Source organism: Ambystoma mexicanum, chromosome 9 (assembly GCF_040938575.1).
Source record: "Ambystoma mexicanum isolate Mex_15411 chromosome 9, UKY_AmexF1_1, whole genome shotgun sequence".
In the NCBI taxonomy this organism is placed as follows: domain Eukaryota; kingdom Metazoa; phylum Chordata; class Amphibia; order Caudata; family Ambystomatidae; genus Ambystoma; species Ambystoma mexicanum.
In genome coordinates this window covers 148042570-148330927 of record NC_090931.1, presented here as the reverse complement: position 1 = coordinate 148330927, position 288358 = coordinate 148042570, and the positions used below count along the sequence as shown (strand labels likewise).

General features: G+C 45.0%; 1 protein-coding gene across 1 annotated transcript; it reads left to right on the top strand.

The window, feature by feature from the left end:
* The first annotated feature begins 48981 nt into the window (after positions 1-48981).
* Positions 48982-276308, top strand: LOC138489603 (indolethylamine N-methyltransferase-like). Its single transcript, XM_069617308.1, has 3 exons — positions 48982-49162; positions 150152-150359; positions 275416-276308. The coding sequence occupies exons 1-3, from the start codon at positions 48988-48990 to the stop codon at positions 275852-275854; spliced, it is 822 nt and encodes a 273-aa protein (XP_069473409.1). The 5' UTR covers positions 48982-48987; the 3' UTR covers positions 275855-276308.
* The last annotated feature ends 12050 nt before the right edge of the window (positions 276309-288358 follow it).

The following is a 288358-nucleotide window of genomic DNA, read 5'->3' as shown; positions in this document are numbered from 1 at the left end:
TACCTAGTGAACCTTGCAGTTAAAATACAGGGCTGGGATAAACTTCCGATCTCATTGGCGGGTAGGATAGGAGTTCTGAAGATGGTGGTACTTCCACAGCTACTGTATAAGTTTGCCAACATCCCCCAGTGGCCGGGAACAGATTACTTCCAGATGTTGTCTCGCACCCTGAACTCATTCCTTTGGCATTCTGGTGCAGTCCGCCTAAAACTTGAGACGCTTTCTGCTCCGATGGAAACTGGTGGATTCGGTGCACCGGACTTCTTTAGGTATTGGTTGGCTGCACAACTCCAACACACTGCGCATTGGTTCGCTATCCCAGACTCCCCTCCTCATGTTAGGCTGGAGAGACTGTCAGTCAGCGACCGCGACATTCGATCTCTTGTGATCTCACCCATCCCAATGGTACCGGGCTCCATGGACCCTGCGACGTGCACATCGCTGGCCTTGTCCAAACTATGGCGGATACTAGGTGTTACTCACCCCTTTCATGGCAATCTCCCGATCTGGAACTTTTACCCTGAGGTCCCACGGGTTCCTCCTTCCGTGGTTCGTTGCTGGGCCGACGCCGGGTATGAACTACTCCGTGACCTCTTTGATCAAGGCATTTTTATTGAGTGGCCTGACCTCCCGGCTTCTCTCAGACAGAGACCTTCTATTTGGCTTCAATATTCTTCACTCCGTAGGGTACTCAAACACAAGTACACATGCTTCCCGGCGTTACCTCCTGACGAACCTGCAGTTGCTGAATTAACCTCTCCCGTCCCCCTGAGGGGCAAAATCTCGAGATTATACACTCTCCTCCAAACTAGGTCGCCCCCCACATTCTCTAAACTCCGGCACTATTGGGAGATCGACCTTGGACTCGAGATGACTGACGAACGCTGGGCCCACATGTGCTCACGCACCCGGGATGTCTCTTTCAACTCCCGGTTTAAATTAATCCAATTCAAGGTACTTCATAGATACCACTACACTCCGGCCAGACTGCATCGCATTTCAAACGACTCCCCCCCTGGGTGCCCCAGATGCGCATGCGAGAATGCAGACTATCTTCACATGCTGTGGTCTTGCCCCCGGCTTGCCCAATTCTGGACCTCGGTGTGCTCTACCATGTCCTCTATCCTTGATTCCCACATCCCCTTATCCCCAATGACATGTTTGTTCCACGACTTCCCCGACCTCCACCGTGACTCCAGAAAACTTGCTGGACTGTGCATGCTACTTGCTGTGCGCACAATTCTGCTTTGTTGGCTTCGGCCTTACACCCCCACCCACGCACAATGGCTTAGGGCAGTGACATGGGCCTCTGATACGGAGGAGGTCTGGGCGGCACAGCAGCCCACTCATTCCAGGCCTAGGGATATATGGCTGTAGTTTCGTTTATTTATGTCCTCCATTGAATCTGACTCGGATCCGGGGTCTTCTCCTACCTCTGCTTGACCCACCCCCCATACTGTTTTCAAGATTCCCCGTTGAATTATCTCCCTCATGTATGGGTGGTCCGACCTCCCATGGGCCCTCACGTGCGTATGCACCCAACTCCTTTCATTTTGGCCGTTTTTTTTTCTTCTGATGCTTTGCTTGTATAAATTATGCGTATTCATATTGTTTGATTACTGTTTACCCTGTATGGTTTATGTTGACTCACCTGTACTTGTGTCACCGAGCTGAATAAATAAAAGTTTAAAAAAAAAAAAAAAGTTCTTTGCAATTTTTCTTTTCAACAGGAAGTTTTTCTAATCACACATTTTCATAATTCATATTTTCACTGATCTTTCACAAGAAAATGGCAAATTTGGATACAGCCACTAATGACCTGTCATACTTCAATTTTATAAGTCTCCCTCTACAAAATGCAATTTTTCTACCTCTCTTGCAGCTAAAGCCAATTTAATTCTGTACTTCTGCCTCAACTAAATCCTTTTTGTAATGATCTAACTCTCCCACAATTAAAGCCTATTTTAATTGTCTGCGGTCCCCGATCAACTGAATCCTAGTTTACATTTCTAACTCTTCGTCAACTGCTCTAGGAACATGCTGCATATGCGTCTGCCTTCAAGACCTATCAAGAATTTAACATTGCATGCCCATTTGTATAGAATTTAGGTGAAACTCACTTGAACACTTTTATTGAACCCTGAATGACATTCGGGAAGGCTTGGCTCAACAGAATCAGTCAACATTTAGTTGATTTTGAATTTAAATAAATACATTTGTCCAGACCCAATCATAATATTTGTCAAACACTTAAACTTATTGTTGGGTGCAGGTACTGTGATACACTTAGATGGATTGTTGGGGGTAGGAATTGTCATACACTTAGATCGATTGTTTGGTGTAGTAAATGTGTTGCACTTAGATGGCTTGTTGGGGTAGGAAATGTGTTAGATTTAGATGTTTTTTTGGGGGTAGAAAATGTTTCGCACTTGGATTGTTGGGGCAGTAACTGTTATACACTTAGATTGATTGTTGGGCATAGGAACTGTGTCACACTTAGATGGATTGTTGGGGGTAGGAATTGTCATACACTTAGATCGATTGTTTGGTGTAGTAAATGTGTTGCACTTAGATGGCTTGTTGGGGTAGGAAATGTGTTAGATTTAGATGTTTTTTTGGGGGTAGAAAATGTTTCGCCCTTGGATTGTTGGGGCAGTAACTGTTATACACTTAGATTGATTGTTGGGCGTAGGAACTGTGTCACACTTAGATGGATTGTTGGGGGTGGGAAATGTGCTACACTTAGATGGATATTTGGCATTGGGAAAAGTGCCACACATGAATGGAATTTTGGGGGCTGGGAAATGGGTTACACCTAGATGGCTTCTGGGGGGAAGAAATAGGTTGCACTTAGCTGCATTCGGGGGTTAGGATATGTGTTACACTTAGATGTATTTGGGGGTAGGAAATGCGCTACACTTAGATGGAAATTTGGGGGCTGGGGAATGTGCTGCATTTGAAGGGAATTTTGGGGGTTGGGAAATATGTTACACCTAGTTGGATTTTGGAGGTAAGAAATGTGTGCACTTAGCTGTATTTTACGAGTAGGAAATGTGCTCAGATGGAAGCAATTGGGTCGACGAGGAGGAGGTTAAAAACATTAAATAGTTGCATTTGATTCATATGGAGTTTGGCAATGTATTATACTCTATTTCATATGATAGTGGCACTGTCGCTGCACCTAGACAATTAAGGGGGAACTTCTATTGCACTAGAAAGTCCTGGGGATGGCTATGTATCACTTTAAGATCCACAAAGAGGTGGTTTTTTTATTGCACTTAGTTTGTATGTGAGACTAAGTACTGCTCTTGGCACCTACTTCAAATCCAGGGGGTTATTAATGTTGAATGTATAGTTAACCTATTTATTCCTCTCGCACTCTGCAGCTTCGGAATTTAGCCAAAAAGGCTCGCCCTCACTCACACACACATCTGCTTTCAAATACAACTCAAATACTTTTGCACAACACACCTACCATAAGAATGCAGATATCTTTCACAACAAATTCTAACTGTCTGTCCTCCCACGCAACCTCCCGCTTAGCTCCAAGTATACCTCCTTCCTCCCATCCACTTGCCATTCAGACATGGGTGACTAGCACGCTCTTGGCCACCCGCTCATATCTTTAATGGCTGAAATGCACACACACATAACAGCACTTTCTAATTTCCAAAACCTTTGCACTTTTAACCCTCTGGGGGCATTCAGGCTCCAGCGTATTGGGACCATAATTAAGGCGATAGGCGATATGATGAAAATGAATGAATTCATGAATATGATACTTGATGTCTATAATCTGTAGGGATTTCCACTCAAAGTTTTTTGGTTTACTTCCCTTACTGTGCCAGTGGGCTGTTAAGGCTGGTCAATATTCGAATGAACTTAAATAACCCACTCAACAAATGTTTGCCACTAAATGTTTTCCACCATTTACCTGGGGTACGTGGCTAATGTACATTATGAGTGTACCATGTGAGATTCTATTTCACTTCATTTAGAATTAATTAGCCTTCTCCTTCAGTGGTTTTTAAATGTTTTTTGGCATTGCTCCGGTTAAAACAACATTGTCTTTTATGTACCTTGTCATCTGCTATGTTTACCTGTATAAATCCAGTGATATTGACATGATCTTTGACTACCTTCTTGTTTATTGACTCAGAAGCATGTGAGGTTTGTGCAAAGCGTCCTGAAGGTCTGCAGTTATGTTTTTTTTATTGTTTTAATCAAAAGAAATATGATTTTTACACCAGGATCATCAAAGTTTGTTCTGAGGTCTTTGTTGTTATATTGTCTTTGTATTGTATTGTCTCTTGTATTGGTTCTTTGGCAGACTCACAAAATATCTCAGATTTACTAAAGCCTGCAGTCCTTAAGTCGTTGCTGGAAGGTTTGTCAAAGTTGTCATTATATGTTGCAAGATTTTAAATGTTGCTGTTTGCCAGGAGGGTTTATCTCTGCTGATCATCCTGGACCACCATGTTTCTTCGTCCATCAATAAAGAGTTTATAAAGAAGTGCTTCACATATTGGGACCTGACCCACACAGTGCACAGGCTTAACAAGAGGAGATGGCAAATTGTCTCTTTTTCATTGGCAGTGCTACATAGCCTACAGTTGTTTGTCGTAGAGAGGCCTCTGCCCAAATTTCATTTGTGCCTAAGAGATTAAGCAGGGCTCTTAGTATGAAGTTTTGCGCAGTTCTGCTGGGGAATTTCTTGATGTATCCCTGTAGTTCATTCGATTTTTTCGTATTCGGTGGCAAATGAGTTGTAAGTTTGTTGGTCACAGCCACTGTTCGGGTCTCGATCCAATTCAGCTTCTTAAACTTTTTTTTACAATTTTACTGGATTATTGATCAGTTCGTCCTCTCCACTCTGGACTGCTTTTAGGAGTGCTGTGTTGTCATCTCTCAATTTTTCTAGCATTTTGCAGTTTGAACCCATCATTTCTCTGTTGCTCAAACAGTGTAACAAGGGACTGTTTGGCTTCAAGCATTTCCTGAATAGCATCAATGATTTACAGTTTAGGGTACTTTCCAGAGAAAGGAGGATAAATTCTCATCTGATTAGTACTGCTGATGTAGATTTTGGCAGTCCTAGCACTGTTCCCCAGTAGTATGCCTCTAGCCTCGTCCATAGTTCTCTGGGTATAGGCGGCATTGCCCCTGTTTCATATGTGATAGAGGGAACAACTTTCATTTTGTAAAAGTTTAATGCTGGGATGGTGGAGAAGCGGCCATATTTCCTATCAATAGCCTTTCCCTGTGTTGCCAGTTTCCTGATTTTTTCTAGGAGGGTGTTTTGCATTTAAGCTTCCTGTTTTGAACTGTCCAGTGTTACACCAAGATACTTGACATTTTTGACTTTGTCTAGATTGCTTTTCTGTAGGCACCATTTTAGTTTTTTGGACTTCTTGACTCTTTTTTCTAGCATCATAATTTTTGTTTTTTCTTTATTGATTTCAAGATTATTTTCCATTATATATTTGAGTAGGTTGTCTGATCAAATAGAAGTAGTTTGTCGGTATACCACAGCCTGCTGAGTTTTGATTGCGCTAATTTCGGTGGAATAGATGTAACAGACTCTGCTGTAAACTTGTAGTCACCTAAATAGGCCAAGAAAAGGGCAGGCGCCAAAGGACAGCCTTGCTTTACTCCCCTTAGCGTTGGGATGGCTGCTGATAAAATACCTTGTTGGCTTAAACAGACTCTCATTTTGGTATTTGTGTACAGTGCTTTTATGGGCTCGAAAGTTTCTTTAGGACAACCCCATTCATGAAGCTTATCCCACAGATGAGCTCTATCGACCCAGTCGAATGCCTATGTTAAGTCGATGAATGCGACAAACAATCTTGGGGCACCTTCCATCACCTTACTGTTTTGAGTGCTTAGTAGTAGGATGTGTGCTGTTGTTCCTGTGTTTTCTTTTTAAAGCCTGATTGAGAGTGGTCATTACATGGTGCATTCTTTGCCCATGTTTGGAATTTCCTCAGGAGCAAGGAGCCGAATACTTGGTAGTAGGCGGGATCATTGTTGTTTCCTTTCTTGAAAATAGGCACCACGCTGACAGAGGTCCATGATGCCGGGACAGATTTTGTCTCTGCGCATCTGATGAAAACGTTTTATGAATTTAGCCCATTCCTCTGGATGAGTCTTGAGGTCTAAATTTGTGATGCCGTCAGGCCTTGGCGCCCTGGAATTTTGCAACATTTTTCTTAAGTCAGCAATTTCAAGTTGGTCGTCAAATTTCACCCAGTCAAGGGGTGTTGTTTCTGGTCTCTCAGTATTTTGGCCAACTGGCTGTTGCAAGAGGTTCTTGAAGTGGTTAATCCCGGTAGATTCACCTATACTATTCAGAATCGTTTCTCGGCTTAGTGGCGTAGTGGTTTTCAAAAGTGACCAGAATTCTCTGGCATTGTTTACACAGATTGCTTTCAGCATCGATTCAGAGTGTTGTTGGTATAACTTCCATCGGTAGGATCTGACCGTTGAGTGGTAAATTCTAGTAGCAGCGCACATTTCTACTTTTGCCTGCTGCAGATCAAGGTTAGTTGCTATTCTAATAATTTTCCGAAACTCACGTCGTTTGGACACCAGAAGCCTGTCATAACTGTGTGTTTCCCAAGTCAAATGTAAGTATTTTCTGTTTCCGGTTTTCTTGTAAGGCATAAGCAAAGGCGCACAGTTAACACATTTGTGGTGACCATTGCCTTCTTCTCTATTGTATTTACTGGTCAGCTCTCTGATACATTTTTCCCTTGATTGTTAGATTCCAATCGATTGTTCATCCTTTCTGTGTTGCGAGAAGTAGTCTTCCAAGTCGTCAACAAGAGATTGTGGTCGCTAGCGTTTGTTTGAATAACTTCAAAAGACGTGATCAATTGTAATAGCGATCTGGAAACAAAGATATGATCAATTGTAGATTGGAGTTTGCCGCTTTTCGAAGTTGGAAAGTGACCTTGTTTTTCAAACACTGTATCTAGGCTGAGCAAGTTTCTTGAGTTCATCAAAATTAACCAAAGGGAGCCTCTATGTTCCGCTGTGAAAGTGTAGTTTTGGTTCTGTGTTGTTTGCAGGTAGCTTTTAAGTCACCACACACTAAGATATGGTAGACCTGATGGACCGCTAGGATCTCATAGATCGTGCTCTCAATTCTTTCAAGGTACTGCATAGCGTCTGTTGTTGCAGGATTCCAATAGAAGTTGAGAACAGCGACCTGAGTTGATTTTTGGAAGTTTACAGGGCTTGCTTTGTGGTTCCAGTTAAGCACCATTGCAAGCAGCGAGTAGTTTGACACCAGAATTTTGCTCACAGTAAGACCCTATCCGCTACGGCAAGCCCTGAAGAGACCAGAAGAAGGACAGCCCAGTGCTCCCTTTTTAGCAGGTGCTAAGATGATTTCATATCTGTCTAGGATGGGATGGGTTTTTTGGTGAGCCACGTTTCTTGAAAGCATATGATGTCATAAAATCCTAAATCCACGTCTCCTGGAGCGGTTAGATGGAGATAACCCCTAGTATTCCAAGAGCATAGCCTCAGGTCGGGAACACGAGTGGCTAACGTGGAACCCTCCTGCAAGGTTTGCTCATTTGGCTTGGATTGCTATTTGTTACGTTGAGATGTTAATGCTTTTGGTAACGAAGACCATAAGCCTTGTATAGCTGATCAGTTGGCTCGTGGTGTTGGAAGGTCCTTTCTTGCAAGAACATCTTGCGTGATGGTTCTTTACGTTTCTATATAGCCATTAGCCGTGTTGCTTGGTTGACGTTGGACAGCATCCTTTAGTTGCGAAGTTGGAACTTTTCATTGACATGTAATTGAAGCTGTCTGCTGAGTGTTTAAAAATGGTTTATTTCTTGCGTTGACGATGGTTTCTTCACCTGGCTATGGTCAAGGCAACCCGTAGTACAGTCTTTGTTGTGAATTAGTGGTGAAAATCGGTTGCTTCGCTTTTTTTCTTGCAGTATACTGTCAACTGGAGTGATGAACTTTACCTCTCTTCTGCTAGTTGAAGGCCCGTGCAGGGGTCTCTGTGATTTCAAACTTGTGTCCTTTGATTCGGTTAGGTCATAACCCAATCTTAAAAGCTCTTATCCCTCATGTCTTAAGAGTTGTTTAACCGTTGATGATGAAATGTGGAGGTAACTAATAGATTTGCTTTGGTATAAGTCAGTACTACACAGTTCTGTGATAGCAGGGCCGAGCAGCCAGGCTTAGCTCAAGAGGGATGTGAGCAGTACAAGGTGTTACACAAAGGACTTGCAATCACAGTGGTTCAAACAAACACTTACTCAAGGTTTCTTGGTAAAACTTTTTTACACATTTAGTTAGAAAACATTCCACTAGTAATAAGCATCTCAATATCACACAACAATACACTACAGTACCAAACCAATACGTTTCTGAACAAGTTAGGCTCCCCTGAAGTGGGAGCAAAATGACACTTCATACCTTTCAAAAGGGGTAGAAAGACTAAGGTTATAAGAATCAAACACAATTACTTTCATAGGCAGGGCAAATAGTTTCAGTTCACTACAAGAGGCAGTTCAATTCAATATGCCCGGGCCAAAGTCAATGGATCAGTGTCTCGGATAGGATAGCACAGATCTGGTAGTAAACGGTTAAGTCTTTGCCAATGTTCTTAGAAGTATCTTGCAAGAAAAAGAGTTATGGGTCGGTTTAGGAGAGAACAAGACTCCAAAGTTGGGAAAGTTTCACAAACTTTCACCACGGCAAATGGGATTTCTCTACCGCGTTTGCACAGTACCTTTTGAATGAAGAAAAGCTGTAGCTGAGGCAGTTGGCAGTTGTTCCTGGCAGTTCATGCATATCTCGCTGTTCCTGAGCCTCAGTCTGCTCTGCACGGGGATGGATCCACAAACTTCGCAAAATGTCGGTTTAAGGTGTGAGTGCCTTAAAATCCACAATCTGGTATCCTTCTCACTGGCTATCCAGTTTTCAACAGCACTCTGAAGCAAATTCAACCAGTATGGAGATGGTTTCCAGGTGGCTTGTGAGTTGGTTGTTCCCACCAGCTCAAGGGAAGAATTCGTCCTCGAAGGGCTTCTCTGTCGAGGGAGTTTCAGGCCATTCAGACCTGCAGCAAGGCTTCACTGGGCAAACCAACGGTCCAGGAGTTGCAGCTCGTCTTCGGTTCTTTCGTTCCAGTGGTCGACTCTGCCTTCCCAGTCCCAGCGACCTGCTTTTTAACAGTTTTCTCCCATTCATTCCAGCCTAGCTTTCACTCACCCAGCAGGGTGGCTGTCCTTGCCGGACAGTCAGTCAGCCAATCATGCCAGAGTGCATTCAGGTCTCCTAGGAGACTAAGCACAGGGAATCTGTCAGGTTTCTTGATTGTCATGAAGAGTATGAATACCTCCGTCCACAAGTACCGCAGAGAGAGAATACAAGATTTCCTCCTATGCAATCATTGAGGCCACAGGTGGGTGATCCTCGAAGCCCGGAAATGCGGAATGTTGCTAACCCCAAGACTGCTGCAAAGGAAAGCGTTAATTAGCACCAGATGAGCACAGTACAGGTAGGAAGACTTGGATATATAACAAGCCTTACCTAGTCAGGGAGATGGTTTGGTTTTCTCACTGGGGCCTGGTGTATCGTTCCGTGGGAGGGGCACGTGAGCTGGTTCCCCAATGACAGAGGGGCGAGGAGTAATGGTCTGGGTGCAAGCCCCAGATGACCCGCCTGTAAAGAGTTCAGATGGACCAGAACCAGAGACTTGAAGATTGAAAGTAGCAAAAACAGAGAAAACACCAAATCCGAGAAAGGTAATCCAAAGCAGTCCGAGTAACAATCCGAGGTCAGATGATCCGTCGAAGTAGCAAAACCAAAGAGCAAAACCAGAGCAAGTCCGTGAAGAATTCCGAGTCGTAGATCCGTGAAACAGGTAAGCCTTGATCGCCGTTCAGAGTTCTAGTGAACAGCTGTGAAGCAAGGATTCGCGGGCAGTTCAATGTTTAAATAGAGGACGCCTCCGTGTCACGTGAGCCACAAGGGAAATAGGTAAACGCATCACGTGACCCACGAGGGAGACACGTGACTGCGAGTTCTGTGTCCCTCATAGCGGAAGCGGCTGTCTGCGAATGCTGTCTCGCAGGCGCCATGGGAGACGCCAACGAAGGAACGGGGAGTTCCATGAGCGCATGCTGCGTTTGTGTGCTTGAATGCAGATGCAGCAGCGCCTGGGGTGAACCTGCTCACGTGACACCTTCCCGCCAGATATGGTAGAACGGGATGCTGCAGGTAGTGTGAATGTAGTGTGACCTCTGGATGCCTTAGATGCCTGTGGGAATGTAGTGTGACCTCTGGATGCCTTACATGCCTGTGTGTAGTGCAAGATGGAAGGTGAGGTGAGCGTGACAGAATCTAAGGCACCTCCCTCACATCCTGTCCACCCCAAACACTCAGGCGCCAGAGAGGGGCTTCAGTAGAGAAGCCTGCCAAAGTCAAATGAACAAAGGGACCAAACCTGGTTTGGCGCGCAGAGACAAACACTAGAAGGACCTTTCCAAAAAGAAGTGGCAAAAAAGTCTATCGGAAACCTGTTTTTTCAGAAAAACATGGCTCTGTTGGATTTCAGCTACCGCAGCATTTAAACGGGTTGCGGTCAGGGAAATCATGGTAATACCACTGCCATCAGTCATTCTGAGAGGAAAGGGTAGCTTTTGAGGACTACATGAGTATTCTAGGCATAGGGAACACTAGGTATTCCCTCCAGCACTCTACTGTAAGGCAGTGTGTGCTGGTTCTAGCAATTTAAAAAGACTAGCAAAGTCAATTTAACTTTACATTCACTGGGAGACAGTAGTCAGTCCCAGAGAATGTATTTAAACCTTGGGGGGTCTAAAAGACATCCCTGTGCCACTCCTCTGAGGGTGCTGTGTGACACACAAGAAAAAGATGATGCCCATGGAGTTGTCTAAAACTCCTTATCCAAAGAACACAAAAGTAAAACACACATCAAAATACATGAAAGAGTGGGGAAAAAAGGTTCACACTCTTCCCAGGTAAAAAATTAAAGTCCTAGAAATCCAGCAAAGTTGCTGGGGGTCTCAAAAGTTAAGGGAAATTAGCATATTTATGAGAATTCTCCCCAATAGAGACTCTTAAGTCACAATAAAGTGTTTTAAAATGGTCTACCCAGACTGCTTCTGGGATATTACCAAATGCTGATATTCCAATCACCAGTAGTTCCTCCATTGATTATCATCCAGAATTGCACACTGTCCTTTTCAATGGCAGACTGTAAGAGGCCTTCCCGGTTATTTTTTGCAAATACCTTTTTATTCCTGGCAATTAATATTTTGTACTCCTTCCTTAGTGCTGTAATATCTTTTGTAGTTGCGTATCCAATCGCTTTTAACACTCTCACAGATCCTTTTTTTACCTGACCACTCCCCATCATATCAACCGAGGCGGCGGATAGTTTGACGGGCAACTACCTTTCTTGGTTTTGTAGTATGACGAGTCATACATCCAGTCATCTCCTCATAAATAGTGAGAATTAAGTTGTTCTGCGAAGGATCAATATGTTCAAATTCCTCTATTCACTCTATACAACTTGGATTCACTTAATTATCTCAAATAATATACAACACATATTTAAGCAAGGTATATTAAAAAGGGTCATAAATAGTTTCTTTTATATTTTTGAGCATTTAAGTTACTTTTCTGGCGGAAATACTTCAGGTAGACTAGTGTCTTCAAAAAGCTTTACAATTAGCCTTTGCTGTCACAAAGGTAGCCATTCCCAGTACATCCACTCACTGGACTCTCCTTCCTCCAAACCCTTACATGTTTTTTCTCCCAAAATAGTATTTTTTATTAGCACAAAAAGATGGCACACTATGCCACAGCAACTGAATGATTTCTCCTCCCTCCAACAATGTCTGTGAATGTTTCTGCATAAAACATGTTGTATTGTTTCAAGTAGTAATTACTTTCATTCATCACAAAATGATTGGCACACTCAGTAAAACCAATGAATGTAATCTACTGCTTCCAAATAACTCTTAAACAGTTTTATTAGCAACTAGTATGTTCCCTAATCACAGATCTTTGCAGCTGTCGTGCACACGGATTGGCGTATAACTGGTTTCTCACGTTTTGGGCCGGGTCACACCTGGCTTCTCTATCATCACTGGCGCCTCTACTATAGGAGGCCTAATTTGGGAATGCTGGCAGTAGAGCAGCAGAGACCTGGATGCCTTGGTGTAAATTTGGGGAACACACAACCCAACATGTGTGTTCCGCTGCGTTAGGGTGGCCCAACCCCCAGCCCCCGTGCCTGTGCGATCCGGAGGAGCATACTTGGCCTCCATGGGAATTCAACTACAAGCATCCGCCAACGCTCTGCACCTACTGGGCTATAAAATCCCTTTCTTTCATGGGCTGGAAGCATTTTAATGCTTCTGTATTTTGGCTGCTGGACCCACGTTTGTGGAAGACCTTTTTTGCTCCAGGGTTTCTCTGCAATTGCCCACACCTTTTTTTGTTCTCTTCTCTGGTGCTCCTGACTGGAATTCCTTTTATGCCCTGGCCAGCCTCTTCCTCGCTCTTTTCCTATCTGGTCATGTTGGTTCTGTTTCTGGCCTTAACCTCACCTGCCAGGCCTATTTACTTTCCACCTGTTTTACCTTCAGTGAGATGTGTTCTTCTGTGCACCTGTCTCTGACCTGTTCTTCCCATCGCACAGCTGGAATACAGCTTTAACATTCTCAGGCTCCCCCTGCCAGTTCTGCACACTGTCCCTGCCAAGCGAATCAGTGGAACATGTGTTGTAGTGCAGAGAGTTGACCCAGTAGAGTCCTGAGTTCCCATCCCTCTTTAAAATGGTTGGCTGACCTTCAGTACACACCAGCCACCAAGCATTAACCACGGCCTGACCGAACCATCACAAAGAACAAGCCTAAGGAGCACAGACATTCTGTAGAAGCATAACAGCCTCCTTGAAAACAGGTAGTATTGTGTTTTATTTGTTATTAAAGCTTGACACACCCACTTCAAACAGTGCATGTAATCCCCTGCCATCAAACATATCTACACATTTATCTTCACATTTTTCTGCCATCAAAATGTTTCACAAGCAGTAGTTTCTGTTATCTATTGTAAATGTTGTCACACAAAGCACAACCACTAAATACAATCTGCTGTGTACAAAGAATTCTAAGAATATTTCTTGTCAGCTAACATTCTGTCTTGCCATAAAACAGGGGCACCCTCCTTTACAGCCACTGAACATACTCTACTGACTCAAAGTTCTTAAAACTTTATTCACATTTACTATTGTGTCTTGTCACTAAACATTACAATTAGATTATTCTCTGACCTTTTGTAAAATGGTGATAGACATAGTTACAGCAACTGTATTTACTCTTCTGCCTCCAAACAATCAAAAATATTATAAAACATGTTTGTTGTAAATATTATTTTATATTGCCAATTACTGTTTTTTTATTTTGTCCATCACAAAAAGTAGGCACATTCACTTTCAAGCACTAACTGTACTATACTCTCTCCAATCAACTTTAACAATGTAGCCTTACAACTAGCATTTGTTCTCATCACAAATGATAGCTCAATTATCTGCTGTTAGTTAATGTCAATTCCTGTCTCCATCCACAGAATTCTACAAGTGTTTCTACACCACAAGTTCTTTCTTACCATGAATAAATGCAACCAATTTATTCTCATCCAAAATACAAAGTCACCACACTTACCTGCAGCTGCTGAATGTACTCTTGCCCAACAAACAATTCTATGAATTATTATGTGCAACTTGTATGTTATCTCATCCCAACCACTTAAAATGTGCATGTTTTCTCATCCATTTTGAAAAAGTTGGAACATACATTTTCCAAGCCTTGAATGCACCCTGCAGCTTAAAATTAACTCCAAGAATGCAGCGTCACAATTAGTATTTAAAATCTTCACAAACAGACAGCTGAATCAGCTACACCAAGTGAATGTAGAAATCTGCAAGAAAACACTTCTAATACCATGTCCTGGAAACTGGCGCTTTGTCTCTTCACAAATTGGCACAACAATGGTTTTCTTTCATACCATCAAGTAAGCACACCCAGTTACAGTCATTGCAATGACTCTCCTCCCTCCAAACAAATCTAAGCATTTTTCTTACCAACTATTTTGATTTCTTGTCACAAAAAGGTGGAAAGCTCAGTTACAGCTAATTAATGTGCACTCCTGACTCCAAACAATTTTAGGATTATTTTTTTTCTCTCTATTTAGAATTTTGCCAATTCACAAATCTCCAATACTAGTAATTTCTCTTATCCATAACAAAATGTTGGCATACCCAGTATAGATACTGTCTGAAAAGATATGAACAATTCTTCTTTGAAACTAGCATTTTGTTTAATCACAAAAATATCACACAGGTATAGCCACTAAATATGTGAGTCTATCGCCCAAAAATTCTAAGATGTTTTCTTCATAATTAGTAATTTATTTAGGTAACACAAATATTTGCAAATAATAGTTTCTCTCATCCATCAAAAACGTTGGCACATACTGTATAACCATTGAAACTACTCTCCCATAACCAATTCTAAGAATATTTCTTATGAGCTGGGTTTTTGTATTATCACAAAAAGATGTTACACTCAGTTATACCCACTGAATGTACTCTCCCACATCCAAACAAGCCTACACATTTGTATTCACAACAAAAATGTTGCCTCATCAAAGATTTTCGAAAGTATGATCTTCACTTGTCAGTCACAAAACATTGCCACCCTCATTTGAAATCACTCTATGCACTTGCCTTTCTTAAAATGTTCTTTGCATTTTTTTTTTCAACAGGACGTTTGTCTCATCACACATTTTCATAATTCGTATTTTCCCTGATCTTTCACAAGAAAATGGCAAATTTGGTTACAGCCACTAATGACCTGTCATACTTCAATTTTATTACTCTCCCTCTACAAAATGCAATTTTTTTTGCCTCTCTTTCTGTTAAAGCCAATTTAATACTGTACTTCTGCCTCAACTAAATCCTTTTTGTAATGATCTAACTCTCCCTCAATTAAAGCCTATTTGAATTGTCTGCGGTCCCCAATCAACGGAATCCTAGTTTACATTTCTAACTCTTCATCAACTGCTCTAGGATCGGGCTGCATATGCCTCTGCCTTCAAGACTTATCAAGAATGTAACATTGCATGCCTATTTGTGTAGAATTTAGGTCAAACTCACCTGAACACTTTTATTGAACCCTGAATGACATTCAGGAAGGCTTGGCTCAACAGAATCAGTCCACATTTAGTTGATTTTGAATTTAAATGAATACATTTGTCCAAGCCCAATCATAATATTTGTCAAACACTTAGACTTATTGTTGGGTGTAGGATTGTTGGGGCAGTAACTTATACACTTATATTGATTGTTGGGGGTAGGAACTGTGTCACACTTAGATGGATTGTGGGGGTGGGAAATGTGGTACACTTAGATGGAAATTTGGGGGTGGGAAATGTGCCACACATGAATGGAATTTTGGGGGCTGGGAAATGTGTTACACCTAGATGGCTTATGGGGGGAAGAAATAGGTTGCACTTAGCTGCATTCGGGGGTTAGGATATGTGTTACACTTAGATGTATTTTGGGGGTAGGAAATGCGCTACACTTAGATGGAACTTTGGGGGGTGGGGAATGTGCTGCATTTGAAGGGAATTTTGGGGTTTGGGAAATATGTTACACCTAGATGGATTTTGGAGGTAAGAAATGGGTTGCACTTAGCTGTATTTTACGAGTAGAAAATGTGCTTAGATGAAAGTAATTGGGTCGACGAGGAGGAGGTTAAAAACATTAAATAGTTGCATCTGATTCATATGGAGTTTGGCAATGTATTACACTCTATTGCATATGATAGTGGCACTGTCGCTGCACCTAGACATTTAAGGGGGAATTTCTATTGCACTAGAAAGACCTGGGGATGGCTATGTATCACTCTAAGATCCACAAAGAGGTGGGTTCTTTATTGCACTTAGATTGTATGTGAGACTAAGTACTGCTCTTGGCACCAACTTCAAATCCAGGGGGTTATTAATGTTGAATGCATAGCTAACCCATTTATTCCTCTCGCATTCTGCAGCTTCGGAATTTAGCCACAGGCTCGCCCTCAGTCACACACACATCTGCTTTCACATACAACTCAAACACTTTTGCACAACACACCTTCCATAAGAATGCAGATATCTTTCACAACAAATTCAAACTGTCTGTCCTCCCACACAACCACCCGCTTAGCTCCAAGTAAACCTTGTTATTCCCATCACTTGCCACTCAGATATGGGTGACTAGCAGGCTGTTGGCCACCATCTCATATCTTTAATGGCTGAAATGCACACACACATAACAGCACTTTCGTATTTCCAAAACCTTTGCACTTTGAACCCTCTGGGGGCATTCAGCATCCAGCGTATTGAGACCATAATTAAGGCGATAGGCGATATGATGAAAATGAGTGAATTCATGAATATGGCACTTGATGTCTTAAATCTGTAGGGATGTCCACTCAAGAAATGTTTGCCACTAAATGTTTTCCACCATTTACCTGGGGTATGTGACTAATGTACATTATGAGTGTACCAGGTGAGCTTCTATTTCACTTCATTTCGAATTAATTAGCCTTCTCCTTCAGTGATTTTTAAATATTTTTTGGCATTGCTTTGGTTAAAACAACATTGTCTTTTATGTACCTTGACATCTGCTATGTTTACTTATATATATCCAGTGATATTCACATGATCTTTGACTACCTTCTTGTTTATTGATTCAGAAGCATGTGAGGTTTGTGCAAAGCGCCCTGAAGGTCTGCAGTTATTTTCTTTTTTTAAAATAGTTTTAATCAAAAGAAATATGATTTTCACAACAGGATCATCAAAGTTTGTTTTGAGGTCTTTGTTGTTATATTGTCTTTGTATTGTATAGTCTCTTGTATCGGTTCTTTTGTAGACTCACAAAATATCTCAGATTTACTAAAGCCTGCAATCCTTAATTCGTTTCTGGAAGTTTTGTCAAAGTTGACATTATATGTTGCAAGATTTTAAATGTTGCTGCTTGCCATGTGGGTTTACCTCCGCTGATCATCCTATACCAGCATGTTTCTTCATCCATCAATAAAGAGTTTACAAAGATGTGCTTCACATATTGGGACCTGCCCCACACAGTGCGCGCGCTCAACAAGAGGAGATGGCAAATTGGCTCTTTTTCATTAGCAGTGTTACATAGTCTACAGTTGTTTGTCGTAGAGAGGCCTCTGATTGCCCGAATTTCATTTGTGTCTAAGAGATTAAGCAGGGCTCTTAGTATGAAGTTTTGCGCAGTTCTGCTGGGGAATTTCTTGATGTATCCCTGTAGTTCATTCAATTGTTTCGTATTCGGTGGCAAATGAGTCGTAAGTGTGTTGGTCACGGCCACTGTTAGGGTCTCGATCCAATCCAGCTCCTTAAGCTTTTTTAACACTTTTACTGGATTATTGATCAGTCCGTCCTCTCCACTCTGGACTGCTTTTAGGAGTGCTGTGTTGTCATCTCTCAATTTTTCTATCATTTTGCAGTTTGAACCCATCATTTCTCTGTTGATCAAACAGTATAACAAGGCACTGTTTGGCATCAAGCATTTCCTGAATAGCATCAATGATTTACAGTTTAGGGTGCTTTCCAGAGAAAGTAGGCTAAGTTCTCGTCTGATCAGTACTGTTGATGTATATTTTGGCAGTCCTAGCACTGTTCCCCAGTAATATACCTCTAGCCTCGTCCATAGGGCTCTGGGTATAGGCGGCATTGCCTCAGCTCCATGTGTGATAGAGGGAACAACTTTCATTTTGTAAAAGTTTAATGCTGGGATGGTGGAGAAGCGGCCATATTTCCTATCAATAGCCTTTCCCTGTGTTGCCAGTTTCCTGATTATTTTCTAGGAGGGTGTTTTTCATTTAAGCTTCCTGTTTTGAACTGTCCAGTGTTACACCAAGGTATTTGAAATTGTTGACTTTGTCTAGTTTGCTTTTCTGTAGTTTTTCGGACTTCTTGACTTTTTTTCTAGCATCATAATTTTTGTTTTTTCTTTACTGATTTCAAGATTATTTTCCATTGTATATTTGAGTAGGTTGTCTGATCAAATAGAACTAGTTTGTCGGTATACCACAGCCTGCTGAGTTTTGATTGCGCTAATTTCAGTGGAAAAGATCTAGCAGACTCTGCTGCAAAGTTGTAGTCACCTAAATAGGCCAAGAAAAAGGGCAGGTGCCAAAGGACAGCCTTGCTTTACTCCCCTTAGCGTTGGAATGGCTGCTGATAAAATACCTAACAGCCTCTCATTTTGGTATTTGTGTACAGCACTTTTATGGGCTTCAAAACTTCTTTAGGAAAGCCCTATTCATGAAGCTTATACCAGAGATGAGCTCTATTGACCCGATGAATGCCACAAACAATCTTGGGCACCTTCCATCACCTTACTTTTTAGAGTGCTTAGTAGTAGGATGTTTGCTTTTGTTCCTGTGTTTTCTTTTTAAAGCCTGATTGAGAGTGTTCATTACATGGTGCATTCTTTGCCCAAGTTTGGAATTTCCTCAGGAGCAAGGAGCCGAATACTTTCCAAATGGGTCCAACAGCGCAATCAGATGGTAGTTAGCGGGATCACTGTTGTTTCCGTTCGTGAAAATAGGCATCACGATGGCCGGTGCCCATGATGTCGGGACAGATTTTGTCTCTGCGCATCTGATGAAAATGTTTCTTAAGAATTTAGCCCATTCCTCTGGATGAGTCTTGAGGTCTAAATTTGTGGTGCCATCAGGCCCTGGCGCCCTAGAATTTTGCAACTTTTTTCTTAAGTCAGCAAATTCAACTTGGTCGTCAAATTTCACCCAGTCAAGGGGTGTCGTTTCTGGTCTCTCAGTATTTGGACCAACTGGCTGTTGGAAGAGGTTCTTGAAGTGGTTGATCCTGGTAGATTCACCTATACTATTGGACTCGTATCTCTGCTTAGTGGCGTATGGTTTTCAAAAGTGATCAGAATTCTCTGGCGCTGTTTACACAGATTGCTTTAAGCATCGATTCAGAGTCTTGTTGGTATAACTTCCATCGGTAGGATCTGACACATGAGTCGTAAATTCTAGTAGCGGCGCACATTTCTACTTTAGCCTGCTGCGGATCAAGGTTAATTGCTCTTCTATTAATTTTCTGAAACTCACGTTGTTTGGACACCAGCAGCTTGTCATAACTGTGTGTTTCCTGAATAAAAGGTAAGTATTTCCTGTTTCCGGTTTTCTTGTAAGGCATAAGCAAAGGCCCGTAGTCAACACATTTGTGGTGACCATTGCCTTCTTCTCTATTGTATTTACTGGTCAGCTCTCTGATACATTTTTCTGTCAGTTTCAGCATGTTCCCTTGATTGTTAGATTCCAATTGATTGTTCATCCTTTCTGTGTTGCGAGAAGTAGTCTTCCAAGTCTTCAACAAGAGATTGTGGTCGCTAGCGTTTGTTTGAATAACTTCAAAAGATGTGATCAATTGTAATAGCGGTCTGGAAACAAAGATATGATCAATTGTAAATTGGAGTTTGCCGCTTTTTGAAGTTGGAAGGTGACCTTGTTTTTCAAACACTGTATCTAGGCTGAGCAAGTTTCTTGAGTTCATCAAAATTAACCAATGGGAGCCTCTATGTTCTGCTGTGGAAAGTGTAGTTTTTGTTCTGTGTTGTTTGCAGGTAGCTTTTAAGTCACCACACACTAAGATATGGTAGACCTGATGGACCGCTAGGATCTCATAGATCGCGCTCTCAATTATTTCAAGGTACTGCATAGCATCTGTTGTTGCAGGATTCCAATAGGTGTTGAGAACAGCGACCTGAGTTGATTGTTGGAAGTTTGCAGGGCTTGCTTTGTGGTTCCAGCTAAGCACCACTGCCAGCAGCGAGTAGTTTGACACCAGAATTTTGCTCACAGTAAGACCCTGTCCACTACGGCAAGCTCTGAAGAGACCAGAAGAAGGGCAGCCCAGTGCTCCCTTTTTTGCAGGTGCTAAAAAGATTTAGTATCTGTCTATGATGGGTTTTTTGGTGAGCCACGTTTCTTGAAAGCATATGATGTCATAAGATCCTAAGTCCCCTTCTCCTGGAGCGGTTAGGAGCGGTTAGATGGAGATAACTCCTTGTATTCCAAGAGCATAGCCTCAGGTCGGGAACACGAGTGGCTAACGTGTTTGCCTCATGTTTTAAGAGGTCTTTAACCGACGATGATGAAATGTGGAGGTAACTTATAGCTTTGCTTTGGTATAAGTCTGTACTACATAGTTTTGTGATAGCAGAGCTGAGCAGCCAGGCTTAGCTCAAGAGGGATGTGAGCAGTACAAGGTGTTACACAAAGGAATTGCAATCAAAGTGGTTCAAATATACACTTACTCAAGGTTTGTTGGTAAAACTTTTTTACACATTTAGTTAGAAAACATTCCACTAGTAATAAGCAGCTCAATATCACACAACAATGCACTACAGTACCAAACCAAACCAATACGTTTCTGAACAGGTTCAATAAAAAGGGATCAATCCTGTTGATCAGTGTCAAAAGGGATCAATCCCGTTGATTCAGATCTCATTAGCTTAGAATCCTTCTATCTTCGAGGGACATTTTGAATGTGGATGTTAAACAATGCATTTTCGTGACTATTTGACACTGGCATTTCCTAGCTACGGACAATAACCGTGCATGACTGACTGGTCTTCTATCAATTACTGATATTTATTATCAACACTAGAATAGCCTTGAGAATGACTTATAGTCGAAATACGTGTCGGCTGACCTTTTATGTGCATTATCAATAAATGATCACTGAGTGCAAGAATGGGACCTCATGAATAATCATGTTCAATCATACTTTACTCATAGGAAGAGCGCGATTTGCAGGTCCTTTCAATTCACAGAGTTTCTACATTACTACATTATTAGGCATTAGTGGATACCTGGCCAAGACATTTGCAACGCAGCTCAATCCTAATTTGTCACTCATAGTGTGCAGAGCGCAAGTATCAGCCTTTTTTACACTATACTTTTGTATGTTATACTTGACCACCGGGCCTCCTGCCTGACCATCCTCAGTTTGACTTGCTAGAATACAGTGTGGATCCCAGTTTGCCTAAATACCATCAAATACCACCACTTGTAGCACTATCTCTAACAACCCGGTCCAATGTGCTGTAGTGTTACGTCTGCACAACCCACCTAACCAATACTTTCTCACAGAATATATTTTCCAGGCATTTATTCAGCCCTGATGAAAACTGTTCTTCACCTAATCTGTGCTTCCTGCCACCTAAGTAACACTAACAGGTCTGCCTCCCCAGATGCCCCACTTTACAACAACATGACTCACACCCACTCTCCTACCTATCTAAGCCCTGCAGTCCCTCGGCCAGAAACCACAGACTTCGTGCCAGGCTTCACAAACTATATGAGCCGCATGCCAGAGATATCCTGTATTCTAAACTTACCAACTGGACCCCACAGGCAGATACTCTCACCCCCCAACCAGCGACCAGACCCATGCTCAACCCTGATAATACCACTAATAAACTCAACCGCCACAACATAGTCACTCTTCCAGCTCCCATCTCTATCACTGCCCCCCCATTAGAGGCATTTTAATAAATGCACGCTCATTAGTAGCCCATGCTACAGACATAGCAGACCTCATACTAGAAGAAGAAATAGACTTTTTGGCCATCACTGAGTCTTGGCTCCACGCAGCCGCAGGTCTAACCCTTATGTTAGCCATCCCAGATGACTACACCATCCTCGGAGTAGATAGAACAGAATCAAGAGGCGGACGCCTCGCCATAATTGCCAAATCTCACCTCAACATGGGACTTGCCGATACAGACAGCACTACCTCCTGTGAATCATTAACAGCTAAATTACCCCTTGCCAACTCCCAAACTCTCATCATTCACTTACTCTACAGAGCTCCTGGTCCTCTATGCTCCTTCGAGGAGGATCTTACAACGATCCTCACCAACAACCTTAACAACACATCCCGGAGCCTTCTCCTAGGTGACTTTAACTTAGGCCTCAAAGACCCCAAAGATTCCCAGGCCACCCTTAACGACAACACCTAGCTGAGTTAGGTTTCACCCAAAGAGTGACCCTCCCCACCCATAACAAAGGGAGAACCCTTGACTGGGATGCAAACTAGCAGACTACAATTGTTTGGCCTCCGTCACGGCGGTTGTGCCAAAACCATGGACAGACCACCTCCTCCTCTCATTCACCCTCGAGGCCTCAATCCTTCAAACTAACAACCCTCTAACGCCAGCCATCCCCACGAGAAACAAGAAAAACATCACGGCTGAAAAACTCATCCCTCTTATCCTCCCTACTCTCAACTTTCATTCTGCCCCCTCCAACCCTCACTCCCTCGTTGACGGCTACAACAAAATCATGAGATCAGCATTAGACTCCATTGCACCACTTAAACTTAGAAAACGTAAGCCTAAAAAACACCTTAATGCATGGTTTTCCCCATATCTGAAATCTCTCAGACTCGAGAAACGTAAAAAAGAACAGGCTTGGAGACAATCCCCCTCAGATAACAACAAGGCAAGCCTCAATAAAATAGCAGCACTCTACAAAAAAGAAATACTTACCGCCAAACAAGAGTCATACAACCTGAGAATATCACAAGCTAGCACTAGTATAAAAGAATTGTTCACCATACTGAAAGAGATGGAAACACATATCCCAATCCCGACACTTGCGTGAAAGACAAACAATGGTGCACCAGTGTCCAAAATGCCCTCTCCAATAAAGTCGCAGGCCTACAAATCAAAATTAACAACAAAAAAGAAGCCCTTGCCCGCGCAGCTCTCACCTCCAACTCCACCACTTCTAACACCACCAAACCTCCCCCTCCCCACAGTTCTATAACTAAACCGCCCTCTCGCTTCAGCTTTTCTAAAGTGGAAAAAATTATACTCAGCCTCAAACCTTCCAATTACCAGAGTGACCCCTGTCCTTCACAAATTATCAAAGACGCTGCCAGGGGCCTCTCTCCCTTCATCACAAAGCTTATCAATGCCTCCTTCTCCTCAGGAACTGTACCCTTCAATACCCACCAACTACAGACCCATCACCACCATTCCCTTCCTACTTAAAATCTTAGATAAGGCAGCATATCTGCAAATACAACAATGCCTAGAAACTAACCACCTTCTGGGTATCCGCCAGTCGGGCTTCAGACCCAAACACGGGACAGAGACCGCACTCATTGACCTCAAAGCGCAAATTGACACCTTTAGAGACAATGGGAAAACTGCACTACTACTTCTACTCGACCTCTCTGCAGCATTTGACTTAGTAGATCACAAAACTCTATACAATCACGTAGACTTGGCAGCCCACTACTCGCAAGAGGCCATCGTCTGGATCGAGACTTTCCTCAACAACAGGTCCATGCGTGTATTCTCCACCACAGATTCCGCCAATCCCATCCCCATCACATGTGGGGTTCCCCAGGGGTCGTGTGTCTCCCCCACTCCGTACAACGTGTTCACGAAGCCCCTGTTTGATGATCTAGATGGCCTGGTTATCACCTACACTAACTATGCTGATGATACCCAGATCCTCATCCCGTTGACGGGAGATTACGACAAGGATTTGACAGGGTGTACCTCATCATCCAGGCATGGATGGCTTCCCATGGTCTGTGCCTGAATGATGACAAGACTGAGCTTATCGTCCTTGGCACCACCCCCAACTTAAATAGACTAAACCACAGCTATGCAAGCTTCAATATAGACGGCCACCCCATCCATGTAGCCAAAGAAGTGAAAAAATTAGGGTTTTATCTAGACGCCACCTTACCATTCAGCAAACAAGTGAGCTCCAAGGCCCCTGCTACAGCTTACACTTGCAAACTTATAAGAGCAGCTAAACCTTTCCTCTCAACCAAAAGCGGTACCACCCTAGCCGGAGCCCTAATCCTATCTAAACTGGATTACTGCAACGCCCTACATGTAGGGGCTAACAAATGTGTTACCAACAAAATCCAAATCTTGCAGAACAATGCTCTCAGAGCAACCCTAAGCATCTACAAAAAAGAGCACATCTCCAACTTGAAAAGAGCGCACAACTGGCTCACCACCACTGACAAAATCATGCTCAAGGTAGCCTCATTAACGCATAAATGCCTCAACAATGCAGCTCCTCGCTACCCAGTAGACAGAATCAAATGACACATCCCCAACCGACCTACCAGGCCCACCAACCTTCTGTCTATTCCCAGATTCAAACGCACCAAAACTGGTGGTAATAGATTCCAAGTCAAAGCAGCCCAACATTGGAACTCTATGCCACCCACCCTAAGGACACCGCAAAATTTCCCCCACTTCAGGCGCAACTACATACAGTGGATAAAGGAAAATGACCACTAACCCTTTCCAGGCCCATCCCTTGTATATTCTGTAAATTGTTGATTCTGTATTTATGCTTTTTCCTAACGTTTTTGCCATGCTCTACCACCTGTAACAATCTATGCCCACACCTGTAAATTACTGTATAGCACTGTAACCAAGCTGAGAATTACCTTGTCTTGCTCCTGTGCCCTGTTACCCTTTGGTCTGGCGTGCATTACAAATGAATAAACAAACAAATAAACAAACAAACACAAAGCACAACCACCAAATAGTATCTGCTGTGCCCAAAGAATTCTAAGAATATTTCTTGCCAGCTAACATTCTGTCTTGAGATGAAACAAAGGGACCCTCCTTTACAGCCACTAAGCATACTCTACTGACTCAGAGAAATTCTTAAAACTTTATTCACATTTACTATTGTGTCTTGTCACTAAACATTACAGTTAGATTTTTCTCTGATCTTTCATAAAATGTTGATAGACATAGTTACTGCAACTGTATTTACTCTCCTGCCTCCAAACAATCAAAAATATTATAAGACATGTGTGTTGTATATATCATTTTGTCTTATAACAAATATTGCCAATTACAGTTTTTTCTGTTGTCCATCACAAAAAGGAGGCACATTCACTTTCAAGCACTAACTGTACTATACTCTCTCCAATCAACTTTAACAATGTAGCCTTACAACTAGTATTTGTTCTCATCACAAATGATAGCTCATTTATCTGCTGTCAGAGAATGTTAATTCCTGTCTCCATACACATAATTCTACAAGTGTTTCTACACCACAAGTTCTTTCTTACCATGAATAAATGCAACCAATTTGTTCTCATCCAAAAGACAAAGTCGCCACACTTACCTACAGCTGCTGAATGTACTCTTGCCCAACAAACAATTCTATGAATTATTATGTGCAACTTGTATGTTATCTCATCGCAACCATTTAAAATGTGCATGGTTTCTCATCCATTTACAAAACGTTGGAACATACATTTTCCAAGCCTTGAACGCACTCTCCAGCTTAGAATTAACTCTAAGAATGTAGTGCAACAATTCGTATTTAAAATCTTCACAAACAGACAGCACAATCAGTTACACCCACTAAATGTAGAACTCTGCAAGAAAACACTTCTAAGACCATGTTCTGGCAACTGGTGCTTTCTCTCTTCACAAATTGTCACAACAATGTTTTTCTTTCATTCCATCAAGTAAGCACGCCCAGTTACAGTCACTGCATGCACTCTCCTCCCTCCAAACAAATCTAAGCATTTTTCTTACCAACTACTTTGATTTCTTGTCACATAAAGGTGGAAAACTCAGTTACAGCTAATTAATGTGCACTCCTGACTCCAAACAATTTTAGGATCATTTTCTCTCTATTTAGAATTTTGCCTATTCACAAATCTCCAAAACTAGTGTTTTCTCTTATCCATAACAAAATGTTGTTACTTTTAGCGGCATGGCTACCCCCATACTGGTAACCGGGTTCCAGAAATAGCGAGTTACCGGCCCATGCTGACTTTGGCGGTCCGGTAATTCCCATTCCTGGGACGTGGACCCGGATGCAGTACATCCCCATTGTCATTTGAGACCCCATAGGGCTCAATGGGAATGGGGAGGATGCTAACAACGGGCCTGTTAATGACGGGCCCGTTGTTAGCATCCTGGTCTGCTAACGGGTCCCGCTAAGGACGCCTGGTTTTACCAGACGTCCTTACTGGGACCCGCAAGCAGATCTTGTAATGAGACAGTAGAGGGATAACGGCGCCGGCAGCTCTACCGGCACCATTAACCCTCTACCGCCTTCGTTGTAATGAGGCCAACTGTCTGAAAATACTATTAACAATGCTTCTTTGAAACTAGCATTTTGTTTAATCACAGAAATATCATACAGGTATAGCCACTAAATATATGAGCCTATCACCCAAGAATTCTAAGATGTATAACCATTGGAACTACTCTCCCATAACCAATTCTAAGAATATTTCTTATGAGTTGGGTTTTTGTATTATCAGTCACAAAACATTGCCACACTCATTTGAAATCACTCTATGCACTTGCCTTTATTCAAACTATTCTTAAAAAGTTCTTTGCAATTTTTCTTTTCAACAGGAAGTTTTTCTAATCACACATTTTCATAATTTGTATTTTCACTGATCTTTGACAAGAAAATAGCAAATTTGGTTACAGCCACTAATGACCTGTCATACTTCAATTTTCTAACTCTCCCTCTACAAAATGCAACTTTTTCTACCTCTCTGTCAGCTAAAGCCAATTTAAGACTGTACTTCTTCCTCAACTAAATCCTTTTTGCAACTGATACACTTAGATGGATTGTTGGGGGTAGGAACTGTCATACACTTAGATGGTTTGTTGGGCGCAGTAACTGTGATACACTTACATTGATTGTTGGGGGTAGGAACTGTGTCACACTTAGATGGATATTTGGGGGGTTAAATGTGCCACAAATTAATGGAATTTTGGGGGGCTAGGAAAAGTGTTACACTTAGATGGATATTTGGGGGTGGGAAATGTGCCACATATGAATGGATTTTGGGGGCTGGAAATGTGTTACACATAGATGGGTTATTGGGGGAAAGAAATAGGTTGCATTTAGCTGCATTTGGGGGTTAGGATATGTGTTACTCTTAGATGTATTTTGGAAGTAGGCAATACTCTACACTTAGATGGAATTTTGGGGGTTGGAAAATATGTTACACCTAGATGGATTTTGGAGGTAAGAAATGTGTTGCACTTAGCTGTATTCTACGTGTAGGAAATGTGCTTAGATGTATGCAATTGAGACGACGAGGAGGAGGGTAAAAACATTAAATAGTTGCATTTGATTCATATGGAGTTTGGCAATGTGTTATACTCTATTGTATATGATAGTGGCACTGTCGCTGCACCTAGACATTTAAAGGGGACATTTCTATTGCACTAGAAAGACCTGGGGATGGCTATGTATCACCCTAAAATCCACAAAGAGGTGGCTTTTTTATTGCACTTAGATCGTATATGAGACTAAGTACTGCTGTTGTCACCTAGTTCAAATCCAGAGGGTTATTAATGTTGAAAGTATAGCTAACTCATTTATTCCTCGCGCACTCTGAACCTTCGGAATTTAGCAAAAGGCTTGGCCTAACTCACACACACATCTGCTTTCACATACAACTCAAACACTTTTGCACAACACACCTTCCATAAGAATGCAGCTACCTTTCACAAAAACAAATTTAAACTGTCTGTCCCCCCCACACAACCACCCGCTTAGCTCCAACTATACCTCCTTCCTCCCATGCACTTGCCATTCAGACATGGGTGACTAGCAGGCTCTTGGCCACCCTCTCATATCTTTATTGTCTGAAATGCACACACACACATAACAGCACTTTCTAATTTCCAAAACCTTTGCACTTTGAACCCTCTGGGGCATTCAGCCTCCAGCGTATTGGGACCATAATTATGGTGATAGGCGATATGATGAAAATCAATGAATTCATGAATATGGCACTTGATGTCTTAAATCTGTAGGGATTTCCACTCAACGTTTTTTGGTTTACTTCCTTTACTGTGCCAGTGGGCTGGTAAGGCTGGATCGATGTTCGAATGAACTTAAATAAGCCACTCAACAAATGGTTGCCACTAAATGTTTTCCACCATTTACCAGGGGTATGCGGCTAATGTACATTATGAGTGTACCATGTGAGCTTCTATTTCACTCCATTTATAATTCAGTGATTTTTAAATGTTTTTTAGCATTGCTCTGGTTAAAACAACATTGGGCCTCATTCCGAGTACGGCGCTAACCAATGGCGCTATTAACGCCTTGGTTGACGCCGTACCCGGATCGGCAGCGCCTTGGTGGATGGCGGAATCACCGCCCCATTCCAAGGTTGGCGGGGCGGTAATTCCCCATTCACCAAGGCTCTTCCCCATTCCCAAATGAGCCCCCATAGGGCTCAATGGAAATGGGGAAGATGCAAATAACGGTGACCGTTCATTACGGTCACCGTTATTGGCTTGGAGGCCCCTTTGCGCCCTCGACTTTAACACCTGCTCAAAGCAGGCGTTAAGGGCAAGGGCGCAGAGGGAACTCGGAGTATGGCGGTAAGGGAATACCGCCACCGGTCTCGTTACCGGTGGCCGCTATCCCTTACCGCCATACTCGGAATGAGGCCCATTGTCTTTTATGTACCTTGTATTCTGCTATGTTTACCTATATAAACCCAGTGATAGTCACATGATCTTTGACTACCTTCTTGTGTATTGACTCAGAAGCATGTGAGGTTTGTGCAAAGCGCCCTGAAGGTCTGCAGGTATTTTCTTTTTTTAAAAATTGTTTTAATCAAAAGAAATATGATTTTTACAACAGGATCATCCAAGTGTGTTTTGAGGTCTTTGTTGTTATATTGTCTTTGTATTGTATAGTCTCTTGTATTGGTTCTTTGGCAGACTCACAAAATATCTCAGATTTACTAAAGCCTGCAATCCTTAAGTCGTTTCTGGAAGTTTTGTCAAAGTTGTCATTATATGTTGCAAGATTTTAAATGTTGCTGTTTGCCAGATGGGTTTACCTCCGCTGATCATCCTATACCAGCATGTTTCTTCATCCATCAATAAAGAGTTTACAAAGATGTGCTTCACATATTGGGACCTGCCCCACACAGTGCCCGGGCTTAACAAGAGGAGATGGCTAATTGGCTCTTTTTCATTAGCAGTGTTACATAGTCTACAGTTATTGGTCATAGAGAGACCTGTGATTGCCCGAATTTCATTTGTGCCTAAGAGATTAAGCAGGGCTCTTAGTATGAAGTTTTGCGCAGTTCTGCTGGAGAATTTCTTGATGTATCCCTGTAGTTCATTCGATTTTTTCGTATTCGGTGGCAAATGAGTCGTAAGTTTGTTGGTCGCGGCCACTGTTAGGGTCACGATCCAATCCAGCTCCTTAAGCTTTTTTAACACTTTTACTGGATTATTGATCAGTTCGTCCTCTCCACTCTGGACTGATTTTAGGAGTGCTGTGTTGTCATCTCTCACTTTTTTAAGCATTTTACAGTTTGAACCCATCATTTCTCTGTTGATCAAACAGTATAACAAGGCACTGTTTGGCATCAAGCATTTCCTGAATAGCATCAATGATTTACAGTTTAGGGTGCTTTCCAGAGAAAGGAGGCTAAGTTCTCGTCTGATCAGTACTGCCGATGTAGATTTTGGCAGTCCTAGCACTGTTCCCCAGTAGTATGCCTCTAGCCTCGTCCATAGGGCTCTGGGTATAGACAGCATTGCCTCAGCTTCATATGTGATAGAGGGAACAACTTTCATTTTGTAAAAGTTTAATGCTGGGATGGTGGAGAAGCGGCCATATTTCCTATCAATAGCCTTTCCCTGTGTTGCCAGTTTCCTGATTTTTTCTAGGAGGGTATTTTGCATTTAAGCTTCCTGTTTTGAACTGTCCAGTGTTACACCAAGGTAATTGACATTTTTGACTTTGTCTAGATTGCTTTTCTGTAGGCACCATTTCAGTTTTCAGACTTCTTGACTGTTTTTTTCTAGCACCATAATTTTTGTTTTTCTTTTATTGATTTCAAGATTATTTTCCATTGTATATTTGAGTAGGTTGTCAAGTGACGCTGCAGTCCGATAGGCTTCTGATCAAATATAATTAGTTAAACAGCCTGCTGATTTTTGATTGCGCTAATTTCGGTAGAAAAGATCTAACAGACTCTTCTGTAAACGTGTAGTCACCTAAATAGGCTAAGAAAAGGGCAGGCGCCAAAGGACAGCCCTGATTTACTCCCCTTAGTGTTGGAATGGCTGCTGATAAAATAACTTGTTGGCTTAAACAGACTCTCAGTTTGATATTTGTGTACAGTGCTTTTATGGGCTCGAAAATGTCTTCAGGACAATCCCATTCATGGAGTTTATCCCAGAGATGAGCTCCATCGACCCAGTTGAATGCCTGCGTTAAGTCGATGAATGCGACAAACAATCTTGGGGCACCTTCCATCACCTTACTGTTTAGAGTGCTTAGTAGTAGGATGTGTGCTGTTGTTCCTGTGTTTTCTTTTTAAAGCCTGATTGAGAGTGGTCATTACATGGTGCATTCTTTGCCCATGTTTGGAATTTCCTAAGGAGCAAGGAGCTGAATACTTCCCAATGGGGTCCAACAGTGCAATCGGATGGTAGTTAGCGGGATCGCTGTTGTTTCCTTTCTTGAAAATAGGCACCACAATGGCAGATTTCCATGATGCCGGGACAGATTTTGTCTCTGCGCATCTGATGAAAACATTTCTTATGAATTTAGCCCATTCCTTTGGATGAGTCTTGAGGTGTAAATTTGTGATGCCATCAGGCCCTGGAGCCCTAGAATTTCTCAACTTTTTTATTAAGTCTGCAATTTCAACTTGGTCCTCAAATTTCACCCAGTCATGGGGTGTCGTTTCTGGTCTCTCAGTATATGGGACAACAGGCTGTTGGAAGAGGTTCTTGAAGTGGTTGATCCAGGTAGATTCACCTATACTATTCAGGATCTTGTCCCCGCTTAGTGGCGTAGTGGTTTTTAAAAGTGACCAGAATTCTCTAGCGTTGTTTCCACAGATTGCTTTAAGCATCGATTCAGAGTCTTGTTGGTATAACTTTCATCGGTAGGATCTGACCCATGAGGGTAAATTCTAGTAGGGGCGCAAATTTCTACTTTAGCCTGCTGAGGATCAAGGTTAATTGCTCTTCTTTTAATTTTTCTGAAACTCACGTCTCTTGGACACCAGAAGCTTGTCATAACTGTGTGTTTCCTGAGTAAAAGATAAGTATTTCCTGTTTTCTTGTAAGCCATAAGCAAAGGCCCGTAGTCAACAAATATGTGGTGGCCATTGCATTCTTCTCTATTGTATTTACTGGTCAGCTCTCTGATACATTTTTCAGTCAGTTTCAGCCTGTTCCCTGGATTGTTGGCTTCCAACCGATTGTTCATCCTTTCTGTGTTTCGAGAAGTAGTCCTCCAAGTCGTCAACAAGAGATTGTGGTCCTCATTACGTGTATGGGGGTAGCCATGCCGCTTTTAGCGGCATGGCTACCCCCATACTGGTAACCGGGTTCCAGAAATAGCGAGTTACCGGCCCATGCTGACTTTGGCGGTCCGGTAATTCCCATTCCTGGGACCTGGACCCGGATGCAGTACATCCCCATTGCCATTTGAGACCCCATAGGGCTCAATGGGAATGGGGAGGATGCTAACAACGGGCCTGTTAATGACGGGCCCGTTGTTAGCATCCTGTTCTGCTAACGGGTCCCGCTAAGGACGCCTGGTTTTACCAGACGTCCTTAGCGGGACCCGCAAGCAGATCTTGTAATGAGACAGTAGAGGGATAACGGCGCCGGCAGCTCTATCGGCACCATTAACCCTCTACCGCCTTCGTTGTAATGAGGCCAACTGTCTGAAAATACTATTAACAATGCTTCTTTGAAACTAGCATTTTGTTTAATCACAGAAATATCATACAGGTATAGCCACTAAATATATGAGCCTATCACCCAAGAATTCTAAGATGTATAACCATTGGAACTACTCTCCCATAACCAATTCCAAGAATATTTCTTATGAGCTGGGTTTTTGTATTGTCACAAAAAGATGTCACACTCAGTCATACCCACTGAATGTACTCTCCCACATCCAAACAAGCCTACACATTTGTATTCACAACAAAAATGTTGCCTCATCATAGATTTTCGAAAGTATGATCTTCACTTGTCAGTCACAAAACATTGCCACACTCATTTGAAATCACTCTATGCACTTGCCTTCCTTCAAACAATTCTTAAAATGTTTCTTTGCAATTTTATTTCAAAAGGAAGTTTGTCTCATCACACATTTTCATAATTTGTATTTTCACTGATCTTTGACAAGAAAATAGCAAATTTGGTTACAGCCACTAATGACCTGTCATACTTCAATTTTCTAACTCTCCCTCTACAAAATGCAACTTTTTCTACCTCTCTGTCAGCTAAAGCCAATTTAATACTGTACTTCTTCCTCAACTAAATCCTTTTTGCAACTGATACACTTAGATGGATTGTTGGGGGTAGGAACTGTCATACACTTAGATGGTTTGTTGTGGGTAGGAAATGTGTTACACTTAGATGGTTTGTTGGGGGTAGGAAATGTGTCAAACTTAGATGGATTGTTGGGCGCAGTAACTGTGATACACTTACATTGATTGTTGGGGGTAGGAACTGTGTCACACTTAGATGGATATTTGGGGGGTTAAATGTGCCACAAATTAATGGAATTTTGGGGGCTAGGAAAAGTGTTACACATAGATGGGTTATTGGGGGAAAGAAATAGGTTGCATTTAGCTGCATTTGGGGGTTAGGATATGTGTTACTCTTAGATGTATTTTGGAAGTAGGCAATACTCTACACTTAGATGGAATTTTGGGGGTTGGAAAATATGTTACACCTAGATGGATTTTGGAGGTAAGAAATGTGTTGCACTTAGCTGTATTCTACGTGTAGGAAATGTGCTTAGATGTATGCAATTGAGTCGACGAGGAGGAGGGTAAAAACATTAAATAGTTGCATTTGATTCATATAGAGTTTGGCAATGTGTTATACTCTATTGTATATGATAGTGGCACTGTCACTGCACCTAGACATTTAAAGGGGACATTTCTATTGCACTAGAAAGACCTGGGGATGGCTATGTATCACCCTAAAATCCACAAAGAGGTGGCTTTTTTATTGCACTTAAATCGTATGTGAGACTAAGTACTGCTGTTGTCACCTAGTTCAAATCCAGAGGGTTATTAATGTTGAAAGTATAGCTAACCCATTTATTCCTCGCGCACTCTGAACCTTCGGAATTAAGCAAAAGGCTTGGCCTAACTCACACACACATCTGCTTTCACATACAACTCAAACACTTTTGCACAACACACCTTCCATAAGAATGCAGCTACCTTTCACAACAACAAATTTGAACTGTCTGTCCCCCCCACACAACCACCCGCTTAGCTCCAACTATACCTCCTTCCTCCCATGCACTTGCCATTCAGACATGGGTGACTAGCAGGCTCTTGGCCACCCTCTCATATCTTTATTGGCTGAAATGCACACACACATAACAGCACTTTCTAATTTCCAAAACTTTTGCACTTTGAATCCTCTGGGGGCATTCAGCCTCCAGCGTATTGGGACCATAATTATGGTGATAGGCGATATGATGAAAATGAATGAATTCATGAATATGGCACTTGATGTCTTAAATCTGTAGGGATTTCCACTCAACGTTTTTTGGTTTACTTCCTTTACTGTGCCAGTGGGCTGGTAAGGCTGGATCGATGTTCGAATGAACTTAAATAAGCCACTCAACAAATGGTTGCCACTAAATGTTTTCCACCATTTACCAGGGGTATGCGACTAATGTACATTATGAGTGTACCATGTGAGCTTCTATTTCACTCCATTTATAATTCAGTGATTTTTAAATGTTTTTTGGCATTGCTCTGGTTAAAACAACATTGTCTTTTATGTACCTTGTATTCTGCTATGTTTACCTATATAAACCCAGTGATAGTCACATGATCTTTGACTACCTTCTTGTGTATTGACTCAGAAGCATGTGAGGTTTGTGCAAAGCGCCCCGAAGGTCTGCAGGTATTTTCTTTGTTTAAAAATTGTTTTAATCAAAAGAAATATGATTTTTACAACAGGATCATCAAAGTGTGTTTTGAGGTCTTTGTTGTTATATTGTCTTTGTATTGTATAGTCTCTTGTATTGGTTCTTTGGCAGACTCACAAAATATCTCAGATTTACTAAAGCCTGCAATCCTTAAGTGGTTTCTGGAAGTTTTGTCAAAGTTGTCATTATATGTTGCAAGATTTTAAATGTTGCTGTTTGCCAGATGGGTTTACCTCCGCTGATCATCCTATACCAGCATGTTTCTTCATCCATCAATAAAGAGTTTACAAAGATGTGCTTCACATATTGGGACCTGCCCCACACAGTGCCCGGGCTTAACAAGAGGAGATGGCTAATTGGCTCTTTTTCATTAGCAGTGTTACATAGTCTACAGTTATTTGTCATAGAGAGACCTGTGATTGCCCGAATTTCATTTGTGCCTAAGAGGTTAAGACGGGCTCTTAGTATGAAGTTTCACGCAGGTCTGCTGGAGAATTTCTTGATGTATCCCTGTAGTTCATTCGATTTTTTCGTATTCGGTGGCAAATGAATCGTAAGTTTGTTAGGGTCTCGATCCAATCCAGCTCCTTAAGCTTTTTTAACACTTTTACTGGATTATTGATCAGTTCGTCCTCTCCACTCTGGACTGATTTTAGGAGTGCTGTGTTGTCATCTCTCACTTTTTTTAAGCATTTTACAGTTTGAACCCATCATTTCTCTGTTGATCAAACAGTATAACAAGGCACTGTTTGGCATCAAGCATTTCCTGAATAGCATCAATGATTTACAGTTTAGGGTGCTTTCCAGAGAAAGTAGGCTAAGTTCTCGTCTGATTAGTACTGTTGATGTATATTTTGGCAGTCCTAGCACTGTTCCCCAGTAGTATGCCTCTAGCCTCGTCCATAGGGCTCTGGGTATAGACAGCATTGCCTCAGCTCCATATGTGATAGAGGGAACAACTTTCATTTTGTAAAAGTTTAATGCTGGGATGGTGGAGAAGCGGCCATATTTCCTATCAATAGCCTTTCCCTGTGTTGCCAGTTTCCTGATTTTTTCTAGGAGGGTATTTTGCATTTAAGCTTCCTGTTTTGAACTGTCCAGTGTTACACCAAGGTAATTGACATTTTTGACTTTGTCTAGATTGCTTTTCTGTAGGCACCATTTCAGTTTTCAGACTTCTTGACTGTTTTTTTCTAGCACCATAATTTTTGTTTTTCTTTTATTGATTTCAAGATTATTTTCCATTGTATATTTGAGTAGGTTGTCAAGTTGACGCTGCAGTCCGATAGGCTTCTGATCAAATATAATTAGTTAAACAGCCTGCTGATTTTTGATTGCGCTAATTTCGGTAGAAAAGCTCTAACAGACTCTTCTGTAAACGTGTAGTCACCTAAATAGGCTAAGAAAAGGGCAGGCGCCAAAGGACAGCCCTGATTTACTCCCCTTAGTGTTGGAATGGCTGCTGATAAAATAACTTGTTGGCTTAAACAGACTCTCAGTTTGATATTTGTGTACAGTGCTTTTATGGGCTCGAAAATTTCTTCAGGACAATCCCATTCATGGAGTTTATCCCAGACATGAGCTCCATCGACCCAGTTGAATGCCTGTGCTAAGTCGATGAATGCGACAAACAATCTTGGGCACCTTCCATCACCTTACTTTTTATAGTGCTTAGTAGTAGGGTGTCTGCTATTGTTCCTGTGTTCTTTTTAAAGGCCGATTTAGAGTGGTCATTACATGGGGCATTCTTTGCCCATGTTTGGAATTTCCTAAGGAGCAAGGAGCTGAATACTTCCCAATGGGGTCCAACAGCGCAATCGGATGGTAGTTAGCGGGATCGCTGTTGTTTCCTTTCTTGAAAATAGGCACCACAATGGCAGATTTCCATGATGCCGGGACAGATTTTGTCTCTGCGCATCTGATGAAAACATTTCTTATGAATTTAGCCCATTCCTTTGGATGAGTCTTGAGGTCTAAATTTGTGATGCCATCAGGCCCTAGAGCCCTAGAATTTCTCAACTTTTTTATTAAGTCGGCAATTTCAACTGGGTCCTCAAATTTCACCCAGTCATGGGGTGTCGTTTCTGGTCTCTCAGTATTTGGGACAACAGGCTGTTGGAAGAGGTTCTTGAAGTGGTTGATCCAGGTAGATTTACCTATACTATTCAGGATCTTGTCCCCGCTTAGTGGCGTAGTGGTTTTTAAAAGTGACCAGAATTCTCTAGCGTTGTTTCCACAGATTGCTTTAAGCATCGATTCAAAGTCTTGTTGGTATAACTTTCATCGGTAGGATCTGTGCCAGGAGTGGTAAATTCTAGTAGCGGCGCAAATTTCTACTTTAGCCTGCTGAGGATCAAGGTTAATTGCTCTTCTTTTAATTTTTCCGAAACTCACGTCTCTTGGACACCAGAACCTTGTCATAACTGTGTGTTTCCTGAGTAAAAGATAAGTATTTCCTGTTTTCTTGTAATCCATAAGCAAAGGCCCGTAGTCAACAAATATGTGGTGACCATTGCATTCTTCTCTATTGTATTTACTGGTCAGCTCTCTGATACATTTTTCTGTCAGTTTCAGCCTGTTCCCTTGATTGTTAGCTTCCAACCGATTGTTCATCCTTTCTGTGTTGCGGAAAGTAGTCTTCCTAGTCGTCAACAAGAGATTGTGGTCAATAGCGTTTGTTTGATTAACTTCAAAAGACATGATCAATTGTAATAGCGGTCTGGAAACAAAGATATGATCAATTGTAAATTGGAGTTTGATGTTTTTCCAGGTTGGAAGGCAACCTTGTTTTTCAAACAATGTATCTAGGCTGATAAAGTTTCTTGAGTTCATCAAATTTAACCAAAGGGAGCCTCTATGTTCCGCTGTGGAAAATGTTGTTTTGGTTCGTTGTTGTTTGCAGGTAGCTTTTAAGTCACCACACACTAAGATATGGTAGACCTGATGGACCGCTAGGATCTCATCGAACGTGCTATCAATTATTTCAAGGTACTGCATAGCATCTGTTGTTGCAGGATTCCAATAGGTGTTGAGAACACCAACCGGAGTTGATTGTTGGAAGTTTGCAGAGCTTGCTTTGTGGTTCCAGTTAAGCACCAGTGCCAACAAACAGCGAGTAGTTTGACACCAGAATTTTGCCCACAGTTATACTCTGTCTGCTGGCGCAAGCCGTGAAGAGACCAGAAGAAGGGCAGCCCAGTGTTCCCTTTTTAGCAGGTGCTAAAATGATTTCATATCCGTCTACGGTGGTTTTTTTGGTGAGCCACGTTTCTTGAAAGCCTAGGATGTCATAAGATCCACGTCTCCTGGAGCGGTCAGATGGAGATAACCCCTAATATTCCAAGAGCATAGAATCAGGTCGGGAACATGAGTGTCTCACGTGGAACCCTCCTGCAAGGTATGCTCAATCGGCTTGGATTGCTATGTGTTACATTCAGATGTTAGTGCTAGTGTAAGACCATAAGCCTTGTAAAGCTGACCGGTTGGCTCGTGGTGGTGGAAGGTCCTTTCTTGCAAGAACATCTTGTCTAATGGTTCTTTTCGTTTCTATATAGCCATTAGCTGTGTTGCTTGGTTGACGTTGGACAGCCTCCTTTTGTTTCGAAGATGGACATTTTCGTTGACATGCAATTTAAGCTGTCTGCTGAGGGTTTAAAAAACGGTTTACTTCTTGCATTGACAATGGTTTCTTGCCGTGGCTATGGTCAAGGCAACCCGTAGTACACTCCTCGTCGTGGATTAGTGGTGAAAATCGGTTGCTTTACTTTTTGTCTTGCAGTATACTGTCAACCGGAGTGATGACCTTTACCTCGCTTCTGCTAGTCCAAGGCCCGTGCAGGGGTCTCTGTGAATTCAAACTTTTGTCCTTTGATTCGGTTAGGTCATAACCCAATCTTAAAAGTTCTTTTGCCTCATGTTTTAAGAGGTCTTTAACCGGTGATGATGAAATGTGGAGGTAATTTTAGCTTTGCCATGTCTATGGCTAGGATCCACTATTTTAAAGTTGTCGGTTTTGTACAGACAAAGTTTCAGGATGTAATGGAGCAGGGTCTGCACCGATCTTCTGTTTAAATGACTTCATCGTGGTTGCCAGGGATCTGCTCCAGTTTAAAAACCCATTTTGACTTGGGTTTATCAACCAGTATTCTCTGGTAAATTTCTGTTCTGGACCTATAACAAGTTTCCGACGACAGATTCTTATGATGATTGTTGTGGTAGGAAGTTCGAACCGCTTCTTGTCTTCGCAATGAGGTTATAAAGGTTGCTGCAGGCTCTGAACTTTTCTTTCAGCTACTAGATTGTTTTAGCCATGCACCTTGATTGGGGGCTTCGCTTTTTGCAGGGCATTTGATTTCATTTGTTTTTTTATGTCTTTGGAGGATCGCGGTAAATGCGGAGACCGCCAATTTTCTGCCCGGATTGTTTTTTTTCAGCATTCCTCCAGCATAAGAAAAGGCATTGAGGGAACATCTTCTTCCTCGTTTAAACTGGTGATTGAGTCAGTTGTCAATTTGGCAAAGTTTACTTTCCTCTGTAGTGGTGGAAAAGGTTGATTTGGTGCCGCCGAAGGAGCCGCGTCGTATAAGTGTTGACTTATGTTCATTAGAGTCTCGTTAGCCAAAAAATCGTCTGCTTATTTAGGTGAAGAAAGAGGTCTTTGATGTAAGGTCACATTGTTTTTGTTCATGCTGTTAAGCTCTTGATTCTCCGATAGTCGGAATAATGAAGCTGTAATTGTTGTAGCTGCACCTTCTTGATGAAAGTTTGTTGGTGTATCCTGAGAAATTGGGTTCAGCCTAGAATTGTCCTGCTTGTCTGGGATCTTGTCGCGCCTTGGCCTAGTATTGTCAAAGATCGAATAAGCTTGGTCGGGGCACCCTTAGGAGGAAGACTTTACTTGTTGCTCCTGTACCTTTTTATCGACAATGAGCAATACTTTCTTGGCGTTTGTAAAAGCTCCAGAGGTGGATATTACTTGTTTTTTGAGCTATTGTCATTTAATCTTGTTAGAGTTCCGAAGGAGTGTTTGTTTCTTGCTGTTAAGTCAATAATTGTAGAAGATGATGAAATTACATCTTGCCTTTGTTGGTATAAGTTGCTGCCTTCCTTCATGGCAAGAACCAGTGATGTTAAATCACTTAGGTTCAGGTTTGAGTTTTTAGCTCTTTCCTCTAATGCCATTACATATCCTTCCAGGTAAATTAACTTGGTGTGGATCATGGCCTGGATCGTTGTATGATCTTTCAATGTATCGTGTATAGATTCATAGAGTTTAGTAAATGGCGTCAATGCGATAGTAATGGCCGACATAATTGAGAAGATGTCCGTTTTTTTTGGCAGCAGCTGCTACATAGCATTGCTGAAGAGCACGCCCCATACTCTGTTAGACATTGGTAAGAAGGCATGAACACAGGCTGTGGCAACTGCGGTGAGTGGATATGAATAGTGGGGGTGACCATTGACAAGCAAGTCAATTTAAATGTAGTGATGGAAAACGCCAGCATACTGGATGAAGTTTCATATGGCATATGCAACACCTGTCATCGCTGGTGTTACCCATTTTTGCCACATTTTCTTTGGTCACATTTTTTTAACACTTTTCTGCCACAAATGTATAGACAAGTTTGTTTTGAAGGGGGTGGGGAAAGGAAGGATGGTGTGGGGGGTCTCCACTAATTTTTTGCTGTTAAAAAAAGTTGTAATAAAATCGCCAAAGAAATGTGGTGAAATGTCATTCAGCAAAAAACAGTCGGGAACCCTCATAGATCCTTCTGTGGTATTAAACATTGGACTTCATGTATATGTCCAATGTACAGTGCATACCAGCTAGTCTCTCTCTCTATATATTTATCTCCAGTAAGTGTTTGTCTATTGTGGGATAAAAGTGCTGCCCATTAACCACAATGTCATACATTGCACTATTGAATAACAGGTTCAATTTCAAAAAGGCATGACTTACACAGCAGACAGTGAGTACAGAGGTAGTCCTAGTGTATGGTTCCTTTACAGAGGAGTGTTGTTTGATTGGGTGAAGTACACCAGGAGGTGAAGGGGTAGGAGTGGGAACGTATGCCAGAGAAAGAAAAGGGAGTACATTACATCTGTAAGATTGTCAGCGTGAGGCCAGCATTTTCACATTTACAAATAGCATGCGGTTGACCTGAGGGCAGAATGCAGGTTGAGGTTGGCTGGGCAGTTAGTTTGGATAAGCGGATGGGAGGGTTTGGGGAGCACCTACCATCTCTATCATGCAGAGTTTGATCCTCATTCTGAAGAGTTCCACCGAGGGATGCGTTTAATGGCCAGGGGGGAGAGCATTCCAGGGTATCGGGCAAATAAAGAAAAGGAATGAAAGTGGAAGGAGGCTATGACAGGATGAGGAGCAGAGAGTTTGAGAGGGAGAGTACGTTGAGATGCAGGCATCAAGGTAATGGGGGGTGGCAAGGACATGGACAGATTTAAAGACGAGTAGCAGAAATTTAACAGTGATTTTGCATGGAGGGGCATCCAGTTGAACAGTTTAAAAGTTGAACTTTGGACACTCCAGAATAAAAGCCATGCGCCGACATTTAACTTATCGGAATGGACAAGCATGCAGGAAATGAGTTGAAGAAGAAAAGTAAACGCTACAGGCATATCTTTGCAAAAAAAGTCATAAAAGAGGCTTATCTGATTTTGGGTTCGCCTTACTAAGCTTTTCTTTTCAAGAAGATGATTCATCACATGATGGCTGTAAATAAGCAGCAAATCAAATATTCAGTAACAGGAACTGCACTCACGGATTAAGAAGGTTGGGAAGGTGCTCCGGATATGTATATGAAGCTGGCTAATGGTGCTGCCAATGTACAGCTTGTCACAGATGCAGATGATCGCGTACACCACATGGGCTGGCATGCAGTTGATAAAGTCATTAATATGGATTTCAGCTTCGTTCTTGTGCCTATAGCTGTTACAGTCAGTGTGGGCAAATGTGCACATACAAGTTCCACATTTGTGGAAGCCCCTTGTTTTTGTCAGCCAGTCAGAGCCAGTCTTAGCTTTACTGATGTCTAGAAAAGATGGGCATAAGTTATTCCTCAATGTCGGTGCTCTGGTATATGCAAATTGTGGATTGTTGTCAATGTAGGGTGATAAGTCTTTTTCCATATGCAGTAGATTCCAGTGTTTCAGCATAACTGTCTAATATATGCAAGTCTTTAGAATAATGTGTGATTATGTTAATGCGTCCCTTGCTGTTTTGGGCTTTTGATACACAGACCTTAGGTGCACAGACTATAATGTCTGATCTAATGATCATTTTGATTGTGTTATGTGCCTTGTTTATCATTTTCTCAGGGTACACCCTCCACAAAAACCTGTGGGTCAGGAGTTCACATTCTTTTCTATACTCTTCATTTTCGCTACAATTTCTCTGTGCCCCATAAGATTCCCCCTTGGGAATATTGGTGACTGTTGATCTTCTGTGGCAACTGTTAGCATGCAATGTGGAGTTTACTTCTGTGCTCTTACAGTACCTGGATGTTTCTATTTGGTTGTCTTTAATGTAGATGTGTAGGTCCAAAAAGTTGATCTCTTCTAAGTCACAGTGTCCAATGAAAGACAAACCAAATTTGTTTATATTACGAAATCTTGTCTAGTCACAAAAGCTATCTTGGGTCCCATTCCATACAATCACAACATCATAAATGTACCGTTTCCACAACACAATATTCTCAACAAATTTGTTGACATTTAAAGAATGTTTATCTTCATAGTGAGCCATAAACAAATTGGCCAGAGAGGGAGCACATTTTGTCCCCATTGCAATACCCTTTGTCTGAAGACAGTACGTGCTATGGAATAAAAAAAGCATTGTTGCCAAGTGTAAATCTCAAAAACTCCTCGATCATTGAAACATTTTAGATATATGAGGCTGAGTTTTCCTGAAAAGTATATTCAAATGCCTTGATAGCTAGTTTATGATCCATGGAAGTATAGAGTGCCTTACCATCTAGGATGGCTAGTAAATACCCTTTTTTCCATATACATTTTCAATAATAGATATAACATGTGTGCTAATCACTAATGTAAGATGGTGTACCAAAGACATGTTCTCTGATTGGTTTGTCAGTACATTTAGAGAGGCCTTCTGTAGCCAGACCTATTCCACTCAAAATGGGGCAAACTTCTAGTAACGTGTCAAAACTCTTATGGATTTTTGGTAAAAAAGAGATTGTGGGCATGGTTGGATTTTTTAATACTTAGATATGACTTTTCTTTATCAGAAAGGCAGCTTCGTTGGAGCCATTCCAGTACCACTGTGTTTAGTTCTTTAATGATACTTTGCGTTGGGTCCGTAAGTAATTCTTTGTAGCAGCCTGGTGATTCTAAGTGTGCGATGCCCATTTTGATATAATCCATGTGTTGAGGATTACTACATTACCTCCCTTGTCTGCTTCTTAATTACTATGTCTTTGTCATTGGCTAACGTTGTTAGGGCCAAGCGTTCTCTGGGACTGAAGTTGTGGATATTGTCATTGACTTGAGATGTTTTCACATCCAAGTGATGAGGGATATCCCTAATCACCACTTTTTCGAAAGTATCAATGACATTCTTTGTTGCCAGTTGCTGATTACATTTTGATTTTGCTTTTAGTTCTGTGATCCTTAAATTCCTGGAGTGCACTCCAAGTTCTTTACAGAATGCTTGTAGTTCTATGTGTTCATCCTTTTCCAGAGACATGAGAAGGTGGGTATTTTCAATGTCTGTTATTGTTAGGTCACTGATTGGTGACTGTAGTTCTCCCGATGTATATATGTTAACCTGTGTAGCAAAGAATTTCTTTCATTTTAATTTCCTAACAAACCTAAAGAAATCAATTTGAAAATTAGTAAAATTGGTCTTAGTGGTTGGTGAAAATGGTAAACCCTTGAGTACCAATACTTCTCTTTCTGTGATTATTCGATCAGAAAGATTTGTATCTATGTTATCTTTGGGTGTCTCCCCATCTGTTTCCTTGTTCCTGATTTTGTTAATCTTCCTGAAGGACCTTGATCCTCGTCTGAGCTTACCTCTTCCTCCACTCCTGCCCCTTGTGGGGTGTTCAGTGTAGATATTTTGTGACTAAAGGGGTTTGGAACCTTACTTGTTTTCCATTGTTCCTTTATGTTCCTCTTCTGTACCTCCTTATCTGATCTAAAAAAAAAAGTTTCTCATCTACACTGCTTTCCTGTTTCTCTGCTGTCGTCTCTGAGCCTCTGTCTGGGTTTGGAATCTCCATCTGATTCTGCCTCTGAGTAAAAGCAAAAATATCAACATCCTTAGATAAGTGTTTGTAGTAACAATGCATATTTTGAATGTATACGGCATCAGTTAATTTCTAAGACGTCACAAGTACAATTAGACAATGCATGGAGGGCAGCATGTGCAGTGTATACATCTTTATGTCAAACATTTCTAAGACAGTTTGAAAACATTTTACATTTTATGTTTGGTTGTTTTTCCTTTTGGTCCCTGAACCCTGTCCTTTGGTATGTATCAATGAACCGCATTCTTTTACATGCAATGATGTTAATTTTGGTTGACTTGTATGAAACAGAATCGAACATTAACCTTTCTATGCATTAATGATTGTAACCAATGCTTATGCAGCCTTGAGAAAGACTTACAGCCTCATTACGAGTTGGGCGGTATCCCAAGTGGGATACCTCCTAACTGTATTTGCGTTACCGCCCACCCATCCAGCGGTACTACCGCCAGATCACGGGTTTGGGCTGTAAAAATAATTCCCCATTTGCCACTGGGTCCATTGGACACAATGGGGAATTTTAGGCGCAATTAGCTAATAGCGTGTTGCTAATTGCATCCGAAAATGGGAATTTTTCCAGCATGTTTACCCCCAGCTCTGAGCTGGGGCTAAACACGCCAGACTCGTGTGTGGGCGGACCCTTAAATGCAGCAGCAGTAGCATTATCGCCACATTTAAGGGCTATCACCCAACTCGTGATGAGGCCCTCAGAGTTGAAACACGTGTTGGCTGTTTCAATGCAAGATATACCTTCACAGATTAAAACGCACACAAACCTCTTCAAGAATTCAGAATATATCATTAGAGGACTTTCTCTTTTTCGTGTAACTGCATTTATATATAAGGAGGCAATCGTTGCAGGCATTACAGTGACTTTGTTTTAACAAAGTCAAGCGCGAAGTTCCAGTGGGTTCTATATTCTTTACAAATGTTCTATGGCTCAAGCATTAGCCTCAGACCACTAGCCACGCAGCTGGCTGTTTCCTCACAATACAATTGTCCTAGCACAAATGGATACATTTTACCCTTAGCCATTTTATTTTAGTACAGTGTATTAAGTCCAGTATACTATTGATTAGTGTATAATGTACTTTAGAATATAGAATTACACTAGTTAAGTGTTAGTTTGGAGTTAGGAGATCAGAGATTTGAAGTTGACAGTCACCAGGCGAGAGCAGGAGTTTCTAGGCTTACTTCAAAATCCAGTGTTGTGTGTGCATACATGTTCTTCCACTTCCATCAACCTCATGCCCAGGCTGCGTGTACAACTTTCTGCATACGTAGTAGTGCACTTTTTGTTGTCCGCTAAATGCAATTTAGCCAATAAAAAAGGATGCAAATGTGCTTATACATGTTTATTATGTTCGATTAATGTAATTTAGCAGTTATTCAAATTCAAAATTGGGGTTTTCATTTCAGTTCTTCACCACAACTGTATTTCTGTGAAAACATTCGTGTGCATGCATGTGTGCAATCATTTTTTAAATAATTGGCGAAAATTGTATCCAATTAGCGATGCTTTTTTTGGGTTGGCCACAAAGACTTGCCTGGTCTGAAGGACATAAGACTATGAAGGACACATCTGTGCCATAAAAAGTAAAAGTGCACAGAGCAATGACCCCAAATTATGTGTGCTATTGAAAGGATTTTATAAAACATTTTCTGTTAAATCAGTTGAAAATTAAGGGTTTTAAGGACTGGGACAATGTGGTCCTGTTTTCTCAGACCAGATACCAGGTGCGATGCTCCGATCTGTCCCAACTGTAATTGTTTCACCGTATTTATTTCAGCCCCCTGTTGATGCAGTTGCAGTAATCTATCTGGCTTATCACTCCGGTGAATGGCAATGTGGTTCTTGATAGCCATTCAAATAATAGGATTTCTGATTTATCCCTGTTAAGGCTGGGTTTGCTGCCAGGCATCCAATCTGGGATTTCCCTTAGCTGTGCTGTAACATCCTTTGATGATTCTGTCACCTGGTCTCAGTGAAAGCAGGATGTGTTGAAATACATTGGCAAAGGCATTGTTCCAGTTGGCTCGGGGTTGCACGCGTACATTGAGCAGCCAGGGAGAGAGTGATTAGCAAGTGGCATCTCCAAAACAGGCAAAAGACAGGCTCAGGGACACATGAGCTGAATGGTCAGTGAGAAATAAGGAGAAACACGTCAGGGAAAGGCAAGAGATTCCTGTAAAAGTACTCACATCCAGACTATGGAGCACTCTCCCAAAATAACTACATGGCCTCAATGAACGCTGTCTTTATAGTCCTAGACTCAAAACCTTTCCCTTTGTTTGCAAAGCTCCTCCTATTTTCCCTGGATCTCGCATGAAGATAGCACATAGAATCCTTTGGTCAAGGGAACTTTATGTATACCAAAGACAGATAGAAAGATAGATATAGATAGATAGATAGATAGATAGATAGATAGATAGATAGATAGATAGATAGATAGAAAGATTGATGATGATGACTTCAGTGAAGCTGGAGGTTGTAATCATTGCAGTCATATACCGCTGATGTATCTAGGAGAGCCAGCAAGTGGTTGATGGCAGCAGCTTTGAGAAATGATTTTCAGATGTTCTTGATTGTCAATCAAGTCCCTCTTGGAGATTTAAAGCCGGCGTGTTGGCTCTGTAGCGGGTGTAGCTTCTCCAGGCCTGCAGTTTTGAACTGATCAACTTCTCCAGTAATTTAACCTTGAGGTGTTGCACAGGGATTGGGCAAATCTTTTCTACAATACTGATCCCATTGGGTTTCTTCAGTAGCTTTGTGATGGAGACTCACCTCAGAGCAATGGCTATTGAGCCCATTCCTAGAGAAGGATTGCAGAGGGCATGGGCATTGTGTTTCAGAGTGGAGATGCAGTTTCCATGCAGCTAGCAGGATAGGGATCTTTCAGTGCAGCAAATTCCTTAGTGGTTTTAATTATTTTAGATAAAAAACTGCTGTGATGTAGGGGAATGAAGAGAGGGTATTGGTGGGTTTTTAGCCTAGTTGTGGAAGAGATGCCACACTGAGACTTTTTCCCACTTTTGGGCTCACACAGTTGACTATTCTCTAATGTGTCCAAAAAATGTTAAACTAGGAGACTTAAGGTCAGAGTCTCAAAATGTAGTGCAAAGGAAAGGTGCGCAGAGGATGCACTTGATTCATTTGTGCTACTTTCAGAAATGGCACATTTTCCCTTATTCTCAAACGAGGTCTGAGTTTTACAGGATGGTCTGGACAGTTGCACACAGATGTGCTGCCCATCGCCCTGCAGACATTAGAGCTGGGAGCATATGACAGTCTCCCAGAAACCCTGTTATTGCTCTGAGAGCATTTCTCTGTGATGGGCCACGCACGAAAGAGCCCCTCTCAGTGAAATGCTAAAATAAATAGCATGTACATTTCTGTTTGGGGAATGAAATGCAATTGTGACAGCCGCTGCTTAAAACATGGCTGACAGGGTCAGAAAGGAAACTGTCATGATTTGCTCCTCTCCCTGTGCCTGCTCTCACAGGCGCAGAGGGATGACCATCATTTCAGGGCATTTTAAAGCACATCCCGTCCGTGAATGCGGGATGGGTTATAAAGGACCAGAATCAGCTCCTGAGATGTGCAAATGTGCAAAGGTTTGAGAAAGGTAATCTGAATGAGCACATCCTTTGAGAATGGGTTGCTCATTTTTTTGGCACATGTGATGAGATGTACTAGCGCATCTCATCACTTGCTCCAATTAACGTTTCTAAAATCTGTTTTTAACCCCTTGTTTCATAAAAACCATTTCTTGTTAATCTGTCTTCTTTGAATTCTTGATGTAGGTTTTTCAAGGGTCATTTCCAAATCTTCTTAAAAGGTGCCTTGCTGGTGGATGGGGTGTGGCTTGGAGATGCTCAAGATGACAACCTTTTGGTCTCTGTCTTCAGTCCATTGACCTATTATGACATTTCACTGTAAAAATATGTCTCTTCATATAAGTGATGTGTGATTTGGGAAGGTTTTGTGCATCCAGTGAGCTGCGGTTGATATATTTAATTTGTCAGCAGCTGCTACATGGCAATTCTGAAGATAGAGCCACTTCTCTTTGTGAGACATTGGTAAGAAGGCATGACCACAGACTCTGGCAACTGCAGTGAGCGGAGAAGAATAGTGGGGGTGACCATTGATAAGCAAGTCAGTTTGAATGTAGTGATAGCTAATGCCAGTATTCTGGATGAAGTTGCATATGGCATCTGTTACACATGTCAAAACTGGTGTTACCCACTTTTGCCAAATGACAGATTTTCCCAATTTATTTTGATCACATTTACTACCAATTATTTGTCACAAAATTATAGATGCTAAGTTTGGGTGAATATTGTTTGCGGAATGACATTTCACCAATTCTTGTGTGCTGATTTTACCACTTATAATTGGAATAAAACCAGGGAGTCCCCCCACAGCATCCATCCTTCCACCACACTAGGATGGTGGGGAGGAAGGATGGTGTGGGGTGTCTCCCCCATTTCATTTCTGTTAAGAAAAGTGCTAGAATCAGCAAAAGAAATTCTACATTGCTTGTCAGCTATTCTCTCTCTATACGTTTATCTGCAGTAAGTGTTTGTCTATTGTGGAATAAAAAAGTGCTGCCCATTAACAGCATCATACATTGCACTGCTGAAATACAGGTGTCATTTCAAGAAGACATGACTTACACAGCATGCACTGAGTACAGAGGTAGTCCCAGTGCATGGTTCCTATACATAAGAGCAGTACAAAAGAGCAGTGTTTGATTGGGTGATGTACACCGGGAGGTGACAGGGTAGGAGTGGGAACATATGCCAGAGTAAGAAAAAGAAGGATATTACATATGTAAGATTGACAGCGTGAGGCCAGCATTTTCACAATTCCAAATAGCGTATGGTTCACCTGACGGCAGAATGCAGGTGTGGTTGACTTGTAGTTAGTTTGGTTAAGCGGATGGGAAGGTTTTGTGGAGCAGCTTCCATCGCTATCAGGTGGAGTTTGATCCTCATTCTGAAGAGTTTCACTGAGGGATGGGTGTAATGGCCAGAGGGAAGAGCATTCCAGTGTGTCAGGCAAGTAAGGAAAGGGAATTTAAGTGGAAGGAGGCTATGAAGGGATGAGGAGTAGGGAGTTCCAGAGGGCGAGTACTTTGAGATGCAGCCAGCAAGGTAGGTGGGCGGGGGTCAGGGGGCAAGGATATGGACGACGTTTTAAAGACGAGTAGCAGACATTTAAAGTGAGTGTGATTATGCATTGAGGGGCATCTAGTTGAACAGTTAAACAGTTGAACTTCAGACACTCCAAGACAAAAAGCCATGCACGGGCGTTTGACTTGGGTTGAAGAAGAAAAGTCAAAGCTATAAGCATATCTTTGCAAAACAATTCGTAAAAGAGGCAGATCTGAATTATGGGTACTTCTCACTCACCTTTTCTTTCAGCCAGGTGATTCACCACATGGTGCACTGTAAATAAGCAGCAAATCAAATATTAAGGAGCAGGATCTGCAGTCCCGGATTAAGGAGGCTGGGCTGAAAAGTCATAGTATATATACACGCGCCTGTTCATCTGATTGAGCAGCAAGCAACTCGGGAGAAGGATGTCAGACAAACTAAACCAAGCGCGACTGCAAAAGGGCCAGTGGTGGATGGAGACCTATAAGAAATATTATGATGCAGATAAGGAGCTTTCAACTTATTTCTCAAATGAGTCAGGTTTTGATGAGGATTCGATTATGGCGCCATTAAAACATTGGATCAGAGTCCTTTGTTCAGGTATGCGTAATGTAACTTTTCTGTTTTAACTGTCCGGTTAGCTGGAATGTGTGGCTTTTCTCTGGTAAGCGCTGATCTGCATTATATGTGCCTGAGGGTCTTAATGGTTCTATGCTAAGGTGACAGGATGTAGCTTTCGGTGTCCTCAGGTGCATAATCTTGAGTGGGTGGTTGTACAGAACCACCACTGGTTGTTCATAGTTTTAATGTTTCAGGGATTACAGCATGGATGTACCCCAGCCATCTGCTGAATGTCATGCAACAGTGAGGGAGGTGTGTGTGCAGTGCATTGTCAACAATAACAGTGCCAAGAAAACACCAGCAGTATTACCAATGGGGTTCCGAAGAAATCTCCATAGCTGTCCATGACAACTGTCCCTGAACCGCTTTCTTGTTTGCCCATCTCCTCCTCCCTATCCACAACCACCCTCTAAGCCTCTTCCCCATTGGCTGTGCATTGTTACCTGTGTGCTGTAATCTTGTACCTGTGTCAGCCAAGGTGGAAGAGTTGTGATGATGCGGCTCCCGTGGTTATGCTGAGGCTGTGAATTCTCAGTTCCAGCACTGCTTGCTATGCCCATGGCCACCACCATCGGAGTCTGCATCTTTCTCGCCATCATCGGCAAGAGGCACTTTGCTTCTGATGGCTTTTTGTGTGGCATGCAGCTCATAGTCATGGCGAGGCAGACCTTCTCTAGTGGGCGCATACATGCAGCACCAGTCCTATGCAGAGACCCAAGTAATTTGTGAGCTGCCTAAATGCCTGCTCATAGGTGGTGCGGTTGTGTGCATTGTTGTAGCGCTGGAGTCAGCTATTCCTGGGTTTGTGCAGTGGTATCATCAGCCAAGGTTGAATGGGGTATTCAGTGTCAACTGGAGAGAGGAACAGATGGTTTGACTAGATGATCCTGTGTATTGCAGGGCTTGATGAATCGAACTTGCTTTTTGGTGCATATTTGAAGTAACACATATTTTTTGGGGTGAGACCTTGCAACAAGGTGCTGCGCATTCCTCACAGACCCCCATAGAAGACAGGGGACATTAATATGTCAATTCATGGGGCAAAGCATTCATGTGAAGGCTAAAGGTACCTGTTCAGTGTATTTAAGGATATGAAGAGGAATCCCATGTGGCATGACCAGACTCAAATACTGTGTGATTGCCTATGGGTCGTGATGCCCTAATGCATGCTTCTGACATGCCTGAATGAGACATATGGTCCTCTATGCTGTGTTCCGTTACATGTATGCTTATACTATTGATGGTAATTAGGTACTATAAGCCCCGGGAACAATATATGGAAGCTGGATTAGATGGCCAACTCACACATGAAACTGGGACAAGCAAGAGCACAGCCACATGTGGTGTAAGGAGTCATGGTTGGCGGAATGTTGCAGACAGGATGCACCCACACAACTGTGGTAGAAATATAGCCTTAAGGCCTGCAGCACAGTCAGTGTGGTGATTCTGAACGCGCACACTTCCTACGCTTTCAGAAATGTTGATTGTAATGTATCCTGCATCTTGAGTATGGCTGTTCCTGCTATGTAAAGCCACGGATGCCGCTGAAATCCCAAAACTTCTGTGGAGCCCCCTGGGCTGGTGTGAGAGACAGTCCCATGTATGCTCCCAAAGAATGCTCCTCACAAGCATCAACATACATGCCCATATGCCATCGGCCACACGGGAACTGCTGGTTTAGTTCAGCCTTAGTATTCTGGAACGTGTACTGCGTCATTGATAAATGGATGTACCTGGCCTTAGCATAACAGACTGCACCAGAAGAAGAATGTGAAATGTGTGCTTCATTGACGTGGAAGAAGTACACCCAGGAGAAGCACAATAGGGCAGGGCACAGGCTATATTTAGCAATTTGATAAGCTATTTCCTGTTTAGTGTTCACTCTACCCATATTACAATTTTACTAATAACCTTACTTTTTTAGGTGCCGGCATGCAGTGCACAGATTGTACTACTACGTGCTAGGAATGCCAAACTCTGGCCATCTTTTGTCCTATTTGTCAGGAGTCTTTGCAAGATATTGGGTATCACTTGTTCTGTGACAGAACCACAAATGTATGCTTACATGATTCAGCTGAAGGTGAGGCCATGGAAGATGTTGCGCAATGCAGTTATTCCAGGCCACAGAGGACGCCTCTCCTGGCCCTGAAGCTGAAAGAGCTACTGTGCCTGCATAGTGCTTGCAAACATTAGTGTTTCAGAATACTGTGAAAGGGCATCAATAGGCAGCACAAGGAGACACTGGCAGAGGAGTTTGACTGATCATTCAAGATTCATTCAGAAACGTTCAATGTGAATACTGCTGGAGTCCCGACAGAGTAATGCCCACCCTATAACCCCCTTGCACTACCTATGCTAGCCATGTGTGTCTGTGTGTACACACCCAGGAGCCTACGCTGACATTGCGGAAAACCCACATGGATGCATAGTATGTTGCTCTGAGTTAGGATCATGGAGTCACAGCTTGAGCCAGGAAGTCTGGCACAGTTGTGTGAAGGGTAGGTTTGCTTTATGTAACATTTCTCCATATTGATGGTGCGGCCGATGCACCCATTTATGGAGACCTTCTCTCTGCCTCTGGGTGGAACTAGGGCCATATGTGTGCAGCTGAGGGCCCAAAGCACAATAGGGAAGGCCACAATTGCATGGAAATGGTCATTGGTCCAATTTAGAAGAACAAGGTCAGTTAGTGCGGATGTGCGGATATGCATTGTTCGGGAGAATTCTCATAAATGTGCTCATTTCCCTTACCTTTTCAGACCCCCAGAAACTTTGCTGGATTTCTAGGACTTACATTTTTACCTGGAAAGATAGTGAGCCTTTTTTCCCACACTTTCATGTATTTTGATTTGTGTTTTACTTTGGTGTTCTTTGGATATGGAGTTTTAGACAACTCTATAGGCATCATCTTTTTATTGTGTGTCACACAGCACCCTCAGTGCAGTGGCACAGGGATGTCTTTTAGACTTCCCAATGTTTAAATACCTTCTCTGGAACTGACTACTGTCTCCCAGTGAATGTAAAGTTAAATTGACTTTGCTACTAAATTGCTAGACACATCACACACTACCTTACAGCAGAGTGCTGGGGGGAATACCTACTTTTCCCTATACCTAGAAAACTCATGTAGTCCTCAAAAGCTACCCTTTCCCCCTAGAATGTTTGGTGGCAGCGGTGTTACCATTTCCCCGACCGCAACCTGTTTAAACGCTCCGGTAGCTGAAATCCACCAGATCCATGTTTTTCAAGATTGCGTCTGAGCACCTTCTGTAAAAACAGGTTCCAATCGACTTTTTTCGCAATTTTTTTTGGAAAGGTCCTTCTAGTGTTTGTCTCTGCGTGCCAAACCAGGTTTGGTCCCTTTGTTCATTTGCTTTTGGTGGGCTTCTGTATTGAAGCCTGCCTTTGGCGCCTCAGTGTCTGGGGTGGACGGGATGTGAGGGAGGTGCCCGAGGAGACCTGAATGCACTCTGGCGTGATTGGCTGTCTGACTGTCCGGCAAGGACAGACACCCTGCTGCGTGAGTGACAGCCATGCTGGAATGAATGGGAGAAAACTGTTTAAAAGCAAGTCTCAGGGACTGGGAAGGCAGAGTCGACCACTGGAATGAAAGAACCGAAGACGAGCTGAAGGAAGACAACTGCTGCAACTCCTGGACCGTTGGTTTGCCTGGTGAAGCCCTGCTGCAGGTCCAAATAGCCTGAAACTCCGTCAACAGAGAAGCCCCTTCAAGGACGAATTCTTCCCTTGAGCTAGTGGGAACAACCAACTCGCAAGTAACCTGGAAACCATCTCCATACTGGTTGAATTTTCTTCAGAGTGCTGTTGAAAACCAGAAAGCCAGTGAGAAGGATACCAGTTTGTCGACTTTAAGGCACTCACACCTTAAACCAACGTTTGCCAAGCTTGTGGATCCGTCCCTGTGCCGTGCAAGAACCTCCCGACATCCACCCGATGTCCTCCCTCTTGTCCCCACGACTGAGGCTCAGGAACAGCGAGATCTGCAGGAACTGCCAGGAACAACTGCCTCAGCTACAGCTTTTCTTCATTCAAAAGGTACTGTGCAAATGCGGTAGAGAAATCCTCTTTGCCACAGTGAAAGTCTTTGAAACTTTCCCAACTTTGGAGTCTTGTTCACTCTTAATCGGACATACAACTCTTTTTCGTGCAAACTACTTCTAAGAACATTGGCGTAGACGTACCCGTTTACTACCAGAACTGTGCTATCCTATCCAAGACACTGATCCATTGACTTTGGCCCAGGCCTATTGAATTGAACTGCCTCTTGTAGTGAACAGAAACTATTTGCCCTGCCATGAAAGTAATTGTGTTTTGATTCTTATAGCCCTTGTCTTTTACCCCTTTTGAAAGTTACTGAAGTGCCATTTTGCTCCCACTTCAGGGGAGCCTAACTTGTTCAGAAACATATTGGTTTGGTACTGTAGTGTATTATAGTGTTATAATGACCTGCTTATATCTAGTGGAATGTTTTATAACTAAATGTGTAAATAAATTCATATTGTTTTACCAAGAAACCTTGAGTGAGTGTTTGCTTGAAACACTGTGATTGCAAGTCGTTTGTGTAACACCTTGTACTGCTCACATCCCTTTTGAGATAAGCCTGGCTGCTCAGCCCTGCTACCACAAAACTGTGTAGTACAGACTTATACCAAAGGTGAGATTGTGCTTACACGTGTAGTGTTAATTGTGTGTAATGTTCCCCAAGGGTACTGCATGTAATTCTTCCTAACACTGGTGGCAAGTCGTGAGGATAAAGTATAGTTGTTACATTGAGAGTGCTGCTCTTACTATTGTTCAAATAACCTTCACAAAGCTAAGCACCACTAGGAAAGTAATTGTTTTATCATGCCTGATATGGATAACTACAGACAGGAGGCCCTAGTCATTTTAACAGTTGATCAACTAAGGGAAATGTGTAAAACTAGGATTCTAACTGTTAAAGGCAAAAAGGATGAATTGATAGAAACACTGTTGGAATGTCAAAGTCTAAGACGTAGGTCTGCTATACCTACTTCTGTGTAAAATGTGGAAAATAATGTTGAGGATGATAATGTTTCAGAGTCGAACTCAGATGTTATTGATGAGTTCGAAGAGGCAGAGGAGTCTCAAGATGTAGGCCCTGCTGCACCTCTACCTGCTCTTAGGCCTCAATCTTTAGCCACAGGGACCCTACCAGGTCCAGTACTGAGTCCAGAGTTTGTCTCTCTTGAGAACGTGAGACTTGAGTTAGAATTCAAAAGGCTCCTAGCACAGACTGAAAGTAAACATCAAGAGCTTAAACTAAGGGAAATGGAATAACAACATGCTCTTTAAATGAAGAAATTGTCTCTTGAGAATGGTTCTCTCCCAGAGTCTTCTAGGTCTTCCAGTCCTAAGAGGCCTGACATGCCCAAAGATGTAGTAAGTATATATGAGGTTAAGCTTGATATTTTGGATTGATTGGCTGCTTTTGAGTATAACTATGGGATTCAGGAAATTACAGGGAATCAGATGATTCCTTGTCTATTGTCTAGGCTACCCCATGTTGCAACTGATGCTGTAATGGAGGTGGTAGAAATAGACAGGATGGTGTATGAAAATGTGAAACTAGCTTTGATAGCTAGGTTTGGGAAAACTCCTTCCCGGTATCTTAAGAGGTATAGAACCCTCAAAAAGCTGGTACCTCTTGGGATACTTGGGTGTGTGAATATTTGAAAAACTTACATGCTTGGGTTAAGGGTTAACACTTATGAAGGTACGAGAAATCTGTTCATGTTAGAATATATCTATGATGCCTGCTCTCCTGAGCTGAGACAGCACTTGGCTGACTCTATGTCACTATTGACCCCTGGTTTGAGATACCCACACACTTCTGGGTCGTCACTGAGCACAATATCCCCTTCGTCCTCCTCCTCACCTGTGTCTGTAGAGGTGGTCTTGACTCCTTTCTTCTTCTTCTTCTTCTTCTTCTTCTTCTTCTTCTTCTTCTTCTTCTTCTTCTTCTTCTTCCCCTTGTGTCTTCTCTCATAAACGTAGGGCCGCCCTCAGTTCGAAGCCACCCTGCTGCCCTTCAATCAATGGCAAGCAGGAGGGGCCCCTTCCCGATGGCGTCCAAATGAGGAAAAAGCCAGAAGGCAGAAAAAACCTCAAAGGTAGTTTTGTAGTAGCTGCAGTTGCAGAAGGAAAACCACGAGTTGTCCAGGTAACCAGGAATATACTTCGGATTAAATGAAGCCCAGTCGGTTGTAAGTTCACCTCCACAACAACTGCTAAGCATGAGTAGCGAGCAGAAGACAGGATCGATAAACCCTTTGGGAAGGGTGAACAGTATGCAGGTATTAACTCCGGAAGCATAACCAGTCCAAAGAAGGACTGGCAGACGGGAGGTAGTCTTGGACTGCAAGGTAAGAGAAAAGAAAGGAAAGAGCTCAGAGCAGGCAGCGAGTCAGAAGAAGGTCTCCGGCATAATGGAGGAGTGGAACAGAAGAATGAAGGCGGCACGCACAAAAGTGCGAACCGGGAAGTGAAGCACGGGAAGAGAAACTAGGAAGGCAGGAAAGGCACGGATAGAAAGCACTAGCGTTAGTTCTCACAAAACGAAAGCAGTGAGTTGCAACGCAACGCTAGGGCGGAAGGGGAGGAGGTAAATAGTGAATGAAGGAAACGTACAGAAAGACTAGACCCGCACCACCAAAGGAAGTAAAAGAAACGTACGAAACGTGGCGGGCATTCTAATGGTGAGACAATCGCCTAAGGGGCCAGAAGCGCCACGAGAATCGGCACGTGACACTCTAAGGAAAATGATCAAAAGAAGTTAGCAAAGGCTACTGACTTGTGGGTTGCCAACAGGGCTACTCACAAAGATTATGGGGCTACTCAGAAGAAGGATGAGGGAATGCAGCACAAGAAAGATAACAAAGAGAATTCCAATACCTCCACTCCAAAAGAGAGCCACAAACATAAGAAGGGTAAGCCAACTGGGAAACCGAATCAGCCTAGTGAATCCTCGGGTGCTAAACCAAAGGAAGGTCAGACCAAACCCCCATTCATCAAAACCTTTGGAAAGTGTTTTGCTTTCGGGTCAACTGACCATGGGAAAGGGGATCCAAGATGTAAGGGTAAACCTTCAGGGATCCATACTGTCTCCTTAGCCTTCTCCCCATAGGAAGTAGTACAAATGGCAAGTGGAAACTTTCACCTACTGGCCGAGGAACCCATGAAAGTCTCAGCCAGTGTTTCTTTAGTGTCCCTGGGTCTGTGGGAACAACAGAAAATACTAATGAGCATTACAAAGACAGGAGACCCCTGCCATCAGAGACACTGGGACCAGCAGTACTGTAGTGTATGAATCCTTTTTCAAGGTATCAAGGTAGAGGATGTTGCTAAGGCACCCAAATACCTCACTAAGCTTGCTGGAGGCCCTGTCCAAATGCTTCCACAGTTATCAGCTCTCATCCAGTGCAACAACATGACTGTCAAAATACCTGTTAGTGTGCAGAGTGAAGTACCTTGGAGAGTCCTGCTGAGGAATGACTTAAAGACTCTGGTGGATGCTGGGTCTTCAAGATGGTCCGGGTGTTGCCACACGCCAGGTGATGCTTGGCCCAGGGTAGCCAGGAGAATCCCCTGTCTACACTCCCAATGCCAGAAGCAGGGCACATCATTTATCCAATTTAGAAGCTCCTGTCCCTTTAAGGGGATAGATACAGGGCAGTCCTGTGGTGCAAGTAATGTCTTTACGCTCAGCTCCACTTGTGCGGGTGCAGAGATCAAATAAAACACTGCAGAAGGAAGTCATGGGCCCGATCTAACACAGAAAACATTAGCATTTGATCAGTCACCACACAAGGTCGCCACACAATACTAGGCCCGCTTAAGCACATCTCATGTCCATCACACAACTAAACTCCATTTGGATCTAGTCCCTAGATGCAACTGGCCTTGATTATCCCGTCACTGTAAATCGAACAACACATGCGTATCCTCTAATCATTTACTAATGATAATAACCTTGAAAATGTTTTGATGAAATTGTAGTCACAGTAATAGTCTGCGAAGAGATGTACCTATAGCCTTATTTTAACTCCACTCTTCCCTACCCTCAGTCCATGGTCTGATAACACCTGTGCAGGTTCACAAAAGGCTTCATTTTCACACAAGGTCTAGGAACTGGAAGACCACAACTCTAGTGAATGGCATAACATAACACAACACAACACAACATAACATAACATGCTTAAAATAAGTCTTGTTAAGCTAAGGATGTCCCCCCCAAGGGCAAGGACTACTCATTGAGAGGGACTAACCAATCTCAAGTCCCACCTGAAAAATGCAAATCAGTAGGCGCACAGCTCCTCACCCAATCCCCATACTTATTGAATCTGCATACACACCTGAAGCCTGCGTCAAGGGCGTGGGTGCTAGGTACCTACCGTGCTGTCCCTGTGGGCCTGAATCACTCCACCACCAGACTTCAAACCATGCCACAGCCCTGTCCTTCAAATACCACATACTCACCCAGACTCACCCCGCAGGGTGAAGCCCGTGGCAAGGACGTGGGTGTTAGGCCCCTGCAGGATATTCAGCACCAGGATGGAGGGCGGCATCTTATGGTGATGGCGGAAGCAACCCACAAGGCAAGGAGGACTTTGCAATCTGAGTGCCTGAGCAGGTGAGAGGTGAGACCGGGGGAAAGTCATGTCTGTCATCACAATCCTGCTGGGCCAGCGCAGACAATAATGCCAAAGAGAATCTGTTATTTTTTTCTTGTTACACTTTGCCTTGCCATAGCCCTCCCATCATGCATTGCCATGCTATGTCTATCTGGAAAATTCTGACTTTAAAGCAGAACATTTCAACAGAACTCCGTCGATTAGGTATTAAGACACGGTTCCATAGCCTTATAAGTTCTGTGGGTGCAAGCACATATTTTAATCAATGAAATAAACCATTCCTTGGCACCATAAAAGTCACCACCAATTGGGACACTCAGAGTGGTAAAAACAAAGACAAATTGGTCCTCATCAGGAGTTCAGCGGTATTCTGGCAGAAATTCCACATAATGGAATTAGCTTTATGCTGGGACCTGCGGCGCAATTAGCGGTGCACCACAACCTGGCATGAATGCGCACACCACTCCAATGGTAACGCTAATTCTGTCCAGTGGAATTAGTGCCAAAACAAGGCACTCCACCGAAACCCCGGCACAAATACTGTTACTCTGCACATCTATCGCCGCTAATAGCGCCAGTGCAATTAGCACCGGCGTAACTAGTGTCATCTCTGGAACGGGAAGCATGGTGGTGGCCCTCTTTAAAAACAGAATCCACCCTGACTTCCCCACTTCCTGCAGCCATCCGACCCCACAAAGCATTGGGATCTTGTCACAGGAGCAGACCCGAGGAAAGATGCCAGAGAAAAGCCTACATTTAGTGAGGGGGAGCTAATTGTCCTCACAGATGAGGTGGTTGCACACTGCGAGGAGCTATACACGAGAGTAGACTCTCGGGCCATCGTAAAACCGCCATCTGGCTGGCAATTATCCAGAAGGTCACTGCAGTTGGCATCGTCCCCCGAGACGCAAAAGACAGCAGCAAACAATGAAATGACCTAAGGGTCAAGGAACGTGGACTCCTTTCCCATCACCTGCAGGAGGCCCTGGCCACAGGAGATGGAACCACTGAGCCCCTTGTCCTCAAATCATGGGAGAAGTACAGCAGCATCCAGGCCATGGAGGTTATTGAGGGAGTCAGTGGAGCAGAGGCAGGGGGTGAGTCACCCCCCCCCATTCACATAGCAAATGACCATCTATAAATGTAAGCCTTAGCATAAAATGCAGTGATGGACAGGGACACATGCCAGCCGGCCCAGCAGCTGACCTTAGAAATCATGGTGATCTGATGGGGTGCCACATCAGACCACCTCCAGAGCAGTCTGGGTGTAGGGCACAAAGTGCAGTGCTACCCAAAGTGGTTGTGGAGTGCAAATGTGTGGTAGTGGCCAATGTCAGCAGGAGTGTGGCGTGGGAGTATCCACAACAATGCTCAGTTTTCACACCAACATGTTGTTGGCCCTCTTGGCCAGCCCCATGCTGGCGTGGCAGACAACCCCTGTGGCAGTGTATGACTCCCTGCACCTACATGGGTGCAGCAAGTCAAACACAAAACAAGACAGAGCATCGCTGCTGGGTGCACAGCAGCGTTCCATTGAGACATGGCTGCGTCATGGACAATTCCATTAAACCCACTCCCACAAGGGGTGCACCACCAGGGGTGGGGTTGTGGGGGCATGAGCACATACGACCGTCCCAGATGCTGAAAAAACATAGGCTGTTCCTGGATGCCAGCACATGACCATGTGTGCATGCCACAATATGCGTTGCCCTGCAGGCCCTCATGCATGCATGCATGGTTCACCCAGTCAGCTGCCCCTGCATGGACAGCCCGCCTTAACCGCTCACAGGCCAAAGGCCACATGGCCATGGGTCACACACACATAGCTGTGATAATTCCCACAATGGTGTGGGCACATGCAATGGACACTAAATGAACATGCCCATCTGGCTACATCAGTGGGGTCTTGTTAAACTGGATTTCTGAACTTTGACCTGGTGGGCAGAGGTTCAGAAGGCTAGCATAGTTTCTTGCAACAGGGTAGCCTTCTGGACAAGCCAGACCAATCACAGTAGCATTGGCAGCGGTCAAGACTAGGTCTCAGGAGGGGTGAGGTGGATCGAAAGACCACAATGAGCACACACAGTAAACAAAACCACAGATTACTCTCAGTCAGGTGTATATTAAAAACATAGATAGATTTATTAAATGACTTTTAAGTAAACCACAAAGTAATTATTCAGCAATAATAACAAAACCAACACATCACTAATCTAGCAAACAAATCAACCAATAGCCAACAGGAATATTACTCAGTACAGTTCCACAACCTGCAAAGAAAGGGGTTATACAGCGTGAATAGCTCTGTGGCAGTTGATAGGGAGAATTCTCCAGAATGGCCAATTTCCCTTTCCCACTGAGTCCCTCTGCAGCTTTGCTGGATTTCTAGGGTTTATTTTTCTCACCTGGTAAGAGTGTGAACCCTTTTTTCCCACTCTTACATGTGTTTTGCTGTGTGTGTTTAACATTTTCTTGTTTTCGTAGACTGTGGAGCCTCACCTACTCCATAGGCATCATCTTTTTATTGTGTTACGCAGCACCTTCAGTGCAGTGACACAGGGTTGTCTTTTAGACCTCCCAACTCAGACTCCATTTTCTGGGATTGACTACTGTCTCCCAGAACATGTAAAGTTGCCATTAACTTTATTAGTCTTTTAAAATCCACAGACCCAGTACACCCTATCTTACACAGAGTACTGGAAAGGGTTAATACTTATCCCTTTTTGTTTGTTTCTCTTGGAGCATTGTTTTGCTCCCTTTTCATCAAGACTTGACTGGTAGCAGTGGTAACTACCCTATTTTCCCTACCGGGGTTATCTTAAATAACCTTCGTATTGATTTAGGCTATCTTGGTAGCCGCAAACTTAAACCTGCTTGACCATATACGTTTTTATACGGTTTCGGCTGGGCTTATTCGCCATTTCTTTTTGTAAAAGTCTTTCTTGTGTTTTACTCTGTGCCCCAAACCAGGTTTGGTTCCTTTGTTCACCGTCCTTTCGCGGGACCTCCTTAGGTACCTGTATGTCTCGGGGGGCAGGATGTGAGGGAGGGGTTTAGGACTCCCTGCACAGGGTCTCCTTGGGGACCCATGTCACACTCTGATCTGATTGGTGGAGGTGACCGTCCCGGTGGGGCAGCCACCCTGCTGTGTGATTGACAGCCAGGCTGTGTGAATAGGGGAAAATTGCATAAAAAGCAAGTCTCTGGGATTGGAAAGGCAGAGTCGCCACTAGAACAAAAGAACCGACGAGGAGCTGACGGAAGAGGACCCCTACCATGACTGAACCGCCCATTGAAGCCCTGCTGCAGGTCTGAATCTTCAAACTCCAATGACAGAGAAGATCCTCCAGGAATCTTCTTCCCCTGAGCTGGTGGGACCAACCAGTTCACCCAAACTACGAGCCAGGACTCCCTCGAATTTGCTGTACAGAGCTACAGTGAACCGGATAGCCAGGAAGGTGGGACCCTGCTTGGGTTTTAAGGAGCACACTTTTTATTTGTTGCTTTGCTCTGCTGCTGGTTTCTGCCCTGGGCAGTGCAGGACCCTCCAGTCTTCCTAGTCTGACAGTCGTTTCAGGAACCGTGAGCCTGCAGGAACTGCCCGGAACGTCCGCCTGAGCCACAGCTTCTTCTCCATTTAAAGGTACTGTGCAAATCCGGTTGTTCGTTTCGTTCAGCCGCGGTGAAAGTATGTGAAATCTTTCTCCAATCCGAGGGCTTTTCCTTCTCTACTCTTTGATCTAACTTTTCTGCCAACCAATTTCGTCCGGAACTCTTGGCAAAGACTTAACCGCAAACTACCCTGAACTGCGTAATCTTGAGCAAAAGACTTTTGTCCTATTGACTTTGGCCCTAAGCCTTTTTGATTTGATTCCATCACTGTAGTTCCTCTTTCAAGATTGCCTTGCTGACTTACCTGTTGGGGCTGCTCAATTTCTGCCTAACTTTGTCTTTCCCTCCCTTTTTAAATTACTAGAGTGCCATTGTGCTCACACTTCATTTTGTGAGCTTAACGTGTCTGGAAACTATTGGGAGTGGTGTGATGTATTAAGAGTGTGATTTTTTAACTGCTTTACTTTAGTGAGATGTTATACAACTGATGTGTAAATAAATGTATATTCCTTTACTCAGAAACCTTGAGTCAGTGTTTGTTTGAATCATAGTAATTGTTGTCCTTTGTGTAATTATTGCTACTGTTCACTTGCTCTTTAGATAAGTCCGGCTGTTCAGCCATCGCTACCACATTTACTGTGTAGTACAGACTTGTACCAAAGGTGAATTTGTACTGTCATTTGTAGTCTTAATTGTGTGTGGTGTTCCCAAAGGGTACTGTATATAACTCTGCCTAACAGCTGTCCTTCACAATTCAAACCCTATCTTGAGAGGCAGTCCAGTCCCTAAAATGAGTGGAGCCTTGAGCTCAAAAATACTTTCAGTGCTGGGTGAGCCCGTGAATAATAAGATCCCCCTATTCAAGGAGGGTCTCCCCAAGAGGGCAGCACAGGATCCAAGAATTGGGAATAGCTTGGTAGAACAGGCTACCTCGATAAAGAAGAATGGCCCTCAGGGGACACTCACTGTAAAAATTGATGGATCCACCAGGGGCCATCGGTAAGGGTTGAAAGTGCTCACCAACCCACGGCGCACTCCGGACATAACTTCGGCAGTCGAGTCCACTTCAGTCGCAGGTTCAAATCCTTGCAGCTCTGTGGTTTTCCGGAGCTACGTTCCAGGACAGGTCCGATTTCTCCTCTCCTAGTGAAGATATCAGGCCAGTTCTACTGCAGCGAGTCTGAGGAGATAGGGGGGCACAGCAGCAAGGTACCCACCAAGTTCGTCACCACAGCTGGGCGACACGGTGACCGCATGTGCTCATGTTCAGGCGTATTCTCCTAATTACAGACCTAGGAAAGCTAGGTGTAGGAACCTCGGCAGGAGAGTGACTTATACCCAGAGCTTATAGTCTCCAACGGCTCAAGTAAAAAGACAGTGGCGGTTCCAGGACAAATATCCCGTACGAGCTGGTCAGTTCACTGGGCGGTCCAGGAACATGTCTGAAGAGACTCGCTTACAGGTTAAGTTGGAGGTACCGAGAATAGTTGGTCCCACTATTCCAATGGGTCGAAGCACCCCTGCAGTCTTTCTAGGTTCCATCAGAACAGGGGGTCCGACGGGACAACAGCAGGCTCAGGGTTCCAAACCTTCCAGCAGGTCACCAGAGGTTCCACGGATATGCTTTGTTGATTCAGTATACTTGGCTCCTTTACTAAGTTTGGTGTGAACTCAGAAGATCAACATGGAATGGGTGTAAGATACCTTCTCTTATCCAAAATCTCCTTTGCGCCAAAACGAAGAGAAACCAATGAGAGATCTGCTCATATACAGCCATTCCAGACGTGGATCAATCACAGACCACAGTGGTCCCAGTCATCCCAGCACAACAGATATCCTGGCACCTAGGATGTGTATTGGAAATAGACAGCTCCAGCCCTCATCCTGGAAGCACACACACAAGGCATGCAGAAGCCTGCAAAAGCTTCGGTTTGCGCAGGGGTCTGTATGACCAAATAAGGGATTTCCCAGGTCTACTTGACCTGGGGAAGGCAAAGGGACAAGATGGCCAAAGGACAGAACAAAGTACCTTGTGGCATGGCCATTTTGGATATTGGCCACTGTCCTGTGCCAAACGCGGTAAAAGCAGTATGGACCCTTAAAAATAGTTGAAAACATATGAAAAGTAACAGCTGCCACCAGCTATGTCCAAGGCACACTTGTGCATTCACAGAAAAATATTTTGAGGGTATCTAGGAACTTAAAAATGAAAAGAGTACCCCAGGGCACTGCACTGCAAGGTACTTTGTGCACAGATAAAATGTTAAAAAGTTGGCAGGTACAAAACCGGAGGGAAAATTACACATAAAATGGAAATCTTTCCTAACAAGTGTCACACTGATCAACAAAATGTGTGACTTGCATGCCAACCCATGTGAACGCATGATACCTGACAGCATGTCATGTGTACCCTACAGGCACTCGGGCAGCTCAGGAAGAGGCTGAGGAGAATGGGGTGGAAGGCCCATCAGCGACTGGTGCCTCCAGGGCTTTGATGTCCAATACTACCCCTTGAAGTACAGACACATGTGATGCTGATTTGCAAGTGTCAGGATACAACACCTGGCCCCAGCAAGTCCAAGTCTGCTGGTGTAAGTGCAGGTTCTGCACCAACCTAATGTGCCTCCAGGAGAAGCACCATATCAAGTGCACCCAAACAGCCAGCTCCAGTGGCTGTGACCAAGGACACACTTCCTGGCAGGAGTGCTGTTAGCACCCAGAAGGAAACCACCCAACTTCCACAGGGTGCATCAGGATCACACAGCCCTGACATCATACGTCACCATCAGCGGCCCCAGACACCCGAGTGTGACATGGACACCCCCTCATATGGCTCTCCGTGCTTCAGTCCTGCCTCACCGTGGAGCCCACAATCCATTCCCCACCGAAATCTGAGCCATTCCATCCTTCAGAGGCTGGACGACATGAAGAGGTGGCAACTTGAAATGGAGGCCACTGCTATCCCTCACTCCTTCCACATCCAGGCCATACATGACTGCATGCAGGGTGCCACTCGCAGGATCACACATTCCATAGAGCACAACCGGGCAAAGGCGGCTTCAACAGCTGCTGAATTAACAGTGTATGGCCAGGGTGTCAGGGAGCTGACAGAGGGCAACTCTGCCTTTGAGAAGTCCATGCAGCAGAGTATGGAACTGACTCTGCAACACATCTGGGAGCCAGGATCCATACACTCAACTTCCACCACCCTTACTGAGCGGTTGTTGCTAAGCACACCATGGCGCTGATCTGAGCACAATCTGGGTCCAAAGTCACTTGGGGTAGCCCTGAGAGAGAAAAGGCTGCATAAGTGACAGGGTCCTACTTTTTGACTACAGTGCACATGTTGGGGTGGTGTTGGGTGGTGGGGGGTGGAGGGATGGTTTGTTTGGGTGGTGTTGGGAGGTGGGTGCTAGGGGGTTGGGGATAGTGTGTTGGCGTGGTGTTGGGAGGTGGGGATTGTGGGATAGTGTGTTGGGTTGGTGTTGTGAGGTGGGTGTGGAGGATAGTGTAATGAGGTGTCATTTGTGTCTATTCATAAAATACCTTTGTGTGGGACACAGTGGTGCATAGTATGTGCCATGTAAGTGTATTAGAAAGAATTGTCCATCAGTTCCTAGCAAACCACTCTTCCAGACCTGATGTCATCTCTGCAAATGCTGCAGACGCATCTGCCACAGGCACTGTTTTCTCATCCTCTGGGGTTGCATGTCGACATCAGGGGGTAGAGGGACATTCTTCTGGAGGCAAATATTGTGCAGCATGGCACACATCAGCACAATTTTCCACAATTTTTCTGGGCTATACATTAGGGTACGCCTGTACAGTCCAGGCAGTGGAAACGGGCCTTCAGGAGGTCAAATGTACGCTCTATACAGACACAGTTCCTGCTGTGTGTGTGATTGTAGGCAACCTCCTGTAGAGTTTGTGGATCCCTTGCAGGTGTCATGAGCCAAGGCAGCTGCGGGTATCCAGAGTCACCGGCAAGGAGAAAGACAGAGCCATGAGTCACAGTTAGATGGAATTGTGAATGATAGCACATGCCACACTTAGATGGAATCGTGAACATTAGCCGGAGTCGCATCTAGATAGAAATGTGAATGTTAGCATGTGCCACACTTAGATGGAATTGTGAATGATAGCATATGCAACACTTAGATGTAATGGTGAACATTAGTCGGAGTCACATCTAGATAGAATTGTAAATGTTAACATGCGCCACTCTTGGATAGAATTGTAAATTGTTAGCATGTGCCTCACTTGGATGGAATCGTGAACACTATCCTGCGTCGCATCCAGATAGAAATATGAAGGGTTAGCATGTCCCACACTTAGATGGAATTGTGAATGTTAGCATGTGCCTCACTTAGAAGGAATCATGAACATAAGCCTGTGTCGCATCTAGATAGAAATGTGAAGGTTAGCATGTCCCACACTTAGATGAAATTGTGAATCATGGCATGTGCCACACTTAGATGGAATCGTGAGCATTGGCCTGAGTCTCATCCAGATAGGATTGTGAATGCTAGCAAGTGCCACACTTAGTTAGAATTAGGAAGGCTAGCAAATACCACACTTGGATAGAATGGGAACATTAGCCTCTGCCAGACCCAGATATAATGGTGAATGATAGCAAATACCACACTTAGACAGAATTGAGAATGTTAGCATGTCCCACACTTAGATGAGATTGTGAACACTAGCCTGCGTCACAACTAGATAGAACAGCAATTGTCAGCCAGTGCCACGTCTAGACTGAATGGGGAAATAGTATCAAGTCCAGATTTAGATAGAATTGGGAATACTAGCTTGATTCACATATAGGCAGGATTTTGAAGGTGGGCCACTGCCACATTTGGATACAGCTGTTGAATATTTATGGACTTCATATATATAAAGGATTGTGAATATTAGCCAGTACCGAATTTGGATGGAAATGCAGAGATATTCATGCACTACATCTAGAAAGAACGTGGAAATTGTGCACATCACGTCGAGACAGTGATGCCAATAACCAACCCATGATCTTCTGTCCTGATGAAGGTTGGATCAACACATGGGCTAGAGTTGTACAGCCTGAGATAACTGACCGAAATACGTGTCGACAATTTGTATACTATCTATGACACACACAGATAGACACACCTGTATTTAAGGAAGGGTAGTAAAACTTTGTGTTAGATGTTTCTGTTAGATCGGAATACTAATGAAATACCATGTATTGACTTAGATAGAGAGATCGTAGGGATGACTATGTGACTGCGTATGAGCTGTGGGATAAACAAATGTGAGATTATCTATATCAGTATGTAAATTATTGTGTATTTAAAATGTTGTGATGAAATAAAATCATGTTTGTGATTAACCTCTTACAAAGCAGGGATCGTTCAAAACAGTAATCCAACCCCCAGGCTATGAGAGGGGAAGGTCCCTCCTCAGTGGCCAGGGGTTGGATTACCTTCAGTTTCACGTCGGCGTGCGTAATGCACGCTGACATGCAACTGAAAGTATTTTCACCGCGGCAGCCATTTTCGGCTGCCGCAGTGCAATGAGAAGCTGAGTGTCCACCTTTCTCTGCCTTGATCTCCAGCTGTATTTCAAGCCGGAGATCGAGGGAGCAGTTGTTGGAAAGGGGAGGCTCTCCCCTTTCCAATGAGGACCCTTTTGTGAAAGCATTACTGGGCACAAATCGGGTGCATAGCGCTCGATCCGCGCTCAGCAATGCCACTGGAGCACCAGGGATCCATTTGTGATGCGGGGGGGAGGGTTGGCTGCTTACTAGGTAAGTGGCCCCGGAGGCCCCAAAGCATGGGGCCACAGCTATAGAGACCCCGGGGGTCAGATGGGTTATCATCTGCCCCAAGGAAGGGGATATGTAAAGAAATACAAAAATAATCACCAGCAAACAGGGATGTGGGGGGCCACTAGCCACCAGGTATTTTTACATGAAAGGGGGCTGGCCTTCCCCCTCTCACCCCAAGTGAAAAGGGGGGGCACCCCTTGTAGCCCTCCCTGGGGGCAGATTTCTGCCCCCAGGCAGGAGTACATGAGGTGGCCCCCCATCCAATTGGGGGGGCACCATGAAAGTGTGGGCAGGCCCCCCAAAGGATGGGTCCTGCAGGTTAGCACCCCCCTAGGGCAGATGGGACCCTATCGGCCCCTATCTGCCCCTAGGGAATGGGCCCAAAAAAAAAGGAAAATAAATTCATGCTTGGTTTTGGGGGAGTGCCCCACCACTAGATCACCATGGGATTTTTTAATGGAAAGCAGGTGTCCCTTCCCCCCACCTAAAATGGACTGGGGGCCATGTCATGCAGCCCTCGCTGAGGGCAGTTATCTGCTCCTAGGAAGGGGCATCTGACCCCAGGTGGGCCTGCATGAGATGACCCCCCTCTTATCCGCCCCCAGGGAGGGCTGAATGAGATGCCCCCTCCATTTGGTGTGGGGGGGGAGAGGGCCACCTCCTTTATATTAGAACATTCCCCAGCAGTTTAGGGTGCCCCTCAGCCCCCCCCTAAAGTTCAGTCTACCATTTTACATTTTTGTCTTTGTTTACCAAACTTCCCTTGGCAAATATAGGCACATTAGTCTGCCAATGTGCCCCCAGGGTGCCCAAACCTTACTGCCCCAAAACTGGGGCAGCCTGTCCTACAGTTTGTGCCCTTTGTAGGAGCCCCAGGGATGCCTGCATGGGGTGCCCCCCATCCATTTGGGCTCTATTGGGCATTTCACTCTAGCCACCCACCAAAAGACACCGCCAACACCACATGTCCTACATTCCTGCGTTACCACAGGAGTCCCGATGAAAAAGGTACCTCATATATGTGGGTGCACCTACCTGGACTCAAAAGGAAAAAGGCTAAACCACTTGTAACCCGCAAAGGGTTTGGGGAGACAACCTACAGATCTGGGCCTAGGGTGTCGAAGCCAGCAAGGAAAACAGGGAACCCCATGCATTTCCCAAAAGAGGACACGCTTGGGAATCTGCACAGGTCTGACTTGCGCAAATCGCCCCAGAATTTATTATCCAGAACCCCCGGCAAATTCCAAATTTGGGGGGAAAAACACAATTTTCGCACACTTCACTCTGGTCACCCACCAAAACACGTCGCCAACAACACATGGCCTACCGTCCCGCATTCCCACAGGTGTCTCGACAAAAGCGGTACCTCACATGTGTGGGTGCACCTTCCTGGGCGCAAAGGGTGAAAGACTAAAACACAGCTAACCCCAAGTCTTTTCGCACAGCGGAATTTCAGGAATGTTGCTCAAGTGCACACCATACAGATTTGAGCATGGGGTGTCCAAGCCACCAAGGAAAACTGGGCACCCCATGGATTTCTGAAAAGGGGACACCTGTGGAAATCCACAGATCTGACTTGCGCAAATTGACCCAGAATGTATTACCCAGAACCCCAGGCAAAGTCCAAATTTGGGGGGAAAAAACACAATTTCTCCACCTTTCACTCTGGTCGCCCACCAAAACACGCTGCCAACAACACATGCCCTACTTTCCCACGTTCCCACAGATGTCCTGACGAAAATGGTACCTCAAAGGCGTGGGTGCACCTACCTGGGCGCAAAGGGGAAAGCCGAAAACACGGCTAACCCCAAGACTTTTTGCACAGCAGAATTTCAGGAATTTTGCTCATGCGCACACCATTCAGATATGGCCTAGGGTGTGCAAGCCACAAAGGAAAACTGGGAACCCCATGCATTTCTGAAAAGAGGACACCCGTGGGACTCCACAGAGGTCTGACTTGCGCAAATCGGGCAACAATTTATTACCCAGAACTCCAGGCAAATTCCAAATTTGGGGAAAAAAAAAACAATTTCTGCACATTTCACTCTGGTCACCCACCCAAATACGACACCAACAACACATGGCCTACCGTCCCGCATTTCCACATATGTCCCGACAAAAATGGTACCTCACATGTTTTGTTGCACCTACCTGGGTGCAAAGGGGAAAACCTAAAACACGGCTAAAACAGCGTCCCAGAATGTATTACCCAGAACCACAGACAAATTGAAAATTGTGTTTTTCCCACCAAATATCAAACGTTGTCGGGGATTGTTGGTAATAAATTCTAACCTGATTTGCGCAAGTCAGACCTCTGTGGATTCCTACGCATGTCCTATTTTCAGAAATGCATCTGGTTCCCAGTTTTCCCTAGTGGCTTGGACACCTTAGGTCCACATCTTTATTGTGTTTTTGTGAGCAAAAATCCTGAAATTCTGCTGTGTGAAAAGACTTGGGACGAGCCGTGTTTTAGGATTTCCCATTTGAGCCCAGGTAGGTGCACCCACACATGTGAGGTACCGTTTTTGTCGGGACACCTGTGGGAAAGCAGGACGGTAGGCCATGACTTGTTGGCGGTGTGTTTTGGTGGGTGACCAGAGTGAAATGTGCGGAAATTGTGTTTTGTTTCCACAAATTTTCACTTTGCCAGGGGTTCTGGGTAATAAATTCTGGTCCAATTTGTGCAAATCAGACCTCTGTGGATTCCCACGGGTGTCCTCTTTTCACAAAAATACATGGGGTTCCCAGTTTTCCTTGGTGGTTTGCACATCCTAGGCCCAAATCTGTATGGTGTGTGCGTGAGCAAAAGTCCTGAAATTCTGGTGTACGAAAAGACTTGCGGTTATCTGTATTTTAGGCTTTCCCCTTTGCGCCCAGGTAGATTGCATGCACGCATGTGAGGTACCGTTTTTGTTGGGACACCTGTGGGAACGTGGGACGGTAGACCATGTGTTGTTGGCGGCGTATTTCAGTGGGTGACCAGAGTGAAATGTGCAGAAATTCTGTTTTTTTACCCAAATTTGGAATTTGCTGGGAATAAATTCTGGGCCGATTTGCGCAAGTCAGACCTCTGTGGATTCCCACTGGTGTCCTCTGTTCGGAAATGCATGGGGTTCCCAGTTTTCCTTGGCGGCTTGGACACCCTAGACCCATATATGTATGGTGTTCGCTTGAGCAAAATTGCTGAAATTCTGCTGTCCGAAAAGGCTTGGGGTTAGCCGTGTTTTAGGCTTTCCCCTTTGTGCCCAGGTAGGTGCACCCACATATGTGAGGTACCGTTTTCATCGGGACACCTGTGGGAATGCGGGACGTTAGGCCATGTGTTGTTGGCGGTGTGTTTCAGTGGGAGACTAGAGTGAAATGTGTGGAAATTGTGTATTTTCCCCGCAAATTTGGACATTGCCGGAGGTTCAGAGAATTAAATTGTGGGCCGATTTATGCAAGTCAGACCTCTGTGGACTCCCATGGATGTCCTCTTTCCAGAAATGGATGGGGTTCCCAGTTTTCCTTGATGGCTTGGACACCCTAGACCCATATATGTATGGTGTTCGCTTGAGCAAAATTGCTGAAATTCTGCTGTCCGAAAAGACTTGGGGTTAGCCGTGCTTTAGACTTTCCCCTTTGTGCCCAGGTAGGTGCACCCACATATGTGAGGTACCGTTTTCATCGGGACACCTATGGGAATGCGGGACATTAGGCCATGTGTTGTTGGCGGCATGTTTCAGTGGGGGACCAGAGTGAAATGTGCGGAAATTGTGTAATTGCCCCGCAAATTTGGACATTGACGGGGGTTCAGGGTAATACATTGTGGGCCGATTTGTGCAAGTCAGACCTCTGTGGATTCCCACAGGTGTCCTCTTTTCAGAAATGCATGGGCTTCCCAGTTTCCCTTGGTGACTTGCACACCCTAGGCCCAAATCTGTATGGTGTGTGCTTGAGCAAAATTACTGAAATTCTGCTATGCCAAAAGAGTTGGGGTTAGCCGTGTTTTAGGCTTTCTCATTTGCGCCCAGGTCCGTGCACCCACACATGGGAGGTACCGTTTTTGTCGGGACACCTCTGGGAACGCGGTACAGTATGCCATGTTTTGTTGGCGGCATATTTCGGTGGGTGACCAGAGTGAAATGAGCAGAAATTGTGTTTTTTTTACACAAATGTTTATTTTGCCGGGGGTTCTGGGTAATACAGTCTCTGCCGATTTGCGCAAGTCAGACCTCTGTGGATTTCCACGGGTGTCCTCTTTTCAGAAATGCATGGGGTTCCCAGTTTTCCTTGGTGGCTTGGACACCCTATGCCCATATCTGTATGGTGTGCGCTTGAGCAAAATTCCTGAAATTCTGCTGTCCGAAAAGACTTGGGGTTTGCCGTGTTTTAGGCTTTCCCCTTTGTGCCCAGGTATGTGCACCCACACATGAGGGGTACCGTTTTGGTCGGGACATCTGTGGGAATGCACGACGGTAGGCCATGTGTTGTGGGCAGATCGTTTCGCTGGGTGACCAGAGTGAAATGTACGGAAATTGTGTTTTTTCCCCCCAAGTGTGGACTTTGCCGTAGGTTCTGGGTAATACATTCTGGACCGATTTGCGCAAGTCAGACATCTGTAGATTCCCACAGGTGTCCTCTCTTCAGTAATGCACGGGGTTCAGAGTTTTCCTTGCTGGCTTGGACACCCTAAGCCCATATCTATATGGTGTGCGCTTGAGCAAAATTTCTGAAATTCTGCTGTCCAAAAAGACTTGGGATTAGCCCTGTTTTAGGCTTTTCCGTTTGCGCCCAGGTAGCTGTGTGTTTGGCAACATTATATGCAGTACCCTTTGGGAACACCACACACAAGTAAGACTACAAGTGACAGTACAATTTCACCTTTGGTACAAGCCTGTACTACACAGTTAAAGTGGTAGCAGTAGCAGAGCAGCCAGACTTATCTCAAGAGTAAGTGAGCAGTATCAAAAAGTTACACAAAGGACAGCAATTACTATGATTCAGGCAAACACTGGCTCAAGGTTTTCAAGTAAAAGAATATACATTTATTTCACTCTTCAGTTTTATAACATTACACTATTATAAGCAGTCTAGAATTCACTCCCTAATACACCACACTACCTCCCTTAAATTCCAGACAAGTTAAGTTCTCAAAATGAAGTGGGAGCAAAATGGCACTCCAGCAATTTAAAAGGGAGGGAAAGCCAAAAGTCAACAGATATGAACCCACACCAACAGGAAAGTACTCAGGGCAAGTGAACAAGAGAGATTTAATGATAAAATCAGATAGAAAAAGCTTAGGACCAAAGTCAATGGTTCAAAAGTCTTTTGCTCAAGATAATACAGTTCAGGGTAGTTTGCGGTAAAGTTCTTGCCACGGTTTCCAGACGAGGTTGTTTGATAGAAAAGTTAGTTCAAAAGAGAAGAGAAGGACAAGCCCTTGGATTGTAGAAAGATTTCAAACACTTTTACAGCGGCTGAACGTAACGCACAACCGGGTTTGCACAGTACCTGAAAACGGAGAGGGAGCTGTAGCTGAGGCAGACGGTCTTGGTAGTTCCTGCAGGCTCATGGTTCCTGAAGCGACTGTCCGACTGATCAGAAGTAGGAAGACTGGAGGGTCCAGCACTACCCAGGGAAGAAACCAGCAGCAGAGCAAAGCAACAAATAAAAGGTACGCTCCTTAAAACGAAAGCAGGGTCCGACCTTGTAGCTCTGTACAGCGAATTGGACCAGAGGAGGGGTCGTGGCTTGCAGGTTGGGTGAACTGGTTGGTCCCAGCAGCTCAAGGGAAGAAGTTTCCTGGAGGGTCTTCTCCGTCATTGGATTCTGGAGATTCGGACCTGCAGCAGAGCTTCACCAGGCAGTTCAGTCGTTGTAGGGGTCTTCTTCTTCCAGTTCCTCGTTGGTTCTTTCGTTCCAGTGGCGACTCTGCTCTTCCTGTCCCAGAGACCTGCTTTTTATGCAGATTTCCCCCCATTCATACATACTGGCTGTCAATCACACAGCAGGGTGGCTGGCCTGTCAAGGCCAGTCCCCTTAGCCAATCAGACAGGAGTGCGACTTGGGTACCAAGGGAACCCATGGCAGGGGTCCTAAAACCCCTCCCTCACATCCTGCCTACCCAGATTCTCAGGCACCTAAAGGAGGGCTTCTGTGTGGAACCCCCGAAAAGGCTATGAACAAAGGGACCAAACCTGGTTTGGCGCACAGAGTAAAACACGAGAAAGACTTTAACCAAAAGAAATGGCGAATAAACCCGACCGGAGCCAAAAAAAAATGTATTTGGTCAAGCAAGTTTATGTTTGAGGCTAATATAATAGCCTAAAATATTACCACGTTTATATAACATAATCGCGGTAGAAAAGCTAGGGTAGAGACCACTGCCATCCGCCAAGTCTTAATGCAAAGGGAGCAAAACAATGCCCCAAGAGGCACAGACAAAAAAGGGATAAGAATTAACCCTTTCCAATACTCCATCGAAGATGGGGTGTACTGGGTCTGTGGTTTAAAATGACTACGGTAAAGTTAATGGCAACTTTACCCTTTTCTGGGGGACTGTAGTCAGCCCCAGAAAATGGAGTCAGTGGGAAGTCTAAAAGACAACCCTGTGTCACCGCACTGAAGGTGCTGTGTAACACACATGAAAAATATGGTGCCCTAGAGTAGGTGAGGTTCCATTGCCCAAGATCACACAAAAAGTAGAAACTCACATAGCAAAACACATGTAAGAGTGGGAAAAAAGGCTCACATTCTTACCAGGTGAAAAGGATAAACCCTAGAAATCCAGCAAAGCAGCTGAGGGACTCAGTAGGTAAGGGAAATCAACCATTTATGAGACTTCTCCCTAACAATGCACCCACACATGTGAGGTACGGTTTTTGTCAGGACACCTGTGGGAATGGGGAAACGGTAGGCCATGCGTTGTTCACGGTGTGTTTTGGTGGTTGACCAGAGTGAAATGTGCAGAAATTATGTTTTTTCCTCAAATTTGGACTTTGCCGCGGGTTCTGGGTAATGCATTCTCTGCCGATTTGCGCAAGTCAGACCTCTGTAGATTCCCACTGATGTCCTCCTTTCAGAAATGCATAGGGTTCCCAATTTTTCTTGGTGGCTTGGACACCGAAGGCCCAAATCTGTATGTTGTGCGCTTGAGCAAAATTCCTGAAATTCTGCCTCCGAAAAGGCTTGGGGATAGCTGGGTTTTAGGCTTTCCCCTTTGCGCCCAAGTAGGTGCCCCCACACGTGTGAGGTACCGATTTTATCGGGACACCTGTAGGAATGCGGGACGGTAGGTCATGTGTTGTTGGCGGTGTGTTTCGGTGACTAAAGTGAAATGTACGGAAATTGTGGTTTTTCCCCTAAATTTGGAGTTTGCTGGGGGTTCTGGGTACTAAGGTGTGGGCCGATTTGCACAAGTCAGACCTCTGTGGATTCTCACGGGTCTCCTCTTTTCAGGAATGCATGGTTTTACCAGTTTTTACCAGTTTTCATTGGTGGCTTCGACACCCTAGGGCCATATCTGTATAGTGTGCGCTTGAGCAAAATTTCTGAAATTCTGCTCTTCGAAAAGACTTGGGGTAAGCCTTGTTTCAGGCTTTCACCTTTGTGCCCAGCTAGGTAGAGCCACACAAATGAGGTACTGTTTTTGTCAGGACACCTGTGGGAACACGGGACGGTAATCCATGTGTTGTTGGCGGCGTGTTTTGGTGGGTGAACAGGAGGAAATGTAGTCCCCCCCAATTTGGACTTTGCCAGGGATTCTGGGTAATACATTCTGGGCCGATTTGTGCAAGTCAGACATCTGTGGATTCCCATGGGTGTCTTCTCTTCAGAAATGCATGGGGTTCCCAGTTTTCAATGGTGGCCTGGACACCCTAGGCCCATATCTGCATGGTGTGCGCTTGAGCAACATTTCTGAAATTCTGCTCTTCGAAAAGACTTGCGGTTAGCTGTGTTTTAGGCTTTTCCCTTTGCACACAGGTAGGTGCACCCACACATGTGTGGTACTGTTTTTGTCGGACACCTGTAGGTTCATGGGTTTGGCGTCGTGTTTGGGTGGGTGACAAGAGTGAAATGTGCAGAAATTGTGTTTTTTCCCCAAATTTGGAATTTGCCTGGGGTTCTGGGTAATAAATTCTGGGCCGATTTGCGCAAGTCAGATATCTGTGGATTCCCACGGGTGTCCTCTCTTCAGAAATGCATGGGATTCCCAGTTTTCCTTTGTGGCTGGCACACCCTAGGCCCAAATCTGTATGGTGTGCGCTTGAGCAAAATTCCTGAAATTCTGCTGTGCGAAAAGACTTGGGTTTAGCCATGTTTTAGGCTGTCCCCTTTGCTCCCAGGTAGTGCAACAACACATGTGAGGTACCGTTTCTGTTGGGACACATGTGGGAATGTGGGACAGTAGGATATGTGTTGTTGGCTTCGTTTTTCGGTGGGTGACCAGAGTGAAATGTGCGGAAATTGTATTTTTCCCCCCAAATTTGGAATTTGCCAGGGGTTCTGGTTAATACATTCTGTGCCGATTTGCACAAGTCAGACCTCGGTTGATTCCCACTGGTGTCCTCTTTTCAGAAATGCATGGTTTTACCAGTTTTCATTGGTGGCTTGGACACCCCATATCTGTATACATTTCTGAAATTCTGCTCTTCGAAAAGACTTGGGGTTAGCCTTGTTATAGGCTTTCCCCTTTATGCCCAGGTAGGTGCACCCACATATATGAGGTAGCATTTTCGTCAGGACACCTTTGGGAATGGGGGACAGTAGGCCATGTGTTGTTGGTGGCGTGTTTTGGTGGGTGACCAGGATGAAATGTGCGGAAAACTTGATTTTTTCCCCCATATTTGACTTGCCGGGAATCTGGGTAATACATTCTCAGTCCCTTTGTGCAAGCTAGACATCTGTTGATTCCCACAGGTGTCCTCTCTTCAGAAATGCATGGGGTTTCTAGTTTTCATTGGTGGCCTGGACACCCTTTTCACATATCTGTATGGAGTGCGCTTGAGCAAAAATCCTAAAATTCTGCTGTATGACAAGACTTGGGGATAGCCGTGTTTTAGGCTTTCCCTTTTGCGCCTAGGTAGGTGCACCCTCACATGTAAGGTACTGTTTTCGTCGGGACACCTGTGGGAATGTGGGACAGTAGACCATGTTTTATTGGTGGTGTATTTCGGTGGGTGACGAGAAAAATTGTGTTTTTTTTACACAAATTTGGACTTTGCCGGGGGTTCTGGGTAATACATTGTGGGCACATTTACACAAACTAGACCTCTATGGATTCCCAGTCAAGTGGCACAGTGAGTAGAGCACTCCCTTTGACATCCGTGCAGAGCCTGCTAATGCAGGTTCGAATCCCGGCAGGGCCAAACACAGCCTTTCATCCTTCCGAGGTTGATAAATGAGTACCACACACTGCGGGTAATAATAAGCAGCGCTCAGATACCTGAGGGTTCGCAGGGCTATATAAATGCAAAATTATTATTATTAATAATAATAATAATAATATTATTCCAGGTGTCCTATTTTCAGAAATGCATGAGGTTCCCAGTTTTCCTTTGTGTATTACACACCCTAGGCACATATCTGTATGTTGTGCGCTGGAGCAAAATTCCTGAAATTCTGCTGTGCAAAAAGACTTGGATTTAGCCGTATTTGAGCCTTTCCCCTTCACAACCAGGTAGCCACACATGTGAGGTACCTTATTTGTCGGGACACCTGTGGGAACGTGGGACAGTAAGCCATGTGTTGTTGGCCGTGTGTTTCGGTGGGTGACAAGAGTGAAATGTGCAGAAATTGTATTTTTCCCCCCAAATGTGGACTTTGCCAGAGCTTCTGAGTAATCAATTCTGGGGCGATTTCCGCAAGTCAGACCTCTATGGATTCCCACGGGTGTCCTCTCTTCAGAAATGCATGGGGTTTCTAGTTTTCATTGGTGGCCTGTACCCTGCAGGTTCGAATCCCTCAGCCTTTCATCCTTCCGAGGTCGATAAATGAGCACCACACACTGTGGGTAATAATAAGCAGTGCTCAGATACCTGAGGGTTTGCAGGGCTATATAAATGCAAAATTATTATTATTATTATTATTATTATTATTATTATTATTATTATTATTATTATTATTCCAGGTGTCCTATTTTCAGAAATGCATGAGGTTCCCAGTTTTCCTTTGTGGCTTGCACACCCTAGGCACATATCTGTATGGTGTGCGCTGGAGCAAAATTCCTGAAACTCTGCTGTCCGAAAAGACTTGTGGTTCGTATTTTAGGCTTTCCCCTTTGAGTCCAGGTAGGTGCACCCACACATGTGAGGTACCAATTTCGTTGGGACACCTGTGGAATGCGGGACTGTAGTCCATGTGTTGTTGGCGATGTGTTTCAGTGGGTGACCAGAGTGAAATGTGCGGAAATTGTGTTTTTTTCCCCAAATTTGGACTTTGCCAGGGGTTCTGGGTAATAAATTGTGGGCTGTTTTACACAAGTCAGACCTCTGTGGATTCCCACAGGTGTCCTCTTTTCAGAAATGCATGGTGGTCCCAGTTTTCCTTGGTGGCTTGCAACTCTAGTCTGAAATCTGTATGGTATGCGCTTCAGCAAAGTTCATGAAATTCTCCTGTGCGAAAAGACTTGGGGTTAGCTGTGTTGTAGGCTTTCCTGTTTGCGCCCAGGTAGGTGCACCAACACATATGAGGTACCGTTTTCACCGAGACACCTTTGGAAACGTCGTACAGTAGGCCATGTGTTGTTGGCTGTGTGTTCCAGTGGGTGAGCAGAGTCAAATATGCGGAAATTGTATTTTTTCCTCCCAAATTTGGAATTTGCCTGGGGTTCTGGGTAATACATTCTGGGCCAATTTGCACAAGTCATTCATCTGTGGACTCCCACAGGTGCCATCTCTTCCAAAATGCATGTGGTTCCCAGTTTTCCTTGGTGGCCTGGACACCGATGACCATATCTGTATGGTGTGCGCTTGAGCAAATTTCCTGAAAATCTGCTGCCCGAAAAGACTGGGGGTTAGCCGTATTTTAGGCTTTCCCCTTTGCGCCCAGGTAGGTGCACCCACACATGTAAGGTACCAATTTTGTTGGGACACCTGTGGGAATGTGGTACGGTAGGCCATGTGTTGTTGGCGGTGTGTTTTCGTGGGTGACCAGAGTGAAATCTGCGGAAATTTTGTTTTTTCCCCATATTTGGAATTTATCGCGGATTCTGGGTAATAAATTGTGGGCCGATTTACACAAGCCAGACATCTGTGGATTCCCACTGGTGTCCTCTTTTCAGAAATGCATGGTATTCCCCATTTTCCTTGGTGGCTTGCACACCCTGGGCCCAAATCTGTATGGTTTTCGCTTCAGCAAAATTCCTGAAATTCTGCTGTGCGAAAAGACTTGGGGTTAGCTGTGTTTTAGGCTTTCCCCTTTGCGCCCAGGTAGTGCAACAACACATGTGAGGTACTGTTTTTGTTGGGACACCTGTGGGAACGCAGGACGATAGCCCATGTGTTGTTGGCGGTGTGTTTCAGTGGGTGGCCAGAGTGAAATGTGCAGACATTGAGTTATTTCCCCCCAAATTTGGATTTTGACGGGGTTCTGGGTAATAACTTTGGAGCCGATTTGCGCAAGTCAGACATCTGTGTGGATTCCCATGGGTGCCCTCTCTTCAGAAATGCATGGGGCTCCCAGTTTTCCTTGGTTGCTTGGACACTCTAAGATGGTCTGTGGAGAAGTAATTCTGCTAAACATATTATATATGTGTGCTCAGTACATCATATACTCATAGCAGCACTTTTGGCGGGCCATCCCTAGCGTAGGGTATAGCACTGCTTGTGGCGGACAGTAGAAAAGAAATTACTTATTCCCATTCTTACAAATACAAAATTTAAAAATCAGTCCCAGTGTTTTAGTAGCAACTGTAAAAAGTGGGTATTTTACATTAGACAATGCCCAGTTCTAGATTTTTCTAGAGCTATCTTTGCACAACGTTGTATACTACTTTATTGACCAACGTGGTGCCAGCTGCTAGAAAAATCTAACACCTTGTACTGATGTAACGCACATAAGGCTCCTTAACTCTAAGGTCCTTTTTACACACATATAAACTTCACAAACTTTAAAAGACCTAATGCATAACTCAGGTCTAATTAAATTAATTCAGTCTATGCCAGGTTGCTTATTACATAGTTCATAAAAGGGCATGAGACCAGCTCATGCTGTAACAGGGTCGACCGGTTTCATAACCATAGTTTTTTCAGGTCATCTTCATCAGGACGTAATTCACATCAGAAGGGTGTTGACTCCCTTGTGGGAAAACCTTTCTCCCATTGGTGTGTATTCTTACTCCTACAAAGAAGTAACAGACAAAAAAACGGGGTGTATCTCTAATTGTGCCCCTTGTTGTATTATACCTCTGTTTATTCCTCTACATACAGTGCTAGAAAGATATATATATGAGAATTATAAGCGAGTATCAAAAGATATAACAAGGCTATTTGACAGTATGAAAACCTTTTTGTTTTCGAACTAGCGCCTTTTGTAGCACTCGACAGGGGGAAGGGGGAGGGGCGTGCCCAGGAGTGCTCCTCATGTTCCGACCTATGCAAAATTCATGTGCAAATTGGTTAACCTTATAGCCCTCTTGTGCACGAGGGGTACAGAATTTGCCTTACCGCCATGCGTTAGTTCAGGCGCAGACTCTTGATACCAGTGCAGGTATACAGAATATAAAGCTCCTATTTGGATGTGGCCAATAGAGAAAGAAAAAGAAAAGTAACTAACATTTGCTGGCAATTTTCTATCACAACGGAATACTCAAAATGCTACAGATGCATATGCAGGAAAAGCTTACCAGCCTGTGCATTTCTTCACAGCACACTGCTCATCACAGGAAAAAGGAGGCTGGAGTCGCAGAGGAGTCGGCTGTCTTAACGGCTTCTCTTTCACGTATTACTTTCCTGAAGGAAAATAAACTGCAAGCGTATAAGTAACACTAACGGGAAGCAAAACTTGCAAGTGCCGTGCCCATATCCCGGCGGGGTATAGAGAAAAGGGATAGAAAGGGGGGATGTTCTCTTACCCTAGGCCCTCGCGTCTGTGAGACACTGTCTGATCAGCTGTCCTGGTCGCTTTGCAGCTACTGCTAGTGGATGGCTGAGTAAAGCCAGCATGATATACTGATTGCTCACGCGCGCCAGAGCTCTATGGTCAAGCCGCCATGTTGGTGCTGGGCATGTGAGTAGCCATCTTGGGTCAGGCTATTTGGGAACGAATAGTATGTATATAAAACTACGTGTCCCATTGTTAATGTTAATGTTAAAGGTCATTTGTACCGCGCACTATCACCACCGGAGTGGTCCCCTGGCGCTCTGGCGGCTCTGAAAGAGGGGGGGAGGGTGGGTTAGTGGGTGGAGGCTGGAAAAGTGCAAGATTGCAGTGATGTGCTGTTGGCAGCCTCAGCCCGGTGGTTCCGTCGGCTGGGCCTGGGGTGTATGCGGCCGGTAGTCGTCGTGTGCTGATGTGTGAGTCTATGTGTTTTTTTGTTTTGTTGTTGCAGTATAGTGAAGTTTGTGCGGTTTGCTGCGCTAGAGGTTTGTGGTTGTGTTTGGTTTGGAGTTTGAGAGGTGTATGCAGAGAAGGAAATTGTTAATGGTATTCGTTAGTCATCTCTATCCTGGACTGAACCGGTTGGGCTCGTGTAATCTTACCCGACGGGATGCTTGTACACCCTGAGCCTCAGGAGGTACGTGCCCGTTTTTCCATTCGAGGCTGTTAGAGGATATAGCTGTCCCCTCCGCCCGCTCCCTTAATAACCTTGCATGCTCCTCACCCCCTCCACATGACTAGCGCCGCTGCTAGTGTCCATACACCCGGTTGTGTGGTGATTGGTGGTATCTTGTTCGTTCCACAGCCTAGTGGAACCTAGTTGTGGCTGTACGGGCGGTGGGGGATGGTAAGGGTTGGCTGGAGTAGTTGTATCCATTTCTCTGGGTCTCGCGGGTGGACCCCTGTGTCCAGCGTTAGCCCTACTGGTGCCCAGGGTACTTCTGTGGGTTCTAGGGGTTTGTCAATGTCCTTTTTTGATGAGTCGTTTGTCTTATTGTTGTTTCGGTTTTAGTCTCCGGTGTTGAAGAGGCAGGTTTTTAGTAATTTTCTGAATTTAAGGTGGTCTTTGGTGTTCCTTATTACTTTTGTGATGTTGTTCCAGGTTTTCGCGGCTAAGTGGTAGAAAGCGGTGCCTCCGAGTTTCTTCTTGATGTAAGGTTTTTGTTCCAGTCGGATTTCGTTGGTTGACCTGAGCGGTCTCGTTGGCTTGTAGATTGTTATTTTTTTTTGTAGGAATTCTGCTCCTTGTCCGCTGATTGCCCTGTGCGTTATGCACAATGTTTTGAAGATGATACGCTGTTTTACTGGGAGCCAGTGTAGTGTTTTTAGGGCCGGGGTGATGTGGTCGCTTCTGGATAGTTTGAGGAGTAGTCTGGCTGCAGTGTTTTGGATCCGTTGTAGCTTCTTCAGTAGGTATTCCGGTATACCGAGGTAGAGGCTGTTTGCATAGTCGATATTTGACATGATGAGGCCGACGATGGTGAGTGTTTTGTGTGTGAAGGAGAGGAAAGGTAGTATTTTTCTTGCCGTGTGGAGGAGGAAGAAGCATTTCTTGACTGTTGCGTTTATTTGCGGTTCTAAGGTTAGGGTGTTGTCCATCAGGACTCCCAGATTTTTTACTACCTTAGATGGTGATTGTGTAGATCCCATTTCCGTTGGCCACGGGATGGCGGTTTCCTTCTCTTGGTCTTTGGATATGATCATGATTTCGGTTTTTCCTGGATTGATTTTCAGGTTGTTGGCATTCATCCAGTTGAAGACTTATTTTAGACAGTCGGTTAAGTTTGAATGATCGGCTTGGGTGTCTTCGATCTTGTAGATGATTTGAGTGTCGTCTGCATAGTTGTAGCATTTGATGTTGTGTTTCTTGAAGATTCTGATTACTGGGGTTTGGTAGATGTTGAAGTACAGTGAAGATTGTGAGGATCCTTGTGGTACTCCACAGTCGTTGACTCGTGGGGTGGATTTGAAGGGTTTGATCCAGACGGTTTCAGTTCTGTCTGCTAGGAATGATTTAGTCCAGCATAGCGCTGTGTCTATTATGCCTATGTCTTCTGAAACGGAAAGGCCACGTGCCGAAGCCTATTGTAATGAAAACATAATAAACATAGTGTACCCATGGTATGCAAGAAATGTTGAAAATAGGGGTGCACTTTGTCGGCACGGTGTGATCCATTTGCAAATAATGAAATCTCAGAGACAAAAAAACGTGCTTAGCGTTCCTGGCAAAAAATGCCCTGATGTTCTGATAAATGAAGGGGGTGAAATGACAGGCAAAGAATGTGTATGTCATGTAATACCCTATATACCTTTGATGGTGAGTGGTTCTATAGAAGCTCAAAAGAGAACTTTAAGGCATCTCATTACGGAACATTTTTACACAATGCCGCAAGGCACACACTTGGCTGGCAAATACACTCATAGTGCCTTGCAGAAGAAACCCATTGGCAAGACAGGGAAAGCAACTTCAAAACAGGAAACCCCTTACATTCAAACTGTAAATCTGTAGTCTCACACAATAGATGGTACCATAACATTTCAGTTCCCAAAGAGAATACACTCGGCCAAAAATGGAGTAGCGTGGGAGAACAGCTAACTCGTTCCATTGGATTTATTTGTTCAGACCACCTTTGTGTGTGTTTAGTCTAAAAATCCAATTTGTTCTCTCCTGAGGAGAATGTTATGGTAATTACGACCTCGTTTGGGGATTGGTATTTATTCAATTACAGTCCATTTGAAATCTTCAGGGCCATCTCCTTTTGATATAAAGTGGCTAACCATCGGGGCTGCAAGTTTTGTAGTCCTCAGGCAAGACCGATGTTGTATCATGCATTTTTTAATAGGTCTCATTGTCATGCCTACATATTTCAGGTTGCATGGGCAGACTATTAAGTATATAACTTCTGATGAATTACAATTTCTTTTGTATGCTCAGTTTGTGGGCACATGGAGCACGGACCACATGGGGAATGCCCTGTTGGAATGGTGCTTTGCCAAATAGTTGCAGGGCGTTTTTCTCTGTCTTCACGTAATGTTGTTACTAGTTTGTCTCTGATATTTGTTCTCCGGTTCAGGGCTAATTCCGGTTCTTCCAGGGTATGTTGTCCGGTGTTAAGAATTGGCCACAGGTTCTTTATTTCCTTTTTGAGTTTAGGTGTATAGCTCAATACTGTCATGATGTTGTCATGTTGAGGTGGTTTTGGATGTTGTTGGAGAGTCATGCTCCTTGGGATGTTACGGGCTCTCACATAAGTGGAATCAATTATCCTTTTTGGATAGCCTCTACTGGCCAGTTGTTTTTTTTAGGTTTTTTCCTTGTTCTTCAAAGTCAGTTGTTTGGGTACATGTTCTTCTGTATGGGAGAAATTGGCCGAAGGGCAAGTTGTCTTTCAATGCCTGAGGGTGATAGCTTGAGTATGTCAACAGTGAGTTCCTGTCCATTGTTTTTGTATAGACTTTGGAGAATAGTTTGTCTTCAAATGCCATTATGTTTAGATCTAAAAAATGTATTTTTTTTATTGAATTCCAGGGTAAATTTCAGATATGGATTCTGTAAATTGAGGCAGGAATGGAACTCTTGAAGATCTGCCTCTGTACCTGTGAAAATCATGAAAATATCATCTATATACCTTTTCCAGAGTTATATTTTATCTAGAAATGGATTACACACTGGATAGATGGCATCACATTCAAACGCATTGACATATAAATTGGCTAGGCTAGGGGCAAATGTTGCACACATTGCGGTGCCAGATATCTGTTGATAAAAGGTATCATCGCATATGAAGAAGTTCCTAGTCAGGGCTATTTCTGCCAGTTGGATTATCAGCCCAGATGGTGTGTTGTGCAATTCAATGCCTGATTCCAGTAGATATTTGACCATGGAGAGTGTGGCTTGTTGTGGTATTTTGGTGTATAGAGACTCTATGTTCATAGTAACCAACCATTCTGTTTTCTGATTGAATACAATGGTGTCCAGTAAGTTCAACATGGCTGTAGAGTCCTTGACATTTGCTCGCATTTTTGGGACTTCCTCTTTGATGAAGTAGTCCACAAACTAAGAGAGAGGTTCTAAAATGGATTGTATCCCTGACACTATTGGTCTCCCAGGAGGCGGATTGATGCATTTATGTATTTTTGGAGTAGCATAGAAGGCTGGTATCCGAGGATGTGATGGTATTAAAAAACCTGCCTCTTTGGCACTTACATGTCCCTCTGCTTCCGCTTCTTCAATGATGGTGTTAATTTGGTTTTTGAGTTGGTTAGTAGGGTTTCCTGGGAGAATGCGGTAGCTCATTGTGTCTTGTAAAAGCGCATTGACCATGTTGTTATAGTTTGATTTATTCATCGCGACAGTGGCTCCACCCTTATCTGCTGGTTTTATAACAATGGTTTCATTGTCAGCAAGGGTTGTCAATGCTGCCAGTTGTTGTTTTGTACAGTTAGAAAGTCTGAATGGGATATTTTCCTCCATTTTGCTAATGCTCTTGACCAAGGCTTGTTCAAAAGTGGTGGACTCCACTGTGTTGGTGCCATGTGGTGGATAGAATTGTGGCGGTGGCTTCAGGCCTGTTGCATCGTGTTGCCCTGGTAGACTTGCTGTAAAATTTTGTTTCAATCTGATTTTCCTCATGAGTTGACTGACCTCTATTCTGGTTTGAAAAGGGTCATAGTAGGCAGTGGGGACAAAGGAAAGACCTTTTTGTAAAATGTCTTCTTCCGGTTTAGTTAATGTATATATAGATAGGTTAACGACTAATGAAAAATTGGCTGAAGAAGACCTCATCCTCTGCTTCAGGTAACTCACAGGGATTGGCTTTGCCATCGCTGATTGCCTTTGTTTCCTCTTCGTTGTCCTAAAAAAGGAACATTTGTGGGTACTGCCAGGGCCTGATTGGTGTTAAATCGTACTCTGGGATTGCCTGAGCTCCCACATAAGGATATATTTTCTCTTGGGAGAATGCTGCCAGATCTTTTTTTAATTTGGTCAACTTTTTATTTAGATTGAAGTCTTTAAATTCTTTCAAAGATGTCTCTAAAGTCAAGAGTTTGGCATTATAAATGTCCAGAGAGATCTTCAGTTTCATGGCATCGCTTTTATCATTCAGTTCTTTCAAAACTTGTTCAGTAACTTTATTTGCTGTATTAATTATAAGAATGAGCCAATCTCTGGTACACTTATTGGCTATATATGACCAATCTTTCCTAAATTCTATGTTGTCCAAGAAGATCTGCGGTTCAATGTGGATGATGAGGCCATTTGGGGCTGCATGGGCTCATAAATATTCTATCATAAGTGCCCCATGGAGTTCTGTTCAAATTATTTTCTTTCTGATGACTTCCATTTCATTCCATTCATCTGAGACATGAATGGCCAAGTCTGCACTTAGCATGGATGGATGAGATAGATGCCTTCAACACGTTCTTCAGCGTATGCAAGGTAATTATTCTCGGCCATGTTGATATAGTAGTGTCAAAAGTTACCAAAATTATTTCAATAAAGTGTTGCATGTATCAGTAAATAAGTTCATACGGGGGAACAGTCGGAGCACTGAACCTGTGTGCACATTACAGACAGTGCACTGAAGCTTTTATTTGCTATGCTTCTTAAGTTTAAGGACTTCCAGATAAAGGCTTCTGGGTCCTCTAGTTGAGTAAATTCAACCCAACAACCTGGAGGTTGTAAGACAAATACTGTAACACAATGGTTATTTTCTTTTTGGACCTATTAAAGGTCAAAATTGCATTCCTACCTTGGGTTTTGAATACATACCTCTGTGGATTCCCACGGGTGTCCTCTTTTCAGAAATGTCTGGTTTTCCCAATTTTCCTTGGTGGATTGGACACTCTAAGCCCATATCTGTATGGTGTGCGCTTGAGCAACATTCCTGAAAATCTGCTGTCCAAAAAGACTTGGGGTTAGCCGTATTTTAGGCCTTCCCCTTTGCACCCAGGTAGGTGCACCCACACATGTGAGGTAGCAATTTCGTTGGGACACCTGTGGGAATGCGGGACGGTAGGCCATGTGTTGTTGGAGGTGTGTTTCGGTGGGTGACCAGAGAGAAATATGTGGAAATTGTGTTTTTTGCACCAAATTTGGACTTTGCCTGGGGTTCTGGGTAATAAATTGTGGGTTGATTTACACAAGTCAGACCTCTGTGGATTCCCACATGTGTCCTCTTTTCAGAAATGCATGGTGTTCCCAGTTTTCCTTGGTGGCTTGCACACCCTAAGCCCAAATCTGTATGGTGTGCGCTTCAGCAAAATTCCTGAAATTCTGCTGTCCAAAAAGACTTGGAGTTAGCTATGTTTTAGGCTTTCCCCTTTGTGCCCAGGTAGTGCAACAACACATATGAGGTACCGTTTTTGTCAGGACACCTGTGGAAATGTGGGACGGTAGGCCATGTGTTGTTGGCGGCGTGTTTCATTGGGTGACCAGGATGAAATGTGCGGAAATTGTGTTTTTCCCCCAAATTTTGAATTTGCCTGGGGTTCTAGGTAGTAAAATCGGGCCTGATTTGAGCAAGTCAGACCTCTGTGGATTCTCACGGGTGTCCTCTTTTCAGAAATGGATGGTTTTTCCAGTTTTCCTTGGTAGCTTACACACCCTAGGCCCAAATCTGTATGGTGTGCGCTTCAGCAAAATTCCTGAAATTCTGCTGTCCGAAAAGATTTGGGGTTAGCTGTGTTTTAGGCTTTCCCCTTTGTGCCCAGGTAGGTGCACCCACACATGTTAGGTACCATTTTTGTCGGGACACCTTTGGGAAGGGGAGACAGTAGGCCATGTGTTCTTGGCGGTTTGTTTCGGTGGGGTATGAGGATGAAAAATGTGGAAATTGTGTTTTTTTCCCCCAAATATGGAACTTGCCTGGGGTTCTGGGTAATACATTCTGGGATGATTTGCTCAAGTCAGACCCCTGTGGAGTCCCACGGGTGTCCTCTTTTCAGAAATGCATGGGGTTTCCAGTTTTCCTTGGTGGCTTTCACACCCTAGGCCATATCTGTATGGTGTGCGCTTGAGCAAAATTCCTGAAATTCTGCTGTGCGAAAAGACTTGGGGTTAGCCAGGTTTGAGGCTTTCCCCTTTGTGCCCAGGTAGGTGCACCCACACATGTGAGGTACCATTTTCGTCGGACACCAGTGGGAATGCGGGACGGTAGGCCATGTGATGTTGGCGGCGTGTTTCGGTGGGTGACCAGAGTGAAATGTGCGTAATTGTGGGTTTTTTACCCAAATTTTGACTTTTCCGGGGGTTTTGGGTAATAGATTCTGGGCCGATTTGCGCATGTGAGACCTCTGTGGATTCCCATGGGTTTCCTCTTTTGAAAAATGTATGGGCTTCCCAGTTGTCCTTGGTGGCTAACACACCCTAGGCGCAAATCGGTATGGTGTGCACTTGAGCGAAATTCCTGAAATTCTGCTGTGCGAAAAGACTTGGGGTTAGCCGTTTTTTATGCTTTCCCCTTTGCGCCCAGGTAAGTGCAGCACACATGTGAGGTACCGTTTTCTTTGGGACACCTGGGGAACGTGGGACAGTAGGCCATGTGTTGTTGGCGGCGTATTTCGGTGGATGACCAGAGTGAAATGTACGCAAGTTGTGTTTTCTTTACCCAAATTCGGACTTTGCCAGGGATTCTGGGTAATAGATTCTGGGCTGATTTGCCCAAGTCAGACCTCTGTGGATTCCCGCTGGTGTCCTCTTTTCAGAAATGCATGGGGTTCCCAGTTTTCCTTGGTGACTTAGACACCTGTTAGGGAGAATTCTCATAAATATGCTAATTTCCCTTACCTTTTGAGACCCCCAGCAACTTTGATGGACTTCTAGGACTTTCAATTTTACCTGGAAAGAGTGTGAGCCTTTTTTTTCCGACTCTTTCATGTGTTTTGATGTGTGTTTTACTTTTGTGCTCTTTGGATATGGAGATTTAGACAATTCCATAGACATCATCTTTTTCTTGTGTGTCACACAGCCCCTCAGTGCAGTGGCACAGGGATGTCTTTTAGACTTCCGAAGGTTTAATTACCTACTCTGGGACTGACTACTGTCTCCTAGTGAATGTAAAGTTAAATTGACTTTGCTAGTCTTTTTAAATTGCTAGACCCAGCACCCACTGCCTTACAGAAGAGTGCTTGAAGGAATACCTAGTGTTCCCTATGCCTAGAAAACTCATTTGGCCCTCAAAAGCTACCCTTTCCTCTCAGAATGGCTGATGGCAGTGGTAATACCATGATTTCCCCGACTGCAACCTGTTTAAACGCTCTGGTAGCTGAAATCCACCGAAGCCATGTTTTTCAAGATGGCGTCTGAGCCCCCTCTGTAAAAACAGATTCCCATCAACGTTTTTCGCCATGTCTTTTTGGAGAGGTCCTTCTAGTGTTTGTCTCTGCGTGCAAAACAAGGTTTGGTCCCTTTGTTCATTTGCGTTTGGCGGGTGTTAGGCAGAAACCTGTGCAGTTCCCTCTGGGACCACTGCAAAAAGTTTAAGTCTACAGGAGTTAGCAGTAAACCCAATTGGTAGCAGTCTGTACCACCCAGATTTACCTGGTAGCTGTGGCTGAGCAGTCAGACCTCTCTCAAGACGAGTTAGGCCATATTTGGAGTATACAAGATAGGGCAATTTACACAGTAGAACAAGCAGACACGGATCAGAGCTTGGGTGTAAAGATGTATAATTATTTATTTAAAAACACATCTATGGAAAACAAACTGGCACTAATATGGCAAACAACTTCAATCACAGTTACTATAAGTATATATCAATCCCATAACAATATCTCGACAAGTCTAGGTTCAACGGCACCACTTATTTGCAAACAGAGGTGAATGCTTTAACCTAGATGGCACTCTAGTATTCGTTAGAAAGGGAGAGAAAAGGGCAGGGTATGAAACCAACTCAGTACCACCACTTTTACGAAACAAATGCAAGGCGAGCAAGGCAGGGTCTACTGTAAATCACAAAGTTCAGAGGCCAGGCTGTATGTCCCAAAAGTATCACAGTGGAAATGCACTTCAAGTCTTTGTAGCAAAATGTCACAGAAAGGTTGGACCAGTTTTAGAACAAAAAGTTAAGAAGGTCTGGAGGCGGCCCAAAGGAAAGGCAAGGATTTAAGACACCTCACGCTAACCGTCACAAGGGAAGCCAGGCGGACACAGTACCTTGAGAGTGAAGAGACAGCTCCGGTGGGGGCAGTTGTTCCTGGTGGTGGATGCAAGTCAGGGCTTTGCCAGAAGATGAGATGATCTCGTCGTCGAGGAAAGTTGAAGATCGTTGCACCACCAGGGAAGAGACCAGCCGCGGAGTGCTCAGTCACAAGGCACCACCTTTTGGTCGCGGTACAGTGGTTAGAGGCCATCCGGTTGCCGGGGTGCTCAGCACGGGCAATTCGACCACTAGACGTCCTGGAAGCGAAGAAAAAGCAAGGGACTGGTTGTTCCCACCAGTCAGGGGGAGAAGACTCTCCAGCAGGGAGATCTCCTCTGTCGTTGGGAAGTGGTGAGTCGGTTCAGCAGGGCTCCACTGGAGGTGTCATCGTTGCAGGTCGGCTCAGCTTTACCCTCGTCGGATTCTTAGGTCCTGTGGTGACTTCTGAAGTTCCATTCCCAAAAGCCCTGCTTTTATGCAGAAAATCCCCATTCATTCAGCCTAGCTGTCAATCAAACATGCTAAGTGGTGAGCGGGGCGGTTCACCACTCGGGCCAATCACACCAGAGTGCGACTTGAGTTGGCAAGGCAACTCAGTCCAGGGTGCCTAAACCCCCTCCCACACCCCCTGTGGTACCCAGACAAAATGGCACCATTCTGGAGGGCTTCTGTGAAGAAGCCTGCCAAAAGTGGAACAAAGGGCTCAACCTTTGGTTCGGAGTTACAGAGGCGAACACATACGCCATTTTAAAAAACGAGTTCTGGCAGAAAATACCAACCGATGGATTTATTTAAGACAAATAAACCGGCGGTATGTTAGAGACTAACGTGAAAAAGTATTAGCCTCCAACAATGGGAAGAATCCCATAGGAATATATTCGCGGTCGAATATAAAAAGTAGTATCCACTGCCACCAGCCAAAACTCGACGAGGGGGACGGGACAGTACCCCCTCGAACAACAGACCCAGGGGTAATCGAATTACCCCTACCAGTACGTCCACAATAGGATGGTTTGTACTAGTTCTGTTAGTAAATTTAGGTCTAGTAAAGCCAATGGGGACTTTACATGCCCTGGGAGACAGTAGTCAGTCCCGGGGTATGGAGTCTATGGTGGGGATCCTCTAGGACACCCCAGTATTACGGCACGGAGGGTGCGGTGTAACACACATAGCAAAACACATGAGGCCCTATGGAGTAAAAGACCCCATAGCCCATAGAACACATTGACATTCAAAGAAATCAACCACATTCATGTGCAAGAGTGGGAGGAAAAGAGTCTCACTCTTGGCAGGATGAAAAAAACAAACTCCAGAAATCCAGCAAAGCTGCTGGGGGACTCACTAGGTTAGGAAATTCAGCCTAATCAGAGAATTCTCCCTAACAGCGGGCTTCTGTACTGAAGCCTCGCTCTGGCGCCTGAGTGTCTGTGGTGGGCAGGGTGTGAGGGAAACTCCCTGTGTTAGTCTCCTAGGAGACCTGAATGCACTCTGGCGTGATTGGCTTGCTGGCTGTCCAGCAAGGACAGCCACCATGCTTGGTGAGTGACAGCTAGGCTGGAATGAATGAGAGAAAACTGTTTAAAAGCCGGTCTCTGGGACTTGGAAGGCAGAGTCGACCACTGGAATGAAAGAACCAAAGACGAGCTGAAGAAAGACGACTGCTGCAACTCCTGGACCGTTGGTTTGCCCGGTGAAGCCCTGCTGCAGGTCCAAATTGCCTGAAACTCCCTCGACAGAGAAGTCCCTTTAAGGAGGACTTCTTCCCTTGAGCTGGTGGGTCCAACCAACTCGCAAGCCATCTGGAAACCATCTCCATACTGGTCGAATTTTCTTCAGACTGCTCTTGAAAACCGGATAGCCAGTGTGAAGGATACCAGTTTGTGGACTTTAGGGCACTCACACCTTAAACCGATGTTTTGCCAAGCTGCTGCAACTCCTGGACCGTTGGTTTGCCCGGTGAAGGCCTGCTGCAGGTCTGAATTTCCTGTAACTTCCTCGACAGAGAAGAACCTTCAAAGACGACTTCTTCCCTTGAGCTAGTGGGAACAGCCAACTCGCAAGCCACCTGGAAACCATCTCCATACTGGTCGAATTTTCTTCAGAGTGCTGTTGAAAACGGGATAACCAGTGAGAAGGATACCAATTTGACTTTAAGGCACTCATACCTTAAACCAATGTTTTGCCAAGCTTGTGGATCCGACCCTGTGCAGTGCAGAAACCTCCCAACATCCTCCCTCTTGTCCCCACGACTGAGGCTCAGGAACAGCGAAATCTGCAGGAACTGCCAGGAACTGCCAGGAAAAACTGCCTCAGCTACAGCTTTTATTCATTCAAAAGGTACTGTGCAAATGCTGTAGAGAAATCCTCTTTGTCGCGGTGAAAGTTTGTGAAACTTTTCCAATTTAGGAATCTTGTTCGCTCCTAAACCGACATATAACTCTTTTTTTGTGCAAACTACTTCTTTTTTTTTTTTAAAACATGTTTTTATTAAGAGAGCAGGACTACAACAGCAAGGTATATATGTAACAAAATGTAGTACAGAATTCTTACATCATTCGGAGATAACAAAGCATTGGGTGAAAAAGAAGCCAATATAAAAATAGTACACAATACACATCAGGGTGAAGGTATAGGCGTTACATCAGAGTCTGAGGTCATATCACACAGGTAGAGGCGCAGCAACGTCCAAATGTCCTTGGGGCGACACGGTGACGATACCGATAACACAAAGAGTTCCTCATCGTCATTCACCATACATAGGTCCTTTAAAAAAGTTGTCCTAGTAGGGGCAGCAGAAGACTTCCAACATTTTAGAATACAGCGCTTGGCAACAATGCATGAAATATTAAACAATCGTCTCGTGGTTTCCTTCAACTTGCCAATGTCGCCGTGTAAATATTTCAAAGGGGACATAGTCGCTGGAATTGACATAATGTTCTCAAGAAGCTCTGCAACCTCTCCCCAAAAGACCATAATCACTGGGCATGCCCAATACATATGATAGGGCCCCACATCGGGGGCGTCGCACTTGGGGCAAACACCTGTGCAATTGTCAACAAATTTAGCCAGCCTGGCAGGGGAATAATAATGAAGTTCAGTTAAGACTTTAAACTGAATTAGTCGGAGCCCAGAATTCATAGAGACGGATCGTGTTAGTTGACAGTAGCGGGCCCAACGGACCTCGTCTATCTGGGTGCCCACATCACGTTCCCAAACCTCTCTCATTGTATTACGTGAAGGGGTGTTGGTTTGCACTAAAGAATACAGCATGGAGAGCCCCTTGCCATGGCTGTTTGTAGACACCATTGCCCTGATGCATTCATGTGTCTGGGGCTCTAGCGGAAATGTTGGCCATTTTGCCGAGAATGCAGCCCTCATTCGGTAGTACTGAAGGCGTTTAAGCTGTCCCCCTCCCACCGCTCCAATAAAATCTGTGAGGTTACAGAACTCGCCATCAGGGAACATGTCCCGCAATGTGAAAAGCCTATCAGGATCCCAGGATTGCTGGAGGGCCTGATCAAACGTAGGGGAGATACTAGAGAAGTTCCAGAGGGGGACTTCCGGGTCATACGGGTTCTCCAGCCCTATTCTCTTATAGATTCTGGCCCACGCATGAGTGGTCGTGTATACCGGATCGTATGGGCAGATGTCTCCGTATCTAGGGACAAGGAGGACTGATCGTAAGTCGTTTGGGCGGACCGAATGTCTTTCAATTGATATGTGTGGGGCTGTGTCACCAGGGTCGAACCAGTGTTTCGCAAACTGAGCCTGTGCACATAAGTAATATAGTTCAAAGTCTGGTGCAGCAATGCCGCCCTGAGCAAAAGGTTCAACCATCTTATCCCAGCTCATCCTGGCTGTCTTCCCGTTCCAGATAAACGATCAGGCAAGTGATTTGAATTTCGAGAAAAAGGGCCTACCGGGCCAAATTGGGATATTATTAAAGTAATAAAGGAGTTTGGGGAGGACCACCATCTTAAGTAACGCAACTCTACCATAGAGGGATAGTGGAAGGTTCACCCATAGCTGGAATTTGGTCGAAAGGGTTGACAACAATTCCCCATGATTATGCGTATATAACAGTTGTTTGTCTTTGGCCACCATGACCCCCAGATACTGTACTTTAGAAGGAGCGGGCCTGAACCCTTCTATTTCAGTTAGGTCTCCCGTACCATTGGTAAGTGGAAATATTTCAGATTTTGGTACATTGATTCTGTATCCGGAGTATTCCGAAAACTCATGTATGTCTAACATTTAGCAGGGTGTCGTCTGCATATAACGAAATGATCTGCGGGGGGCCGGTCATTCTAAGCCCTCTGTGTGAGTGGTTCTGACGTATGAATTCCGCCATAGGTTCAATGGTAAGTGCGAAAGGTATGGGTGAAAAGGAACATCCCTGTCTGGTTCCCCTATGTAGGCGGAATGATGGGGAGAGAGTAGTGTTGGTTAAGACCTTAGCGGTCGGCTGTGTATATAGTAGCCGTACGCAGTTAACATAGTACTGGCCGAGACCAAACCTCTCCAGCACCAAGAAGAGGTATGACCAGGAGACGGAATCGAAAGCCTTCTCGGCATCTAGTGCGACCACGGCTGCCTTGGCATCTGGATCTATCTGTGCCATTACGTTGAATAGGCGTCTCAGAATAAGGGCCGTGGATCGGGCCGGTATGAATCCCGCCTGGTCGGGGTGGACAAGGATGGACATGTATGGCAAGAGTCTAGTGGCCAATACCTTTGCGAAAATGTTTGCATCGGTGTTGATCAAGGACAAGGGCCTATAGGATGCCATGTCGTGTTCCGGCCTCTGGGGCTTCAGCAGGATAGTAATGATTGCTTCACGCATCGATTCCGGGAGGACCCCGAGGCTCATTGCCTCTTCCCGCACTTTTAACAGTAGTGGGGCTAGTTCGCTACAGAACTCTTCATATAATTCCGCAGGCAAGCCATCAGAACCAGGGGAACGGCCACACGATAATGATTTAATGGCTTCTATAATCTCCTCCATAGTAATTGGTCTGTCTTGGACACTGCGAGTCTCAGGAGTGAATGCAGGAAGGTCCAGATTGTCTAGGTAACGGACCGTATCCTCTTTGTTCTTTTTATCATGGTTGGAGTAGAGGGAGGAGTAGACTCAGTAAAAGCGGAGTTGATGTCTTGGTCTCTATTAACCATTACCCCGGCTGGAGTTTGTATACTCGGGATATGTTGCCTATCGGTTTTGAGCATATTGGCCAGGAATTTTTTGGCCTTATTACTCTCTCCATAACGTCGGGCTTTGGCCGGTGCTGCCATGTAAAGGACTTCTCTATGGGCTATCTTGTGGAACTCTGCAAGAGTGGTATGAATTTGCAATAGGGTTTCCTTATCTTGTGTGACGCTGTATTCAGTTTGTAACAAGTCTATTTTAGCCTCAGTTATGCCAAGTTCCCTTCGCCTCCATTTCAACATACCAGTGAATTTACCCAGGATAGCTCCCCGGACCCAGGCCTTAAATGAATCCCAAAGGGTGGCATAGGTGGTGACCGAGCCCTCGTTTAGTTCTAGAAATTCCGCAATCTCTGTATGTAATGATTCACAGATATTGGGGTCTCTTAGGATTGCAGGGGGCATTCTCCATCTCCTCGCCGGGGGGGAGACTTCACAAAGGTTGATGTCGAGCGTCACCGGCGAATGGTCAGAGAGGGTTCGGGGGTGTATATCACAGCTAGAGGCCGCTACGGCTAGCTATTGGCTAATAATCCAGTAGTCGATGCGCGAATGGGAATCATGCACCGATGAGTAGAAAGTATATTTCCTCTCGTATGGATGTAATGCACGCCATGTGTCTATCATGCCCATTTGTGCCATTAATTGTTTAACCACCAGTGCGGCTCCAGAGGGGGTTCTAGGGGTGGTAGAGGACCGATCTAGCGATTGATCAAGTATCATGTTGAAGTCACCACCCCAAAGCATTTGTGTCTCCCCAGATACAGAAAGCATATTCAATATTGTACAATAAAACTGAGGGTCATCCAAATTTGGTCCATATGTATTAATCAGGATTGTTTGGACCCCCGCTAATTCCCCCCACACCAGTGCATATCTGCCAAGCGGGTCTATTTTGCTCGAGTGATATTTAAAACACAGCTTGCGGTGTATAAGAGTCAACACCCCTCTGGATTGTGCTGAATATTCTGTACAGTACCTATGCGGACCCCACCTCGGCAGAAATTTAGTATTGACCGGCCCAAGTGCATGTGTATCTTGTAAAAAAAGGATGTCAGGGTTGTGACGAGTAATATATGCTGCGATCTTCCTCGCTTTGATCGGGTTATTTAACCCCCGAATATTCCAGGAGAAGAGTTTTATACTCAAGCCCCTATTGGCCTGTGTCATAGTTGTACCTTAGTATACACATTTGTCCACACCCCTGCCCCTGTCGCAAGAGGTGTGGACGTCCTGTTGCAATCTTGCTCTCTGATTTTAACATTATAACGGCTTGGAACATTAACTCCCCCAACAAGCCCGGCCAATCACCTGGCAGGGCCATAACCCAGCTCAACCCCCAACCCCCACCCGCATCATCAACCCCAACAAGATGATGTATCCCTTGAGCCATAACCTGGAAGCACTCCTGGGGGTATGAACTGCACTCACGTGGCCGAAGTCCCAGAAGGCATACACGGTTCTACTTCAACAAGTAATAGCAATCAGGGACGCCCCATCGCCCTCAATTTAAAGCTATGTGTCTTTGCAGCGAGCACGGAATGGAGTCAACCAGCAGGGTCATTGGGTTCTACTGCATCGTGAGGCAGTATATTCTGGTTCCTGGCTCGATCCCGAGCCGGCAGAGGGATGGAGGCCTCGAACTACAGCATGGCTTCAGCAGGAGTTTCAAAGAAATGAGCCCGGCCCCCATGCTGGATCCTCATTTTCGCTGGGTAGAAGAGTGAGTATGGGACCTGGCGGAGTCTCAGCTGCCTCTTAACAGGTTCGTAAGATCTTCTCAATAACTGGACATTGCTGGAAAAATCCGGGTATATATGTATCCTATTGTTTTCATAATTCAGGGTGCCCTTCTCTCTGGATATTCGCAGGATAGCGTCTCTGTCCCTATAATTGAGGAGACGGGCAATTATTGTGCAGGGCGGTGCCCCAGGTCTAGGCGGGGCTGCTGAGGTACGATGAGCACGCTCTACTAGGAAGTGGTCTGAGAAGGAGTCCGGGCCTAGGAGATCTTTCAAAAGAGCTTCCACCTGGCGTTCCATGGATCCCCTACCAAAGGTTTCAGCCACCCCAACCAGGTGAATGTTGTTCCTCCTGGAACGGGAGTCAAGGTCTTCGCACTTGTCAAGGGTTTTCCGGAGGTCGCCCTTCAGTTGGGCTATATCGCGGCCATGTTGCGATATCGAGTCTTCATTGACACCAATCCTGCTCTCAGCCTCAGTGATACGCGTGCTTTCTTTGTCTACCCTCGCCTTCAAGGAGCTAATTGTTGCCCCAATGTCGTCCAATTTAGTGTTCACCGCCAGGAAGCTGTTCTGAACCATTGCCATTAGCCGGTCTACCCTTTCATCCATCGGTAAGTCCGGTTGACTATCCGTTTGCTATGACGGAGGTGCTGAGGACTCCCCGGGCTGGGAACTGGTAAAGGAGTCCATTGGGCCTGTTTTCTTGGAGCGCGCCTCTTTCTGCTCGTGGCGGCCCATATGCAGAGAAGAGTGGCCTGTGTCCTCCCACGTCCTCCAGTGTTCTTGTAATGATTTGTTTGTTGGAACTCTATATAGTGCTTATCCTGGGCTTGCACCTGGTCACGGAGCGCTCATGGATGGCAACACCAGCGCATATAGAACGGTCAAGGAGGTTGAACGGTGTCAGGTGCAGTCAAGAAATGAATAGGATATGCCAGTGTTCAAATTCAAGGGGTGCGATTACAGTGGCCCAGGCAAGGGGGGCCGCGCGCACGGCTGGGAGACCGGTTCTCAAAGGCCAGACAGTGCCCCCTCACATAGGCCACCAAAATTGTCCACACACAGCAGACCGGCCCAGTCGGAGGGCAACACTATGGAGCAAGGCAGCAATCAGGGGATCCAGCAGCGACCGCGCGGGCGCCTCCCCTGTCCGGTATACAGCCACACACGACCCCGCTCGGCGGCCCCAACTGCCTCCCCCCTCTGCCAGAAAAGTCACTGCTCAAAGGGGGCCGTATATAGCAAAAGTTTTGTTTCCTTAGCTGACCCTTTAAGTGGTATTCACCTTCCGTGCGTGTTATCTAGCTCGTCCTCCTTACCACGAGATACATGATGGACAAGGTCCAAGGAGAAACCGGATACCTCCCGCAACGTCAATCGACTAGTGGGTTGTGACCCCCGGTTCGTCAGGGCCGCCGAGGGTGGTCACTCAGCAGGACCTAAGGCCGAGCCACGCTGCGTGTTCCGCGGGATGAGGCCACCTCGACCTCAACGGCTGCCAAAGGGTCCCCCGCAGCTGCCGCACCCCAGCGCGCGAAGCCGCGAGTCACCGCCGATGAGGTGTCTCCGCACACGGGCCAGTGACCTGGTTCCCAGCCGTGTCCTTCAGGATCTCGGTGCTCCGGCAGTTCGGAGGCAGCAGCGCTCCGCCCCCTCCTCGGGGGCCAGCCAGAGCGCAGGCCTCTCAGCTTGGCCCGGCCCCTCCCCCAGCATCTCCAAGGAGTGATGGCCCAGATCTCATAGGCGGCCCGCGTCTCAACCCCAGACTGCGGGATCTTCCAGACGGCAGAACCTCAGAACGGTCCGTCGTAGCAGCCCCAAATTTGCACAGCAGTCTCCCGCAGTTATTTGCTACTGATCGCTGCGTTTTTCTCGATCCGTGGGCGGTCCTGAAGGAGGATAGTTTCTGAATAGGATTAATACGAGCCGGAGCTCTGGGACTAGGCGGCCATCTTAGATGTGCGCAATAGCTCCCCCTTGTGCAAACCACTTCTAAGAACATTGGTAAAGACTTAACCGTTTACTACCTGAACTGTGCTATCCTATCCAAGACACTGATCCATTGACTTTGTCCCAGGCCTATTGAATTAAACTGCCTCTTCTAGTGAACTGAAACTATTTGCCTTGTCTATGAAAGTAATTTTGTATTGATTCTTATAACCCTTGTCTTTGTACCCCTTTTGAAAGTTACTGAAGTGCCGTTTTGCTCCCACTTCACCAGAGCCTAACTTGTTCAGAAACCTATTGGTTTGGTACTGTAGTGTATAGAGGGTGATTTTGAGCTGCTTATTACTAGTGGAATGTGTAAATAATGTAATATTGTTTTACGAAGAAACCTTGAGTAAGTGTTTGTTTGAACCACTGTGATTGCAAGTCCTTTATGTAACACCTTGTACTGCTCACATCCCTCGGGTGTCCTCTTTTCAGAAATGCATGGGATTCCCATATTTTCTTGGTGGATTGCACACACCCTACGCCCAAATCTGTATGGTGTGCGCTTTTGCAAAATTCCTGAAATGCTGCTGTGCGTACATACTTGGGGTTTGCCGTGTTTTAGGCTTTCCCCTTTGCGCCCAGATAGGTGCACCCACACATGTAGGAACACCTGTGGGAACGCGGGACGGTAGGCCATGTGTTGTTGTCGGTGTGTTTCGGTGGGTGACCAGAGTGAAATGTGCAGAAATTGTGTTTTTCCCCCCAAATTTGGATTTAGCTGGGGGTTCTGGGTGGTAAATTGTGGCCTGATTTGTGCAAGTCAGACCTCTGTGCAATCCCACCGGTGTCCTCTTTTCAAAAATGTATGGGGTTCCCAGCTTTCCTTCGTGGTTCGCACACCATAGGCCCAAATTTGTATGGTGTGCGCGTGAGCAAAATTCCTGAAATTCTGCTGTGCGAAAAGACTTACGGTTAGCCGTGTTTTAGGCTTTCCACTTTGCGCCCAGTTAGATGCACCCACATATACGAGGTACCATTTTTGTCGTGACACCTGTGGGAATGTGGGGCGATAGGGCATGTGTTGTTGGCGGCGTATTCCAGTGGGTGACCAGAGTGAAATATGCGGAATTTGTGTTTTTGTACCCAAATTCGGAATTTGCTGGGGGTTCTGGGGAATGCATTCTAAGCTGATTTGCGCAAGTTACACCTCTGTGGATTCCCACATGAGTCCTCTTTTCAGAAATGCATGGGGTTCCCGGTTTTCCTTGGTGGCTTGGACACCCTAGGCCCATATCTCTATGGTGTGCGCTTGAGCAAAATTCCTGAAATTCTGCTGTCCGAAAAGACTTTGGGGTTAGCCAAGTTTTAGGCTATCTCCTTTGCGCCCAGGTAGGTGCAACAACATATGTGAGGTACCATTTTTGTCAGGACACCTGTGGAAAGCGGGAGAGTAGGCCATGTGTTGTTAGCAGCGTGTTTCGGTGGGTGACCAGAGTGAAATGTACGGAAATTGTGTTTTTTCGCCCCCAATGTGGACTTTGCCAAGGTTTCTGTGTATGAAATTCGAGGCCGATTTGCACAAGTCAGTCATCTGTGGATTCCCAAGGGTGTCCTCTCTTCAGAAATGTATGGGGTTCTCAGTTTTCCTTGGTGGCTTGAACACCCTATGCCCATATATGTATGGTGTTCGCTTGAGCAAAATTCCTGAAATACTGCTGTCCGAAAAGATTTGGAGTCAGCAGTGTTTTAGGTTTTCCCCTTTTGTGCCCAGGTAGGTGCACCCACACATGTGAGGCACTGTTTTTGTCGGGACACCTGTGGGAATGGGGGACGGCAGGCCATGTGTTGTTGGCGGTGTGTTTCGGTGGGTGACCAGAGTGAAATGTGCGTAAATTGTGTTTCTATCCCCCAAATTTGGATTTTGCCGGAGGTTCTGGGTAATATATCGTTGGCCGATTTGCGCAAGTCAGACCTCTGTGGACTCCCACAGGTGTCCTCTTTTCAGAAATGCATGTGGTTCCCAGTTTTCCATCGTGGCTTGCACACCAGAGGCCCACATCTGTATGGTGTGCGCTAGAGCAAAATTCCTGAAATTCTGCTGTGTGAAAAGACTTGGGGTTAGTCGTGTTTTAGGCTTTCCCCTTTGCGCCGAGGTCAGTGCACCCACACATGTGAGGTACCCTTTGTAACTGTGTCAACTAAGAAGGAATATTCTTTATCCCCTAAAATGAAATCTACCCTTGGTACCTCGTGAGGGTTTGGTGTCACTGATAGGATAGAACACATCAGGTTTCCAAGTGAGCTGTCCTAGTCCATGTATAACTTTGTCCCATGCTGAGTGAATGTACTTCCTCCACCACTAGTGTTAGTTATCATTCCAGAATTCAGTACCTGTCTTCTAATTGTTGTTTGTGACCGTTGCACCAGCGACTGTTGAGATTGCACTTGCAGAAAATGTGTCTTATTTTGAGGTTGTAAGCTTTGCTGTGCTCCCGGAGCTTGCTGCTACACCGTGTGATTTTGTGCAACTCCATTTCCACCCTGCTGTAAAAACACAGATGGATTCTCCATCCCTACTCTTGTTCCTTGGTCGTTTTGCACCATGCCTTTTCTTCTGCATGTGCGGGCTAGATGCCCCGTCATCCCACACGTCCAACATATTGGTGGTGGTCTGATTATTTGTCCTTTTGACATATCCTGATTGCCGTTTTGCCTGTTATGGAAACCTCCCTGATTATTTTGAAAACCTCCCTGATTACACTACCATCTTCTTCCTTGAAAGCCTCTTCCCCTTGGGTATAACCCGTTATTGCATTGATCACCCTGCCCTTGGTTATTGACCTGCTGCATGTTTGATCTGTCTGTGTAAGTTATCATTGGCATATTTTGACAATTTCTTCTGCACTAATTTTGCCTCTTCAGCTTTTTGTGCAACCTCTTTTTTGCGATTTTTGTCTTGAAGTAGTCTGCAATAGTGCACTATGATCAACTGTATTTCAGACCACGGTTTGGCTTCTATTCTTACGAATTCCTTGAGCTGCTTCTGTACTTGATCTGGCAGCCTTTGGTATAATATATGGTAAAACACGGGTATGGATTTCCCACAAGATTCGTGAGTTTCCAGCACCCATGCGTATTGGAAATTCTGAAAGTAAAGATAAGGATCCTCTGACTCCTTCATTTTACGTGTCATTATAGCTCCCATGTCTGAAGTCTCCGGGTATAGCAATCGTAATACTTTCCATACCGCGGCTCTGCAATTGTTAAACTGCGCTCCATCATGCGCTGTATTAACTGCCCTTAATATCCCCGATAGCTAACGTGTTCCCTCCTGTCATTTTTTCTAGCTCATGTATCCATTTTCCAGCTTCCGATGTCAACATAGGAAGATTATTTTTCAGATTTTCCCTATCCGTGTGTGGCTAGGGTATATACTGTGGCCTCATTCCTCCTTTTTTGAGCAACAGGAATTGTGACACATGGCACTCCTTTTTTTCTCTCATCATTTTTCTGTCTACCACAGGGTTAATATTCCTGCCTCGCCGTCTACCTGGCAATGTCCTTAGTTTGCTCACATAGGGTGGTGGAGACCCCCCCTCTTCGTGTTGGTCTGATCGTGTGGCTGATTCTGATGCCTTAGGTGCAGATCCACTTGAATCTGACCATCTTATTCCCTTTCCACCAGAGAAGCATTTTTCGGCGTCTTCTCTCATCGTCTCTCTCCTCACATTCCTCTCTTTCCACGTCTGATATTGTCTGTGCCCAACTCGTGCAACTTCTCTCATCCTCCTCATTTCCGTTTCACCTCAACCTATCTAGGAACAGCTCTCTATTTCTGCTACTTTGGGAGGCGTCCCCAGTGTCGTACAACTGAGTGCTCTCCAGACGCTCGTCCTCTCTTTTCCTTTGGGATACTTGTTCTATCCCCATTTCATCATATGTTCTAACAATCGTCTCTCCGCTGCTTCTGGTGTCGAAGTTGTTAGGGAGAATTCTCATAAATGGCTGATTTCCCTCACCGAATGAGTCCCTCACAGCTTTGCTGGATTTCTAGGATTTATTTTTCTCACCTGGTAAGAGTGTGAGCCTTTTTTCCCACCCTTACATGTGTTTTGCTATGGGTGTTTCACTTTTTGTGTGACCTTCAACACTGGAGCCTCACCTACTCCATGGCCTCATATTGTTCATGTGTGTTACACAGCACCTTCAATGCAGTGACACAGGGTTGTCTTTGAGACTTCCCACTGACTGCATTTTCTGGGGCTGACTACTGTCCCTCAGAAAAGGTAAAGTTGCCATTAACTTTATTTAGTCACTTTAAACCACAGACCCAGTACACCCCATCTTACATAGAGTATTGGAAAGGGTTAACTCTTATCCCTTTTTGTCTGTGGCTATTGGAGCATTGTTTCGCTCCCTTTACATCAAGACAATGCTGGTGGCAGTTGATAGTGGAAACTGTCACTCCCACTCCACAGGAGTTGCTCACTGCCATTTCTAAGAAAACAGAGGCAAAGGGGAAACCCAAGACCTCCAGGAAAAAGTCAGACAGCATTCCTGTACTACCAACAAGGACATCCCCAAGAACGTCCAAAGTCACACCTGTGACCCCTACACCTGCTGAGGCAGGCAGAGTGTGAAGTGCAACCTTGTGTGGTTGAGCCAGTATCTGAAGAATCAGATCTGGAGGAAGACACTGGGCCTCATTACGAGGTTGGCGGTAAGGCAAAAACGATGCCGGTATTATCATACGTATATGGTATGATAATACCGGCATCGTTTACCGCTCCGTTGTATTCCGACCAGCAAACCTGGTATTAGCGGCACCCTAAATAACGGTGCCGCTAATAGCGGCATCGGCGCGTACACGCGCCCCTTCAGGGAGCAAATACTGGCATGCTGGTAATAGGGGGAAATCCCAACCCACGCAGACATGCAAATACCGGCATCGCGAAGCCGGTAATCATGGGCTGCACGATGCCGGCCATAAAGGCATCGCGGATCACCCGCAAACCCCAATCAGGATACAAGGCAACTGCCACAGGTGCACACAATCCCTACAGGTGGAGTCAATGGAGGCTGGGCCAGTATAAAATGAGCACACCCACACACCACACCCCTTCCAACACCAAAATGCTACCACTAGCTGGTGCAATCATGGCACTGTAGGACATGCCCATACTGCTACAACTACAGCAACAACAGCAACAACAACAACAACAACTACAGCAGCACAGAGGAGACGCAGGAGGAGAAGGAGGGTGAGACAGGCCCATCAATTACCACCAGTGCAGGCAGCAGTGCCTCGTAGGCAATCACCAATCCCTCGCACCAGACCCAGGCCTTTCAACCTAACCCCTGAGCAGATCCACACCCTGTACCGGTTAGACTGTGACACCATCACCACCATAGTGGACATGATACAAAACGACACTGCCAGACTCATTGAAATACGCACTGCCATACCCCCGCTACTAAAGGTGGTGTCTGTGCTACACTTCCTGGCCACATGCACCTACCAACACACAGTGGGCCAGCTGCATGGCATTTCACAGCCACTATTTTCATGCATGTTGAACCAAGTGCTGGATGGCCTCCTGAAGCACACAAGCAGCCACATATCCCTACCACGGACTGCCCAGGAGATAGCAGACACCAAAGTAGGCTTCCATGCACTGGCAGGCTTGCCCAATTGTGTCGGTGCACTCAACTGCACCCATGTGGAATTGTTAGTCCCCCATGCCATAGAGGCGTGTACCGCAATCGCAAGCAATACCACTCCATCAATGTGCAAATGGTATTTGACTCCAGCAAGATCATCACACATTGCTGTGCCCGATTTCCTGGATCAACACATGATGCCTTGGTACTGCGTAACTCCACGCTACCCCATCACATGGAGCGTCATGCTGGACCACTTGCCTGGCTGCTTGGTGAGTTGCACAACCGTCCCATGGCAGTACTTCGGGGCACTGATGTGTGGGGATGCATAAGGGGGGGGAATACTGCACCTGGGTGGGAAAGGGGGGGATACTGCACCTAGGTGGCAATACCCAGTGATTGGAGAATGCCTGCAGAGCTAAACACTCCTGACCTGAATCATTCAAACGGAACATGACACATCACTGGGCCACATATCACAAATAATGCCTATCGATGTCAACAAGTAAGAGGCACAACCAGGCCACTATGGTGATGGCAAGCAATGCATGAATGAACAGGATGGCAATTGTGGCAATGTGATCAGTGTGACCATGCATAGTGGAGAATGAACAGCATGCATTGGGGGCTAAACATTGTTGCAATAGCACTGCACATCAGCCTCAGCATGCATGATTACACCCTGCATCATCTATTGAACGCCATCCAGACTACCACACCTCATGACAGTATAGATTGCATCTAGGTAACATTTTTGCATGCGTACAGGGACATGTGCATGCCCACACCAAATAGCTGCCGCCATGACTGTGCTCCCTGAAGGTGGCAGTTCAGAGTGACACACACCCATTTGTATCTGCTTGCAGGTGATGGAGGATATCCCTTGAGGCCGTGGCTACTCACCCCTGTGCGGAACCCACAGAACAGCCATGAGGAGGAGTACAATCGTGTGCACACCCGTACCAGTGTTGTGATTGAGCAGACCTTTGGCCTGTTGAAGGCGCGGTTCCGCTGCCTTAGCAGGTCTGCTGGGGCACTCCTATATAGGCCTGAGAAGGTGGCAAAGATCACCATGGCCTGTGTCATGCTGCACAACATGCGCGTCCGGAGAAATGTACCACTGCCACCTGACATTGACATGCATGGCCCGGGTGAGGATGATGAGGATGGAGACGGAGGTGAAGTAGCCCCCCTGCCAGTACGTGATGCACGGGATGGCCATGCTGTATGCCAAGCATTAATTCACGAATACGTCTGAAACACAGGGACTGTGAAAGACATGTGTCAGTCAGACACTGGGCCAATGTGGACATGCACACAGGGAATGTTGGGAGTTGGGCACTGAACACCGTAACACAATAAATGGATGCACATGAAAATACCAATGTTCCGCCATGGATTTTCAAATCACAACTTGTGTTACGCTCACCTGATTCCCACGGGGGCGTCGATCTGGACTGGCCCGCTGTTGCTTCCACCAGAGTAACACGTAGAGCCGAGATGACAGAATGGACAGACCCACTTAGCTTTGTTTGTTGGGCTCGTACGAATATCTTTCTGCAATGGAGAAAGGGAATTAACCTCCCGTAATCTGAGCATTAACCCGCCTTCCCACTTCCCTTGTCTGCCCACAGAACACTTCTGAAGTCCCCTCTTAATCTCACCTGAAGATTTGGAAAGATGAGCTCTCCATCCTGCGTCGAGCGCAGGGGCGCGTAGACGACCAGTTACTTCACTGGCGTGGAGGAATTGGTGAGTTCCAGTATTGACTCTAAAGTCCAATTGTTCATAAGAGTTCAAAAGTCTGATCTTCACTCTGCCAGATTCCTTGCAGGTTGCAGATTTAAACCACTAGAAGAGTTCCAAGTGGCAATTGGTAAGATCCAGGTAAGTCTATTGTGGTTCTCCCCTTTGGGGCCGGGGTACAGCGATGATGCAGAATTAACTGCGCCAACCCGAAATGAGGTGAGTACCCCCCTGTGGTAAATCAGGTAAGTCTTTGGGGTTAGGTTGTATTGTCTTTGTTTTCCCCATAGGGGCCAGGGTGCGGCGGTGATGCAGAATTGACTGCGCCGACCCGAGATGAGGTGAGTAACCCCCTGTGGTAATCAGGTAAGTCTTTGGGGGTAGGTTGTATTGTCCTTGTTTTCCCCTTAGGGGCCGGGGTGCGGCGGTGATGCAGAATTGACTGCGCCGACCCGAGATGAGGTGAGTACCCCCCTGTGGTAATCCGGTAAGTCTTTGGGGGTGGTTTGTATTGCCCTTGCTCACCTATTTGTTCTTGTCTCCCCCAGGTGTTGAAGAATGGCCTGGAGATGCTGGTTTCGCGATGGAGTAAAGTTATGCAGCCCCGGATGGTGAGTTCAGCACGGCGCTGTGAGGTGCGTGGCAATGCACCTGTGAAGGCTTCTGTCTTCCAGATCGACGATGTGCTGGATCAAGGATTCAGGTAAGGGTTTTGTTCTGACCTCTTCTCCTTCTCCTTTTCTTGTTCCAGGTGTTCCAGGGATGAAGCGGGCATGGCTGAAGACTGGAGCTGCTGAAGGCACAGTGAGCGTTACGCTGCAGCAAGCAGAATAACGCGAAGCACGTGTGGCTGTCCGGGTGTGGCTTAAATAGCCTTGGAAGAAGTCCCAGGTAAGTATTCTTCCACAGCCCCACCCGAGAGGAAAGGAGTCCCTGAGGTAAAATAGTCCCTCTAAGCCTCATTTGGCTTGTGGCTTAGTGCAGCATGGTCTGCATCAGGTAGGTATGCAGCATGGTCTGCATCAGGTAAGTTTTCTGTAATGAGCCTGGCGCCCATGGCGCCAGGACTGACTTTATTCTTATGAGCCTGGTGCCATAGGCGCCAGGACTGTAGCCAAATAGCCCCTAACTGGGGTTTTTGGGCATGCTTCAAGTGGCATGATGCCTGCTTCTGGGGTTGCTGGGACTGGTCTGGCTTTCCGGGGGCAGGCATCGTGACAGCACTCCCCCTCAAGGCCCCTCCTAAAGCTGTTCTCCCTCTCGGCCTTGGTTTGTCTGGGAATTCTTGGTGGAACCTTTTCACTAATTGAGGTGCATGCACATGGTCACTAAGCTCCCAAGATCTTTCTTGTGGACCATAACCTTTCCAATCAATGAGATAGAAGAGTTTGATCTCACCCTTTTAGAGTGCAAGATATTCTTGACTTCGAATTTGGATTCCCCGTCTATGAGGATAGGTTCAGGTGGGGTGGTTAGCCTAGTTCCTGGTTGCACAGGCTTCAAAAGAGACACGTGTAAAACAGGATGAACACGCATATGGCCAGGCAGGTCCAACTTGCCGGCCACTGGGTTAATTATAGCCTTAATAGAATAAGGTCCCAAATACCTGGGGTTAAAAGTCTGTGTTCCCTTGAGTGGTAAGTACTTGGTGGCTAACCATACTTGGTCCCCTACTTGGTATTGCGGTGCTTCACTCCTGTGTTGATCAGCATCCTTCTTGTATTTATCCATATGCCTTTTGTAAATGTGCAGTCGCCTCTTTAAAGGCTTGTGTGATAACAGCGTGGAGATGGTCCACCGCAGGCATCTCTAAATGCTGGGGAGAATCTAAGTCTGAGGTTCGAGGATGGTGACCATATATGGTAAAAAAAAGGGCTTTGTTTAGTTCCTGAGTGTACAGAATTATTGTATGCATACTCGGCGATCCAAAGAATGTCTTTCCAATCCCTCTCAGATTGATGTAGCATACAACGTAGGTATTGCTCAAGAGTCTGGTTGGTTCTCTCTGTTTGACCGTCGGTCTGGGGATGGTGGCTGGTTGAAAGCCTAACATCAATTTGTGCAAGCTGGCAGCACTTCCTCCAAAAATGTGAAATAAATTGACTTCCCCGGTCCGAAATTAACACGGAAGGAAAGCCATGTAGGCGAACAACATTTTCAAGGAACTCCTTGACCAGGATTGAAGCTGAAGGTATTCCTTTTAAAGGAATGAAATGGGCTATTTTAGAAAAAAGATCTACAATAACTAGAATGGTGTTATAACCATTGCACAGGGGTAAATCCGTGATAAAGTCTAATGACAAGGTATGCCAAGGAGTAGGTGGTATGTCTAATGGTTGTAATAATCCAGCGGGTTTTTTCTTTTCCCCTTTATTTTGAGCGCAAATGCCACAAGACATGACAAACAACTTGACATCTTTTCACCAGGTGGGCCACCAAAACTGTTTCTTGATTTTAGCTTCAGTTTTTGCAATGCCAGGATGCCATTCCATCAAGGTGTCGTGGTAATGAGAAATGACAAGTTTCTGTAGTTCCTCTAGTGGCAGAAATAGCCGGCCTTGGTAATAAGGTAGATTGTTGGTGACAGAATACTCTGGACCTTTCCTTGCCCAGCCCTGTAAGGCATCGGAATCAAAGAGTTGATGGACCTTTTCTTGTATGTCCTCCAGAGAGTGTACGGATGTCAGACCAAGGATCCTCTGTTCGGGAATTGTGAGTACAGGTTCTAAAGCTCTTTCTGTTTCTCCCATTCCTATTCGGGACAGGGCGTCAGCTTTTCCATTTTTACAACCTGGTCGATAGGTTATTACAAAATCAAACTCGGCGAAGAACAATGCCCAAAGGAGTTGGCGTGAAGATTGGGCCTTGGCTACCTTTAGGTATTGTAAGTTGCGGTGATCAGTGATGACCGTAATGGTATGTCTGGCGCCCAGCAGATAGTGCCGCCAAGCCTTGAAGGCGGACTTGATGGCCAACAGCTCCTTGTTGGTTATAGCATAATTTAATTCGGGAGCCGAAAACTTTCTTGACCAAAACGCCACTGGGTGCAGCTGGTTAGTTTCGGGATCCTTTTGGGAGAGCACTGCTCCCATAGCTGAACTGGATGCATCTGTTTCCACTATGTAGGGAAGCTCTGGGCGTGGGTGTCGTAGTACAGGAGCGGACGTGAATTTCTTTTTTAACTCTTGGAAGGCGTTCTCGGCTTCTTCTGTCCGTGCAAAGCGTTTATTCTTTCGCAATAGTGTTGTAATGGGATGTACAATGTGTGAGAAGTCCGGGATAAACCTGCGGTAGAAATTGGCAAAGCCGAGCATGCTTTGAACTCCTTTGACTGAGCTTGGCGAAGGCCAATTAAGAATTGCGTCCACCTTACGTGTATCCATCCGGATTCCTTTTGGGGTCAGAATAAATCCAAGAAACTCTACTTCCGTAGTGTGAAAGATGCACTTTTCCAGTTTAGCATATAACTTATACTGGCGTAACTTTTCTAGGACTGCTCGGACGTGCTTTACATGATCGGATTCTGATAGGGAGTATACTAAGATATCGTCGATGTAAACGACTACACAAACATCGATGAGCTCTCGGAAGACAACGTTCATGAAGAACTGGAAGGCTGCTGGTGCGTTACACAGTCCGAAAGGCATCACCTGGTACCAAAATAATCCGTACTTGGTGCGAAAAGCAGTCTTCCATTCGTCACCCTCTTTGACGCGTACCAGATGATATGCCCCCCAAAGGTCTAGTTTTGTGTATATACAAGCGTTCTTTACCTGGTCTAGTAGTTCAGGGATCAAAGGCAATGGGTATCGATTCTTGATAGTTATCTGATTCAGCGTGCGGTAGTCAATGCATGTTCTAAGGTCGCCTTCCTTTTTTGGCACGAAGAACAAAGCGGAAGATGCAGGGGACTTGGACGGGCGGATGAAGCCATTAGCAAGATACTGGTCTAGGTACTGGCGCAAGTGGAGATTTTCAGGTTCTGTGAGGGCATAGATTCTGCTGCAAGGTGGTTGTGCTCCTGGTATGAGATCTATTTGACAATCATACGATCTGTGCGGTGGTAAGGTGTTTGCCTGCTCCTTTTGAAAGACATCCTGAAAGTCTTGGTATTCAGCAGGTAATTGTATGGCAGCTGGGATTATTGGGGCCAGTACTGAATTTAGAGTTCTCTTTGGGTAACAGGTGTTAGCACATTCTGGGAAGGTTAGTCTCTTCTCTCGCCAATCAATACAGGGATTGTGTTTTTCCAACCAAGGGATTCCCAGTATCAGTTGAAACTGTGGAGCCTTGATTAAATCAAACACCATAACCTCTCGGTGTCCATCCTGACCCAGCAATGTCATCTCTGCAGTGGAATGAGTTACGGGCCCAGAGGCAATTTCAGTTCCATCAACAGTGGTGACGACATCGGCAGTGGTCTTTCGGGTGAGAGATAGATTCATCCTGGAAGCCAATCCGCAGTGCAAATAGTTTCCTATGGCTCCACTATCTACGTACGCCTTTACCGCGTGCATGCGTGATGGCTGCTCTGGATCTATAAGGACCATGGGTATGGTGAAATGCGAGGTCAGAGTGTCCTTCTTTAAGCTTGGCAAGCTGACCTCTACGCTTGCCGGGCGTGGTGGTTTCCCGAGTCAGGTTTCAAGTGGTTTTCGTCTGCTGCTCCTATAGTTTTCTTGGGTGGTTTTACAGGGCAGTTCCGAAGGAAATGATCAGTAGCTCTGCAATATAGACATAATTGCTGTTGCCGTCTTTCTCTTTCCTTCTGGGTTAAGGGTCCTCTAACCTCCCCGATTTGCATGGGTTCTGAGGCATCTACCCCCTTAGAGCTTACGTAGGTTTTAACCAAGACCCCGTTTTCAAACTTGGTTTGATCAGCCTTTCTGGTTTGAAGTCTGTGATCTAACTGGACCACAAAATCTATATATTCAGCACAGTCTAGAGGCGGGTTCACGACTTGGGCTAAAACATCTTTGAGTTCTCCCCGAAGCCCTCGATGGAATAATGTAATTCGCTTGGCTTCAGGCCATTCCGTTTCCACAACTAATCTATTGAAAGTTGCAATGTAAGATAAAAGATCCTGATTACCTTGCCGTGAGGATAAAAGTTCGTTATCCAAAGCCTGTCCTTGGGAATGTCGGGCGAACAGTCTTTCCATGCTTGTTCGAAAACCTTGGAAATCTCCAAGAATCGGGTCATCCTGATTTACTAGCGGAATGGACCAGTCCGCTGCACTGCCGCTGAGATATGACAGTACAAAAGCTACCTTGGCTTGATCGTTTGGGAAAGCTCCAGGTCTATATAAAAAGTGTAAGCGACATTGATTCATGAATATAGCAAACCTTTTTGGGTCTCCGGCAAAGCGTTCAGGCGGAGCCAAGGGATCGGCTCCAGAAAGGTTTATCTGCACCGGGTTACTCGGTGGCACCGGAGCTGGGCTGGCCCCGAGTCCAGGTAGGGGTGTTTGTCCAGCCTGGCTTTGTAATAGCTGTCTGGCCAAATCATCAGTTCGTTCTTTTGATACTATCAATTCCCTCCTGAGGGCATTGGTTTCCTGGCGGGCGGAATGCACTTTGGCCCTTAGTTCCCCTAATAATTGGGCCAACTGATCGGTTTCCGAGGTCTCCATTACGCCCAGGTGGGTATTTGTGGGTAGGCTTCGCGTTCTGTTACGCTCACCTGATTCCCACGGGGACGTCGATCTGGACTGGCCCGCTGTTGCTTCCACCAGAGTAACACGTAGAGCCGAGATGACAGACTGGACAGACCCACTTAGCTTCGTTTGTTGGGCTCGTACGAATATCTTTCTGCAATGGAGAAAGGGAATTAACCTCCCGTAATCTGAGCATTAACCCGCCTTCCCACTCCCCTTGTCTGCCCACAGAACACTCCTGAAGTCCCCTCTTAATCTCATCTATTGAATGCTTTTGGAAAGATGAGCTCTCCATCCTGCGTCGAGCGCAGGGGCGCGTAGACTTCACTGGCGTGGAGGAATTGGTGAGTTCCAGTATTGACTCTAAAGTCCAATTGTTCGTAAGAGTTCAAAAGTCTGATCTTCACTCTGCCAGATTCCTTGCAGGTTGCAGATTTAAACCACTAGAAGAGTTCCAAGTGGCAATTGGTAAGATCCTGGTAAGTCTATTGTGGTTCTCCCCTTTGGGGCTGGGGTACAGCGATGATGCAGAATTAACTGTGCCAACCCGAAATGAGGTGAGTACCCCCCTGTGGTAAATCAGGTAAGTCTTTGGGGTTAGGTTGTATTGTCCTTGTTTTCCCCTTAGGGGCCAGGGTGCGGCGTTGATGCAGAATTGACTGCGACAACCCGAGATGAGGTGAGTACCCCACTGTGGTAATCAGGTAAGTCTTTGGGGGTAGGTTGTATTGTCCTTGTTTTCCCCTTAGGGGCCGGGGTGCGGCGATGATGCAGAATTGACTGCGCCGACCCGAGATGAGGTGAGTACCCCCCTGTGGTAATCCGGTAAGTCTTTGGGGGTGGTTTGTATTGCCCTTGCTCACCTATTTTTTTTTTTATTTTTTTTATTGTAGCTCTTTGGTTTACACAAGAAAACCTTTAGCTATTTTTACCGAACAAGGAGCAGACTACAACATAAAAGAGAAGAAAATGTCATAAAAGAGAGTGGAAAAAAAGCAAGTTCAACTATACAAAATCAAGACGAGAGTTAATTCAATTGTTAAAGAAAGCTTAAAGAACATTTGAAAAATCAAGAATAATTGAATATAAATAACCCAAAACAACAAGAATAGCATTTTCCCAAACTTCTGTTTTACAGATATGCTAAAATATTTATAAACTTTATAAAAATGCCTGTTTCATATTCCCTTTCTCTTTCTTTTCTTTTATGTTGCTTAGTGTTTAACACCGCAAAAGTCTGCTTGATTTCAGGTCCTTTTCACTGTTCCAAGAGGTTCGTCTAGTCCCTCAATTTTTTCAAAGATGAACTGAATAAATTATATGACCGCAAGATTGTTTGAGATCTTATCTCCTTCCAGTAGGTATGACCACCAAAGTTCAATGTCCTTGAATCTGTATTCCTGCCAGATATGACCTAAGTACGTCTGTCGTTCACCTCTCACAGTGGGGCATTCCAACAGCAGATGTTTCAATGATTCAACTTTTAATACATTTTTACATAATGTACAGTTCTTTGGTTCATCTCTCTCTCTTTTTCTATAATGATTGGTTCTACTTGGCCAAAGATTCAAACGCAGCTTTAAGAAGCCTTGCCTCAAGAACCAATAAGGGAAAAGGGTTAGGTGTTTGGGTACTATATTCAGTTTTCGCAGGACGGCCCAGAATTCTTCATAGCCTCGATATTTAGTGAGCTCGTCCAGTGTATCAATCCAATCTCTAGTGTACATTTTTTTTTCACGTGATCTGGATTGTTTAAGAAGGATTCTTCTGTTTCATTTAAATTAAGAAGGATCATCTGGCATATTTTGGCCCATTCAGTCAATATTGTTCCGACCTCTCTTCCATTGCTTTTTTTATGGCCGCAAAGCCCCCCTTTTGTTGCCGGTTCTAGACATCTTCTGTAAAAAGACAATATCTTCCACTCCACGATGACTTTCAGAGAGGATAGTGCCAGCTCTCTTCTAATTAATTGAATTGGGAAAGATTTTGGCAAACCCAAAATAGATCTCCAGAACTTGCCTTCTAGACGTGACCATATTTTTTTGTCCAATAAGAGTGAGGTTTCTGATCCATAGGTTAGGATTTCCTAATTCTTTGCACGATAGAAGTCTATCAGTGGTTTCATGGAGAATCTACAAAATCGCGCCAGTAGAACCTTAGCTTGGCCTATTAGGTTTCCAAGTTTGTTTTTTAAGTCCTGACATCTCGGGGCTTCGTATCTGTTGGTGTTGATACAAACCCCCAGGTACGTAATAGCTGTCACTTCCGTTATGTTTTTATTGGATAGATACCATTGGGGTGAGTTTATTTTTTTCTTCTTTTTGTTATTAGAGAGCGTCAAGATCCTAGATTTTTCAGGATTCATGGTCATTTTGTTTTTGGCTACATATGTTTCTGATGCTTTTAGTTGATGTTGAAGTCCTATAGGAGTTTGATTGATTAAAACTATGTCGTCAGCATAGATCAATCGACCAATCGCTATATTAGCAAGTTTTGCTGGAAAGGATCTTATATCTACAAAGGCTTTTTCCATATCTGAGGAATATAGTTTATATAATTCTGGAGCCAAGGGGCATCCTTGCTTAAACCCAATGGTCGTAGGAATTGTGTCCGATAACAGGCCGGCTTTATTTAGTTTCACTTTAATTGAGGTGTTCGAGTGTAATTCCTTTATGTTGTAAAGTAGAATTTCTGGGCAATTCCATTTTTTTAATTTTCTCCACAACCTCTCGCGATCAACTGCATCAAAAGCCTTTGATAAATCAACAAAAGCTATATAGAATTTCGCCTCTTTGTTGGTCAGGGTTCGAGCTTTCAACAGATTTAGAATAAAGATGTTTAATGGAGTGCCTTGTCCTTTTACGAACCCAGATTGCCATTCGTCCTTACAGCCTGTTTGTGTTGCCCAATTTGTCAAAGATTTTAAAAGAATTGAGGCAAAGATTTTTCCAGCCACATCCAGAAGGGCAATTGGCCTGTAATTTTCTGGGACTGTTCTTAGGCCCTTTTTAAAGATTGGCACCACAATACTCGTTTTCCACGAAGTCGGTAGTTTCCCCGAAACCAAGATATATTTGAACAGTTGGTATAGGATTTTAGCCCATTCCGCGGGGTCCTTTTTCAGACCTTCATTAGTCAGGCCATCTGGCCCCGGTTCTCTAGAGTTCTTTAGCTTTTTAATCATGTCTTCTAATGTCTCACTGTCTATGGTCAGCAAACTTTTATCCCATTTTGGTATAATCCAATCATTTATAAGAGGTTTTAGAACTGGCTGTTGTTGTTTGTAGTATAATTCCCATTGTTTCTCTGTGACTGTATTTGTTATTATGGCATCTTGCAAAGTCTCTTTGTTATTTATTAAGGCCCACGTCTCTGCTGTATTTCTCTCACATATCGTTCTTAACATTGCCTGGGAGTCGTGGTTTAGCATTGTTTTTTGTGCAACTTTCTCCAATTTCTAAAGGTTTGTTTTATTTCTCGTACTTTATCAGTTTTATTTACCTCATTCGAGACTTTCAGTGATTTTAACTGTTTCCTCATAGTCTTTTTTTTATCAGCCACGGCTTGATCGAATATATGTCGATGTGACATTATTGGTTTTGTAGTTCCGGGTTTAATTCTAATATGGAAGATTTTTAGCAGAGGAACATAATCGATGGTTTGCAGAGGTAGCTGCAGATACAAATCATTTAGGGTGGATGTCAAGTTATCGTTCAGCGCTGGTAATTTTGCTGGATTCATTTTAACTCAAGTTCTCTCAGTGTTGATTTCTATCTTGAATGGATATATTTCCTTTACGTTCTTAGGAAGAAAACTAGAACAAGTAAGTTTGATAGCATTGTGGTCACTAGCCTTGGTCGGTTGCACCTCAAGTTTTTGAATAAACATTGACATATTAGTTGAAACTGTCACGTAATCTAAGATGGCTTTGGATTTCAGCCCTCGCCACGTCGGTTTCCCTGGGATGTCGCCTAACGTGACTCCATTTAGGATTGTGCAATCTCTAGATTGTAACGTGGACCTCCAATTGACCCCTCTTTTGTGTTTGGTTGTGGCCATTTTCGGTACTCCTTCGAGTACTTTATTGTTTTCGTCCAGACAAGTGCAATTAAGGTCGCCCACCAATATTATCCATGGGTCTTGCCATTTAGCTTTCAGATCATCAATTGCCTCTGCTACGTCCCTTGGAAGGGATTTGTTTCCTTTAGTCCTGGCACCCAGTATATATTCATCAGCACAACGTGCTGGTGGTGTTGATCGTCTAGGGGCGACGATGTTTCCAGGACTAAGATTTGAATATATGGAGTCAAGTTCCAAGAATGAATCACATTCCAGTTTAGTTCTTTTTTTATCGCTATCAGCAGACCCGCCATTGGTCATCCTTTTTCTCCTTTTTTTGCTGGGTTTATATTTACTGAATAGCCTTCGATCAGGGGAGTTTCTCTCAACCACGTTTCCTGCAGGCATAGTACATCTGGCATTTCTTTTTCAAATTCATTTTTTGTTAGAAGGTGGTTGAATCCCCTTGTATTCCAGGAAATAAGGGACCATGTTTCCTTTTGTGTTACTTTCCGGCTCTATAGTGTCTTCATTTTTCCTGCTGCTAGGTTGGCCAATCATACCCATCTCTCCTGTTCTCCGTCTTGAGGTTGGGTAATCTGCGATTGTTTCATGGCTTTTTTATGCGTATCGTACGCCTCTTGAAAGCAAGCTTTCTTTGAGATTGTTTCTTGATCCAGTACCTCTGGTTCTGTTTCTTTATTGTTTTTTTCGGTTATCTTGAACCCCTTCTTTCTTATGGTCCTCTCTTCAGATAGTAATAGCTGGTGAATCACCTGGGAGCATGTAGAAACCCGAATACTATCCATATACCTTTTGTCAGGAAATTCTATCAGGGTTATATCACTAGAGCTGATTAATCTCAAGGCTGGTATATGGTGGAACAACCTTAGGACATTTGCCCGGTTTAGAATAAAACCGTCGTCTGTATGTACTAGTCTTTCCAAAAGAAGACCTCTGCCCTTTTTTTCCGGGTTTAATCTGCGTTTCGGCAGTCTCAAGGGACTAGTCCGGAAATCATCAGTTCCACTGATCTGCTCACTTTCTTCTGTGGTGTATTCCTTGAATTCCAAAATAGGTATGGGACTGTTTATATTTTGATTTTCCATGTTTCTTGTTGGACTTTTAATTGGTATATTTGAGCTTCCCGTCATTGTTGTCTTTAATTTTTTCTTACTTACAGTTTCGGGCTTGACTGTATTATTTTCCTTTTTTGTTGTTTCAGCTTTGTTTGCGTTTTCCCCAATTATCCTCTTGTCATCCAACATTGGTTTGACTCCCCTTTTTCGTTCCGTCTGTACTTGTTCATCAGTTATTTCAATTTCCTCTTCTTCTGAGTCACTATCAGTTGAGACGTTGTCATCCGAGATGGAGTAAGTGGACATATCCATTAACTCCTGATCGGAGTCATCCGTTTCTGCTGCTTCATTGTTATTTAGACTCGTACTTGTTTGCGTATGGATACCAATGTTTCGATTTACCACAGTAGTTGCTGCTTCCTTTGGTGTGCTCAGACATTTGAAAAATTATTTGCTTTTATTTGATTTACATACCCTCCGCGGCGGTTGATTTTTTGTTTTTTTAAGTATCTGTAATGGTTGAGTAGATTTCGCTTCCTTATCATTCGTAGCGATTTGCTCCCTTCGTTGCGACGCAGTGATACCTTCCATCTGTTTTACGTCCTTTTTTTTAAAGATTTCTCATAATTTTGAATTCTGCTTATCTATTTTTGATACCTCAATATCTTTTTCATGCTGCGAAAGGTCTAAGGTTTTTTGAGGTGTGTGTTGTCCTTTTTTTGTGATCTGTTTTGCTTTCTGATCGTTGGTCGCCGTGGCTCCTCTTTGAGTTTCGTTTTTCGCAGAGATTTTTGAGGTATTTGGCACCAGTTCATTATTTTCTTTATTTTTTTCCTTTCCTTTTATTATGTTCATTGTATCTGTAGTTCTTTCTCCTTTCCTTGGAGTTGGGATTGGACATTCAACCTGATTACTTAGCTCTTCTAAGATCCCTTTTTCAATCGTATTTCCAGTACGTTCTTTCAAATGCTCTTCATTTGCATTTTCTTCTATTTGTGGTTACAATTTTGCTAATTCTTTTGATTGAAAAACGGAGCAGTCCGAACCACCTAGAGAGTCTCTCCTAGGATCTTTCCATCGGTTTTCCTTCTCTTTCATAATTGGTTCTAGGATGGTGTGTAACATATTGGAGATTCTTTGCACAACATTTTGCATATTTTTTTGGATGGCCGATATGAATCCTTCAATGAAGATTGTCTTAGAATGAACCATTGCTAGCAATGTACTGTGGTCCTTCAGAGTATCCGTAGCATCTTCGTGTAGTTTCATGTAAGGGGCCAGGATCGCTGCCATTGTTGTAATCATCAGGAAGTCATCCTTTTCACACTTTTCTCCCCTTGTCTTAGGTTTGTTGGTCATCTCCCTCTCTTTCTGAGGTGTGTCTATTGTTGATGGTAGCGTGTTCAAGTTTGAGTCTTGGTCATTTTCTGTTTGAATTAACTGGTTTTTGGTTTCCCCTTTCATGGTTTGAACGGCTGTCTCTACAGTTTGTGGCTCTTTATCTATTAAGATTGAGTTTTCCAGCATAACAGCGTCAGGGATTTCGTTTGCCATGGTGTTTTTATGAGTTGGTTTCCTTTTGGGTACATTCCCAGAAATGCCTGTCCCCCAGGTCTGTATATCTTATAAAGTCCATTCTAATTGGTTTGGGGGTTATTGTTTTACCTTTCGTTCCGTTAAAGGTTCCTTTCGCTGTTTTTGCTAAATCTTCCACCGTAGTATTGGGTTCTAACCCAGGAATAACCTCAGATAGTTGAATTAAATCCTTTGCCTTAGGAATATTTTTTTCTACTGTTTTTGATCTTATCTCTAGTACAGGTGATGGCTTCTCTGACACATCTTCCTTTGAAAGGTCAGTTTCCCTTGTAGCTTCTAAGTCATACTCATTGTTGTTGGATGTTTCATTTGCCATAAGGGCCAGAGTTTCCTTAGACTGCTTTGCATCAGCTGAACTTTTCTGAGGCTGAGGTGATTCGTCCGTTTCAATCATATTGTCAAGTTGATGGAATATGAAATTGTTCATGGGTAGGTTGACCTCATTGCTCTCGGAGTTTAATTGTATGTCTTCCTGTAGCGGCTCCTTCCCTGTTTGATTGCCGATCTTAACCTTTATCATGAACGGACCGAGTACTGCTCCTTGATTATTATCTTTCGTTCCGTGATTCGGAGTCATGCTTTCCTTAACTAGCACTGATTCGTTATCCTTGTCTTCGGATAATATTAAATCATCTATATGGTTGTTTGGTAGAGGGTGGTCACCCAATCTAGTTGATAGCACTACTTCTGCCATTAGGTATTTGGAGATCGTATGTGTATTAGTTTGGAACACTGATATCTAACCTTCAAATGGGGCTGTAAGTATCTTGTCCCCTGATGTTGTCTGGTTATGTCAGTTGTTTGCAGTGTTCGGGATCAAAAGGGTCGAACCCCAGCAGTCTCCCTTTCCTTAGGGCTTTAAATATAAATTTTGATCGATTCGCAGGGTGGGATCAAAGGGGTCAAGCCCCAACAGTCTCCCTACCCCAAAAAAAAAAAAAAAAAAAAAAAAACACAACACAACTGGTGATGTTAGCTTGCTTATCCGGGGTGATCCTAGCGATTTTTTATCCTTTGGTCATATGACTTGTTTAGCTTTGGGATATCCCCCAGATGTACAGATGATTTTTTAAAATAAGTGACCCACCTGCACGTGACTTCCGCGGGGAGTTTCCCGTATCTTTTTCGTGCCCAGCTGACCAGCCAAACAGCCCAAACAGCAGCGCCCTTGTCCCCACAGCGGGCTTAACGCCGCGAGGGTGGATTGCCCTTGAATAAAAGCCCAGTATGAGTCACGTGATGAGTCATGTGATCGTGACCGCGCTCCGCCTCCTCCAGGAAGCGAGCGCACTGCAGCGTTGGGGCTTCCAAGATTAATGCTGGGAGATCAAACAGCAGGCTGCAAGTAGGTAGAAATCACAATTTTTGAGTCACCAGTATCTCACCTATTTGTTCTTGTCTCACCCAGGTGTTGAAGAATGGCCTGGAGATGCTGGGTTCGCGATGGAGTAAAGTATTGCAACCCCGGATGGTGAGTTCAGCGTGGCGCTGTGAGGTGCGTGGCAACGCACCTGTGAAGGCTTCTCTCTTCCAGATCAACGATGTGCTGGATCAAGGATTCAGGTAAGGGTTTTGTTCTGACCTCTTCTCCTTCTCCTTTTCTTGTTCCAGGTGTTCCAGGGCTGAAGCGGGTGTGGCTGAAGACTGGAGATGCTGAAGACACGGTGAGCGTTACGCTGCAGCAAGCAGAATAACGCGAAGCACCTGTGGCTGTCCGGGTGTAGCTTAAATAGCCTTGGAAGAAGTCCCAGGTAAGTATTCTTCCACAGCCCCACCCGAGAGGAAAGGAGTCCCTGAGGTAAAATAGTCCCTCTAAGCCTCATTTGGCTTGTGGCTTCGTGCAGCATGGTCTGCATCAGGTAGGTATGCAGCATGGTCTGCATCAGGTAAGTTTTCTGTAATGAGCCTGGCGCCATAGGCGCCAGGACTGTAGCCAAATAGCCCCTAACTGGGGTTTTTGGGCATGCTTCAAGTGGCATGATGCCTGCTTCCGGGGTTGCTGGGCCTGGTCTGGCTTTCCAGGGGCAGGCATCGTGACAACGTGTGTATTATTTACAACAGCAAAAATGTGCCCACTCCCCCTCCCAGACCCCCCCTGAACAAACTCCCAGACCCCCCCGATCAAACTCCCAGACCCCCCCGAACAAACTCCCAGACCCCCCAACAAACTCCCAGACCCCCCCAACAAACTCCCAGACCCCCCACTATGATTATCCCCCCACACTACTTCCTGGACTTCTTCCTGTCCAGAGGCGGCATTTCAGTGTGCCTTGCACTCCTACGTGTGTAGCGCACTGAGCTGGTGGGGACAGAAGAAGCTGGTGTTGAGGCAGTAGGTGATTCGCTGACAGGTTCCACACCTCCTGCAAGCCGTGGCCGCTGCATATGAAGCAGCATTGAGGTCAGCACCTGTGTCACCGCCCCCAGGCAGTCCCTCATTAGCCGAGCCGATGCATTGACAGTGGCTGTGTTGGCTTCGATGGCCGCTGTGGTCCTCGCAATTGCTGTGGCAATACCCCGCCTGGTTTCCTCCCCGTCCACTATGTACTGGTGGAGTAGGTCTAACATGGCCTCCTGTTGGTCCTCCACCATTGACAATCGTGTCTCCAGGGCTCTGGAGGGGGCTGGAGTGGTGGGTTGTGCAGTCACGTGGATGGCATTTTCGGGACTGTACTCCTCAGAGGTGGGTAGGTCACAGTCACGGAGGCAGGGATCAGCTTCACTGCAGGTGGGTGACTGCAGGTGTTGGGGTGAGGGGGTGGGCACGGGGCTCAGTGTGGCCGGGCATGCCACCCAGTGTCTCCCTCAGGCTCCACACTGGCACAAGTTCTTCCCCAGTGGAGGCGGGTGCTTCCAGGGGCTCCCCTTGGACAGGTGTGGGTGTGGCCTGCTTGCCTCCAGCGGTGGTGGTGGTGGTGGTTGCCCTCTTCTTAGGGTGTGAGGTGGATGCCCTCGCAGTTGTCTCCTGGGTTGCTTCTTCCTCATCAGTGCCTAGAGGGGTAAAAGAGATGCAGGGCATCAGTGATGGTGTGACATGGCAGAGGCATGAGATGGTGCTGTTCATTATTCATTTGATCATGCTTTCATGTCTTACAGGTGTGTCACGCAGGGTATTCAGAGGGGGAATGTTAGCATTCACTGCATGTCAGGTGGCATGCCGTTGATTTTGGGTTTGTGTGATATATCACATGGGCAAGCTCCAGGTGTGTTGGCTGTGTGTTGGTTATGGGAATTGGCTCTCAGCATGCATTTCAGTGTGGCAGCGTTTGGCCCGCCATCTGTATTTGGATATGGTCATGTGGGTGTTGGGACATGCATTGGCTTGCCTAGACTCTCTACCACTTCACCTGTGCTACGTCATGGTCTCCCCTACAGGGATCTGCAGGGTCACTCACCTCCTTCCGCAGTTGATGCCGCACCCGTCTCCATCTCGCATAATCCCTCGATAGACTCAGGACTGATGAATCTGCTGGCCGTCTCTTCCCAGGGCATCAATTTGGCAGGGGGGTGGGCACCCCCGCCTGTGGCCATGGCCTCCGTACGATTGCAGGCCATGATATTGCGTACCCTCAACCGGAGGTCATCACACCGTTTTCTGCAGTCCCTCACACTGCGCGGGGTGGTACCTGCGGCTGATACCTTGCGGGCTACCTCCTGCCAGATTTGCCTCTTTTGTTGCTGCACCTCCCACTTCTTGTCTGGGATTGTATTGTGTCTGCATGTGCAGCAAGAGTGTCTGCTAACATGGTGAGCTCTGTGTCTGATTAACGCGGTTTACGCAGCCGGGGGGTGGTCTTCCTGGTAGCCTTTGACATTCTCTATGGATTTCCACTGTGCTCTCCGAGTATCGACTGGTGGTTTGGGAGGATGGCAATGGATTGTGTTTTTAAAGATGGCCGCTGGCCCATTTCCCGTTCCTGCGCGATGACGTAATTTCCAGGTCCGTTTTTTGCGAACACGGTATTACCATGGTGGTATTACCGTGCTGGTATTTAGGGGTTGGAATGAGGCGGTACCGCTATCGGCGGGTCCCGCGATGCTGGTATAGGGGGGTTGGAGGGCCTTTAGCGGCATGGCAGTATTGCCATTATCGTCATGGGGGAACGCGCGTGCTCGCACACTCGTAATCACCCGCTATTAGTCGGTTCATACGGGCACGGACCCACTCATTCGGGCATGCCGTTAATGAACCCGCTTTTTCCGGGCTACTCGTAATGAGGCCCACTGTCTTAGTTGGAGATCTTGACCCTGTTGACCATCCTGAGCAGCAGTCTTTACTGACAGAAAGTGGACCCAACAGGGCAGACTTTAGCAAAGGACAGAGATAGTATCCTACTCTTGAAAGTCTTCGACAACAGGCTGCTAACCAACTTGATGGGCAAGAAGTTGGCAAGCATCGGTTAAACTGGGAAGATGGCCTCTTCTACAGTGAACCTGTCAGGATTAATCAGGTGAGTACAAAGGCAGCGAATATGGCAAGGGAAATGTGCACAAAATCTCACAGTGAATAACCTTGAATCAAACAACATGCACACAAGAACCAAGACTCATGTATACTAAAACTCAGGAGTGCAGATAGAGTGAAACAATAATACAAATATATGAAAAGGGATGTGGGGTAAGCACTTAGAACTTCCTTATAACTGAAAGGAAAGTCGGCAAACTCCTTACCCACTATGCTATTACAGATACTGACAGCGCTAAGCCCACGTAGAGGGCAAGCAAGGACAGGATCTGTGAGCTGACACTCTTGATGATATTGAAATAAAGAACTTAAAAACAGTACTCACGAGGACTGGAAATACCACTAGAAAGTCAGTAAGCCCACAAACCCTGTTGATCAAACAGGGACCCAGAAGGCTATAACACCAATGGGTGGAGGATAACTAAATACATAAGACTCAAGACAAGGGGCAAGTAAGAATTGTGATTATAGAATAGTGAGGAAAACAAAGGCATTCACACAGGAGCTAGCTACAACAGTACACCACACCTAATAATCAATGGAAATAAATGCAGAAGTGTAAGGGAAAACATGGAATGGATTCCAATAGAAAGTAAGGAGCAGGAGCAGGGAAAACGATATTACAAAAGGCAAACTTCTCCCACCCCTCCAAGGAATAAAGGCAGGAAGCTAAATCTCTAAAGGGAAAGACTGAAGCATCAAGTTTTTCAGTAGCAAAGGACAACATCAAAGGAAAAGAGAACACAGGCAAATTGGGCTGCATCAAAGGGGAAAGCACTGAGAAAGGCTGCCTGCAGACAGAGGAAGACAGAAAGGGAAATCTAGAAAGCAGAAATCAATTAAGCACATAAATTAGAAATCCAGGGTAGAGGAACAAGAAACAGAAACTAGGAACTAGGCGCAAAGCTAAGAACCAGGAACAAGGGACCAGTCACAACAGGAACACTGCAACAATGACCAGCGCTGGACTGAAGCAAACTGAGGCTTTTAAAGCTGCTTAACGAGCACACCCCTCAGGTGTGCCGCTTGCTGCACCTGCAGCCACAGGTGTTGCCTATCCTCCACCCAACCTTGTCCTGCAAGGGAGGAGATGAAGCAGTGAGCGGGAACGGGAGCGAAGGGAGCGAGTCGTGACAGTATACCCCATCGCACGGCCGACTCCAGGCGACCGTCACCCGCACAAAACATATTCGTTCCATGATAGGAGCGCTTTGTCTTTGGAGGTGGCACTGATGGAAACGGTGGCCTGTGGGCAAAAGCATATGGACTGGAATGAATAGAATCAGGCTGCAGTCTAGAAGAGTCATAGGCAGGCTTCTGGTGAGGAAGAGACTCATGGTTCGAAGAAAGGCATGAAGGACTTGCAGGACCTGAAGCAGAGTTGGAAGGTCCAGGAAGCTCAGTCAATGGGAGTGGACACTTATAAGTCTTTGAGGAGGGAGGCAGGCTGGTGCAACATGCCTTAGACAATGGTAGAAGCTCTGTTAGCCTTTCTGCCGAGAGTGGACATGCAGGAGGTGAGGAAACTGCAGGTTTCAGGAAATGTTTATGTTCAGCAAAAGAAGGTGGCGGCCGAGGTAGAGGTTCGGATCTTCTTCTGTCATCCATCTGGGAAAAGGCTTGTTGGTGAAAGTGACTAAGGTTTGACTGCATATGTTCCATGCCTTGGAGGCCTGGAAGTCCTATGGGTTGTTCGAGGCTGGCACTCCCGGTGACAGTCGTGTACCCACCTTGTTGCGCGTGGGATACAACCGCACGGACGTTTGGCATACTGATAGGAGTGATAGACGCAGTACTTAGTACATCAGGCACACTCGCAGCAGGAACAATAACAGGCACATCTTGAACTGCAGCAGTCATTCCCTTCCTTTGGCTACTAGCACCCAACTGGTGCTTCTGCTGGGGGGCCGTGCCCGCCCCCTCCCTCAGGCTCATGTGTGATCCGGCAACAAAAAGCTGTCAAGCGGCTGATCCGAACCGGGCCCCAGATGCGAACCACCCAGCCCGCTATCCTGGTCGGCTACTTGTTCGGTGACTGGGCCGTGGCGGATGGTATCCGTCTCCCTCTCGTAATACTACAGGCAAGTCCAATGGCCTTGCATGTAAGGCTCTCCCGAGTCGTGATCCAGCTTGATGTTTCTGAAGTGAGAGCTGGCAGAAGTTTCAGACTCAGATGTTGCATATTCGGGAGGCTCTGATGCTACAGTCAAGCAGTTGGGAGAATCGTCTTGTGTAAAAGGCAGGCATTCTCGTGATCCCCTGAAGCATAAGAAGGGCAGGCTGGCCGTTCATCGGTAATAAATGGTTGGGATTCAGGAGGAATCTCTGGAGCAGAAGAATATGCAGCAGGATCTGACAGTGTAGACAGGTACACCTCCGATATTGGCAGCGAGGCTGAGCAGGATACAGGTCTCTCATGAACTGAAGCCAAACTAGCAGTAGGCTCTGGGACCGAAGACATGCACTTAGAATGTACTACCGGAGGCTCCATGGCTGAAGGATAATCTGCTGGATGAGTCACTGTAGCCGAAGACAGGCATGCCAGAGGAAATTCTGAGGCTGAAGGCATGCAAGCTGGAGCCATCTCGTTAGCTGAAGACAAACTTGTCAAGGTCTTTGGCACTGACCACGTACATGGTGAAGGCTCTTGAGTGAATGGCAGACATGGCAGTTGTTCATTGATTGAAGACACGTGTGCCAAAGATGACTGCAGAGCTGTGGACTGGATAATAGAAGAGTCAATGGTTGTAGGAGGACAGACTGAAGTCCCAGAAGTCGACAGACACATTTGTGGCTCAGGAATGGAAAACACCTTTAGGGCAGTTGACTTCTTGGCACCAGTAACCAAAGGCTGAGCTGTAGCCCTGCAGTCCCTCTCCTTAGTGGATGGCACAGAGTCTCTTCCTTTGTAGAAGTCAATATCAACCAGAGGAATCACCATAGTAAAGTCTCTGTTAATCAGGATTTCGTCAATTCTCCATCCCTCTGTCTTAGCTTCTGAAAGTGGCAGATTAACAATCAACAGTTCAGGAATCGCCTGCCAGGTTTTTGGTTCAGTATACTGTGGAATGAGTCCATCAAAACCTGAAATCTGTACTGTCTCTGACTGTTCGTTGTGACCAAAATTGGTAGAAGGAAGAGTGAACAAAGAGGTAGCATCGTTTTCCACATCAACTTGAACGTCTACTTCAGTCTCAGCAGCTAGATCAAGAGCAGAACCTAAGCCTACAGTAGTGACTGATTCTGTGTATGCCACTATTGTGGATTGTGTTTGGAAATCAGAAGCTGGTATGTGTTCAAGCTCAGAGTTATGACAAACTGCTACACAGGAAATCTTAGGTAAAGGAGTGGCTTGTAAATCTTCAGCTAATTGCAATCCCTGACAAACAGCAGAACAATTGTCAGAAACTGTGCCCAGATTAAGCGCTGTGCTAGAAGAAAGACTTTCACTCCCAATAGATCTAACATATTGACAAATATCATGGTTTACCAAAGTCTCTGCACTCAGGGGCTGAACAGTATTCACTTCATCAACATCAACGGATAAAGTCTGAGGTGTATTCAGTAAAGAGTGCAAGGTATTATTCTCCTCTTGTAAAGAAATTAATTCTTGTCTTAACTCCTCAAGCTTAGCTCTTAGCATGCCCTGCATTAACTCTACATCACTATCAGTAGGCACAGGGGGAGGCATGGTGGCATCAGGGCTGGATCCTGTACTAGCAATCTGGATGTGCACCGATTGTACATTGTCATCTACTGCTTGCAGGTTCTGTGATTTATACTTTCTCTTACCAACTTGGTCTGTGTTTCCCTTAAGCAAACTATTGACATTAGACCTCTTGGCATTAGGGACTACAGTATGTACTTGTGCAAAGGAGTATGCTTTAGACTGAGGGTAGAAAACAGAAGTTATGCAAGGAACCCCTCCATTCTTTATGTTTGTATCATGAAACTGTTCAATCTGAGGTGAAGCATAACTGGAATCATGGGGTTCAACAACAGAGGTACTCTTGTATAATAAGTCTAACAGTGTGTTGTTTTCTGCTGCTAAGGCTTGTGCTGACGTAGAATCTGGATCAGAATAAAAGACAGGACTAGGATCAGGCAATGTAAGATGTGCCATCCTGTGGGAAAAATACTCTGCACGTAAATGCCCATTCGTGACAAGGAGTTCATTTAAATCAGGACTAGTGATTTGATTGTCACAGGTAAATGTAGGGGAAGCTTTCTGTACAAACTTGTTAGAGGCCTTGCTGCCTTTCTTTCTTGAACTTGCCATATTCAATGGGAATTTAGGGCTGGTCATTCTGTCAGGATTAATCAGGTGAGTACAAAGGCAGCGAATATGGCAAGGGACATGTGCACAAAGTCGCACAGTGAATAACCTTGAATCAAACAACGTGCACACAAGAACCAAGACTCATGTATACTAAAACCCAGGAGTGCAGATAGAGTAAAACAATAATACAAATAAATGAAAAGGGATGTGGGGTAAGCACTTAGAACTTCCTTATAACTGAAAGGAAAGTCGGCAAACTCCTTACCCACTATGCTATTACAGATACTGACAGCGCTAAACCCACATAGAGGGCAAGCAAGGACAGGATCTGTGAGCTGACACTCTTGATGATATTGAAATAAAGAACTTAAAAACAGTACTCACGAGGACTGGAAATACCACTAGAAAGTCAGTAAGCCCACAAACCCTGTTGATCAAACAGGGACCCAGAAGGCTATAACACCAATGGGTGGAGGATAACTAAATACATAAGACTCAAGACAAGGGGCAAGTAAGAATTGTGATTATAGAATAGTGAGGAAAACAAAGGCATTCACACAGGAGCTAGCTACAACAGCACACCACACCTAATAATCAATGGAAATAAATGCAGAAGTGTAAGGGAAAACATGGAATGGATTCCAATAGAAAGTAAGGAGCAGGAGCAGGGAAAACGATATTACAAAAGGCAAACTTCTCCCATCCCTCCAAGAAATAAAGGCAGGAAGCTAAATCTATAAAGGGAAAGACTGAAGCATCAAGTTTTTCAGTAGCAAAGGACAACCTCAAAGAAAAAGAGAACACAGGCAAATTGGGCTGCATCAAAGGGGAAAGCACTGAGAAAGGCTGCCTGCAGACAGAGGAAGACAGAAAGGGAAATCTAGAAAGCAGAAATCAATTAAGCACATAAATTAGAAATCCAGGGTAGAGGAACAAGAAACAGAAACTAGGAACTAGGCGCAAAGCTAAGAACCAGGAACAAGGGACCAGTCACAACAGGAACACTGCAACAATGACCAGCGCTGGACTGAAGCAAACTGAGGCTTTTAAAGCTGCTTAACGAGCACACCCCTCAGGTGTGCCGCTTGCTGCACCTGCAGCCACAGGTGTTGCCTATCCTCCACCCAACCTTGTCCTGCAAGGGAGGAGATGAAGCAGTGAGCCAGGCATTCTGGGAAGCATAGTCATTAGATTAAAGAAGCATGCTGGCTGCCAAAAACCTGGAATGGATCCGGAACGGAAGTAACTTGGAAAATAAGGTTTTAGCGCTCCCAATTCATCACAGCACTGTAGCATTAGGTTCGCAGGAAATGTCCAGTAGGGAATAAACCCCAAAACATGCCCCCAAGGGGCGGGAACGGGAGCGAAGGGAACGAGTCGTGACAGAACCGACTGAGTCTATCCCTGGGGACTTCAAAAGAATTGTAGTGCCCCTTGCCAACAGACTCCAGTTCCTGCAGTTAGCCCACAAGATACCTTTGGCTGGACACTTGAGTTTCAAGAAGACCCAGAAAGACTCCCTCTCTACTTCTACTGGCCTATGATGGGTTCAGAAGTTGCCAAATTCTGTAGGAGCTGTCACACTTGCCAAACCTCTGGCAAGAGTGGAGGCAAGAATGTGGCACCCCTGATGCCTCTCCCAGTGGTGGGAGTTCCTTTTGAGAGGGTGGGCATTTACATTGTCGGTCCCCTTGACCCTCCCACATTTTCAGGGAACAGGTTTATCTTAGTTGTAGTAGACCATGCTACAAGATACCCAGATGCCATACCTTTGAGAACTGTTATGGCTCAGGCTGTGGCTAAGGCTCTACTTGGTATTTTTACCAGAGTAGGGTTTCCTAAGGAAGTGATATCCGACAGGGGTTCCAATTTTATGTCCTACTACATGAAGGCCATGTGGAAAAACTATGGTGTCACTAACAAGTTCTCTACAGACTACCATCCACAGAGAAATGGGCTAGTAGAGAGGTTTAATCGTACTATGAAGAGCATGATAGGTGCTTTAGAGGAACCCCTTAAGAACAAGTGGAACCTTCTACTGCTATGCCTTCTCTTTGCATATAGAGCAGTCCATCAGGAGGGAGGTGGTTACAGTCCCTTTGAACTTCTCTATGGGCGTCCAGTCAGAGGTCCATTGGCCCTGATCAAGGAGGGGTTGGAGAGTGTTCCTCCCCCCAAGCCAGTCAGAGTGACTGACTATGTGATAGGTCTCCGGAGGAGAATTTCACACACGATGGCAGAAGCAAGTGATAACCTAAAAGCAGGTCAGGCTCTGGTCAAACATTGGCATGACCAGAAGACCAGCATGGTTGAGTTTACTCAAGTCCAGGATGTAATAGTTATGGTGCCAACAAGGTAGAGGGCCTTGCAGGACAAATGGATAGGACTTCAAGGTTGTGGGCAAACCTGGAGAGGTGAACTATTTGGTGGATTTAGGCAGATCTAATGAGGCTCCCAGAGTCTTTCACACCAACCGTTTAAAGGCTTATGTCTCGAGACCAGAAGTATGAGCTTTGCTTCTAGCTTCAGCTCAAGAGGAAGAGGAGAGTGAACCTCTATCTGACCTCCTCAGAGGCCAACCTTTAGATGAGCAAATAGAAGGAGTAAATCTCTCTTCTCAGATGACTTCTGAACAACAGGAGGAGTGCAAAGCTCTGTTGAATCAGTTTGCCTGCCTGTTTTAACTATCACCAGGCTTGTCCCCTTGGGGCCAGCATGATAGTCTCACTGGTCACTGTTTACCTGTGAAAAGTAGAGGTTAAAAAATTTCAGAACATGTAAAATCCCACATCAAAGGAGAGTTCTACAAGATGCTTGATCTCGGGGTTATAGAGCCATCTACAAGTCCATGGTCTAGTCCAGTTGTTTTAGTACCAAAGGCAGGATCCAAGGAGTTGGGATTCTGTGTGGACTATTGAGCTCTAAATGCAGTCACTAAGACTGATGCCCATCCTCTAGCAAGGACAGATGAACTGGTGGATAGACTTGGTTCAGCCACGTACCTCAGTACATTTGATGTAAACTCAGGCTATTGGCAAATAGCACTGACAGAGTATGCCAAGGAGAAAACTACATTATCCACCCCAGCAGGGCTCTACCAATTCAAGGTTATGCATTTTAGACTAAAACATGCACCTGCTACATTTCAAAGGATGGTTAATCAAGTTCTGAATGGGATGGAGGACTTATGCATGGCATACTTGGATGACATTGCAGTGTTCAGCCCTACATGTAAAGAACATATTGATCACCTGGGATATGTTTTGCAGGCTATTGAGCAGGCCCATCTGACCATAAAGGTAAGCAAATGTCAAATTGGTCAGAGTAAAGTGGTCTACCTTGGTCATGAGGTAGGAGGACATGAAATAAGGCCATTGCCCATTCAAATTACAAGCTGTGCAAAACTGGCCCACCCCTACTACTCAAACCCAAGTGAGCGCTTTCCTAGGTCTCACTGGGTACTACAGGAATTTCATAGAGAACTATGGGCCCATAGCTTCTCCCTTAAATGTGATCTCCTCTCCAAAATTCCCTTAAAAGGTTAGATGGAATGAGGAGTGCACTCAAGCCTTTGGAAACCTGAAGAAAGCCCTTTGTCAAGCTCCAGTCCTAAGAGCTCCAAATTATCACCAACCCTTCATTGTGCAGACAGATGCCTCCAATATAGGTATAGGTGCAGTCCTTGATCAACTGGATGAGAAAGGTAGGGAGCGCCCCATTTGCTTCATCAGTAGGAAACTGAAGGAACCAGAAACAAGGTGGGCCTCATAGAGCGTCAATGTTTTGCCATTGTGTGGTCTCTGAAGAGGTTTAGACCATACTTGTATGGATCTACCTTTGTGATTCAGACAGACCACCAACCCTTGGGATGGTTAATGCAAATGAAAGGGGAGAACCCAACACTTCTAAGATGGTAAATCTGCCAACAAGGGTTTGATTTCACCATTGAGCACAGAGCAGGATGTCACCACCAAAATGCGGATGGTCTCTCTAAGATGTTTTTAACCAACTAGAGGTAGAGATTCATCCAGGAGTGGATTAAATCCTCCTGTCCCTTAGTCTGTGGGGGGAGGGGGTGAGTGTTAGAGAGAATTCTCATAAATGGCTGATTTCCCTTACCTAATGAGTCCCTGAGCAGCTTTGCTGGATTTCTAGGATTTATTTTTCTGACCTGGTAAGAGTGTGAGCCTTCTTTCCCACTCGTACATGTGTTTTGCTGTGGGTGTTTACACTTTTTGTGTGATCTTGAGCACTGGAGCTTCACCTACTCCATGACCTCATATTTTTCATGTGTGTTACACAGCACCTTCAGTGCAGTGACACAGGGTTGTCTTTGAGACTTCCCACTGACTCCATTTTCTGGTGCTGACTACTGTTCCCCAGAAAAGGTAAAGTTGCCATTAACTTTATTTTAGTCACTTTAAACCACAGACCCAGTACACCCCATCTTACATGGAGTATTGGAAAGGGTTAACTCTTATCCATTTTTGTCTGTGTCTCTTGGAGCATTGTTTCGCTCCCTTTACATCAAGACTTAGCTGGTGGCAGTAGTAATTATCCTAACTTTTCTACCACAGTTATCTTATATAACCATGGTATTGTTTCAGGCTATTATATCAGCCTCAACCATAAACCCGCTTGACCAAATACATTTTATTTTGGCTCCGCCTGGGTTTATTCACCATTTCTTTTCGTGAAAGTCTTTCTCGTGTTTTTCTCTACGTGCCAAACCGGGGATGATTCATTTGTTCACCGTCTTTTTGCGGGTTTCTGTACAGAAGCCCTCCTTAAGGTGCCTGAAAGTCTAGGTAGGCAGGATGTGAGGGAGGGATCTTCTGACCCCTGCCATGGGTTCCCTTGGTAACCCAAGTCACATTCCTGTTTGATTGGCTGAGGGGACTGTCCTTGCCAGGACAGCCACCCTGCTGTGTGATTGACAGCCAGGCTTTATGAATGGGGGAAAACTGCATAAAAAGCAGGTCTCTGGGACTGGACAGGCAGAGTCACCACTGGAATGAAAGAACCAACGAGGAGCTGACAGAAGAGGACCCCCTACAATGACTGAACCGCCCGGTGAAGCCCTGCTGCAGGTCCGAATCTTCAGAATCCGATGACAGAGAAGATCTTCCAGGAAACTTCTTCCCTTGAGCAGGTGGGACCAACCAGTTTTCCCAAACTACAAGCCATTTCCCCTCCTCTGGTCGAATTCGCTGTACAGAGCTACAGTGTGCCGGATAGCCAGGAAGGTCGGACCTTGCTTTGGTTTTAAAGATCGCACCTTTAATTATTTGTTTTGCTCTGCTGCTGGTTTCTTCCCTGGGTAGCGCAGGGCCCTCCAGTCTTCCTACTTCTTGTCAGTCCGACAATCGCTTCAGCAACCATGAGCCTGCAGGAACTACCAGTAACGTCCGCCTCAGCTACAGCTTCCTCTCCGTTTTAAGGTACTGTGCAAATCTGGTTGCACGTTTCGTTCAACCGCGATGAAAGTGTTTGAAATCTTTCTCCAATCCGAGGGATTTTCCTTCTCTTCTCTTTGAACTAACTTTTCTCTCAACCAACCTCGTCTGGAAACCATGCCACGAACCTTAACGCAAACTACCCTGAAGTGTGTGATCTTGAGCAAAAGACTTTTGACCCATTGACTTTGGCACTAAGCCTTTTCTACCTGATCATATCTCTCTAGTTCCTCTTGTTCAATTGCCCTGAGTGCTTACCTGTTGGTTTGATTTAATTTCTAATAACCTTGTCTTTCCCTCCCTTTTAAATTGCTGGACTGCCATTTTGCTCCCACTTCATTTTGTGAGCTTAACTTGTCTGGAATTTAGGGGAAGTGGTGTGGTGTATTAAGAGTGTGAGTTTTAGACTGTTTATAATAGTGTAATGTTATATAACTGAAGAGTGAAATAAATGTATATTATTTTACTTGAAAACCTTGAGACAGTGTTTCCCTGAATCATAGTAATTGTTGTCCTTTGTGTAACTATTTGATACTACTCACTTACTCTTGAGATATGTCTGGCTGCTCAGCCATCGCTACCACTTTAACTGTGTAGTACAGGCTTGTTTGTTTGTTTGTTTATTAACTTGTAATGCGCACCAAACCCATGGGTAACGGCGCAGCAATAAGATAACGCAAAGCTTACAAAGTTACACATTTGTACAGGTTACAATAAAGGTGCATGGAATCACAAAATAACAGAATAAATTACGCATAACAATACAGATAGTATGACATTGTTCAGCTGGGAGTATAAGAGTGGTGTGAGTGTGCTATGGCCTGGAGGTAGAGTGAGCCAAAGGGCAGATACAGCATAGAAGACAAGGTGACTAGGGGTCATTGGAGATTAAATGTTTGATGGCGTTCCTTCTAAAGTATAGGTAGGGTTGGACTGTTCTCAAATGATGTGGTAGTGAGTTCCAGAGTTTAGCAGCCTTCACTGGAAAGCTGTTGCCACCAATCGTAGTTAGCTTATATCTTGGTACTACTAAGCAATTGGCGTTACCAGCTCTGGTTAGTCTAATAGAAGTTCTTTTATGTAGTTTATTCATGAGGTAACTAGGGGCAACATTGTTTAAGGCTTTATGGGTCAGTGAAATCATTTTTAACTGTATTTTGTTATCAGTGGATAAACATTTATGTTGGCGTCTGATGGCGGGGATATGTACTCTTTTGTTTATGCCAAGCGCTGCTCTCAAGGCATTATTGTGTAGTGTTTGTAGACTCTGGATAGTAATTTTGTTAGCGCTGCTGTAGAGGGTATTGCAGTAGTCAATTCTGGAGAGTATTAAGGCTCTAGGCAAGATCATAGAACTGTCATTAGAAAGGAATGGCTTGCCAGCTCTTATCAGCTTGCAGGTGTAGGCAGTGGTAGAGGCCAGAGATTTTACATGTTTGTCGAATGACAGAGTGGAATCAAGGTAGAAGCCAAGGGTTTTTACTTCCTTGGAGACCCTGATTATATTTCCATCGATATTTAATGAGGAGAATTCCTGGCCTAGTTTGTTGATGTTTACATGTGTACCCAAGGTTATCAATCCTGTTTTATCATCATTCAAACACAGGCCATGGGTGGCCATCCATGCGTGAATAAGATATACCCTATTCATCAACTCCGTGTCCCTACTATGATCCCCAGAAAGTGGGAGGAGAATCTGTGTATCATCTGCATAGTTGGTGTAGGTGATACCCAGAAGGTCCAGATTGTCGAACAGGGGTTTGGTGAAGATGTTTTATAAAGTTGGCGAGACACATGAGCCCTGGGGAACACCACACAAGAAGGGGGTGGGGTCCACAGCTGCCGATGGGGAGAATACTTTCATGGTTCTCTCACTCAGGAATGATTCTATCCGTCTGATAGCCTCAGGAGAGAAATGAGCTGCAGAGTCCAGGTGTCTGCAGAGGACCTTGTGATCCACAAGATCAAATACAGCTGATAGATCAAGTAGGAGCAGGAATGTTGTCCTCCCTTTATCTCCCAACTCATCAATTTGGGTTTTTAAATCAATTACGTCAGTTTCCGTTCCGTGTTCTGGACGGAAGCCAGATTGTCTTGCTCCTAGGAGCTTATGCAGTTCAAGGTATTTTTGAATCTGGATGTAGGCGGCTTTGTCCAGTATTTTAAGTAGGAATGGTACTGTGGTAATAGGGTGGTAATTAGTCGGGATGAGAGGGTCTAGTGTCTGCTTCTTAAAGAGTGGGAGCACCCAGGAATGTTTCAGGTTGGCTGGGATGGTGCTTGATGCAAAGGAAGCATTCATCAATTTGGAAATAAATGGTGATATGTCTCTGGCAGCCTCTTTTATTAGCTGTGCTGGGCAAATATTGCCTTTGCAGTTGGGAGGTTTGAGCGAGAGAATGATTTTTTCTACCTCTAAGGGAGAAGCTTTGGAAAAATGAAATTTGTTGTTGTGTGCTGCGAATGAGTCACTAGACGGCGGGATATTGGGTTTGTGCTGTGAGTTCAGCATGTCTTTTTTTGCTGTATTTTATTTTGGAGCGTGTTTATTTTATTTGATAGCGCATGTTGGATATCTGCACACCAGGGCTTGTCCGTGGTAACTGTATCGGGTGTGGCTATTGGTGACTCTAGTTCTTTCAGTATGGAAAAAAGTTCCTTCATGCTGGAGTTGGAATTGGCAATGTGTTTGTCATAAGAATTCAATTTTGCTAGGCAGACTTCATTTTTATAGTACAAGGAAGTTAGTTTTACTTTATTTTCCTTAGATGGGCATAGTCTCCAAGTAGTTTCACTTTCTCTTTTTAGGAGGCATAGGTCTCTTAATTGTGGCGTAAACCTTTTATTTAGGTGGGCTTTGGGTTTACTTGTTCTAAGTTTAAGGGGGCCGATTTTATCCAATGTGATGAGCATCATATTATTGTATTTGTGGACTAGAGTGCTAGGGTCTAAGTTGTCTGGCAGTGGATTTAGAGTGGGTAGAATGGCAGGGTTACTTTATCCACTGTAATGCTCTTTTTGTTTCTGGTTAAGCATGGTGGCGCTAACAGCGGGCCATAGGAGATGGTCTGGATGTTAATAGGCTGAAGGACACAAGTGAGTGGTCTGTCCAGGGTTGAGGAGAGATGGAAGAGATAGTAGCTGTGCAGTTATAATCCGCTATGCAGTCCAATGTTCTCCCCTTCATATGGGTGGGTTTGTTGACTTTTTGAGAAAGACCTTGGGAGTTAATGCTATTGGCTATATCTATGGCTTGTTTACCCATAGGACAAACACTGAAAAGAGCAGGGTAACTCTAGCCTCTGGACCAGAGTATTATAATAACATCAAAAAACAGAAAAGATATGTCCAGAGCAAAGTATGTTTAGAAAAAATGTATCAAAATTTATTTAAAGTGATACAAAAATTGCAAACTAGTGAATAAATCACAAAAAATTATTATACACTGATCATTTTAACATAGCAAAACAGCAGCAACAATATGCCGAAAATCGGCTAAAACTTCATCACTCATACTCAACATACATGGTGCATTCATACACACACAACTCATCATACTGTGGCATACATCCAAAGTACTAAAAGACACAAAAATCATGCTAAGAACCAATGGGGAAGAGGAATTCATAACTAGTCCCCATAATGACACACATTATTGCGATGTTTACAAACAATAGAAATAATTCACAGTCTATTGTCAGGGTGGATAGGAATAACAGATGCAACGATCACATCCCTGTAGAATTTATCTCTCGACCGGTTTCAACGTGTAGTGGTGGTTAACTGAACGTCTTCCTCAGGAGGAGGGTGTTACCATTCTGAAAAACAAGTACGCAAAAGCGACTATAAGCTACTACATGAACAAGTCTTTGCCGACTGCCTGCAACATACAATTGAAAAAGAGAAAAAGGACTGCTGCTAGCAGCCTGAGTTATTAAAAACAATTAGGAACCGTGTATACCATAGTGAAAATAAGCATATACGGCCCACGATACAACAGCTGTGTAAACCAGAACAAGAGGGTAAGTGACTCCCAAAAGAGAACCGTGCAAAATGAAAAGGAACCTTCAGGACCATGGTGGATCGGCAACAAGAATATATATATATATATAATAATATATATATCTTAATATCAGAATAGCCTGACCAATGGCAATGTCTGTGTCTGAAAAGGACTTGTAGTGAACTAACCTGATGAAAACCTAGCTGCTGCAACAACCTATGCAGTGTAGTGTGGCCAGTCACGCCAGACAATTCAGGACCAAAAACATAACCTGGAACAAGAAACAAGACCAGAATGCACTAGGTCAGGTAAATAAAAGACCTAGGTTCAAAGTGGAGTGCCTATAACGAAGGCAAAAATAATAATAGCTCACCTGGAGGGCGCCTCATGCAGTTTAAGGAGATCCAGGGCTGCATGTATTTGAAAAGTGAAGAAGCAGCACAACTTAGCCTGAGCCTTCAACGCTGTCTGCAAATCACTGAAAAAGTGGCAAAAGAGCTCCATTACAATGTTAAATGGCAAGCAGTGACCCACGGCTTACCAGAATACAAGGGCACTGCATGAAATGCATCTAAAGATCTCCAATAAAATGGGAGGAAGCCTACAGACAACCGCGCCGTTCTGGGGGATTCAAGAGGTGTTTGAATGTAAATACACGCAAAGCCCAATAAATCAAATGGAGCTGCGAGCACAATTGAAATGAGAATGTAAACTTCAGGGCAAAAGGCAGCAGTCTAAAATAAACGGTGCTATGTTTAAATGTAAACACACGGAGTGCCAAATAAATCAATTGGAGCAGCTCGCACAAATGAAATGTGAAAGTGAGATCAAAGGCAACTAGCAGCAGTCTAAAAGGAAGCGATTGTGCAGAGGGCCGTAGCTTAAAAGCTATTAACATTGCAGGAAGGCTGGCCACATGCTTACCTGCAGAACGGTTGCTGTATAATGAAATTGACCAGCAAAGAGGGAGAACAGATGGTAATCTCTTTGTTCCAAACTAATTGTAAATTCGAAACTCTACGCATATGTGTAGGGACCTGCAAGGAGTGCTGGCTACAGCCAATAGTACACAAAAGCCTTTTTAAAGGCAAAGCTGAAGACTGACTGCGCTGTCAGCAAGTGCTGCCTGTAAAGACATTCCACGAGCAGAATAAGGCGCAAATATTGCAGCCCAAATTAAAAGAAAATAGTGATGAAGAACGCTGCTGCTGATAGAAAAATAATAATAAGTAAACACTGAAACTGGATGTACATCAGACTGAAAAGCAGCGTAAATGAATTATGGGCTGCCAGCACCACACCAAGTGAATTCTGGGAGTTGTAGTCCAGCTTAGGCGCGGTGTACAGTCCAACAGTTTACTGGTTGGTTCTGAAATATTACAGAACCATGTAACAGGCACTATATCTCTAACCCATTCTGGGGCTACAATACAATGACTCAAAGAGTGTTTATAGACCAGAGATAGGCAAGAAAGATGGTAAGAAAGCTTTGGCTGAAAAGGCAATAATCTAATGTAAATGATGTTAAATTGTGTCAATTAAACTAAATAGCTAAACAGTCATAATAGCCATGGAGGGCAAATAGAGAAATGCAGAACAATCTTGCTAGCGACTATTAAAGTCCCACGACTCCAATGTGTTAAGGCCTTTGTGGAGTCGTTTTAAATTAAAAATCCACATTTGTTCCTTGTAGGACAATTTATTAGCCAGTTGTATTGTGTTATTGGCAAACATTTTACAAACAAAACCAGATTAAAGAGTCTGGGTTGTGTCCCATTTCTACACAATGAATCACCAGTGGAGCTGAAAGGTTGTGTGTTCTGGTTTTAGACCGGTGCTCATTGATACGTAAGTGGACTTCCCTAGAGGTTTTTCCTACGTACAAAAGCTGACAAGGGCAGTGGATGGCATAAATAACATTCTTACTTTTGCAAGTAGTGAATGTACGTAGTGTCCAAGATCTACCATTGTAAGAAAAGTCTGTCATTTTTAAAGAAAATTTACAAGCTGGACACAAAGTGCACGGATAATGGCCTTTAACCTGGTTCAGGTTAGTATCTCTGACCTGGTTAATGCGAACAGGAAGTCTGGAGGCCCGGGTTAGTTTCTGCCCTAAGTTTTTTCTTTTTTTTAAAAGCAAATAAAGGTTTCTCTAACTGGAGATCTGTGGAATTAAGGATCCTCCAATTTTTTGGAACAATAGCTTTGATTGTCTCACTGTGTTGGCAAAAAGTGGACACACAAACTAACTGTTCTTTGTCCACAATACCCGATTGTGGACACCCGCGTAAACTTATCAAACATTCAAGAAAAAGAGAGCGATCTACCAATCGGGATGCCCTTCTAAGACCTAAAAACAAAATGTTGGACAAAGAACAGTTAGTTTGTGTGACACACAACGTTTCGGCTCCACTAGTGATTCATTGCGTAGAAATGGGACACAACCCAGACTCTTTAATCTGGTTTTGTTTGGAAAAATGTTTTGCCAATAACACAATACAACTGGCTAATAAATTGTCCTAGAAGGAACAAATGTGGATTTTTAATTTAAAAACACTCCACAAAGGCCTTAACACATTGGAGTCGTGGGACTTTAATAGTCGCTAGCGAGCTTGTTCTGCATTTCTCCATTTGCCCTCCATGGCTATTATGACTGTTTAGCTGTTTAGTTTAATTGACACAATTTAACATCATTTACATTAGATTATTGCCTTTTCAGCCAAAGATTTCTTACCATCTTTCTTGCCTATCTCTGGTCTATAAACACTCTTTGAGTCCTTGTATAGTAGCACCAGAATGGGTTAGAGATATGGTGCCTGTTACATGGTTCTGTAATATTTCAGAACCAACCAGTAAACTGTTGGACTGTACACCGCGCCTAAGCTGGATTACAACTCCCAGAATTCACTTGGTGTGTTGCTGGCAGCCCATAATTTATTTACGCTGCTTTTCAGTCTGATGTACATCCAGTTTCAGTGTTTACTTATTATTATTTTTCTAACAGCAACAGCGTTCTTCATCACTATTTTCTTTTAATTTGGGCTGCAATATTTGCGCCTTGTTCTGCTCGTGGAATGTCTTTACAGGCAGCACTTGCTGACATGCGATGTCAGTCTTCAGCTTTGACTTTAAAAAGGCTTTTGTGTACTATTGGCTGTAGCCAGCACTCCTTGCAGGTCCCTACACACATGCGTAGCGTTTCGAATTTACAATTAGTTTGGAACAAAGAGATTACCATCGGTTCTCCCTCTTTGCTGGTCAATTTCATTATACAGCAACCGTTCTGCAGGTAAGCATGTGGCCAGCCTTCCTGCAATGTTAATAGCTTTTAAGCTACAGTCCTCTGCACAATTAACTTTGCAGCACTTCCTTTTAGACTGCTGCTAGTTGCCTTTGATCTCACTTTCACATTTCAATTGTGCAAGCTGCTCCAATTGATTTATTTGGCACTTCGTGTGTTTACATTTAAACATAGCACCGTTTATTTTAGACTGCTGCCTTTTGCCCTGAAGTTTACATTCTCATTTCAATTGTGCTTGCAGCTCCATTTGATTTATTGGGCTTTGCGTGTATTTACATTCAAACACCTCTTGAATCCCCCAGAACTGCGTGGTTGTCTGTAAGCTTCCTCCCATGTTATTGGAGATCTTTAGATGCATTTCATGCAGTGCCCTTGTATTCTGGTAAGCCGTGGGTCACTGTTTGCCATTTAACATTGTAATGGAGCTCTTTTGTCACTTTTTCAGTGATTTGCAGATGGCGTTGAAGGCTCAGGCTAAGTTGTGCTGCTTCTTCACTTTTCAAATACATGCAGCTCTGGATCTCCTTAAACTGCATGAGGCGCCCTCCAGGTGAGCTATTATTATTTTTGCCTTAGTTATAGGCACTCCACTTTGAAACTAGGTCTTTTATTTACCTGACCTAGTGGATTCTGGTCTTGTTTCTTGTTTCAGGTTATGTTTTAGTCCTGAATTGTCTGGCGTGACTGGCCACACTACACTGCATAGGCTGTTGCAGCAGCTGGGTTTTCATCAGGTTAGTTCACTACAAGTCCTTTTTAGACACAGACATTGCCATTGGTCAGGCTATTCTGATATTAAGATATATATTATTATATATATATTCTTGTTGCCGATCCATCATGGTCCTGAAGGTTCCTTTTCATTTTGCACGGTTCTCTTTTGGGAGTCACTTACCCTCTTGTTCTGGTTTACACAGCTGTTGTAGCGGGGGCCGTATATGCTTATTTTCACTATGGTATACACGGTCCTAATTGTTTTTAATAACTCAGGCTGCTAGCAGCAGTCCTTTTTCTCTTTTTCAATTGTATGTTGCAGGCAGTCGGCAAAGACTTTTTCATGTAGTAGCTTATAGTCACTTTTGCGTACTTGTTTTTCGGAATGGTAACACCCACCTCCTGAGGAAGAAGTTCAGTTAACCACCACTACACGTCGAAACCGGTCGAGAGATAAATTCTACAGGGATGTGATCTTTGCATCTGTTATTCCTATACCCTGACAATAGACTGTTTTCTGAATTATTTCTATTGTTTGTAAACATCGCAATAATGTGTGTCATTATGGGGACTAGTTATGAATTCCTCTTCTCCATTGGTTCTTAGCATGTTTTTTGTGTCTTTTAGTACTTTGGATGTATGCCACAGTATGATGAGTTGTGTGTGTATGAATGCACCATGTATGTTGAGTATGAGTGATGAAGTTTTAGCCGTTTTTCGGCATATTGTTGCTGCTGTTTTGCTATGTTAAAATGATCAGTGTATAATCATTTTTTGTGATTTCTTCACTAGTTTGCAATTTTTTTTATCACTTTAAATACATTTTGATACATTTTTTCTAAACATACTTTCGCTCTGGACATATCTTTTCTGTTTTTTGTCGTTTACCCATAGGATCATTAAAGCCTATGTTAAAATCCCCTACTAAGAGTAGATGAGACGTCGGTTTGAGGTTGTTAGTGATTATATTGTGCAAATCCTCATCAAAGGTACCGAGAGGACCTGGAGGTCTGCATATTAGATGAATGGTAAGTGATTGTGTATTGTTTATCTGGAATTTAGGGGAAAGGTTTTCACAAGATTGCAAGGTTTGTGTAGGGGTGTCAGGATTAGTCAGGCGAGTACAAAGGCAGCGAATATGGCAAGGGAAATGTGCACTAAATCACACAGTGAATAGCTTCGAATTAAACTACGTGCACACAGGAACAACGACTCATGTTTGCTAGAACCCAGGAGTGCAAATAGAGTGTGACAACAAAACCAATATATGAAAAAGGATGTGGGGTAAGCACCTGACCGCGAGGAAAGTCGGCAAGCGCCTTACCCCCAATTGCTGTTACAGGTACTGACAGCGCTAAACCCACGTGGAGGGCAAGCAATGACAGGATCTGTGAACTAACACTCTTGATGGTATTAAATAAGGGAACTAAAGAACTGTACTCACGAGGACGAGATAAACCTCTTGAATGTCAGCTAGCCCACGAATCCTGTTGATGAAACTGGGACCCAGAAAGGCTAGAACAGCAATGGGAGGAAAACTAAATACCTAAGTTGGAATAGTGATTACAAATTAGTGAGGAAAACATAAGCATTCACACAGGAGCTAGCTACAACCGCACACCACACCTAATAATCAAATGGGAAATAAATGCAGAAGTGCAATGGAAAACATGGAATGGATCCCAATAGAAGTAAGGATCAGGAGCAGGGAAAAACGAAATAACCAATGCAAACTTCTCCCTACCCCTCCAAGGAAAAGACAGGAAGCTAATCTAAGAGGAAGGCTAAGGCATACGGGTTTACAGCAGCAAAGGACAGAGTCAAAGATATATAGAACACAGACAAACTGGGCTGCATCTAAAAGGGGAAAGCACTGAGAAATGCTGCCTGCAAACAGAGGAAGACAAAAAGGGAATCAAGGGAGCAGAAATCAATTAGCGCATGAATCCGAGATTCAGGGCGGAGGAACAAGAAAACAGGAACTAGGAACTAGGTACAAAGGCAAGGAACAAGGAACAACGGACTAGTCACAACAGGAACACTGCAAACGATGACCAGAGCTGGACTGAAGTAAGACTGAGGCTTTTAAAGCTGCTTAACGAGCACACGCCTCAGGTGTGCTGATTGCTGCACCTGCAGCCACAGCTGTTACCTATCCTCCACCCAACCTTGTCCTGCAAGGGTGGAGGTGGAGCAGTGGGCCAGGCATTCTGGGAAGCATAGTCATTTGGTTAAAGAAGCATGCTGGCTGCCAAAAACCTGGAATGGATCCGGAAGGGAAGTAGCTTGGAAAATAGGGATTTAGCACTCCCAATTCATCACAGCACTGTAGCATAAGGTTCGGAGGAAAGGTCCAGTAGGGAATAAACCCCAAATCATGCCCCCAAGTGGTGGGAACGGGAGCGAAGGGAGCGAGTCGTGACAAGGGGCTATTCTGACAGAAAAGCTCAATTTGCCAATAATGGCAAATCCGCCACCTCGGGAGCCATCTCGGTCTTGGCTGGTTATGGTATAGCCTTCTGGGATAGCTAACATGAGTGATGGGCCTGCTGCATTATGTAACCAAGTCTTGCTTATCGCTAGGAAATCCAGATTACCTTCTATGATTAGATCGGCTATGTCAAGGGCATGGGCGACAAGCGATCTTACGTTGAGAAGTGCTCCTTTGAGTGGTACTACCTCCGTTGCAGCTTTGACCTGGATAGGAATGGATGTAATTGTATCGGTAGGCTTGACCTTATGTCTTTTAGTTTGGAAGGCATTTATATTAGAGGCAGAAGGTGGAGGTGGCAAGATAGTATGGTTATGTTTCATACTGTACTGGTAGTTTGGTTTCAGATTTGCTGGTGGTAGGGCTCTTCTCGGTGGCTCATACAATTTAGTGAGTCTGCACGGAGTTTAGAGTTTCTATCGGATATGGTGCATGGGAGAGAGGCGTAGGCTTCTATCCCTGAGGCACCATGGTGTTTAGATTGGAAAGTGGTGGGATTATTCAGAGCTATCTTTGGCAGAGTAAGTGAGATAGGGTCTGGCACTGATGAAGGGAGCTCAGTATGACATTCCTGACTCATGGTAACAGAATGTATAGTGGCAGCCATTATGCAGTAGTATATCATTACATTCAGCATCTTTCCCAACTGGTCAAAATTAGGTACAGGTGGGGTGCATGGGACCAGGTCTGTGCTAGGAGCAGTAAGTATACAGTGCATCTAGTGACTAGGTCTGGTCAGAGCTAAACAATAACTATGCCATACAGGTAGGGCACAAGGGACCAGGCCAAGGCTAGAAATATTGACTATGCAATACAGATAGGGCGCATAGGGTGCATAGGTCAGAGCTCAAAACAATAGCTATGCAGTACAGTTGAGACACAAGGGGCCAGGTCAGAGCTAAAACAATGACTAAGCAATACAAATAGGGCGCATGGGACCAGGTCAGATCTGGGAGCAAAAAATAGGAAGGACATTAGTGCATACATGAGGCAAACGTTTGATCAGCATACACATTTAGGCAGTACCATATAGTAGTTACAAAGGCAGAGATGCTTGGGTAATGAGCTGGTAAGTGATCAAACTCTCTGCGCTTCCTCGCTTCCTCTCTGACCCTATCTTCTTCTTGTTTCCTCACATCTCTACGTGCATTTGCCCTTCGTCTTTCTCATCCCTTTGTCTTTTTATTCTCTTCTCACATAACTTTTGTTGTTCTTCTTCTATTCTTCGTTGTTCTTGCCTGTCCTGATCATTAGCAGTTCTGAGCTTATGGTCGCATATCCTTTCTTGCTCTTCGCGATACAACTGCTCTCGTCTCTGTCTATCTTTTTTCTTGATTCTTTCATCTCTCAATCCTTTTTCCTTTTCCTTCTCTTTCCTTTTTGAATCGTCTGGCTTTCCCTTTTGTCTCATGTCCTTAATGCCTTTACCATCGAGTTTCAATAGACTCTGACCCCCCATCCTTTCATTCTGTGTGAATGCCATCTCATCAGTTCTGTCCTCATCTCCTTTCCATCTCTTTCCCTCTCTACCTGTATGTAGAGATGTACTTGCTTGTGCCTGGTCTCCTTTTTCCTTTTCGCATCTCTCCTTGTCCCTTGGGACAGGATGTTGGAGGTGATATCTCTGTCTCTATCCTTCTCTGGGTTTTCGTCACTACTTTGCGTAGGTGACTCATATGATGGGTTGCTATATCCCGTGGCTGCTTTAAGTTCCCTCAACGGGTATAATCCTTCATCTTTACTGGCTTCGCTTTTTGTTTCAGACAGGGCGGGTGGCGCAGAAGGCATTTCACCCCCCTCTGTGCATATGTTAAGTATCTAATCTAACGGTGGCTCCTCCTCCTTTTCCTGTTGATATATCTTCTAAAGCTCTAAACTCGCTAGGCGTTTATCTAACCTTTTGCCATTATATGTGGCGTGCAAATATGTTGTCATGTACTGCAGCACCGCTTTAGATAACGATCCGCCTTGGGGCCATGGCATAAACATTTTATTTGCGGTTCCTTTAACCCATTCAGTACTGTACTTTTTCAACTTAGGTGAATGTTTTGGCAACTGTTTGCATAAGTGTACTAACGGTGTAACGTCTTCCATGCTTAAATCTGTTTATCTTCTCCTCATATAACACTTTGTTATGCTTTACATTTCACAAACAAAACCAACAATATGAGCGAGCACCAATCGTCGCAAGCTCCAATCCGTTTTTTCACAAAAAATGTCACTTTTACTTTTTCACACAACCATCAATTTATGTCATACAACATTCTGTCTATACAATCGCACAATTTTCATGCTATTTCCCCCAAAAATGTTCTCACCTAGTGACGTAAGAGAAAAAGAAAAAAACACAAGACAGACACGACAGACTAGACAAACTCGGCTAGCTACATGAATCTCATGACCCTATCGTTATTCCGACATGGAATGTAAGCCCATTTCTTTCAAAAACGTCTTTAATTGTTTTGGTCTGCTATAGCGTCCTATTTTTTCAGGACTTTAAATGCAGGCTTCTTCTAGTTCTATATTAAAACCTAGGTATCTGGGCGTATCCTCTGGCTCGGGTATCCTCCCAGTATCTCTCTCTATTGCTGAGCCACCCTCAAGTCAATATGTTTCCCCTTATATATACATTATACTCTTCTGACGTAATTTTTGTCCCACCTCCCTCCGTTACCTTCCCTTACTTGGTCTAAGGCATGCAACTTTTTGCAAAAGCATTTAGTCTTTTTCACTCACCGTTCACATTTTTTTCCTCTCTGGATGCTCGGGATCACCATCTTCGTTACTGCCTCTCCTTGCTGTTCTTCCGATTAGCTGCTTGTAGAAGTGGGAAGGGGTTTATGGGAGAAAGCAAGGGTCCCTTCAGACCTTAACCTGCAGGGTTTTTACTTAAACTAACCACTATCTACGGGGAGCCTCTCGTTCTACTCAGCTGGATGGCAAAAGACTTGTGATATTGCCGAGGACCTAGAGTTACTTATGTCGACTGCTAACAGGTGTTTTATCTAATTGATTCTAATCAAACCATCAATCTCTGCTACCAAGTGTGCAGTAGGATCCCCAGCCAGCCATAGGACTGGAGGTTTCCCAAAAAGCACTTTAAGATGAGTAACAGCACCCGTGAGATGGATGGGGATGCAGATTTATCGTCTCGCATCAAATCAATAATGACAACTCAATAGTTTGGCAAAGGGAGTCCGTTTAATGACAAGTACAAAAAACGGGGAGTTCATGAATATCGGAAATCGCTCGATCTTCCTTCTCTCTTCAACTCAATTTCAGAAAAAACAGAACATTTATACCAAAAACTTGTCATCACTAACGTGTAACTCTCAAAACTTAGCATGCAATTTGATTTGTTCTAGGAAGGTAACTTTAAAATAGGCACTATATCTGTATATGGTAACGGGGAGAGGGGATTGGATAAACAATGTCAGGTGGGTCATCTGAGCTCTTCCTTCAAAATGGCTACTGTAAACATCACTAAAAGTACGACGTCTCATTGGTTCTTCTAACTATATGACCCTAGATTACATGGTCCACTATGATTGGGTTGACATCAACCCCACTCAAACTTTTCCACTTGCTTAGCAGTGTGCAGAATATCCGGCCAGGTGCAGGGAATTTGTCTGCACCCTAGCTTCCCTCCAATTATTGCTGCAATCAATCATCACTTCAGTAGTAATTTGTCAATTATTTCTTTGTGGTTGGCCTCAAGTCTGCTTCTTGGTCTGGGAAAGTTAAGGCGTCTAAGCATGCCACAGGTCCATGCCTAGGTGTGAAAGTCTGGTCACGTGATTTCGACACCGTGAAAACGGCTTATTCTTCATGCAATTTTGTATATTTGATTTAATTCTACCAGTCATCTGCCATCTGTGGCTTATCTTGACATTTCTGCACAGGATACTCTGTTCTTCTCATTATTTGTATCCACTGTTGGTCTATTTCAGCCGATACAACCTTGGCTTCTTGGCACGATTATCTTCGTCTGAGTTTCTCTCTGTCTTGAATTCCCGATTTGTTTGCTGGAAAGCTCTCCTCTTGAGACCTTTAGTAACATTTGGTTGATTCTGCTTTTGTGTATAGTGGAAGTATCCTTATATAAAGTTCTCCTGTGCTGCAATCTATCTTACTACTAAGCATAAGCAAACCTCACGATTTCTGTGCTTCTTGCGGTTACTTTGCATATGTACACGTTTAAATTAACTGAATATCTTCATTGCGCATATGGCATAATTTCTGACATCTTGACATCAATCATTTCACTTTAGGCTCAGGATGTCACTTATCCATGGTGTTTCGTCTCTTTTCATCATTCACAGGTCTTCATATCTTCTATATGTGAGTTAGTCTGGTCTCTTATGACATCACCATTCATCTTCCTTCAGTATCTTTTTAGCTTTTTCAGGTATTGCATTCTTAGAGTCGTCATTCTGTCTCATTTGTCGATATGATTTTCTCAATGGGTACCTTACTGTCCAGGTTTTCTTAGGTGTCAGTACTTCAACAGGTGATGTTCTTCTCATAGGTACTGGACAGAGCCCAACTGCGGCTCTTTGCTGGTTTATTTGCTCATCATACGTCACATATTTCGGCGTGAACATTCCTAGCACTTCAAAATGGGCAGTTGGAGTGTGAATCGAGCTTGGCACCTCCTCTACACATGTTACAAATTGCACAATGCATGCAGAGTTTCCACCCTATAAACATTTGTTAAGACAGCTATCTCACTATGTACGGTGGTTTCACCACAGTCACACAGTATTACTCCAAGGCCATATGAAGCATGTTTGTCTCACAAACTAACACATCCTTACACCTCAGGCTGTATAAAGTGTCTACAGGTTTCAGCTGTCTGTGTTAATGTTCAACCTTCTTCAGGGCTGTATGTAAATATTACTGGAATCACAGTATAGTATTTTATGCCTTATCTATGAAGCGCACCATGTGATGATTACTTCAGGAGAGTGGCAGCAAAAGCTCATTCAGTTTGCCAATGTCAATAGTAGCACCTGTGGCAGAAACTGTGCATGCATTAGACTATTTTGTTCACGCATCTTATTTAAAATGTTCATCCCATGGCAGGGGCTTAGCCGAGAGGATGGGTACAGAGCGACACAGGAAGTGGGGGAGGAGCCAATGAAGTTGGGGAGAGGATGAACCAGGAGTCTGGGAAGAAAGAAACTGAAGATAGAGAGAACCAGGAAGCTGGTGAGAGAGACCCATAGATATGGGAAGAGACACCCAAGAAGCTGGGGAGGGAGACAGTCCAGAGTCAGTGGAGCTAGGAACACAAGAAATTAAGGAGGGAGAGAAGTTATGGTAGAGGTGGTAAGAGAATCTTGGAAGCTTCTTGAGAGCGTTGCCTAAGGAGAAAGAGAAGGTGGCGAATAGTGTGGAGAGTGTGATGAGAGTGGAGGGATGAAATGGAGAGTCACTGGAAGTAAGGAAGAGGAGGTGGTGTAAAGGATGATCAGAGGAAAGTTAGAAGTTCAGGAGGATGAGTAAACTGAGAGAAGATGCAAGGGGAAGCAATGGGTGGGATGGAGAAAAATTCTGAAGCAATGAATTGAGAAGGTACAAGAGAATCACAAGAATAAATGTAGAGTGAAGGAAAGAACAAGGGAAGGTACTTTTGGCAGAACGTCAAGCAGGGGAGAGAATTTGGGTTGGGAAACTATATACCAGAATGCAAAGGGAGGGACATGATAAGACGCCTAAACATAACACTGTAAAGACCTTACCGTGCCCCCCTATCTTCCTATGACTTTGAGAATAAGTTTCAGGACTGCTCCATTGCAACGTCAACTACAGAATGAACCATCAGGCTCCAGTGCAGGTTTGAGACCTGGGAGGTGTACTCCCCACAACTGTCCCCTAGCAGCACCCGAACATTTCCAAGGAAGCTACAAACACCAGGAACCAGCTTTATAAACTGAAACAAGACGAACAATGAGAAACATTTTGCTTGGACATTCTTTAAGTTTTTATTTGGGACACATACCTTCACATTCATTTTTTGCTATGCTAAACTGCTAGGAAGGACCAGTAACCAGCTCAAACAAGGATTGAAAAATCCTTTGTTATTTTAGCCTTCATAGACATTGGGCCTCATTAGGAGTTTGGAGGTAGCCATGCCGTTCTTACCGGCATGGCTACCCCCAAACGGGGTACCGGATACGGGTCCCAAAAATAGGGAATTACTGTGCCATGCCGACTTTAGCGGGCCCGGTAATTTCCATTCTCAGGACCCAGACCCGGTACATCCCCATTCCCATTTGAGCCCCCATAGAGCTCAATGGGAATGGGGAGGATGCTAACAACGAGCCTGTTAATGACGGGCCCGTTGTTAGCATCCTCGTCTCTAGCAGTTCCCGCTCTGCACGTCTAGTCTGACCAGGCGTGAAGAGCAGGACCCGCTGCAGAACTCGTAATGTGGTGGCCCGGAATGAACGGTGCCGGTCCCTTACAGGCACCGTTCATTCCGTGGCCACCACACTCCTAATGAGGCCCATTGACACTTACTTTAGTGCAAGACTACCCTGAGCCTGCTTGAAATACTTTTACTCTGACTCTTGCCCCGTAAGGGAATTACTTACGTGTCGCATTACATGTCACATAATGAATTGTTGAGAAAGATTACATGTCTGTCTCATGCTTTGGAGCACTGTCCAGTTTGCACCACCATTCTCAGTGACCAACAGGTAAAAAAGGTTCATGAGGAAAGAATATTGGAAAATTGGAAAATTGGTAAATTGGTAAATTGCATCCCATTGGTGTGACTTATATGGTCCCACCCCTGTGTTTAAATGTTCAAGTAAACTTAGAAAAAAGGTATCCACGATATGACACTGTGCTTATGAGCAAGGACACATCAGAATGTGATATCTGGCTTGTTTGACTATTCCTGGTAGTAGTATTTGAACACATCAGGATGATGCCACTTCCGGTGGGGTAAGGTGAAGGAAGGATTACATAGCAAATTGTTAAACATCAGGAACTCTAGGCAGACTTATGCAGTTGGAAGCACCTGATTATTTCCTCTCTGCCTCCACTCTCATGTCAAGGAGAATGTTCTAAGATCATTAGCCATTAACCACCTTTTAAAGGCCCTTACCTATGAACCATGGTCATAATTTGGGGAGTGGGCAAATTACTTGTGTCCATCAATGCTATTCCTGTTTCTCCTCTGTCAGGCTAAATATATTATGGAATCAGAACAACAAGCAATCAAAACATGTACCCTGTTATGTTCCTGTTCATCCAGGTGCTGTGAAAGGCGACACCTTGATTCTATACGGAGGAGCTTACAACTTATCCCTGCTTTTCCCAGCGTGTGGATACTTCAAAGATTTCATCATCATAGATTTCCTGGAAAGTCGAGTGAAAAGCGCCAAGAAGTGGATTAATAAGGAATCTGGAGCTTTTGACTGGAGTCGGGTTGCAGAAATGGTCTGTGAACTAGAAGGAGACAGGTAGGAACACTGCACAGTCTGACAGCCGCATTCCTTATTTATATCAAGAGCAATTCAGCACTTTCCTATCCATGTCACTTTAAATGTTGGTTTGTGGCATGTGGAATATCTCGGGAAACACATATCTCATTACTAAAACAATGACATGCACTTAATGTTGCCAAATCATTGGATCTTCATACGATTCAAAATAGAGAGCGTATGTACCCTCCAAAATACAGAAGAACCTAGAGGTCCAGTTTGTTTGTTTGTTTTTTTATTTATTTGTAGTGCGCGCCAGACCCAGGGGTATCAGGGCGCAGAGGAAACATGAATATTTTCAGCTTAAGGTTACACATTTACATACAAGGCAAGGCAGGTATTTGCAGAAAGGTTAGCATCTGTCAGCTATTTGGGAGATACATACAATCAGAATGGTCAAGCATTACATAATATACAATGTTACGGTTCAGCAGGTACTAGGCCTTGTAGCAACTGTAAAGTGCAGGATAAGGGCTGGTACAAGGGTGAAGATGGTAGGGCAATAACAAGTGTGCGTTAGTGGTCATTTTCTCTAAGCCAGATGATGATGTTATGTCTGAAGTTCAGGTAGTTTGGTCCGCCCTCAGGGATGGCGGTGGGAGTTCCATGTCTGAGCTGCTTTGACTGGGAAACTGCTACCTCCGACTTTGGTCAGTTTGAACCTAGGTACCATTAGACAGTTTGTGTTTTGAGTAGAATTTTGTCACTTGTAGAAAGCCAATTGTTTTGTCTTCTTACCTCAGAGATGTACTCTTTTTTTTAGCTATGCCCAATGCCGCTCTAAGGGCATTATTCTGGAGAATTTGGATTTTGTCAATAATGTACTTATTTGCACCTAAGTATAAGGAAGTACACTAGTCCAATCTCGACAAAATGAAGGCTCTAGCCAGAATGGTGCAACTATTATTAGATATGAATGGTTTACCTGCGCTAATTAACTTGCATGTGTATACAGAGGCAGAGGTCATGGAATTGACCTGTTTGGCAAAGGTGAGGGTGGAGTCTAGGTAAAAACCTAATGTTTTTACCCCTTTAGCCACTTTAATAGTGTTGCCATTGATTTTAAAAGAGGTGTATGTGTGGCCAAGTTTATTGAGATTGAAAGAAGTTCCCAGAATTATGAGTTCAGTTTTGTCATCATTCAGGCATAGACCATGAGTGGCCATCGATGCCTGGATGATGAGATTGATTTTGTTTACCAAGGCCAAATCCTTGTCATAATCCCCAGTAAGTGGTATGAGAATCTGGGCATCATCGGCATAGTTAGTGTAGGTAATACCAGATCATCGAAAAGAGGCTTAGTAAATATGTTGTACATTGTGGGTGAGGCACAAGAACCCTGTGGCACTCCACATGTGATCGGGATAGGGTCTTCTGCTGCTGATGGCGAGAAGACCTTCATAGTCCTTTTAATCAGAAAGGATTGGATCCAGACTATGGCTTCCTGAGTGAAGTGAGCTGCGGACGATAGGTGATTTCAGAGGACCTTGTGGTCCACCAAATCAAACTCGGCCGAGAGATCTAGGAGAAGTAGTAAAGCTGAATGTCCTTTGTCTCTAAGTTCGTCTATTTGGACCTTAAGATCAATTGGTGCGGTTTCAGTACCGTGTTGAGGTCTGGCTCCTGATTGTCGTGCTCCTAGGAGTTGGTTAATCTCTAAATACTCCTATATCTGGAGATAGGCTACCCTGTCTAAGATTTTAAGTAGAAATGGCAATGTAGTGATGGGCTTGTAGTTAGTGGGAATAGTTGGATCTAAAGACTGTTTTTAAGGAGGGGGAGTACCCAGGACTTCTTTGAATTGCTGTGGATGGTGACAGTAGAGAAAAAGCATTCATTAGCTTAGTTATGAAGGGTGCCAAGTCTCTCGCTGCCTCTTTAAAGATTTAGGCTGGGCATTTATCTCCCTGACGTTTGTTGTTACATTTTATAGCATGGTTTCCCTTTGTCTCAGTTCTGACCTTGCTTCATTTGTTTGTTCTTTTTGATTCTTGTTAATATCTTTGAATATCTACCAATTTAGTACCTCCGACCATAACATTCCTCACTAAAATCATCACATCTTAAAGTGCATATTTCCCATAGGATCATCATAACTTTTGAACTGATAGTGGCCTAATATTAGTGTGTGTGTGTTTGTGTGTGTGTGTGCGTGTGTGTGTGTGCATATGTGTGTGTGTGTGTGTGTGTCCCAAATCAGTGACCAAGTGGAATTGTAGGGTCATGGTGCAGGGGTTAGGGACAGAGAAGAGTTGGAAGATTGTTACTTGAGGGGAAAAAACACAAAGCAAAACATTTAAAGCATTGGCATGTTCTATCAATATCATTGGTTGGAGTTTTAGTAGCGATCCTACAGAGGCACTATATTTGTAACTGCGTGGTTTCATCACCATAAGTTACAAAGTGATAAGTTACTTTTTTGTAGAGTTGATTGTGGGTTTTTCTTCTTTTCCTGTTAGTTGGATTAGCCCCCTAAACCCACCACTTTTATGCCACTACCCAACCACTATCCCATCCCACACCCTCAAACCCACTAGCCCTCTACATAGATCTATTTACACCCCACATTGACACCTACCACAAAGTAACTTTTCATTTTTGATTTATAGCAATGAAACCACAGTATACCTATTTTGTAATCTGATATAAGTATGTGATCACCCTTTTGTTAAGAAGACCAAGGCACAGATTCACAAAGTTGGCTGGAAGCACAGGGTGCTGCACATAGTGTCCATATCATTGTGCAACCTAGCAGTTCAACACATATGCACATTATTCACTAAATGAGCCCATGTGTGCAGGGAAGGGTCAGACGGTCAGTGCAAATGGTAGACAGACCTGCGCTACTTGCATATGTTACTGATAAATGAACAACAGAGATTTACAGTCATTCACTATCAGTACTCACACCAGAAGAGGTCTGGTGGTATGCTTATGTCATCACACCCCTCACCTTTCTCCGGCGTGGGTGCTATGGTACACTTCAGTTGACAGTTGTTAAATAGTCTATTACCAGAAATACATATTTCTACCCGTATTAAAGGGGTGAAACTGCATTACTGAATATGAAGTCTTATGCTTCGTATGGGATGATAAAATTACTACTACTCTGCAGGAGTACAGGGTTGAGTAGTGGTTTTCTTAACTTCTACACATCCCCACAATGCTACTAAACCAGCAGTGACCTCAATCGTAAAGGTGAAACAGGCATAACATGAATGGTACACCTCCTTCACTTCTTCAAGATGCCATCAGGCAAGGGCAGGCTATATTCTTCAAGAAGGATGTAAGCCAGCAAGGAAGCATCCAAATACAAATAGTACCATGGTACCACAATAAAGAAAATTTGCAAATAAGATTCAATACAAAATAATAACACTTTGGGGAAAGTAAAAGTACAGAAAAACTATTATAGCCACTGGTAACCCACCCCTGTAAGGGAATACAGATAACCCAGACTTTTGGGTTAAAAGGGCCCCCTTCGTATGATGAACAGTGTTATGCAAGCAAATAGTCTTTGTGGCAAGTTAAAATGCAGGAATATGTGTTTTACATACAGTGGAGTGTTAAAAGTTACTAGAGCCCAAAGAAAAAGGCCTTTGGGACACAACCACATTTCCATACCTATAATATTCTTTTAAGAGGTGAATAGCATCAGGCCAAGCTTCTGTTTGCTTTCCATTGATTCCAATCAGATTCGAGCCAGTCAAGCTGGTTTGACGGTATACATCAGCCCAGGCAAATCAGCAAGTGCCAATAGCTTGAAGAAGCTTTGGAAAAGTGGCGATGTGCAGATGGTTTGAAGGCTTAACAGTGGTTCGATTGTAGATATGCAGAGTTTCAACTTCAATGGTGAGATGGTTTGACTGGGTCCAACGACACAATGCTGTTCTGCAGCAGCAATTTGCTCAAAGCTTGAAGAAACTGGGGATAAGTTATGCAATGTTGAGTCTATGGCTCAAGAGTATCAAAACAGTTCTCTGGGGTCCTTGCTGTGATTTAAGTGTCTCTTTATCTTCACCATAATGGCTGGGGACTTTATGCAGACACTACCCAAAGAATGTTGCAGTGAAATATTCTTTATAGGGGATTCTTTGGGATATTTCATTGAGATGAGGCCAAAGAGGTTGAGGGGGTTGGGGGGGAGAGGCAATTCAGTCCCTTATGTCCCTTATGTAGTCAATTTGTTGCAGTGGATTTGGCGTCAATACTTGCTATGGGAACACAGGGAACACAGGTGTGGCCTTCTGATGTCAGCTCCCAAACCGTCTTTCTTACAGGAAGTTAGGAAGAGTCAGTAGTGGGGTGGGATACCTTTCATTAATCTTTACAAGTGGCAGCTGGCCCTGCCTGTTACCACGCCCCTTTCCCCACCCACCGAGCGCCTATTAATTCAATTGAATCCCAACACTTGTTATATACATTTGATATACAATTGATAAGATCCCCAGAAATTGTTAAATACATCTTATATACATTTGATCAGAACCCCAATATTTTTTATATAAATGTACATTTTATATAAAATGGGTAAGAAATCTAATAGACTGAATATAAATAGGTATATGTCTATGGGCAATTGTAAGGTTATGTAGAGGAAGGATAGCTCAGGGACAAAGCTTTTGTCTTGGAAGCAAGAGAACGTGGCGCCAAACAGGTCCGAATCCTGATCCTGCACTTAGAAACCACTTGTGGTTATTAAGTGTGTTATAAAAGAACAATTAACATTTTAATAATTATGACACTGTTAGGGGTGGGTTTTATGATGAGTATATGTAGCTGATGAACGCCATGAAAACACATGCGCTTTTAGGACTTTTCAGGGCTATCAGTGTGGTGTCCAGGAAACTCCAATTAAGAACACCTACAGCTATGACGAGGGGAAAATAGCTCCCAGCAGCTCTGGAGATTCCAATGATAGTTCTGATTCCAGTCATCATGTAATGGAGGATCCTCAGGATTTGATCGTGGACCGTGAAACCGTGGAGCTCAGTGAGAACATGGCGACGCTTCCTGTCAGCAGTGACCCACCATCATGGTGTGGTCTGTTGGAGACTGTATTAAAATAATTAATGAGATTACACCTATAGCCACACGTAGCCATGCTAATTTGAAAATGGTTACCCGGGTTGACACGTGATTCTCGAGCACCCTCTTGCCGAAGAGACTGTGCGGTCGTGTTCCCGGCGAATTGGAGTCTGAGGACCACAGATACAAGTCCATGGTCATGCAGAATGATAGAGTTATCGTGACAGAGAGTGACCCCGACCCCCTGAATATAGGGAGAAAACAGAAGGACATGGAGCCTGGATATCGGATAGCATGTAAAAAGGTGGGTATATTTTTAAAGAGAATGCTTGTAATTTGTATGAGTGTGAGAACTAGCCACAGTTAAAACAATGCATTTCTGTTTTGTCTACAGCCTGAAAACCTGGGGAACCTCGATAATAGCATGTGTAAGGAAGGTATTTCACTAATGGAGACAGATAGCATTAAAGATTATGCAGCCATGTGACTTTTGGGTTGATATCCTAGCCATTCAGGGCTTCACGGCTATAGTGTTGAAAATGCATTTAAAGCAACCCTTTCACAGATTGTGCTCTGGACATAAAATTGACGATCCATAGCAGTATACTCATGGCTGTTGGGAAATATCTAATACAGATAAATCGTTATGTAAAATATGTGACATGTTGACCCCTAAATATCTCACAAAAATGATGACCCTAATAGAGATGCTAACCCAGCTAAGGGGTGGGAAAGGGGTGAAACATTGTGTGTCTAAAATGTTGTGGGCCATACAATTGGCAAATAACCCCCCTTTGAAAATGAAGCGGTTTAGATGGGTTGTCCGATGTGTGTTAGAAACATAATTGAAAAAACAGTTCACAAGGGGGGGTAAAGTATGTCTAAACTAGAACAACAGAACAACATATATGGTGCCCTGTAAACTAAACTATGAAGATTGAGAATGTAGATAATTTACATGTATTTACAATTATTTGCAGGAAATAAAAAATGAACGTTTGAATGCCGACAATTAAATGTGAAACCTGCCAGTAGATATGTACAGCAATTATTGCTGGATTTCCTTAAAGAGGATTTAGCCACTATATCTCCAAGGTTGTTGTGTTATCTGGAAAGACCATCAAAGGTACACAGATGTGAATCTATCAATGTTCTATGTATTACGGAGATGTCTTCCAACAGCAACCACCCACTAATGGACAACTACTGGAAAAAGCACCACAAAGGGTGTTTCAACGATTTAAGGCCATCCGTGGGACCTTCATTGAAGCTGAAGCTGGAGGTGTACAGCATGCAACAGCGTTTCTTATGTGCTAAATTACATTGGCTGTTTGATAGGAACTTCATGAATTTCTATCAGCCACCTCTACACTGTGCATGTGTGCTTATCGAAGTGGTGAATGTTAGGGAGAATTCTCTTATAAGGCTAATTTCCCAAACCTAGTGAGTCCCCCAGCAGCTTTGCTGGATTTTTGGGGTTTGTTTTTTTCTCCTGCTAAGAGTAAGACTCTTTTACTCCCACTCTTAGACATGATTTGAGGTATGTCTTTGACTTGTTATGTGCTTATGGGCTATGGGGTTTCTTTTTACTCCATAGGGTATCATCTGTTTTTCTGTATGTGTGGTACACAGCACCCTCAGTGCAGTACCACAGGAGTGTCACAATGACCCCCAAACATAGACTCCATACCCTGGGACTGACTACTGTCTCCCAGGGCATGTAAAGTCACCATTGACTTTACTAGTCCAAAATTGTGAACAGAACCAGTACAAACCATCATATTGTGGAAGTACTGCTAAGGGGTAATTCGATTGTCCCTGTTTTCGAGGGGACACTGTCCCGTCCCCCCTGGTCGAGTTTCTGGCTGGTGGCAGTGGTTACCACGTGAAAGATTCCACCGGAATATTCTCTATGGGATTTTCCCATTGATTTGAAACGCACCACTTTTTGGTGCAATGTTAAAGATACTGCCGGTTTATTTATTTAATATTAAATCACTGGTTGGGTCTTTTTGCCAGAACTCGATTCTAAAATGGCGTTTGTGTCTGTCTCTGTAACTCAGACCAAGGTCGAGCCCTTTGTTCCACTATTTTGGCAGGCTTCACCACAGAAGCCCTCCAAATGGTGCCACTCTGTCTAGGTTCCACAGGAAGGGTCGAGGGGGGAATTACCACCCTGGACTGCATTGCCTTAGCAACCCAAGTCAAACTCTACTCTGATTGGCCCAGTGGTGAGCCGCCCGGCTCACCACTTAGCATGTGTGATTGACAGCTAGGCAGATGAATGGGGTTTTTCTGCATAAAATCAGGGCCTTTGGGACTGGAACTTCAGAAGTCGCCACAGGACCTAAAAATCCGAAGAGGGAAGAAGCTTAGCCACCTACAACTGACGACACCACCGGTGAAGCCCTGCTGCAACGGACTCACCACTTTTCCAACGACAAGAGAATATCTTCTGCTGGAGAGTCTTTGCCCTTTGAGCTGGTAGGACCAACCAGTTCGCCCTTTTTCGCTTCCAAAGATGTTACTTGGTCGAATCACCCGTGCCAAGCACCCCGGCGGCCGGATAGCTAAGCTCACCACTTTTGACCGCGAATAAAAGGACCGCACCTTCTAATCAGGAACTCCGCGGCTGGTTTCATCCCTGTGCAGTGCAACGACTCCACGTCCCCTCCTCGACGAGATCTTCTCTTCCCCTGGTCGGAACCATGAACTTCAACCACTGCCAGGAACAACTGCCCCCGCTGGAGCTTCCTTTCTCTTTAAGGTACTGTGTCCCACCTGACCTCCCTTTCTACAGATTGCTAAAGGTGACCCTTAAATCCTTGGCTTATAAACTGGGTTGGCTCCATGCCTTCTAACTATATCTTTTGAATCACCCCAACCTCTTTTGAACACTCTGCAAAGACTTTCAGTGCACTTTAAACCGTGTGATCCTGGGCACATTTTGCTTTGCTCCATTTAAAGTGGGCCTAGCCTATGAATTTTGGCTCTACAGTATAACCTGCCTTTCTCCCCTTGCTCTGAACTCCTAAAAGTGTTGGGAACTGTTTTATTTTATGCTCTGCCTTTTCTCTCCCTTTTTAACCTAAACTATTGGCGTGCCATCTAGGTTAAGCACTCACTTCTGTCTTAACAAATAGTTGTGCTTTAACCCTGACTTGCCTGATAGTTATCAAGGGAGGTGTGTATACTTACCTCACTGTGTTTTAACTTACTTTTCATTGAGAGTGCTAGTGTATAGCCTAAAGTGTGTTTTAAATAAATAACTATATACTTTTTATACAAGGCTCTGGTCAGTGTTTGTTTGCTCTACTGTGTTTTGGCCCTATTGAGTATACTCTGCATACTGCCCTACTCTTCTTGAGAGAAGTCTGACTGCTCAGCCACAGCTACCAGGTAAATCTGGGTGCTGCAGACTGCTACCAATTGGGTTTACTGCTTACTCCTGTAGTCTTAATCTTTTTGCAGTGTTCCCCAAGGGAACTGCACAGGATTCTGCCTAACAGTGAATGCTAATATATGTATCAAGTAATTGCTCATAAAGCAGAACTTGAATCATCTGATAACCCCTGCTATTCAATGTGAATACAATTTGAATACAAATCTAATGTAAAGGTTAATAAAAATCAGTTGTTCATAAAACCTTGTTTTGTCTTCATTTCCAGTGGGTATGGGGTGAACATGTCCCGCGTAAAGCTGTCCAAAATAAATCATGATGAAGGGTGTGTTGGTAGTTACAGAGGGGATGAAGGGTTGTATCATAAACTGCGGGCCGATGGTGAGAATGCATAAAGAGCACCGTCAAGGCATGACTTTTGGATCATGAGGCCTAAGCGCTACATAAGCTGGCCCAAATTCTTTTTTAAAGACTAATGACTGTGGTCTCTGCTATCACTCAACAATGGAAGGCTGATATTATGGATTGGAGCCAATTCCGGAGCGACAATGATGGCGTCTGATCTATTTTAGCTGTTATTGATGTCCTATCAAAATGTGCATATATTGGGCCGCATTACGAGGCCGGCGATAAGGGGTTAACGGCACTGGTAAGGATGCCGGTGCCGTTAACGCCTTAGCTCTGCATTCCGAGGTCCTTTAGCGGGTCCCACTAAGGCTGGCTGGTTTTACCAGCCGCCCTTAGCGAGAGCCGCTAAGGGACCAGGGAGCTAATAACGGGCCCGCTATTTGTTGGCCCGTTATTAGCTCCTTTCCCGTTCCCATTGAGCCCTATGGGTGCTCAAATGGGAATGGGGAATGCTTTTTAGAATGTGGAATTATCGGGGCCTCCAAGGTTGGAATGACCCGGTAAGTCCCCATTCTGAGAACCCAGGCACAACTTTGGAGACAGCCATGGTGCCAATAGCACCATGGCTACCTCCAAAGTCGTAATTACCCCCATTGACAGGGTAATTCATAGAATTTCGCACAAAAGTGGCGCACGCGGCTGGCGCACAGTGTGCATGTGCGAATGTCTGCGCCAGCCGCGTGCGCTAAAATCGATTTCCGCGCACAGCGTATTCATGGATTTTAGCCTCCAAAACCAGCCGTGGCGCAGAGTGGCACAGCGACCCTGCAGCAGCACCAGTTACACCCCCAAGAACGCCCCTAGCGCAAGGAAAAGCCATCAAAATCCCCAATACAGCGCAAAGGGCTGCGCTAACCCTAGACCAGTTTACAGGGCTGCCAAACAGCAAACGCCAAGCGGGGAACGTGTATAACTGGGGTTCGTGGGAAGTTTCACACGCGAAAGGGCCTGTGCGAGTGGGGTACGTGTATAACTGGGGTTCGCGGGAAGTTTCACACGCGATTTCAGCAGGGTACGAGTATTACAGGGGTTCGCAGGAAGTCTCACATGCGATTGGATCCGAGTACGTGTATTTCGGGGGTGCGCGGGAAGTTTCACACGCGAAAGGGCCTGTGCGAGTGGGGTACGTGTATAACTTGGGTTTGCGGGAAGTTTCACATGCGATTTCAGCAGGGTACGTGTATTACGGGGGTTCGCAGGAAATCTCACACGCAATTGGCTCCGGGTACGTGTATTTCGAGGGTGCGTGGGAAGTTTCACAAGCGAAAGGGCCTGTACGAGTCGGGTATGTGTATAACTATGGTTCGTGGGAAGTTTCACATGCGATTGGAGCAGGGTACGTGTATTACGGGGTTCGCGGGAAGTTTCACACGCGAAAGGGCCCTGTGCGAGCGGGGTACGTGTATTACTGGGGTTCGCGTGAAGTTTCACACGCGAAAGGCCCCTGTGCGAGCGGGATACATGTATTACTGGGGTTCGCGGGAAGTTTCAACTTGATTTCAGCAGGGTACGTGTATTACGGGGGTTCGCGTGAAGTTTTACACGTGAAAGGGCAACGCCCGTACGTGATACATCACAGACGCACTTATACGCTAAGGGCCTTTGGTCCAATGAAATCGCGTACGTGTGCTGACCCGCTTACGCGCTAAGGGCCTTTCCTCAAATTATACGCTGACGTGCACATTTTTCACGTGCCAAATCACTCCGTATCAAGCTGGCCATGCATACACACACGGAAGACCACGCTCCTGCCCTGAAGGCCATTTTCCTGCCCCCCAGAGCCCGAGCACGCTCCCACCTGCCATCTGCTGCTGCCTGACTGTCTGCTGCCTACGTGCCCTGCTATTTGGTGCCTGCACATCAGCCATCTGCAGGGGTCCAGTTGCTGTGTCCACCCCTGCTGGAACAGAAGACTCCCAACTGGGATACCATCGCTCCACAGCCCAGCCCCAGGACCCAGTTGCCCACCCACTCCTGCCTCTGGGGTTGCCATGTCGGGCACATCTCCATCTGGCACCACTGGCAACCCCCAGCCAGAGAGGCAGAGGGCCACCAGCTTCACTGCCACAGAAGTTGGTGTCCTGGTGGAGCATGTCCTGGGGCATTATGATGCCCTCTTCGGAACATCACGCGCCAACAAGGAAGGACAGGAGAGGATCTGGGACGGCGTAGTGATTGCCATCAACGTGGAGGGGGTGGCAACCGGCGACATCAAGCACATCAAGAAGCGCTGGGAGGACTTCAGGTTCAGGACCCTCCACAAGGCCCGGCGCCTCGCGGAGGGGGGCCGGGCACACATGAGTAACATCCAGATGAGGGTCCTGGAATGCATAGGCCCAGCGCTCCACGCCCAGATCCTTCGGAGGCAGACCCGTCTGGAGTTGAGCGGTAAGTGGCCAAGCATTGCTGTGTGAGACAAGGCATGTTGCAGTGTGCTAGTAGTCTGATGCTTGCCTGTATGTGTGACATAGGCCATGTATGGATGTGTGTGTGCAGGGACATCATGGTTATGCATGTGAGACCACTTATGTGTGAACCACATGGTTGGTGCATGTGTTTTAATGCAACATGGGGAGCTCTATGCGGAATGCACACATGAAAGCATGGCTGTCTCTGTTCCTGGACATGAAGGGGGGTGAGGAATGGGTGCTGATGTCATGTACATGTATGGTGCACATGTGTGTGTGTGCCAGAGAAGTGTGTGTGTGACTTTGAAACGCCATGGCTGCATGTGACTTTGAAGGCAACATCTTGGTTTACAGGGGCCCTTCTACATGGATGTTGATGTTGATTGCAGGCGCCAGGACTGTTTCTGCATGTGTGTTGTGTGCATTCACCCATATGTTGTGGAATGACAGGATGGAAGTGACATTTGACAGTGACACTCATGTGTTATTGCTTCCTGTCTAGGGTATTTTGTACTGTACCCTGATGCTTGTATTCTATGTCTCCCTCTATGCAGCGTCAAGTGAAGAAGAGGGCGGAGACGGCGCTGTGGAGCGGGGGGGATGCCTCCACTGGGCGGCGACGCAAGGCCCACCCACCGTCCCAGGATTTACCATCATCCGGGACCGAGGGGGCTGGTGCTGTGTCTGCCACAACGGCTGTGGCGAAAGGGCCGGGTGAGCTCCCTCACGGGCTTCCAATGGCGGAAGATGGTGTGGAGACATCCAGGTTGGTGGTCTCCACAGAGGAGGAGGAGCCCGATACTGAGCCACACATGGGGCCTGGTGGGGGTAGTACCACTGGTGCAAGTGGTGCAGTCCAGGGCCAGGGTCAGGAGGCAGCACAGGTCACCGCGGAGGGGCCTGTGCATGTCGCTGTCCCTGACCCTGTGACTGCACCACCATGCACCAGCAGGGAGGCCCCGTCCCAGGCCCGTCCGCAGGTAGGGGAGAGTGCCATGTCATCTGCCTCTCCACTACCTGCGGACGAGGGGTCCCACGAACGTATGGGCTCAGTCCTGGTCGGTGGGTCCCTACATGTGTCGCACACTCTGGCGGACCTCTCCTCCTCTGTGGAGACTATGTGCCAGTCGTTCTCCACACCGTCTTCCGCCCCAGATTCCACCAGGGCCCCCTGTGGACCTGGCCCGACTAGCACAGCCAGCTTGGTGGAGCTCACATCCCTGCCACAGTCGGGAGTCAGCGGCCCAGCAGGGGTGGACACCACAACTGGAGACCAGCTGATGGAGGATGTGCAGGCACCATCAGACACAGCACATGGACAGCAGCAGCAGGAGCAGGCTCTAGGTGGGAGCAATGATGGGGACAGGCATCGGCCAGAGGGCAGGAGGACCCAGGACTGGAAGTGTCTTCCATGTGGCAGCGGTTAAGCCATGCTATAGATGCGGAGCGGCAGCGGGCAGAAGAGGCACAGCTCACGATGGTCAGGGCGGAGAACTCCATGCGGAGGGCCCTGAGGCAGGCCCTGTGCGAGCGGAGTACGTGTATTACTGGGGTTTGCGGGAAGTCTCACACGCAATTTCAGCAGGGTACGTGTATTTCGGGGTTGCAGGGGAGTCCTTCACATGAATTGGCAGTGTGGGTCCTCCCAGGTGTTCCTTCTATACCCTCCACGGACTCTGCAGGCAGCCCACACCACAGGGGACTACCCTGCACCCTTGGTCATGTCCTGCAGGCAGCCCATCCACCATGGGCATGCCCCCCAGCCAAGCCACATGTCATCTTGCACTACTGATCACCAACTCATGTCCCCTTGCACCCCCACCCCCCAGCAGTGCAGGGCACCTGCCAGCAGGCCCACACTCATGTCCCACTCATGTCCCCTTGCACCCCCACTCCCCAGCAGTGCAGGGCACCTGCCAGCAGGCCCACACTCATGTCCCACTCATGTCCCCCTGTACTCCCACCCCCCAGCAGTGCAGGGCACCTGCCAGCAGGCCCCCACTCATGTCCCCTTGCACCCCCACCCCCCAGAAGTGCAGGGCACCTGCCAGCAGGCCCCCACTCATGTCCCCTTGCACCCCCACCCCCCAGCAGTGCAGGGCACCTGCCAGCAGGCCCCCACTCATGTCCCCTTGCACCCCCACCCCCAGCAGTGCAGGGCACCTGCCAGCAGGCCCCCACTCATGTCCCCTTGCACCCCCAAGCCCCAGCAGTGCAGGGCACCTGCCAGCAGGCCCACACTCATGTCCCACTCATGTCCCCCTGCACCCCCACCCCCCAGCAGTGAAATGCCGATCTCATGACACAAACCAAAAGTCATCTATGTACATCAACACATGTCCATCACACACATACACTGGTTGGCATTGCTTGTGTAAACCCACATTTTCACATGCATCAACCCAATGAGCGAATCCCACACATGGAACTAAAAAATGAACATGTATTATGTACATGAAATCAAAAATGAAATGAAAGCATACCAAAATATGAAACATGAAATGAAAAGCATGTGAAAAAGATGATTGAATGAAAATGATAACCAATCCATATACATTTGAAAGAAAAGCAGTCCAAAGTCACCCTCCAACAACGCAAATCCAGAGGAAATGTAAAAAAGAAAATCCATTCTTTCATGTTCATAATAAAAAAAAAGAGAAATCAATCCATAGTGCAACTATTTACAATCCATTGTCCGGAAAAAATAAATCCATTGCTCCATGTCCATAATGCAAAAAAAAAAAAATGAATACATAATGAAACTATATACAATCCATTGTCCAAGGATGTAAAGGGTCCATGATCCCAACCAAACAAATTAAATCTACCTAACTAACTACGTAAAAATATAACTACATACAAATTTGGGTGGCATTGTCCATTGGCCACAAATAAAAGGAAAAGGTAAAGGAAACCTAACACTAAAAACTATTTACAAGGGCAGCGGGCTAGTCCAACGGCTCACTTTTGGATGTCCCGGGCCAGGGCTTCATCGAACTCCTGCTCAATGTCCTGGAGGCGGTCCTCTTCCATGGCCCCGAGGGTTCGCAGGGACGACGACATGTTCTCCTCCAACTCTCTGCGAATGGCCTCGAGGCACTCGGCCCGCCTCAGGGCCCTCCGCATGGAGTTCTCCGCCCTGACCATCGTGAGCCGTGCCTCTTCTGCCCACTGCTGCTCCGCATTTATAGCTAGGCCTAACCGCTGCCACACGGAAGACACTTCCAGTCCTGGGTCCTCCTGCCCTCTGGCCGATGCCTGCCCCTCCGATGTCGAAGGCCCCGAGCCATGATGGCTCGCACCTTGTTGCTGCTTCTGCTGTGCCTCTGCCTGTGCCCTGGCTCTTGCTGCCTGCACATCCTCCTCCGGCTGGGGTGCAGTTGTTGAGATGGCCACCCCTGCTGGACGTCCGACTCCTGACTGTGGCAGGGATGTGTCCTCCACCAGCCTGGCCTCAGGGTCAGAGGCAGCTACACAGGGTACCCAGGTGATACATGGGTGGGAAGATGGCATGGAGGACGACTGGGGCATAGGGTGTTCAGTTGAGGAGGGGGTCGGAACAAGGTCCAGAAATCGGAGGAATCGGCCCTGGTGAGCTGTCCCAGTAGGTCTACACGGTCAACGAGCCATCCGAGAAGACGTGCAGTCTCCTCATGAAAAGACTGCAGGTCAGCTCGCATGGCCCGTTGACGCAACGCCACCCCACCCAGGACAGGCTCAACCTGGTCCCGGATAGCCACGTCCGCAGGGAGAGGAAGGCCAGTTGTTCTAAGCGGATCCCCTCCCTGAAAACGGGACTGGATGTAGGCATCCCTGCTGGTGCGGGATGATGCAGTCACAGGATCGGGGACAGGATTACACACAGGCACCTCCGCGATGGCCTGTGCTGCCTCCTGTCCCTGCCCCTGCACTGCACCACTGGCACCAGTGGAATCCCCACCTCCAGACCCCGTCTCTGTCCCTTGCACGGCCTCCTCCTCCACTAAACCCCCCACCAACCTGGATGACTCTGTGCCATCTTCCTCCGTCGGACCCTGTGGGGTCTCACCTGCACTTCTGCTGCCGAGGAGTCCAACTCTGACCTCCGCCTCTTGGACCTTCCCTCGGCAGCTGCAGCCTGGGACGCGGCACCGGACTCCTCACTCCCCGACAAGATGACAACCTGGGAGGGGAGTCGGGCCTTGCATCTCCGGCTGGCGGGATGATCCCTGCCGGTGTGCTCCACAGCACCCTCTCCGCCCTCTTCTTCAGTTGACGCTGCAGACAGGGAGAGATGAAACACAGGCATCAGGGCACAGTACATTGGACTGATACACACATGACAGTTGTACATGAGTGGCATTGTCAAACTTCAGACATGGCATCACACTCCACGACACACATGTCATTTTAACTCACACACATGAACATTTCAACAGCAACATTGCACCAGGCAGCACCATCCATACACATACAACAGCATGAACAGCCAAAGGTGAGCCTGACATCACATGAAACACAAAGAGTGCACTAGACATGCACACACGCCACCACACTTACATGCATGTCTACATCTCCTCCAACTGTTGCAGTGATGAGATCGCCATACATGTCACATCTGCCATTCATCCTTCTACATATCAGTGTCAAGTGCATCCTTGTTGCATCACAGTTGCACACTTGTCAGATACACATATATGCACATGTACACAGTGCAGATACATGCATTATGAACTACCATCCATGCCACAACCATGGCAATGTACATACACAGAAATTCAAACATGTGTGCTCCCACACCTGCATTTGCCCAGCATGCTTACCAACACATACACCATCAATGTGTCTCACAAATGAGAGGACTCACATGTGGCTGCCTCACGCCCATGTTCATACACATCCCTACATGCCCCTACATGAACACATGTGCAACCTGCACACTACTGGCACACCACGACACGCACAGTGTACTATCAACATGCATGTACACTTACCGCTTGACTCCAGACGGGTCTGCCTCTCAAGGATCTGGACGTAGAGCGCTGGGCATATGCGTTCCAGGACCCTCATTTGATGGTTCGACAGCTGGCCCCGGCGCTGGGTCCTGGGGCTGGGCTGTGGAACGATGGAATCCCAGTCGGGAGTCTTCGGTTCCAGCAGGGGTGGTCACAGCAACTACACCCCTGGCTGACGTGCAGGCAGCAAATGTCAGGGCACGTGGGCAGCAGGCAGTCAGGCAGCAGCAGATGGCAGATGGCAGCGTGCTCAGGGCTCTCGGGGGCAGTAATTCGGCCTTCTGGGCAGGAGCGTGGTCTTCCATGTGTTTTCGCATGGCCAGCTTGATAGGGAGTGATTTGGCACGTGAAAAAATTGCACGTCAGCGTGTAATTCGAGGAAAGGGCCTTAGCGCGTAAGTGCATCAGCACACGCATGCGATTCCATTGGACCAAAGGCCCTTAGCGCGTAAGCGCGTAAGTTACATTACGCGCGCAGGTGTTTCTCTCATAGCACGTGATGACAGAGCACACGTGGAAAAACTGCACGTCCGAGTGTCATCGCGTGTAATTGGAGGAGAGCGCCCACGTACACGCCTATCTGACGTGTACGTGTGGGCCGGTTTAAAAGCTATGTGTAGGACACCATTTCCTTGTACGTGCTTTTCGTGGAGAGCGAGTGGGTGAAATCTGTACTTCTTGTCTGTTCACACGCGATTACTTCACAGTGTCTCTAGTTCATACTCCCTGTTACCTCTGACAGCTCTTTTCTGAATTTTTGTTGGGCCTGTTTCCTCTAACAGAGTTCACTTCTCCTTTTGTCCTGTTTCCTCAGACAGCGTAAAATTATTCTTTTGGCGGGGGTGTTGCCAACGCGCACACGCGCATATTTTTCACGTTCTTTTTCCAGGCAGACGGTGAGTTCCGCACGTACTTAGCAACTGTGCTTGCCCCGTGTGTCGCGTTCCCTTCAGAGGTCATTGTAGGCTGCATGTATTACGCATACGCTTATTTTTGTGTTTATGGGTGCCACAGCGTAGTGCGGGTTCATTTTTTCACGCACGTGGTCTACGAGGGGTTGCGTGCACGTTAATTTTTGATTTTGGGCTGCCTGTGCATTGCGTGACCCGTCATCTTCCCCCAGGGGTCACAGACAGCCTTGTTAGAGCACTAGGGTACGAATTCCAACTAGTATCCTACCCCTTTGACCCCCAATTGCCCAGGACAATAGTTTACTGCAACTCCCATACGCACAACAACATCAGTGCCATGGTTGGGAGGCGACCAAACGGTAAGGGAGGCAAAGGTGGCCGACCCTCAAAAGGTGGGCGTGGTGGGCGCGGTAGGGGACGTGGCTGGGATTTGCAGGGTGCCCCTATACTCCCATGTGTGGAGGAACAATCAGGGACACCCATGCTCCCCCCCATGGTTGAGGGAAACGTGGCTGACACCATCCAAGCTCAGCCCCTGTTGGACCAGCCCATTGTGGCACCTGACCTGGCACAGGATGACTCCCTGGCTGACTTCCAGGTCAGCAAGTCTAGGCCACTTGTGGCCGTGCAAGTTGTTGTCACAAATCCACGTGGATCTGGGGCAGCTATGTCATTTGCCGCCCCAAGTATGCAGGGTGGGGAGGCTGCAGGGGCAGCTGCAGCTCCATCCGCCCCAGCTCTGACTCTCCCAGCCAGGACAGTGTCAGTCCCGGTCCATCAAACTGACGTTCCCCCTGCCAACATTACCCTGCAACCAATGCCTGCATCAAGACCTATGGTCATTGTGCATTCCCACACTCCTACTACCCAGTCCACCGGTGATTCTGCCCCTAATGACCAGAGCGGCGTAAGCCACTCTGGCTCTGCTCCACCTTTAAATAAGAGGAAGAAGGGTGCTCTGGCACGACAGGCTGAGACCCCAGACACAGCTACACACTCTGGTACCTCAAGGAAGCCTTGCTTTAATGATCCGGAACTTGATGCACTAGTGGGCTATGTGTCGGCACATAGCCACACAATGCTGGTGACTGCAGGGTGTAAGACCAAACCTGGTCTACGTAAGGCACACTGGCAGACCATCGCCGACCGCATAAATGCCCTTGGATTTGTGAGGCGCACAGCTGATGATTGCTACAAGCGGTGGAATGACCTGAAACGCAGAGCAAAGAACAAGCTGGTCTCAAATCATGCCGCTACTCTGGTGACTGGCGGTGGGTCTCCACAAGAGGACAACAAACTCACTGAACATGATTCTGCTGCTGGGGCCTTCGTCAAAGAGGAACAGATCCAAGGTGTGGGAGGACTACCTGATTATGATGCATTGTCCGGTGAGTGCCCATGCATGTGTGTGTAATGCATGTGTATGTTGTTTGGGTGACAGGTTCTGATTGATTGCCAGGTGAGGGTGTGTGTGCCTGAGTGGTATGGGTCACCCATGTGCTTCATCCAAAACATTCAGCGACCTTGGATTTGGGTGTGACAGTATCCCTTCTGCCCACATTAGTAATTTTGCTCAACATTACGGCAGTTGCCCTTGAAGTGGCATCTTGCAACAACATTGTTTGTATTTTTCAGTGTTCGTTCAGGCTGATTGTTTCAATTCTACCACTTTTGCTACGCATTCCTCAGCCCTATTGTCACATTTGTGGCATGCTTCTGTCATTGATGAACCCCACATTGGCCCACATGTGTTACCTTGTTAGGTGAATGATTTGACCATTCAGGCTAATTGAGTATTGGCCTGATCACAGGAATTTTTGGGGCCTGTTTGAATGTGGAACATGATAGGTCTTTCCTGTCATGTTGAAATGCACAACCATTGATGTGTACATCGGCCTGCAATCACTGTATTTTTGTACACTGGATGTTTTGCAGTGTGTGGCACATGCCTATTTTGTCACACTATGTAGCATTTTTCATCTCATCATGTCCATCTCACATGGATGGCTGACAGTATTCATTCACTGACAAATGGATGTACTTGTGGAATGTACCATGGCTATGGTACATGCCATCTGTGTGATGGCATGTGTCATGTATGTGTACTGGACATGCCACGCACAGGCTAATATGTGATGGCAGTGCTACCCAGCATGCAGCAAATGTGTTGCTCTTCCATCTTGGTGTCATCAGTGTCTGCCTTTTGCCTCCCCTTCCAACTCAATGACAGTGCATGCATAGGAGGGTTATAGTCATGTGGGACATGTGTAAATCATGTACTGGTTCTGTAGCTTGTCAGGCCTATTTGTGTGCTATGGTGCTAATGCCTGTTTCCATTTTTTGTCTTTCATGTTTTTGCAGGGGATGACGCACTTGATGCTGTTGAGGTTGAGGAGATGGTGCAGACCCAGGAGGAATCTCAGGCACGACCGGGCACCAGTGGGGGACGTGGTGTGGTGGTGGGTGAGAACCCAATCTTGCTGCAGAACATTCTGTCGAGGGGTGCCTCTGGGTGCACCTCTCCAGACCTCTATTCAGGTGCTGATTCGGAAGATGATGAGACCTATGTGCCCTTCGCAGGTAAGTGTTTCTGGCAGGGATTCTGTTCTGTCCAACCCACCTGTATCAGGGGTAGAACCCTCTATGGGGATGTCAGTGTTGGTAAGTCTGCCTTTGGCGGTTACGGATGCAGGGTCACACTCCACACCATCTGATCCTGTTCCTGGGCCAGCAGATCAGAGGGGGAATGCAGTCCTGCAGCCTCAGGCAGTGCCGGCACAGCAAGGCGCAGATCGCCTTGCCCCAAACAGGTGTGGTGCCCGCCGACGTGGTGGCCGTACATATAGGAGCTAGGATTGTTAGTGGCTGTCCTTTATCAGGTGGACAACGTATGCCTACTTCTTCATACGTGTCATTTAAGAAAATAAGAAAACATTGTTACACCATGTTTCATTCATCTTCTAAGCTATAAGGTCCTTCGTTATATGAACTAATGCAATTGGTTGGCATGCTGTGCCATGTCTGGAACATTCGGTTCATTTAGCATCACGTAAGCCAAGACCCAGGTGCACAGAGATAGGACTTGAAGCTACCTCACCAACTAATTAGCCCAAAATCTCTCATCACCCATGCCTTCTGCCATGAGATTGTCTTTGTACTTGGCCTTGCAGAGTATTCTCGTCTTGGGTATGCAAAGGATTGAAGGCACTCGCTAGCATGTCTGCAACTCCTAGTTCGAATGCTATTTCCAACCGTGGCTCATGTGACAAGAGACCACAATTTGGTCCATTCTGCAGCTTTTAAATGCTTTAAATTAATACAGATTTGGCATCTTTTGTGTTCTTTCTTTGACCTTAATATGAGAAGATTCATCCTCCGCACACTCATTTTCTTCAGTGTAGATAGTTGACATTGATTTCTAGAATCTTGGCTTCAGGCCAGACAGCCTCACCATGCAGGTTCAGCAACCTGTTATTCTACTGCGACACAGCTTTTCATTCCCCTTTCATGGTTTTGTATTATTTATTTTATGATACCAATGTCCATTTTCTATACAATGGCTGCTCCGCCTGCATTCTATTTACTACTCATAGCTAGCCTATACAATGACTTGATCTACCTTGCATTTCTGTGTCTGTACATTTATTGAACTTCTGTTTTCTGGAGCACTTTGTTAACGTGTAATCTTCTTCTTTTCCAATTTGATCATCCACTTGATTCTTTACTTTGTTATTTGTTTTCTCTAGGATCAACGCATCGTCTTCATTCAGTTTTTGGGGATGTCGTGCACATTTTTTTATGACGTCATCAGTTCATTATTTCAGCTCTTTATCATATTCCTTCAGGGAGTTCCTCCTGTAGGGTGTCATCAATTCGAGGGTACATTCCATAGGGTTGTCTAAATGGATATCTCCTTCCAAATACTCACTGCAGTATTGGTACAAAAGCTGGTGTCAGAAAAGGGACCATCTGAGGTCTCCAATACACAGGAGGTACGAGGGCAGGATCTCCTGAGGATGTATTCATCCGCTGCTCGACATTCCCCTCTCTGGTCAAGTCCTCGACCGCCTCCTCAAGTTTTCCTTCTTCTTTGTATCTTCTCTTGAACAAGGGTTTCTTGGGTATCAATATCTTAATCACCCACTCAGGGTGCCCACTTTTTAATGTGTTCATCCACACTCCAGGTCATGTAATTGCATTCTCCATTTGGGAGTGGGTGCAAGCGGATCTAGGTCACCTGGCCTAAGCCCCGCCTACCTGGTGCCTTCCAGGTTGCCATTTTTTTTTTCACACTTAGCAAGCCCTGCATAACCTGATGCCTTCCAGGTTGCGGCTCTCTTTCCCTACTTAGCTTGCCCCGTTCGCTTGGTGCATTCCTGGTTGCCGCTCTTTTTCCCTACTCAAGGAACCCTCCAGCCTCTTTTTCTTTGCAGATGGGGAGCAGGTGCAAGTGGATCAAGGTCACCTGGCCTAAACACCCCCACCTTCTCAGCCCTGCCTCATCCTTCCTGCTCTTAACTCTTAGGGCAAGGGCGTCTCTCGCCTGGGCAGACAAAGAAATGGGCAATTCCTGTTTGGACCTGTTCTGACCAGGAGGACCCAAGGCCCGACCCCCTGCCCAGACAGCAGGTAAGCATGCACCAACATGTGTTTACTCCCACTGTCCCCACAAACCATCTCCACCCCCTCTGGTCCACCTGTGATGTTCCCTTGTGCCCCCACCCTTCTCGCACACAGGTGTTGCCAGATTTGCTTGATTCTTTTACTCTGCTCCCCCTCTCCCCTACAGCCTACTTCTGCAGGAGTCTGTCCTCACACATTCTGGTTTCACCATCACTGTCTTGTGGCCAATGCTGTATTTGACTTTTATGGACTTTATTGATTCACGTGTGTCACCCTTTCTCAACTCTCATGCTGGACTTCCTTTGCATCTTGTACTCATGGTGGCCCTGAATCATACTGTTTCCATCTCCACCTTGTATCCTGGCTTGTAACATTATGTGTTACTACTGACTTCTTCAATTGTATTCGCTCTCCCCTCTTGCTTCTCCACTCTTTTTGATTGCTTACTCTCTGTTCTCTCCTCCTCTCCCTTTATCCCTTTTCCTACCTCCTTCCATCCTCCCCTTACTTTCTTCTTTGCACTTACTCTATCAGAATTGTCCCTGGACCTAGCATGATAGCAACCTCATCTGTCTCCTCCCCCTCCCCTTACCTGTTTTTTTTCCTCTCCCTAGCCCCAACACTATCTGAAATGTCGTGAGGCCTAATATGACAGTCGCTTGTTTTGTTCCTCCCCTCCCGTTCGGCACCCCTCTCCCTCACCTTTTCTTTTCTCTGGCTCTACCAGAAATGTCATCAGGCCTAGTACGGTAGTCGCTGGTCTGTTTAAATTTCCTTCCCACTCTCCCTCTCCCTCCCTTCCTTATCTATGTCTTAGCTCTTGCACTGGCCGAGTATGAAAGTTCATTTCACATTTACTGTTCATGGCCTGTAAGAATGTAATTGTATTTTCCCTTTTTCCCTGCCTTGCCTTGAAGTGCATTGAAACACGTTGTGTATAGATGCTATATAAATACACTATCATATCACACACTATCATATCATTTGGGGTACACAAGACCCAATGTCACACGTAATTCTTATGATACTTTGGTTACCAGAGTTTTGTTCCTTCAGGTGCCACAATACTTACTTTTATGGAGTCTCGGATGGCACTATCGGTCAGCACATTGTCTTCTAGTTCATCCTTTGTGTCAATCATGATCTTCATTCCCATGTTTTCCTTGATGTTTTCTGGCATTGTCCAATTATTATCCTTATGATACAGAATCCAAACATAATTATCACCAATAATGCTCCAAGGAACTTGAATAGGTTTGCCATCCAACAAGGAATCCATGAGAACAGGAGTGAGTACCAACTGTCATCTCCAATGTCCTCTGTCTAATCCACCATTTTTACATGTAGCTCTCTCAACATCGATATGAATTCCATTAAAGTCCCATTCTCGCCGTCATGAGATGGTGTGAATGTACAACATGATTGCCCGATCTTGGCGCAAACACCTCCTTCCACTGCTGTAAGCATGTCGAGGAAATATCTTTTCTGGAGGGTCATCAACCTTATGGCCCTCAGCTCTTCTTTTATGGCGTTACATCCTTTTATAGTGGAATTGATTGTTTGCAACAGCTCCCACCTGGTAATATGTAGCCATTTTGCATTCACTGCTGTTTGAATTCCAGGCATGAACATAGATGTGAACATCACAGCAGTCCAGTTGAAGAGTTTATGGTTGTCAGGAAAGTCTACAAACACGTTCGTGATTTTTGTGAGAAATAATTACCCCTCTTTATCTGCTAGAGTTCTAGTGACCTTCTTTTTCTCTGGTGTTAGTCCACTTTTAGAAATCCTTCAATCTTCAGGTCACAATGTGGAATCACCAATGCTGAAACACGGATATGTACCAAGGGACACACTCCACCCGAATTCCAGGGTAGTTTCATGTTTTTGATCCGCAGGCCCCATATCAATCCATTAAGATAGCCATCCCTCTCCTCATCACTGGAACGCCAATTATGTTATTGCTCCATTTATTATGTCCACATTCATCTTTTTCATTGCTCCAAAAGCACTGTGTAGTATTAACCAATGGGACTACAGCCACTGGGCCTGATTTGTCTTCCACCCATGTCAGCAGTTTAGAGTACTTGGCCCACGACTTTAGACACTCATCATTCACCTTCTGTACCTCTTGTACTGCTTCCTTCCTCAGCAGAAGAGCTGCACAGGTTATCATTCCATCTGCCCATCCTTTGGTTGTACTCACTCATCCATAGATTAGCAGCTTTGTGCGTTCCCAGCATCCAGGCATTCCAGTCTTTTCCATCACGTCAGAACAGCTAATTCTCTTCATTTCCTCAAGAATCATCTAGTCTTGTTATGCAGCTGGATACACAAGCATATCGTCTGTCCATCCAGTCTCCTTTTCCATTTGCGTTGTCTTGATATAATCACCCTTTTATGGAAATGACTGGCTTGATCTCTATCACAAGGTGGCCCAATTCCCTTGAAACTGTCCTCTAGTAACACATGTCGCTAGATAACTGAGGTACTTTGCATCTTGCGGTAACATCTCTTTTGAAATCAAGGCACTTGCTGTGGTCATGGCATAGGGGATGAGAGAGCGGACGCAGCATTCTCATCAGATGCTCTCTCCCCACCTTTATCATGTGTTGGTACCACATATTATTCCCCAGGTAAGCTGAATTATCAAGATAGGTATTTATCCCCTGGTTATCTTCTTCTGCATCCCTCTTATGTCGCCTGACATGTCCAAAGAAGTAAAAACAATTACCATAATTTGTGCTCATACTAGGAAAAATCACAGCTTCTGTTTTTTCAATTGAACTATTAGGATAATGAAGACTTCAAAATGTAAGATACACAAAGAAAACAAAAATAATATGCATATATGTATCAGACATAGAAGTCTAGAAAAAATACTTGTTGAACTCGCTCTCTATAACCACATTATCTTCTTTCGGAATTATTTTAATCGAGGTGTTCAATTTACATTCGTAGTTGCACAATCTGCTCAATTATTGCGATCAGGTGTCTTCTTGTGAATGTACCATTTTTAGGGTCATGAAGAAAGATGTGACTATTAACTTTGCTCCTTACAAGAGCAGGGTATGACTGAAGTATAAACACAAAAATAGCAACTACAAGCCGATGTGTGTAACTGTAACGGGTATCATATATTATCCTTGAAACAGATATGTTCCCAAAAAAGGAATCTGGGTATTGATCTCTCTTCCAATTTCTAATCTGGAACTGACGTTTAGTCATAGTACTGATGCAATATTTATTAATTCAAAGAATCTCTAGAAAGTAGTTTAACCTTTGAATTCTCTGCAAGTCCATGCACTTCCTGCTACAAGTTTTAGAAAGTGTCCAATGATTTCTAGTCCAAAAGAAATGTGTGCTAACCACACGCTGTTTTATCATCCTATTTAATGGCCATCAATCGAGTCTGCACACATGGAAATTCTTCTTTTCTTGCTACTTGGTCAACGGGTGCTGGAGGGAGGGTTTCGCTTTTATAGATTTTCACATTGCTTAAATGTAAGCAAGCTCTTCTTCCCGATACCTTCACTGGAGTAGGGGAACTTCCTCAACACAAACCGGGCCTTTAAATCTTGGTTCATGCCATCTACACATTCAATTGACCCCTCCCTCCGATGCTTGACCTGATCTGCAATGATTGAAACACTGGTAGTCATACATGTCAAATAATGTTGCATTTCACCACCTAGAGCATGTGCTACACTCTGGGCATCACTCCTGACTCTAGTTGGGGGCGTACAAGGAGTCTGCATACGATGCCCTGTCACTAGCTCATTGGCCGTAAGATGGTGGTCTGAACCTGGCCGATGTTGAAGGGCATATAAGGCCGTGGGTAGGCAATACAGACATCCCTTTTTCAAAGTTAATCTGATCTTGGCTATCCTCTATTTTAGGAGGCTGTTGAGTCTCTTGCATATCCCGTTTGCTTGTGGATGATAAGCAGAAGAAAACATATGTTTTATACTTAATAGAAGTCCTATTTATTCAAATAGTTCATTGTCAAAATGTGGTCCAGTATCAGAACTCAGTACTTCACACACACCCCATCTTGGAAATACTTTGCACACTAAAAACTTTGCTGTGAAAGTGGCATCAAGGTGTGGACAAGAACTGGCTTCGATTCACCTAGAGAAGGGACACACCACCACTAATAGATACCTGTATCCATTACATGTCTGCAGTATATCGATGTGATCTATATGCAAATGTTGAAATTGACCATTTGGTCAAGATATTACTCCTCTGATCATTTTCAGTGCATGTCCAGCTGTAAACTTCTGACACACAATGCAATTCACAATGAACAGTGCAATGTGTTCCAATAGGTTGAAAACAAACAAGTCTTCTGAAACAGTGGCAGCAAGACTTCCTCTGGTTATATGCACAGGTTAATGCAACTGCTCAAGTGCGACTTTTAGTAAGGCTGCTGAAATCACTTCCTTTCCAGTGCTTTCCTGTCTCCATTATCCTTCCGTGGGGGATAAAGAACACCCCCTACATTTCCATAAATCCTGCTCTTCTTGTGGGGCTCTACCCTGAATCTCTATTATTTGTGTAATTGACATCACATTAAACCCTCTAGTACTAGCATGCTTCTTTTCAATCCTTCTTTAACATTTTCAGTATCAAAACTCGAAATTTCTGAGGAATACGCAACTCTTTTGGCTTCCAAATCGGCAGATTCGTTAGTGCGATAGATAAAGTCTGTTTGGTTAGTATGCGCTGCGCATTGTACGACCGCTATGGCTACTGGGATCTGTAGTGCCTTATTGAACCAGTAAAGACGCATGTTTCACTGGAGTTCCATCTGTGCGGAGGTAGCCCCTCCTTTTCCAGCATGACAGCCCTGCGTATACGGTTCACATCACGGGCAGAGTTACTGTACACCATCACTTCCTGACCTTCATGTTCTTTTAGCACAACAATAAGCACAACCAATTTTGCTGCTTGTGCTGAAAATTGAGACAATAGTATTGCATTCATTACTACCTCAAATTCTACATTTAATCTGCATTTTACAACTGCAGAGCCAGAATGCCTCTCCCCACTGGTTTCGTCAAATTTCAAAGAACCATGAATAAAGAGAATGTCCCCTCCCTCTAGAGCATTTTCTTCCACACAGGGTATATCATCATAAAATTCAACATAATTTGTGCAGTCATGCACATTATCACCTTCTTCTACAGGTTCAGCTACAAACGAAGCTGGGTTCACTATTTTACACTTCACTACCTTAATCACTGGATTAGAGATTCTCACCTCATATGCAGATGCTCTTTGTGACGTCAATCTACCCTTGGGTTCTCTAAAATGGCAAATAAGGCATGCTCCACATAGCGAGTCATGGAACAGCCCATGGTAATACTTGTGGACTTTTCAATTGCAAATGCGACAGCAGACAAAGGTTGTTCACATGGAAAATGCCCTCTCATAACTGGATCGAGAATCCCACTGTAATACGCCAAAGGTTTATACCATAAGGATGTTCTTTGTGTGATTACTGCTGCCATTACTGACCCATTAGTCTGTGAAAACAAATACAAGTCTTCACTATAATTGTGAATTCATTCCTAAAATTGGAGCCATACAGATTGCTCTTTTTAATTTCTCAAATCCTTACTCCATTTCATCAGTCCATTCTATCTTTTCCTTACAACTTGTGCTTTCTTAAGTGCTTGCAAAAGCGGTTTTGAATATGTGCTGTAGTCGAATACCTAGGCCCTGTAATAATTGTGTGAGCCCAGAAATTGCTGCCTTTGTCTCACTGTGGTGTCTTCACGATAGCCTCAGCTCTCACAGGTGTCGCTTTCTTTCCTTCATGTGAAATACTGACCTATGTACTACACCTCTTCCTGGCAATAGTGTAATTTCACCTTGTCTACCTTGCTTCCTTTGTCTGTCAATATAGTCATTAACTGGATAGAGTCTTGTCTATAATCATCCTCTGTTTCACTGCAGTTTAATATGTCATCTACGTACTGAATGTTTGCACTCTTTAGTTCAATGTTGCCCAGATCCATCTGTAGGACCCTGTTAAAGATCGATGGGGACTCACAATACCATTGAGGTAAACGAGTATGCTTTAGTCTCTTTTCTCTGAACATAAAGGAAGTAAGGTCTTGTGCGTCTTTGTCCAACGGGATTGGAAAAAACGCATTTTTCAAATCGATTACCATGAAATATTTATCTTCAACTGGGATGCTACCGAATATTGTTGCAGGATTAGGAACTAATGGAAATTCGGCCTCTACAATCTGATTAAGAGAGAGCAAATCTTCGATGAATCTCCACTACTCCCCTTTTGATTTTTTAATCCAATGCCGTGCAGTATTGCACAGGGATTCCAATGGCACTAGTATTCCCTGATTCATTAATGCTGAAATGGTTTTAAATATGCCTTCATCCTCTACTCGCGATATAGGATACTGTGTACAGAAAGTGCTGCAGCAGTCTGCAGTGAGGAGATTCTGCTTGCTTTGCTACATGGTTGCGAGCACTCTGTGAGCAGCGTTGAGGCTCCTCCTACATTTCTACAAGAATTGCGGGTCCCGCGAAGCAGACCATGAAATGTAGGGGAAAGTGTTGCCGCAGTCTGCAGTGAGGAGATTCTGCTTGTTTTGCTTCATGGTTTGGAGCACTCTGTGAGCAGCGTTGAGGCTCCTCCCACATTTCTACAAGTGTCGCATGTCCCGCAAAGCAGACTGTGAAGTGTACCGGAGAGTGTTGCCACAGTCTGCAGGCCATGGTCCGTGGACGCGGATGAGACTGAATTGAAAAGTAAGGCTTTTTATATCTTCACAGAAGATGAAGGTACTAACTCCTAACACTGATTTTCTTTTCCCTCACCATCAACCTGATCACGGAACAAGTGGGTCCCTTGCAACTACTGCATCTAGCAATGCAGAAATCTCTTATCCTATCAAGTACAGGAAACAAGATGTACACCATCTAAGGTTGTGGAATAACAAATAGCTGTGGAAATCGGCTGATTGGGGAGCTTCTATTCTTTTGATAAATCAGCAAATGTTGGCCCTGGTGGTCTTTAAGCCGCATTTTGCCACATTGGCTGATCTATGTGGTGTCCACGCTAGAGGTACTACAGTGCTCCTTCAACACCCTCTTAGACAAGCAGTGACTGTGGGCCTTAGTGGCCTTTGAGCCACATACAGGTGTACTTCGAACTGCTATAATACTCCGACCTGCCTCCATACATGTGAGGTGATGCAAGGCGATGCAGTGACTTGCCACAGTCAGGTACATTGCGCTGCTTGCTTGCTGCCTGGTGCTGTTTGGTGCTGTATGGGAGAAGTATTATCTTTTTTTCTTCCTTTCTGTGGCCAGAATCTGAGTCCAAATGTCCAACCTACAGAGTGGTAAATCAATGATCACTGTAAAAGATGCTGGCTGCGCTCAGAGCACTGGATGAAAACCTAGTCATAACGGAGAGGCCTGACCCAATTCCCCAAAAACTTACAAACTATTTTATGGAGCAATGTGTGGACATTTCCCAGACCATGGGGGTCCCTGAAACACCGATATCAGATACAACTGCCAGCAATCTAAATGAAGGAGCTACAAATGCACCCCAGAAAAAAATTGCACTGTACTCGCAAGCTGTGGCAGGAAACAGCTGTACCACCTATGACTGGGACTATGGTCAGAGAATGAGATTCAAACTAGCCTGACAAACAGGTGTACGGAAAAAAAACACCTTTGAAGGTGTGCAACAACCAAAATACCAGCAAGAAAGATAACGACATGGATGCAAACAACGCAAAACTATTGGATGACTCTTCTGTGCTTGACCCCTCGTTTGAGCATCTTTATAAAGACAATCTTGGATCTATCATTTCTACGTCTCGTCCGACTTAGGCAGGGCATGTGAACACTGACTAAGTGTGCAGCCACTGCTAGTGACCACTCCCCATTAATAGTGACTCTATGTTTGCCCCCAAATGGCATATATTGCTGGACTCTTCTAGCAAAATCTTTCCTCCTCACCTCTTGAAAATGTTGACAAAAACTTACTCTCATGTCATTGGGAGGGCTTTCACTCAGGTATGGGGACCGCGCTGAATGCTTTCACCATGTTGCATCTCCTGGCTGCTGTCAAAAAGGAGGTGGTGGGGACCGTATATATGGCCTCCATTGACATGTCAAGCGCATTTGACACGGTTAGCAGGCATACGCTTTGGAGAAAGCTGCTTGCCTGGAACGGCCTAGTAAAGATGGTGTAGCTCTTGGCTTTATTCCATAACAACACAACTGTGAGGGTTAGGTTAAGTCTAGAAGGAGCTTTGATGGATCGAATACATACACACGTGGGGTTGCGTCAGGGATGTGTCCGAGCTCCAACCCTGTACAACTTATATACATCTGACATTTGCAAAATATTTGAGGCAGAAACAATAAACCCAATAAAACTGGGTAGCATTCGCAGATGATATCGTACTGTTTGACAAAACCCCAATTGGCTTACACAGAAAGCTGTCTCTCTTTCACAGCTACGGAGTAGACTACAGTTTAAAGGGAGATCAATCCTGGGAAAGAGTCGAATCCCTAAGATACTTGGGCTACTGCTTGGCAAACAGTAGCGCAATCGATGGATGGAAGCAATTTCTAAAGGATAAATTTACCCCACTCCTAGCTAAAATGAAGAGAATGTATTCCCAACTATGTCGGTATTCCCTGCAGCCACTGGTTCAGTTCTATCTGTTAAAGGCATAACCGATGTCTTGGGCTAGACATCTCACTGTTTGACATGCGGGTTTATCTGTACACGGTACAAGGGCTGCTATGGAAAAAAAAATTAGGATTGGCAAATGAGGTTCAAATGCAGTCCTCAGACATGTGTTTGGTTTGATCTCCTAACACTGGGGTGGTGATCAGACCTTAAGCACAGCAGTCACAATCAACAACTTCAAAATATCCATGATTGAAACCCTACTTCAAATCGGCTCCACGAAGGAGGAGCTAAAAAACAACATATGTAACATTTAAAAGAAGCTGATTCAATATGACTGGTGCGAGACAACAGGTGTCTTATCAATTTACACTCTGTACACAGAATATGCAAAGTTCATAAGGAAAAGGGAGGATACCATGAAATACATATCCCTCTTTCCATGCCCTAAATACCGGAATCCAACATCTCTGCTTCCGCTTAAATCAATCCTTAAAATTGGAGTGGATAGGTAAACGGGACAACCTTAGAACTGATTTGCAATGTAGGTTGTGTAAAAATGGTGATGCTGTGGAACGCCTAAAACATCTGGTTATGGAATGTCATGCGTTAAGAGAGTCAAGGGTTTGTTTATTGGGGTCAACACAACTGTCAGAGCTTACCTGGGTGAGGCTAATCTGATGGGACTCCCAAACCTTGGTATTGTCACTGTGTGTCTTTCTCAGAATGTGAACACTCAAGCTGCAGGCCCTCTAGGCTTACTAAGAGTGTCGACAGCTTTTGTGCTGGGGTACAAGGCTATACTGGACAAACTATCTCAAATCGGAGTTGGCATTGCATGTAATGTAAACAGAGGTACACAGAGGATTCCTGCCTGTTTTAAGAGGGAGGAAAGAAGTATAGAGTACTCTGGAAAACTTCAGGAGTTTAAAAAATTGTATTACGCCTTCTCCTTTCTTTCTTTTTTCATGTACATTTTATGTAACTTTAGGTAAACTGACGAAATTGAATTTTCATGTAAACTGTTTTAACTTTCTTCTTCCTATTTTCTTCTTTTTCGTTTTTTTTGTACCAAATGTTTATGATGTGAAAGGCTTATAATTTGTTTTATTAATCAAAACACAATAATAAAAAAATTAAAAAAATAGGATACTGTTTTGCTCGAGGTACAATTGCTCCTGGCTTGAGTTTTATTTTAACCTCTCCTATTCCCTTCACATATTCCCTTCATATTCCATTAGACTATGGGCCTTCGTCATATAGGCCCATAGACTAATGGACACTTGGCACTTTTAGGAGGTCTTCCTGAAAGAACACCTGTCATTGGCACATTAGTGCCATTCGCTGTGGGACCTCCCTTTTCTCGATCTTTATCCAGTATGTAATGCTCATGAAAAACACTATATCATCGTCTATACGTTCATCTTTGAACATATCTTCATCTGTTATGTCAGTCAATCTGTATCCCTCCTCAAGAGCTATCATTGTCCTCCAAGCCCTGCCTTTGTCGTCTACTCCTTCATGCATTGCTATTTCTCCCCGTACTATGGCTGCTTCCAATTCTATAGGAATAGTCTGTCCTTCTTCCTCATCCATAGGTACTTATGGTCTAAATAAGAACTCATCAGGTATCCTCAAAATTCTCCCTACTAATCCAGGTAGCCATGTTAATAAAAGGCTCATCCTATACATGGCGAATTCCGGATCTACTGGGACTCCTCGTAGAGTTCCTTGCCCTGTAAATGCCAGTATAAACGCTCCTACATTTAAATAGTGTATTGCTGGAGTTGAGCACATCATTCCTTGATTGGTGAATGAAATCATCATTTGAAGTTTCATCATTAAATCTCTACCAAAAATGATAACTGGCGTTTGTTGTGAAAATAACAAGGGGACAGACATGTCACATTCCCCTATAGAAACAGGTAATTTGTCAGCAAAATGAACTAAATGTGTAGCTCCAGAGAACTCTTGAGCATTCATGGCAATACTGACATGGGGTATTTTCCCTCCCTTATACAAGAGCGAGTTGCCCCAGTGTCTACAAGAAGAGAAAAAGATTGGCCCCCTATCGTTGCATTGAACCTTGATTCCTCTTGTGAGTCTGGTGTTACAGATAGTACAAACACATCAAGTCACTTTGTGAGTTGTACTATTGAGGGTACAAATTCATCCCTGTCCCCGTGAAAGGGTTCCCCCCTACCACAGTGACACTCTCTATCCTAGGTGTTAGTATTTGCCCTGTGTTCGCATTCTGTTTTGTTTCCTTAGGTGTTTGTTGCAATTGCCCTTGCAGTGGCAGCATTTGCACTGGCCCTTGCTATTGTGTCTGCTGTGCTTGTGGTGCCTGTATCTGATAGGATGTGTGATCCTGGGCAAAGCCCTCTCATTTTTGTGTACTGTATGGCAGTGGATAAGCTGTCCCCCCTCTTAAAGGTTGTCCATTTTACTGCTTATTTCCTCGGCTTCTACATACATGCGCAATGTGCCCTGTCATCCCACAATTCAAATGCACTGGGGGGTGGCCCTCTGACCAACCCTCTGTTATATCCTCCCTGAGCATTCTGACTTCCAGCCTGGGCATTTTGAAATCCACCTTGGGTGTTCTGAAATCCGCCTCCTGTTCCTCTGAAGCGTACACCTCGTGGCCAAAACCCAAACCCACTTTGCGCTTCTGGGTGTACATTATTCACCTGCGATGCACTAATTATTTCTTGCATTCCTCCCCCTTCTCTACTTACCGATACTGCCCCTTCTATAGCAAACTTTGACAATTTCTTCTGAACTAACTTGGCTTCCTCAATCTTTCTGTTCTCATGTTTCTTTCTGTTCTTCTTTTGTAATAATCGACAATGATGAACAATAGTCAATTCTAGCTCAGCCCACGGCTTTGCTTCCCTTCCTACTTTTTTTTTAATTTGTCTCTATACCTGTTCTGGCAATCCCTGACACAAAATATGATAGAATAGTACCACCTTTTTTTTCCACGGTTCACACATTTCAAGATGCCATCTCTCTTGGATATCCTGAATATAAGAAGGAGAAAATAGTAGCCTTCTTTTTTGTTAACGGGGGGCCTCGTTCTGGAAGGCAAAGTGAATATCAAGAGGAAAAAGATAGACACCAGGCTACCCCCCCTTAAACGTACAGGGGGGAAACCTAACCTAACAGCTCAAACAGCATCGATTCCGACTCTGCAAACACGGGACCTTCAACATCCAAACAAAATCAGCCACAATTTTTTCAGGGGAAGGGAGACGAGGCAGAACCCACCAACAAATGCCTCATGGGATGAGGACAAGACAATGGGCACCACCCCCACAACAGATGTAGTAATACCCATCTTCAACTTAAGTAATCACATCCTGACCCAGACTGAAACCAATACTTTGTCAAAAGTTCTCAGCTTCATACCTTATACTAAAAGCTGACAAATTCACCACCCTCAAACTGTTCACCTCTTGCATCAATCGTATGCCCTGAAATATTGGCTTTCCAAAATAAAATCTTATCAGAAGTCAACAAAATGTCTACCAACAAGAGACACTTTGTGGACAATCTAACCAAAGACGAAAGGCAATCCCTTAAAACCTTAGAAGGGGATCACAATTTCATAATCAAACCTGCCTATAAGGGAGGAGGCCTCGTCCTTTGGGGAAGACAACTCTATACAACTAAATCAGCAGGCAATTCTACAAAACAATTTACATCAATCCAACCAAACGACTCCTATCTAAGATAGAGAGCCTCATGATACACGCTCATACTGAAGAATGGATTGACGATGATGAAAAATCGTTCTCGATCAAAATACACCCCATTCTACCGGCAATATATTTATTGCCTAAAATCCACAAAAATGACCACACACCACCCGGACGACCCATTGTAGGAGGTACAAGGTCTATTCTAGAACCTCTATCGATTTATGTAGATACCTTCCTTTGACCTTCTGTTGGAAAAATGAAATCATTCGTACAAGATACAACATCTGATTAACATTTTGAGTACTATTTCAACTGAGAAAGACGATCTGTTAGTGGCCTTTGATGTTGAATCACTATACACCAGCATTCCCCAAATCAAATGTATCGATGTACTAAAAACTTATCTAGATAAACACAGAGCCTCCCACTACCTTCCTCTTCGAATGTATCCGTCTAGCACTCAAGGAAACTTATTCATGGAAAAACTTTTTACCAACAATGCCATGAGACCGGCATGGGGGTGACTTTCGCCCCTAATGTAGCAAAATTGTATATGGATACTTTTGAGCATTCTTCTGTTTATCATGAAAACAACAATTTTAAAGAAAATCTGATTTGCTGGCACAGGTACATAGATGACATCTTTGTAGTCTAAGCTGGCTCCCATTCCACTCCCAGCTCAAATTTAACTTCCTCTACCTAGTCTTCAAAGCCATCTATGGTCTTACCCCGCTGTACCTCTCCTCCCTTCTCTCTTTCTATACTCCTTCTCATTCTCTCCGTTCTGCAGATCTCTTCCTTCTCCCTACTCCATCTCCCCCCTGTGCCCCCTCCCATTTCCACTCCTTCCAACTTCTTGCTCCTTTCCACTGGAACCGCCTTCCTCTTCCTATCCGCTCCATCACCTCCTATCCCTTATTTCGCACTTCTCTAAAATCCTATCTCTTCCACTCTCCCCCCTTGCACCAATTGTTTCCTCTCTCACCAACTAACCCACCTCCACCCTCTCCTCCTACCTTCTGTCCCTCTAGTAGTACTTAGCCTCATCATAAATGTAAATTGTTCGTTGTACTGTTTTCTGGTTTAGATTCATTGTTAACTATTGCTAGTTGTATTAACTTGTTCCTCTTGTAAAGCGCTTTGGATTAAGGTGCTATATAAATTAAAATAAATAGAAAATACAAATAGTCTGGCGCGGTACAACTGACCTACCTTCTGTCCCTCTATTAGTACTTAGCCTCATCATAAATGTAAATTGTTTGTTGTACTGTTTTCTGGTTTAGATTCATTGTTAACTATTGCTTGTTGTATTAACTTGTTCCTCTTGTAAAGTGCTTTGGATTAAGGCGCTATATAAATTAAAATAAATACAAAATACAAATAGTCTGGCGCGGTACAACTGACCTACTAGAAGAATTTTTTCTATGGCTCAATAGGCAAAACCCTTGTATCAAATTTACGAAACATCAAGACATATGCAGTATCCCATTCCTGGACCTTGAAATATACAAATCTGATGAAAATAACCTGGGAACTACATTTTACAGAAAATCCACATCAAAAAATACTCTACTCAGTTACTCGAGCTACCATCTGTCCAGCCTAAAAGAAAATCAGCCGTACGGTCAGTTTCTACGCCTCTGCTGCAACTGTACAACGCTAGCGGATTTCGACAGCACCTGCAAATCATTGCCGATCTGCTTGAAAGAAAGAGGCTACCCTCCCTACATCATCAGAAGAGCTTGTGAGAGAGCAAGAAATGCTAACTGACAATCTTGTCTTACTCCAACTACTAGAGAATTACAAGACAAGTTAACATGTGTAACAACTTTCACACATGATCAGTAATACCTTAAGAAAGACAGTGTTACGCCATTGGGACATCCTCACCACTGACACCTTCAAGCTGAACAAACCTAGGTTTGCTTTCAAACGCAGTAAGAATCTCAAAGATCGTCTTGTCCACATCTACGAAGAACCTAAAACTGATACCCTAAGTCAAAGAATATTGTGGAACCTTCCACCTGTAATCGGCCACCACAGATGCGGGGCATGCACTGCCTGTGCCTCTACTAAAGATCTGAAAGAAATCAATCTAAATGGCACAACCTGCAAATTCAAATCCATCACAAATTGTAAAACAAAATGGTCAGTGTATGGCATAAAATGCCCATGTGATCTAATATACATTGGAAAATGCAAACGAGAAATCCGTCAATGGATTTTTGAACATAAATCTTCCATCAAGAACGAAGTGGAAGATACACCGATGGTTGCACATTTTACAGCAAAAAAAATGTTCACACAGACCTTTTTTGGTTTATCATTGAAACACTAAAAATCCTTACAGAGGGGGTGACCGCGAAAGATGTACGTTGCCTAGAACAAAAGTGGAATTACTGACTAGATACTGTAAAGAAAGGCCTTAATATGTCAATAGAGCGGAACCTAATCACACTTCTGCGCTTTCATTGCAAGACATCAAAAACCACACCTTATTTGTGCTCAAGAACTGATGCCCCTGTTAAAATCTATCCACATTAGTCGATTAACTATTATTATTTTTTACAATCATCCGTGCAAAATTCACCTAATGTCATTAGACTGTTGCCAGTAGGAATCATTGTATTGTGTAATCTGTTTCCACAATATGAGATACGTAGATCTTGGCCTTTTGCACTTGGTTTCACTGAACAAATTTGACTATGCAATTTGTCGTATTTGTTCATCTTCAAAATTTGTTCTACTTATCACAGGCACTTGTTTTTATTTTCCTTTTATATGTGAATGAAATTAAATGTTTCTCTAGAGGTAGAGACAACTGTCCATATTCCACAAGATTGTCTATTGTGTACAACATAATCTATACTTGCGCTGCATGCACTTTCAGGTGTTAACCGACTGGTTAGTTTTCCACGGCCTACTTTAAAAAAAAAAATGTAATAACTCATATGTTATTAGTGTTACTTTCAACAACAGAAATATGGGATATTGTGTCTGCTTGCTAAGGTACAGAAAGTATTCATATGTAATTATTGTCATTTTCAACATCTGAAATACAGAACATTTTGCCTGCATGCCTAGATACAGAAAGCATCCCAATGGCTTCCAGGATTCTGCGCACGCTAAATAAAATCTCTGTTTCTTTTCCATTAAGAACCCTTAATTTAGCCCCAGTTTCTATACAATGAATCCAATCCAAGTGTTTTAGGACCCTCTTCCCGACACTGTTCCCTTTTCTGCTGCAATCAATAAAGTTATTCAAATTACAATGTCCCGGCTCCCAGCACGTCAGCACATGCGCTAGAGCCGGGACACTGCAGCACTACGATCGCAGCGTTAAGAACTCGGTAAGGTGAGTTCCGCTTGCGTTTCACAATTGATCAGCCAGCTAAGACTTGGGCTTCCATTCTCAGTGATTAGCATATTTTGCCTTCAATGTCTTTTTCACATGCCACGGGGCGCGTTCGGTTCTGAACTAGTTACTTCCAGCACCTGCCTAACAACACACCCTGAGCTTGTTGAGTGTCCTTAGTTACCAGACAGCTCTATTGGCTTCAAGTTCAGTTCCGCACCAGCTTCTCCAACTAATACCATTTTTAATTCAGCCATGCTCTACCTGGCAAAAATTGACTTTGTCTCACTTTACTCTTGCCGGTTTTAGCCTCCTAACAGCACTGGCCAGTAATTTAATGTGCAATCCTTGCCACAGATGTCCACGCAAAATTAACAAACTATGCTTTCCTCTAAGTTAAGTTATGTAACTTGTACTGGACATGCCTCTAAAATCATTTCAGAAATGCACCTTTTTGTGCTCTTTTCTAGGACGCTTCACTTGCCTCTGCCGGTGCCTCAGCACTAAAACAAGCCAACTAAACTCATACCCAAGACTGGATGGTTACTAATCCACCTACAGATTTTCAACTAGACGTGACCCTAATTAGTTCTGCCAGGTAATTAACTCCTGTGCTTTTCAGTATTCACAACTATAGCATTTGACAGCAACCCTAATCCCTGTCTCTATTACTATAGGTAGCCTCTGTGCACTAGAGTCCTCCAACACTGTATGCAAGACAGTCTCAATCCTTCCTCCCATCCCATCCTATTCTTTCTCTATTCCATTATTAATAATGGTACGATCACACTTTTTAATTCACACCTCTGTTGTTTTTAACTTTTTAGATGAACACTCTTACATCTAATAATCTTCACATTGTTCTGAAGAAAGCTCGGAGCTCCTGAAAGCCATTTTCCCTCTATAAGACTTTAGGTTATGCAATATCCACATCCGAGCTAGAAACACCAATCTGTGTCGACAGTCAAAATGTGTTTGGAATTTGGTACTACACATTAATCTATCCTGTTGTATTCAATATCTACGATATGATACATGTCCATTAACAATAGTAACCGCTTGTTCTTCTTGTGTTTTTTAACATGTTGTTTTTTCAATTAAACTTTGTTTTATCTGTATAATTATGAGTGTGATCTTCAATAGCAAGCTCTAATAATTACTATCTCTGAATAGGTTTCCCCCTTGTATGTTTAAGGGAGGGGTACCCTGGTGTCTATCTTTTTCCTCTTGATATCCTGAATATAAGCAATAGGGTCTTTATCTTCTTTCAATTTACGTGTCATAATTGCACCCATATCTGAGATATCAGGAGGCTGTACCCTGAGAGCCCTCCAAACATCTGCCCTGCAATTTTTAAATGGCGCTTCATCATGTGCTATTCCTCCTGCATATCGCACTAGTCTCCAAATGCCATCTGTTCTCTCTCCAAGAATAGCTGCTAGTAGACCTTTTATGTCTCCTATGGCCAGCGTGTTTCCCCCTGTCATCTTCTCTAATTTGTATATCCATTTCCCAGCCCCCGATGTCAAACTGGGGAGATTGCATTTTAAGTTATCCTTATCCATCTGAGGCCATGGAATATATTGTGGTCTTGCTCCCCCTTCTCGAGCAAGGGTAACTGTGAGAACCCAATCCCATATTCGGATCCCATTATTCATTTGTTTAATGCAGGGGTAATTGTCCCTATTCGTCTTTGTGCTGGTAACAACCTTAACCTACTCACATAAGGTAGAGATTCTCCTCTCTCACTACACAATTGTTTTTGGGGAAGTTCAGGATATGGTATGGGATCTGGTGTTATTTCCTTAGGGTGTTCCAGATCTGACCATCTTACCTCTGTATCCATCTGATGACTTCCAGGGAGGCTCATGTACCCTCCCCTTCTATCTCATGACCTGACTCCCTTTGTTTGTCTGACATTGCTAGACCCCAACTAGTGTGACTATCATCCTCCTCTTCTCTATCTAAATGTAATCTACTCAAAGACAATGCTCTGTGTTCATCACTAAACATGCTTTCCTCCTCATCCTGTGATTTTTGTATCAAGGATCGATTGCTGCTCCCTTCAGTCCTGTACTCTGTGCTCTGCCTTATTTGCTGATATATCTTATCAATCCTTTCTCCAATACCTTCTGCACCCTATCTTTCCTCTTTCTGTGCTACTTAAGGTATTTCTTGACTCTTTTCACTCATCAGGAGAACTTCACTTATCGTATCCCATTGCCCCTGTATTTCATCACTTCGTCTTGCTGATTCTTTATGAATGAGACTAGCATCAAGACCTTGCTGCCTTCTGTTTTGTTTTATTTCTTCATCCACTTTCCTTCACTTTATCGCGTCACTTTGAGTCCCACCTTCTTCTTGCCTTTGATCCTACCTTCTTACTTCGTGTCTTTTTTCTTCTTCTACTCTCCTTCTCTTTAATTTTTTTAAAACTTTTTTGCCTCTTCTTTCTCTCTCTTTCTTTCTCTCCTACCCCTTTCTTCTATCTTTTTCTTTCTAGTGCTGTACTTCTTTTGTTCTTCTGCCCACTTTTCATCTTTTTCTTGTTCTTCTCTATATATATGCTCCCGTCTTTCCGTGCTTTATCTGCCTTGCTCATCATCACTCAACGCTTTTCTTGTTCCCTATCCTTCTTTTCTTGCTCGTTTTTGCCTTCCCTTTGCCTAACTACCTCACTGCTTTTTCCATCTAACTTGAGTAATATCTGTCCTCCGATCCATTCATTCTGTACGAGCGTTACCTCATCACCCCAAGCCTTCTCTCATTTCCGTCTCTTAATTTCTCTGTCTATATCTGTCGATATATTCAATCTTTTGCTTCTTTCTTCTTTATCGCGTAAGATCTTACAGGCATCTTCCTTCCTTTTGCTCTCTTCTGGACTGTCATCACTACTATAAGCATGGGGTTCATATGTTGGGTTGCTAAACTACGCTGCTGCTTTTAAATTGTTTAAAGGATAAACTCCTGTTTCCTCTGAATCTACGCTCTTAATTTCAGATGAAGAGGAGCCGAGGGTTCAATGCTCTCCCCTTTATGCTGATTAAGTATCCACTCCTCCTGTTCTGGGTCTTCTTTGTCCTCTTTGTACATTTTCCAAAGCTGTAAAACTGCCAGTCTTTTCTCTAATTTTGTTCCCGTGTCTGCAGCGTGTACATATGTGGTCATATGTTGTAGCACTACTTTTGACAATGACCCCCTTGTGGCCATGGCATGAACATTTTATCAGCTGTGCCCTTTACCCATTCTGCACCGTAATGTTTGACCTTAGGTGCATGTCTTGGTAATGTTTTACAAAGGTGCATGAGAGGAGTGTCCTCCATAATAACAAGTCGTAATTGATTGTCGATATTTACCACATCGTTAATAAATCTCTACCTATTTCAAAGCTCATCACTCAACACTTTTAATCTTAAAACAATAAATATGAGCAAGCACCATCGATCGTCGCTCAATCCTCTTTTGTTTCAACAACCGATCTGCCTTCTGATTGGCGCCATTTGTTTACTCCACTTTAACTAAAAACAACATCACCTCCAACCTTCACAGCCTATTACCTCTCGAGACTTCATCAAATAATACTTAAAATAATAACACAATACACATTAATAACTTTTGTGATCACCTTCCCTTTTCCCTACAACCATATATAGTAATAGGTATTGTTTCCTTGCCTCCAATTAAATCACTCTGTGCAGGGTTTAAGACTTTACCTTACACATTCCTGACTGTGCGTATTCTTTTTCTTAATATTCCGACAGGAATTTGCGACGTCTTCTTCTATCTCCCTTGTGATAGGATTATTTAGGCATGCACAACATTTCCAGCTACCCAAAAATCTCATAATCCTGCCCCTTTATTTTGCCATTTCCCTTAGTCCACTTACATCCGTTAATCAACTTGAAACTGTTATGAAGAGGCTGGCGCAGACAGGTAAATGATATTATAGTTTTATTTAGTATATAACACTGGAAGAAGACCCCCAACATTAAGAGGCTCCTCTCCTTCAGCTCTTTCTCCAACTGACAAACATTAGAACACTTGGAACACCTCAACAAGGAACACTGTCATCAACATTCCATGACATCATACTTGGGATGCAGCACACAGGGAAGAAACACTATGGAGGGCATTCTCCACTTACATCTCATCTCATAAGTCACCACAACACATCTCCCCTTTTTTTTTTTAAACTTCACTTATATAATCTAAAATCCGATCACAACAAAATAATCTAAGGGTGTCATGTTGATGACCACAATAACTCAAATAACTTGGTCCAGTTTTCGACACATACTTATATATGCCCTCTCTTGACCGCAGCAATTCTGTCTTTATTCCACACTTGTCCTCCAGTCACACGTACGGCCCCTTTCATGACCGCTACAACTCTGACTGGATCCGAATAAAGAGATTCTCCTTTCCTCTTGACAATTCCTTTCTTGATCCTAACCCAATCTCCACATTCTACGCGCAACTCTTTCTTACCTCTCTTCAGGTTTTCACGCGCCACCCATTCAGACTTCTTCCTCACCAATGACTTTCTTACTTCATCAACAACCAGATCCGTTTCCCTACTCCTACCCAGCCATGGCGGACACGCCATGGAATATGGCTTCCTGCCTCTCATAAGCTCAAACGGGCACAGACCTGTCGTTGAATGTGGCGCCATCCTTAGGGCCCAGATCATATTCTGTATCATAGCCAACTTATCCAATCCGCACTCTTCCCCCATGCGAATACTCTCCATCACACACCTATTCATCCTTTCAACTACTCCGTTGGATTCGGGATGATACAATGAGGTCCTTTTGTGATGCACTCCACATTTCCTTAAATAGCTGGTGAAGTTCCCCCCTACAAATTGGGGACCATTGTCCGTCAACAAACTCTCCGGCAGACCTTCATTGGAAAATATCTCCTGCAAAGTCTTTATCATGCTTTCTCCGGTGACATCTCTCACAATTTTAAAATTCACCCACCTAGAGAACAGATCCACCACCAGGACTATGAACTTTCCACGTCCATACCCCAATTCCACAGGACCAAGGATATCCATGGCGAGATCACTCCATATCCTAGACGGAAGCCCCACGTCCACAAATGGTTGCTTCTTGGCTACAGATCCCTTCCCACTCTTGACACAGAATTGACAATTTTCTAAACAATTTTCTATTTCCCTGTCAAAACCCGGCCACCAATAGTCTTCCCTCAATACACCTTTGGTTTTGGTAACTCCTATGTGACCGCTGTGTGCCAACTCTATCACTCTCTTCCTCAACCCAACCGGAACCACAGCCCTTCCCCATCTGAACAATACCCCACCGATGACCGACAATTCATCCTTCACTTCCCAATAAGGCCTCGCGCCCTCCTCCACTTCCACTTTATTGGGCCATGCAGCAGAAACAACATACGGAATTATTTTATTTATGTTCTCATCGCTCCTCATCCCTTACAACCACTCCAGTTTGGACACTATACCATCTGTGTTGACAAACACTAATTCCATTTCTTCATCTTCCACAGCACCAGAATCAATTACTCTCATCCTTGATAAATTGTCAGCCAATATATTGTCCTTCCCGGGAATGACCTCCATCTTGAAACAATGTGTCTGCATTCGGGTGACCCACCCTGCCACCCTGCGGGAAACCTTATCAAGGCCCTTGTTCTCGAATATAGCTTTAAGGGCCTCATTACGACCCAGGCAGTAAGTTACCGCCTGGGCCGTGACTTTACCACCATGGCGTAAACTACGTTTACGCCATGGTGGTAGGCGGACTTACCGCCCCATTCCGAGGTCGGCGGGGCGGTAAGTCCCCAATCCCCATTTACCCTTCCCCATTCCCATTTTTGCCCCATAGGGCATAATGGGAGTGGGGAAGGCGTTAATTACGCCACCGTAAATTACGGTGGCATAATTAACTCCATGGTCCCTTAGCGCCATGGATTTTAACACCTGCTTAAAGCAGGTGTTAAATCCGCCATGGCGCTAAGGGACCTCGTACTCAGGCGGTAAGGGTCGGCGCTGTTTACGCCGCCGTAAAACCCTTACCGCCTGAGTCGTAATGAGGCCCTAAGTGGTTTGTGATCTGTCCGAATTACGAACTCTACACCCCACACAAAGTTTCTGAATCGTTCCACAGCCCAGAAAGATGCCAATGCCTCCTTTTCGAGAACAGGATACCTCACCTCCGCTCCCTTGAGACCCCTCGAGGCATGAGCTATCACCTCCTCAGACCCATCGTCTTGTTTCTGGGATAAAACCGCACCTAGACCACATTCACTCGCATCCACTGTGATGATGGATGGCTTTCTCGTGTCAAAACAACCTAAGGGTTGGGCTAAGTTTATTTCTTCTTTTATTCCATTGAATTCCTCCTCGCACTGACTATTCCACGCAAACTCAACACCTTTCCTCAGAATCTTTCTCATTTCATGCACTTTGTCAGCATAATTTACCACAAATTTCTGATAAAACTCTGTCATTCCTAAAAAAGAGCGTAATTCACTCTTATCAATCGGTCTTTCTATCCTCTTTATGGCATTCACCATCTCTTCCTTGGGTCTGATACCATTCCCCGACACCTCATGTCCCAAATAGTCCACTTTTGTCACAGCAAATTTGCATTTCTCTTCCTTAAGTGTGATCCCTCTTTCCTCGAAAATCTTCAACACCTTACACAAATTCCTGTCATGCTCCTCCAATGTTACTCCACTCACCAACACATCATCTTGAAAACAGAAAACACCCTTCACCCCCTTCAACAAGCGATCCATGATTTTCTGGAACACTGAGGAAGCGGATGCTAACCCAAAGGGCATCCTCCTAAATTGAAATACACCTTCATGTGTCACAAACGCCGTAACTTTCCTACATGCCTCCTCCAACTCCACCTGATGATAGGCTGACGTCATGTCCAGTTTAGAGAAGTACTTCCCCCCACCCACCATGGTAAACAACTCACCCATGTTGGGTAGTGGATGCCTGTCCACCAACACACACTTATTCAACTCGCGCATATCAACGCAGAGCCTCAGATCCCCTGAAGTTTTCTTCACAATGACGACCAGGGAAACCCACTCGACCCCCCCAGCTCTTTCAATCACACCTGACTTAAGGAGTTTCTCCAACTCCTTCTTTACTCTGTCCCTTAACATAAAAGGGACGGGCCTGAGCTTCGCCACGGTGGGAACACTGCCTCTTTTCAATAATATCTGATGCTGAAATCCCTTCACTCTTCCCAATGTCTCATCAAATACCTTCCCATGCTCTCTCACATACTTGCTATACGTTGAACACACTTCTGATACTTGTAAAACTTGATCAGGATGGTTGGGGTCTAATCTGATTCCCAAATTCTTTTGCTCTCTCCATCCTAACAAGGATTGACCCTTCTTTGTCACATACACTTTCCCTTCACAGCATCGTCCTTTAAATTCAAACTTACTCCAGACATACCCCAGCAAATCAATCTTTTCTTGGTTGTACCCCCCTGGACTTATGTCTGGCACAGATAATGTCGACACTGCCCCTTTCATTTCATCCTCAAATGTGCTTTTGGATATCAAAGTGATCTTCGACCCTGAGTCAGCCATCATCGACACCTTACATCCATTCACGGTTAAAACAGTATATGGGCGCTCACAATCATCCGGGATATCATCCAAACCAACAACATTGACAGTGTTCACAATAACGTTTTGCAATGCCAGTACGGTGTCATCTTCTGATGACCTCCCTTCTTCCTCTTCATTCACGTATAGGACCTTCCTTTGATTCATTTGGCTAAATTGATAGTTCTTGCAGCACGTCCCAAAATGTCCTCTCCTTTTGCACTTATTGCAGATTGCCTTCCGCCCTGGACACACCACTGAAGAAGCAAAATGTGTCGCACTGGCACACCTATAGCACAATCTCTCATCCCTTTTATCTTCTCTTTGCGTTGACCCTTGGTTTCCTCTTTCTTCTGTATTACTCCTTTCCTTCTGTTTGTTTCTTCCCTTCCTCTTGTTCTTCCCTTCACTCACCTTCAATACTTCTGGCTTGGCTTCTTTAGGGTCACCTCCTTCAGCCTTTGATAGCTTGGCAACACATGCCAGCGAATGTTCTACACGTTTGGCTAAGTCCAATACCTCATCCAAGTTCGGCTCGTCCTTCAGCCACAGTTCCTCGCATATCTTATTTGACCGGCAATGCGTCATGAATTGATCACGGATGTGCTCGTCGAAACTTCCTTGAAATTTACACGTTAGAGCCAGATGACGGAGGGCAGTCACATAGTCTTCAACAGACTCCCCATGGGCTTGTATGCGCATGCGGAAATTGTAACGTTCCAAAATCGTGCTTCTTTTTGGGTTGAAATGTTTGTCTAGTCTCATCAAAGCTGACTCGAACTCATTCAATTAATCCCCGCTTCCATCACTTGCTAGATGAGGGAGGGTCTCAAAAATTCTTTGGCCTTCGTAACCCAAGAAGTGAAGCAATAACGCCAATTTCCTTTCGCTGGAATATGCCGTTCCCCCGGCTGCCTTCATATAATGCATGAAGCCCTTGCGCCATTGGGGCCAAGCAATTTTCGCCTCCCCTGGCGTAGGCATAAATATGGGTGGTCCAGATATGCCAGGCAAAGCTGCCATGACTTCAAGTTACAGTTCTAGTTCAGGGCAGTATTTTTTTTTCCTTTTTTTTTTGCTGCGCTTCTAAATTAAGTCCTTATGTGCTTGTTGGAGAGAAGAATCTAATTCTTCCACGGGGATGCAAGGGTCACTTCTCTATAGAGAGCTCTAATCTGCTGGGTTGTCACAAAAGGAATTTTCTTTCTGATACTGGGACCACCTTTGCTGTCACTGGAATCCCTTTTTGCTGCCACAGTTCAGCTTCCACCCTCTCAAAGGACTTGCGGTAGCACCGTACCCAGAACAGTGCTGTAATAGTTTTTAATTGACCCTCTATTACATATGTTACGGTACTCGCGTTGCGCCCTCCTGATGCAATCTATCCCTCTATCAGCAGGAATACGGTAATTTGGCTCGTTTTCCTTACTGCTCTGAATCGAACAGCCGTGGGGATGGCCCGTGCAGTGATCCGCGGCGGTGTGAGACAAAAATTAGCACTTACTTGGCAGCGGTTGCAGGGGTATGACGGCTGCTCAACAGCAGAGAAAGGCGGAGCAACCTCCCCCATGCTGATGGTGCTTGGTCAGCACATTATTTGACGACAATTACATGGGCTAGGCGGCCGCTCGACGCCGGAGTGAAGCGGAGCCTGTGTGCCTCTGGTACTGATCAGGGGCCGCTCGCTCCTACGTTTCTGCCACGCCTGCTCCAGCCGGGATCTCGATGGTCGTCCTGTCGTTCACACTGGAGGGCCGCTCAACGCACTAAATGATGCGGAGCAGCCCACGGCGAACCGCGGCTCCTGCTGACTGGGGTGGGGGCCGCCGCTTCTCCTCACCCGGGCGCTGGGGCAGTGCAGGTCGTCCCTCTGCGGGTCACTCAACACCGGGCACGGCGGAGCGGCCTTCAGGAGCAAAACAGGTATGGCTGGTTGCTGGGGGTCTCCTTTCGTCCGTCCGCTGTGGCCACATCATCCCATCCTCGTCGCCATTGTTATGAAGAGGCTGGCGCAGACAGGTAAGTGATATTATAGTTTTATTTAGTATATAACACTGGAAGAAGACCCCCAACATTAAAAGGCTCCTCTCCTTCAGCTCTTTCTCCAACTGACAAACATTAGAACACTTGGAACACCTCAACAAGGAACACTGTCATCAACATTCCATGACATCATACTTGGGATGCAGCACACAGGAAAGAAACACTATGGAGGGCATTCTCCACTTACATCTCAGAAACCTTCGGTATCGACTCCTCCTCCAATCCAATCACTTTGCGTTCTATCCTCAGAGCGCCTTTGGAAACCGAGCAGGGATTTCTTCAAAGAGGAACCTGCCCACCATCTCTATTCTTCTTGCAAGTTTATTTATATCAGCCACTTTCCACAGGAAACTCCATGATCTTCCAGTTTCTTCCAGCTAAAGGCAGAGGATGCCCGATCTACAAAACTCTTAAGTGAAACTAGTTTAGAATTATCTTAAACAGGGAGGTTACAGCGAACATCGACGGATGTACGCTCAGTCTCTCAATGATTTCCACAAAAAATACAATTATATACTCATTATGCGTCAGAATGACATCATATTAGGTGGCAATAGTGAAAAATCTATCAAGGGTCAGGATTGGTTAAGGGAAACATCTAGATATACAATCATGTAGGAGCTAGGATTGTTATTGGCTGTCCTTTATCACGTGGACGACTTATGCCTACCTCTTCATAGGTGTCATTTAAGAAAAAAATAGCTACACTGTATTTCATTGGTCTTCTAAACTATAAGGTCCTTTGTTATACAGACTAATACAATTGGTTGGCAAGCTTGTGCCCTGCCTGAAACATTCAGTTACTTTGGCAGCACGTAAGCTAAGATCCAGGTGCAGGGAGATAGGACATGAAACTACCTCCCTGACCAATTAGCCCAACATCTCTCATCAACCATGCCTTCTGCCATGAGATTGTCTTTGTACTTTGCCTTGCAGAGTATTCTCGTCCTGGGAATGCACAGGAGTGAGGGCACTCGCTATTGTGTCTGGAACTCCTAGTTCGAATGCTATTTCAATCCTTGGCTCACGTGACAAGAGACCACGATTTGATCCATTCTGCAAATTTTAAATGTTTTAAATGAATGAAAACTTGGCATCATGTGTGTTCTTTCTTGCACCTTAACATGAGAGGATTAATTCTCTGCACACTCATTCTCTTCAGTGTAGATAGCTGACCTCGATTTATAGGATCTTGACTTCAGGCCAGACAGCCTCGACACATAGCTGCTTCAGCAACCTGTTATTCTACTGCTACACAGATTTTCATTCCCCTTTCATGGTTTTGGCTTATTTATTTTATGATACCAATGTCCAGTTTCTATACAATGGCGGCATCGCCTGCCTTCTATTCACTACTCATAGCTAGCCTATACGATGACTTGATCTACCTTGCGTTTTTGCATTTCAGTGTATGTATATTAATTGAACTTCTGTTTTCTGCAGCACTTTGTTCACATGTAATCTTCTTCTTTTCCACTTTGATAGACCACTCGATTCTTTACTTCGACATTTGTTCTCTAGGATCCATAAATCGTCTTCATTCAGTATCTCAGGACGTCATGCACACATTCTTGTGACATCCTCAGTTTATTTTCTTAGCTCTTTCTCGTATTCCTTCAGGGAGTTCCTCCTTTAGGTTGTCATCAATTCGAGGGTACATTCGATAGGTTGTCTCAATGGATATCTCCTTCCAAATTCTCACTGTGTTATTGGTACGATAGCTGGTGTCAGGCAAGGCACAGTTGCATGTCTCCAATACAAAGGAGGTAGTGGGGCGGGACCTCCTGCGGATGTGTACATCTGCTCCTCTACTCCTCTATTATAGAATGTATTTACGAACTTCTAAAAAACGGATATGGAATTTCTTCACAGCTCAAAACACTTGTTGATTTCTGGATGTGTTACCCTTGTTCATATGTGCATAACAGCACACATCATAGATCTATTGAAACCACCCTGTAGCTGTAAAACCCCAGGAGTCTGTTGGTCTGGAAAAAACTGTATGACAAAAGACTTTTTGAAAAGGAAACACAAACTCTTTTAAGAAAGGGGTTCATATTCTGATCTGAAAACGCAAGGCCGCCTTTTCAAAGGGCTATGAGCACAACTACAGCTATTAGATCTTTATCATAGGTATAGGGTGGCTCTCTGCAAAGGTCTTTATATATACAGTTATTGTTTGTCCAAGGGAAAAACAATAACCATTAAAACGTCTTTTACTGGCACAATTTTGTGTGGTGACATTCAATTTGACGTGTTTCATGCAAGAGAGTAGTAGGTATATTCTAAGCCTTCACATTATGCAACAGGGTACTTGTTTCAAAATACAATCACATCATGCCAAATTACAGATTTCCTGTCACACTGGGATCCCCCCACCCAAATCCACAACAATTAGAATTTCACTTTATATATACAGACTAATGATTACTTAGTGGAAGCTGTTCAAGGTGTTTTCTATAGGGAGGAGATCAATAAAGTCAATAAAGACCATTCATAGAATAGAAACATTTACAACTAGTTAAATTTGTGGATCTAATTTAGGGAGAATTATATGCAGTACCCTTTGGGAACACCACACACAATTAAGACTACAAGTGACAGTACAATTTCACCTTTGGTACAAGCCTGTACTACACAGTTATAGTGGTAGCAATAGCTGAGCAGCCAGACTTATCTCAAGAGTAGGTGATCAGTATCAAATAGTTACACAAAGGACAGCAATTACTATGATTCAGGCAAACACTGACTCAAGGTTTTCGAGTAAAAGAATATACATTTATTTCACTCTTCAGTTGTATAAGATTACACTATTATAAGCAGTCTAAAAATCACTCTCTCAATACACCACACCACTTCCCTTAAATTCCAGACAAGTTAAGCTCACAAAATGAAGTGGGAGCAAAATGGCACTCCAGCAACTTAAAAGGGAAGGAAAGACAAAAGTTAACAGAAATGGATCCACACCAATAGGTAAGTACTCAGGGAAAGCGAACAAGAGAGACTACAATGATAAAATCAGATAGAAAAGGCTTAGGGCCAAAGTCACTGGTTCAAATTTTTTTTGCTCAAGGTAATACAGTTCAGGGTAGTTTGCAGTAAAGTTTGTGGTACGGTTTCCGGACGAGGTTGGTTGGTAGAAAAGTTAGTTCAAAGAGAAGAGAAGGACAAGCCCTTGGATTGGAGAAAGATTTAAAACACTTTCACACCGCGGTTGAACGAAACGGACAACCGGATTTGCACAGTACCTTAAAAAGGAGAGGGATCTGTAGCTGAGGCGGACATTCCTGGTAGTTCCTGCAGGCTAAAGGTTCCTGAAGCGACTGTCGGACTTATCAGAAGTAGGAACCCTGGAGGGTCCTGCACTACCCAGGGAAGAAACCAGCAGCAGAGCAAAGCAATGAATAAAAGGTGCGCTCCTTAAAACCCAAGCAGGGTCTGACATTCCTGGCTATCCGGCCCACTGTAGCTCTGTACAGCGAATTCGACCAGAGGAGGGGTCCTAGCTTGCAGTTTGGGTGAACTGGTTGCTCCCACCAGCTCAAGGGAAGAAGTTTCCAGGAGGATCCTCTCTGTCATCGGATTCTGAAGATTCGGACCTGCAGCAGGGCTTCACCAGGCAGTTCAATCATTGTAGGGGTCCTCTTCTGCCAGTTCCTCGTTGGTTCTTTCGTTCCAGTGGTGACTCTGCCTTTCCAGTCCCAGAGACCTGCTTTTTATGCAGTTTTCCCCCATTCATACAACCTGGCTTTCAATCACACAGCAGGGTGGCTGTCCTGGCAAGGACAGTCCCCTCAGCCAATCAAACAGGAGTGCGACTTGGGTTACCAAGGGAACCCATGGCAGGGGTCCGAAGATCCCTCCCTCACATCCTGCATACCTAGACTTTCAGGCACCTTAAGGAGGGCTTCTGTGCAGAAGCCCGCAAAAAGACAGCGAACAAAGGAGTCATCCCTGGTTTGGCGTGCAGAGAAAAATACGAGAAATACTTTAACAAAAAGAAATGGTGAATAAACCCAGCCGGAGCCAAAATAAAATGTATTTGGTGAAGCAGGTTTATGTTCGAGGCTAATATAATAGCCTAAAACATTAGCACGTTTATATAAGATAATTCTGGTAGAAAAGTTAGGGTAGATACCACTGCCACCAGCCAAGTCTTAAAGTAAAGGGAGCAAAACAATGCTCCAAGAGGCACAGACAAAAAGGAATAAGAGTTAACCCTTTCCAATACTCCATGTAAGATGGGGTGTACTGGGTCTGTGGTTTAGAAGTGACTAAAGTAAAGTTAATGGCAACTTTACCCTTTTCTGGGGGACAGTAGTCAGCTCCAGAAAATGGAGTTGGTGGGAAGTCTCAAACACAACCCTGTGTCACTGCACTGAAGGTGCTGTGTAACACACATGAGAATATGAGGCCATGGAGTAGGTGAGGCTCCAGTCCTCAAGATCACACAAAAAGTGAAAACACACACAGCAAAACATATGTAAGAGTGGGAAAAGGCTTACACTCTTACCAGGTGAGAAAAATAAATCCTAGAAATCCAGCAAAGCTGCTCAGGGACTCATTAGGCAAAGGAAATCAGCCATTTATGAGAATTCTCCCTAACAATCTAAGAAGCAATATCTAGTGAAATGGTCTGGGTAGCCTGTGAAATTCAACATGTGTGTGTACGCCAGTTCTCTAGAGGCCACGGGTGCATAGCAGGAAAGTCATGGAGTCTTCACCTTTTTACATTATACTTCCCAGCAACGCTTCTGCAGATACCTTCCCCGAGAACAACATATCCAACTTCACTGTGAAGCTGGCTAAACCTGTGAATTTGAATGGACAGTGGACTGAAGTGCTCACCGAAGTCAGGACATTCGTTTGTGGGATACTTTAGACAGCAGGGACACCAACTTTATCATAAAACAAAGAAACCCACTGAGGCTTTCACCGGGACAGATCAGTGAGGGATATTACCTGAATAAACAGGAACATATCAGAGTCATCAACATAAGCATATCAAACATACCAGAGTATGGTGATGCAAAGGTATATTTAAGCTCACACCAAAGGAACGTTTTTCTTCAGGGACTGGACACGTCTGTCAGGTTTTCAACAACAGGGAGACTGTGTAGCATATTGGGAACTGTGCAACATGTTGGAAGTGCAGGACCGTGGGACAATACCTCAGCCAATATTATCGGGGGGTTTAACAGTTTACTGATTTACAGTGATATAGTGGCGTATCAAAGGGTGGGTGATAGCTACACACCGTTACATAGAACTGTGAATATTAGAGGAAACAACTACGATATTGTGAACAGCAAACTCGATTAGTGTTAAAACCATTTCAACACTATCAACATACAGATAAGAGAAGATCAACGGACAGTTTGCATCATGTAAATACTTAAAACTATGGCTGCAGTTGCACTTCAGTCCACTGTGGCTGAAAGGCTAAGAAAACAGTATTACAATTGCTGTGTTGAAGAACTACGGCTACGGCAATCAGCTGTATTTTAGCAGGAGTCATCTGATATCTATATCCTATGGCCTTCCCAGACCATAGGATAACCTTTCTTGGCCAGGGACAAGATCTGCCGTACCAGCTGATACCAAAAGAGGTACTCAACGAGGGGACGATTCACCTTTATGTTGTTCCTCTCTCCACCTGATCCGGTGTGCTCTCTGACTCTCCAGGGGCCTGCTTGTTTCAAGCTTTAGGACCAACGGTGTCCACCTCTCTAGAAATTCCACTTGGTCCCCCTCCTCCACTTTCTCTGGGAAACCAAAAAAGTGCACATTACACCACCGAATTCTGTCCTCCAGCTTGTCTCATGCTGCCTTCACCTCCTCAAGCTGCGCCTGGAGCGTGAAAATCCTATCTGCAACCTCCTACACTCATCCCACTCTCTCATGTCAGCCTGCTCCCAGCCTGTTCATATCTGTCTTCACCAAACGCACCTCTGTGTGCGTGTCTCTCACCCTGGCATCCATGCCCACAATGGCTTTTTTAAGCTTTGCAAATTGCTGTAAAATTAGGTCTAGTTTAGACAACTCCATCTCCATCTGCGCAGCTCCATGCAAATCTCCTCTGGTGCTCACACTTGGTCAGTGCCCACTGCCGTGTGTTCGGTTCCCCTTCTTGCCACCTGGCACTACTATGCCCCACCACCATCTTCTTAGATGGACCCCTCCACTGTCCTGGAATACTTCCACTTTATGGTCTGGGTGCTTCAGCCTGTACAGCTTTTTTTGTGCTGACTCCATCCTGTCTCGACACGGCCGCACATTTCTTTGTGTATTCTTTTACGTGCTACTTTGCACTTGTACAATGCATAAAAGTCTTGCTGCAACTCTGTGGGACCAAGGCTGACAGCAGCGTGTGTGCCGCTTGCTCCTAAGGAGAGTCTACCTACTGGCAGTGCTTTCTTTGCTTGTGGATCGATCACAAGGGCAGTGATACCTTTTCAACAACAATGGCCTTCTTACACGAATCCTCTGGGGAGTGTGTGAAATCAGAATTTGGGGCTCTGTCATTACTGCCGGGACAACACCAACACAAAAAGCATTGCCGCCTATCAGTCTGGCGCTATTAGCGTCAGATCAAGAGTAGCAGTGCATCGGTAAGGTCCCATTCCTCATTGGGTGCATTGGACCGAAAGCAATTGTGGGCATTAATTGCGCTGTGCTAATAACGCCAGAAATCAGGCGGAAAGTGGAGTATTGTAACTCCAGCTAGAAGCTGGAGGTAAAATTCCAAACATTCCGCCCAACTCATGATTTGGCCAGCCCTTAAATGCTGCCGTATTAGCGTTACCAACACATTTAAGGGCTGAGGCCAAACTCGTGATGAAGCCCTTGATCTCTTCAGCGTACCGCCGACCCAATCCTACATCGGGAACAGTTTTTCCGTGGAGGGGTTGCCTCTGGCAGTGCTATTGCCGCTAGCCCACATCAAATTCTTTGTATCAGGATTGACCATTAAGGTGAAACTGTACAGAAACACAGATGCCTTCTGTCTCATCATCAGGGATGATGAACTATTTAAGCTAGTCATCATATTGGCTAGTTTGTTCATTAGACATGTGGGACTCTCCCAACGATTAGACTAGCATATGCAGAGGCATTGCAAATATCTAAAGCATATCCGGTTGACAGGGTAGCCCTCAAAGTCTTCAGCATTCCAAACAATAACCGGGGTACCAATCAAGACAACCTGTTCCTGGGCCAACTCCCCAAAATAATTATCATGGGGATTGTTGAAACAGTGGAACTCACAGGTAAATACTCTAGCAACCCCTTTGACTTCAAACACTGCAACATGAACTATGCAGTGTTGCATAACGAAGCTGTCTTGATTCTGGCCAAAGCATATGCGCTTTGGACTTCCGAACATATTGAGGGAGTACATGGGGCTGGTGTTTATTATGTTGAAGTGCATGCGTGATTAAGGGGTTGAATTCCCACACAATGACTACATGCGTGGCTATACGCTACTGACCTTCAATCTAAGACACAACAACACATCCTCGGGACATTTCAACCTATTGAGGAGTGGGAACCTACATGCTGAGATAAAATGTGAAGGAAACCTAGTTGCTACACACTCGCTTCTAGTGTGGAGCATTTTTGACAGCGTTCTCAAGATCAGTACTCACTGCAACATACTTTTTGATATTTAATCGATAGACTACATATGAAAGGATTCTTCCGTAATGTGAGAAACCTGAGGGTGTTCTCCCAAGTAGAACCCAGGAATCCATTATTCGGGCCGCCAGGGAAGAACTGGCCCTCTCAGATTCCAACCATAGGGATCGATGAGCGATGGGGGGATCACCTGGATAGGGAGACCTGGGGTTTTGCTCGGGGAAATGACTCAGTGAGACGCAGTGCTATACCAGTGATGAAGACGAGGCGGACAAAGTCCCTCAGGCTTTTGTGGGCTGTTCCACATCTACCTCCCTTCCACCTAAAGAACCTCCCTTATCCAAAACCAACTACCCCTCAATATCTGGAAACTCCCCTAGGAGACCAAACCCCATTGCACTGGAAAACCACAACTCCCAGAGTCCCTGTATTGCTGTTTCCTAACCAAATACTCACAATCATTCTTCTCCATGTCACTCTGATTATTCATTCCCAAACACCCAGCATACTTTACCAAAACACTACCATTCCCACAATCACCCCTGTTCATTTCATGGTTATTCCTGTTTGTCTCACAAACCCTACCAAACTTACCCTTCCAAATTCACCTACCCTCTAGGACGGGGAGTAGAGTTCCCCCTTCTTATGACACCTTTTCCCATCCTACCATGTACGATACTCAGAGACTCTACCCCCCCCTTTTTGACAAGAAACGTTTCTCCCGACACAAATGACAATGGACTAACACTAAAGCTGTTTACCTGCCATGTACCAACTTTGACCAGAACCATACCCACCTGACAGCCCTTTCCTTTCCCCACAGGGATAAAAGATTGGAGCACGAGAGCAAACTACAAGGAAGGCAGACCGCTCAGTGACACAGCTATCCAAGTATGGGAATTCAAGAGGAGGAAAAGATGGAGAGAACTGAAAGCGTGACAAGGGGTGAAGTGACCTTGCCCTATCCGACACAGAACAGTGAAACCTCCAGCGAAGGAAAAGTAAGACTGCAAACAATAGCCAGCGTGTGTTGCAGCAGATGTCATTGGTACATGGGGCCCTCCTCTGCTGATAACCAAGCAGGGGAGAGACACTTGCCACCGTGGTACTGTCCTTGACTCCAGAGAGAAGAGAAGCCGAGCGGTTCATCACAGCCGTTGAGTCGAGGGGAGCGCTGATAAGAAACCAAACTGTGCTGAACAAAAGTAGCAAACGGCTAATTAAAGAAAGTACAAAGAACTGTCATGATGCCTACCCCCGGGGACCCAGACCAGGTTCAGCAACCCCGGAAGCAGGCATCAAGTTATTTTGGGCAAGCCCAAAAATTCCCTGCTAGGGATTGTTTGGGTGCGGTCCTGGGAAATTACCTGATGCAGATCATGCTGCAAGCTTACCTGATGCAGACCATGCTGCAAGAGCTCCAAGCCAAATGAGGCTTGGAAGGGACGATTTTACCTAGGGACTATTTTTTTACTCGGCGGGGCTGGGGAGGAATACTTACCTGGGACTACTTTGGAGGCCATTTAAACCACGCCGGAAGAGCAGCACATGCTTTGTGTTATTCTGCATCCAGCAGCGTGACGCTCACCGTGCCTGCAAGTCTGCATCCAGTCTTCTGCCACGCCCGCCTCGAGTTTGGAGCTCCTAGAAAAAGGGAGAAAGAAGGAGAAAAGATTAGAACAAGAGCAATACCTTTGATCCTGACCTGAATTCCCGATCCATCGCGCCTTTCGAGCTGGAAGAAAGAAGTTATTTTATGCGCGTCGCTGTTAGGCAGAAACCTGTGCAGTTCCCTTGGGGAACACTGCAAAAGATTTAAGACTACAGGTATAGCAGTAAACCCACTTGGTAGCAGTCTGCACCACCCAGATTTACCTGGTAGCTGTGGCTGAGCAGTCAGACTTCCCTCAAGAAGAGTTAGGCAGTATGCAAAGTATACACCATATGTACTCAGACACAATAGCACAAGCAAACACTGACCAGAGCTTGGTTTCAAAAGTATATAGTTATTTATTTTCAAGAACACATAAGTTGAAAACACTCTAGCAAAATATAGTAAAACACTCTAAACACAGTTATATGGAAAGCAGTCCCAATCCTTATTCCTATCTAGACAACTCTAGGTTAACACCACATAATTCAAAACAGAGGTGAGCGCTTAACGTTAGATGACACTCTAGTAGGTAAAAAGAAGGGAGAAGGAGCAGAATTAGGATAAACACACCACTCTAAGGTTAAGAACACTTTTTGTAAGCTCAAAGAAGCACAAAGTCACAGGTGAGCAAAAGTCACTAAGCAGGGCCCACTCTTAGAGCAGACAGAGCGAAAACGTGCCCAAGATCACACAGTTGGTAGGGATTCAGAGTCTTGCAAAAGAGTTCGGAAAAGAGTTAGAGAGGCTTAGAAAGTTTAGCCAAAGTGTCCCAGGCAATCCCAGGATCGAAAGCCGGGGGCTAAAACTACCCCGTACAGTCGGTGGCAAAGGGAAGCCAGGCGGAACACGGTACCTTAACGGAAAGGATCCTCCAGCGGGGGCAGTTGTTCCAGGCAGTGGCAGCAAGGCTCGACGTCGGTCAAGTAGAAGAAGATCTCGCTGAAGAGCAGAAGAAGAAGGTCGTTGCACTGCCCGGGAAGAAACCAGCCGCGGAGTCCTCCGATTAAAGGGTTGTACCGACTTTCGCGGTTGGGGTAAAAGTGGTGGGTATTCCGGTTGCCGGGGTGCTTGGCACTGGCAAGGCGGCCACGAGATATCTCGAAGAGCGGAAAGAAGGTGAAAACTGGTTGTCCCCACCAGTCAAGGGAAGGAGCCACTCCGTTAAGAGTTCTCCTCGGTCGTCGGGAAAAGTGGTGAGATGGTTCAGCAGGGCTCCACCGGCGGTGTCGTCGTAGCAGATCAGCTCAGCTCGTCCCTCGTTGGATTCTTAGGTCCTGTGGCGACTTCTTAAGTTCCAGTCCCCAAAGCCCTGCTTTTATGCAGCAAACCCCCATTCACCCAGCCTAGCTGTCACTCAAACATGCTAAGTGGTGAGCCGGCCGGCTCACCACTTGGGCCAATCAGGACGGAGTGCGACTTGAGTTACCTAGGTAACTCAGTCCAGGGTGCCTAAATCCCCCTCCACCCCTCCTAAGTACCCCAGACAGAGTGGCACCACTTTGGAGGGCTTCTGTGGAGAAGCCCGCCAAAAGTGGGACAAAGGGCTCCACTTTGGGTCAGAGTTACAGAGGCGAATGCCAACGCCATTTTAGCATCAAGTTTTGGCAAAAAATCCCAACCGGAGTTATAATAATAAATATATAAACCGGCGGTATGTTTAAGGCTACTGTAAATAAATAATTAAATGTGTTAGCCTAAAACAATGGGAAATCCCATAGGAAAATATTCGCGGTCGAATATAAAACGTAGTTTCCACTGCCACCAGCCAAAACTCGATCAGGGGGGACGGAGACGTGCCCCCTCGACTAACAGACCCTGGGGCAATCTAATTGCCCCAGCCAGTACGTCCACAATATGATGGTTTGTACTGGTTCTGTTCAGGATTTAAGACTAGTAAAGTCTTTGGTGACTTTACATGCCCTGGGAGACAGTAGTCAGTCCCAGGGTATGGAGTCTATGTTGGGGAGTCCCTAGGACACCCCTGGGTTACGGCACAGAGGGTGCTGTGTAACCCACATCACAAAAATATATGAGGCCCTATGGAGTAAAAGACCCCATAGCCCATTCAACACAAGGTTTAACCAAGAAAACACACTTCAACATGCCCAAGAGTGAGGGTAAAAGAGTCTCACTCTTGGCAGGAGAAAAAAATAAACCCCAGCAATCCAGCAAAGCTGCTGGGGGACTCACTAGGTAGGGAAATTCAGCCTAAACAGAGAATTCTCCCTAACACTCGCCCCCCCCCCAGACTAAGGGACAGGAGGATTTAATCCACTCCTGGATGAACCTCATACCTCCAGTCGATGATATACATCCTAGAGAGTCCATCAGCATTTTGATGGTGACACCCTGACCTGTGCTCAATGGTGAAATCAAACCCTTGCAGGCAGATTGACCATCTCAATAGTTTTGGATTTTCCCCTTTCATTTGCATTAACCATCTCAAGGGTTGGTGGTCAGTCTGAATAACAAAAGTAGAACCATACAAGTATGGCCTAAACTTCTTCAGTGCCCACACAATAGCAAAGCATTCTCTTTCGATAGTTGCCCACCTTGTCTCAGGATCCTTCAGTTTCCTACTGATGAAGCAAATGGGGTGCTCCCTACCCTTCTCATCCAGTTGGCTTAGAACTGCACCTATACCTACATTGGAAGCATCAGTTTGTACAATGAAAGTTTGGTGATAGTCAGGAGCTCTTAACACTGGAGCTTGGCAAAGAGCTCTCTTCAGTTTTTCAAAGGCCTGATTGCACTCCTCATTCCATTTTACCTTTTTAGGGAATTTGGGAGAGGAGATTACATTCAGTGGAGAAGCTATGGTCCCATAGTTCTCAATGAAATTCCTGTAATACCCAGTGAGGCCTAGGAAAGCTCTCACTTGGGTTTGAGTAGTTGGCGTTGTCCAATTTTGCACAGCTTCAATCTTGCTGAGCAAAGGCCTTATTTCTCCACCTCCTACCTCATGTCCAAGGTAGACCACCTTACTTTGACCGATCTGGCACTTACTGGCTTTGATTGTCAAATGGGCCTGTTCAAGGGCCTGCAACACATGTCCTAGGTGGTTCACATGCTCCTCCCAGGAGTGGCTGAAGACTGCAATGTCATCCAAGTATGCCATGCAGAAGTCTTCCATCCCAGCTAGAACTTGGTTCACCAGCCTTTGGAATGTGGCAGGTGCATTTTTTAGCCCAAAAGGCATGACCTTAAACTGGTACAAGCCAACTGGGGTTGAAAATGCAGTTTTCTCCTTGGCATGGTCTGTCAGGGCTATTTGCCAATAGCCTGACGTCAGGTCAAAGGTGCTGAGGTACTTGGCTGCACCAAGTTTATCCACCAACTCATCTGTCCTGGGCAAAGGGTGGGCATCAGTCTTGGTGACTGCATTTAGAGCTCTATAGTCCACACAGAATCTCAAGTCTTTGGATTCTGCCTTTGGTACTAACACAACTGGGCTAGACCATGGACTAGTAGAGGGCTCTATTACCCCGAGATCAAGCATCTTCTTGACCTCTCCTTTGATGTGGGTTCTGATATGTTCTGACATTCTGTATCCTCTGCTTTTGACTGGCAGACAGTCACCAGTGAGTATCTCATGCTGGCCCCAAGGGGTCAAGCCTGGTGACAGTGAGAACAGGGAGGCAAACTGATTTAACATAGATTTGCACTCCTCTTGTTGCTCAGGTGTCAGGTCTGAAGAGAGGTTGACTCCTTCAACTTTTTCATCTAAAGGCACACCTCTGAGGAGATCAGGGAGAGATTCACTCTCTTCTTCCTCTGCAGCTGAAGCTAGAAGCAAGGCTCCTACATCAGGTCTGGAGATGTATGCTTTTAGTCGGTTGGTGTGGAAGACTCTAGGAGCTTCCCTGGGTCTGCCCAGATCCACCAGATAGTTGACCTCTCCAAGTTTTCCCACAACCTTGAAGGGTCCCATCCATTTGTCTTGCAAGGCCCTCTGCCTTGTTGGGAGCATAACTAGAACTAGCTGGTCTTGAGTAAACTCAACCATGTTAGCCTTCTGGTCGTGCCAATGTTTGACCAGAGCTTGACCAGCTTTCAAGTTGTCACTTGCTTCTGCCATCATGTGTGACATTCTCCTCCGGAGACCTATCACATAGTCAGTCACTCTGACTGGCTTGAGGGGAGGAGCACCTTCCAATCCCTCCTTAATCAGGGCCAATGGACCTCTGACTGGATGGCCATAGAGAAGCTCAAAGGGAGAATAACCTACTCCCTCCTGAGGGACTTCTCTATAAGCAAAGAGAAGGCATGGTAGTAGAAGGTCCCACTTTTTCTTAAGGGGTTCTTCTAAAGCACCTATCATGCTCTTCATGGTTCTGTTAAACCTTTCAACCAACCCGTTTGTCTGAGGGTGGTATGCGGTTGAGAACTTGTAGGTAACTCCACAGGTTTTCCACATGGCTTTCATGTAGTGGGACATAAAGTTTGACCCCCTGTCAGAGATTACCTCCTTAGGAAACCCAACCCTGGTAAAAATACCAAGGAGGGCCTTAGCCACAGCCGGAGCTGTAACAGTCCTCATAGGAATTGCCTCAGGGTACCTAGTAGCATGGTCTACTACAACAAGGATAAACCTGTTGCCTGAGGAGGTTGGGGGATCAAGGGGACCAACAATGTCAATCCCTACCCTCTCAAATGGGACTCCCACAACTGGGAGAGGCACTAAAGGTGCCACATTCTTGGAACCCACCTTACCAGAAGTCTGGCAGGTGTGGCAGCTCTTACAATATCTATCTACTTCAGCCCCCATCTTTGGCCAATAAAAGTAGAGAGAGAGCCTTTCCTTGGTCTTCTTGAAACTCAAGTGACCAGCCAAAGGTATCTCATGGGCTAGTTGTAAGAACTGTTGTCTGTTCTCTTGTGGGACTACAAGGCGTTTGTAGTCTCCAGGTTCAGACTCAGTCGGTTCACTGTAGAAGAGGCCATCTTCCCAGTGTAGCCTATACTTCCCAGGCTCTTGCCCATCAGCCTGAGAAGCTGCCTGGTGGCGGAGACCTTCCAGAGTTGGACATTCTCTTTGCCCCTTACGAAAAGCTGCCCTGCTAGGCCCACCTTCTGCCAGTAAAGACTGCAGCTCAGGATGGTCCTCAGGGTCCAAATCTCCAATAAGGTTGGGGCCTCCTTCTAGCTCTTCCTCAGAGTCTAGCTCAACCGCACAGGGTTGTACCTCCCTCTCAGCCTCAGCTGGAGGTGGAGTTACAGGTGTAACTTTGGACAACCTAGGGGAAGTCCTTTTTGGTAGCACTGGAGTGCTTGCTGCTGGCTTTTTCCTAGGAGTCTTGGGTTGCCCCTTTGCTCCTGATCTGGTAGTTACTGCAGTAAGTTGCTCCAGTGGGAGAGGAGTGATTTCTGTCATCATCTCCTGAGATAACCCTCGCAGGGTTTTCTCTCTTGCAGGTTTTGTGAGCTCCTGTAACCTTTTGCTAGGTGGTCTGGGGGTATGTGATAAAACTCCAAGAGCTTTGAGGTCATTACCCAACAGAACCCTACCTGGCACTTCACATTGTACACTGACAGGTATTTTTACAGCCATATCATTACATTGGATGAGAACTGGTAACTGGGGACACATCTGCACAGGCCCACCAGCTAACTTGGTGAGGCATTTGGGTGCCTTAGCAACATCCTCTGCCTTGAAAAATGATTCATCCACCACAGTTATGCTGGCTCCAGTGTCCCTAATGGCAGGAGTCTCCTGACCATTCACCTGGACACTGTCCTTATAATACTCTTTAGTATTATCTGGGATAGAGTTATAGACATCTAAATTCTGTTGTTCCCACAACCCCAGAGAGACTAAAGAAACACTAGCTGAGACTCCAGTGGGTTCATCAGCTAGTAATAGAAAGTTTCCACTTGCCATATGTACTTTCTCTTCTGGAGCGAAGGCTAAGGAGGCAAGCTGGACCCCTGAAGGTTTACCCTTACATCTGGGATCTCCTTTCACATGGTCAGTAGCCTTACAAACAAAGCATGAGCCAAAGGCTCGCTGGAATGGAGGCTTGTTCTGACCTCCTTCTGGTCTGGGACCAGAAGGTACACTAGCCTGATTTGGTTTCCCTTGTGGCTTACCCTTATAGTTTTGTTTGGGGCCCTCTTTGGAATTTGTAGTATTAGAATTCTCTTTGGAGTCCTTTTTAGGCTGTTTCTCCCCATCCTTCTTCTGAGTTACCCCAGAATCCTTGTGAGTGGCCCTGTTGGCAACCCACAAGTCAGCAGCCTTAGCTAGTTTCCGGGAATCTAATTCCCTGGAATCAGCCAAGTGTTGTCTGAGCTCAGGAGAGCAGGCATCATAAATAGTCTCCAACATAAACAAATTCTTCATACCTTCATAAGTGTTCACCTTGTAACCCTTAATCCATCCCTCTAAGTTTTTCAACCCTTTACTCACCCAGGTAGCCCAAGGGGTACCATCATGCTTTTTGAGGCTCCTAAACCTTTTAAGATACTGGGAAGGGGTCTTCCCAAACCTAGCTATTAAAGCTAGCTTCACACATTCATAGTCCTTCTTATCCCCCTCCCCCATCTCCTTACCACATCAGTTGCAACAGGGGGAAGCCTAGAGAACAACCAGGGGAGTAAGTCATTTCCTGTGATGTTCTGGAGCCCATGATTATATTCAAACAGAGACAACCAATCCAACACATCCAACTTAGGCTCATACATACCAACCAATTCTTTAGGCATCCGGGGTCTTTTAGGACTGGAACTTCTAGAGGAGCCAGAGAGAGAAGCATTCTCAACAGATAATTTCTTCATTTCTAAGTCATACTTGAGCTCCATTTCCCTTAGCCTTAGTTCTTTGTCAGTTTGAGCATTAAGTTTCTTATACTCCAATTCTAGTTTCATTTTCTCCAGTTCAAAGTACTGAGGACTAAATGTGGGACCTGGTAAAGGTCCAGTAGGTACAGCAGGTAGAGCAGGCAGAGGCCTAGGGGGGACAGTCACAACAGCCTCACCCTCCTCTTCTGACTCTTCCTCAGAATCATCAACATTTTGCTCCATGTTAACTTCAATACTGTCATCTACAGTTGCTGGAGTGGTAGGTTCCTCTGAACCATCACCCAGACTTTGGTTAGCTAACAATCTTTCAATCAGTTCCATTTTCTTGCCCTTAGTCAGGAGATCCTTATGTTTACAGAGCACTCTTAAACAATCAGCAGTTTTGGCTGCAAGGGACTCTTGACTATAGCTTTCTATAACTGACATGTTAGAGGATTACTTTTACAGTGCTAAGCTTTGTGGTTAGTTGCACTAAGGTATCTAAAGCACAATAAAATGTATACTCAATACAAATCCCACCGCTGTACACCAGTGTTAGGCAGAAACCTGTGCAGTTCCCTTGGGGAACACTGCAAAAGATTTAAGACTACAGGTATAGCAGTAAACCCACTTGGTAGCAGTCTGCACCACCCAGATTTACCTGGTAGCTGTGGCTGAGCAGTCAGACTTCCCTCAAGAAGAGTTAGGCAGTATGCAAAGTATACACCATATGTACTCAGACACAATAGCACAAGCAAACACTGACCAGAGCTTGGTTTCAAAAGTATATAGTTATTTATTTTCAAGAACACATAAGTTGAAAACACTCTAGCAAAATATAGTAAAACACTCTAAACACAGTTATATGGAAAGCAGTCCCAATCCTTATTCCTATCTAGACAACTCTAGGTTAACACCACATAATTCAAAACAGAGGTGAGCGCTTAACGTTAGATGACACTCTAGTAGGTAAAAAGAAGGGAGAAGGAGCAGAATTAGGATAAACACACCACTCTAAGGTTAAGAACACTTTTTGTAAGCTCAAAGAAGCACAAAGTCACAGGTGAGCAAAAGTCACTAAGCAGGGCCCACTCTTAGAGCAGACAGAGCGAAAACGTGCCCAAGATCACACAGTTGGTAGGGATTCAGAGTCTTGCAAAAGAGTTCGGAAAAGAGTTAGAGAGGCTTAGAAAGTTTAGCCAAAGTGTCCCAGGCAATCCCAGGATCGAAAGCCGGGGGCTAAAACTACCCCGTACAGTCGGTGGCAAAGGGAAGCCAGGCGGAACACGGTACCTTAACGGAAAGGATCCTCCAGCGGGGGCAGTTGTTCCAGGCAGTGGCAGCAAGGCTCGACGTCGGTCAGGGGAGAAGAAGATCTCGCTGAAGAGCAGAAGAAGAAGGTCGTTGCACTGCCCGGGAAGAAACCAGCCGCGGAGTCCTCCGATTAAAGGGTTGTACCGACTTTCGCGGTTGGGGTAAAAGTGGTGGGTATTCCGGTTGCCGGGGTGCTTGGCACTGGCAAGGCGGCCACGAGATACCTCGAAGAGCGGAAAGAAGGTGAAAACTGGTTGTCCCCACCAGTCAAGGGAAGGAGCCACTCCGTTAAGAGTTCTCCTCGGTCGTCGGGAAAAGTGGTGAGATGGTTCAGCAGGGCTCCACCGGCGGTGTCGTCGTAGCAGATCAGCTCAGCTCGTCCCTCGTTGGATTCTTAGGTCCTGTGGCGACTTCTTAAGTTCCAGTCCCCAAAGCCCTGCTTTTATGCAGCAAACCCCCATTCACCCAGCCTAGCTGTCACTCAAACATGCTAAGTGGTGAGCCGGCCGGCTCACCACTTGGGCCAATCAGGACGGAGTGCGACTTGAGTTACCTAGGTAACTCAGTCCAGGGTGCCTAAATCCCCCTCCACCCCTGCTAAGTACCCCAGACAGAGTGGCACCACTTTGGAGGGCTTCTGTGGAGAAGCCCGCCAAAAGTGGGACAAAGGGCTCCACTTTGGGTCAGAGTTACAGAGGCGAATGCCAACGCCATTTTAGCATCAAGTTTTGGCAAAAAATCCCAACCGGAGTTATAATAATAAATATATAAACCGGCGGTATGTTTAAGGCTACTGTAAATAAATAATTAAATGTGTTAGCCTAAAACAATGGGAAATCCCATAGGAAAATATTCGCGGTCGAATATAAAACGTAGTTTCCACTGCCACCAGCCAAAACTCGATCAGGGGGGACGGAGACGTGCCCCCTCGACTAACAGACCCTGGGGCAATCGAATTGCCCCAGCCAGTACGTCCACAATATGATGGTTTGTACTGGTTCTGTTCAGGATTTAAGACTAGTAAAGTCTTTGGTGACTTTACATGCCCTGGGAGACAGTAGTCAGTCCCAGGGTATGGAGTCTATGTTGGGGAGTCCCTAGGACACCCCTGGGTTACGGCACAGAGGGTGCTGTGTAACCCACATCACAAAAATATATGAGGCCCTATGGAGTAAAAGACCCCATAGCCCATTCAACACAAGGTTTAACCAAGAAAACACACTTCAACATGCCCAAGAGTGAGGGTACAAGAGTCTCACTCTTGGCAGGAGAAAAAAATAAACCCCAGCAATCCAGCAAAGCTGCTGGGGGACTCACTAGGTAGGGAAATTCAGCCTAAACAGAGAATTCTCCCTAACAGTCGCCTCGCCTGCTGCAGCGCCGCGCTGAACTCACCAGCCTTCGCAGCATCTTCACATTCCACCGCATCCTCCTGCATGTTCCCGCCACATTCCGGCACCTAAGGAGTAGACAAGAACAGCAAGGTGAGCCAAGGGAATACACAGAGGAATATTAGTAACCCCCCATAGACTTACTTGATTTTACCACCGGGGGTACTATTCCTATTCACGGGTCGGCGCAGCTTCCACTGCATCTTCACCAAACCACGGCCCCTAAGGGGAAACAAAAGGACAGCAAGGTGAAACAAAGGAACTATCAAGGGGAACCCTCCTCACCACATTAGACTTACCTGATTTTACCGCCGGAGGTATTATTCCCCGAGACTTCATACTTTCTCTCAGTGCCTGAATAAGGGAGAAAGCAACAGGTTACATATTGACATTATTTATCGAACTGTGTTGGAAATACAAATCCTTACCAGAATATTACCGGTTGCCACGAGGAACTCTTCACTATGGTCAAGCTGCAATCTGCAAGGAATCGGACAAGAGTGAAAGTCAGGCATTTGAACTCTTACGAACTACATACTTTTCGGAGTCAATATTGTTCTGGAACTCACCAATTCCTTCGAGCCAGTGAAGCAACTGGTTATCAACGCCCCCCTGCGCTCAATGCAGGATGGAGAGCTCATCTTTTCAAACCATCAGGTGAGACTATAAGAGGGGACATCAAAGGTGATCCGTGGGGAGAACAGCGGGGGTGGGGGGATATACACCCAACTCCACGGGTGGTTAATTCCCTTTCTCCATTTGCAGAAGAATATTCCTACGGGCCAAGCAAACGAAGCTAGGTGGACCAGTCCAGTCCGTCACCTCGGCCCTACGCGTCACATTGGTGGAGACCGCAGCTGTCCAGTTCAGATCGACGCCTCTGTGGGAGCCAGGTGAGCGTAACAGAACTTTGAATATGAGAGGGGAAAACTAGCTACATAGGAATCAGGCACCAAGTGGGTGCTAACTCAACAACATCTGGGCAATTACCCTAGTGTTGAAACTACCGTTACCAGAAGGCTTTGGGAAAGGCGCAAGAAAGGGGTCAAAGTGGTCACACAGGGGTCTAGCAAAATACTCTGTACAGTCGAAAGTCTTTCCCTAGCATGATTGTAAAGCTAAGGGAAGCGAATCCCACATCGTAAGAAAGTAAAAGGAACTTTGTGATTGGCAAAAGTTGGCAAAAGTGAACCTGATAGAGGGATGCTGATAGAAAGGGGCAAAGCCTAAAAGTCCCAATGAACAATGTGTTGACAATGGTGAACCCAAAAGAGGGGTGTCCACAGTGAACTGTTTAAAAATACATGAAGATTTGTGAAGGCCATAATTAAAGCTGAATTGACAACAGCCGTAGTGAACCCAACAGAGGGAGGCAAACATTTGAGAAGGATCGGAGCCCGGAAGAGGAGGATCCAGGGGTGAAAAGTGATCACCCACCGGAAAAAGCCATAGTGAACCCGATGGAGGGAGGCAAACATTCAAGGAGGGTCTGAGCCCGGAAGAGAAGACTCAGGCCCAGAATGAAGAATCATCATCCAAGTGCAATCAAGAACCAGAACTTTTGATTATGATTTTGTAGAAAGGAATTGTTTGTGGATCTCAGCCCGGAAGAGGGGGATCAAGTGGTGAAAAGGCATCACCCAATGTACAAGAAGGAGGGAACTTTAGTTTCTTTATTTTGGAAAACATCAGGTCCTCGGAGGCAAGAGACTTTTTGTAAAAAAGAGACTTAGCCACTGAAGGTCCTGATATCTGAGAAAAGGAACTGTCATCTTGTACTGGGAAAGTTCGAGCGCGTGATGTGCTCACGAGTCCCGCCTTCTCCCGTGCTCAAAACGTGGGGAAGGGAGACCCCCGGGTACCACATCCTGAATTATTATATTGAACACTTCTTTCTTGTAAATATTATTTCACACTGTTTTGTACTTAGTTGTAAGGTTTTGCAATAGTAATTTGTTTAGTATAGACCCTTTTTATTTGACAAGACACGACTAGGACTGCTTTATTATTATTTGAAGGCCGTAGCTTGCTCCTATCTTAGATTTTGGTTTAGATTAGGCACTGTGATCACTTGTGTCTGTCTTCACTGTTGACACCAGGAGTTCCCTATATGTGATGTCAGGGGTGGGATATGATCCAATTGATACTAGTTGTAAGTACACTTACATGTAGTGAACCCGAATAGAGATTTCCATGCTCTATCCTCAGTAATAGGAAAAGAGCAAATGAACAACTCTCTCCAATGCGACTCAGAAGTCTTCAAGTCAGGAGGCAAGCCCCTAAAACAGCGAATAGGAATCCAATTTCTTTACCTGACCTCTCATGCCATCTCACCTGTCTGAAAGAATGTTGAGGGCAACACCTATTATCTTTTCTGACCTCAAGATCATTTGCTACAGGGAAGGGACAAAAGGCCTCATCATGAGTTGGGCGGTATCCCATCTGGGATCGTTACCGCCCACCCATCTGAAGGTATTACAGCCGGATTCTGGGTTGGGCAGTTATTATTCCCCATTCCCCATTGGGTCCTTTGTACCCAATTGGGAATTTTCATTGCACGTACCGCTGGTGGCATTGCTGCACAGTAATTGCGCCGAAAATTAGCATTTTTCCAGTGTGTTTCCCCCAGCTCTGATTGGGTGGACCCTTAAAAGCAGCGGTAACCCTATTACCACCACATTTAAGGGCTGTGATTACCCTATTACCACCACCCAACTCGTGATGAGACACAAAGTCTTAGTTCAATTACAACTAAAAGTAAGATGTCCCTTGGGTTGGTCCTTCTATATTTTACCATGTAAGGAAGAATCATCATCCAATTGCAATTAAGAACCAGAACTTTTGTTTATGATTTAGTAAAAGGAACTGTATGTGGATATAAGCCAACAAGAGGGGGATACTAGGGTGAAAAGGCATCACCCAATGTACAAGCAGGAAGGAACTTATGTTTATTATTTTGGAAAACATCAAGTCCTCAGAGGTAAGAGGCTTTTTGTAGAAAAGAGACATAACCACCGAAGGTCCTGATATCTGAGAAGCGGAACTGTTGTTTCGGATTGGGGAAGCTCGAGTGTGTGCTGTGCTCAGGTGTCCCTCCTTGTCCAGTGCTCAAAACGTGATGAAGGGAGACCCCCGGCTACCACATTGTGGCTTATTATTTGTGAACACTTCTTCTTTCTTGTTAATACTATCCAACACTCTTTTGTATTTAGTTTTAAGGATTGGCTATAGTTTTTTTTTTTTTAGTAAAGACCTGTTTTATTTGACAAGAAGCCACTAGGACTGTCTTATTATTATTTGATGGTGTAGATTTAGGTTTAGATTAGGCATTTTTCCAAACAGCATATACAGTTTAATAAACAGCCTTGAACTGTGATCACTTGCGTCTGCCTTTACTATTGCCACCATGACTTCCTTACGGTAACCATAGACACGCCCAGGAAATCATTTCAGTGTGTATGACAGTGATGCATGCCCCACATGGCTACCCATACCCACCTGGTTAGCCTTTTGGTGAACACTGATCTGCAGACCCGGGGCAGAACACACCAGATAGCTCTGTGGTTGCAGACGGATATGCTAACGGTGTTTGAAAGATTGGCACACTTCCCGCAACACCCCATATATACAGGAGTTTTAACGTATGGTATGAAAAGTATTGCAAAGTATTTACGTTATACAACCATGCCGGTCCAAGACTCTAAAGCTCTTTCATGCAGTCAACCCTATATATTCTTGACCAGCCAAATGTCGGAATGGGGATCGCTGGTGGCTGTTTTGAAAATGTATGCAAACAATCACCAATAAAATGATCAATTGGTGACAACATTTTTAATAATAAGACATCACACAACATGTACATATCTCGCAAAGTGTTTACTCTGTGTCTGAAATGCAGATGTGTATGTTCTATGTAGTGTTACCTGATATCAATAAAATAACTTTTTTAAGAATCAACAAATTTGGTGTGTTATTATACATAAATATAATAAAAAACCAGTCCATTTTATTAATTGTAAAAATATTTATTTGTAAAAATAGACCTATTTAATACAGAAAGGAAAAAGACAACGGGTATACTGAACAATAATTTCAATACAGAAAGGAGAAAAGGCAATAGTTATAAATGCACAAGCCTTTCAATACAGAGCACATATCCCCCAGGGCTCTTGCTTGTCCCCTATTCTATTTAGTGTTTTATCCGGCCTCTGCTTGATTTGCTAGACGCTGTGGGTGTCCGGTATACAAACTATGCCGATGACACTCAGGTCGTTCTCGAGTTCAGTGGTCAATATGAGCAAGACCTGACTGTCATAAACAGCATCTATAATGCAATCCAGGCATGGTTTCGCAGGTAAATTCTCTGCCACTCAACTGCAAAAAAACAGAATTCCTGATTGTTACCTCTAAGGCACGTCTGAGTAAATTGGCTCCTGATTATTCTAACTTTCGCATTGCTGGCAATATTATCCCTGTCTCCAAGAAAGTCAAGACCTTGGTGGTGGTTCTGAATGAGGAGCATCGATGAGACAACATGTCTCTTACATTCGATCTACTTGTGGTCTCATCACTAAAAGCATAAATTACATTTGCCCCTTCCTTACTGTTGAGAACTGCAACCTACTTGCTACTGAGCTTGTTAATTCAAGAATGGATTACTGCAACAGCTTGCTGGCAGGTACCACAGTTCGCAACATTCAGGCCTGGCAGGTAACTCAGAACAATGCTGTCCGAGCTATTCAGGGCCTGTCTCAGCATGTGCATGTCTCTGTCACCAGGAGAGCCATGCACTGGCTTGCGATCATGCACAGGATTACACATACAATCGTGACCCTGGCCTTCTAATGCCCTTCTAAAATCTACCTGTCTATCTCACCAATCTGGTCAAGCATCATATTAACACAAGGAATCTTAGGTCCTCTACAGCGCCTGCATTCATTCAGCACAGATACAAACTGGCTCGCTTTGAAGGGACCTCTTTTAACATCCAGGTCCCTCTACAGTTGAATCTTTTCCCTGCTTCTTCCTGCTTCCATGCGCTTAGCTTCTAATTTGCCTACTTTTAAGACGGCATTAAATTCACATCTGTTTAACCTTAATGTGGACTAATTTAGGACCTTTCTCTCTCTTTTGCCTCTCACCACTGCTGACCTTTCTGCTCCTTTCTCCCAGTGATTCTTTTCATGTCTTAAATGAGCGCTCTGAGGCCTAAGGGCATATGGCGCATTATAAAAATTAAAATAAATAAAAAATAAAGGAAAACATACATCAATGATTTTAAAAATACATACAGATAATGGCTTCTTCACATTAATCAGACAACCAACTAGGACTCCTGCACGGGCCATAACCTTCAGAGGTATAGATGGGGTAGGGGGTCATCATAGTAACATGATGCGGCCAGGTATTCCACCTAGCTTTGGGACTGGGTGATCGGGATCTGTTTATAGGAGTGATTGCCATGGATGTATTTATAGGACTTCGATGTTCTTGCGGGTTAGCAGGGGCACCACTTTTTAGCTTTTCCAGAAGGTGTTGTTTTATGACATTACCTACAATGGATGTTGGGATATTTAAAACAGCAACCGCCTACATGAACTCGTTCCAGCCGCAGGGGGCATTTTTTATAGAAGTTGGCTGTCGACTTGTAATACCAAGTACTAGATCATGGAGTTCAAGCCCTTTTCAATCTCATCTCTGTAGATACATTTGCCACTATTGTTTCACGTCGCTTCATCCTTGTCAAGCTCCATTTTATGTAGCGGTAGTTCCGCATTAGGTTTATAGCGCTGGCTAAGTGTATTCACCAAGTCTGCCATGACTGGGTCCACGGCCTGTTGAACCTTCACACTGCTAGATTCACCGGGGTGCATGAATGTTAACTTGTTATTTTCTGCACCACGTGATTTAAGTATGTATGCCAAATATCTGCATATAAGGCTGCTTTATGATGAGCTGTAAAATCAGGCCTGTTTAAAACCTCCTTCATTTCCAAGTCGAGCGACATGGTGTCAACCTTCCAAATATATTCCCTTCCTCTGGGGGTGGTGGGGGATGCCAGACTTTTTAACTGCACTTCTCCTCCATTTTGTGAGTGTGCTCCATCACTGATCCCTGAGCAGTCTGTAGTTAGCAGCAGGGCTATACCTATGAGAGATCCGATGAATCCTCCGGCCTGCAAGAACATTTTTCTTGTAGCCCGTATCAATACACGCTTATTAACCAGTTTCTAGATGACACACTTTGTTAGGATGCAAGTCCAATTCCCCAAATGTGTTAGAATGTTCAGACTGCATCAATTCTATTAGTAGATAAGGCAGGTCAGTATTTTTGCCATTTGGTTTAGAATTTCCGCACACATGTTATTTGTAGGCAGATGTAACACACTTTAGAAAGCATCACTTAGTGAAAGGAGGAGTTGCAAAAATGTTGTTATTATATTTAGGGATTAGGCACATGATTATATCATTAGATTAGCTTCTTAGTCAGCATTAGGGAAGTAATTTGAGTTTTTTTTTCATTTAGGAAAACATTTTGCAGCTTGTGGAAGGTTGAAGTGTGCCGCCAGTGTAAAAATGAATTAGGTAAAAGTTGGCCTACAGTAGCATGAGGGCTGTTGGGCATGTCAGCAAGAGCTTTGCCATTTTAGGAAGAAGACCAATTAGAGGTTGTTGTTTTTGTTAGTTGGAGCCAAAGGCTATATTTTGTGAGCTTCTGTTCCATTCAGTTAATACGGTTTGTGTTTGCCTCACTCCAGTGAGCGTTTTGGAATGTCTAGGTCGATGGAGGAAGGGAAGAGTCGCACAGCGATTGGCTGGTGTTGCCAGGATCAACCGTTTACAGGTGCTGTGAGTAAAACTCAATATAGCAAGTTTGCTTCAGTTGATAGATGAGTGTGCAGCTGTGAAGGACTTATTTTATTCCGAACAAGGCTTGGGGTCCAGACAGTGCAGAGGGGTTCAACTAAAGAGGGGTTATACAGCCCCCAATGAGGAAAGGCTGGTCCAGTTGAAATGCAGCTGTCAAGTCAAATAGAGCAAATAAATACGAGAAATGAATCCCCAAGAACAGTGGCTCAGCTGCATATTTTATAAAGATACCTGATACTGAAGAGACATAGGGCAGTGTACAAGATGGGAGTTGGAACAGGTGTGACCGAAGTATGCAGCTGCCGTTCAAGGGTGCCAAATTGTCTGGTCCCATGAAAAATTTCACCGCGGAGTTACCTCATTGATCCACCCTCGCTCATCAATGGCTCCTCTCCCGACCATGCACATCATGATTATTTGAAGTTATTATGACCAAAAAGGAACGTCCATTATTGTAAGAAACAATTAGGTATATCAGCCCGGATACTCTGCTGACCAATGGAGTGATACACTTTAGGGGATGCTTAGATTTTTGTGTAAGGGACAGCCAATTTGAAATGTGGGATTTCCCTGTAATAATAAAATGTTGCATATACAGATTATGTGGTTTGAACCTATAAAACCTGTAACTTGTAGTGGCTGTGTCGAGTGAGTTTTTCAGTGCTCAGCTCTACGCAGCTGACTGTCGCTCCCAGTCATAATTGCATGTAATACATTTGTTTCTTGCAGTACGTTCACTATTTATTTTGACCCCTCGGAATAGTTATGCAATGTTAGGTTTTAGGGCACATCGTACAAATTTGAGGGCCCCAGGGAGATCTCCATATTGCCAGATAAGCCAGGGGCTCCCCCAATGTGCATACTGGGTTTCAGCACCAGCCTGCAGTGCCCAGTCTGTGCGAACACAACAAAGAGGTTCGCAGGCACAATGTTTTTCTGAAGGCTTGCCTGCTCCCTGAAGTGGGGCTCTGTGCCTAGCTTTGCAGGCACTTGAGAGGGACACCTTCGTCGGAGGATCTCGGAGTATGCATAAGAATGTGAGTGCATGCTTGCTGGAAAAAACAAGAGGGGGTGCTTTGTTTTAAATAGTAGTGAGGTGTAGGTCCCTAGTTCAGGGAAAGATGATATCATAAGTAAAGTTTCAAGGGGTTTGGGGTTTTGTGTCGGGACAGCCGGTCCACTGTGCAAAGATTCAGTCTTTGATTAAATTATTGCCTGCAGCCTGGTACATGGTTTGTCAGGGAACCAAAACTCGAGGGTTCCCGAGAGGTTAGATACTAGGTGGGGTGACAAACCTTTTGTTCAGTATGGGCAGTTGGTGGTTGTCCAGTTTCTGTGAGGTTATCCTGGTACTATGTTTTGATAGATTGTTCAAAAATTGAGACACATCTGTCCTGAGTTGTTTCTGTACATGTTATTTAATGTACTAAGGAGAACATGATAAAGACTGGCCACATGGGCCTTGTGAGGTTAAACAAAAAGCTGATGCGCGTTTCGACCGTAGTCTTTATCAAGGCAGAAATATGGGTGTCTTGGCTCACAGTGGAGAAAGTCTGCAGGCCTCCCTAATAGGTTTCTCGCTGCAAGCTTGATAGCTTAACTGAATCGTGGCTCAGTCGGTGCGATCCGAATGATTTGAGGATCAATAGAGCGGGCTCCTCCTTATCCAGAGATTTACTTTAGAGGCAAAGCATTACAGGTAAAACAGGAATGCCCCAGGAATTTCTTACTGTTGCTTTAGAGCAATTGTATTAACCTGCACATACATCGAAGCAGTACATTGCCGCAGGACATCCAGGAGGACTGATTTTTTCCCAGTCTCCAGGAACACATAGACAGTTTTGTGGCAAACTGCACTACATGCCACCTGTACAGTACAGGCCACACCCTTAAAACGTTGAAAGGAACATTGCCTCACCCCTTGGGGTCCTTTTGGGAGCTACACGTTGACTGTGTCGACATGGTTAACAGTTGCAGTAACTTTGGGTATTTAATTGTAGTGTGTCCATTTTCTTGTTGGCTTGAAGTAGGACACTGTGCCCACCCTGATGCCAAATCAGCATCTACATTTCTTGTGTGCAAGGTATTTCCTCGGTGGGTAATATGTTATGTCCTAAAATATGACAATGGGACACACTTTTTAATGCGCTCTTCAAAACAATTACCACCCCATTAGACATAAAGCACAAACTCTGGTCAGTTTATCACCTCCAAGCCACCAGATTTGTAGAGTGCCTAAATGGCTTATTAATGCAGCGTCTCACAAAGCTTTGTACATCACGTCACAAAAACTGGCTCTACTGTCTTCCATAAGCACTTTTTTCTCTTAGAAATCAGCTAGTGATGAACACCACTTAACCCCTCATAAAATAGTCTAGTCACTGGGAGGAGGCTACACACACCACTCTTGCCAGCAAACACAGTCTCTGATGCAAATATGTCCACAGACATATTAGTGGAGGAATTTCAGGGATATCTTAGGGACTTAACAAAAGCTGTTCAAGTTATCTTCCAACAGCTCAGACCACATGCATGACAGCTGGATGCAACCAAGACCCAAGACACAGAATCTCTACAGCAATCACAGCTCTACCCAGAAGACAGAGGGGGTATTATCACCCTGGCGGTAGACGTGCCAGTAAATGCCGGCACAGCTGTCGGGGGGCTCTTAAACTGAAAGCTGTTTTTATTATGTTGACATTTCTCAGATCAGCGCTTCTACCGGAATGAGCAAATGCTAACCACTTTTCATTGCCTCAAGGAGCAATGGAAAGAAACTGCAAAATTGTGTTGTATATTACTTGTCTGTTTTTCTCTTTCTTTTCTTTCTTGCGACTAGGCTTATATGTTTGGGAGGTGGAGATGGGGGAAATAATGATACTAAAGTAGCACATGTCACCAAATGGTAGAGTGTCTGTGGCCCGAAGCAGAAGGGAAATTATAGATCAGGAGGACCTTCTAGATAATATTACAGATGACCGTATTGTCGATGTCAGAATGGAAATTATAAATCAGGAGGACTTTCTAGATAATATTACAGAGGACCCTGTTATCAATGTGCATCACTCCAATACAGATAACATGTGGTATAACTACATGAGACAGGTGGAAAGAGAGAGGTATATGTTCTCCCTCTTACCACATGCAACTGGCACACCCAGACTGTTCATCTCTAAAGAAATGCCACCTCTAACAACACAATCTCTAGTGCACCTGGCACTATTTAGGGTACGTGGTTTGTTTTAGATAAACAAGGCTCAAACAACTGTGCTACAACCAGACACCACTGAATGTACTGAAAATAAACAAAAGGAGCAGGTGCATTGTAAAATAAAGCCCCAAAGATGCAAGGTGCCGTTATTCAAAACAATAAGTGGTTTGAAGGCCAAATAGCATGTAAGGTAGGAGGACTGTTGGGGTTTTCGGAAGAACTAGTGGCACATGTCAATCAGACCTGTTATAATGTTTGGGGCAGTTATATCAAACCACTGACCTGGATACAGCATTATGAAATACCCAGTAAAGTACAGGTACTCACAAAATGTTCCTTGTGTTTCAGAGGGTATGGCACCAACTGTAATTGCAATCGGATATTGTATATTGCAGACATCGCTCATGGCCAATTTCTGGACTTGCGGGAGCGCTGCATATGTCCAGCTCCCACAGTCATGGAAGGGTATTTGTGCTCTTACAACATTACATAGCCTGTTTTAGTGGTTTCCAATGCCCAACTCACCATAGTAAATATCCCCCCAGTGATACCTGTGTCCCCTGCCTGCCAGTAGACCTGATGATCAATGAGCCTCCGCCATCATAAATGTTTGACCTATATCTCTCAAGCGTCAACAGACAAGCTGAAGGATATTCCAGATGAATTTCAGTCTTTTCACAAAGACGGAAATGTTTTTTGCCTCTCTGCTCATTCCAGGAATGCAGACTGCAGCCAATTCCAAATGGCTACAAATCACTCACTGGGAGCTAATACAGCTTGCGAATGATACAGAGTACGTCCTCAATGCCGGTAAAGAGGAACTGAGAACACTCAGAATGATGATACTTCAAAATCAGTCCGTCCCCAACCTCCTTACTGATATGAAGGGCAGGGTCTATGACAAATAGGTAGTTCTTGTTGCACTTACAACCGATCCCACAATTCAGAAAATGGGTTGCTAGCACATGCCATTCAGGCCCTGCAAAATCTATGTGTGGTCATGGAGAATGAGGCTGTGGGAAAAGACTGTCAGCTGAACTGTTTTCATGATTTCCATCCTGGATGGGAATTACCATAGAAGTGATGGTGCCCATCATTGTCTTAGTACTCATTCTATTTTGATCCTGCCAGCTGGTGATTAAATGCTGCTCCAAGATGTTTCCCAAAGGAATAACAATGATGTCCCTAACCGTTGTAACAAGTGAGGCCACTCACATCTTCGACATTGTCCACACACAGACAGATTGCTCCCCCAGGGGCACTTTCCTATCCCCGTCTGATCTTGAAAACTATATAGAGCATTGGGTAGACCTGGCACGGCACAGAGGGTGCTGTTTTCTAACTTTTACCCCAGAAGAATAAGCTTGGAGTGGAGAGAACATGCATTATGTTTGTAAGGATGATTTTGACAAGGAGAGAGAAAGAGGTAGAGTAGTAAATGGATAAATTAAATAGGGGAATGTTGGGGTGCAAATCCAATGCCCCAAATGTGGTAGAAGGTTCAAGCACCATCATTTCTATTAGTATAAAAGGCAGGTTACTGTAGTGTCAGTATTTGTCATTTAGTTTAGCATTTCCACACATGTGTTTTTTGTAGTTAGATATAGCACACTTTAGAAAGCATCACTTAGTGAAAGGAGAAGTTACAAGAATGTTGTTATTATATTTAGGATTAAGGTCCAGGATAATATTATATCATCAGCTCTTTAGCCAGCAATAGAAAAGTATGTTGTGGGTTTTATAGCATTTAGGAGAACGTTTTGTAGCTGGTGAAGGGTAGTTGAAGTGCGCTGCAAGTGTAAACATGAAATATGGTAAAACTTGGCTTGTAGTAGCATAAGTGCTGTTGGTCAAGTTAGCAAGAACTTGGCCATTTTAGGAGTACGCCCTGTCAGAAGTTGTTGTCTTTGTTAGTTAGAGCCCTAGGCCACATTTTGTGAGCTTTTTTTCTGTTCTGGTAATAAGGTTTATGTTTGCTTCACCCCAGTTAGTGTTGGAATGTCAAAGTCTGTGGAGGAAGGATACAGCCGCACAGAGATTGGCTGTTGTTGCCAGGTTCAGCCGTTTGCAGGTGCTGGGAGTGAAACTCATTATAACAACTTGGTTTCAGATGATAAATTATTGTGCACTTGTGAAGGACTAATTTTATTGAGAACAAGGCCCAGTGTCCAGACAGTGCTGAGGGGTTCAACTACGAAGAAAGAATGGTCCAGTTGAACTGCAGCTGTTGAGTCGAATAGAGCACATAAATATGAGAAATGAATACCCAAGAGCAGTGGATTGGCTGCGTTTGTTTTATAAAGACACCTGGTGCTCAAGAGAGCTAGGGCGGTATGTGTAACAGGAATGAAACATGTTTCGAAATGGGAGTCGCAAGAGCTGTTGTCAAAGTATGCAGCTGCAACGTAAGGAGGAACCATTCGAGCTGCCAAATTGTCTGATCCCTCTATGGAGTTGACTGTCTCTCCCGGTGGTTTTTGCATGTAATCATTTTGTTTTTCTTGCAATATGTACGCTCTTCATTTTATTTAATTATTTATTTATTTATTTATTTCCATTTATAAAGCGTGCAGCTGCCCTAGGGCATTGTGCTGCTGTTACAGTATATTCACTTGGGTGCAGGCAAAAACAGTGTACAGTTCTCAGTACAGGGTAATACACATTAGTCAATAGTCAAGTTCCTTGGTTCTGGGGGTGGTTAGATTATCTATTGATTGGTTGTTGGCCGCACCATACTCATTTAACACACTTGGCTTTGTGTTAGGGGGACGTGTCCCTTTAAAGTGTTCAGGGCAATTTCTGAAATAGCGGCCACCAGATCATCAGAGGCCGTCGCTGGAATGGCCTTGTGTTGTTGAGGGGGTAGCGTTTTGAGCAGAGTGATATTTCTTCATATGCGTGCCAACATGCTGAAATCTGTAACTGGTACAGACATGGAATTGCAGTTAAGGATATTTTTAGATGTCTTTTTAAGGATGTAAACAGTGGGTAGACTAGGTCAGAATATATCTTTAATCCTCTTGAGTGGTTGTTCTTAAACCAACCATATCTATAGGGCTTACTGGCCATGTCTACAAAAGCCTACAGAGAAGAAACGGGGTGTGGAGGTTTACATCTGGGGTGTGATCATGCTTATCATGCGGGGTTTTAAATAACACTATATAACTAGTGTTTAGTGTTATAGATTTGTTGCTCTACCCTTGTTGAACAATATCTGTACGATATAGCAAATGCTTATATTGTGGTGATGTGAATACTGATTACAGGCTTGTTCTAGCTCTGCGCTCTGGCCACCTGCGGTTCTAATAATCCACAATGACCATATTCACCATGCTCACTGGTAGTAAGTGATCACCTTTTAGACTGAACAGCATACCTTTTACAATCGGAGATGTATAAACTGGTCCTGAAAGGCTGTATATAACGTCTGACAGGAGCTGGACATGCAAATCATATTTGTGAGTATCTGTGTCATCGCTTTGTGGGCATTTTTGAGACATTTTCTGTTAAATTAACTGCTGCCACAGCTGGAAGCTCCAGCCAGCACAAAAGCAAATGGATGTCGTAGTATGGAATCCACAACAACAGGTACTTAATAACCATAGGGATGTGCCCAGCTGCCCACTGACAATGTCCTTTTATCATAGACAATGCTGTGATTCTTCTGTAGAGTACTCATGCTAATTTTCCATAGTTTTATTATCACATATGATACACGGCTGTGTAACAGTGATAGACCTTCTCGGTGTTAAGCACATCTCCCTGCGTATAGGACAGTACAAGATCTTTCAAACTGTCAAACTGTATCTCTGCTGCATTGTTAACGTTGAGCATTATGCCTTTAACTCTCATACTGAAGGTCCATAAGGGTATGTGGTAGGCATATGTTTTAGGGCCTGTGAGTACAAACTCCACAATGTATTTTCCGGGGTCTAGCTCTGAAGTTATATCCCCTAGATAATCTCTGGTGGGCGGTGTGATGGCATAATGAAGTAAGACACAGATAACAGATTCACCTTTCTAAAATAAACCAGTTTGTTTCTTAAATGTCAGGATAGAGTAAGGCCTAAGTTGCCCTATGCTAAGTTGGGATTTCCCTACCTAAAGATACTAAGGATAGCCTGTGTCTTTAAGTTCAACTCAAAAGTCTGTCTGTGTCCAAAACCTACACTTTCCCTCACAACTAAAGATATACAATGTGTAGGGATGTCAGCGACCAAAAAAACAGTGTTCATAATAAAGTTATGAGTTTCTTCCAGCTCCTGGCTTCATTTCAGCTTCCCCTTACCCCAGTTTATAAAAACTCCACAAAAGGACCTTGGGGTTCCCTTTCCCAAGTTCTACACAGTTCCAGAAACAGGTTGCAGGGATCCCTTCCCCAACTTGAACAAATTTCAAAAGGTTTTGATGTACCCTTCCCCAGAAAGGCAGCTCTTTTAGCTTCAAAATCACAGTCAGCTCAATTCTCTTAACTTTCCATAAATATTTCAAACCAACTTTGTAAACTTTCATGCTTTTCAAAAGTTTACTTAGCTGGTTCCTTTCTTGAATCAGTTTAACACTTGTTAAGTACAACAGCTTCAGTGTCTTGACTTTCCTTGGTTCTCTCCAAGTAAGTATTTCTTGGTCTAGGCACAGTTGATGGACCAACGGTCCACCCATCACAGGTCACGCAACTGATAACCCTTGGAACTTTTTTAGGTTCACTTGTTCTCATTGTACTCCCTTCCTAACAAAGTCTTCCTCTTTGAACCTGTGTCATTATTCCACTTTGAATTCTATTGGCAGTCTCTTGACTCTGATACAACTTTACTTTCACACAATTCACTTCGTGGTGTTTGTTCGTTGTCACCACCTTACTTTCACACTTTCTAATAATTCTTTTTATTTGCTTATCAGTTGTTTCACAAGCTCTAATTACTGGCTTTCTCTTGACTCATACGTTCACATTGTCCATCAATGCTTATTACTGGTTTTTACTGTATTCAAAAATGTTCATTACTTTCTTTTCACTCGTGCTGAAGTGTTCATACTTTGCATGTCGTTTCCTTAGTTTGGTATACAATAACTCATAAAATACTTTGCAGCTTGTTTGGTAGTCAATAATCTTTATTTGGTGTTCGAGCAGCATCTTTTCCTGTCCACATCCAGCACCTGGAGCGACCAGGCATGAGAGTTCCCTCTCAGTCACTCACCAGTCTGTGGAAGCTCCCACAGGGTACCTTCTTTTTCTTCTCCGGCAATCTCTTGCTCACCATTCACTGGTCGGGAGCTCCGGCAAGCAGCACTCACATCTTCTGAAACCAACAGCTGCGCGCTGTGGCCTCCTGGAGCATTTTGCATCCCACCCCTCCGGCTGTGAATACATGGCAGAAGGATATGAAGGTCTCTCAACCCTCTTGTGGCCCGTTCTGGCCTTAGCATCCTTCATGCTCTTCTGCAGTGCTCAGCATCCTTTTCATCAGCTCCTCTCCAGCCTGCTCCATGTTGGATTGCTGCGTCCTCACTCCCAGACAGGGTTTTCCTTTCCTCTCGCCTGTCTCATGTCCTCAGGTTCCTCATATATCTTTAGCCTATGCTGGGTGGACCTAGGTGTGTAACGTGGAAACCGGGAGAGAAAGTAAACATTGCCCTGATTTCGACCCGCATGGTGTTCCACTGTGAAACAATAGGGTTGAAGGACCAGGAACCACTGCATAACCCTGGGATTCGACTCTTTGTACTACCTGATCCAAAGAGGGAATGGTCCATGATCAGTCTGAATTTGCAGCCTAACAGATAATATTTGACATGTAAGATGGCCCATTAAATAGCCAATGCCTCAATCTTGATAACTGAGTACTTTTCTCTAGGTAATAACTTCCTGCTGATGTATAATATAGGGTGTTCTACCCCACCCTGATTTTGAGAAAAGGTTGGCCCCTAGACCCATGAAGGAAGCATCAGTCTGCAAAATAAATTTCTTAGAGAAATCTGCTACTTTAAGAATGGGGCTTTGACACAGGGTCTGCTTGAGAGTGGTGTAACAAATCTCATCTTCCTCATCCCACCTGATCTTCTGGGGTTCTGCATTCTTCAGTTTGTCAGTAAGTCCGGAGGTCTTGCTTGAATAGTTTTGAATAATCCAGCGGTAGAAGCCGATTAACCCCAAAAAGGCTCTTAGATATTTTTCTGGTTTTGGCAGGGGTGTCAAGACACACTATAACCTTTTCTTGTTGGGGTTGAACAGTACCATTACCCCCCAAAAGCCCTAGCTATTTAACTGCAAATTAAGCCAGTTTGCATTTTCGGGGATTTGTGGTTAGGCCTTAGTCCTCACTGGACAGTATAAAGGTGTTATGTTATGTTATCAGAATTTGTAACACGCAAGGTCACCCAAGGGCATCATGGCGCGGAGGACACATCTGGCAAGAACTAGCAATAACCTTAAACAGTCAAGTTTTTAAAAGATGGCTAAAATGTAAGTGGTTCTCAACCTGCCTAAGAGCAACAGTTAGACTATTCCATAATTTAGACGCAGAGACTGAGAAGGCACGTCCCCCAGTTCTTAAACGGCAGAATTTGGAGAGAGCCACTAGATGTGCGGTTGCGGAACGAAGGGCCCGACCAGACACATAGAGCTGAAACCTATCCTGAAGATATTCCGCACCCTGGCAGTAGAATGCTTTGTGCACCAGTCAGAGACTTAAATTTGATCCTTTTTGCTACTGGCAGCCAGTGAAGGGAACAGAGCACATGACTGATGTGTGACCCATAAGGAGTAGCTTTGGCTACCCTATCAGCCAGATTCTGAAGGCGCTGTAGCCAATGGATTAGGCTGACAGGTTGATCCAGAAACAGGGCATTGAAATAGTCATTTTGACTGATAACAATAGAGATAAGAACTCTAGGATGAAGATGCTAAGCAAATATGGTAGTACTCCAAAGAGTACACGCAGCAAAATGTGCCCTGTTTTGCATACAGCATTCACCTGAGCAGACATAGAAAGTGAGGCAGAGCGGTAAACCCTCAGATTCTTAACCACTGCCACTGGGATAGGAAAGACACCAAAAGCAGTGGGCCAAAAGGAGGAAGACCAAGAAGCTGAGTCCGGGGAAGAACCCACCACCAGGATCTCAGTCTTGTCCCCCTTAAATTTCAGCCAATTGCTGTTCTAAACGTAAAAAAATCTGGGTGTCATCGGCGTATGTGTAGCACTGAAAACTATGGGAGCGGATGGGACAAAACAATAACTGAACATAGATGTTGAATAGTATAGGGGACAAGACAGAGCAGTGAGCGACTCCACAAGAAAGAGAGGAGGAAGAAGAATGGAATGGGGGTAGTGAAAGGAATTGACCCCTATCAGACAGGAAGAATGAAAGCCACGCCAAGACTGAACCAAAGAACCACAGAGGCCTGCTGCCACCATGCGGGACACAATCATGGAGTTGTTGACAGTGTTGAAGGCCGCTGACAGGTCAAGTAATATCAGGGGACCCACTTAACCCAGGACAACATCATGGTAAGATCATTAACAACTGCCATAAGGATACTCTCTGTACCATGTTGCGGTCGGCAGCCTGACTGAAAGGAGTCAAAAAGAAGAGAGGACTCAAGAAAAGAAGACAGTTGTGTGAAGACCAAAGATCCCAACAATTGCATTAGAAATGGGTGAAGTGAGATGGAATGAAAATTAGCAAGAACAGAAGCATCCAGTGATGTTTTTTTTTAGCTGGGCCATAACCATTGCCTGCTTAAGATTTTTAGGATTTGTTCCTATTTGACAGGAAATATTCACTGCTGCGGTAACCCAAGGAATGATAGAGGGCATATTATCTTTAAATACCTTCAAAGGCACCAGATCTGAGGGGGCTGCCAACTTCAGTAGGCTAGCTGCCCTAGATACATCTTCCATGGAGAACTCAGGAAAATTAGACCATGCTGAAGAGTGGAACTGGCAACTACAGTAATATCAGCAGGAGTTGGGGCAGAAAACACAATAAAATTACGGATATCTGTAATCTTAGTGAAAAAGAACTCGGATAGTGAGTCATAGAGTTGTTGTGTGGGTGCTGAGGTAGGAATAAAGCGAGCGGAGGAAGAGAAAGACTTAACCACCATGAATAGATCTTTGGATTGGTTAAGTGCATATTACACTTTAAACGTGAAATAAGACTGTTTTGCAGCACAGATAAGTGCATGATATTCGCAAGTGAGCTGACGATAGACCAGTTTTGCTTTATGATCATAAGACAGGTGCCACTTGCGCTCTACTTGCCTAGCTTTCAGGAGAGCTGCTTTGAGCTCATCCATGTACCAATGTGCAGATGGATATGTCTTCTGCTGGGTTGCTTTAAGAGGGGCAACCAGATCGATGGCAGCCTGTAAGGTCTTAGATAGAAAAGATAGATCAACTGATAGGGAATTTCGACACTCCAGGTTGATGAAGTATGCCATAAGAGAAAGATCTGCGCAGCGCCAACTGCGTTTCACGACAGTGGCCAAACATATAGTAGCGGCAGGTGGGGACAGAGCACTTTAAAAGATATCAGTCAGTGGTCAGACTATAGCACTTTTATCAGGCTAAGCCACAGTAATGGTGGATCCGGCAGAAAAGATGAGATCAAGAATGCTGCGCAAGTCATGGATATCAATTGATGCAGAACAAGGTCAGCGATGGACTCAAAGAACTGAGCCAATGTGGAAGAGAGTGTTGAGTTATATCTAAGGTTGAAATGTCCCAACATCTCTAGATTGGCGAACCTAGCCTTAATAGAGGCTACCAAGTCTATAAAAGGGGTCAGGAATACGGAATAGGTGCCTGAGGGCAGTATACAATCAGAAAATGTATGGAATAGGAGGTATCCACTGCCAAACATACAAGAAGTGCTTCCAAATTGTGTTATAGTCTAATCATGGAGAGTATTAAATTGGATTTAAAGATGATTCCAGTGCCGCGCCCAGGGTGATGGGGGACTCGATCAAGATGGAGAATCTTATAGCCGTCAGGTAGTGCCTCCATGAAAATAGACGCAGAGCTATCATTTAGCCATGTTTCGGTAAGTCAGAGTATATCCAGGGAGTCATCATCCAAAAGCTCAAAGACAGAAGTAGCATGGCCCACTAAAGAGCGTGTGTTTAGTAAGTAGGCATTAAAAGCAAATTTCCCTATATGATTAACATCTATGTAATTGGGAAGCGTTTCTTCTATTTTTCAGATTTTTTTGGGAATTGTATCCGTGGGGTGTAAATCCACCAAGAACTAACATGCATAATTAAGAGATTATTCCTTCTGGACAGGCACAGACGGACTTGACTTTGGCGCAACTTTGGCATGCAAGGCCCATTCCTGCTGCTCCCATCCGCTGCACTTCTGGCGTTCCCCTGGAAACAAACACATATTGCAGGAGCTGGGGCCCTCCCACAGCTAGGCAGTGAGAGAAGACTTCCAGTCACTCTTTGCAAGACCACCCTATACCAGGCATGAGCCCTGGATGGCATGGGAAGAGAAGCCAGGCACCTTCCTGCTGGCAAGCTAGCTTCACAGACAATAGCACTAATAGTTGGTACAAATGATCTTCTCAAGTTTTACTGTGTATCACAAAATTTTCGATATAGGCTTTGCAAAAGTTTGATAAAGTTTGTAGAATCTTATCCATTAACCTCTGGAATATTGCAGGACCTCCATGTAGACCGAATGGTAATACCTTAAAGTGAAACAGACCTATGGGATTAGTGAAGGCCGTTTTCTCCTTATCAGGTCCACATAGTGGGGACTGCCAATAACCTTTCATAAGGTCTATAGTAGAGAGGTAGACAGCATTACCAAGTCCGTCAATAAGATTGTCAATACTTGGCATTGGCTAAGCGTGAAACACAGAAATGGCATTTAGCTTTCTAAAGTCGATGCAAAATCTCCAACTCTCATTAGGCTTTGCCACCAACATGATAGGGGAGGACCAGGGGCTAGTAGATGGTTGAATAATATTAGCTTCAAGCATTTGTTTTACTTCCTGAATAACGATTTCTTTTCGGGATTCAGGTAGTCAGCAAGGTTTTAAATGTACCACTTTGCCTATTGTAGTGCAGATGTGATAATAAATATCCTTCCCTCTTCCCGGCTTTTCTCTAGACACATCAGAAAATTCTCTTATGAGATCATATAGATCTTGCTTTTGGTTGTTATTAAGGTCAGGTAGTATAAAGGTGGTATTATTTGAATCCTCGGGTAACAGGAGAAAATGGTGACATTAGATACTGAAGGATTTTCCTTCCACTCCTTTAGAAGATTATTGTGGCAGACTTGTGTTTTATGGTGGTGATCAGGTTGGGAAGTTTTATAGCTTCACGGTTCGATTGTAACCAACACCTCATATGGCTCATGCCACTTGGATATTAGTTTGTTCTCAGAAGGGGGGAACAACACTAATACCTTTTGGCCTGTGGAAAAAGATCTTAATGAAACCTTTTTGTCAAAGGAGGCTTTCTGTTGTTCTTGTGCCTTCGCCATATATGTTTTTACCAAAAATCTAACTGCCGTCACGTGTTCTTTAAGTGTGGTGGCAGTTTGGGAGAGTGGTATTGGGATCTCCTCTTTTTCATACCAGGTTTCCCTCAGTATGTCTAGGACATCCTGGGGCTCCGTCATTAAAGTAACTCGAACGGGAAGACTCCTGTGGAAGCCTGGAGTGTTGTTCTAACTGCAAATAGAGCCAATGGGATAATCTGATCCCAAATTCTGCCATCTTGTTCCACTAACTTCCGGAGTATGGTTTTCAATGTATTGTTAAATCTTTCTACAAGGTCATCTGTCTGTGGGTGGTACATTTATGTCCTCAAAGTTGAAATATGCAGCAATTGTTTTACTTCCCCCATGAGTTTGCTCATGAATGTCGAGCCTTTATCTGTCACTATTTCCTTTGGAAACCCACCTTGTGAAAAGAAAGGGAGCAGATGTATGAGAATTTGCTGGGTGGTATTTGCTCTCAGGGCAAAGGCGTCTGGGTATCGTGTTGCATATTCCACGATTACCAAAATGTACTTATTTCCAAGTTTTTATGTTTCTAAGGGCCCTGCAATATCATACCAATTCTTGAGAATGGAATTTCAATGATTGTCAACGGATTTAAGAGAACTGGTGGTGGCATATGACTACTAGTCTTTTGGCAAATATCACAGGTCTGGACAAAGTTTTTAATGTTAGCCTGTATTCCTGACCAATAAAATGTGTTGGTGATTTGGGCCTGAGTCATTGGGCCTCATTACACGGTAAGAGGTAACCATGCCGCAATTTGCGGTACCGTTATTAGCTCTGAAGTCCCTCAGCAGGTCCCGTCCTTAACACCAGGTCAGACCAGGTGTTAAGGACGGGATCCGCTGAGGGACCTCGTAGTAGGGCGCTAAGGGATTACCGGCACCAGTGACTTTACCGGTACCGGTAATCCCTTAGCGCCTACCGTGTAATGAGGCCCATTGTCGGTCCTAAATGGCCTCTGGTCAAATGTGATTGAGCCATTTCTAATACCACTTGCTTATGACTCTTAGCGGCAACCAGTTTTTTTTGTAAACCTTCCGAAGTGATGTCTCTCTGATACATAAACCCATGTCTTAGAAAGAAAAAAAGTCCTTTTTCACGGCCCTCTTGTTCAGATGTAACCTTTAAAAAGGTTTCAGCCAACAACAGGTTGTACCTTTTGGCAAAGGCTAGGTCAGGAAGGGTTTCAGTTTCTTCCTCTGACTTTTCTAGGCCCAGCTTCTGGAGAGGTAGAAGGTGTTTCATCTGTCTCCCTGAAAGCGTGAGTACCTCTATCTTTTCTCTCACTCCTGGTCTTTTCCTTGATACTAGAGAACATTGTCCTCTCAAGCAGCCCTTGGACAATGTTATCCCCTTGATGGATTTGGATGGGATCTTTTCCATGGTTCTGTAACACCACTTTAACATCACCTCTAAAGTCTGGGGGCCTCATTACACAGAAGGCGGTAACCATGGCGCTATTAGCACCATGGTTGCCGCTGGTATTTTACAGAGTCCGCCTTGGCGAATGGCGGAATTACCGCCCCATTCCAAGGTGTGCGGGGGGCGGTAATTCCCCATTCACCATGGCACTTCCCCATTCCCATTTTTGCCCCCATAGGGCTCAATGGGAATGGGGAAGGCAGTAATTACAGTACCGCAAATTGCAGTACCGTAATTACCTTCAGAGTCCCTTTGCGAGTCCCGTTCTTAACGGCTGGTAAAACCAGCCATTAAGGTAGGGACCCACAAAGGGACCTCGTAATAAGGCGATAAGGGATTACCGGTACCAGTACCCTGGGGGAATAATCTCTTTACTACTGCTACAAATATCAAACTCAATAAAGCCTTTAGTGGCTACTGAGGGGTCTGAGTCTCTGCTACTTCATTCTTTCAAGTTTGAGGGTTCACCAACTTGTATCGGTTGAGCCATCCCACCCATGAATCCATTTGTGAAGGCATCATGAAGTAAGACACAGAAAACAAATTCATTTTTCTAAAATAAAATGGATTGTCTTAAATATCGGGATGGAGCAAGAAATAACTTGCCCTATGCTAAAGTGAGATTTCCATACCTAAAGAAACTAAGGAAAGTCTGTGTTTTTAAGTTCAGCTCAAAAGTCAGTCTGTGTCCAAAACAGAGCCGAGTTGTCCTTGATGTGTTCCATAAGCTTGCTTCTGCCCTGATGTTTGTAATAATCGTCCATACAGCACTGTTTAGCAGCATCATCCATACATTGTGCCAGGCAGCTGGAGGATGCTTGTTTTTGCAGAGGGAACATCTGAATATAGGCACAGAAGAGGTCTAGACTGATTGTTTTAAAATGCCATATCTCATGTCTACCAGTCAGTAGCCCTGTTTTGAAGTGGTTGGTAATTTGATTGTACACCAGGTTCTTGCCAGCCTCTGCTCTTCATCCATGTCCCTGCACTCTGCCTGTTTTGGCTCGACGCATGTACAACAAAGCAAGAACATTAGCTTGCCATCACATCTATAGGGCACCACTGGTAAGTAAAGGCCTTGGAGTGGATAGACCTCACACCTGATCAACCCAAAATACTGGTCTATACCTCCAAAATTGTCACAGATGATCTTGGGGTGTCCTACAGGATGTGGTTTGTCATTGTTCACAGCTAAGTATAGACTGGTAAAATAGTGTATTTGCTCTTGTATATAGTTTGCCTGTATATTCCATGTATGTATATTCCACAACACCGTTTACTGTATGTACCTTTATATCCAACACCTGTTAGATTAGATTTTTTTTGATACTATTGTAACTGTAACTAATGTATCCTGTGTACCAAGCTTCACGACTTCTTATTGCCTGCGCCCTGATACCCTTGGGTCTGGCGCACATAATAAATATTACAGAAACAAACAAACAAACAAACCCTCCAAGAAGCAGTGGTGTATCTTCAAAGCATTTGTTTGACCTACGTACAATGCATCGTGGGGCTGCCTCTTCTATTTATAAAAAACAATACACTTTGGATTGATTTGCACTATTTCACGCCACTCATGTTCACAGATACTGAGAATGTGAACATCCTGACGGGCTAGGAAAGTCTGTCTCAACATGGTTCACCTATACAGCTGTTTGTAAGTAGTTCCTGTCAATGTACTGAAACTCCCCAGCTGGATAACAATTGGGACATCTCTGATAATAACAACTGCTGCATTCATAGGCTGTTTTTAGTCTCTGAGCCAAAGCATATATGTCTAAACAGTATTTACTGCAAGATTTCTCATTGTGTGTTGTATCACAATGTTCTCAGTCTCGACTACGTATAAGAGCCACTGAATAGTCGCTGTGGAATAATGATTCTGATGCCGATGGTATGACTCTTGGGGCAGCAGTGTGATTGTTTCAGGCTTTAGATGCAGCTGTCTGTATATCTGCATACAACTAGCCAGAGTGATTTGATTTCCTTTGTCGCATAACACTTCTACTCATTTTTTAAAACAGGAATTATATCGATATCCTCACATTAATCATTTAAGTGTCCTTCCAAAGGTATAATATCATTGTTAGGTGTCGCACGCCATTGAGTCAGGATAGAATCAATGTGATCAAAAATTGCCTCCTAATTAGGTGATCTTGGGTGTGAATAGACATTCACAATTAAAACAGCTGTACCGATTTCACCTCTGTTGGTGTCTCTGGGTAATATACCAGCTTAAACCAAGACTTGCTTCAACCCTTTCATTAGGCCACCCGATGGTATGCCTTGAACACCTTGTCTTGCTAGCTCATGATAAAGATGAAAGTATTCAATATAGATTGGAGAAACTACCCACGTTTCCTGAAGCAAAAACACATAAAAATTTGCAAGAATATTGAGAGAGCCATTAGTGGAAAAAAGATGTGAGTTGCCCCCGGTGTTCCAACTGGCAATAGGACAAGTTCATTTTGTTTCAATATCCTTTGTTGCAAGAAGATTTGTAAGCCATGGCCACCCTCTTGCATTTTCATCATCTACCAGAGTTGTATTTGTCATGATGCCTACTCCCGGAGAACCAGTCCAGGACCAGCGTCCCCGGAAGCAGACATCATGTTCCCGGGGAAAAGGCCAGCAACCCCTAGTAGGGGCCCTTTGGACACTGTCCTGGCGCCTTTGGCGCCAGGCTCATTTTGGACCTCAGTCCTGCCGCCATAGGCGCCAGGCTCATAAAGGGAGTGTTTATGTGAACTTACCTGATGCAGACCGTGCTGCCAGATCCAGACCTCTTTGAGGCCTGAAAGGGACTATTTTACCTGTGGGACTATTTTGCCACTTGGGCGTGGCCGGGGAAGAATACGTACCTGGAACTACTTTGGGGGCTATTTAAGCCACGCCCAGACAGCAGCTCACGCTTCGCGTTGTTCTGCACCTAGCAGCTGGACGCTCACCATGTCTGCTCCTGCATCCTGACTCCAGCCACGCCCGCCTCCATCCTGGAACACCTGAAAGGAAAGAAGAGAAGGGAAAAGGTGAACAGAAGAACATTACCTGCTTCTACCCGGAGTCCGGAGTCATCACGCCGGCGATCCTAAGGGAAGACAGTTATTTTAAAGACGCATCGCGTTGCTCGCTGCAGCGCCGCGTTCCACTCACCTGTTCACGAGGCATCTCCATGCTCCTTAGCGACCATCTGCACGATCCGCCGCATACCTGCGCCTAAGGGGGAAGAGAAGAACAAAAGGTGAGCAAAAGGAACATATTGAGGAAAGCCAGATTTTCGCCATAAGACTTACCTGATTATTGTTGGGAGAATCTTCCCTCATCTCGGGTCGGCACCGCTTCTTCGGCAGTACCGTACCCTGGCCCCTATGGGGAAAAAAGACACAAGCATTAGTGGGTGAATATAAGGACATTAAAGGAACCACCCATCATAACTCACCTGAGTTTACCTTCGGCAAATTGTTTCCTCTACGCAAAATCTTCACTCAGCACCTGTGATAAAAGGGATAAGAGACGGACTACTGAATATAAAAGCAAATAGAAAAGGAGGCCAACTCTTGAACTTTTACAACAGTATACTTACGGCACCTTGCCAGGAAAGTCAAGTAAGCTTGGATCCTCACCAATCCGAACACCAGTGAAGTAACTGGATATAATCGCACCCCTGCACCAGAAGCAGGTTGGAGAGCTCGTCCTTTCAAACCTTAAGGTGAGAGTTAACAGGGAATTTCAGAGGTGGTCTGAGGAGAGCGAAAGAGGGAAGTGGGAGGCCGACGCGCTACTCCGCAGGTAGTTAACCCCCTTTCTCCATCTGCAGAAGGATTCTTCTGCGAGTCAGACAAGCGAGATTTGGGGGTCCTGTCCAGTCGGTCTTCCGAGTTCTGCGCATCACCTTAGAAGAGGCCGCAGCAGTCCAGACCTGGTCAGCGTCTCCGTGGGAGTCAGGTGAGCGTTACAGAATGCGAAGCCTTCCTACAATTTCCCACCCAGGCGCTATGGAGACTTCCGAGACTGATCAGTTGGCCCACCTATTGGGGGAATTACGGGCCAAAGTGCATTCCGCTCGTCAGGAGACTAACGCTCTCAGGAGAGAACTAATAGTATCTATTGCAAGGTCAGGCTGGACAAACTCCCCTACCAGGTTCAGGGGGTATTCCCGCCCCAGTGGTTTCAAGTAACCCAGTGCAAATTAATCTACCTGGAAATATGCCGTTGGCCCCACCTGAATGTTTTGCCGGATTCATGAATCAATGCCGATTGCACTTCCTCTGCAGACCTGGGGCCTTTCCTAACGACCAAACCAAGGTAGCTTTTGTATTATCATATCTCAGCGGCTGTGCTGCCGATTGGTCAGTTCCACTGGTTATTCAAGATGACCCAATACTCCGGGATTTTCAAGGCTTTCAGACACGCATGGAAAGATTATTTGCTCGACACTCTCAGGGACAGGCCCTGGACAACGAACTTCTGTCCCTACGACAGGGTAACCAGGATCTCTTACCCTATATCGCAACCTTCAATAGGTTGGTTGTGGAGACTGGGTGGCCAGAGGATAAAAGAATCACGTTATTTCATCGAGGTCTACGTGGAGAACTTAAGGATGTCCTGGCCCAATTTGTAAATCTGCCCCAAGACTGCATGGAATATATAGACTTAGTGGTCCAATTAGATCACAGGCTTCAAAACAGAAAGGCAGATCGGTCCAAGTTTGAGACACGGGTGTTGGTCAAGACTCACGTTAACCCCAAGGGTGCTGATGTTTCTGAACCAATGCAAATTGGAGGGGTTAAAGGACCTTTAACTCAAAAAGAACGTGAAAGAAGCCGGCAGATGCGATTATGTCTTTATTGTGGGGCTTCTGGACACTTTTTACGAGATTGCCCAGTAAAACCGCCCAAGAAGGCGGTAGGAGCCGCGGATAAGAACCATATGGAACCTGATTTGGGAAACGACCACGCCCGACAAGCGTAGGGGTCCGCTTGCCGAGCCTGAAAACTAACTCTCAGACCTCGCACTTCATCATGCCAATGGTCCTCATAGATCTGGAACAGCCTAGGCGGTTGCATGCAATAAAGGCATACATCGATAGTGGGGCTGTAGGAAACTATGTGGATCGTGAATTGGCTTCTAGGATCAACCTCCCTCTTCGTCCTAAAACCAGTAAAGAGGTCATCACCACAGTGGATGGAACCGAAATCGCCTCTGGGCCGGTAACACATTCCACTGCAGAGGTGACACTAGTGGGTCAGGACGGGCATCGGGAGGCTGTTGTGTTTGACGTAATCAAGGCTCCACAGTTTCAGGTAATTCTAGGATTCCCTTGGTTAGAAACACATAATCCTCTAATTGACTGGCGAGCGAAGAGGATAACCTTTCCGGATTGTGCACAAACCTGTTATCCAGGAAATCCAAATATAGGCCTGGCTACAGTAACCCCTGCCACTTTGCAAATACCGCCGGAACACCAAGAATTTCAAGACATCTTCCAAAAGGAACAGGCCAACACGTTACCCCCTCACAGGTTGTACGAATGCCAAATCGATCAGATGCCCGGTGCACAACCCCCTTGTAGCAGGATTTATGCTCTTACTGAACCCGAGAATCTTCTTTTGCGACAATATTTAGATCAGTACCTAGCCAATGGTTTCATTCGCCCGTCAAAGTCTCCTCCATCCTCGGCTTTGTTCTTCGTGCCAAAAAAAGAAGGCGACCTCAGAACTTGTATCGACCACCGCGCATTGAACCAGATAACTGTTAAAAACCGTTACCCTTTGCCCCTGATCCCTGAACTTATTGACCAAGTGAAGGATGCCTGCATATACACCAAGTTAGATCTACGGGGGGCTTACCATCTGGTGCGAGTAAAGGAAGGCGACGAATGGAAAACTGCCTTCCGCACCAAATATGGACTATTCGAGTACCAGGTGATGCCTTTCGGATTGTGCAACGCACCTGCTGCCTTCCAAAACTTCATGAACGATGTCCTTCGGGAACTCATCGATGTTTGTGTTGTCGTATATATCGATGACATTCTTGTGTACTCCTCTTCGGAATCTGATCACAAAAAGCACATCAGGGCAGTTCTTGAGAAATTGCGCCAACACAAACTGTTTGCAAAACTTGAAAAGTGTGTTTTCCATACCACAGAAGTCGAGTTTCTTGGTTTCATCCTGACACCTAAAGGCACCGAATGGACTCGCGAAAAGTGGATGCCATCCTCAAATGACCATCGCTTAGCTCTGTGAAAGGTGTTCAAAGCATGCTTGGCTTTGCCAATTTCTATCGCAGATTTATCCCGGAATTTTCACGTATTGTACAACCCATCACATCACTCTTGAGGAAAAATAAACGCTTCGAATGGTCCGAGGAAGCCGAACAGGCCTTTCAGGAATTAAAAGCTAAATTTACCTCCACACCTGTATTGAAACACCCGCGTCCAGATCTCCCATACATAGTCGAAACCGACGCATCCAGCTTAGCCATCGGAGCTGTCCTGTCTCAAAGAGATCCCGAAACTAACCAACTGCACCCCGTAGCATTTTGGTCCAGAAAATTCTCACCACCTGAGGTCAATTATGCAATCACCGACAAAGAATTATTAGCCATTAAGTCCGCTTTTAAGGCTTGGAGGCATTATCTTCTTGGCGCTAGACATACCATCACGGTGATCACTGACCACCGGAACTTACAATATTTGAAAACTGCCAAAGCTCAATCATCACGTCAGCTCCGATGGGCTTTGTTTTTTGCTGAATTCGATTTTGTAATTACCTACCGTCCTGGCAGCAAGAATGGCAAAGCGGACGCTGTATCCCGAATAGGAATGGGAGAAACAGATACAAACTCAGAACCTGTACCGATAATTCCCGAACAAAGAATTCTGGGCATGACCTCTTGTAACGCTCACCTGATTCTCGCAGAGGCGCCGGTCTTGACTGGGTGACTACCGTATCTTCAAAAGTGATGTGCACCACCAGGTTGGCTCTTTGGGCTGGACCTCTGTGCACTGTATGCCTGACTCGAAGAGTAAGATGTCTGCAGATAGAAAATATGGGATTAATGAACTGGGGTTATTGGGGTGTCCCTATCTCTTTCCTTTTCTCCTCTCCTGTAGAACCCCAAAGGTTAACGCTCTCACCTTAGGTAAGTGAACGCCGAGCTCTCCATCTGCCTCGGGGCAGGGTGCTGTAACCAGTTTCTTCACTGGATAGGTAGCGCAGGCCTCTTGACTTCAGAGGACTGCTGTCTGTCGTTTACTTCACGAACGGTGAGTTCCGAATATTTCAAATGTCTTTAAAAGTCCTTTGTAATGCTGTCTCTTATTTTGCAGGGTTCCGGCGATGACGGTTGACTGGCTGAAGTGAGTTGAGGATGGACCCGTATGCGGAATAGAAGCGCCTGGAAGCGCGTAAGTAAGCGCTTGTTGCTTGCTTCACGATGCGCACAAACTGTCCTTTTATTTTGCAGGTACCAGTTCGGAGCTGCTGAAGGATGCCGGAATGCTCACTGAGTTCGGCGTGGATGGAGTAATGGCACGTGAGTATTTAACGTTACCCAATGTCTTTAAACGCACCTTCTTTTGTCTTACAGATGCGGGATGCAGCGCCGAAGGCCTCCGGAGCGTGCGAAGAGTTGGTAAGCTTTTGTCTTTCAGATGCCGCAATGCAGTGCGATGACCTCCGGAGCGCGTGAAGAGTAGGTAAGCCTTTGTCTTTCAGATGCAGGAATGCTGCGCGTGGCGTTGATGACAGCCGATGGACCAGGTAAGAGATGCGCTGTCACTGAAGACCGTAGTGCTAACCTGTTCTTTCTTGTCTTTATAGATGTTGCTGAAGACTGGATTCAGGATGGTAAGCCTTTTTCCTTTAGGCCCAGGATCAGATGCAGAAGACACGATGAGCGTTCTGCTGCAGAGGATGCAGAATAACGCAAAGCAAGATTCATCCATCGGGTGTGGTTTAAATAGCCTCCTGTAGTGCTTAGGTGTCTCCTTCCACAGCCACGCCTAGGTAAGAAAAGAGTTCCTGCTTTCCAGAAGAGTTCCAGTGTTCTGAACCTAGGGAGTGGCACCTGCCCCACCCAACAGGAAAAGTAGTCCCAAACAGAAGAGGATCAGGGGTTCAACTGGCAGGTAAGTAAGCAGCATGGTCTGCTGCAGGTAAGTCCACCCAAGCATTATGAGCCCGGCGCTTGCAGCGCTGGGACTGGGCATATTTATGAGCCTGGCGCCACTGGCGCCAGGGCAGGGTCCAAAAGGTCCCAATTGGGACTGGCTGGCACTCGGAACCTGGGTTATGGGTCTGCTTCCAAGGGAGTTGGGTAAGTCCTGGCCTTTTGGAAGCAGAGATCATGACACCTCTTTACAAACACTGGAAGACATTCAAGCTAGAGTTAAACAACTCCTGGACCCTACAGCCTTGCAGGATTGGATTCAAAAGGGGTCTTACTTTACTGTCAATGATGATCTACCTTACATCCAAGGGCGCTTATTTCTACCACACAAAGAATTACAAGAACTGGTTATTTCTTGTTATCATGATACCCTAATAGAGGAGCACCCAGGTATCGCCAAGACGGAAGAAAAGGTTAAACGACAGTTCTGGTGGCCCTCTTGGCGAAAGGACATTAAATCCTTTGTGATGTCCTGTGGTGTTTGTGCCCAAAATAAAGGTAAAAAAAAAAGACCAGCCGGCCTTCTTCAACCCTTAGACATTCCACCGGCACCTTGGCACACCTTGTCACTGGATTTTATTACAGACCTGCCTCCTTGTTATGGATATAACACTAGTCTTGTTATTGTGGATTTATTTTCCAAAATGGCCCACTTCATTCCATTAAAAGGTTTACCTTCAGCTTCTGTCCTAGCCAAGGAATTCCTTGAAAATATCGTTTGTTTACATGGATTCCCGTCCATACTAGTCTCTGACCGGGGAAGCCAATTCATTTCCCATTTTTGGAGAAAGTGTTGTCAGCTGGCACAAATTGATGTAAGATTATCAACCAGCCACCACCCTCAGACCGATGGTCAAACAGAGAGCACTAACCAGACCCTTGAACAATATTTACGGTGTATGTTGCATCAATCTGAAAGTAATTGGAAGGATATTCTTTGGATTGCCGAATATGCATACAATAATTTGGTACATTCTGGAACTGGGCAAAGTCCTATTTATACCTTATATGGGCATCACCCTCGAACCTCAGATCTTGACTCGCCTCAAAGCCTCGAAATGCCCGCTGTAGACCATCTGCATTCTACAATAACACAAGCTTTCAAAGAAGCAACTACACATTTACAGCAAGCCAAGAGAAAATACAAGAAGAATGCTGATCTCCATCGAAGTGAGGCACCTCTATAGTATGGCTGGCTACCAGACACTTATTGCTCAAAGGACCTCGAACTTTTAACCCAAAATATTTGGGGCCTTACTCAATTACGGCCATAATCAACCCGGTGGCCGTCAAACTCGACCTACCAGCTAATATGCGGATTCACCCTGTTTTTCATGTATCACTTTTGAAACCAGTACAACCTGGAACCCGACTAATCAAGCCACCAGAACCTATCCAAATAAATGGAGAACCTGAATTCGAGGTGAAGAACATTTTAGATTCCAAGGTGTCAAAGTCAAAACTTTTCTATCTAATAGATTGGAAAGGATACGGGCCTCAGGAAAGGTCTTGGGAACCTAGTGACCATGTACATGCACCTCGGTTAATAAAAAAATTCCACCGGAATTTCCCAAACAAACCGAAACCCCCGGAGAGAACAATCTTGGGAGGGGCCTTGGGGGAGAGTGCTGTCATGATGCCTACTCCCGGAGAACCAGTCCAGGACCAGCGTCCCCGGAAGCAGACATCATGTTCCCGGGGAAAAGGCCAGCAACCCCTAGTAGGGGCCCTTTGGACACTGTCCTGGCGCCTTTGGCGCCAGGCTCATTTTGGACCTCAGTCCTGCCGCCATAGGCGCCAGGCTCATAAAGGGAGTGTTTATGTGAACTTACCTGATGCAGACCGTGCTGCCAGATCCAGACCTCTTTGAGGCCTGAAAGGGACTATTTTACCTGTGGGACTATTTTGCCACTCGGGCGTGGCCGGGGAAGAATACGTACCTGGAACTACTTTGGGGGCTATTTAAGCCACGTCCAGACAGCAGCTCACGCTTCGCGTTGTTCTGCACCTAGCAGCTGGACGCTCACCGTGTCTGCTCCTGCATCCTGACTCCAGCCACGCCCACCTCCATCCTGGAACACCTGAAAGGAAAGAAGAGAAGGGAAAAGGTGAACAGAAGAACATTACCTGCTTCTACCCGGAGTCCAGAGTCATCACGCCGGCGATCCTAAGGGAAGACAGTTATTTTAAAGATGCATCACGTTGCTCGCTGCAGCGCCGCGTTCCACTCACCTGTTCACGAGGCATCTCCGTGCTCCTTAGCGACCATCTGTACGATCCGCCGCATACCTGCGCCTAAGGTGGAAGAGAAGAACAAAAGGTGAGCAAAAGGAACATATTGAGGAAAGCCAGATTTTCGCCATAAGACTTACCTGATTATTGTTGGGAGAATCTTCCCTCATTTCGGGTCGGCGCCGCTTCTTCGGCAGTACCGTACCCTGACCCCTATGGGGAAAAAAGACACAAGCATTAGTGGGTGAATATAAGGACATTAAAGGAACCACCCATCATAACTCACCTGAGTTTACCTTCGGCGAATTGTTTCCTCTACGCGAAATCTTCATTCAGCACCTGTGATAAAAGGAATAAGAGACGGACTACTGAATATAAAGGCAAATAGAAAAGGAGGCCAACTCTTGAACTTTTACAACAGTATACTTACGACACCTTGCCAGGAAAGTCAAGTAAGCTTGGATCCTCACCAATCCGAACACCAGTGAAGTAACTGGATATAATCGCACCCCTGCACCAGAAGCAGGATGGAGAGCTCGTCCTTTCAAACCTTAAGGTGAGAGTTAACGGGGAATTTCGGAGGTGGTCTGAGGAGAGCGAAAGAGGGAAGTGGGAGGCCGACGCGCTGCTCCGCAGGTAGTTAACCCCCTTTCTCCATCTACAGAAGGATTCTCCTGTGAGTCAGACAAGCGAGATTTGGGGGTCCTGTCCAGTCGGTCTTCCGAGTTCTGCGCATCACCTTAGAAGGGGCTGCAGCAGTCCAGACCTGGTCAGCGTCTCCGTGGGAGTCAGGTGAGCGTTACAGTATTGTTGTTTATTCCCTTAGTAGACGTTGCGGATGACTCACTGAGACCACACTTACATTTTTAGCAGCAAGAGGAAGGTGGCATGGAAACATGGGTGTCACTATCCAATAAATAGCCTATGCTTTTTAATGTATCACAATGAATGCGTATGATCTGAGCAGTCTCTGCCACAGTGCAATGCACCTGGAGAACATTGCAATTTTGAACATCTATGGGTTCAATAATGTAAAAGTCCCCTGAGTTTAAAACTCTCAGTGTCTGGACTTTATACAATAAACTTAAATGTTCTGAGGAATTTATTCTCCTTTGTTTGTATCAAAAGATTAAATCCTGATGGTGAACATGTTAGGATTCAGGAGTTTAGAACCAATTTCCAGAGTGTTGAAGTTCCCCATATCTTCTTGTAGTTCAGGGGATTCTAGATACAAACATTCCAAGCTTTCCTTATTACCCACTTCGTTCTGTGCTTCCTTCGGATTTACACCATTATTGACGTTAACCACAGAGTTATGAAGGTTCACCCCAGAACCCTGGAACTCGTCTCTTATAAGCCAACTAGTTAGGGTACTGATGGTGTTTTGTAGTCTTTGCTACATTCAGAATCAGAACTAGTATTACTGAGTTCACTATTACTCAGGTCACCATTAAGCTCCATCTCTCTCCTATTTGGGGCAATATCCAGGTCATAATATAAATTAGGGGTGGCAGACATTCTTTGAGAAGGGCCCTGTACAGGGGAGGAGATCTGATGAAACTTGACAGCCTCCAATTTCCGGCATTTGTCTGCAGTGCCAGTTCCTCAGTGGCAATATTTCTAGATTCCTGTGAAAAGATGTCCTCTGCAAAGATCTAAAAAGGGCGTTGTCGCCTGAAATAGAATGGTTGACTGTAGGGACGTCACGTGATCGCGGGAGCGCGGTCTCGCGAGATCTCGTCCCAACGTGATCTCGCGGACCCGTGCTCCGCGAGAGAACGTTGGTGCCTGTGGAGAGGCTGGCAGAGCGCCAGACAGGTCGGTCTGAAGAGCGCTGCTCCTGATAAGGAGCCCACTTACTAGAGGCCCACATGAGCCTACACGGCCAGCTTCCAGGGCATAAATCCAATGCCATAGGAGGCCTCATGGGGGCTCTGTAAGTTTACAGCGTGCAGTTCAACTGCACACCTTGCCCCCAGTGAAGTAACTGGGAGGCCCAGCCTGACACTCTAAGTACCTGCCACTGCCTAGCACATGGACAATTGAACCCACCTGTTTGTTATACAATAAAGGCATTTAGAATCGCTCCAGGTGTCCTGTCGTCATTAGAGGCCACAACATAACTGGCGAAGAGGATATCAGAGTACCCACGGACCCACCATGCAAGGCGCTACACTGCCCCCTGCATTCCTGCCCTCACCTGGGACCCCGGAAATTCCGTGGATGCAGTGGGAGCCCCTTTTCTCCACGTATCTGGAGGCCATAGGCGGCACAGGATATGCCCCTGCTAGAAAGAAGGCTATGCTGCTGAATGCAATGGGGGTCGAGGGACAGCGCATTTTTGCCAGTTTAACAGCCATACCAGTGGACGACAACAACATCTACAAAGAGACAACCCATTGCATTGTGAAGCGGTTCACCAATAAGGAGAACGTGGTGCTACAGGCTGAGGTTCTACACCCGTAAGCAAGAAGGAAGTGAACCCGTGGACGACTACATCACCAGGATGAGGGAGCTGGCATCCTTATGCGCCTTCGGCGATAACGCAGAACAAGTCATCTGCGACATGCTGGTCGTTCACACCAACTCCAGGAAAGTGCAGGACAAGTTCATACAAGAAAAGAAAGTGACCCTCGACAAGGCCATCCAAATCGCCAGGGCCGAGAAAGAAACCTCCAGCAGGCGCAAAGAGGTGGGAAGTCACCTACCTGTACCCGAGCTTACAGCGCTGCAATGGAGAAGGCGCAGAGACAAGCAGTCGCGTGACAGCCCCAGAGACAAAGGCCCCAGGCAGAGAGATGTGCCGAAATGCTACAGATGTGCCAGAACCAAACAAATGGCGAACGATCGTGACTGCCCCTCCAGGAATAAGGAATGCTCCAAGTGCGGACGCATTGGTCACGTGGCCCCAGCATGCACGTGGCGGGAAAAAAACATCTCCCGCATCGATGGCAACCGCGCTTCAAGCGACGATGATGAACTACAGGACAGACCCATGGTCATCATGGTCAACGCCCTCCATGCCAGGAGAGAAAAGCCCCACTGCACCATTAAAGTGGAGGCATGGAAACACGCGTCATGGCAGACTCAGGATCAGACCTCACAATCCTTCCCATCGACACGTACAAGGAGATGATGGGACAAGCAAAAGTGGAGATCAGAACGACCAGGCAAAAACCGACGGTCTTTGGAGGTGCAACTGTCGACCTTCTGGGTTACATCAGAGCCCAGATTGAATTCAAAAGGAGGTCTACCACCACCAAGGTGTACTTCTCACCCAAAGGCCCAGCCGTGCTCGGATGGGATGATCAACACAGACTCAGCATTAAACTAGACCCCAGCACTCCGGAACAGGTACTCATGGTCTCCTCAGGAGCAGCGCAAAATTTCGAGGAGATTTTCCCAAGCCTGTTTTCTGAGAAACCAGGGAAACTGAGAAACTTTGTCCACAAGATTCGGTTGAAACCCAACGCAGTGCCTGAGAAACATGACGTTAGACCGGTGCCTGCCACGGCGAGACCTGCTTTAGATGCCCACCTCCGGAAGATGGTCGAAGAAGGAACCATTGAGACGGTGGAATCCTTCGAGTGGTTGAGTTTGGTGGTTCTAGATAAGAAAAAATCCAGCAACGACCTCAGAATATGCACTGATCTGAGAAGTCTGAACCTAAATGTTGTTACAGACAGCTTTCCGCTCCCCAGCATCAGTGAAATCGTCCTCATGATGAAAGAGGCGGCAATCTTCTCGAAACTGGACATGCGTGACGCCTATCACCAGATTCCACTAAACAAATCTTCGCGCCCCCTTACGGCGTTCATCACTCCTTTCGGTACATTTCAATACACCCGCATGCCGTTTGGGCTGTCTTCGGCAGCGTCCGCATTTCAGAGAATGAGGAATTCCCTACTCAAAGAACTCAAAAACATCTCATTCTTTCAGGATGATATCCTTGTGTATGCCAAGGACAACGAGACCCATGACATCGCACTCAGGGCGGTTCTGAGCAAGCTTCAAGAGGCAGGCGTTCATCTACGTCACGAGAAATGTGTTTTTCGAGTGAGCAAGGTAGAATACCTTGGGTACTGCATCTCAAGTAAAGGGGTGAGCCCCAAGAAGAACCTTATGGAGGCCATAGCAGATGCCCCGGCCCCATGGTCCAGAGAAAGAACTACGCTCGTTCCTGGGCCTAGCGGAGTACTATGCAAAATTTGTTCCACGGTTCTCCGAAACCACATCCCCCATGAGAGTACTTCTGAAGAAAGGGGCAACCTACTCATGGGGGCCAGAGCAAGATGAAGCATTCACTGACATCAAAAGAAGGATTCTGTACGCAACATGCCTGAAACCCTTCAACCCTGAATGGGACACCTGCATCACTACGGACGCCAGCGCGTACGGACTGGGGGCTACCCTGACCCAGAAGAAGGGCGACACTGAAAATATTGTGGCATTTGCATCTAAAGCCCTATCATCAGCGGAGAAGAACTACTCCACCATAGAGAAGGAGATGTTGGCTTGTGCCTGGGCCGTCGACTACATCAGATCTTACGTTTGGGGCACCAAGTTTAGATTGGTCACGGACCACAAACCCCTCATTCACATATTGAGCCCGGGCGCCACCAAGACTGCCACCCCGAGACTGGCCAGGATCGCTGCAAAACTACAAGAGTACACGTACGAAATAGCCCACATTGCCGGCTTGAAAAACGCACAAGCGGACTGCATGTCCAGGCTTCTGAACCAAAATGCCCCTGGGACCACATTCTTGGACGATGAATGTGTCATAGCCTCTATAAGCGACTTCAGAAACGGTGAGTACATGGACCTGAGTGAGCACCACTGGCAGGAGGAGTTCGAGCAGGACGATGCACTACGGCGCATAGCAGCCTGGGTCCGCGAAGAGTGACCTGATGAAAGAGCAATCCCCGAAGGCCTACGTCCCTACTGGAAGGTGAACGACGAAATCAACGTCATGAACAGTCTCATTCTGAGAGGCGACCAAGTGATCCCGCCCAGTGGAATTCGCAAAGTAATACTGTGCAGAGCGCACTCTGGCCATATGGGGTGCAACATGACCAGACGCAGGATACGCGACGCCTATTGGTGGCCAGGCATGGACCAGGACATACGACAAATGGTTGAAAGGTGCCATGAGTGCGCAAACAGTGACAAGCGCCTGTCTGTGAGATAAGCCCCCATGCTGCCCACCGAAGTCCCCGAAGGGGTGTGGCGCAAACTAGGGCTGGACTTCATCGGGCCTCTGGACAGCATGCCCCCAGAACATAAATACGGGATAGTCACGGTCGACTATTTCTCAAAGTGGGGTGCAGTTGATTTCACATCGGACATCACCACAAACACAGTCATAGAAGCACTCACCGCCATATTCCAGCGCGAAGGCTTCACCGAGGAAATCTTGACGGACAATGGCGTCCAGTTGGTCTCATGAGAAATGGAGAAATTCCTCAAACTTAACAATATTTGTCAGCGAAGAGCAAGTCTCTATCACCCACAGGCCAATCACTCCCAACACCGTCACTGGCGTGTCACCATTCCATCTGCTAAGGGGGAGAAGTGCAGCATCCAAACTGGTACCACCGTGGCTCCATCAAGTGAGGGCTGACGAAGATGTGGACATGGAAGACGTAGTCTTTCGCATGCAGCGGAACAAAGAAGCCATGAAAGCTCAAGGGGACACGCGTCGTGCCGCTCACCACACAGCAGTTAACAGAGGCGACCTGGTCAAGATACGTCTTCCCCACAAAGACACTTCGACCGGCTCCAGATACAGCAGTCCCATAGAAGTCTTTACGAAAGGGTCAAACCACATTTGCACCAGTGACGGAAGGAAGTGGAATCTAGAAAGGGTGGCTATGTACCGCAGGAAATAATCTATTGAACAGCCACACTGGGAAACCGGAGAAGATCAAGGCCAGCAAGAGTCATCCGAAAACCCTCGCCAGTCAGGAAGAGATGCCTCGGAGATACCCTACGGCGGCGAGTTCTCGAACACCAACTCCTCAACCCCACTCAGAGAGTTACAGCGCAGGGCAAAACAAGGAGAACCTGAATCACCTAAACCTCCCCAAGAGTGCTCCCTCAACCCTGACCGCTTCCAGACCAAGGCAGACCACAGAGAGAGAAAAGGAAACCCTGCAAGTTTGCAGACTTCGTCATGGAATGACCATCCATCCATTTCCCAGCAAAGGAGGTGTGTGGGGATGTCACATGATCGCGGGAGCGCGGTCTCGCGAGATCTCGTCCCAACGTGATCTCGCGGACCCGCGCTCCGTGAGAGAACATTGGCGCCAGTGGAGATGCTGGCAGAGCGCCCGACAGGTCGGTCTGAAGAGCGCTGCTCCTGATAAGGAGCCCGCGTACTAAAGGCCCACATAAGCCTACACGGCCAGCTTCCAGGGCATAAATCCAATGCCATAGGAGGCCTCATGGGGGCCCTGGAAGTTTACAGCATGCAGTCCAACTGCACACCTTGCCCCCAGTGAAGCAACTGGGAGGCCCAGCCTGACACTGTAAGTACCTGCCACTGCCCAGCACATGGACAATTGAACCCACCTGTTTGTTATACAATAAAGGCAGTTAGAATCACTCCAGTCGTCATTAGAGGCCACAACATTGACTTTTTCTTGATGTACCAAACCTCCCTTGTTTCGGTGTTAGCTGCTCCTCAGAGGGCGTCTTCAGGATGGAAGAAAGACGTAATTTTTCTCTGTGCTTGTTTCACTTTGGGACTGCCAGTGCTAGACACACCTGCTCCATTTGCCACCGCAGTGTGGTGTATGTTCTTTTAGGACCTGGTGACGCATTTGGTCATGAGGTGGTGAGTAAATAAAAATGGGCCACCAGTGTCAGCGGGCATGTGAACATGGGGTCCCCAGCAGCAAGCAACAACTGACTGTGTGTTTTATACAGGTAGGTAGGCCCCACCACACTGGCGACGAGGCGGCTTGCCATGCTGGATGTGATCCACGCGGTTATAAACACTCTGTTCTGCGCCAGGCACACTTCACAGTGCGCACATGCTGTGAGACCCAGCAGAGCTTTGTGCCAGTGTTGACGATGCACAGGCTGAGCCCACAGGCCCGGCGCTGTTAAGACAGCCTTGTTTATGTTCCCAGATCGCCGGCAGTGAAACACAACGTTGACATCACTGTGCACGGACAAATAAGTCTGTGTCACAGTTCTGATATGCCCAAACTGATGCTCATGCCTACTAAGTAAAGCATGTGATAATTAAGCCCCATGCTCCAGAGCACGCCACGTTCAAAAGGATAAGTCCCATCAAACATTAGTGGAGATCTCCCTGTCATCCTGCATTCACCACTCTAAGGGTTGCAGCTCCCACTGGGAGTGATTGCGTGCCCTACGTCCTATCGTGAGTGTCCAGCCCTAGACAGTGCCACACTCCGGACCACTGGAAAAGAGAACTTTGCTGCAAGAAAGGTTTGCAAGGATTGCAGCTCCTGCATTGAGTTTTTGTATGCTCTGCAATCCCAAAACCATCTTCAATCTTACCTGGTCCACAGCAGTGTGTGTGTGTGCAACTGTGATGCACACGATCACTGAGGATGGCAGATGAAGCTGGAGGTGCCCCTGCAGACACCAGGGTGCAACGCCTGTCCATGTGTCTCACACCCTTGAAAAAGTTTGATGTGTCAGGAGCCCCGTCAGCCTTGGCTCCCAGATGGTCCGCCTGGGTGAAGCACCTAGAAATGTTTTAGCAGTGACAGGGGAGGAAGATGATGACACGAGAAGGCCAGTTACGCTCTACTCGGCTGGTCCTGCCATGTGGAACATTTTTAAAACTCTACGACCCACTGATAGGTCTTTCACTGCAGCCAAGACTGCACTACAGGAGTATTTTGCACCCATGGCAAACCTTGATTAAGAGAGATCCCTCATGAGAAATGCTCTACAGAAAGAAGGGGAATCCCTCAATGCCTACCATTGCAGACTGAGACGGATGGCTACAACATGTGCATGGCCAGATGAGGAACACGAGATGCGCAAGCAACTAATGAAAGGATGTTCATCAGTACGAACAAGGCATAACTGTGGCCCACATCCTGGAACTCAGGCGCTCCTATGAATTGGCAGATGTCAGAGCAGACAAGATGTGTGCCCCCCTGAAATCAACTAAGCTGGAAGAAGCCTGTGCCATAGGTCGACAATAATTCTGCAAGTCGGACAGAAACCCACTGGGGAACAAGAAGGAAGGGTGAGGAAATAACTGTGGCTAAGACCTTCCCCACTCAAACAATTGCCCGGCAAGAGGCCACGGATGTGGGATATGTAGTATAACTAATCACTTCACACGAGTTTGCCAATGCGCCAGCACTGGCAACATACCTCTGGGGACAGGCTGGATCTACACAGTCGCTTCAGAGAACAACATGGAAGGTTGCGATTGTTGAACAGCCACTCCCAGACGAAGAACAACCAGCAGAAGAAGAAACAGATGAAGATGTATAGATGTACTCGTGATTTCCAGCTTGTCAGAGCTAAAGGCATCAAAGATTCGACAAGCAAGATGTACAGTTCACGCTGGGAACTCCCAGATCCCCATACTGATTTACACCGGGGTGTCTGTAAGCGTCATGGTGGACAATCACTACTACAATTTAACAGGTTTTCCACCGATAATAAAGACACATACATATTTGGGGCAAAGCTGCTACTGCTGTTGGAAGGAGTCTTTGTTGTGTCTGTTTATCATGAGGAAACTACCATCAGAGCAAGGTTCTTCATCACTAAAGTCAGCAAGGTGATCCTACTAGGATGTGCCAATGCAGAAGCCTTGCACATTGTAAAGTTTGCCTTCGGAGTATACATACAATACATTCAATCACTACTGACCAGACATGCAAAAGTGTTTACAGGAGTAGGAAAGTTCATTGGGGAACCAGTACGACTACACATTGACCCCACAATGCAGCCAACAGCATTAAAACATAAGCGTGTGTCCTTTTGGCTAAGAGCACTGGTTGATAAAGAACTCGAGAACCTGGTCAATGTGGACATCATAGAGGAAGTAGAAGGACCAACCCCTTTGGTCTCCAACCGCTGGATGATATTCTAGCCATCCTACAGGGAGCAAAGTTGTTCTCCAAGCTGGACCTAAGATCAGGTTATCACTAGTTGGTGTTTACCCAGCGTCATGCTACATTAACACATTTACCACACTTTGAGGGCTGTCTAGGTATACGCACCTCAATTTTAGAATATCTTCTGCGGCAGATGTGTTTCAGAACACAATTTGTGGGGCGCTGACTGGACTGAAGGGAGCGATCAATATAAGTGATGACATCATGGTCTATTCCAGTTCAGAACAGCAGCACTTGCAAAGGCTAGGGAGCAGCCTGGGGCACGTCAAACATCTAGGACTCATGTTGCATGAGGAGAAATGTGCATTTTTACAAAAGAAGATGACATTATTTGGCTTTGTATTCCAAGAGAGTGGAATTTCTCCTAACCCCGCCAAGGTAAAGAACATCCACACAGCCGGCCCTTCTACCAGTGCTTCAGAGGTATGTAGTTTTCCGGCATGGTCACACACTGTGGAAGATTTATACGTAAACTGGCCAACCTATCAGAACCCCTTTGCAATCTCACCAAGAGGGACAGCAGTTGGATGTGGACCACCCTGGCATAAGGCACCATTGAGTAAATCAAGAGTGGACTCACGGCAAAGGACTGCATGGTGTACTTTGGCCCAAATAAGAGAGCAAAATCATGGTAGACGCCATCCAATATGGTCTTGGGTGGTACTAGCTCAGCCTGATGACAAAGGGGATGCTGTCCTGTTGCGTTTGCGAGTAGGGCCCTCTCGGACTTTGAACAGAGATACTCACAGATAAAGCGCGAGGGTCAAACTGTACTCTGGGGTTAAAAACGTTTCCACCTCTATGTATTTGGCAAATCAGTAACAGTAGTTACCGACCACAAACCTCTTCTCCCTATCATGATCCAATCATCTTCCAAGCCTCCAGCAAGGATAGAGAAGTGGCTGCTAGCCTTGCAGTAATATAATATTGAGCTGGTGTACCGAACGAGGAATGCAAATGCTGCGGACTACCTGTCCCGACACCCTATAGAGGCAAAAGAGCAAGAAGAAGAAGACAAAGGATAGGAGACAGAAGAGTTTCTGCACACCCTAACATCGGTGGCGACACCCACATCGATGTCTCTCGAGGAGATACAGGAGGCATAAGCGAATGACGAGTGTTTCCTCTTATTACAGTCAGCCGGAACCCGAGTGGAATGGAAACGTGTCCTGGAACAGTTACACAGGTGCAAAAGAGTGCTTGAACAGATGTGGCAAGTGCAGACCGAACTAACTTGCCTGGTACTGAGAGGGTCAAAAATGGTCATTCCATCTATCCTAGTACAGCGGGTGTTGGAATTGGAACACAAAGGACATCAAGGAGCAAAACCAAAGATTGGCTCAGGATGAAGGTCTGGTTTCCAGGCCTCGAGGACAAAGTGGAAGAGTTGTCCATGCATGTGTGTGGTGCCAAGCCACGCTTCAACACCAAAGAGAACCGTACATACAATCCATGGTCCAGAGCAATGTGCCCTGGGGAACACTTCACATGGACTTTGGGTCCACCTGCCGAGATACCCATTTTCTTAGTCCTTGTGGACAAATGGTTGAGATATCCAGAAGTGGAGTTCATAGAATCCACCTCACTTGAAGACGTTATAGCCATCCTAGAAAAGGTGCTTGCCGCCCATGGGCTCCCTGATGAAATCTGCACCGACAATGGGCCGCCTTTCCAGAGCAGAGGGTTCTCCGAATAACACTGGGACCTGGGAATAAGTCACCGGAAAATAACACCAGTATGGCCCAGAGCCAACAGGGATGTGGAAAAGATGATGAGGACACTCAATAAAGTATTCTGCATTGCACATGGGCTGGGCGAGGGTGATCAGCGAGCACCATACCAGTTTTTATCTGAATATCGCACCACCCCACACTGCTCGACCACAGTACCACCTGCAGAAGCCCTATTCAAAAGATTTCCTTGGGGTTTGTTGCCAGATCATTTGATTCGCAGTCCTGGAGTGATCGATGAAGAAAGTGTGCTGGAACGAAGGAGGAGAACAATGAGAGAGAAAACGTCAGAAGATCACTGTGAGATCAAAGTCTAGAAGCAGGTATGTTCCAGACACCCAAGAGCAAAAAGGTCACAACCCCATGAGCCTACACCGCTGAAGAAGAGAAAGTCAAAGGAACTATGATAATTTTCTTCCGATGGACAGGCCACAGTAATGAGAAATTCCAGCTTCTTCAGATGAATAGGGATTTCGGCTGAGAGAGGAGGTGATGGCGGCCCAACAAGCCTGCAGAGAGCTAGATCTCCACGTTGGCAAATAGAGCGAGGACTCTGACATAGAGCCACCACGGTCCAGCGAGGACGAGGAGAGTATAATAGACCAAGAGGGAGGAATGACTCTAGACTGAGACAATTCCGGAGAGGGAAGGCGCTAGCCCATCAGGGAATGCTGCAGGCAGCCTGATTACCTCAGAGACTTCGAGGTTGATCTCCCTTAAGAAACAGACATTGCCAACTGACTGCCCCTCTATTCATTTAAATGCCTTCATAGTACAGAGTACTTGTTTCCACCTGTTGTGGACTGAGATAAGAATGCTATCTAGGTTGTTTAGTTAGGAAAAAGGAGGAGTGTGGTGTATGTTCCTTTTAGGAACTTGTGAAGAATTTGGTCACGAGCTAGCAATTTAATAAAAAGGGGCCTCCCTTGACATGCAGCATGTGAACACAGGGACTCCAGCAGCAAGCAACACCTGGCTCTGTGTGGTTTATAAAGGTGGGTAGGCCCCACCACACTCCCTAGGCTCCTCTTGGAGTTGTTTACGTCCTGGCTCTGCTGCTTGAGATTTATTTTTAATGTAGGGTTTACCCTTCCTAAAATTATAATTTCTGGGTTTATTTGTCACCTTGCCCGGCATTTTCCCAGCACCAAGTTCTCCTTGAACACTCACTCACTGTCAAGGGCCTCCAACTGAACAGATATCTAAATCTGTAAATGTACGACTCCAATTTCTGATTAACGAGATGGAGTCGCTAATATAGAGAAAGAACTCTCCTCGCATGCTCGAACTGTGTCTTTCATGGGGTGCACATTGCACTCACCATACTTACACAGAATCAGGAGGCGGGGAGGTGCTTCTTTCCCAGGCACGCACACAATGAGACCCTAAACCGGGTCCCGCCCAACTCCAGGCCAGCTCGGCTTACCACTTTAGGGGATTTGCCCTGCCCCACTGATTCGAGGCAGGTCCGTCCGTCTCCCACCAGAACAGTGTCAGTCTTTTCCTCTGAATTTTCTAATGCGGGACAGGCACACTAGATGGACCCTTACTCCAGCTACAGCTCTCTTACAGCCTAGAGGAAAGCACCTAACGCAGAAGCGATATCCCCACATCAAACCGTCACTGTGATACCTCTTTTCTGTGGTAACCAATTTTATTTTCAAATGCTCTCATAGGAATAGGCTTGGGGAAAAGGAAATGAGTAATATGGGGCCACTTTGAAAATTATTTCCATGGCCTCTGGTTGCCAGTCCACCCCTGCTCGATTTAGCTGAACATGGTTAATGGTGTGTGAACTGCAAATGCCAGAGCCTAGTTTCTGACAGCAGCCTTCTCGGAGACACTTGAAGGTGAAGACAAAGAAGAAAATGTAGGAGGTGCCCGAATACCAGGGACAGCGTCCTCTCTTCCCTCCCCACTGGGTAAGGGGGAGGTGTACAGGAAGCCCAAGGGGCGGGAAGCCCGTGGAGACGGGCGAGATGCCCGCAAAAGAGGACAATAGGAAGGGGCTTATAAGCTGCCGGGCTTTGCATCTGCATCAGATCCCCGCACCAAAGGAGGATCTGTTTTGTTTTTGTTTTAGGAGAACCAAACTGTGCAGCGAAGGAGCAGAACTTTGCTTTTGGAGCTGTCGGTGCGAGGATACAAGCAGCTGAGCAAGTGTTGAGGAGAGCGAGAAACGGGTCTTACGCCGCTTGCGTTCGGGAAAGAGGGAGACTGACCACAGCCGTGGTGCGTGTGTCCTGGGGCTGCCGCTTGGAGCCGTTGAAGCGGATGACAAGGAGCAACGCCGGAGGAGGCCGAGCTTTGCGGCGAGGGAACCAGAGGTGACCAAAGTTAGAGGACAAGGTAAATTGGAGGTGAGCCACCTCAACCTGCAGAGGCCGGTCGGATATTACAGACCCAGGCTGCATTTCAGTGAAATTTCGTGGCCATATGTAGCGAGCAGGGAGAGTGGAACTTAAGGAATCCGGCTGCTGGGTTGCAATCTTCGCCGCATTGAGCATTCCAGACCAGCGCTGCAGGAAGGGTGAAATTGTATGGCCATAATTAATGAAGGGGGCCATTACACATGGTAATCAGGCCCGCGTGATGTTGCAAACTTTGCCGTATTGGACATTCCAGATTCGGGCTGCAGGAAGGGTGAAATTGTATGACCGTAATTAACGAGGGGGGCCATTACACATGGTAATCAGGCCTGCATGTTGTTGCAAACTTTTCCGCATTGAACATTGTAGACCCGGGCTGCAGAGAGGGTGACATGTTATTGGTGTTAGTAGCAAGCCAATTTAAACTTTGGGAATTCGGCGCGTGGTTGCTACAAACTGCTAGCCACTGCTGGAAAGAAACCGTTGCTGCTGCTAAAGGCAATCATCCGCAGTGCTGGTGCCGGGGTGCTGCTGCTGAAGACAAAACTGCTGAAGTACATGTTCCTGGAGGCTGCTGCTAGAGATAATCCATTGCAGTGCGTGCGCCAGGAGGCTGCTGCTGAAAGACAGTCCATTGCAGTGCGTGTGCTAGGAGGCCGCTGCTGAAAGATAGTCCATTGCAGTGCATGTGCCAGGAGGCCGCTGCTGAAGGACCGTCCTATGCAGTGCGTGTGCCAGGAGGTTGCTGCTGAAAGACAGTCCATTGCAGTGCATTTGCCAGGAGGCCGCTGCTAAGAGCCAATCCATTGCAGTGCGCGTGCTGGGAGGCTGTTGCAACAGGGAAGATGTCCACGTGGGTTCACGGCACACCAGGGTTCTGCTGCCCTGATAAAGACCTGGAGCAGTTTGTGTTGATGGCATGGATGGCAGCCACAAAGCATGGGCCAAAATGGTTGCACATGGCGGAAACACAACTGGGTGAGGAAGCAGCGCAGCCAAGCCAAAGGTCGGAATCACCACTATTGTTCCCTACCTTTTCGGCAGAGGAAACGCTGCAGGTGATACAGGCCATTGAAGAGAAAGAGGAAAGCAGGCACAGCAAGGAAGAGGAACTTGCAGTTAAAGCGAAGAGGATGGTGACTGCTAAGGCTAAGGCCAGTAAGCAGCAGGCGGAGGAGGCCAAGAAGCAAAAGGTAGCAGGGGCAAGAGCCAGAGGGAGAGAGCAGGGGCCTGATGCCAATCCGGCGGCGTTGCCTGCGGAAGCTCCAAGGGGTACCAGCAGTGCACCCAGCATGCCTGTGGCCAGCTCGGCGGCAGTGGCAGCAGAGGGACCTGCATCCTTGGAGCAGGTTAAATGTATGTTCATGCAGTGCTTTCCAGCATGGGGGAATGGGCAGATGTGCAGAAATGTAAATGCTCTCAATCAGGTAGGGAGGAATGCTGAGGTGGTGCACCAGCTAGGCGAGAGGCAGTAATTGGGAGCCTTGGGGGGGATGAACCCCATGGTCATGGGTCATGCCTCCTCATTGCCCAGGGAACCCTGCCTGGGAGGGGGGCAGTCGGCTGCAGCAGGTGATGGCTACACAAGCAGGCAGGGGATGGTGTGGGGTGATCAAGCATCCGCGTAGCTCAGGGAAACCCATGTGGGGGGTCAGCCAGCTGCAGAAGCTAGTAGTAACGCAAGCAGCTAGCCAAAGGCAGGGGATTGTGTGGGGTGATGCCACTCAGTATGGGAGGGTGATGCCGGGCTTTTCCCCAGTACGGTCAGCAGGGAACTCATTGGTTTGGCACATTCCTGTGGCCAACAAGGGGAGGATTTGGCAGAAGGAATTTTTTGAGATCTTTTCCCTGTTAGCTATGGAGCCTCTGGGGATGAGCTTACAGGAATTATCAGAGATGGGGAGGGAGTAGAAGGACAGGGAGAGGGCCAAGGTAGAAGAGGACATCCACAATTGGTTGGTGGATTTTTGGATGCTGACATCCATCATGATAGAAAAGTTCCCACAGGATGCGGGGGCATTATTTGCATACGAGCAGTACATCCATTCTTTATACCTGACTTATGTAGGAGATGCTTGGTTGAAATATGACCAGGGTTTCAGGCTAAAAATGCAGATTTGGCCTGCTTTGTGTTTGGATGAGGCGGATGTTAGGGGGTACATTGAGAAACTGGTGCCAGCAAGGGAGACGTGGGACAAGGCGCAGGACGAAAAGCCGCTTTATGAGAGGGAGAGATGGTCTGATGGGGACAGGAGGAGGGGGTCCTTTCGCGGGCACCCCTCCTGGAATAGTCAACCCAGTTATCAGCAGGGGGAGCAGGCAGTTTTCTGGAAGTTTGAGGAGGTATATTGCCCTTTTGGCAAAATTTGCAGATTTAAACACACAGGTGGCAATGGTGCAGGGAGCCACAGCACGTCTTCAGGGGAAGGAAAGCAGCAGGGTAGCGCAAAACAAAAAGAGAAGGCTAGGCATAGGTGAAAACCACTTGCCCACGCCCGTGCACGAGTGAAACTTACAAAAGGGCCGTGGGGAACAGGGAAGCTGAGAAGCTGACAAATTTAAGATCAGAGGTGAGAATGCTGGAGGTTAATTCAGAGGTCGATGATGAACAAGTATATGCAAGTATACCTCAGGGAAAGAAGGTTGCCAATGCCTCTTTAAAGGTTCAGGATTTTCGTGCGCTAACATTATAGGTTTAAACATGCTTTGAGGATCCCGGACGGCAGACTCCAGTTTCAAACGTGGGACATCAGAGGGAAGGGGTCAGCACAAAAATGAGGATATTATGGGCAGGCAGACTGAGGTTTCTGGTGGTTGGAGAGTTCTGCCTAATAAAATTTGTAGAGGACAGAGGCAAGGGGGAAAGAAGGCAAAATTGGATTTTAAAAATTCTAACAAAGGAATAAATTTCAGCTTCCCCCATCAGGAATGGCGCTCCCCCAGCTTGGTGTCATGGGTTTTGACCCATGTTGAGTCAATAGACTGGGTAGATGTGGGGATGAGCTGTCGCCGCCATTATTCTATCCCAGAACAAACTAAATCAATAGACTGGGTGGATGTGGGGATGAGCTATCGCCGCCCACATTCACGCCAGAATAGGAGAACTGCGCAGTTGGCACGAGACCACTCCAAAGATACAAACTTCTTGTGGGGAATTCATTTTCTTAATCCCAAAAATGGTTGCATTACCAGTACTCACCACTATCAGAAAGCCGGTGTTTTAAAACCACCAGACTTTTGTGTAAAACTGAACAAATGAAACAAAACCAGACCAAGGAAACACGTGCTAAACGGTGGATACAATGTAAAACTATATTCTGAAATGACTTGAAGGAAGTCATTATTTAATGTATAGGTAAAAATTGTCAGTTTGATTTGAATGTAGAAAACTGGGAACAAAAAGTGACATTTAGCTGAAACATGGCTTAATGAAACTGAATCCTGCCTGACAACTACCCCCGACAGGAGTTGATACTGGATCAACAGCTGTGTTCCCAGGCCTGGCTGCCAGGCCTGGCTGCATCCTGAGGTCACATGGCCCTGTTGATTAGATTAGGGTTGGAGCAGCTGGGAACTACAGGGAGTTGGACAAAGGCCTGTCCTGGACTCAGGCAAATGTTATATTGGGGGCGTCGTAAAAGTGGCTTCCTCTTAGGGGAAACTGGGAGGGGCAGTGCCTCTGCTAGCAGCTGAGCTTGGGGGAAGTGGATAAACCAGTTATTCCACCCTGTGATGTGGGAAGCCACATCCCTTTTTGACCAGGGCATAATTTTAAAAAGATAGATAACTCATAGTGCGGACTTGTCAGAATTATATAAGTAATATCATTATTTTTGTGATTTTTCTGTGAACATTTTAGCATGCGTTAGGACCCTGTGGTGTATTCTGGGGGGTTGCTAGCGGAAAATAGGGTCTCACTCCAAATGTCTGCATGTTAAAAATCTGACACTTCATCAATTAATGTCCATACTCTTGCGCACATGTGTGTAAATTTGGGTAAATGTCCGATATTGCAAAACCAGTTAAAAAGTGCAAAATGTTGTAATTTTTTAATGCAAGCCCCCAGGAAGATCAGAGGCGGACAAGCATGGACCATAAGGAATATATAATGTGCACATGTAATTTCAACAAATTGTATATCTGGGAAGGATGTATTTGAATCAAATATAGATTTGTGGGCAAACTGAACAGGGGAGGATAGTCTGACCCATAAAACCTACAGCATCACTCTGACTCACATTTCCTTCCCCCAATCATGGGAGAGGGGAGAATTGGGCCAATGACAAGTAGAGAGGGGCAGGCTTAGCTAGGCCCAGGCACACACCCATTTTCAAAACACATACGTGCAGAGACTGCTGTATCCGGACAGACCAGACCAGAGATCCAGAGTGACCCAGACCGCTGTGAGCAGAACCAGAGAGCTGACCCAGATCACTGTGAAGTGCCGAGACCAGAACCGGAGTCTAGTCCAAAACCTGACCAGATCCGTGGCGAGGCCTATTTCAAATTTATATTGTGAGTACCTAGCAAAACTGTGCAAAACCAAACTCTTAGTTAAAATAATCTAATCCAAACTATTTTAACCTAAGTAGAACAGCCTCCTATAAATCGTGTCATCTGTCATTTGTAAAGCTGCACAACTGTCACCTGTCAATTCTGAAGCTGCAAGCTGTCAACTGTCATTTTGAGTTTACTTTAAATCTGAAAAACTACCTTTATTTAATCGTCTGTATCTCTGGAACCGTTTGGATAGAAACAAAATTTAACTTTCCTCTGAAAGCTTAGAATCTCAGCTTTCCAACGAACCTAGAACCGACTTGCCGATTCATGCACTCACGAATTTTACCACGATTTGCGACTTGGTTAAAAATCCAGCCACGTGTAACCATCAGCAGTCATTTCTTTCCTTGCTAAAAATTAATTTGCCTCTTAATCACCATCTCTGAATCATTGCTAAAGTGAGCCTGAACTCATCCCAAGTATCTCTCACTCACCCTGAACCTCCTAAAGGGAATTAAAAGCATTTTCAGCATATTTCTCACTTCATTGCCACCACATTCAAAGCACTTGGGCCTGTGTTTTAAAACTCATACTGGTTTTCTCTAAACTTGCTGGGGGGGAACTGAATTTCGTATGGTATTTGATTGCATTCCTGAGAACTGTGTGCTCCTCTTTCCATCTACTTCCATGTCTTACATTGCATAGGGGAGGGGGTGAATTGCCAGAGAAAAAGTGATTATATTATCTTTTGCTAAAATCATCTCAAGTATTTCTGTACTGCATTTTATTCCTCATTGCTTTTCCCTTGAAATCATAAAAGTATTTTTGCTACTTGACCCATCCTATAATAACTCATCATTGATTATAAAGAAGTGTGCTAGTGTCAGATTACCCATTGTTGATTAACATTATATTTATAAGGGCGATATTGATTATTAATTTATTATAAAAGCGTGGTATCTATATTTTGTTTTATTTCTCAAATAAACCTTTTAAACTTGCAAAACAGAACTACTTCTTGGCTCAGTGGGGTCAGGGGGATTCTAAGAGAGGGGTGTTATATAGGGGTAGTCATCCAGAACTCATGAACTGGACATAAAGATATATCAATAAGGGTTTCCATTCAGTATCCCAGACTAGGCATTGACTTAGCTGTAGTGTTGAATTGAATCTTCTTACATTGGTAACTCCTGCAAGGGCAGGCAGTGGATCGAGAATTGTGGTGGGGGAGCTTTTGCCTATTAAAATGTGAAGAGGAGCATTTTGAGTGGGAAGTATGATGAGGGTGATTAAGTCAACTGGTTGCCGATTAAAAAGAGAGGTTGTATTGCAATATGAGGTTGGACCCAAGGAGTAATGATGTAAACAAAGTGTGATTTGGTTTAAAGGCACGAGGCTGCTGGAATTATGAGATGGGGGAATGGGGGAGCCACGGTGGGTGTGGACCCACCTTTGGCTTGGCTGTGTTTTGGCGACCAGTGGCAAGATACAGACTACTAATAAGCCGTGGAAAAGCCGGAAGTGTTTTAGCAGTTCTCCGGACCAGCGCTCCTTGGGGGCTTAAGCGGTAGGGGCGCTGGAGGTATCAATGAGGGCTCAGCTTCCCTGACTAAACGGCATTCCCGCAGCCCAGGAACACTTGCAAGGGCAGGTTGGGCTCAGACAGGAATGATTGGGGGAGCTTTGGCCAATAGTGGACTTGGTTGGGAAAGGCGGAAGCATGGTTTGGACACGGAGCAGTCGGCGGGTCGCTGCACCTTCAGAACTAGTTTCACAAAGTTTGTTTGCAATGTTTGGAGTTTGGCATGTTATGAAAATAAATCTGCGGCCTTTTATGCCAGCAAAGAAAGCATGTCTCATTCTGCACCTTTTTCCCGGGTGGAGTATCGAAAGGGGCGAATAGAGTGAGCAAGCGTGTTGGTACAGGTATGGACAAATGCCCAGGTTATAACCTTTGCAGCGAAGCGTCCCCCTCGGTGTAAAACACAGTGAGCAGTCGGGAAGCTTTAGCAGTTCAACTGTGTACTCGAGCCCCTTGTGTTTCCCAGAACCTTATACAAATCATGACACGAGAAACTTTTGGGTGGTTGTGATGTGATCGGAATCTAAATGCGAACGAGAAGAAATGTATATAAGGTCTGGTTCTTCTTTTCCCAGACTTTCATCGAAAGCAGGGTTGTATGCTTGCAGGAACTAGAGAAATGTGCACAGTGTTCTAAAATAAATGTGCCTTTCATGCTAGTGCATCTTTTGTGATATTAAAGGGAAACTTTTTGAAGAGTAAATACCCATTCTGCCTGACTCCCGTCCACGCTCCTCAGTCCAATAGACAAAATGAGCAGCTGCTGTTTGGAAAAAGAAACCAACACAGGGGCCCTTTGCTTTTTGCTGGGATTTGTGAAATTCCTAGTAAATAACTAGCAACCAATATGAACCCAAGTGTTAGTAGGACAAATTAAGACACGTATAGTTAAAATAAAGGGACAGACCCAGGGTGGAGTAGACATTTGCAGCCCATCGTGCACAGGCAATTCCCAGAAACTGAATAAAGTGATTAAATGGGGAAAATTAACTCATGGGTAAATGTAAGAAAAGTGCACCATAAGCATAGGATCATTTCTTGCATTTTGCTTCTGGGCACTGTAGAGAGAGACTTTCAGAAGACAGCACGGGTCCTATGTGCCATTATCTTATTCACATATAACCCACCCATCACTTTAATATAAATGTATTCATTTACTTATCTCATAACATTTTGGGGCTCCATTACATTTCTAGGTCATCTCTATTTATACCCTATCTAGGGATTCTTATAAGCTTTATATAGAATGTAAACCTCACCCATAATAATCTGCAGTTATTTACATCCTCCCTCTATTACTTTTTGATTTTTTGGGGGTGTAGTCAAATGTGTAGTGGTTCAACTGCATCTTATTGGGAGTCTTACCAAATATACATAAACATTTTGGGGGTCTTATCAAATTTAAAGGAGTTCAGGGGACAGGTAAATGGGTGTTGAAAGGGGCGGGCCATCTGTCACTTTTAATGATTGATGAAAAGTATCTCACCCGACTACTGGGGTCACAGGAAGTAAGTGTGTTCTAAGCCTTTTCAAGACAGGAGGACCATTATACTGGGTTCAGATCCTCTTGTAAGCTGCACTATATTTCCCTACTCACCTGTTTGCCTAAGATCAAAAATACTCCTGTGATTGTCACTGTGGTGTGACTTCCCTGTTCTGTTGGCAGAGATCCCTTTGAGGGACTAGTTGCCACGCTACCCCTCAGGGTTATGTCCTGTTCCTCTGGGAAATGTTCACGCATTACCAGCAGAGAACAAAGGGGCTCCAGGGCTGGGCCCAGCATTTGTTGTGGGTAAAACTCACAACCCTAGACTACAATATACAAAAGCTCTGAAAGTTGCGGGGGTCACAGGAAATCAGTTGATAATAAAAATGACATCAGATGCGGTTTTGAGTTTTATAACTGTACCTTCTGTGATGAACCCTGAGATGGTGTCACTTCTCCCCGAAGGGGCGCCCCTTCCCATGTGGCCAGGGTAGTGACGTTGCAACCCGATAGTACCCCTGTGGGTGTGGCACAGTTTGAGAACCTCATGGGCAGAGACTCACCCTATGGTATTCTACTAACTTGCCGGCCACATACCTGATTATGACTGTACTGTCTTGCGCTGCATATCTAACCTACCTGCAACTTGCCTAATTTTGTCTTTTCAGCCTTGTGCTGCATATGTAACCTACCTGCAATCTACCTGATGATGACTGTTCAGCTCAGCGCTGCATAAGTAACCCCTGTCTTGGGCTGCACAGATGTCCCCTGCTCAGGAAAGCTGCCCATCACGAAGGCTCAGGCACCTCCACCAGCCCCTTCCCAGCACCCAGATGAACTGAGGCTGCAGCTTAAGGTGGCCACCACTTTCTTCACTCAAGTCTGTGGGGCCTTGCTAAACCTGCAGGCACCTCTGTGTAAAAGGAGATGCCATTGGGCGCTAGCGATCCCTAATTGCAAGGTCCGGCCGAGCCGGAACAGAGCAAGCCCTAACCAAAGGCCTTGAACTAAGTCCATTCACCCCTGCTTTGGCCTGCACAGATGTCCCCTGCTGAGCAGAGATGCCCAGCACAGAGGTTCAGGCACCTCCACCGGACACTTTCTATCACTTGGATGCAGTGAGGCCGCAGATTAAGATGGTCGCTGCTGTCTTCATTCATGTCTGTGGGGGCTTGCTAGCCCTGCAGCACCTCTGTGTCCCTCATTGCATGGGGAGGCAGATGCGGAAGGCGCAGCCGGCCCAACCAGAGGTATCGACCTAAGGCCAATCTGTCTTGACCTGACAGGGCATGGAGGAGCTTCTTGCCCTCCCCTTAGAATCCTTCTAGTATCCAAATCTGACTCCATTCTCAATGGATTCTATGCAGCCATCGATTCGGCAGGTGAGATTGTCTATTGACGCCAAATCCCCAACCGCATGTTATTCTTCTCCCCCACTTTCCTTCCACCATATGACCCTCCCCCACCCTCCTCATGTCCGCAAAAATATGGGGATCCTCAACAGCCATGCCAATACTCCCGCTGCTGATCGGCAAAGCGCACATTGCGCTCTGCACCTCTTTTTATTCTAACGGGTCTGAAGTGGTTGTAATGCGGATATGCGACTGCGACATCCATTAACACCGTCTAATCAATGCTACCATCAACACACATAACTGATGTAGCCCCCACTTTCACTGGGCATGACTTTGCCAGTATGCCCACCCCTGCCTCGCCTTACCGTATGTTTCCCATATTTCACACCTTAGGGATGAGGCACCCACCAATGCTTGTTTTTCCCTTGTTCGCTTGCAGCTACCATGCATGCAATGGAGCCCGCCTGAGCACACAGCTATTGATTGATTGACTCCTCATCGGATCTCTGCTAGCGTCTGCAACCAGAGTTACGACCCCCTGGTACACATGTGTTTCACTTTATTCTCACCGTCAACTGTATTAACCTCTGCATTTACACAACTGTCCCACTCTATGCTTTCTTTGTACACCGGATGCATGAGGTGAGGCTTTCCAGACTGTGCATTTATACATGTTTTCTCCTACTGCTGTAACTTTCTACTTAGTCCTACATCATGTGGACCTTACTATCGTACTTATACTGTAACTAGCGCCTAGATACCTCTGGGTTTTGTGCGCCGAAATAAAAGTAAAATTAAGTAAACAAATACCTGCAACTTACATCATTTTGACTTTTAAGCCTTGTGTTCCTTATGCAACCTGCCTGCAACTTACCTAATTTTGACTTTTCAGCCTTGTGCTGCATATGTAACCTACCTGCAACTTACCTAGTTTTGAGTTTCAGGATTGTGCTGTATTTACAACCTAGCTGCAATCTACCTAATTATGTCTTTTCTGCCCTGTACTGCATATATAACTTACCTATAACATCTGATTTACATTTTGTAATACCATATCCACTTGAACTAGCGCTTAGATGCTTCAGGGCTTTATGCGTGCTATAAATGCAAAAAATAAATAAAACAAAAAATAAATAAGTATGGGGACAATGGAGAACATCTCAGGAGAACACGGTATGCCAACCTTCCACCCACACCCTATACACCTCCCTGGATTATGAACCACAACTCGATGTCCCACACATATCTAAGGCTGAACACCTAACAACTACCGAGACGAGTAAGAGTAGGGATTACCTAAGGGAGACCTACTTACCAAGTACTGGGATGAGGAGAAGGTGCGGAACAAAGAAGAGCACCAATAAGAATTTGAGAATAATGATCATACTAGTTGTCTTTGCAGGATGGACTTACACTGTGGTCAAGCTTCCCATGAGCAGCCGTGAGCGAGAAAGCAGTTTGGCATGGTAGCAAGAAGGGGATGCTAACCGGGACACTGGTGAGAAGGCTCAGAAGCCACTGCACTGTCTGCCGTTGGTGAACCGACAGGCAAGTTGGTGAAGCAGAGGCGCACACCCATAGAAAAGTTGGACTGATAGAGACGCACCGCCTCCAAGGGACCATAGACTGTGGAGCCGGGACAGTACCCCAAGAAGCAAAGGAAGCCACAAGGCCAGTGAAGGAAGAGGCCGAGGCTGACCGAGCACGTCAGCAGAGACCCTTAAAGTACAGAGAGAGTCGGGAAGACTCAGAAGAAGTTAGCAGAGCAAGAACCACAGAGCCAGGGCAAGAAGGGAACCCCTGGGGGTAAGAAGAACTTTAAATGTCTAACGTGAGAAATATGGGTCTTGGACCTGCATCCACAAGAGGGGAGGAGTATAAGTCATCTTTTTCGTGACAGAATCTAACATGAGAGCAAACAAGGCCTGACAGAGCAAAGATGTAGAGAAATATGGGTCTGGGAGCCGCACTGACCAGAAAGAAGAAGTATAAGTCGTCTTCTTCATGGAAGTAGCTGGCAGGAGAGTAAACCACATCTGCCAGATCCAAGCAGTAGAGAAATATGTACTCGGACCCACACCTACAGGAGAAGAGAGCATAAGCCACCTTTCTTGTGGCTGTACTTAGCAGGAGAAGGAGAATGAACCAAGTCTGCAGAAGTCTAGAGACAAGGAACTCTGGGTTTGGGACCCTCACTGTGAACTGTAACCTGATCAACGTCCAGAAAAAGGGAGCCATTCTTCTGAACCAAGAAGGTCGACTTTGTCTTTAGTTTATTTTTCGATTTAAGGGACAGAAGAATGGTTTTTGAAACAGGACGGTGGACTATTGATTTATACTGACATTCAGAGCCCTAAGAGTTTTGAGTTGAGGCAGGGAAACCCCTCTTAGAATTATGGAAAGTGTGGTTTCTCCTTCTTTTAATTTGATAAATAAAAGTCTATAGCTAAAAGCATGCCACCTGTGTGCTGGTCTCCGCCTTCTGCACCCTTTCACTCCAAGATATAGTTTTAAATGTACATCCAATATAATGCCACCAGGCCTTGGGAATACACAGTTATATATTATTTGATTTGTTGGTGCACACCGTTAAAGGCAGCCCATGGCTGTTGGAATTAATGTAATTCCAATAGGCTGTTTAAGAAAATGTACATGTTATGCTGCGGTTGCTATGTTGCCAAATGTGATTTCAGCTTATGGTGTGTCGCGAGACAGGGCCCCGCGAAAGTACACATGTGTGAACTATACTTTTTTAGCATGAAACATTTGAAAGTGAGGCCTAGTTAGAAGACCTCACTTTCTGGATGAGAAACCTAACATCACTTTGCATAGCAAATATCTACACATCTCAGGCTAAAGATGGCCCTAAGAAACTAATGGGTGTTTCTGTCAACAGCACTAAAAGCATGTGGTGGCATGAAAAGAACCGTGTTTCTCCCTGTGCCGGTGAGGAGATTCAGAATGACCTGTTTCCTGATATTGAGATTAGTGGGATGATCAGACTTTGTTTGAAGATATGTACAGTTAATTACTCTAGGGTGATAAACCTGAAACTAGGTCTCAGTACACTTAAGATGCCTAATGCTTTTTATAAAATCAGGAATTATTCCTGCTAAATCACTATCAGCTTAATTTTCTAAGAGGCATAGGAACTGTTAGGAATAGGCTGTTGGCTCCTGCTTCTGCAGTGTGGCTCTACCCGAGGGATTCAGAAGATTCTCTGAAAGATGAGATGTTAGGCACTGGGAGCTGGGACGTACCCTGGATTCCTGTGCCTAATACAATATTACACGTTCGATATATTTTGGTCTCTGCCAGGCACGCATGCTCCGTGAGGATTAGCAGTGGTGACGGACATGAAAAAACCTGACTGCCAAGATTGCAAAGGATTCCTGGATATTCTACCTGCTCTTAGCACACACCAAAAAGCTAAGGACATCCACATAAAATCCCCACTCTCTGTAGGCATCAAAATGCTGATACAGGCAGCAAAACATGTGGATTCCCGGGAAGGAGGAGGAGTACCCGTGGAGAGTTCCATTCTTTCAGAATGGCACAGAAGAGGGAAGCCCCTTGGAAAGAACATTTACACAGGTTTTCTCACATTCACAGCATTTTGCATTCTTTAAAATTAGGTTATAAGAGAGGAACTAGAAATTGAAGTAAGATCCAGGGGTTATAAGAGGTGTTACATGAAATGAGAGCTTTTGAGAAACGATTGTGTTGTTCACTTCTAGTATTTAATGTGTGGTCAATATTTTTTCTTTTGGTCTTTATGGAATGTGAGTTAACTGAAGTGCAAAACCAGTAGTATAGAATGCTTGCAGTGGTTTTTTTGTTAACATTATTTTAAGAGATAAGTCCACATCACAGGTTTACATGTACCATAAAAAAGTGGCATTTTAAATACTTCCTATTGATAAAATATATATAGTACTGCAGGCGGTAAACATCGGGTATTTATCAAACACACCACTTTCAGGTGCTCATTATGGTCAATATCCCATCTGACACCAACATGTAGTTAGGTGGTATTTTTAAAATATGAGGTATTTGAGTTATCGCTGGTTTTTACCCATACTAGACTACATGTAACAAAAGCTAGACATGCATGCACCCTAAGTCACACTGTCCTCGATCACAAATTTTGTGTCAATCACCGGGTTCCTGGAAAAGGCAAAATTAGCATGGGCCGCTTGATCAAGAAATCTGGAAAATACTTCTGTTTTTTTGTCCCCAAAGATTTCGAATGGTGTCAGGTCATCTCTGGGGTCCCAATGCAGGTACTATGGGCACATGATGACGTGATATCAAATGGAAGGTTTTAAAATCCATGCAATCAATAAATTAAATGTATATAACGATTACTGATCGGACATATATTCGCCAACACTTTGTTGTAGAACAGGTGTGCATCTAACTGCAAGTAAATTCACATGTTATAATCTGTAACTTTTAGGCATAAGTGAATTCACCCAATTTTATTTTTACACTTGTATTTATAGTGAAAAGTGGAGTGAGAAAGAAGACACATTGAGGTGCACCATCAAAGAAGTGATCGTCTGTGAACCCAGTGACACCCACCCTGTGGCTCCAAAGATACCAGTGCAGGCTGACTGCCTTATCGCACCATTTTCCTTGGAAGTTCTGTCCATAGACCAAGACGCCTTCCGAGAGGCAATAAAAAGTCTGTCGCCATTGATAAGAGTCGGTGGTTGCCTTATACTAATCATACTCCTGGAGTGCACATTTGGCATGCTTGGAAATTTCAAATTCCCATTCTTAAGCCTCAGAGAGGAGTTTTTGCGCCAGGTTTTGATCGACTCCTGCTACGACATTAAGGAATTCCATGTTACTCCTAGAATCAATGAATCTTCATACAGTTCAATTGATTTTTCTAGTATTGCATTCATTGTTGCACAGAAAGTCAACGAGGTGCAATAGTCTAACAGCCTGGTAACACTGAAGAGAAAATAGCAAAGAATAACTACAGATTTCAGCATGCTCTCTGTTAAAATTAGGGCAAACTTTTGCTTTGTTGTAATTTGCTTACTGACACTTGGTTAATTTTAAGCTTACAGTTTCAATTACTTTTCATAGCATCAAAATGTCTTTCATTTTATCTAAATTAACACATTTGAGCAGTACTTTTGTAATAAAGCTCTCTGCAAAGTCCTCAGCTTTCAGATCATTGCATGTATGGATTCCATGGAGATTTTCATAATGACTTGTTTGTATAGGTTTTTGCTAAAGTTTAAGACCTTTCATGTTTAGAGCTTTCAGACCACATTCATAGACACTATCTTGATCTCTGTGTCTGTTCACAATAACCGTCAGGAACTCGCATGTTAAAGCTGATCAAATAAAGTGTTCCCTTTGTTGTCAACAGGAAAGGAAATTGTGTCCCAAGTTTTTGTTGTTCATTTTAATGATTTCAAAAAATGCTAAAATATGACAAATGTATTGGTTACCTTGTTAGTGTTCCATCAAGTAGCATATGACAGCCTTGCTTATTTGACTGGAAAGCCCACTCATGTTACTATAACTGGAGCACTTTGCAGGTCTGGTGAACCATTTGAGGACTAGCCCACATAGAGCACCTTCTCTGTTGGTTGACTGGAAGTTGATCTAAGAATGTTCAACCACTCAGTGTGGTTATATAATAATATTATAGTAACAATAGCAATAATAACCTTTTATATTATTATTACTATTGTATTTATTGAGCGTGGACCTTTGTTCAGGAAGTAACAGAGTGCTTTACAATTTTAGGGAGAAAGGAACAGTAAGGGAAGCAGGCATACATGGAAGCTGGGAACTAACGAGGGGTGTGGGGGACACACAATTTGGCAGCAAGTGATCTACAAGCAACCAGGGCAGGGATTAGGGAGGAGCAGATCACTCACTCTTAGGGTAGGTGGCGAGTGACGGAAGTGTGGACCTAGGTGTTAGGGAGGGAGCATCATTGAAGAGGAGGGTCTTGAGCACGTTTCTGAAGTGTAGAAGTGACGGGGAGTCTGGTGTTGACTTGAGGAGACTCCAGCGTCTGGGGACATATAGCAAAACCAAAAACCAATACTTCCAGGGTTTGGGGGCATAGACCAAAACTAAAACCAATACTTGGTTTAACAAAGATATTATTTCTTCCAGGAAGCAGAAATATGCCTGCAAGCGTCCATGAAGATAGAAATCCCTGTACCGATACAAAGGCATATTATGTAGATGCTGTTAAGGATTACAAAACGGCTATCTTAAGCAGGTAAATTATGCTCAGCAAATCTGTGTCGAACTCGAGGTAAATATTTGCTATCCTACATGAGTTAGAAGGTAAATCCTGCTAAAAGTATAGCGCTAATATAAATCAAGACTGCTGCCAATCTATATAGCGTAAATTTACTCAGAAAACCCTGCACCAATAAAGTGCAATTAAAGCACGGAGCTTGCTGCTGGAAAAGTCCCTAGTAGCAGTGGCTGCACCTAAGCCTGTCCAAGACATGCCTGATCTAAAATCCCTTTTCTTCTTCTTTAGGAAAGTGACCCTGCCAGAGGTTGTTGATATAATACAAAATATGAAACCTACCTTATGCCAGGGTGATGCTTACCCATCCCAGCTCTTGAAAAGCTTCCTAAACCCTTTATTACCATGGATAACTAAAATGATCAACACATCTTTCCTAGAATCTAAAGTTCCCGATCTCCTCAAAGAAGCGAGGATTATTGAAAATCATAAACTATTGTGTAGCAGAAAATCAGGATTCTGAATGAAACATGGTGCAGAATCTGCATTACTGTATTTAAAATCCAACATTGGCAACATGATTGATAAAGGCCATGTTGCTTATTGATAAAGGCCATGTTGCCTTGTTAATGCTCCTAGATCTATCCGCTGCCTTTGATATTGTTGACCATGCCTTCCTGGTGGATATATTGAGAAATCTAGGTAGATGTTCTGCCGAAGCTGCTGCGTGGATTGAGTTTTTCTTAGGTCCACGACATCCAAGGGTATCAAAGGATGACATCCATGCAACTCTGACAACTCTCAGAAGTGGAGTTCCCCAGGGCTCTTATCTATCTCCCCCTTTATATAATATTTATACTAAGATACTTTGCGACTTGCTGGATGAGCTAAATGTGTCATATACAAATGATACTGATGACACACAGCTCTTATTCCAACTATCTGGTACATATCTTCAAGATTCTCATGAAATCAACAGCATTTACTCAGCCAATCAGTTGTTGATGTCTCAGACCTCTCTTGCCCTGAAGGATGGGAACATTTAGTTGCATATTCTAGGCTCAGCATACATACTGGAGAAGCTGGACCCTTCTTATAGAAATGTTTGCATTGCTGGATGTTCAGTTCATGTTGCCCAGCATGTTAAGTATCTCTGCTTCTATCTGGACTCTCATCTTTCTTTTAAGTGTGTTCCTACATGATCAAACTTCACTGGCAAACTTGCCCATACCTGTCAGAGAAGGATGGGGCACTCATACCACCAGCAACCATCAATGCAAGATTGGACCCTGATGGGTACGTCTCACGCTAATATCAAGAAACTTCAGATTATCCAGAATGGGGCAGTACGAGCAGTATGTGGCCTAAGAAAACAAGACCATGTTGCTGAAGTAGGTCGCACATTTCATTGGTTACCGGTTCAGCAGAGATTACAGCATAAGGCTCTGTCCACTGCATACAAATGTCGTTTTGGAAATGCTCCTCCATATCGTTCCAATCGTATCAAGAATGCCCCACAGAGGCGTACTCTAAGGTCCAGCAATGATTTCCTTCTTGCACAACCACGCTTTGCTTTTAGCAAATATGATCGCTCTTGCTTTGATGCCTGGGCAACTTCTTTGTGGAACTCCCTTCCGATTCATTTGAAGAATAGTACGAGTCTGAAACACTTCAAAAAAGGGTCTTAAAACCTATCTGTTTGATAAAGATACTGGCTAAGGCTGCCCCTTTTTGATTTCCTGTACTGCTATATTATTCTTTGTGATGTTTGTCTGTTTGGTATGTGTGCACTCTGTGGCCTGAGGGCATGTCACACTTTATAAATAATAAACTAAACTAAACTAGAGTTTGATGTAGTAGACATCATGCTACTTGGAAACAACGCTTTTCATGTACCTCCATGCTTGGAATCACCGAGTGGAATGGAAATCACTCCAGTCAGTGTTGTTAGGCAAGATAAATATCGTTGATAAGAGTTCTTTTAGCTAAGAAAGCCAGAAATGGTTCAGAGTAGCTCTGATTAAATAGGACTAGTTAACTGATATTGGGCCTCATCAGAAGTTTGGCGGTATCCCAGCAGTAAATCTGCTGTGACACCGCCATCACAATTAGCGTTACTGCAACCGGTACCGGTGCTATTAGCTCCGGATCCCAGGTTGTGGTAAGGTTGTTACTCCCCATTTTGTTAAGAGTCCATAGGGCTCTATGGGGCTGTATCAACGCTATTACCACCAGCGCTAATAGCTAATAGTGCTGCGGTAAATGTGTTGTAAATGGGAGGAAAGTGACAAGATTTAACTCCAGCCTAAAGCTTTGGTCAGCACAAATACAAATATTCTGACATTTATTTATTTGACACTATGGGTCTCATTCTGAGTATGGAGGTAACTATGACGCTTTTAGCGGCATGGCTACCCCCATACTGGGTACCGGGTTCCCTGAATGGGGAAATAACGGCCCATTCCGACCTTGGAGGGCCCGGTATTTACCCATTCATGGAGCCCGGACCCGGTACATCCCCCTTCTCATTTGAGCACCCATAGGGCTCAATGGGAATGGGGAGGATGCTAACAACGGGCCCGTTTTCAGCATCCTGGTCTGCTCGTGGGACCCGCTCAGGATGCCTGGTTTTGCCAGGTGTCCTTAGTGGGTCCCACGAGCAGACCTCGTAATGAGGCGGTAGGGGGTTAACGGCGCCGGAAGCTCTACCGGCACCGTTAACCCCCTACCGCCAGGGTCGTAATGAGGCCCTATGCATGCCATTGGGTATTGTGTCTATTGATTGAAGCGACTATCAGTTGGGATTCAATCTGCTTATCGTAAGCTGATCCACAAGCTACACTGGTCGACTGGTTAAGGTGGTCGAACCAGTTTATGATGTGGGGAAGGGAAGAGGGTTGACTTGGTTGTGAGATGGGACAGGGAGTGGGATGGGAAGTGGTGGTGCTTTTCTGGAGTCGGGGAGTTCAGGCTCATGGGGGAAAAGGGCCAAGAAAGTGGAGTGCAGGGGACACAGAAAGGGGGGAATGGGTAGGTGGGGGTAATGGAATACAGGGGCCCGGGTAGGAAAGGAATACATGTACCATGGGGGGTTGGAAAGTTGTGGAAAGGTGGTGCAGTTGAGTGTCCTGTGAAAAAGATGGAGAGAATGGAACTAAGCAAGACAGAACAAAAGAAAAGACGAAAGAACTAAAGAAAGGACAGTGGACATAAAGGAAGGAAAAAGGACATGGAATGAATGAACACAAAAGAAAGGAAGCGGGGAATAGGTACAAAAGCAAGAAAAGCGAAGGAAGAAAACAACCAATGAAAGGAAGAAAGAAACAAGGAAAGAAATAAAGAGAGGACGACAGGAAAAAAGCAATGAGGTAAAGAAGCTGGAATGAAGAAAGAAAAGAGTAAAGAAAGAGAGGAATACAGGAAGAAAGAAATGAGGTAAGGAAGAGAGGAAGGAAGGAAGAAAGGAAGAAAAGAGAAAGGAATGAAGGAAATAGAAAACTTTTAACATTTAAATCTGAAGATAAACGGTACATCGCATTTACCACCAGATGACAACGAGTCACCACAATACCATTAATATTAAAAAATGTCATGCAGGTAGAGAAGACCAATATATGTCGGTCCATGTTGAACAAACATTATACACATAACCATGGAAAGTATTAGTCTCGGGGTCTGATTCAGAGGTGCATGTTATAAAGGAAAACTGCTGTGTCTTAGCTAAAAGACAATTTATCATACTGCAAAGGATTCTGACCTTACCATAGAGTGGCGGTAGTAAATCAAGTCTGCCACTCCTGGAAAGCCATGATTTATGGCATGGTAACAGCCTGCCAACCACATCATGTGCTAGTGTCTTGCAGGGACTGTATTCTCAACTCTTTCTGCACCAGCCTAAAGATGCTTTTATTATCGGTACCCTGCGAACAGAGGGACCAATTCTGAGCTCATGATAAAAAGAGTGTGGGAAGCTCACATTCTCCCCTCCAATTTCCAGCCACACCATTCTGAAGTGGCTGGAAGTATTGGAAGGGAGATGTACTTTCCAGCAGCAAAAGCTGCTAAAATCACATGTTTTGGGGGGAAACATGTGCTCCAAAGGCATTGTAAGCATGTATTGAAAGACTACCACTTTTCTAATTTAAGAACGTTTTCTTAAACGTTCATTAAACTAGAAAAGTGTTTCTGCAGTCTAAGAAATGCTATGTTTATTAATGGGAAAAATGTGCAGTGGAATTTCACGGCACCTCAGAGGAGTTGTATTTTAACTCCTTTTACTGACGTGCTAAACCAGTGCTGCTGGGAGGAGCATCCCCTGCATTCCTCATGGTTGCTATGGCTGTATTCAAGCCGTAAATCAGGCTCATGCAAATGCTGTAAGTGATTTCAATCCGGCACTTCACCTAAGTCAATGCCTAGCGTGTAATGCACAACTGAAATCCTTATTTATTTTGTGTCTAAAAGTTCTTTTATTCTGAACGATATACCACTCATATCACGCCCCTCTCCTGGAACCCTCACCCCCCACCACCCCCCAGTCACACTGAACCAGTAATCAGGCTGGTTTGCAAAGTTAAAATATTTATTTATGTACTCACAATATAATCACACTATATTTAATGGGTATACAATAATCACCAATGGGGTGATGTAACACTAAGCAATCTCTTTAATCACAAGGAGTAATAGTGAGCAAAACAATTCCACACTGAAATAATACTTTTGTGTGTGTTCAGATCAAATAGCAGTATGGTTACTATTTCACCCTGAACACCCCTCAACCCCCAACAGGCAATGTAAAGAGAGAGGAGGTGAGAGAGCAGGTATTCAGGAATGCAGAATTCAAACAAAATGCCAATCCCAATTTCCCCCCAGCAACACACGAGAGAAAGAGAATTGATTGGCATGCTGTGAAAATGGTTTTAATGTTATCTTGAGAATGGACTGGGTAAAACACTAAATATGGTTTAAATTGCTGAAATTGTTTAAATTCTTATGGGAGCCACTTTAGATAGTTGCAAACATTAGCAATGATTTAATACTAAGAAGCAATGTGAAATCTTAAAATTGAGGTCGGGTGCAATCAAAAGCTGTTTTACACGTGTCAGAAACTTCCTAAAACAAAATTTGTGGCAAACTTTTCTGTGCGCTGTAATCACAATTGCGGGAGAACTGTATGAATTTGGAATGCGGTATTTGATTCTATGGAAATCTGAGGATATTAGCTACAATCAGAAGTTGAAATTTTGTTTCTAGAATAAAAATTGAGAAAGTTATGGACGTTTTAGTGGAGGTCGTTTTTCTGAGATAGGTGCAAGAATGGGAAAACAGGGATGCACTTTTAAAAGACAAACAGGATTTTTTTACACTAGGGGATGACTATGAAGAAGCAAATACCACGCGAAGCACAGCCACTGGATCAGAGTGACCGCCTGCCATGGAGTTTGCCTTCTTCAGATGAAATATATCAGCACAAAGATATTTTTAACAATACAAGTACAGAAGGAAGATAGCAGGGATGAGATAGAGAGTTCAGGCAATTCAAAAACATTTCTAACAATGCAGGTTCTAAAGACAAGATAGGATGGATTTAGATAGGGATTGGACTAAGCCAGGTACATATGCTAGTGACACAGTTCTATTCTATAGATACTCACTATATATGTTTTGAACGGAACCGTCAGGAATTCTGGTCCGTCAGGGATTCTGCTCAGGGATTCTGCTCAGGGATTCTGCTGGGCATACTGGACTGGACTGGGTCTGTTCAGAGCACGGCTCAGGACTGGATCGGGTCTGCAATGGCTCTGGTTACAGCACAGCACAATGGAATTGGATCTCTTGGTTCTGGTAATAATTTCTTTAGCTGGAAAGCCGTTACAGCACAGCCCAGCTGTATCTTGTGTTCCCCTTAGGTTTCTGGGGTGGGTTCTGGAATCTTAAGGCCTAGCTGAAAATGGTTCAGCTATGCAATGAGCCATTCTGCTTGCCAAGTTCCTGGAGTCTGGAGCAAGGACGAGGGATGGTTCTCTAGCAGGGTGCTCTGCCAGTAATCGGATAGTGGGTGAATCTGTGTGTGTCCTTTTTCAGTCTGAGCTGTCTCTATTTATGCTTATGATAAAGGGGGTGTGTGCTGGTTTATATTAAGTGCATTAGGCAGGCGATTGGCTAGAATCTCTTCTCTACCTTGATAGGAGGAGAGAAATAGGGTGTCACCTTGATGGTGTGAGTTTATGAGTCAGAGAATCCTCCCCTTGTCTCTTGGACACAAAATCTACTTTGGTACAATTCATATTTACATGTATGCAATCTCTATAACAATAACATAAATAGATTACATATTTTGTGTAGCAGATACTCCTCCAAACCTCGTCGCTGTAGGATCTTGTGTCTGCTTTTTACAGAAATGTACCCTTTTTGTCCGGAACACAATATCCAGCTTATCAGAAAATTTGTACAAATGTGCACATTGAATAGGGGCATAAGTGTATGAAGTTTCATGCTTTTGGCATAAATACATTTGGTTTAAAACCATATTTTCCGCTGTTACTTCCCAGAACATCTCACAGAGTTCTGGTGCCTCTTAAAACGTGCCGCCAAAAATTAGATTCACAAATCTGTTGTTTACATATTTTTCACAATTTTACACAGTAATTTATCAGTCTTTTAAAAATGTGCTTTTGGCCTTTGTTAAGCAACAAATTGTAGTTTGTCTCCGCCTCCTTCTTCTCCTGGCAGCTCAGAAGCAGTCTCCTCCCAGTTCCTTCTGGGCCCGGCCATGTATGACTCTTCACACTTCGCATTTCCTTTCAGCCACAGGATGTCCATTGTCCCCTTCCCCGGCAGCCACATATTCTCCTCCCCTAATTTAATCATCACAGGGGTGTGATTACACCCCTGTGTAACTTGTAATTTCAAAACAAGCAGCTAGAACACTTATTGCAGATTCTAAACCATGGGATTAAACAGTTACAACCTAGGTTACTCTCAATAACAGGTCACTTAGTTTTCAGACATTAGATTTCAGTTGTACAAGTTTAAATTCTATCATGCAAGCTACTGACAGCTGTCATACAGGCGGCCACAGGTACTGCACCCAGATTTTGACAGATTACACAGGCAGGCACATTTTTGTTGTGAATGTTTTAATGACAAATTCAGCTTTTCAGGACATTGTATGTTCATAATGATTTCTTGAACTAACTGAATTGTAGCACCCGCAAGAACATTGGATGTTTGAGTGTGTTTTGTACCGGCATTCTGCAGTTTCAGCAACCAAGAAAGATTTAAAAGCAAGATTTTGGATTTCTTTCAGCAAAACACTGCTTTTCCCTCTATGCTCCATTTTCACTTGTTGTGAAGCCCAGTACCATGTTTCAGGAGTGAGATCTCCGTTCCACCACTGACAACATGCATGGTAGATTTGGCAGCCATCTTTTCATGTTACAAAGCGTGATTGTCATAGGTTTTGGCGCGCACAGGGGTTTTGCGGTCCTTTTGATAGTTCTGGCACCATCAGAACACAGTGATGCCGCAGGGCAGAGCATAAGAGGGTTAATACATCCCACAAAGCTGAGGCATTCATGTCCCTGCACCACATTTTTTCCCTGTCAGAATGTGATGCATTTAAGAAATGTGTTGTTCCGGCTTGGAACAACACATTTCTATGTTTACAAGTACATGTGAATCAAGCCCAGAAAAGCATCTGCACTTGTCCACATGTCTACTCCTGTGCAGTTGTTATATGTCTGGCTTTCAATTATATATACTTTTTAAGCCTAAAAAAATATATTATTTTAGCTTCACTTGCACCATATTCAATTGAAGACTACAAGTCCCACTATGCTATTTGGTATGTCCTTACACAATACTGTATGTATTTTAAATATATAAATACAACAGATAAAACATTGTGTGCAACATTGACATTTGTCCTGTCATGTTGTAATTGGGCTTTATTTGGGCTGGTTGCCATGCCTAGTTGGGCTATCAGTGGCTTTGTATTCGCATCAGCTTAGCTGTGCACTTGGCTTCGGAGGAGGGGCACATCATGTGTTGTCCGGTTATGGCAGACAGGCAAAAGTGCACTCCTCCCTGGGTTAGCCTGTGGGGAGACACTTAAGGGCTGCGTGAAGGCTTTTTTGTTTTCTTTTCCTGGTGCTGGTGGCGTTAATGGAATCTTTTTTTTCCTTCTCTGCAGTAGGAAGTGTTGTGTCTGCTTTTTACTCTGTTGCAGAAGATGTTTCTAGCAAAAGCACACTTTTTAAAGGGAATGGATGTGTCGTCGGACATCAGCCATTTCTTGAAGTTTTAAAAATAGTGCTTTTGCTAGAAACGGTCAATGCAGCAGGGGAACGCGCACAGACACTGCAGCGCCTGTTTTACTGCACAGTGATGACGTGCTGCTTGCCACCAATTCCCGTGTGAAGCTACATACCCACCTTCTGTGGATAGTCCTTGAGTAATCCTGCAGACACTAGAAACCTGCTCCTTGTGTGAAGCCAGATAGTCCCACTCAACCATTTTTGCTCCCTCTTTGCCTCACACTCTCTTATCCTCTTCAAGCACGTTCTCCTCTTCTCACACCCCATCACAATCTCCACATGCCCCTTTCGTCAATCTCTACCTACATCTATGGCCCTCCTCTTCTCCCTGCCATTCATTCCAAATAAAAGAACCTGTTGCCTAAGGACTCAATGTGAAAAACACAAAGGAGACTAATGTGACTAAGGTGCCCATGTGCAAAATTCGCAATAGAGTGAAATTCATTCTTTATTTATACCAGAAAAAAACAATTTTGAAAGACTGTTGTGGGACCGCTCAGAGCGGTCTTGCTAAATCTAACTGTCACACCCACGTCGCGCATGAGTGCGCGCAAGGATTGCCGGCCGCGGCCGGGATGGACAGGGGAAGACGGAAGTTGGTAGTGAGGTAAGTGTTTGCCTGTTTGTGTGTATGTTGTGGGGTAGTGTGGAGGGGCTGGGGAGAAGCTGTGTGTGTGTGTGATTGTCTATATTTATACGCGTGGGAGGGTTCAGTACGGAGTGTTAGGGCGGGGAGGGGATATGGGATTAAAGGGGAGTTTCCAGGGGTGAAAACACCCCTGATTTCAGAGGTGAGGGTGGGGGAGAAATATTTCTTGAAAATTAAAGGCTGCACCAAATCGGCCAGAAAAAAAACTGTCTTTTTTGTGCGCTGTCTTTAATGTCGAAAATATCACATGTAACCCAAAATTCAAAACAAGTGACTCACATGATAGGAAAGGTGTCTCGAAAAACACAAAAACAATAAGCAAATGACTGAACGCGGCACAGCAAGACTTCCTGGGTTTAAACACAAAGGTTAATCTCCAAACACAGGAAAGGAGAGCTATTAGGACACTTTGATTTCTTGAATTAGGAGACATTTATTTTAAAAATAGAATAATGTTAAAAAGAGGGGATTAGAGAGGAAGCCTAATGAACACACATAAACAGTAAAAAAAAGACAAGCCGGGATTAAGAACATGCACAAATATCTCTAACTTCGAAAATCCAACTCCACAACACTACTCAATTCTCCTACATTCCCCCAAATCACACTTCACAACACTCCCTCAACACCACCAATTTGTGAGTCTGTCCTGCCCACTCCTTACTCAACAGCCAAAGAAAACCCACAAAGGAAGGCGGAGGAAGCCAGCTGAGCCCTTTAAAGGCCCTCACACCTGTTTTAGAATGTCCTCTGATTTGCTGGTTGCTCTCCCCTCTCATGTCTTGTGTCTTGCACTTGAATTTATGGGCCTTAAACTTCAGCTTCAAACCTGCTGGAGCTCAACATCCTTGGGAAGTCCTTTGTAGGTACCACCAGAAATAGCTAATCTATCCCACAGGGTACATTTTCCAAGTGCTGCTTCAGCACCTGTGTGGTGGAAACATTATTTGCATGCTCACATCTGCTGACCAGGACTGTCTGCAGGTCTTATTCTGGATTCTAAAATGAAACGGTTCCTTGTAGTAGACCAGGACTGAGAAATGCAGGTGTAGATTCTTTTTCATGTTGACCACCATATCTTCCTGCAATGTTTCCACTTAGCCTGCTGGTTTTCAATCACCCAATTCCTGATGCATTTGGTCTACAATTATCATTTGTACCCGGCGAGGGTCAACCAGAATGAAAAAAACATTCTGATTGGCCCGCGCCGGGGCTTTACTCGGCCGGGAATCCCTCCGCCGGGATTCCACTCCTTTGTACCTGGCTGGGGGGCGTGACAGCCCCTCAGCCAATGGGGAGGCTCGAAGCGGGGCCATCCCCGCTCAAAGCCTCCACAAGTCTGGAGGATGTCATTGTCCCCGCCTGGGACTAAGGTAAGGTTTTTAAATTGTTTTATTTATTTTTCTCACACTCCCCTGCACACAATCCAATCCCCGGCTTCCCAACCCCACTTACCTCCGTATTTCTCCTTTTCGGGAGTGGACGCGCTGGGAAGAATTCTGTTCCCAGCGGGTCCACTCCCGATGGCCACCATGGAAAGGGAAACCGACTCCATTTTCAATTTCCTGGCGGCCATTTACTTTCACATTTCTTTTTTTTGTTTTTGGAACAGAAAAGAATACTATTAGTACCCTGGTCTTGAGGACCGGGGTGCTAATCGCAATATGCCCCTCGCTGCGGAGGCTTTACCGAGGCAGGTAATGCCCCAGGGCGTTTGTTAAGGCCCCCGCTTTGCTTGGGCCAATAACTGTGGGCCCGGGACATTACCTGACTCGGTAATGCCCCCGCAGCAAGGGGCATATTGATTAATGATCAAATGGCACCCATGGCATTTCGACCTGGCAGAAGACCCCTGTCGAAGGCTACAGGAACAATACAATATCTGGAGGAATCCTGTTATTTCCTCCCACAGCACCATGATCCTCCAGCACTGCTCCTGCGAAGTGTTTGAGGGTAGTTTCCCTGGTACGATGTAAGATTATTGTGTTAATATCACACTGTATGGGCGGCATCTGAACTAGCCTTCCCTAGGGGAGAGGTACAGCACAACAACTCATTCCAGCAGATATAATTCAACAGAACCTTGATATGAATAGAATTGTTTTGGGCAATGCTTTCATTTTTCTGGATGTTAGTGTTAGATGCCCGGGGTGAGAGAACCAGCGTTCTTTGATGGTGATCAGCACGCAGCCTAGGAATACTATTGGTACCTGAAAATACACTGAGTGAAGCCCCTAGCA

Excerpts from the sequence above, each read along its gene's own strand:
- LOC138489603 (XM_069617308.1), top strand. The coding sequence starts at position 48,988 with ATGTCAGACAAACTAAACCAAGCGCGACTGCAAAAGGGCCAGTGGTGG. Across the intron at positions 49,163-150,151 it reads GATCAGAGTCCTTTGTTCAG|GTGCTGTGAAAGGCGACACC; the intron begins GTATGCGTAATG and ends CTGTTCATCCAG. Across the intron at positions 150,360-275,415 it reads TGTGAACTAGAAGGAGACAG|TGAAAAGTGGAGTGAGAAAG; the intron begins GTAGGAACACTG and ends TTGTATTTATAG.